The sequence below is a fragment of the Cuculus canorus genome, chromosome 3 (assembly GCF_017976375.1).
Source record: "Cuculus canorus isolate bCucCan1 chromosome 3, bCucCan1.pri, whole genome shotgun sequence".
NCBI classification, from domain to species: domain Eukaryota; kingdom Metazoa; phylum Chordata; class Aves; order Cuculiformes; family Cuculidae; genus Cuculus; species Cuculus canorus.
Window position 1 is genome coordinate 71,159,794 of NC_071403.1, and position 281,058 is coordinate 71,440,851.

The window sequence follows — 281,058 nt, forward strand, 5'->3', positions numbered from 1 at the left end:
ATCTGTATTTGTCTTATCACATACGTATCAGCCCTTGTACAGTACTCTCTTCTCTTGAATTGAAGGCCATGCCTTCTGCCGTGTCTCAGTGAGCAGAGAGCAGGACAGGGGTGCTGGGAAGGAGAGAAGCCAGCACAGTGCAGCAGTTGCACACCAGTGGACAGCCCGAACGCTGAGCTGGTACCTGTTTGGGCGTGTGATAGGATCCCAGTGCAACATTTGGATGCTTAAGGCAGCTCCGTCATCCCTGCGATGTAAGCACCTTGTAGCACAGCGTAGTGGAAATGCAAATAGAAACGCAGTCTTTACATGAGGCTGTGTCCTGCTGTAATGAATTGTGTTAAGGACCAGTTTTACACTCCTGCCTCTGGAAAGGATTTGGGGTGCTGGAGGCAGAGGCGCACCCCAGCTGAGTACCAGCAGCCCCATGTCTGCTCCTAGAAGAGTTACTGAGGGGCCATGCGAGCCCAGGCTTTCCAGGAGAGCCTGAATGAGCTTTCCACCAGCAGCAGAAACAAAGCAAACCGGTTGTCTTCTCCCATCTTGTGATACATACCAAAGACGAATGCTTTCACAGTGGCTTTTTGCCTGCATCAGGAAGAGCTGCTGACAGATCTTGGGAGCAGCTGTGGGTGCTGCCCATCCAGATGAGTTTTCTGTTCAGCATTTTTCTGTTTCAGCACTTGTTTTGCTGCCTGCTTGGACAGCAGAGCTCAGTAGCGGTTTTTCCCATTAGGAAATGAGCTGAGGTAGTAGGCGGTTCCTCCAGGAGAGGATGTATTTGCAAACCAGGCAGGTATCAGAACAGTAACATCAAAACAGAGTGGTATGGAAACTGTAATTGTTATTATAAAAAAATGTAGTTTCTGAAAATCTATCAGATTTTCTGTATCTATCAGATTTTCAGGGTTTTCCCCCTATACTCTGTGATGGAGAAATTTGTGGTTGGAATTCTGAAGAAACTGAAATATTCTGTAAATATTAAATTCTCAGAAGCAGGGGAACCCCCAAATAAACCCCAAGAAATTCATACTCTCGATGTCAGCATCTTTGAGGGCACCCAGCATCAATGGAGTCAGGGAAGCCATCAGCTTCCCTTGCCTGGTCCAGAACCACTTTTTGTGCCTGCAGTTCGTCAGCCCTTTCCACCAGGACAATCCTTTGTGTGTGTTGGCAAGCAGGGCTGTGGCAGCGGTGGGTGCCATCCTGAGCATGCGCCCAGCACTAGCTTTTGCTGGGGCTCATTTCCATCAGCTGGGGAGATGGGGACAGCAACATGATCTTGGCTGGGTTTATAAGCCAGGTTTGCACTTTGGGTCCGTGTTATCTAGCAAGATTAGGCAGCCTTCCTAGCCTGGTGCGATGACATTTCTTTGTTTGCAGTGTGACTGATTTTTTTTAAGCACCTTTCTAGTTAATACCATAATGTCCAGGATTTATCTTAATACCTTGGGCAGATGGATTGTATTGATTGGAATAGAAGATGGGGAGAGGGGCTATATTGGGAGTTCCTTATAACTGTTTACAGAGTAAACAGTTTCCATCTGCTCTCTGTTTTACTGTAAAGCAAAGGATCAGCCAACTGCAAAGTTCAATAGCTGACCATCATGTACTTGAGAAGTGTGTCTGACCAGTTATTATCCTCCCCTGCTCTGCTAGACCAGACATGGTGTAGTCAGCATCTCGGGGGCTGTGGAGTCCCCACTTACAGCTCTGTGGACTCCACATGTTTTGGAAAGGATCTCTCAGCCAGAAGGTATTTCTGCCTCACATCCTGACCCCATGCTCAGAAAAGAAGAGTACTTGCATACACATACCAGAAAATGGTTTTTTTTTCTCCTGTTTATTTCAGAAGTCTTTGTAATAGCTTAACTGCAACAATCCAGACATCACCTGGGATTTGGTATCCTTCCAGATGTACAGAATTCATACTCAGTCATGTATCACAGCATTAAAGACACAAAGGAACGTTTCCCAAACACCATAGAGAATCATGGAATGGTTTGGGCTGGAAGGGAACTTAAAGCCCATCCTGTTCCAAACCCCATGCAATGGGCAGGGACACTTTCCACTGGATCAGGTTGCTCAAAGCCCCATCCAACCTGGCCTTGAACACCTCCAGGGATGGAGCAGCCACCACTTCTCTGGGCATCCTGTGCCAGTGCCTCACAAACCTCACAGGAAAACATTTCTTCCTAATATCTCATCTCAATCTTCCTTCTTTCAGCTTAAAACCGTTGCCCTGATCCTGTCCCTGCACTCCATGATCAAGACTCCCCCTCCAGCTTTTCTGTCAACCCTTTCAGTACTGGAAGGCTGCTCTAAGGTCTGTATGGAGACTTCTCTTCTGCAGGCTGGACAAGCCCAACTCTCTCAGCCTGTCCTCGTATGGGAGGTGCTCCAGCCCTTGGATCATCTCTGTGGCCTCCTCTGGACTCACTCTAACAGATCCACGCCCTTGTGCTGAGGACTCCAGAACTGAACAAAGGACTCTAGGTGAGGTGTCCTTCCACATTCTCTTTAACTACCAGCCCTACACATCCTTTGCCACCACCTCTGCATCGCTTTGTAATGAGGCTGTGCATCAGTCGTCTCTGCCCCCTCGCTCCATAACCACGAGTTTGCAAATGAATGGATGTAGAGCTCAAAATACTATTTTTGTTTTGCAAACTGTATATAACCTACTGGTAGAAATGTGATTTATATTTAATTGGGTTAGTATATGGCTTTTAGATCTTACTGTGTAAAACTCCTGAGCTTACATCAAAATAGGGGCCAATTTGTTAAAAGTGATCACAATTGCCGTTTGTGTTGGAGGCGAAGTTCCAAAATTAAAGTCTTTTAAAAAATGCCACTGTAAATAGACTTCAACCTTGAAATTTACTCCAGTTTTATATTTTGCTGGGAAGCATCATCTGAAAGAAAAAATCTATGCTTTCTAATTAGTGATTTACGGGAATTTATGGTTCTTCATTTCACCTCTTGACTCGGTAAATGCAACTGACATTGTGCTGGAAATACATATAGCTCCTTTTTACTTCTAGCAGGCATTCAAAAGTCATTAAATCTACTTAATTAAGCTGTTTACTACTTGCAATTCAACTCAGCTACTCCAGATTCAGTCGAGAGCAGCATTTGCTTCCTAGAACCTACTGGCTCTTTGGCTTATTTAGGCAATTCCTGTATTATTCAACTCCTTGTGAGTATGTTGATACTGAAGAAACAGCTCTGTTCCCTTTTATCCCATGGGAAAAAGAAGAATTGCCTGCCAAAAGTCCAGTCCGGTGGGACAGCCTGATGCCACCCTTCCCCTCTCATCATCCAGGACTTGCTGCCATCCTCTGGTTTCAGAATCAGTAAAGAGAAATTTCCCTAATGGTGTAGAAACTTGTTTGGAAAAAGCCATTTTTTGGTGCTGCAGCTGCTCACAGGGTGATGTCCATCACCCTAAACACCCAGCTCATGGTCTTCTGAACTCAAACTTCTCCCACTGCCTGGGAAGCACTGGCAGGTGCAGACAGAAGCAGCTCTGCTCACAGTGTCTGCATGTGAGACCATTACTGTCTCATTTATGACTATTTTGCTTTTCTGATACGCTGATACTGGGTAGTTTTTTTGTTGTTGTTTTTTTTTTATGTGGTTATTTTCTTGTGTTTCTTTTTTTTTTTTTAAACCATGACCACTTGAAGGTCATCTGTCAAATGTATTGAATGATCAGCGCAGGAAAAATGAAAATCCTGACATCTTGTGTGTGGGCTGTGAGTAATGGGCAACACCCTTTTGATCATTAAAATAGAAAATCATCTCTCTATTTTCTGATGGTTTTAGCCCATTAAGCAGGCAGGGATATGACTGCATTGCTGATGATTTGCACCACTTTCCTGGCAGTACATTTGCTGGCTACAGCCCAGAGGCTGGCAGTGGGATGGATCCCACGCCGAGTGAGGCTTGGTCAGAGGAAGCAGCCACAAGTTGCCTTGAGACTCATCAGTTCCTCTCCCAAAACCACAGATATCCCGAGGCAGGGACATTTTCTGCAGAGGACTGGACCGGTGTTCATAGAGGCATAGAACCATAGAATGGTTTGGGCTGGAAGGGACTTCAAAGCCCACCCAGTTCCACACCCCTGCCATGGGCAGGGACACCTTCCACTGGATCAGGTTGCTCAAAGCCCCATCCAGTTTGGCCTTGAACACCTCCAGGGATGGGGCATCCACAACTTCCCTGGGCAACCTGGGCCAGTGCCTCACCATCTTCACAGGAAAACATTTCTTCCTAAAATCTTATCTCAATCTCCCCTCTGAATTCAGCTTCCCCTCGTCCTGTTCCTGCACTCCCTGATCAAGAGCCCCTCCCCAGCTTTCCTGTAGCCCCATTAAGTATTAATGTTCCCTTGACCACGGGCATTCTTAGAATTGAGGATGCAGGTAACTCCATCCCTGAGTGTTATTCAGACCAATGTGCCATCAAACACATGTGGCTTGAAGACATGCAGATGAAGACAATATGAGCCTTGATTCCCCCAGAGCCGTCAGAATCCTTTGAGATGCAGGTGTGTTGTGTGTTAGAAATGAACGCTACAGTAATTTTGTGGTGCATGCCTAAGCTTTGGGGCCTGATTGTATAGTATAGCCCCTCACTTTCTGGTCAGAGCACCACTTTTGATGCTTCACTGTGCTTACAGGATGGTAATGCAATTTTTCCCTTGCTTACTGATAAAGTCCTCTTAGCAAATACAACCAGAATTGGTAATTGATTCATCTTGTAATATTTATATGTGCTGTCATTGCATTGAAAGCCTAAACAAATCTCTCCATCCATTTTACAGGGGAAGAAGGATCACGACACTGGCACTTTGCTGGCAGAGGCTGAAGTTAAAATGAGTCAATAACTGCACCTAGGTCCCAAATGCTTCAGTTCCAGGAACACACCAGGGTTCAAAGGTGGCCAGAAATAGTCTAGAGTATGCTATAGCACTATGCTGTGTTTCCCAAGAGTGGCTTATTATAATGTCAGTCGTCTTTTGTCCTTTCTCTTTTGTCTTTCTCTATTTTTTATCGCTTGACAGTTCCGATAGCACAGTTGAGAGCCCTGATTCAAGGGCAAGGGCAGGTATGACACCTATAGCCAAGGACCGTCCCTAGGAGCCACAGAGGGCTGGGGCACTGGCAAACCATGTCCTGAGGTGCAGGAAAGAGAATTACACGGAATCACCTGGCCAAGCTGCTCTAACACACCTAGTGTAGTGCCCAGCCACCAAACCAGCCTATGAAACAACATCTTTGGCATCAGGTCAGTACGGCATTCTTGGCACTATAACTGTGTACTGGTGGTCTTTTTGATACAAGTGGTTAGTTGTGCATTGCAGCTTTAGTATTATTATGCATTAGAATAATAACTAAACACATATCTGCACACACACAAACCCCAAACTATTTTTCAGATGTGCTTTCAGATACTGAGGTTTTGCAGTAACATGAGAACTGGATTCTTGCATTGCCTGTACAGCCCACGGATGTTACTATAAGTACATATTTTCTGGACATACTTGCAGGGGATAAAACTGATTCATTGATCCAACAACTAGGAAATGATGGCAATTGAGAGAATACCAGGTGTTTGAATTGAACAGTCAGAAATACCTGTGATTTTTGCCAAGTTTTTTATTGTGTATCGTTATAAATGAACTAATTTTGCATTGACTCAGTGGCTTTAAAAAGTGATCTTGCAGCCTGTGAAGTACAAATGGTTTATGGAACAGTTTTGTTTATCTTAGATGGTCTGATACAGCATCACCTGCTGGGGCCTAATCCTGAAAATGCTTGGACAATGACATTACACAATTTCAAATCCACCTACATCCTTGTGCAGAGTCCAGGCTTGGGAGCTGTCTGGGACACACATGGGCATGACATGGGCTGGGGACTGAGGCTGTGGGAATCTGCTCCTACAGTATACTCAAACTATTGCTCAGCGCTGTCAGGGATCAGCTTGGCAGCTTTTCCAGGTGATCATCTCCCCAGATCCACCTTCAATGGTGTTCACGTCTGGAATCACAGAATCACAGAATCACAAGGTTGGAAAGGACCCATTGGATCATTGAGTCCAACCATTCCTAACACTCCCTAAACCATGTCCCTAAGCACTTCATCCACCCGTTCCTTAAACACCTCCAGGGAAGGTGACTCGACCACCTCCCTGGGCAGCCTGTTCCTGAATGAAGTGCAGATGGTGAGTATAAGAGTGCAGTCCCTGTCTTCCCCCTGTGTCTCAAAACCCACTTCTCTCCATGTTCCAGACAAGGTAGCTGAGCCTGTGATACAACAAGAACTTCCTGGGGCTGTAATGGTGCTTCAGCATCTTCTGGTGGGGCATAATGCACATGTGTACAAAGAGCAAAGCAAGCCTTTGGTTTCTGCCAGAAAACATGTTTGAGCCTCTTCCTTTCCCCACACTTTTCATTTCTCAATAAGGATGCACTTGCTGTATCTTGGTAAAAGCCTTTTAGGTTGTCTTTCTCATGACTGACTGCCAGACTGCTGGATACTCTGCTATAAACTGTGTCCATACTTATAACCTCTTTCCTTTCCCAAGGAAGGACTAAACACAAAAAACAGTGAGGCTGCATGTTTGCAATACACTGCAGCCCTACTTCAAAGAAAAACTACACCATTTCAGTTCCCAAGAACTGAAAGTTTGGATTTGATCCCAGACCTCTTGTCAGCCTCTTTTTGGCTCTACAGTATTTAAGGCAATTACACCTTTCTCTTTTTTTCCCTAGTTTAAGGGTATACCCTAATTAAAGAGTAAATATTACCCATTTAATAAACAAAAAGAGTAAGAAAAATGGCATGCATCTTTATTGGTAGCTGCAGTCGGACTGTGCCCATGCAAACTGGAGATGTCCTTCCTATGTCCCATTGCTACACAACATATTTATGCTGCATAATGACCCACTTATGGTGCATAAGCTCATATGCATATCCTATGCACCAGGACTCAATGGAACTGGTCGTACATTCCTGCATTTTCCACAATGCTTCTGGATTCCTACCATGAGCTTTCATGACAGCAGGATATGAGCTCAAACATAGACGATTCACAAACAAAAAAAAAATTCATATTGGCTATACAATGTGCAATGCACCCTTCATTAATTGTTTTGTGTGAGTCAAGTATTCATATGCCCTAATTGAACTTATTATGTAACAACATTTATTCTATTATTTAAACATAACATCAAAAATCTGTGCTGGTTTGGAAAGGCACATTAGTAATCCAATTAGAGCAGAAGCCATAGCCATGGATTTGCTAGCAATCAGCAAAGGATGATTTTGTTTAGATTAGCTCGGTACATTCATCGTCATAATTAGTCACTGAATATTTTTCAAGTCAAAGGTTAGAAAAACAAAAAAAAAAGTGAGAATGGTCTCATTGTTCCAGCTATTTTCCATGTAAATTCACCCCACACAGGCAATCAGATTTATACCAAGCTGACACACCCAGCCATGTGGCCTTCACTGCTGCTAAGTTGTCCATTCAGCAGCAAGTCAAGACATGACTGAAATGCAGGTAAATGGTCAAAGAACCCCCAAATTTTCACCTACAGAAAGCTGGAAAGAAGAAGAGGCCAAGGGCCAGGGCTGAAGCTGTGCTGGGACACCAGCACTACACCAACAGGCAACATCACAGCACATGTCCAGGTAACCCGAGCACAGGGCGCTCACTGAGAACTTTAACATGATTCTTACACCTCTCTTGTCTTTCACACATTATTTTTGCTGCAATTACAGCTGGAAATGTGGTTATCAGTTAGCATAGACATGTCAAAGAGGCACAATCATCCTTTATTAGAGACCTTCTTTCCATTTCCAGTTGTGTCTACTGGTGCATGACCCCAACCATTGCCTATAGCACCTTTGTATGTCTTGCTTGCCATAACAGGAGTTACAGGCAAACTACAGAGTTGTCCTTTTGGCACTTCCATCTGTGACTGAGGTCAGTGAGATCACTGCTCTGAACATCTCTGCCGTTTGAAGGACATCCTTCCCATTGCAAGGAAATAAAAAGCTATCTGATTCTTTTGCACAAAATGTATGTTTGCAGATGGGAAGAAGCCAAAGAGAATCAACTGACACCTCAGTGTGACTCCAAACTTTGACACAGACAAGAACGACAAAACCCAAGAAGCAAATGTGGTAACTTGCCAAATGCTACATGTTTCACAACTGTTCATTGTAACTGCCCTGAGCATCAGGTGAAAGAGATGTCACTTGAATTTGGTCATTGTCTGATATTAATTTTCACTTACATTTTAATCCTCATCTGCACAGTATTAGCAGACGGGCTGGGTGAACATAGGATCTCCTCCCTTCCTTCTGGAAGTCCCAGCAGCTTATGCCCGTGCAATCATGGCTCTCACTAGGGACTGGCTTACAGAGAAGTCCTAATCTTGCAGCTTTCTGCTGCTCCTGAATGCCCTCCTTGAGCTCAGAAAGCAGATTTGGGGCATGGGATTTGAGCTCCGGTCTCCACTGCCTGTACAGCTGCTCCACAGCAACAGGGAGGTCTGGGTCTGTGCCAGCCAGGAGATGCTGTTGCTGCTCTGCAGGATGGTGCAGAGTGGAGCTGCATCAAGGATAATGCACTTTTAAATCCTAAGTTAATTGCTTTCTTACAATGCTGTCCAAAAATAAAACCTGGGAAAAAAAGCCCATTGCAAGTATGTAACGCTACTCCCAAGTTACCTGAAAAGGAATTGCAACCTAGTGCAGTGTGCTTTCACTGTCCCACTCTGCTCCTTCAGTCTCCTTCTCATTTCTTGTGCTTCAACCTGTGTCCGGGTATGGCAGGTATCCGAGTTGTCTGTGGAAATGAAATACCAGGAGGAATTGCACTTGATGCAGCTAGTTCGTGTCTAGGGTTTAATGCACAAAAGGAGCAGGCTGCCCTGGGGAATCCTGAGCTGGACCATGCACAGTATCTGAGAGGAGTTAGATGTCCACGTCTAGCAAGGTTAAAGAGAAGTTATCATAAAAAACGCTAAAGAAAGAGCAGGAAGAACTAGGAAAGAATCTCCCATGTCCTCCTGGCTCATGTACTTGTACACACAGGTGATGGGTGCCCAGGTACTGCTGGCAGGCAGAAAAGTAGAGATTTATTGTATGGTGTTCATGCATCCTTAAAAAATACTGCAGCTGCTGAGTAGAAGGGAACTGTAAGGCCACTTCTTATGAGATGCAGCTCAGCAACCATGTGCTGAACTGTCTCATAAACTGGCCTTGCTGAGCCAGGTGGGGTGGGGATTTTTAAGGGGTTAGGTACAGCTGGAGGTCCCTGTGGTTGAGTTCTATCAGCTTCTGAGGGTAGAAAACCAGGCATGAACTTCCTACGCCTCTGCGGGTAAGGACAAGCAGAATGGAGTTTATCAAGGCTCTTGGGAGTAAAGAAACATTCGACCTCAGAGCATACAGTAGCAATCAGATGTCCAGATCTCTCGGGGAACCCAGCTCTGGAAGTCAGTCCAACTCCTGCTAAAGTCAGCAGGAACTGCAGAGGGTCCTGCAATGGCACCAAAGGTACCAAAAAAAGATTCAGGAACACTTAAATTATATTACAACAGACCGTGTGTCTGCCTTTGAGTGGTCTCAGAAAGGCAGTCTGTACACTTTCATACAACTTCATTGTATTTCCCAGGCAGGAAAAGGTAGTTTGAAAACAATTTACAAACATCTAAAGAGGAGCCTAATCATAGTTAGAGTATTTATCCTTTAAAAATAACTTACTTGAAAAATAAACACCCTTAATTTGCAAATACGTTATCACAAATATATAGTTCTTGCGCTCAAAGAATGTTAATGCGTTTGGACATATTTTTATGAGTAAAATGATAAACCTAAGGAATTCTGCTGTGGCTTGGGCTCCTACCTACTCAAATTCATAAGATCTTTGGGACAGAACCCATCTGCCTCGATTTGTGCTGCACTCCACACAGAAGGCTCCGTTCCAATGAGTAATGGTCTTTGTGATGGCAAATGTACTAAGATACAGCCCTAAGAGATATCTCGCTGTAAAGAGAGAGCAGCATCTCATACACTCTTAATAAAGAAATACATAAATCATCATAGGTAGAGACTTACGCCAAGAAAGGGGGAAGGGGGGGAATAATCCCAATGGAAAAGAATTAACTGTTGTTTTAGCTCCCTGTCTCTGCTGTTTCTATAATGGTCCCTGCAGCTCTGTAAGGTGCCTTCCTGAGCTGGATCTTTGCCATTGGCCTTTGAGCCTTTCCCAGACCATGACCTGCCCCTACATGTCCTGCTTAAATTCATCCTTCAGTGGGCTTCAACTTAGCATCACCAAACACTGTGACCTCTGCCTGCTTTTTCAACTGGCCACTCATAGTATCTGAGATGGAGTGCACAGACAGACATATGAACCTTAACGGGTCTCTCTGCCACCAAGGGAGCTCCTGCCAGGCAGATGCCTCTTGAATGCAGTCTCTGCCATACTCTTAAGTATGAGTCCCTACCAGCTAGATACAGAATACAATTTCACTTAGTGTTTCCAGCCAAACGCATCCCTAATAAAGCCATGACTGTCTATAGTACGATACAGATCCATTTGCGGCAGGCTCAGGTGTGCAAAACCTCAGATTCAAAGTTAGTTTTCTGAGGTTAAATACCGAAACGTTTTGCACTACCACAAATTTAAAGGAAAACAAACTGATGGATACCCCAAACCCATGGATACCAAAAACCCATGCAAAACAAAGTCGACTAAGCAAACAACAGAGTAAAATATCTATAGGAAAATCTATCCAAACATCTTTAATATTCCTAGTTTGTTATTATCAGCTTTTCCAAATTACTCAGCAATCAACCTAGTACTCATCACCTTGCCTATAATTACCCAAGTTGTTTTCAAGAGTTGACTATTGTGGCTTCTCGGACTTCAAGCTTAAGTTCTGTTTCTTGCTGGAATCAGCAGAAGCCATTTTATAACCTTCACAGCATTAAAGGAGTGCCATAGTATAGAGAATCTAGAGAAATGACCCAGAGCTTTGCATAAGTTTCTGGAAGAGATTTGCAGTGATTCCTTTCCACCCACTTCTCGTGCTAAACTAGACACTGAGACCAGGCTTGCCTGAAGGTGCTTCTGGTCCTTTAATGGTTTGGGCTAGCACAGGTTCAGTATGACTTAAGGTAGTCGCAACAGCCTTGGGCCAATTTATGACTTGGTACCAATGTTTTTGGGGAAGCCAGCTTTGAGGGAAGCTCCAAAGCAACACTCTTCTTTGTCACCTTCACAATGAGATTTGTGGGAAGAAAGTACAGGACTCCCAAAGAAATAATTTGCATGAATCTCCACAACAATATTGCAGAAGTAAAATATGCAAATTTAGGACAACAGGGAGCCTGGAATTATTTTAGCTACTTATTTTCGTGGAAAAGTAATGAAATAAAACATCATCTGTGGTGATGCAAGCATTTGGCACTAGAGGTGAGTACTGGCTTCTCTTGCATTAAATGAAGTCAGTAGTGAGGTTGACAATCACCTGTTTTCAGTAATTCAGCAGGTAGGAATAGTTTTGCACATTTTAACACAGTTCTTGATAATCACCACACTTCAAAGAGTTAGGTAGCAGGTCGTGTTTCTGACCAGACTGGCTAAAATCTGACTTTTATTGTCAGAGAAATTCATCTCATTCAACCCTCTACCACTGAAGTCAATAGGATTATTCAAGTGAAGCACAGTCAGCTCAGAGCTGGTGGAACTGTATCATCTATGTGGATGTTACATACAGGTCTGCTATGAAGAACTGCTGAAGAGTGTCAAGTACAAAGTTCAGGGCCAGATCCAGACTTCAACAAACCATGAGACACTATTTAGCCAAACCTTATCAATCCCAAGTAAATAGTGAGATACTAGTTTAGCCAAATCTTACCAACCCCAAATTTGAATCTGGAGCCGAACTTGCCCATTTTATACATTTTAATGCAGAGCTGAGGCTCAGGCTATGTTCTGAAGAACATCATGTTTGTTTTGACACCTTCATAACCATGTACACCATTTACCTACAACTGCATCACATTCTGCATCAAAGACATCCAAGTCTGTTCAAAAAAACCCTTTCGGGAAAACTATAACATTATGGTAAAGATGTTAATTCATATTAGAGAAGACTTACAAAACCCTCAGAAATTAAAATGCTGAACACACCCAATGAATATCAGGGCTATCCCTGAATTTAAAACTTTCCAGTAGTTTACAGGGGTCATTCCACCCTAATCACCATTTTATTTTTATTAAAGAAATAAAAGGAATTTCAAAAACACTACCTAGAATCACTTGTTTCTGCCAAGCGGTTGTTCATGATGGCTAGAGCACCCACCCCAGCAGAGAAACCATTCTGTCTCGTATTGATACAAACGTTCCTTGGGTAGCCATTGGCTGTCTCAGATAACTGCTTTTGCAAAATGGCCAGGGAGACTTTATTCGATGCTGTGAGCTCCCTCATGGAGATCATCTCTCCAGAGAGCCTCCTCCCCTCAGTGTCGCTGTCATACTGTCCATCAGTGTCCATTGAGATGTTATGTCGACGTAGGCGGGCTCCAGGGGTGATGGCGTTGCGACGTCCAAGGCGGGCACTTGATTTATGGCACTTTGGGCAACATCTGCATTCAAATTTTTTCAACATCCAGTTCAAGACTTGCTTGATTACAATTGAGATGACATTAAAAAGAGAGTATATGCAACATACCCCCATTAATATAAATATGAAGTTTCCAAATCTGTATAATCCCTGATTTTGGTACACAGCGTTCTGGCTGCTTACCAAATCTCCAAAGCCAATAGTGCTGAAGGTGACGAAGCAATAGTACAAAGAGTCAATATAGTTCCATCCTTCCACCGCTGTGTACATGGCAGAGGCGCAGCAGGAAAGAGTAATAGCAAAAATTCCCAGGATCAGCATCACATGGTAAACAGACGGCTTCCACCCCACGAGGCTGCCCACTCCCGACATAGCTGGCCCCCTTCGGAAATTGGGAGGTAGGAGACCACTTCTTCGCAGCTGTCTCTCATGGCACGCCTTCATGATGAACGCTAGGAGAGAGATAATGCGCTCCAAGAAGAGGTTGAAGAAAAGGATTGTCCCAGCACACCCAAAAAGGCCATATATGATGAGGAACACTTTTCCAGCCACAGTTGCTGGTGTGGTCATCCCGAAACCTAAGGTGTGGAGATAAATGAGTAATATTAATGACAAGGATTTTCATGCAGAGCTCACGATATCTGGAACTTAACAAAGGTCCCACCTCACTGTACAAAAGAAGTGCTAAGTCAGCTCAGGCCAAGAGGAAACCAAGTTTTGTAAGTAACAAAGAAGGCACCACAAAGCTCAACGAGACGACCAGAACTCAATAGAGGGCAAAACATCTTGCATAGATGAAAGATGATATTAACGGAGAAGGAACAGTCTGTAAATGCAGGGGGAAGCACCCCTGAAACTAAACCACCTCACCATGAGATGAGGTGAAGAATAAATTTCCCTGCTCCTGTGTTCATGAGCCAGTGTGGCCTGGTGGCAAGTTCAAGGTCTTGAATGACAAGCCGTAACCCAGCGTGATGCTATTGTTATGGAGGGCTGACAAAAGACTCCTACTGAGAAAATGGAAGGTTTCAGGTTGTATAACAGGACCCCTCTTGCCCTCCTAAAATTTAAATATTGTTTTAAAGATCTAAGAATCATAGAATCAGAGAATGGTTTGGGTTGGAAGGGACCTCAAAGCCCATGGAATTCCACCCCCCTGCCATAGGCAGGGACATCTCCCACTGGATCAGGTTGCTCAAAGTCCTATCCAGCTTGGCCTTGAACACCTCCAGGGACGGGGCAGCCACGACTTCTCTGGGTAACCTGGGCCGGTGCCTCACCACCCTCACAGGAAAACATTTCTTCCTACGACCTCATCTCAATCTCCCCTCTTTCAGCTTAAAAATGCTCCCCCTCATCATGTCCCTGCACTACCTGATCAAAAGCCCCTCCTCAGCCTTCCTGTAGACAAATAAATAAATAAATAAATAACAATAACATCACTTTAAAGTCTCAACCTAATCCCAACTGCAACCAGTGCACCTGATATAATTACAGAATCAAAAATAAAAAGCCATGGCTGTGTTTTAAGTCATCAGTGCGATCCCCTGGCTGCAGAGCTGCCTGGCTGACGGAGACCAGGAGGATCTTACAGCAGGGAAAACACATTGCTGCAGAGTTAAAAAGAAAAAACGGAGCATACAAACTCTGGAAAGATGCAGCAGCAATATTCATTCACCTCTTCTTTACATGAATTGTCTTTTGACAATACTCACATAATTTTATATACAAGCAGTAATACCTTGTAGCTATATAGGCTTAAGTAACAGCAAAAGAGATCTTCAGTCTGCATGCAAACAATTCCAGTAAGTTTGTTCCACGATATTAGCTGAGACCAGTTATTTGATAAAAAGAACTACATATATTTCTTACACTACTTTGGGAAGATTCCTCTAAAGCTCAGTACTGTGAGTATCACCCTTGTGCAGCTGTTCTGCCCTGTAGAAACACTCAGTGGTTTGGTCACATAGTGTACAGATGGGATTGAGGTGACTGTTCGCCCCATGAATAAATAACCCCAGTTAACCTAAATTAACGGTTTGTGGAAAATCCACACACTGATTTTTTTTTTACCTTCTTGTTCCATGAAAACACTGAGCAAGTAACGTATTCAGGGAAGTAAATACCTACATCAGCCCACATCACTGAAAGCGTGTGAAGAAAAAGGAGCGACTTCTAGCACACAGCATAATGAAATCATTAAATGCAATTTGTTATTATGACACACCTTCAAACAGCAAGAGGAAAGCATTCCCTGTGTATAATGAGCTGAGATTGCTGCTTGAAATCCATTGATTTGTTTTTGTAGCAGCTGCATTTGTCTGGGTAACTGATTTGCACCGCCTTCACACTTCACTGATAGAGAATTTCACATTTGTTGGTAAAACAATGTAAATGATTGTGACACATTTGAAAATATCTTCGCAGTGACACGAAGGTACGAGAGGAAAGAGGTGATCCTATCTTCACAACAGACTTGGAATGCTTGGAAATAATTGTGTGACAGCACTTCAGACGGTGCTGCAGCATCGGTGTCTTCAGAGCAGAAACAGTGTTTTTTGTAAAAGAGAGTGCAAAACCTGCGTAGTGTTACCAGACATGACTAAAGAGCTCATCAGATTCTGTTTTCTGGCCCCACAGTCCATTTTGTTGTTCTATAAGACTATCTTTGAGCAGATCTCACCATGCCTGCCACGGGTCCCAGGGCAACTCTGCTCAGTTCCTCCTCCTCTGTTGTTGAAGCCGTTACCTGGGTTGGGCTAGCTGCTTGCGGGAGCTTGTCATTTGATGATGAATATCCACCAGTGCCTGGTTCCCAGCAGAAGCCAGAGAGCCTGCTGCGATTGCCAGCTAGGGATACTGGCCAGCTCTCTACGCAGAAGGCATCTGTTTTCCTGTGCCTTGTCAGCAAAGCACTTAGACATGTGCTTCACAGCAAGCGTGTGAGCATCATCACCAAAATAAATGGGTGTATTGCCACACATATGGCCAGACACATTTATTAATGAATAAAAAAGAGATAGTGACAGTTTGGATCGAGCTGTAAATGTGCTGAAGCTTTTTAGTATTTTCTGGTCATCATCCATGAGAAGTTTATATTTTTTGATGTGGTTTGTTTAAGCGAGATTTTCTGAAGCATAATGTTACCAAAATTCAGTAAGCTATGCAAGAGGAAAGGACCGATCACGGCAACAAGACAACTAGGACTACAAAACAGACAGCAAATAAGACAAAGGAGACAACAGCTATCAAATAGCAGTGTGCCCCTGTCCTTCTCATACAGGATCTCCCTGTGCTGGCTGTGTTTGTCCCCTCGACACTGCCTGGACCACAAAGAGTCAGTCCTGGTGTGTCCTGTAGACACACCTGAGCTCAGCCCCTGCTCAAGGCTAAGCACACCATGAGTATGGGTGAAACAAATTCATCCAGAACTTCTTGTGCTCTGCATTTGTCATGGCCCTGACATCTATTGTACACATTCCTTGGGCTGATGTTGTGTGTCTCAGACACAATATCCTAGCCTCCTCCATGCTCAAGTTGCCTAATTTGGACCCACCGCTTCAGAGACAAGCTCTATGGCAATATTAATTTCAGCTGTCTAGTACTTCTTCTCCCTAAGCAGAATTAGTAGAACTAAGCTGATAAAAAATCTCAGGTTAACACTCTTCTTCGGCAATCTCTTGTGGGTTAGTGCTGTCAATTAATGAGCCTGATCTGCATAATAGGTTTTGTGGTTATTATTCTGCTCATTTGGACTTAATTTACTGAAGCTGGTGATGGATTCAAGAGGTAGTGCGAGGACAAAGAGGACAAAGTTGTGAAGATTTACATGCCTTGTGATATGGTTCCTATTGCTCTTCCTTGCTTCTCTTTTCCCCCAGTTTCCTTATGGGTAAGAGATGGTTGGTGGCAGAAAATAAGCAGGAACAGCAGCTTTAGTATCTGCGAGTTCTTCACTCAAGCCAATTGGCTTGGTGATTACCTTGCCTTACTGTATTTTGAGATTGAAAGGGTTGAACCTTTTCCAGTATAGATATATTTAACCAGAGATGCAGCTCTTCTTACAGAGGCATCCTGCTATGGGACTGGGCTCATACAGCACATCAGCACAACCGAGCAATCCTTTTAAATCACAGAGTGCTGATCAGAAGAGCGGTATCACCTCTATCACCTCTTATATTTAAAGGAGTCAAAAGAAACTAAAACTGTTGAATATCTTTTTAAAAAACCAACCCAACCCTATAACTAGACTGCTGCTTCCAGAGGGAAAGAAGTTCTTTCAACATGAAGACGAAATTCTTACAGGGCTGGACCCCAAGAGATGTGGGTTGCCGAACACTAGATAAACTAAAAGCAACCCATTTTGTTTCATGTCTCTTCCACACCTGCTTTAGATCTTGTGATTCCATACTCTTGGTTGGCCTTTACTGGCTAACATCAAAGAAGACATTATCACATTCTGAATTTTGAGAGTAAAATCCCATATTTGGATTCTAGTGACCCCTTCAACCCCCACTCCACCCCTTAGCACTTCATCATTATTGCCCCTGACAGAGTCATACCTTCATACTTCACAACTACCTCTCATTTATTCCATAGCTCCTTAGCACCTAATATCCAGAAACAGTTGCCTTGGATACAGGGTCACAGCTCAGAGCTGACAGAACTGCCACAGACTGAAACCTTCTACTGCACCCAGCTCTTTTACCCAAGGAGTGAGAACACTACAAGGCAGTTCGTTCACCTGGCTTTACATTTCCAGACTTTAAATGAAAAACTAACTTTCCCTTTAACATCTTTATCAGCCTGCTTTTCTAAAATACCCCCCTTTGGGCTCAAAGAGTATATATTTTTTTAGAGTTCTTCCATTGCCAGACCCTTTATTTTGATATATTAATATCAAAGTTGCCGTACAACTGCATTTGATCTTATTTAGATTACTGGAAACAGAGCTCCTGAATGGGCATGGTTTCTCCAGCATTGTGTGCAATAAGACACTTTTAAGTTAGGCCCACGCTAAATCTGAAGACACGAGATACCACTGTAGTTTATAGGGCTGGTCTAACCTGTATTGTACGCAACCTTGCAGTGACCCATCTACTGGAGCAGATATCCTACGGAGAAAACACTGACTGACTACACAATCATGGACTTGCTTGAATAATCAGTCTCTCCATCCATCCATCCATGGTAATATATATACCACTTCAGGTTGAATAAGCAGGCTGTTTCTAGCATTTCCTAACATTTTTCCCTTTTTAATTACATCCTTTCACAATGAACTTGCTCTCCCCAAAGCCTACAGTAAATAGATGGTCAGAGGTCGTGTAAATTTGCTTTGTGACTCAGGGTGGGCTAAGCCGTGTCTGTTTTTTTCCCTAACTCCTATGACTGTTCAGTACATAAAAACACACACATGTGCACCTAATCCACCAGAAGCTGTACGATAAAACGCCCAGTCTGTTCTGTGACCTGAAGAGCACCATGATAAACTCAATGAATGGAGATAAAACCCTTCCAGGTAACTGCTATTGCTCCCTGTTGCGTCTCCACCAGTGAAATATTAACCAAGTATTTGAGACAACTGCTACTCACAAAAAGCCACGCGGGTAGAGGCAGGAGGTGATTTATTGAAAATTAAGGAGTTTCAAGGAACTGCAGACAATTACTAAAGACTTTCCACAGCACCAATTTTATTCGGTTTATCCACAACTGTGGTCAGACTATTGCTTAACTGAAATGCTGCTACACCTAATATCAGTGAACATCGGAATCAACCACCCTCAGAGCTTTCTGCTGGCTGTGAGTTAAACTATGGCCTGAAAGGTTGTGGCCACATATTCATTCCTCTTTCAAATACACTGATTTTTAAATGAGTTAATAGAAGTGTCAGCCTAAAACAATCTAAGCTTCCTTGATAAAAAAAAAAGTGATGAAACTGGCAAATATGACAATAAATAACTAACAGGCGAGGCAAAGAAATACTTGTTATTACCAGGTATAAAAAGAAGGATATAAAAGAAATTGAGAGGTACCAATATTTTTCTGTAGAGGTGAATTACAAAGACAAACCTAAAATTACGCTAAAATCACTACGCTATCACTAGCAAGTGACTCAAGCGAAGATCAGAGATAAAACTGGAGAGCAGTGCCTTGTGTCCAGGGCTGTGGGCAGGGCAGCCCCATCAATGCAGGGATGCTGGGATGCCCCAGCTCACCTGGCAACATGTGATCTCTGCTCATGGACAACGGGCTTGTGTTCCCATGAGTGTCTCTGGAAAGCAGTGGGTTGCCATGAGTGGCTGTCCCATGGAGATCAGGCAGGAGGCACCTGTAGCAGGGAGTGATGTGATGGAGAAGGCTGTGGAGGTAACCAGAGGCGCTGACGGCTGTGATCCTGGTGTTGAAGAAGGGATCTCAGTGTTCTGGAAAGGGAATTCTGGACGGGAGAAGGTGGTAAAGGATGAACTCTGGTAGGAAGGAGACAGGGCAGCCAGTTGGGTGCTAAGAAGCTGCAAGGAAACCTCTGTTTTGTGAAATACCCTGAAAATGGGAATACGAAGCTTGACTCCACACGTACATGAGATACCTGATAGATATGTCTGATACCTGGCCACATCAATGGGTGGGCAAGGAGGGGACCCACATCCTACAGAGATGTCCTGTGTGACAGAGCTGGAATGATCTGAAGGGTACGACACATTTGAGAGGAGACAGGGTAAGCTTTCTCCTCAGAAACCTCAAGCGTTAGCACCTTAGCAGGTGTCACACAGAATCACAGAATCACAAGGTTGGAAAGGACCCACTGGATCATCGAGTCCAACCATTCCTAACACTCCCTAAACCATAATCACAAGGTTGGAAAGGACCCATTGGATCATCGAGTCCAACCATTCCTAACACTCCCTAAACCATGTATAAAGCATTAGGGGTATTCCTGAGATCCCTGTTGTAGTTTAGCCCTGAGCCAGCAGCTGAACAGGATGCACCTGCTCTCTTGGAAAAGGAAAGGAGAATCAGAAAAGGAGAGGAGAACTCCGGGGTTGAGATTAAAACAGTTTAAACTAAAAAATAAAATAATCATAACGACAGCATAACCACTTACTGCCCACCCTGACCAGTGATTTCAGCAACTGCAGCAACAGCAATAAGCACAGAGACCTCAGCTATCGCAGCAACAGCAACAAGCGCAGAGACCTCAGCTATCGCAGCAACAGCAATAAGCAGAGCACCAAATGCAGAACCCAGATCGCCTGTCAACCACCCCCCAGCCCAACTCCCATTTTTACACTGAACATATTGTTAACGGTACAAAATATTCTGTTGGCCAGTCTAGGTTGGCTGTCCTGGCTCTACACCTGTATATCACCAAAACACGGGGAACTGAAAAATCTTTGATTTCCTAGCAACCACTAAAAAACACCACTGAATTAAGATTCTTCTCATACTAAATGTAAAAACCAGTAACTGCTGGGAAGAAAATTAACTCTACCCCAGATGAGCATAAACATTGCCTGGCAATAACCAAATCAATGTGTTATCAACAGCATTCCCATACTAAATCAAAAACACAGCAGCTACTGGGAAGAAAATTAACTCCAAGTCAAAATCAGCACAATTTCCCAGGAAAGGGGGAGAGGAACAACCTCTTCAAAACCTGACTGCTTGTGCACATTTACCTTCTCCTCACAGCAGGTTTGACCAGTGTGTTCTTCTACGCTGACTTCTAGTTGAGCTTTCCAAGAAAGATCTTCAGTTTCTAGTGCATCCTCAGCAGGCACATTTATCAGCTCAAGTGGCCTAACTTTTGTAAATCTGAGTGATAAATGACCCTTAAAAAAAGAAATGCTGGGGCTTCAGCACCACCTGCAGCAGCAGTACTCTCGCTCTGTTCATTTAGGCAGTTTTTTTCCGAGTCGTACTGCACATTGACCTTTCTGTGTACAGCGAGTGAACGAAGTGCACACCAAGGAAAACCAAAACGCCCACCCTTGCTCACTACTATATGCCATTATTGTGAACACTTATCCCAATAAACACAAAAAGGCTGATCATCTCATCTGGCCAAGCAGCTCTGGCACAGAACCAAGACAAAGAAGAAGGAGAAGAGTCTCTAAATCAGTTCTACAGTTCCCTGGCTGGGGCTGGCTGCTCCTCTGTGCTCCTTGTACAAGCAAATGGGGACTGACTTGTGCCAAGACACCCTCGTTGCCAGCTAGGAAACAGCACTGGCCCCCTGAAGAGGGAACGCATGGGGGGGGGTGTGTGTCACAGGCTTGCGACTGGAAATATTCAGCAAGCTTATGCATGGGTTTTCCAGTTAATCCTTTTGCACCAGGACACAGTTTCCAGTGAGGGACAGGGACGCCCCTCCTAAAAGGAGATGATGGAGAATGAAGTTCAGAGACAATATGAAAATCAGAGGGGTATGAATTCAGACTGTCCACAGATAAAGACAATAAGAACCTACCAGCTGGCATGATTCTTGCTGACTGTAAAGGGATAGAGGTGTCCTGCAGTGTGACAGTCTTCCTTAACTTCTCCATTAACGTATTGCTCATAAATAAACTTTCTTCCAGTACTTCAGGCTTGATTGCTCTTACAAACAGTATAATCTACTTCCCTGCTAAACTCTTAGGGCCACGTGCTGGTTTACAGTCATAAAAATCAAAACTGAAACTTTTTTCTTCATTTTATGCTACTTTTCTTAGGCAAATCTTAAGCAGGATGATACTAAATCCCCTCTCATTTTGTCAGTTGTTCTGGCCCTTGGCATAGCTAGAGCACTCTAACAGCTTCTTCAGACAGAATACAAGCTAGTGTTGGCTAAATTAGTGGTAAACTACCTTGCAAAGGAAAAATTCCAAAAAAGAGGGAAGAAAACAGAATACTCTTTCTTTGGGTTGCAGCCTAACTACTTGAGAATTGATTTAAGCTAGTCCAGAGCTGCTTCTAATGATCAGAGTCCTATCTTTGGTTTGTTTGCTTTCCTTATCCCAACAGCTGAGTGAAAACCATTTTCCTATAGTCTTTTCTGAAAGGGTGGTGATGCTAATAACAGAAAAATACATCTTGCAAGCTCCTTAGCTGTTTAAGTTGTCTTCCTGTGGATGCACACTTCCCTGCGCTAGAGGCTAATGGTCTTTAAAGTCCTGCCTTAACAGCCGCTGGGGCTGTATCAAACTCTTGCTCACTTTTGGGGTTGGAGCAGGAGCATCCGCCTTGGCTACCGCTGCTGAACCTCAGCTAAAACACCAAGTCACAACCAGATAGAGGAATCTTCTCCAAATTTAGAGTAACTACTTTCAAAAGAATGCAGAAAACAAGTGCAAGATAATCAAGAAATACCCAACAGCTGTCTTAACACCCAGGGATAAACATGAAGGCATAGCTCACAAACCCCAAGAGTGGCAGATTCCTCCTCTCTCTTGAGATGTGTCCAAGATCTGATGTCATACACTCTCTGCCCTTCCTACAGTCTTCACATGGCTGTTGATCTGATTCCAGGTGAACACAGTTTCAAAAGTTGATTTCTCCTGCAATCTTAATTCTTCATCCTTTAAAGCTGCCTCCACTCTTATTTTCCTGTTTCTGAAAATGTTTTCTGTGTGAATAATTGTGTATCTAAGCAACACCCTAACAAGAAAAAGCTTATGCCCTGTCATTGCAGCGTGTTTTGAACATCAGCATTCACACCTGCTTTTGCTGTTTATTGAAATTCACCGTCGTGTTTCAGATGCCTGTGTAGACCCAAGATTGCACAAAAGTATTTTCAGAACTCCAATAATGGCATTCAAATGTTGTCATATTCTTGACACATTATGGGCTTCCAATGAATACTTGCTTGTGTACTGCCAGTCCAGCACACAAGCTTCCCCATTCAGGCTAAGTAGCATTATCTGGATTTCACAAGTGATCTTGGGCATATCTTGTATTTCCTCACATGAGAAGTGTATGAAAACAAGATGTCACTCCTGGGCTTTCTAAGCCTTACAGATGGGAACAGTCAAATCACAGGCTCATCTTTTGACTCGATTAGACAATAGACTTGCAGCGTATTTTGTTCTGCCACTGATGTTCATGCAGGTATTTAGGGAACATCTGTTTTGGCTGTCTTGGCTGTTCTGTTTTACAAAGAGTCAGCCTATAAAGAAGGACCTACAGAAAAAAAAACTTACCTAACCATACAAACAACTTTTCACTGTTTGTCCATTTTTTTTCCCAAATCTATCTGCAAACTTCTACAGCTATCATTTAGTGGAAAAAAAAATAAATTATAAAACCAAAACACTTTGAGTTTTTAATGGTTCAAATAATCCTTCATAAGTCTCTTATTCCAAAAGTTCCAGCTGAAAGCAAAGAAGCAAATTCTGGAGGATCTTTTCGTTTGGGCACCTCTTCTAATTTATTCATGAAGGCACAAAGCCCTAATTTTAAGTAACTGCAATAGAAATAGGGCATGACAGGTCTGCTGAGTAAGCAGTTATGTCTTATTTTCTATTTCTGCATTTAACCTTTCTTCAGTATGCATTTCCCTTGGCTACTTTTAAATTTAACGACACTGAACAACATTGTTACTTTATCAAGGTTCTTTTTTGAGCTTTTGATTTGATTGGAGCTTTCTCTGGTTCTCGCCGCTCTGCCTGTAGCGGCTTTTGTAGACGGACAAACCATTTCACTACACAAGTTTTCCCCCACCCCACATTAAAATCACCATTTGGACTGAAGATCTTCACACCACAGTCACTTCCGTCATCAAAGGCTTAAAGCAGACTCAACTCCTTACACACTGAGCACAAGTGACGCTGTGTTTTTTACTTAGGAGTTAAAAATATTGCTTGCACTGTACTCAATCTTAAGAAAGAGATGACAGAATAATCAATAATGAATAGGATTTTATCTGGTTTTCTTTTAACGGAAATTTCCTGAATTAGTTTCTCATCAACTTCTTGCAAATTTCTCTTAATTGGCTTTTCTGCTGTAATTAAATTTGCCTGCCTATGACTTGAGAATCAATGCGAACATTTTGCCCATTATTTCCAAACAGGAAGAAGCTGCAATGGTACAAGCTCAGAAAGGTTGAAGTTCATTGAAGAATCATTATGGGGCTACTTTTATTATCAAGGTGTTACCCCTTTTTTTCATCCACAAGGAGCACTTAGTATGGATTTACAAATGGGAGCAACAGCAGTGCCTCACCCATGTTAGTAATCCCACACATTAACATCCAACTGTTCAACTTCTTATCCTATTCCACTCCAAAGCTTTAATTACTTGAAAAGGCTCCTAATGCTTTGTCTCATCTCAAGTGATTAGATTTAATTTTTACTCTGTGTCTCCCAGTTTGATTCAAGAGACTGAACTGAAATCTTCAATGCCTACACCTTGGCGTACCACCCACATCCATCACTGACCTCCTGCTCAGGCTACACAGTAATAATAGAATCATGGAATAGTTTGGGTTGGAAGGAACCTCTAAAACCATTCAATTCCAAACCCCTGCCCTGGGCAGGGACACCTCCCACTGGATCCAGTTGCTCAAAGCCTCATCCAACCTGGCCTTGCATGCCTCCAGGGATGGGGCAGCCACGACTTCTCTAGCAACCTGGGCCAGTGCCTCACCACACTCACAGGAAAATGTTTCTTCCTCATATCTCATCTCAATCTCCCCTCTTTTAGCTTAAAACCATCACCCCTTGTCCTATCCCTCCCCAGCTTTCCTGTAGCCCCTTTCAGTACTGGAAGGCTGCTATAAGGTCTGTCCAGAGCCTTCTCTTCTCCAGGCTGAACAACCCCAACTCTCTCAGCCTGTTCTTGTATGCTCCAGCCCTCGGATCATCTTTGTGGCCTCCTCTGGGCTCACTCTAACAGATCCATGTCTTTCTTGTAATGTCGCACTACAGCAAGTGCTGCCAACATCTAAGCTGCCTTTGTTTTATAAACCTAGCCTGCCAATGCAATGAGTAGGGTTGGATTTCCTAGAGCCCTGTACACTGGTCTTCTCTTGACTCCAGCAGAAGCAGGCTGTCGAGGAGATATAAAATTAAACATATCTGGTTCATCTGGATTGCAATCCTTAAGTTATAATTCTGTTCATTACTTGTGTGTTTCTATCCATAAAAGGCCTTATTATCACTTCTAAGACCTATTGTGCTCAGGAGGACTTTTGAGTTTCAGATGTTCACCAGCATGAACACCCTAATCTTTGTCCCTACCCACCTTCTCCCACTCAGACACACTACGAAAACTCTCTTTTGATAACGGCCTGTATAGATTACAGGTTCAGCTATGTTTCCAATAACACCAGGCTGTCTTCATACTAAAAACCGCAGATGCAATGTTCCATGTTGCTTTTCTGTTGCTTTAAGCCTGATACCACTACAGCAAGAGGTACAACCCTCATTGACTTCAATAGCTGCAAAGATAAGGTAGTACCACCTTCACGAAATTAAATTAATGACATTGTGTTTTCCAGCCCAATCACCAGGAGCGGGTATTGTTACATGCAGTGAATTGCCAACAAATCTATTCTATAATTGTTTTCCCCTTCTCTCCATGACAAAGAGCAATTAAAGTTCAAGAAAAGCAAGCCAGTGTGCTTGCAAAGGTGACCCATCAGCCAAAGTGAGAAAAATCATGATGTGCATAAGATCCATGTCAAACTGAAGGGAGAAATGGTTGGACTGAAAAGAGAAGAGGGACAACAGAGGACTAACACTAGGGAAGAGAGAGAGGTGTGATGGGGAACAGAAAGAAACTGGAAAGCTTTGTTTATGACTTCTTCGGTACTCATTAACTTGAAAGACTGCATAAGTATCAAACAAATATTCAAAACATAATCAAGCAAACACCTCATCAGTAGAAGAGGGCATGCTAATTGGGAAGGAGGTAGCAGAATTAAGAGTGCCTGGGAAAGGCTGGTGATGTAAGAGAAGGAAAGGGGGAATATCCCCGGGAGAGCAAGGGGAGGGCAGGAGCTATAGGCTGGCCCAGCTCCATGGGAACACAGCCATAGGGTTTCAGGCAGGAATGGGAATTGCAAGCCCACAGCAAACAGGGCAGCAGATAAACTCAGATCCCTTGCTGCTATTACAAGCATGATAACTGCTTTACAGGTAAGGTTGCTTAGTAATATAGACCGCCTGGCTGGAGCCACACGTCCCTGAAGTGGTTTGGTTTGCAGTGTTTGGTTTGCAATCACATCTCCAAGCCCTTGTAAATGCACAATGAATGGAAATACAGGTATCTGCTGCCCAGCAGGGATATCACTGGAGACCAAACTGAAAGCAGTGCTAAGTGGGAGGTAGGAACAGACATTGTTCCTTCAGTTAGCTGAGCCAGAGGGACCCTGAGGGCTGCAAAAATGGAGAATCCTTGGTCATGAACCCCAGTCTGTCTTTGTTTTGACCCTGAACCAGCACACAATATAAAATTCCCCTGATTTCTGAGATGCAGGACAGTATCTCATATGATAGTGATGTTATAGATGGGCTTTGTTTTTTGGGAGACTGCTCTGAGATGCTGTGGTGCTTGACATTCAGTTCAGAGACCCCAGATTTCAGTGCTCCAGCTGAGCACCTCAAACCCCACAGCCACTGCAAACCCAAGAACAATTTGGTCGTCCCCTGGCTTAATATCTCCAACCCTAAACCAACAGTTAGATCTCCACTGTACTGATGTGTTTTCAAACACAGGGTTTCACAGACAGGGTTCAATAGTTAAGAAACCTCTGAAACTCTTGAATTAAGTAATCCAACCTGATATGCTCGTTAGAAATCACTCAGTTCAGATGACTGAAGTGCAGCAACAGCTTCACTTTCTGGGCCTGGCATAACCCTGCAGGGGCAGGCAGAACCTCAGCAGTATGGAGACTGATTAAAATCATAGCTTCAGAAAAGTTTTGTTCTTCTAAAAAGGGCTTTATTTAAAGTACTGGGGTTTCTCCCTCCTGCTTTCTAGAATAAGAGCCCAACAAAGTTAGGATCAAAACTATTTCATGGTGACCCTTCAGCAGGGACAGATCACATCACTCGCGTAATTACATGGATGTACTCCAAGCAAAGCTACCTATTGTTGCCCCCAACTGCAAGGAGGCAAGCCGTGATTTAGATTGCTTTTCTGCTCGGAACACCCACTCTATGCCCAAGCATTCAGGAAATCCTTATCAGTGGGACTCAAAGAAATTAATACTACCATACAGCTATAGCAAGTAGAACACATCGCTATGATGCAGGCACAGTGGGGTTGGGCTGACAGTTGGACTCGATCACATTAGAGGTCTCTTCCAACCATAATGATTTGATGGTTCCATGATGACTTCTCTCCACAGGATTACACTGACCACTGACCTGCTGACCAAGCCTCTTGCTCTCCATTCTGTATCAAGACTACCTGAGAGAGAAAATATCTTTCGGATACCTGAAAAGATGGCACATCAATTCAAATATCACATATGCCTAAGGAATTGGATCTGGCTGCAGCAGACCAAGCTGAAACACACTCTCATGCTGTCGCCTTTCAATGTGTGCTGCCTGCACAGAGAGTGAAATTGCACGTACAGAGAGCAGAGATCCAGAACCCTCCCCAGCTGCAGATCACATTCATATAGAATCAAGGAATTATGGTCTTGGAAAAGACCCCTAAGCTCATCTAATCAGCCTAATACCACTGTACCTACTAAATCATGTCACAAAGTGCCACATCTATATGATTTTTGAACAACTTCAGGGATGAAGACTCCGCCACTGCCCTGGGCAGCCTCTTCACCACTCTTTCAGTAAAAAAATTTTTCCTAATATCCATCCTAAATCTCCCCTGGCACAACTTAAGGCTGTTTCTTCTCATCCTATCCATTGTTACTTTGGAGAAGAGACCAGCACCCACCTCACCACAACCTTCTTTCTAGAAGCTGCAGAGAGCCATGAGGTCTCCCCTCAGCCTCCTATTCTTGAGACTAAACAGCCCCAGGTCCCTCAACTGCTCCCACAAACCCTATGTTCCAGACCCCTCATTCCACTTCTCCAGACGCGCTCCAGCCCCTCAATGTCTTTCTTGTAGTGAGAGACCCAAAACTGAACCCAGGATTCAAGATGCAACCTCATCAGCACCAAGTACAGGTGCATGATCACTTTCCCTGTCCTGAAATACAACAACGAAGAAGACAGGACGAAAAACCTTTTCCCCTTAAAGCCCTCAAATAATCTGGGTAATTTGTGGAATTTTTTGCCAAATTACCATGTGGAGTGCCTGCTCTGGGACAGGCTCACTCCCTGGTTTCTGACATCCAACTATGCACTTGCTGCTTTCTGCACATCACTTCCATCGAATTATCGTTATCAGCACATCTGGACCCATGGATTTTGTCACAGGACTAAGACACAGAGCAAAGGAGATTGAAGCAGTGAGTGGTTATGGTGCCTGCATTGTGGAGCAGAAGAAAAATGATGTGCTGGGTCCTCACAGAGGATACAGAGAGGAGGGTCTAAGCCACTCGGCATCCTAAGCACAAAGAGCACGGCCGTGGGAGTCTGTGGGTAGGAAATCCCAAATATCAGTCACCAGGCAGGTTCAAAGCTCATCTCACCCCAGGGCTGTGCGTTATTTCTTTGAGATAACAGTGAAGAAGAGTGTGCTCCATTCCTTCTCTGGAGCTGTCAGTTCACACAAATACCAAGCAATTTACCAGGATACCTCAAGGGTAAGGAAAGGATGAACAGCCCCACTCACACCTATACAACATGGCACATAAACCTCACGCAGCTGGATAGAGCAAAGATCTTCATGCCTTTCCTTCTCAGTGTCCCTTCTCAAGCACCTGCAACCCTGACACGCTCCATCCCCAAGAAATCCATCCGTACAAAGGGTACTTTTTAAAAATACTATATCAAAACATCATTTTTCTGTACTGGATTACTTTTTTGACCTCATTTTTTAGGGCTTGTTACAGATTTCAAGAAAACAAATCACTTGATTTTCCAAAGGATTTTGAAACCTGTACCTACATGTAAGAAGCCTAAATTCCCAATTTCATTAGAAGCTGATGTCAGCATGTTTACTAGATGGGGACCTAAAGGTTATTGTAATGTTTAAGAGAGGAAAAAAGTCTGGATACAGAGTCTAGACTCACGGACTGAGTCAGAAATCCAGAGCTTCATGCATCCCAGAGTTGCCTTATGTGTTGGGCAGAACGAATCTGTGCTACAAGAATACAATGAAAGCTACAACTGATGATGCTGTACACATCTCACCAGAAGAAATATGCTCTGAGTTACGCTTCGCTTTCAGTCTGTAACAAAGTACTGGTAACTCTTTGTGATTCGCATTTGGAGAAGGAAGGAAAAAAACTCAACTGAAAAACAAGTCTATTGCCAGTTAGACCAAAGAATCAAGAATAAATTTCACACAGCTGCTCTGTAAAGAAACCAGAACAAAAATAATAGTGATTGCTACGAGAAAATATATTTTCGACAGCAAAATAATGACTGAATAAATGGTGCAGCCTGACAGGAGGCAATCAGAAACCAGATCGAGGAATTTCCTTACACAGGTCTGAAACCCAACATGTGTCTAATGAGAAATAGACTCAATATTTCATTATTCAGCCACAAACAACGCAATTAAACAATGAATGCCAAGAGTGCTATCAAGAGTGTGGTTTATGCAATATAAGCCACTTGTTTTGTGGACCGTTCAGGAAAATGCTTTAAGATTAGATTTAACATTTCATTTCAGAGCTCTCTCCCATTTCCTAATGACCCCACTAGCATGTTTTTCACTTAGAAGGATTGATTCCATCTGTGTGATTAAGAGGCACAAGTGCAGCCAAGGAAGTACAGGAGACAAATTAATGAAGAGGGGCTCTTCATGCTGCTCAAGGAGGGTGGATGGAGCAGTTTTCTCCAAGCCCGAGTGTGCTTAACCCTCATGTTCACAGGAGGATTAACAGCAGGAGCCCTCCTCCCTCTGTCCAGCTTACGTAAACCCAGGACAACCTGCAACCCTAGCCCTGGGTGCCTGTATTTTGATGCCTTAAGGACTTAAATCAGCGAGAACAGAGCGAGAACTTGAAAAGACCCAGCGAGTTTTCTGTAGGTTGGAATCCTGTGCAGAGAAGAGGCTGAGTAACCCGTGGGTGACTTACCCTTGACAGACACAGAATCTACTTGCTGTTCATTAAGCAGTGAGTAAGAAAGCTTTCCGCTGCGTCGCTAGGATAGCAGCATGTTTACCTGGAAAAATAAAGTTGTTTTGACACATGTAACTGGTAAGGCAAGCTGTTTTGACTTGATGTCTGCTAGTTCTTGCTGAGGTTGAGTAAAGATTGCATCCTCCTTATCAATGAACTGCAACACACAGGAAGTGAAACTGCTCTGAACCAGGATAACATGGAAGGGGCTGGCTGGGAGGGAACAGCAGGACTGTGAAAGAAAGGCATTGGAGCAGCTTTCTCAGGTGACATTTTGATGTCAACCATTTGGTTTCTCCCATGCTGCGACTGCGACCGAGACATCTTGTGCAGCTTTCATTAAGAGTGTAACTCTGGGGTTTCAGCAGGCCAGTTAGCCAATTCACTGGGTTTTCCTGCTTTGGCTGGGCAAAAGCAGCCACCAACAACACCTGAATGCAACTGTGTTGTGGAAGAAGCCTGGCCCACGGAGAAGCTGCTGAGCTAATTGTGAGCTTTGTCACTCTAGAAGCTGTAGCAGCTTGAAGAGAGACTTGGATTACACACTGAGAAGAAATTCTTTACTGCAAGGGTGGCAAGGCACTGGCACAGGATGCCCAGAGAAGCTGGAGCTGCCCCATCCCTGGAGGTGCTCAAGGCCAGGCTGGATAAAGCTTTGGGCAACTTGATCCAGTGGGAGGTGTCCCTGCCCATGGCAGAGAGTTGGAACTGGATGGTCCCTTCCCACCCAAACTAGTCTGTGATTCTGTGAAGAAGCAAACAAGAAGTGCTGAGGTGGGGTAGCAGTTCCTCTTCTGCAGGAGCAGTACGTGTAGGTCGTAAAAGATCTACCTGGAAGAGGTGGCAAATCTTGGGATGCCAGTGCTCCAGAAGACAGCAGGCTTGCTGGACTCACACCAGGCAGTAAGTAATCCAGATGTAAGTACCATCAGGTAGCAGGTCAAGAGAAGGTACATGCTCGGGGGAGCACTTGGCAGAATATGGCCTTTGATGCAGCTCAGGAAAAACAACCTCCATCTCACATGGAGAAATGCAGATATTATTGGCTGTAAAGAGAGCGGTGCCCTCGGTTACACTACAGGAATATGAGAAACACAATTCTTGGCTCAACCATTTACACCTGACAAGATCACCAAAGAATTCCTTCTGCCCAGGTACAAATGCCTGTGGACAGTGTGATGAAGTGGAGATGCACGCAAACACTTGCATCTTAGGAGAAAACATTTTATATTCCAATAACCAGAGAGGGTTCAGAGGAGAAGCGGACTGATTTGCACTCACGCATCCTTGAAGGTTTCTGTTTGCTACAGCTGGTGTGAAGACAGACTGGGTTTGCTAATGTATTGACTTTTTTTCCCACCTATTCAGCTCGGTCATAACGATCTCTTAAAAATACACGGTCTTGTGACAAAGAAGGCCTAACACTTCATTAATATAGTATTTTAATGACTGGACATTAGATGTCCTTGATAAGAAGTTAACTGCATTATTCAATGCGAAAAGTACCAGTACCTGACAACATCACTGCAGTCACCATCACAACTCTATTAGCAAGATTAGTCACTATTGATACAACATCGTTCGAACATAATGAATGTAAGCACAATAACGAGCTGTGTGGTTCTCCCTCTCCAACAAAGGGAAAGGATGACACTTAGGCTCAGAAGCCCCACGACGACTGGCTTGTTACACAACTTAAAAACTGGCAGAGAGAAAACTGTAAGATCTGTCCGCAGGGATGTGGTTTCTCGAGCAATGCTCTGCGAGCTGCAGAGCCGCAGCTTCACTTCAAGTAAACACGGCAGCTCTTAATGGTAGTTTTAGAGTAAAAAAAGTAAAAACGGTAATTTTAGATTAAAAGAAATTAAATTCCTGCCCCTCCCTCACCATTTGATCATAAAGTGCTACTTTTCCCAAACACCTACTGGATACGGATACCTGCAGCCAGGGAAGCACTGGGAATATACATCACGGTACAGCCAGAAGGTGTGCAGCACCGCGTAGCTCATGTCTTTATTGACAGACACATCTTAACTCTGCCAGCAGTTAAACCAGCATCCAGCTCTGTGGCAGGGCACGGTGACCCCGGGTACCATTCAGCAGCCCCAGCAGCCCCATTGCCTCCTGCTGTAACGTGAGATCCAGGCACTGGCTGCATCCCATTGTGGGCAGGGATGCCAGGGAAAGGATGCTCTGAGGGTGAAGCCCACCTGGGGCAGGAATGCTGGGGAAGGGATGCCCTCAGGGCAAAGCCTGTGCCAGGCAGAGATGCCATGGAAAGGATGCTCTGAGGGTGAAGCCCTCCCATGACAGGCATGCCCTGAGGGTGAAGCCCACACTGGGCAGGGATGCCAGGGAAGGGATGCTTTGAGGGTGAAGCCCGCTTGGAGCAGGGATGCCGGGGAAGGGATGCTCTAAGGGTGAAGCTCACCCGTGGCAGGGATGCCAGGGAAGGGATGCTCTGAAGGTGAAGCCCACCCGGGGCAGTGATGCCGGGGAAGGGATACTCTGAGAGTGAAGCCTGTGCCGGGCAGGTATGCTGAGGAAGGGATGCTCTGAGGGCGAAGCCCGCCCGGGACGGGGATGCCAGGGAAGGGATGCTCCGACGGTGAAGCCTGTGCCGGGGCAGGGATGCCGGGGCAGGGACGCTCTGGGCAATGGATGGAGCTTCCCGTGGCCGCAGCTCCCGGGACGGGCAGGGCTCCTTCGGACTGCGGGACCACGACAACGCCCGGGACGGCGGGGATGGTGGGGGGAGGCGGAGGGACGGGTACCCAGACCCCCGGTCGCCATGGCAACGCGGCAGCGCCTCTCCCCGAGCGGGCGCAGCATCCCCGGCGCGGCGCTTACCGATGGTGGACACCACGGTGCCCACGAAGTAGAAGGCGCCGGGGAAGTCCCACCGGGGCCGCAGGGCGTCGACGCGGATGCCCGCGGCCATGGCCGCCTCGTAGCTCCGCAGGAAGGCGCGCAGCTCGGGCAGGCTGATGTTAAAGATGCGGCTGAAGTTGTGCAGGGTCCGGTTCCAGCGGAGCCGCGCCGCCGCCTCGGAAGGGCTCTCCAGCGCCGAAAAGACGGTGGCCCCAGCGCCCAGATAGGCGGCGATGAGGGCGGCGAGCAGCAGGAACCGCCCGGTGTCCCGGGTGAGGGGCGCCAGGCGCCGGCAGGGCCCCGCCGGGGGCATCCTCGGGGCCGCGGGGTCACCGCCCGGCCCCGGCCCCGGCGCGGGGGAGCCGCGGGCTCCAAGCGCCCGAGCGACCGGCGCGGCCCCCCGGGAGCCGCATCCCCGCCGGGAAGCATCCCCGGACCCGCCGGCAGCGCCGCGCCGGCACCGGGGGAGGGAGGGAAGGAGGGGCGGGGCTGGCGGCGCCGCGGCGGGGACCTCCCTGCTCCGCTCCCACGGGGCACCCGTCCCTGCTGCCCGGCTCCTCCGGGGACCCCATCACTGCTCCCCCCTCTCCGCTCCCGGGGGACGCTCCCTGCTTTCCCCGGCTCCCACGCGGTCCCCAGTCCTGCTCCCACAGACTCCGCTCCCCGGCGTTCCCATCTCTGCTCCCCTCGCTCCGCTCCCCCCTGCCCTGGGGCTCCCCTTCCTGCTGCCCCCACTCCCGGGACTCCGCTCCCAGGGCGGGGTCCCCGTCCCTGCTCCCCCTCGCTCCCTGGAATCCCGGCTCCCCCCCGCTCCCGGCTCCCCCGGGGTCCTCCCTCTCCCTGCTGCCCCTTCTCCCTGGGCTCCCGTCCCGGCTCCCTCCGCTCCCCTGGGCTCCTCGCTCTCCCGGAGATTCCCCGCTCCCTGGGCTCCCCCCTGCCCTGGGGCTCCCCAGGTCCCATCCCTGCTCCCCCCGCTCCCGGGTCTCCGCTCCCACGGGCTCCCCATCACCGCTCCCATCCCTGCCCCCCGGGGTCCCCTCCCTGCCCTGGGGCTCCGCTCCCCCGGGACGGGGTGAGGCGGCTCTGCTTTGCTCCCCCGGGGTCTCTTCCCGGGGTCCCTTCTCCCGGGGGTCCCCCCTCGGTTCGGCTCCAGCCCCAGAGGGGGGGACGCGGCAGCCGCGATTCTCCCCGGCTGCCGCCACGCTTTCCCCTTTTTTTTTTCGGGTTTAAAACCGTTCCCCTGTGCCCGGAGAGGTGGGTTAGAGGGAGCTGCCCGTGTGCGGTGGGGCACCGATTAGTTAATTCGCTAATTCGGTGCCTGATGGGGCACTCATTCATTCATTAATTCGGCGTTCCGTTGGGCACTCATTAATTAATTTCAGCCATTTTTAGGTGCAGGAATTGTTCCTGATCTGACTCCGGTTTCTGGGCTACAGAAAGTTAAACCCAAGAAAATGACAAATTTGGGTTTCGGTGCCAAATATCCATTCAGGCTTAGCCACCACCCGAAAGGTGATTTTTTTTTCCCCCTAAGCCTTTTTTCCATATCTTTCCTTCACTGTCTGGCTTGGAACAAGCCCTGTGTGCCTCCTCACCCATCAGGCTGCAGCAGGAGCTGCACTCCTTTCCCGGGAGACTTGCAGCAAATAATAACATTTATATTTATTGGAAAAAAAAAAAAGAGGATTCTCACCCATTGAGTGTTGCACGGGGTGGGGGGTGCTGCTGGTCCTGCAAAGGTGAGAGCAATCTGGGCTTGATAGAACAAATTCTCCCCACGATTTACAGCAACTGCCGTCTCACCTGGTGAGGCTTTGTTCCCTGCTTTATGGTGGTTTTTTTTAACCTAGGGTTTGCATTTTTCATAGGGGAAAATAAGTATCTACTTGATGGCTTTTAGCAAACTGGTATTTACCGCTGCCAGGATTTTGCCATAGCTGTTCTTCACACATTTATTTCTTATTTTGGAGCTGAGAGATTTTGCTTTGCCCTGAGCTTCCATCTGACTGGCAGTTGTCTTCTGGCTGCATCCCTAATGGGAGAATTTCCTCCCTTCCTGACAGCCTGGTCATACTCGCCAGGCGAGGAAAATAGTTTGGGTTTGCACCTATGCTACCAAGTAAGAGGGCTTTCCTGGGGAAAATGCAACAGCTTAGTTTACAAAGTACTCTAATATCATGTTTTGATAGCCAGTAACGCATTTAAACTTTGCTTTTTGCCATTATTGCTTTTGTGCTGAAGCGCTTTGTTCAGCAGAGGTGGAAGGCAAGTGTCCAGAAGTATGACAGGTCTCCAATCAAGTTCTTCTGCTCAAGGCGACCAATATCACAGGCAACCATTAATAAAAAAAAGTGGTTCCTATTCCAAAGTGTCAGTTGTGTTCCAGTATAAATACTAAACCCCAATAAAAATAAAAGAATTAAAGCAATAAATCACAAACCAAACAGCTGTGGGAAGTCATAGCAGATCTCAACGGCAAAAGAAGTGGGGAAAAGATGGGAAAGTATACCAAATCTAATCAAAAGCCCAATGGAATGAGTGGAGAGTCTCACATGGTTAATCAAGGGTTTAATGTAATAGGTCGGATATGGACCATTTAGTGCTGATGGCTTTAGGTAGGAAAAACTTCCACTCCAGTAATCCAGGAGCGATGATGTGCAACCTACTCTGTCACATACTGTAAATCTAAGCTAATTTACCTGAACACACAGGAATTACGTCACTGCAACTGGATACTGGGGTTTGGATTCCTAGTATTTTTGTGTTTGCAGAGCAAATAAGACTGTTCCTCTTTTTTTTTTTTTTTTTTTTCTTTTTTTCTGTTGAAAACATTAAAAATGAGGATCCAGTTCTCCACAGTGCTTGGCAATTTCAGCTCCTATGAAAGGCTAGTAAGGTTTTCGGTGGGAAGATGGTTAGAAAAGTTCATGCAACCCATACTCTCGCCATGCCGTGCATTGTCCCCTCTTAAGTGATGGATGTGCCATAGAGAGACTGAAAAATTGGCTGTTTCCTTGGGTTCTTTGCAAACCTATTCCAAGCAGTAGAAGCTGGCTGGCTCTGAAGTCTGTGGTAACCTTTCTGGAGATGTCCTCTCCGGATGGTGCTGATGGGATGCTGATGAGCTTAAAGAATCACATAATAGATAGGAAAATGTACCAGTAACTTTCCATGAAGAAAAAAGGCCAAGCTGAATCAGCCAGAAAGGTGGTTTAGCTGCTTCAGCACGGACAAGACAGTATCTCAGGCAGTGCCGAATCATGGATTCTAAGAATTAGAGCTGTTGACAGGTTTTCAAAATGTTTTGACAACCCGTTTAACTAAGATTTTTTTACTTAAGAGGCTTGAAAATTTGTCACCATTTTGCAAAAATACTTCTGATTTTTGGTTATAAAGCTAGGGGGAAAAAAAATAAATGTCCATCTATTTTCTCATTAAAGCCTTGCTGAAAATACAGGGGCTTTTCCAAAGTAACTCCTGGAAAAAAAACATTAACTGAGTACAAATCCTTCACAATTTTGGCTTAAAGGAAGGTCTCGGTTTTGGTTAATCTTAGCCAGAGAGCAGAGTTCATTTGAGGAGACATCCTGCAGCTCTGCTTGGGGAAAGCTCCTGAAGATGGTCATTTGGTTAAATTAATTATTTTTTTTACCAATTGCCTTGATTAATTGAATCAAATCTCCAGGCATTTGGCCAAAAGATCACCATCTTTAATACTTTTGGACTAGTTTTTGTTTTGTTTTGGTTTGTTTTTTTTTTATAAAAGCCATTGGTTAACTGTAAATGGGGTTTTATGCAAAAATTGTGACCTGTGCCATTTTGTTTGCCAGGAGGTTAGTGTTCCTGAAAGCAATTATTTTAATAATCAAATACTAATGTTTACGTTATTAGCTTGGTTGTTTAGAGAGAAGCTCTCACAAAGAAATTAGAGGCATTCATTAAACATTTAATCAAACCATTGTCTGAAAATGGGTTGTAGCACTGAACATCATGCCTCATTATTACAGAATAAAGTTGAACATGGGATTTTAGAGCTTCAACAGCCTGGTTACTGTTAATCCTTTCAAGGCAACAGTACTTTTTTCCATTTGTGGGTAGAATCTTTAGGTTCTCAACCATGGTTTGACCATATGACTTACAAACAAGTTAGTAAGACCACTTCTTTTGACTTCAGGGACACTAAGATATCCACAGCTGGCTTCTTAAGTTTCATCACAAGCTCCACTTGTACACGTCCTCACTGACTTTGCAGCAAATATCTGCAGAGAAAAAAAAAAATCAAGTAAGTATTTTAGGAACTTTTTACTGTTATATTGGCATGGAACTATCTTAAGTGATTGCTTGGAAGTGTCTCGTGCAGTTTGAATGTGAATGTGCCGTGCAATCTCTGAAGTGCACAGCTGGTCTGGAGCAGCTGGATGTATTTTCTACCTCGACAGTGACCAAAGACAAATCACAGATCTGTAAATGCCACTGCAGCTGGGATTAATGTGCAGATGTTTTTGCACTGCTCTTTATAAGCCCAGTGTGGTTTAGTTTTTGATCTATGATGTGTGCCAAGGAAATAATAATAATGTGTGCTCTGTGGTTGGTCTGGATGCTTGACAAATGGCACAGGCAGTGAGATGGGCCTCTTCTTCACTTCCACCTCCTCCTGGATTTAAGGGCATGGTCTCTGCTTTGGTATTACTTTGCAACTGCAAGATATAGAAGAGAATCATAGAATGGTTTGGGTCAGAAAGGACCTCAAAGTTCATCCAGTTCCAACCCTCTGGCCATGGGTGCAGGGACACCTTCCACTGCTTCAGGGTGCTAAAAGCCTCATCCAACCTGGCCTCAAACACCTCCAGGGATGGGGCAGCCACAGTTTCTCTGGGCAACCTGTGCCACTGCCTCACCACCCTCACAGGAAAACATTTCTCTCTAATATCGCATCTAAATCTCCTCTCTTTCAGCTATATATAGATGAGGTAATTTGTAGCCTGTGCGATTGGAGCAAGGCTGGCACTTGGTAGCATTGCAAGCAATGGCTTCAGCCACAAAGCATTACATCAGTGAATATGCCAGCTTTTCAAGCTAGGAGTCTGGATGCTTTGGGATGGAGGGTGAGTTCTTCCCACTACCTTGCTTAGTTCGATGACAGGTTGAGACAGTGAATAGTATACCAGCTATAAAGCATTAGGGGAAAAATATGTGTTCTATGAAACCTTAGGTGTTAGTAATGTCTCTTCATCGTCTTATAGTACTTCTGTGGGTTTTGAAGCAGAAGACCAACCTGGTGACCCAAATGGCTATTTATACTCATCTCCCGTCTGCATCAGGGTGACCTTTTTGGGACGAGAGAGAGAAAACAGACAGAACTGTAGCTGGTCTTGAAGCCATGAGTTGCCTTCTGCAGCCAGCTGGGCTGAAAACCAAGTAATTTTTTGGGTTGGCTATAGGCGATCCATTTGAATCGTGGGCTGAAACTGTTAGCAGGGAGACGGGCTGCATAAGCCTTGGTTGCTCTGTCACTACCACTCTGGCTTCCATGACAGCAGACCCGAAGAGGCCGAGGAGATAAATTTTGGAATCATTTGGGAACCCCTTCTTGTCCTCCCGAAGTCAAAACCAAGTCTGGGTGAGAGGCAGAGTCAGCCATGGGCGAGTTTCGACTGGCCAGGTCCAATGGCTCGGGAATGCTGAGCTGCACTAAGACAGGAAACCTGATAACTACAGAGGTAGTTTTACCTGCAGGATATTTCCATGAGTGTAAGAGAAACAAAATAATTGCTGCTTGAAACAACAGATTCCTGCATTTCTTCTGATAATTTATGGCTGGTTATGGAATGGCTTTTAGTTTTTTTAATGTTTCCTGAGGCCTGGTGATAATCCAACTATGCTTTCTCTCTTTTTGCTGTTCAAACTGAGAGAGAGCAAGCATAATCTAATTAGCTGTTCAGCCCTGACAATTATACTCAGTTTAAATGTGATGAATAGCCCGTTTCAGAAGGCCCAATCCTGTACAGTGCTCCGAGCATCCTGAGCACATTCACATGTTCTCACTTGCCAGTAACATCAGTGAAAGCTGAAGCAGCATCTTGAAGATGATCCGAGGGCTGGAGCACTTCCCATACAAGAACAGGCTGAGAGAGCTAGGGCTGTTCAGCCTGGAGAAGAGAAGGCTCGGGACAGACCTTACAGCAGCCTTCCAGTACTGAAAGGGATACAGGAAAGCTGGCAGGGGCTCCTGATCGGGGAGTGCAGGGATAGGACAAGGAGGAACGCTTGTAAGCTAAAAGAGGGGAGATTTAGGTGAGCTCTTAAGAACTGAAGGGGTTCACCATCCTCAAATGAATCTGTAAATCAAGCTGCTAGGCAGACAAAGTTTCAAGACGGGAAAGACTTCTTTATTCCATTGACTTAAAAGCCAAGGACAGTTTGAGGAATTCATCAGAGTTACAAAATGTCAAGCAGAGACCTTGTCCCTGGGGCACTGCAGATTCACCTCACCCCATTAAGTGACCAACTTTACATCATGTCTCATTTTCAGCCCTGCCCCTCTTGCTTTCGTCAAACATCGCTAGGAAGTAGAAGCCTGAATCACTTTCCAAGTTGCTTCCCTGCTCCTGTTCACTTTCTGACTTTCACCCTTCTCCTGTTCACCTTGCATCCAGCAGAGATTGCTGACACACAGTGACAGCCAGGCCTCGCAGAGACGCTGTCTGTTGGGACTATGATTCACTGTGAAAAAGGGCACGAAAGTACGGGAAAAAGGGTTTACACTGTAGATTCTGTATCTAGGAGGATGAGGAACATTTAAAGAAAGCAACATAGCATTTTTTGAACAAATGTTAGGAAGCATAAGGTGAAGAACAAACATGATGGTGAGGAGGGCTCCCTTTTACAGCTGTCCATTCCTGGTTCAAATGGGTGAGCAAACAGAGGAACGGGTTAAGCTTTCAAAAAGAATAATTCCCAGTTTGCTATGTAGAGGATTTCAAATGATTTTTCTTTCCAGATTAAAGTTTTCTGCTATTTGTAGCCACATAAAAGATGTTTTAAGTGTAGTACCGATGCATTCTTTGTGCATGCAATGAAAGAAACAACTGCTGTGCCACTGAGCATGCAAAAATGTGTCAGGGAAAAGACAAAACTGCCCTCAGGACCATATTCATTTAATCTGTGGTCTTCCTTAGCTTGGAAATGAACTTCAGCCTCCCTGGTTTTCCTATTTTTAGAGTTGGCTACTGCCCTGGGTGAGTACCTGGGCACTGGGGGAAAATCAAACGAAGCTCTTTGGCAGCACTTTGCAGTCGTTTTACAAATGAGCAGTCAAGGTGGTGGGAAGGGAGAGAATTAATCTTCTTACAGCGGACTTAAGCCATTGTAGGTGTACTGTGAGCAATGCTGTCACATTGGGTTGAGAGTGCTGGGGTGTGATTTAGCCTGTAACAAGTGCTAATCTGGTGAAAATGCATCAGCCGAAGCATAAAAAATAACAACGCTCAGTGAAGAACACGCAGTATTAGAACCCAGCTCCATGGTGTGCTTCAGACCTAAGGAAGGAAGGAAGGAAGGAAGGAAGGAAGGAAGGAAGGAAGGAAGGAAGGAAGGAAGGAAGGAAGGAGGGAGGTGAATGTAAAAGAATAGTGGGATGGAAGATGCTTAAATTTGGACACTTCAGACGCAAAGTAACTAATGGTAACTCTAAGATAACCTCTGTGGCTCTGTGAGAAGTGCAGGAGAGAGAGATGGAGAACAGAAAGGAGCAGAAGCTCCCTTGAAAAGGGTTCTGAAAGTCCCATCAGCCTTACAGTCCTCTCCAAAGATCTCCTCCTGGCTCCATGGTCTCCATGGGGTTGGTTAACTTCCAACTAGCTAAGTCAGTATGATCTAAGGCAGAGGGTGGGAAGTGTTCAAGCATGGCTGGCCAAACTCTGTTTTCCTTTTCTAAATCTGAGGTTCAGTGAGCTGATGGAAAATGTTTTGGAGATACCAGACCTGTCCCTCATAAGAGCAAGCTGCTGATGGGCAGCTTCCCTTGGAATCAGATGCATATCAAGATGCAACTATTGTCATTTTGCTGTGCCTGTGTCCTTCAGGCTCATCACCTTGATCCAATAATTTCTCTTCCTTGTGTCTTACTTGCCTGTCTGACCTTGGTCCTATTTCTCTCCTTAGGTTTTTCTCTAGGGTTCGGAGAACGAGTGTTATGAGGAGCAGCTGAGAGAACTGGGATTGTTTAGCCCGGAGGAGGCTGAGGGAAGACCTCATGGCTTTCCACAGCCCACTGAAATGAGGGTGTAGTGAGGTGGGTGTTGGTCTCGTCTCCAAAGTAACAAGTGATAGGACAAGAGGAAACGGCCTCAAGTTGTGCCAGCGGAGGTTTAGATGGGATATTAGGAAATATTCCTTCACCAAAAGGGTTGTTAAGCACTGGAAGAGGCTGCCCATGGAAGTGGTAGAGTCTCCATCCCTGGAAGGGTTAAAAAAGTGTGTAGACATGGCACTTGGGGACATGGTTTAGCATGTGCAGTGGGGTAGGGCTGATGGTTGGACTCGATGAGCTTAGAGGTCTTTTCCAGCCTTAATGATTCTGTGATTCTAAATATACCAGAGCAGCGTTTCTTTTATTTTAATGTGTTATGATAGCTCCAATAGAGATGCAATGAAATCATGGCTGGGATTATGGCAAGCTTCCCACCATCCATGAAGGGAATAAAGAGCATCCTGCTGGCATGAGACCATTGTACTGGGGAGACCTTGTCATGCTGGTACTGATATAAGGGTATAAAACTCTGCTATGGAAGAGATCTGTGCTCAAGCAGGCAGACTTTCTTTCTATCCAAATGCCAGCATAACTTATTATTTTCTAATGAAATTAAATATATTCATGCTCTTTGAAGTAGTCTGTGTTGATTTAATTTGTGTTTTATGATCAAGATTCTAAATTTCATATCTTTTATTTTTTATAAGTAGTAAGCAGGGATTTAGCTGCATGAGACCCATTAATATCAATGCAGCTAACTCCCCGTGCCCTTCTTTAAAGACTATTTTATAAGTAACAACATAAAATTTCACCTTGATATTTCTCTCAGTCGCAGCAGGGAAAAAACACAGTGATAGCTAATCTGAAGGCAAGCACACATTTTATTATTATTCCCAGAGAAATAAACATTTTTAGTACTCTGAATTTTTCCTGCTGACAAACAACAGGCAGCGAATAACACAGAAATTGGAGCTGCTTTTTGGTGGGCTGGGTTGGGGAAAGTCTCAGGCACAAGTTGTTATTTATTTTATGTAATTTCAGTGTGCTGCCTTTTGAGTGTTCTCCTTTAGAGAACTGGTATGCACTAAGTTAGGGAGATACTTCTTCAGTGAGTGAAATGTAATTAGGAAAGATACATTTGCTTTTCTAGATCAGATTTTCTGGGTTTGCTTCCTGCCTCGCATATGAATAAAGATGATCCAACTATTGTTGAGAATGAGAATAGGGGGAAAGAGACATGTTTTCCAAGCAACAGATATGAACTTCATTCTTTCATTGTCCTTACAAACTGTGTATTCCAACTTTCATCTCAACCATTACATTTTTCTCTCTGTGCAGCCCACTCCTAAAGGACAAAATTCACATCTTAAGCGCTTGGTGTTCACCTTGTCACTGTCCAGGAGAATGGAACAGCCTGGGGATGATCCTGGATGATTCTGAGTGTTTTCCAGCAGAACAAAAGGCCTGTCAGCGTCACCCCAGGACTGTCAGTGTGGTATTGGAGCTCAGTGTAGCAAGAATACTTGCCAGAACCAGCTCTGTGCTGCAGGATGAACCAGTGGACTGAGCCCGCGGCACGCAGCACACATTGTAGGAGCAGGATCACACCTGCACTGGGCTTACCCTTACATAAGAAAATATTACGTTTGTCAAAGTTTAGTCCTCCTAAAATTGAGGTTTTCCGAATCAACTTGTTAATCAGATAAACAAACCGCTGCTTATTCTGATGGCAGTTCACAAGGGTAGGATTCATGGTGGCCCAGTCATGATTTTCTCTGGTTTTGGAGTAGAAAACACTCTTTTTGCTCTCAATTTAAATGAGTGAATAGTTTCCATTTATCAAGCATAGAGCAGCTAGGCATTTCTGGTCATGAAGAAGATGGAACATGACACCAGTGGCTGATAATTATGAGTATTAATCCCAAGGAGCAAATTCTCCCATCAAGTGCTCCCATGAGCCAAAGTACCACAATGTGAACAGAAATCATCACCTTAATTGCAGTTTGTGGGAACTTGTGTTGTGGCCTTCAGCCTAAAAATGAAACAAATCTCTGAATAGAATCATTGAATCACTAAGGCTGGAAAAGACCTCTAAGCTAATCCTGTCCAACTGTCAGCCCAACACCCCCATGCCCACTAAACCATGTCCCAAAGTGAAATAGAGAGGCAATCAGCTGGAAAAGACTGAGGAGACAAGTGTCTGGATTTTATCACTTGAGTATTGAATGATTACAAGCTGCCAGTGTGGATGCCCAGGCCTCACACACAAGCTAGAAGCATGTAGCTGATAGTGATTTAGCTCAGGAGTTCATTTGACAGCTGTAGAGGTTATGAATCCCAGACACTGCCTGACCTTAGGGTGCTACTTCTAGGCTACATCATATTTAGTAGATGAATCTGGATTCCCTAGGACTGGTGTCTCCATGAGAATCAGAGGGATGATGATCAGAGAAAGAAGAGCTATGTTTAAGCTAAAGGGCAGTGTTGGCCCAAGAGCAAACGACTGTATATTGTCTATGAATAGTCTGAAAATGAATATTTGAAAAGGTTCCTAGCTATTGAAGTAATCAACTATTTGAACAGTCTTCCAGTAGGAACAACGAGAGCAAAAACCTGGGCTGCCTGCAAGGCAGAGTCCAGAGCGTTTTATGTAAAGTGATGTCTGCAATAGCAGAAAATGGAATTCAGTGGCTAAAGTGCTCCTAAACATCATCAGATCTTTGAAGGTGGATAACATACAGGCCTCATTTGTGTGTGATATCTTCCCAATCACTACTACAATGGGTGTCCTATTTCTGCACTCTTTTCACTGCAATAAATGTTGACTTTTGGAAGTCGAATAGCTATTTTAGTCTGGCTGGGAAATAGATTTAGGAAGAAAGGCTTAGCATGATTTTGCTAAATGATCCTTATCAGTGGAAACAAAAATAACAAAGAAATAGGTCTGTTATATTTTACCAGCACAGAGGCTCTTTGCGGTCTCTGCCATTCAAAACCCAGCAGGAATTTTCCAACTGAGGAGGAAAAAGAGACACGTTTACTAAAAGACAGATTGCAAACATCAAGCTGCCTATTCTTTAATTGATCTTTTACACAGGGGACATTCAAAAGATCTATTCTCATGGTTAGGCTGTTATTTGGTAAGCCAGTAAAATACGTTCTGCTGAGAATGGCTTCATATTAAGCCTAAAACTCAGGGATCTTCGGAAACACAGCAGTTGTCTTGAGTGTTCATTTCAACACAGATGCTGCCTTTTACATTTAAAGCAATGATGTGTCTTCCAGACCCTTGTTTGTTTGTTTGGTTTTTTTTTCTGCTTGATCAAGAAGCATGAAAAACAACATGAAGGAGAAAAAGATGGATATTAGATGGGTTTTTGATGAATGCAACACTAGCTGAACAAGAAAGGCAAAAACCCGGGAGAGACCCCAGTCAAAACCCTAATTCTAAATATCAGAGGTCCTAAGTTTTTGCAGGCTTGATTCTGCTTCTCCTTGCATCAGCGGTGTGCTACACGGCTGCACTGACATCCAGATTGAAAAGGGGCTACAGGAAAGGGAACGGGGGAGCTCTTTATCAGGGACTGCAGGGACTAGGCAAGGGGGAATGGTTTTAAGCTGAAAGAGGGGAGATTTAGGTGAGATGTTAGAAAGAAATATTTTCCTGTGAGGATGGGGAGGCACTGGCACAGGTTGTCCAGGGAAGTCGCGGCTGCCTGTTCCCTGGAGGTGTTCAAGGCCAGGTTGGAGGAGGTTTTGAGCAACCTGATCGAGTGGGAGGTGTCCCTGCACATTGCATGAGGTGGAACTTGATGGGCTTCAAGTTCCCTTCCAACCCAAACCATTCCGTGATTCTATAATTCTATGAAATTTCACCAGGATTCATGCAATGAGAGTGAGAACCCATCTTTCCTGAGGAGGGAAAGTAGAGTAGGGAAGCTACCAAATTCAGCCCATGGGGTTATACCTGGTTCGGTGGAACATGATGGGGAAGCCCAAAATTGGGGGATGATGGTCACACGCATCAGCCATTCAGTAACAACCATACTGTCATTTTTAAGAGAGGCACTTTTTATACTTAGTCATATTGACTGTTAGTCTCTTACCGCTGCAGATCAATCTCTTTCGTGCTTTTTTCCCAGCCTCTTCAATCAGATTCCTCTTGATGAACAGATGACTAGTAATTAGAAAATTAAGTTCTTCTGGGTAGAAGTTTGAGTCTTTATCAGTTACCCTTTGAATTGCTGCTGCTAGGAGATACAGACACAGGAAACAGATCTAATGTTTACTGTGCTTCTTGTCTGGCAACATGAACCTACAAACATATCTCCTAGGCTCCTGTCTCATACTTGTGTACAAACCTGTCTTTTTCTGTGTAGCAACAAAGCTTTGCGAGAAAAGCAAAGAAGATCACAGAATCATAGAATTGTTTGGCTGGAAAAGACTTTTGAGATCACCGAGTCCAACCATACATCTCCACTGCTAACCCATCCCTGATCACCTTGTCTGCCCATCACCAGGGATGGTGACTCCGCCACTTCCCTGGGCAGCCTCTTCCATTGCCTAACAACACTTTTGGTGAAGAAATTTTTCCTGATATCTAATCTGAACCTCCCCTGGTGCAACTTGAGGCCATTTCCTCTCATCCTATCATTGACGAACAACACTGTAGTGCCTCAGGCCTTCATCTAGCACTCACAGTATCGTGCTGCCTTCAGCCTGTTCCATCACTTCTGAGTGTCTCAAATCCTCTGCCATAAAGCACCTTTCACAATCACTTCCCGACAGAGATGTGATAGCTGTAAGCTCTCTCCTTGTCTCTGATATTAAATTCCCTGGTGCAAATGGATTATGGCCTTCAGTGGCATCGATATTGCTAACAACACTGGAAACTCGATCAGCCCTCACCTTTTACATTAATTGTTAAAGGGGTTTTCTCTTGGCAGCCCAAAGGGAAGCAAATATCCTGGATACATGAAAACATCTCGGACATAAAAGACAACAGGTAATGATTGTTTTCCATTCACCCTCAAAGGAAAACAGCTAATTAGAAAAGAAAATACAGACAGTGATGGAAGCAGAGAAGATATATATGGTGCTGTAGGTCCTTCATAAAGAAATCTGCCTGCTTGCATGTGCACAGTACACTAGAATTCAGCTGTGAAAGCCAGTGGGTTGCTTTCACAGGTTTGGATGCATCTTTCGGGGGACCAAAAGTATTGTCTAGTTGTGGTTTGTATTTCTGCTTCCCAGTGCATTTCTGCCTGGTTCCACAAGGAAAACTCCTGTACTCTTTTCTCCTTCCTTTTCAGCTGGTTAAAAGCAACGATTTCTGGGGAATTCTAATGCAAAATCTCATTCGTGTTTTACAATGACATTTAACTTTGAATTAAAAAAAACCCCAACAACATTCTAATTTAACTCAAAATGGAATTGACTTTTTGGACTAAGATTTCAGAGCTGAATAATCAGAACTTTGATACCTTCCTATACTTGTTTTTGAAGCAATGTTGTCCCAAAAGGCCAATCATAGAATCATAGAATCATAGAATCACCAGGTTGGAAAGGACCCACTGGATCATCGAGTCCAACCATTTCTAACACTCCCTTAAACCATGTCCCTAAGCACTTCATCCACCCGTTCCTTAAACACCTCCAGGGAAGGTGATTCGACCACCTCCCTGGGCAGCCTGTTCCAGTGCTCGATGACTCTTTCTGTGAAGAATTTTTTTCTGATATCCAGCCTGAACCTCCCCTGGTGAAGCTTCAGGGCATTCCCCCTTGTCCTGTCCCCTGTCACTTGGGAGAAGAGGCCAGCTCTCTCCTCTCCAAAACCTCCTTTCAGGTAGTTGTAGAGAGTAATAAGGTCTCCCCTCAGCCTCCTCTTCTGCAGCTAAACAACCCCAGCTCTCTCAGCCGCTCCTCATAAGACTTGTTCTCCAGCCCCCTCACCAGCTTCGTTGCTCTTCTCTGGTCACGCTCCAGAGCCTCAACATTGTTCTTGTGGTGAGGGGCCCAGAACAAGTACCCAAGGTGCAGTCTCACCAGTGCTGAGTACAGAGGGAGAATCACCTCCCTGGACCTGCTGGTCTCACCGTTTCTGATACAAGCCAAGATGCCATTGGCCTTCTTGGCCACCTGGGCACACTGCTGGCTCATGTTCAGTCGGCTGTCAACCATTACCCCCAGGTCCTTCTCCTCCGTGCAGCTCTCCAGCCACTCTTCCCCCAGTCTGTAGCACTGCATAGGGTTGTTGCGCCCCAAGTGCAGGACCCGGCATTTGGCCTTGTTGAACCTCATGAGATTGGCCTCAGCCCAGCAGTCCAGCCTGTTAAAATCCCTTTGCAGAGCCTAAATGATGCAGTGCTTTCTCAGTCCTGCTGAATACAGGGATAAATTCATTTTAAGTTAATTCCCAGTCAAAGAATTTGAAAAGCTACTACTGCTATTTGCATCATTTATTTGCAACACTGGAAGTCTGCTGAATTTCAGGCTTCATTCTGAACATACCAAGAGCTCAGTCTCTTATCCAGCAAAGCCCTTCAACACGGGGCTTAATTTTGCCACACATGAACAGCTCCTAGTGACATCTGTGGAGTAAGTCATCTTCAATAGCTTCAGTCAAGCACACACGTCCTCCTGGACCAGAGGGATTTGTTTCATGGTGTGCAGAGCAAAACACTTAAAAAAACCTGCCTGTAAATAGAGGGTAGCTGTGGAGTTATTGACCGTGGTGCTTTGTGTAGGTAAGCAGGGTTGGGGAGGGGGGAACCACTGCTAGGAAGCAATGACATTTGGGAGGAATGGAAGCCTTGTCTTCATGCCTTGAAATATCTATTCTGCTTCATCCTAAAGATTTGGGTTCACAACACCAGTCTTTGAGAGTTTCTACTTGGTTTCAGGGAAGAGGTGGGTCCACTCTGCCTGGTGGATGATGAAATTGTGCTGCATTGCTCAGCCCTTGGAGGTGTTAAATGGGTGCTGGTGAAGGAGGTTCCTGTGCTACAGACTAAAACCCGGCCCAGGCATCACTCTGCTGCACAGAGTGCTTTTAATCTGATGGAGCCTTGTTTATTCAAATGGCATTGCTCATAGCTGACATCAGGAATGAAAATTGATTCTCTCGAATAGAAATGTTTCTGTCCTTAACTGTAAACGGATTTCAGATTTCAGTAACTTCCCCTCTCTACTGCTTTGTCTGTGCAATGTTTCCTTTCATTTCTATGCCTGTTTGGGAAGAAAGCCTGATGGATCACTGCCCATAGGTATCGGTTCTAAAGGAAGGGAGAGCTTTTGAGGGCATATGCACAGGAGGTAAATGGAGAGTATGTCCTTGTGTTGACAGGAACTGCTACTGGGGTGGAGAAAGGTTCATTTCAATGCAACTATAAAACATGAAGCCAAGACCTTTGTGGATAGTGAAGCACATACAAAACACACTCATCCAATCCTTACTAATGTTGAAGAGGACTCTGACTCAACTGGGTTGAGGGCAGGTCAAGCTAGAAGTGTCTTCTTGCTTGCAGCAAACTGGGTGGTGACTGGCAGTGCACAGGTAGGTGCGTTGCTTAGGTCAGGCTTGTGGACACGGTGGTGTGCACCAGATGCCCTCTGGCTGTAAGAATGCAATAAGGGATTGTGAGGCAGAAACCAGCTTGAGCAGCTGAAAGCTTTAATGTCCAAGAGCTCAGAATATGGCTCACCAGGAGTGTTCTGTAATAATGCAAAATATGGTGGGATTTTGTTGTTGTTTTGCTTTGTTTTCTAACAGTTTACTGCTACTTTTGGTGTCCTTCCAGTGATGAGCTCTCAGTGCATGTGGAGTTGGCATCGGCAGTGCTGGTGGTGTGAAGTGCTGTCTGATGGAGCAGACTTTCTCTGGTTTCAGTTTCTGCATTTGTCTTGTTTTAAACAAATGGAAAGGAAATAGGTAATGATTAAACTAAACAGATAACGCCGTTTACAGCTACTGAACATCTTACAAATGGTTTTCTGTGTCCAGCACCTTTATGCCTCTGAGCTTAGTACAGAAACAATGGTCATTTTGCTCCCAGCTAGAGGCTGGAGTACACAGTCCTGTGTTTGTCCAGGCTCCTGCTTTGAAATCTAACTTCTCTTCTTCCTTGGCATTGCTTGTTCCATCCCAGAGTCATTTAGACTGAAAAGATATCCTTAACTGTATGCATGGAAAGCACGAAACCCACGGATCAAGGTCTGTCCATCAAATAAACTAAATAATGCTGAAGGAGAATTAGCAACAAAATCCTACCCAGAATTTTGTACTGCTTTTGCCATTCAGAAAGCCGCACACTTCAGCCCTCGACATCTGAAATACTACCTTTGGCTTTAATTTTAATGCAGGTGTTCGATCCTCCATGCTGCAAGGTACTTGCGAGCTGTCAAGAGACCGACAAAACCTGTGAAACATGCCTTCAAATGAAGCCAAAGCCATCATTCTGGAAGATACATTGTGGAAGGATTGTTCTTCTAAGATGTTAGGTGTGCTGTCATACGGCATTGAGCATTCTTGTGCTCATTATCATTAGAAGGACAGGAGGAGCTTGATGGGATGCAGGACCAGGCATGGGCCTGGTTGTGGAGTTTGTAATTCCCTTCCAACTTCTGGCATAGAATCAGAATCATGGAATGGTTTGGGTTGGAAGGGACATCAAAGCCCATCCAGTTCCCATCCCCTGCCATGGGCAGGGACACCTCCCACTGGATCAGGTTGCTCAAGGACTCATCCGACCTGGCCTTGAACAGCTCCAGAGATGGGGCATCCACAACTTCTCTGGGCAGCCTGTGCTGGTGTCTCACCATCAACACAGTAAAGTGAACCTTTGTTTTAAAAATAGCTGTTGTGACCATCTGAATCATTGTCATGCGCACTGAGATGGAAAGTTTGCTCTCCTGAACCTCCTGAACCTCAACAACTTCTTTCAAGACGTGTGGAAAATATTCTTGCTGCCATTCGCTCAGGGCAAGGATTGCTTCTGACAGAGAAGAATAGGGATATTGTTTCATTGAGTTCCATTGTTCTTTGCCACTACAGGGCAATCTCAGCTCCCACATTTTTAGTTTGTAATAACACGCAAACTGGAGTGTCGTGGGTAAGGAATCATGCCTATAATCCATCTTTAAATGGAGGTTTTAATGCGTATAAATTACAGCAGTTTTAATTAGTGCACTATATGTTTTTATGGCTATGAATGAGCTCTAGAGATATTATTTATGAGGAATCAAGTGAGATTTTATGGTGGGAACCTTAAAGGGCCTTCTTTCACTTAATTAACTAAAAGTAACTGCCAAAATCAGTGAAATGACATGATCAGAGCTTTCTCCTCCATCTTTACTGAGCACATCTGACTTCCTGGACATCACTCGGATAATTTGGTCATTGCTAGAAGAATTTAATGGGTGCTGAGTGTCTGCCTATTGCACCAAGTCCTAAAACATGGTCAGGTTTTATGTTTAACAGAAAATCCAAGATTTCTCAGTACCTGAGAAACACAGCATAGAGTCTTTAGTCACTATTATTCTTCGGAAGGAATAACAGAAGTTCTTATTCTTGAAGAAGTTCTTGGGTGGGGAAGAACAGGCACAAGTTGCCCAGAGACGTCGTGGCTGCCCCATCCCTGGAGGTGTTTGAGGCCAGGCTGGATGGGGCTTTGAGCAACCTGATCCAGTGGGAGGTGTCCCTGCCCATGGAAGGGGGGGGGAACTGGATGGGCTTTGAGGTCCCTTCTAACCCAAACCATTCCATGACTCTATGAGTTAATGGAGATAACATCTCTTAGGACCAGAGGGCACAGTCTGGCTACCAGGTCAAAATAGAGTTTCATCCTGTTATTTTACTGGGGAGCCCAAAGCATTGTGTCTAAATCAAGCACACCATGTGTAACTCAAGCACGTTTTTCGGAAAGACATCTATTCTTTATTTCAATACCTCAGTAAGCTGCAGTGATTAATCACACTTGAAGTTTAAAAATGTGCATCTAGTCTCTAATTTGGATTTGTCTAGCTCTAGCTGCCAGACATTGCTCTTGCTTTATATTTACCATTTGAGTCCTTGTTTCATATTTACTATTGAGTTATCATTTAGTACTTACTATTTGTTCTTTGCCAAAGTATTTCAAATCCAGGCAGTCCTGGGCTTTCGTTCTGAATATGACAGTGTATCTATGCTGGTATTTAGAGCAGTCCTCAGCCTGCTTCAGCCAAATCTCGCGCTGGAGTCCTCCAGCCTGTGGCCTTACATTTGCAGAGTGGAGCTTCTCCTGAGTTCAGTCTTGATCTGTGTCTAAGAGATAAAGAGAGAAAACAAGGGGAAATAAAGAGAGAAAAAGGAGTGAAATAGGGGGAATGGGGTGCACGGGGAGAGATATCAGATGCATGAAATCCTTGGAGCTGGTGAATACCCTGTGCCGAACACTTGCCAGGCTGTTAGGGTACAAACATGGCTTCACCTTGAACACGAGCAGAGCTTTCCGAAGGAAACAGGTGCCACCATGGGTTACAAGGGATGCATGGAAAATCTTTACAAGTGCAAAACTGTTCCTGTGTTCTTCCTCCTTCAAGAAAAGAAGTGAAAGATGAATATCAGCATCACAATACCCATTTTGCCAGTGGATCCTGGTTAAAAAACAGCAGTAAGTACAGTAATGCATCCTGGCCTTAAATACTGGAAGTAAAAAGAAGGGTATATAAATCACATTCCAACCACAGAAAAGGCACATTTTATAAATAAGGTAATGGTGGAGAAGAGAAACTGTTTTGCGCCTTACTGTCCAATATATAAATTGCTACTTGTGAGAAGGAATAAAAGACACTGAAAAATGAAGAAGAAAGCCAAGACACAACCTAAGGACACAGACTGGATACCGGTCTCTCTCTTACAGGGTGACCTGCAGCCACTTGGAAATGAAAAGGAGAATCGTTGTTAAAGAAACAGTATCTGATCACAGGTCCACACGGCTGTTATCCCTGGGCGCGTTGGTTTGGGTCAAGGTGGCTATGTGGACCTTGTGGTGCTGCAGTGCAGAGTGGATGTGGTAGGTGGGACTGGGGCTTGGTGGGCACCTCTGTAGTACAATCCATGGTGAGGAGGCACATCCCTAGTCTACCACTCCAAGGAGCTCCTCCTGCCTCTGTGTTGGATTTAATGTGTTCACAGAGCAGTGACTGGCCTTTTGTGCTTTGCAGAAAGCTCTCAAGCAGTGGGACATAACAGAAACTCATTGATAGCACCTTCTCAATCCTGCAACTTTTTGTCAAAGTTAAAATATCATTTGGAAATTAAACTTGGAATCAGTTTACTTCAGCCTCTCCTCCTCTCTCCTTTCCTCCCCTTCTTCCTTCTCTCCCATCTTCCCTGCAGAAAGAAGAATCGCCACACACGTCAAGGGGGAAGGTCCCACAGAAGGAGCTGGGAATTAATCTTGCTGCTGAAATGAAGAACGGAGAAGTCCTTCAAAACTTTGCCGTCTATTTATAAAACACAGGACTTATGATGGATTTGTTTTCCCTTTCCTATTAATCTTTGCCACCTTCAGACGTTCAAGAAATGTAAGTCAGCCCCCCCAGATTCATTAAGGGGAATAAAAAATCCCTTCCTCTGTCTTCATTTTCTGGGCATTGTGGGACCATGTTTTACTGATGTTTCTCTGCAACATAAACAACTTGAAACCTACACAGAAAACAAAATAAGGCCTTAAGAGGACCATCAGCTCTCACTACATTTGTGATAGAACTGCATGATTTAGCTTCTAGGTATTGTGTAAGAAAAAGAAAGCACATGTATCTTTATTAAATGGAAGTGTCCTTCAGGAGTACAGTGCCTTTGGTTGCACTTGCTTTGAACGTGCTTACAGGAGTCGTCTTCTTGGCCCACCAGCCTCTGCCTACATCCAATGGACATAACAAGACATGGGCGCATCGCAGTGGTACTCATGTAGCTCTAGGACATGTTGAAGCACTCTCTACCCTTCAGCCCAAGACTTCTGACAGCATGCCTCTCTCAACTGCTCTCCATGAATGACAGACAGAGGGACAGAAAGAGGCAAAGAAGTCATGAGTACCCCATCCCTGGAGGTGTTCAAGGCCAGGTTGGATGGGGCTTTGAGCAACCCGATCCAGTGGAAGGTGTCCTTGCCCATGGCAAGGGCGTTGGAACTGGATGAGCTTTGAGGTCCCTTCCAACTCAAACCACTTCATGACTTTATGATTCTATGATGACACAACAGGAAAAAGCATCTTGACAGCCACTGGTTGATGGTGAAATCCTCACCATGTGATTTTCTCCAGCACAAATGAAGATGAAAACTCCTGTTCCTGCTCAACAAACCTATAGCTAGGATTGGTAGAGCTAGGATTAGAATGTGCTGGGAGAGCCAAGTATATGTTTTGGAGCTAAGGACAGAGGAACTGCATGACAGCAGCTGCACTGACGGGGTGGGGGGAAGCTTCCCAGGCTCCCAGCAGCATTGGGATTGTAAGTAGCTGGGTAGGAATTTCTTCCTCTCTTTGAGCATCGACTGAAAAAGCAAATTCTACTGCTTTATTAAATGAACCTGATTGTGAAAGCGGGTGCTATGTGTTTGTAAGATTACAAATAACATCAATGTAGATGTGTTATAGTAGATTTCTTAGGCATTTCCCTTTCATTCCATTCCTTTCCCTCAGCTCCAGTCTAACCTGTTTTTGAGATGGTGCTGATGAACCACATTTAGAGGGGCTAAAGGATCGCTAGGTCTCTCAGGTGTCACCTGCTGGGGTAGTGCTGTCTCTTGCAGTTCTGATGGTATGGCGTGTAATCAAACTCTTGCCGAGGACCTGTGGGGAGCTGGACCTCGTGAGTCGCAGACACTTGATAAAAGGCACGGTGCTATCAGGAGCCTCTGTGAATGCCGTTATTTGAATTTGTTGTAGTGAGAAACTGCCTCTCCAGCTGGAGAGGAAATACAGAGCTAAAAAATTAATTAAAATAATTAAAAATGTACTGTTTAGTGCAAATAAAGCTGTGCTTACACTTACAGTAGGAGTCAGCTGCAGGCTCTCATCTCCAGTCCCAGAGACATTACCCACTGCAGCTCCACCCCTTCCTCCATCTGCCAACACTATTGGATGCTGGGGCTTGAAATAGCCCTGTACCTGCTCATTTCAACATATTCAAAACTGAGTGAGACCTCAGGCTGGGGTACTTCAGTGTTAATAAATCTTCCCCACAGCCAAATATTCCTTTCTAAATTTGATCCATTTCTCTCTAATTTTTTACCTTCTCTCCTTTCTCACTCAAATCTACGCAGAATAATTCTGCATTTTAAAAATTTACATCTTGGACACTTCAGAATTATTTGAAAGCAGTTATCCCATTCCCTCTTACATTGCTATCAGCCTGCCAAGCCAATGTGTGTATGATCTTGTGTGGACCATTTGTGGGCAGGATTGCTTCTTCTCTGTACCTGACGCTGCTTTTGATACAGCTTTCTGTAATTCCTGTCCCTATTTCAATGCATTTAGGACACCCCCACCTTCCTGATACATTTTATTGCTGACCTTTACCTCACTAGGAGAGATAATAGGAAACAGGTCATATAAATTGTTTAATCCTCCTGTTACACATCTCCTAACACTGAGTAGGTATCAGCCTTGAAGTGAAGGCAATAAATCTTGCTTGTCCTCGGGATCCTTTGTGTTGGATTAAAAGCGATCTTCATAGAAATCAGTCTCTTTTCAACAGACCCATAGAAACACAAACATTACTCCCCTTTCCTTAGTTACCCTTTGACAGAAGAAAACTGAGTTGTCTGAGACGACTTGGATATCCTGGTTTTAAACTTCTAGCACTGCTCTTCACTCCTGGCTGCTATAGTCTGCAGGTATTCATAGAATCATAGAATGGTTTGGGTCAGAAGGGACCTCAAAGCCCATCCAGTTCCAACCGCACTGCCATGGGCAGGAACACGTCCTACTGCATCAGGTTGCTCAAACCCTGAGTTCTGCTGAACACCTGGTCTGCAGAAGATGACCAAAATTGATTTGATCTTCCTTGAACGCAATTAGGCTGCAGGTCTTTGTCTGCAGACAGCGTTTCTGGAGAAGGCATCCCCTGCTCCAGGAGCAAAAGCTGGAACAAGGCTGCCAGCAAAAGTGCTTTATGGAGCCAGATGGCTTACTGGCTGTGCTGGGGACAAAGGCGTATTTGCTGAGGGAAAGGTAAGGAAATGTAGAAGAGGCATTAACTACAAAATCAGGATGGGAATGAAGGAGATAAGATTCTACTTAAAAAATTGGGTGACTGGTAAAAGACATTATTTTGCTGTCAAGTGAATTATAGAGGAGAAAGGGAGATTATTCATTAGATGCATCATAGAGACAGAACATAAAGGATTAAAGATGCTGTTTGAGCCATAAAGCTTTCACTAAGCAGGGAAAGAGTAATGATCTTGTTTTTATTGTGGTGTCTTCAGGCTGACAAAGTTCTAATTTTGTTCCAAAAATAAAGTTATGAGCCAAACCTAAAGGGCTCCGAAATCTTGTGTGTGATTCTGTGATGGTGTTGGCTATGCCTGAGACAGTTTGATAACTATCTTTCAGAGACAGATAGAAACCTTCCACTTTGTGGGACCCCAAACAATTGTCAAAATAAATGCAGATACAATTTCTTCCTATTGATTAACCTTCTATTACCGCAGCATCCTCCGATAGTGTGGGATGGATACCCAGTGGCTTGCGAGAAATGGCAGCCTGGCCATAGCTTTCTATGGGAGGAGGGCTCTGTCTGAACTGGGTCTGGTTCCTTCAGCCCAGAGTCATGAAACGCTGCTCTGAAGAGCCTCATCTGGCTCTCAGCCCTGCTCTTCTGACTCACATGTGTATGAAACGACGTAGCTCCTCTCAGTGCATCCGTCAGCCACGCTCTGGGGTAACATGCTGCGAGTCCAGCACTGTTGACCCCATCCAGCTGAAAGCATCCAGCTTGCCTTCTGCACAAGCTGCCACGCACAGGAAAACCAGAGGAAGCACCCGTATCAAGCTGGAGAATTGATCTGATGGAGGAATACCTGGCTTTTCTATTCTGTTACTTCATGTTTATTATGGCTTGGATAGGATCTTGACTGGCTGTGGCAGCAGCTTTAAACACAATGTCCAGTGAATTTTAGTTACCAGAACACTGAGCACTGCTTATGTACAACACTCAGAACAAGCAATATAATAAATAGGCTCAAATCCCTTCTGTAAGCAAAATCCCAAATTCCAAGGAGCACTCTTAACCCTCCAAACTCGCAGCAACCAGAAGCGTTTTAAATTCAGAGCACACAGGAAGGCAATATTACAGTGCGGTGCCCTGTGCTCTTTGGAGCTACTCACTGCACTGAATCACTCTTAGTTGATTCTCATGAGCTGCGTGAAAACTCTCTTTTTCTTCTCCCTCATTCTCCCATTTTTCTTAATTTTCTCCCTTCAGTTGCTTAACAGTACATTCATTTCAATTCCCAGACTGAAGTTCACGAAGGGAAGGATGTGTTAAATACTGAACCAACATGTAAAGGTTGTGATACATGAATGAAGCACCAAAAAGATAGCTCTCTCTATATATGTACGTGCATATGTACGTATAAAAGAATTATTTTGGCTTAAAAGCCTTGAAGAGTCACATATTCCTACATTCTAAGCAATCTGAAGGCTAGAAATGTACTTAAAAGAAACCTCACAAAGGCAGCTTTCGCTTGCTTACCGATGCTTTCATTACATTCTTGGCTTACTCTTTATCATGAGTTCCAGTGGACGATAACTTTAATTAAAGCAGAACATTTTGTTAGCAGTTCCTAAGCATATTACCCTTCTCTTTGGGCTCCACTGTACAATTGAACTAATTTCTTAGACTGTATTTCTCAAAATCATCTGTTTCCTCCTGTAGCATTTTCTGATTCTCAACACACACTGCAGCAAGTTCTTCCTCACCAGCAGTTTTGTTTTTGAGCCACAGTATTGCAGAAAAACAAAACATGAAATAAATACTTCTAAGCTTGAGCTGTAAGAAACTTCATCAGATCCTTTTTCCATCCTGAAAGTTCCTCTTCAGCCCAGTCTGTTAACATTTACTCTCTAAGTAGGCCCCTCTAACAAGTCTCAGGCTAAGCCTCCTCCCTACCTTAACTGGTATTTTTTCATGAAGCTCTTCATCAGTCACTCAAGAACGAGGTGTTGTGCATCATGTTTCAGAAAAAAACCCACACCTCTTCTCTAGGAAAGAACCATATTTATCTTTAGTAATTTTATTCCATACCTCCATCCTTTAAACATACCCTAACGTGGCTAAAGTCCTCTTAATTAAAAGTCTTTCTCGGTCACTTCTTTCCATTGTCTTAAACGGGGGTCACCCAGGGAGAGGTCATTAATTGAAGAGGGCTTCAACTGCTCTGTTAAACCAGAACAGAGCCAGCTGTACAGCAAAGCTTAGATAAAATTGAACCACACCTGGAATGGCTGATCTGAAAAGCAAGATCACTGTACTTAACATTTGCCAAAAGTTCTTAGTTTTGCCCTGAAAACAAAACTGAAAGCATTATTGGCAAGGACCTGAAGAAAGAAAAGACTGTTGCTGCTAATGATGGTTCTTGGTGCGAACACAGTGTATTTCACACCCTATGGATCTCCTCTAGTACAGCTTCTAAGCTTTGCTGCTTCTGGGATAGCCAGCCTGACACCAACCATCTTAGAGGTCTTTTCCAACTGTAATGATTCTATGACTCTATGATCCTTGATGCTCTGTGTGTAGCAGTTCAGTAAATCTTGTTGTGGTGGAGAGGTGGACCAGCCTAAATAAATGCTTAGAGTACTGCTTTATCAAACAGCAGTCAACCCTTCTTAATGGAAATGCATTTGTTCTTGTCCCATAGGGTATTAAACAGGGATAAAACCTCCTATTCCCTCATGGAAGGGTTGGGGAGGAGGAGGGAGGTGCTGGCCGGGAGCATGTGCTCTGCTTGTTTGTTCTTAAATAAAGTCCCCTTGGGGGCTGCACATCCATAGTGAAGTCTGGAGGACCTATCTATGGTCTAAACACTACTGCAAACCGTAACATGAGGATTCGGAGTGCTGCTGTCTCCGCAGTCCTCACTCCTTTGTTAAGTGCGTCTCTGCAGTGGTGACCATGAGACTGGCCTGCAGAAGACTTATATACAGTTCCAGTTACTACTAGTGAATACTAGTAATTAAATAACCTTTGCCTACAGTGGAACCTGGCATGCCTCACTAAAAGCAGAAGAAGCCTCAGTTTTAGTTTCTGTCTCCATTTCTCACACTCATGGTGCAACACAGCAGCTGTTTAAGAGGAAAAGCAGAGTCCAGTCCTTCTTTCTGATGGATAAATCACCAAGTCTCATAGGATTCAAAGTACTTGGTAGCACACAGACTCCTCTCATCCTGCTCTCACACATTAGGGAGGACTCTTTTTCCACTTTGACCACCAAAGTCTATCTTGCATCTCCAGCTTTTCTCTCTTTGCCATTCCCAGAGATATGAAACAAAGTGAGGGACGCATTTGCAGATGACAACACCAATCTCCTTTGCACTGTTAAATAAAACAGACCCTTCTTTTTAGCAAGAAGAAAATTGCTCTGCCATTTGTATGTTATTGGTCTCTCTTTAATAAAATGTGATGCCATTCAAAGCCCCAGCAATCTGCTACTAATACAGTTCTAGCACAGTACATCTGACAAATGGCACCTCATGAGAGAGATAAACCCAGTCCTAGCATTAGAGAGAAAAGTAATTTTATGCTGATTAGCCATTTAGATCTGTGCAAGCTGACTAAGAATGCAGCGGGACAGGACCTGAGCCAAGCCTCTTCACCCTGCGTGCTTTATATCAGCATCTCCACAGAGCTCAGTGCTGCAAGCTGCAAGCCAGGTCCTTGAAAGAGGTGAGGGAAGGAGGATCTCCAAAGCCTGAGCAGGGCCTTGGCAGTTCCTGCTGCCTCTTTTCCAGTGAGTGGGCACTGGTGTGGTCCAGCAGCCCCATCACATCATGGTCTTGCCTCGCTTTTGTGCCAGGAGCAATCTGAGCAGCAGCAGCCTAGCAGGTGGCACTACTCTGGTGCTGTAGCAAGAACCACAGCCTCTTTCTCCCTTAAGCACCTCAAAAGCATCCAGAGTCTTGTGTTTTTAATGAAGACTACAAAAATAAGAGAGAAAACAAGAGTTTTATCCAGTTCTAGTATTCTCCATGGCTATTGCAATTAATTCCTGTTTACTGCAACTTTGGGGCTCAGACAAGAGTCATGTTGCAGTGTGACAGCCCCACATCATCCCTTGAAAGCAGAAAAAAAGCAGGAGCAAGGTGTGGGGCCTCTGGAGATTTGTGCATTTTCTTTCCAGATGCTAATAAACTTCAGCTGTAAGCAAGGAGAAGGTGAAGTCACTGCTGGACTTCCATCTGCCAAGCCACTACATTGCCGTGAACCAGATGCCTAGTGGTGATTTTGGGTAGAGAGTGAGCCTGCAGGAATAGCAGCTCGGAGGTCCTGCTTCTGCTGGTGTGGAGGCAGTGTGGGAATCCGAGTACAGAAACTCAGGTGCAGCTGATACTGTGTCTCAGTTGCCACAACCCATTCATGTTCCTATGCCCCATCCCTGGAAGTGTTCAAGTCCAGGTTGGATAGGACTTTGAGCAGCCTCATAGAGTGGAATGCGTGACTGCCCGTGGCAGGAGGGGTGGAACTGGATGGGCTTTGAGGTCCCTTCCAACCCAAACCATTGCATGATTCTATGATTTTCAAGCAACTTCTCCTCAGTGTAGTTCATTAGAGGCAGAAGGCAATTAACTCCAGACGGTGCTACTGTTTTAAATGTTCTTTCCAACAGAGAGGCTGTTTCCTTGATTTTTCAAGTTCCACTTCAACTTAAAATACTGTCAGTAGCATATAAGAATAAAGCTAGAAAAGGTATGGAGAAGGGCAGCTGAATGAAGATACATAACAGCAACCCAAACAGGAGAGATTAAACAGGCTATGGCTCCTCAGCATCAGGAGCAGAATGGGATAGAGGTCAATAAGGCAGGGAAGGTTTATTTGCTGATCCTTGCACAGCAGTGTTACGAAGCATCATGAAACTGCTGGGTGGCAGGTTTAAAATGAAAATAATGAAGTATTACTTCATACGGTTTGTAATTCAGTTGCAGAACTCATTGCTGCCAGCCACCAGAGACCCATCATTCAAATGGCTTCAGGAGGTAATGAGCTCATTCAGGGAGGAGAGGTCTGCCAGGGCCCGTCAGCCCACAGAGGTGTTCGCACAGACAGGCCTGGGAGCCACAGCGGGGGCGTCTGGGTGGAAGCATTGCTGTATGTGCTCCTGGCTCTTATTCCATCCTCTAAAGCACCTGCCACCAAATGCTGCCCGGGGGAAACTTTGGTCCCATCCAGAACAGCTGTTGCCGTGGAAGAAGTCCTTAGCTGAGGTCAGGAAGGGGACACTAAGCTCTACCTCTCCCTGTATAAATAACCAGTCTACAGAACATGTACAGAGGGCTGGGTATTGCAAGAATACAGAAACTGAGACAAAGCACACGATGAATCTATCCAAAACTGCCTACCAGCATAAAGGGGGAGTTGATCCAGATGGTGGCAAATGGCTTTTTAAAGAACAATAACATATATATGTATAAAATATAAAATATATAAAAATATTTTAAATAACAATATAGCCTTTCATTAAAGATGGAAGCTAAAACTGCTAAATCAGAGAGTGCAGGGATAGGACAAGGGGGAATGGTTTTCAGCTGAAAGAGGGGAGATCGAGATGAGATCTTAGGAAGAAATGTTTTCCTGTGAGGGTGGTGAGGCACTGGCACAGGTTGCCCAGAGAAGTCATGGCTGCCCCATTCCTGGAGGTGTTCAAGGCCAGGTTGCATGAGGCTTTGAGCAACCTCAAGCAGTGGGAGTTGTCCCTGTGCCCATGGCAGGGGGATGGAACTGGATGGGCTTTGAGGTCCATTCCAGCCCAAATAATTCTGTGATTCTGTGATTCAATGCTTTCTTAAAATCCCTCTAATCTGAACAGGACTTGACTTTTATATTTTGGAAGAGAGGGAGTGATCAGACACACTTCCAGTGCAGCTGCAGACAATGGTATTTTGTGGCCAATTATCCATCCACAATTCAGGACAGCGAACTCTGCCTTCTCTTTCAGTTTTGCACAGTCTATTTTTTCTCCAGACTACTAAGGTTTTTTAACAGTATTCACAGAGGCAGAAATCAGACCAGAAGGCAATATTTCTGAAGGCTCACCCAGGCGGATGTTTGGTAGCAGTAGTCTCTGCCCCAGGATATCAGAACAGTGCTATGAGCTCCAGCCTGAAAGCAGGGTTCAGCTGTCTCCTCCACCTGCTGCTGCGATGCAGTTCATTTCTGCTGTTACAGCGTCTCCTGTGCGCAGGAAAAGCAATCCAAGTTTATTATGCTGTAGGAAAAACACCAGCTGGAGAGTCCACAAAGCCAAGTGGATTTGAGGTTTGTGCTTGGGTTCCCCTGAGATTACTGCAGTCTTTGGATTTAAAAAAGAAATTGGTGGCTCCACTATGTTTTTTGAGGTAGCAGAATCTGGGCTACATAATTAGTGTATGATTTACAATTTATATGGTTGGGGTACACACAGGCTGAGCTATTGTGCCCCTTCTCCATGTCCTGGGTGCAGCTGGTAACTAGACCAGCACTAGACATCGTCAGGACACCCTGCAGCTTCAGTTTACCTCTGCAGAAAAAGGTTTCTAATGACGCCCAGGTCCTGCTGACTCAGCAGTTCATTTTTACACATTTTTTTCAGCATAAATAACAGTGCTTTCCCAACTTCATCCTCCCTCCTGGCCTTCAAAATCTATGAATCTGAAACAGAGAAGCTGGGGAAGGAGTTCTGCTTGTGTCAGGAAGGAACCTTTTTAATTTGCAGTATTAATATTCCTAACTTGGATTGCCCCCCCCCCAATCCCAACCAAGCTGGAGGGACTAAAAAGCACACGAACTGCTAGCACAAAACTTCCTTCCACATATTTGGAAACGACTGAAATTCCAGGTTAACAAACAGCTATTTATAGCTTTAATTTGCACTTGGAGGTAGAATCATAAATATTCTTCACTTCAGCAGAAAAAAAAACTACCAGGAATATGAAGAAGAGCCTCAGTTCATGGGATCGGCACAGGAGTTGTGCTGCATTGGTTATGCTCTCGGTTAAGATTTATCTACTTACCTTTTTAGGACCAGTACAGCCTTACCCTGATTTTAGGATAGCCCAGCCCCTCAAAGGCAATAGTTAAACCTTGCATCGATAACAGAACAGTGTGGAGTAAATGTGCTGTGAAAACAACTTCATTTCTTAGCTTTGCACTCCCGGTATGGGTAACTGGAAGAGATCAGCACCTAAAAATCACTGAAGTGAGATTCTGTAATGCATTATTTGGCTTTTGGGGGACATGATAATCAGCTGTATCCCCAGACCGCTTAACAAGTCATCTGCAGTAAGTACAGAAGCTACGATTGTTCTCTGCCTTCATTTAAAGCTTCTTTCAATATGTAATTGCTAAAATGCAATACCCCATGGTCATGTGTAATTTTACAGTAATTTTAGAGTGCACTTTTAAGTAGTTTTTGATAGTTTTTCAGTTTAACATACCTGGCTAGTGGCTTAGTGATACAGCGTTTGTGATGGTTCTGAGATTGATGCAGAAGTTCTCTTCCCTGTTTGGAATTTTTAAATCCATTTATTCACATAGTGTGTATATTTTTGGTATTTCTATTAAATGCAGTTCCAGCGGAAATGAAAATTCTTCATTCCAACTGAAAATATAAACCTGATTTTAAATTAGATATCGTTACTCATTTTTAAATGGTTACTCTTGTCCTTTTTACTATAGAATCACAGAATCGTTAAGATTGGAAAGGACATTGAAGCTCATCCAGTCCATCAGCCCAACCCCACTGCGCCTACTAAACCATGTCCTGAAGTGCCATATTTACATGTTTGTAGAACCCCTCCAGGGATGGTGACTCCACCACTGCCCTGGGCAGTGCTCTTCCAGTGCTTCATCACTCTATTTTCTCCTAATATCCAATCTAAACCTCCCCTGATGGCATTGATTTCCTTAACCTCTCTCATGTTAACATGAGGTGACCCAAATGAAGAGCAGTATAATTGAAACAGCAAGAACTGGGGCTGTTTGTGGAAGGGAGAAGTCTGCTGGATACGGCTCCTTGGTCCTAAGCACGGCCACGTATGCTCTATGCACCCCTTAGGCTGGGGTAGCCCCACCAGAGAGGGACCCAGCCCTGCAGCTCAGTGCCTGCCTGCAGAGGCATACCCAGTCCTCTGCCCATCTTCTCCTCATCTCCGAATATTTGTTTGTTTCCTGCACTACTGTACATCAATTGCTTTTCAGGGATTTCTACACTGACTGCAAAGACCTTTGAGATCCCAAACCAAATGGACTTGCACCCATGTGGTTCTCCAGAGCCCTGCATCCCTGGGTGTAGTCAACTCCTGGTAAACGCTGAGCAGCAGCAAGTCAGGATGGGCAGCTTCTGCGGGTTTAAATAAGACCCAAGGCAGCCGAATGAAGCTTTTTAATTGCAAATAGTCATAGTGATTATCATATTAAAATTAATGTTGTGAGCCATCAGTTAGGGACGGCATCAGCTCTGCCTTGCCATGAACTGGCTCTTCTTCACTATACGCGTTGCCTGGAACTGCAAGCGAACAAACATTTCTGCTCTTATTCTGAATATATTTGTTTTTCTTACTCAGTCTGCCAGCATTGATTAGAGTCACCATTAAAGGGCCATGATGGGATTTGAACTATACTTTACCATTTACCATCCTGAGCACAAAAAGAAATGGCTGAGCGGTGAACACAGGACAATGCGAGTTTCCCTAGCAAACTGTCTGGGATGGAAGAGGAAGGTGGTTTTGAAAGTGAAGCAATCAGTTTTGCTCGTTCCCTAATTAGTAAGAAAGGAACATTTTAGTTTAGGATAAAGGAAGGAGCAGCCTGAGGTGTTTTGAACTCTCCCCACAAGCAGAAGAGTCAGAGGAAGGCATCGGGGAAGACAGTCACCAGGCATCAGCCCAGCAGCCAGAATTGCTTTAATTACTAAAGGGTCAGAGGAAAAGGGAAGACAGTTCCCTGGTGCAGCATCAGAGCATCTCAGATTTACCCTTCATCCCCTTTCCCTCTCTAAGTGTTGCCTCAAACTACGTTATGCTTTGAACATGTACATAGCACTGATGATTTCAACTTCATCTATACGCACGATAGAGTTTTAATTATGGTCCTCTTGGGGCTTTGAGCACAAATTCACTACTTCCTTGCAGGCAGTCTCCGTCAGTGTTGTGCTTCTGCTGCTGTAGGACCGTCAGACCCTCGGCTCAGCTGCAGTGGGCAATGATAATTTGGTGTTTTAGCAACAGTCAGGAGCCCCGTTTCAGACTTCTGTGTGCCCCACATTATCCTATCCATACTGTTGAAGCTGGGAGAGTCAGCCCTTGAGACAGGAGCCTGTGGCAGAGCTTGGAGCTGCCAGAGGAGTCTCTGGAGCTGCTGCAGCTGCAAACAGACCTTTTGCAAAATCCCAAGCCCAGGTTTCAAGAACACATGAGTTACCCAGCTCTCTCCAGGTTACACGTGTTCGGTTTTGAATCCCAAACCAGTATCTAGTGGTTGCCAGGTCTGACTTCTGCTTTTTTAATCCCATTTCTAAATATGTGAAGAACTGGGAAGTACATCCCTGAGATTTTGGTTAAACCAGACTGATCTGGTATTGGGAGTGAACTGGAGTGCTACTTGATATTTGCTTTGAGGACCTGCTGTAATCACAAAAAACTACAAAATCATAGACTTGCAGAATCATCAGGGTTGGAGAAGATCTCAATCCAGACCAGCCGTCAGCCCAACACCGCTGTGCCTACTAGATTATGTCCCAAAGTGCCATGGCCACACATTTTTTTAGCCTCTCCAGGGATGGAGGCTCCACCACTGCCCTGGACAGCCTCTTCCAGTGCTTCATCACTCCTTCCATGAAGGAATTTTTCCCAATATCCAAACTAAACCTCCTCTGGTGCAACTTAAGGCCATTTCCTTTTGTCCTATCACTTATTACTTGGGAGAAGCGACCACCACCCACCTCATCACAACCTCCTTTCTGGGAGCTGGGGAGAGCAACGAGGTCTCCCCTCAGTCTCCTCTTCTCTAGGCTAAACAGTCCCAGATTTCTCAGCCACTCCCAGAACCCTTGGGCTCCAGATCCTTCCCCAGCTTTGTTCCCTTTCTCTGGATGTGCTCCAGCACCTCAATGTCCTTCTTGTAGTGACTGACCCAAAACTGAATCCAGGATTCAAGGTGCGGCCTCACCAGCACCAAGTTCAGGGGACAATACCTTCTCTACTCCTGCTGGCCACATTATGGCTGATCCAAGCCAGGATGCTGTTGGCCTTCTTGGCCACTCTGGCCACTTCTGGCTCATGTTCAGCCACTGTCAACAAGCACTGTCAGGTTCTTTTCTGCCAGGCAGCTTTCCAGCCACTCTTCCCCAAGCATGGAGCCTGTGTTTGCAGCCTACACACATGGTTTTGCAATTGTTTCTCATTTGGAAGACTTCTACAGGAAACCACCAAAGCTGTGTTGAAGAGAACTGTAGAGTATATGAACACAATGAAGGCAAGTGGGTCATCTGGCTGCAATGTGCTCAGAAGAGGTGAAGCGCTGACTTGCCTTGGAAGTTTGGAGCTGGTACAGTGGCCACAGTAGAAATCTTCGTGCTAAAACTAGAAAATCACAAGTAGCTTTCTGACATTTGCTCTTCACCCCCAAACGAAAGTGACTATTTTAAGGAATTATATCTCAGAGGGCCACCTATGAGGAAAGACATGCCTACAGATGTTCTTAGGGCAGTGCTACAGTATTTATTGGAAAGAAAAAAAATAATTCTGGCCCATAATGAGCTCAGCTAACCAAATGTTCAGAGCTAATCACAGCTATATATCTAGCTATACTGGTGACTGTGACACTATCTTTCAGCTTGACAGCGTAATGATTCCATTGCTGTTTACCAGGTACCACGGCGTAACATCGATCACCACCACAGGCATTTTTAGTGTTTTCGTTCAACACAGATTGAAAGGTTTTGACACTTTTCAAGGCAAGGTTTGGACACATGGGTTGCTGTACAAGGGTCAGACAGACAGTAATGAATCCAGGAGGCCCAGGTCTTTCAGCCCATCACTAGTTCACTTAAAGCTGGGTGTGGATTGCAGTACAGTGACAAGGACAGCCTCAACAAGAGAAAACCTACCTTGTTAAAAGAGGATCTTTTAAAAGCCTTTTGGAAAGCATTGCTCCTTCTGTATAGATCAGACAGAGAACTGGTAATACATGAATGCCATGCAGGGCCCACACTGAGCTGAGACAAATCCATACAGTTAGGTGATTGATCTGCACACCCATGCAGGTTCCAGTCAGTAAATGGTGCTGGAAATGCCAGGAGGATGGGACAAGAACATACTTTGAAACCCATATCTTTACTGAGAGGGATGGCTTTGAGGGGATGACTGGCCTTCCCATGCTGGAAACTTCTCACCCTGCCCATGGAGAGATCTGCTGGAGTCTCCAGCTGCTTAGAAAGCATCTGTGTCTTGCTGCTTCCTAGCTTCAACCCTACAATGTCCTGTCAGAGACAGTGTGCCTTGGAGGGAACCAGCTTCTTCCTTTTGGCACCATACCTGCTGGATGGATGCTGTTCTAAGACCTGAGGCACAGCTGGGGACACAATGCCATGGGTCAGTAGTGGCTCGTATGTATGCGATGGACAGCTTGCATGGCCTAGGGCAAATGAGCGTCAGGCTCAAATTCTGCTTTGGCTGATAAGATTCTGATTGAAAACCCAAGGAGGCTATGTCCTGAGAGCTGTCTCTGGAGGGAGGAGCAGAGAGCCTTGAGCTGACAGCAGGGCACCAAGAAACAGGCAGACAGGCTGACACAGTCATTTATAATGACTGTTCTGACAAAGCAGGGAAAAGTTTTGTCTCTACTGCTTAGGAAGAAAGTGGGAGGAGAGAAAGAGAGAGATGATGAATGAAATAAATGTTTTCCTGTGAGGGTGGTGAGGCACTGGCACAGGTTGCCCAAAGCAGTCATGGCTGCCTCATCCCTGGAGGTGTTCAAGGCCAGGTTGGATGAGGTTTTGAGCAACCTGATCCAGTGAAGGTGTCCCTGACCATGGCAGTGGGGTGGAACTGGATGGGCTTTGAGGTGCCTTCCAACCCAGACCATTCTATGATTCTGTGACATGCAATTTTCCCTAATTTTAATTGGAGAAGGACCTCAAAGCCACCCCCATGTATCACATGCAGAAGTGACACTACCATAGTAGTGGGCTTTCCAGGAGCAGGGCTGGCCGTGTGTTTTTTTGCATTGCTCTGGCTGTGGGAGCAGAAGGGGAAAATTAGTAATCCAAGTTTCTTTCAGCCGAAGCAGCTCCTCATTTGAGGTTGTCCAGCCATGATATTAGCTCGGAAAGCACAGAATGGAGGAACCACAGACCAAAAGCAAAAGAAATGAATGAGGAGAGCAGGTAACAAGCCAGAAGGTCACTGGTTTCACATCCCATTTAAAAAGAGCGAACAAGGACTCACTTAAAAAGAGCAATGCGACTCACTCATGCAGACAGTGAACAATGTCCATGAGAGATGCTAAAGAAACTCTCTCCAGAAGTCAGGCTGTGCCGCATGCTGAGATCAGTGGCGGGGGAAAGTCTCCTATCTGCCACAAGGCACACATAGGTGGTAGCGTGGCATGGAGCTGCTTTTGAGTAACATGGGGCTATGCAGAAAGAGAGAGCAGGCCTTGGCTTGCAGTTCAAAGTGAATTCACTTTCCCCGTGATACTGCAGTCATGTCTCAAGTCAGGCAGGGGAAAACATTTTTTGCCCAGACACCTGTACTGTGTCAACCCGGTTCAGCAGACTGTTCTTCAGATGAGCTGCCCATCACCTATGTTGCTTTGGCACAGCAGATGCTGTCGTGCAGTCTTTATTCACTGTAATAATCCTTGCTTAGAGGAGCACGGTGCAAAGTGCAGCTGCTAATGGGATTATCCCTGAGGAAGGTATTCACGCTCCTACTGCGCTGGGATGGCAGTTGGAAGGAGCAGGAACTGCACCTTGCTTGTAGCAGTGACCCATCTTGAGTAAGCAATTCCTTGAGAAGCCTCCTCTGCTAACCCCATATCTTCCCTGTAGCCCTATACTGAGATTTGAGCCTTTACAGGGTGGTGATCACCTCTCTGGCTCCAGGAGACCCTTCTCTGTGGGAGCAGCTGAGCTAGAAGCAACACTGGACACTAGTGTCCTACTTTACCTAACTCTTCAGAGTAACTTCATCATCAGTCCGCTGGATTAAATTCTGTTTTCAGTTAAACCAGTGCTAACACGATTAAAGAAAACAGCTCATGGAGTTTTTATAGAGGTGAGAGAGGTGGTGCCTTGTTGGGACGCTACAGTCATAGGATACAGGAGTATTCTAGATGTTGTCTTCATAAAAAGATCTTTTATATGTATAAATGACCATAATATATACTACTATCGTTTAAATAAGGAGAGAAAAATGCATTGCAGATGTTATTTACTAATATCTCATGAATACAAAAATGCTGGCAAGAACCTTAGCAACAATTCACAGAACATCAATGCCTTTGTCCTAGTGAAAACAGTGACCAAACAGCATGGGCAGTCGGGAGGGACACTTAGCTCCTACTTTCAGTTCTGATACTGCAATAACATTCAGTATTATCATTATCCTACCTCTGGCTGTCTTCAGTAATGGTTATGCCGTGCAGCTGCTTTGCTGGCTGCAGAGCACTGTGTTTGGCTCCAACGCTGCCTGTGGAGCAGGGTCTCATGCTAGCTGGCTTAGTCTTGGAGCCAGGAAGGCTTGCTGTATGCCTCCGGCTCTGCAGGCACGCACAAGGGCTTCGCTGGTCTAAGGTAAGAGAATATTCATCTTCACTCGAGAAGCAAATTCAAACTTAGTCTTTCAATCAGGTTTTGAGACTAGCACCAGAAGCCAGATTGGGGATGGCTCAGGATTCTTTTAGAATTAAAAGTTTGTCTCAAGCTCTATCATCTTCCTGCCCTGACAAAAGTTAGCATTTAATAGAGTCATAGAATCGTGGAATCCTAGAATCATGGAATGGTTTGGGTTGGAGGGGACATCAAAGCCTATCCAGTTCCAGCCCCCCTGCCATGGGCAGGGACACCTCCCACTCGATCACATTGCTCAAAGCCTTATTCAGCCTGGCCTTAAACACCTCCAGGGATGGGGTATCCACCACTTCTCTGGGCAACCTGTGCCAGTGCCTCAACACCCTCACAGGAAAATATTTCTCCCTAAGATCTCGTCTCAATCTCTTTCAGCTGAAAACCGTTCCCCCTCATCCTATCCCTTCACCCCCTGATCAAGAGACCCTCCCCAACCTTCCCGTGGCCCCTTTCAGTACTGGAAGCTGCTCTAACGTCTCCCCAAAGCCTCCTCTTCTCTGGGCTGATCAACCCTAACTCTCTCAACCTGTCCTCATATGAGAGGTGCTACAGCCATTGGATCATCTCCGTTGCCTCCTCTGGACTCGCTCCAACACATCCATGTCCTTCTTGGCCTGACTCCAGAACTGAATGCATGGCTCCAGGTGAGGTCTCACCAGAGGTGATCAGAGGGGCAGAATCCCCTCCCTTGCCCTGCTGGTCTCACTGCTTTTGATGCAGGACAAAACGGTTGCAACCAGCTACTGCTGGTGGAATAGTCAAGACCTCTTTGTAGAACTGACACTTCTGTGATATTCAAATCTGTGATATTTCTATGCCAAAGAGCTAGATTTTTTGTGAAGTGCTAATACTCTTCTATATCTGTGGAGGGTTCCTCCATTGAGACTGTGAGTGTACATAGCCTTCTGCGGGCAGGCAGAAGTGCCCCACACCCACAAGAGGTTCAGCTAAAGCTCAGTGCCTTCTCAAAATCCATGCTGAGAAGTAGGGGACAGCATTGTAAGCTTGGTTTTGTGCTAATGCGGCTGCATGGTCTCTGGTCCGTTTGGACTGCAGGGAAAATGAGCTCATCCTTGGGTGCACACAGCTGGGCAGGCTGATCCTTGCTGGATTCCTCTGTGAAACTCGAGGGATAGAGCCATGAAAGGATTTTTACATCACATCATTGTTTAGAAGAAAGTAATCCCAAGGGCGTGTTGCAGAGATATCATCAGTTGGTAGAGATGGAGAGAGTTGAGAGGATGTAAGCCCCTTCCAGTAAGTGTTTCTTTTTTTCCCACTCACTGAAGAGCAGTTGGGCAAAACAAAGCCTGCCAATTGGTTGGACAAGCCCCAGGACTTTATCACTTTTGGCTGCAGGTTTTATCTCCTGGTGTATTTTATCACTAGAGGTTTGATGCCCACTGACTGGGACTTTAAATGCAGCAGCTAAGCCAACAGGGACAAGTCTTGGAGCTCTTTCAGTCCTCAGGTCTGACTGCAGCAGGGTTTTCTGCATTCCTGACATGTTCCTGCTGGGAAGCATTTGTTGTGAGGAGTCCCACCACCTCCTGTGGAAAGCCAAGTCTCAAACCCTTCTCGGAATGAAGTCTGACCGATGGGTACCAGCTCTGCATCTTTCCAAAGCAGACAGCATCTCCTAGATGCCCATGGGAAGGACCAGGAATTTCTCCATCATAGTGTGCTTGTCCTAAATATGTGCAATATGTGCAGGTAAAGTTAGGTAGGTGTGGGAAGGGTTATCATCAGGAAAGCAGCTGTGTGGGTGGAATAGAGAACGGACCACAAGCTGGTACTGCTGAAATGGCTCAGCTGAAACTGCAAAGGGAGATTTGCTGGGTTGCTTTTCGCGATGTGTTTGTATGAAGGGAAAGTAACATTCCCCAGTAAAACCACTGGGTTTGTAGCTTGACAGGGTGCAGCATCTTACACTGACAGATCCACCCAAGGGCTTTTTCTATCAGCTTGGTTAGATGAGCTCTGTGATGCCATGTGCTGCATGCTGACTAGCGTATGAATTCCTACCACAGAAAACATGAGGCGATTCCCAGCTGACAATAAGTGGGAATTATGATGGAAGAAGAATTGAATACTTTATCTTTCACTGCCATTTGAAAACCTGAAATACTCACTGAAGTCAAGCCATTTGCTAAGAATTCTGCAGCTAAGCCTTGCTCAGAAGGCTTTTAAGGGATATCTTACTGTATTTTAAAATCACTTCAATGGCAATAGAAGTGCCCAGGAAAGCCATCCTAAAAGGTTCCTTGAGAATCAGAGAAACTACACCAGGAAGAAAGCTCAGGATCCATCAGAAAAGTCATAGGGCGTTGCAACGTCAAGAAAAATATTCTGCTTTCAGTCGCCCTGCTGAAATCAAACTAAGTTAAGACTATGGTAGGTAGCCAGGAAAGAAGAGGTAAACACAGGAACTGAAGCAGGTCTGTGGAATAAGGCAGTGCTGGTTATCACATGGGATATTCTTGAGTTAAGTACAGTAGTGCTGTGACCATATTCTGCCTGATTTGATATAGGCGTCTTTAAAGTCACCCATCCTTCTCTCACGGAGCCACCTCCAAGTCCTTCCCAAGGTAGGTGGGGTTGTAACACAAATGTTTAATGCCTGCTGACAGTATTATCACTGTAATAATTGCCATTAATGCACATTCCTCTGCCTCAGTTTGATAGGCTTGCTTTGCCTGTTTATCAGCTAAGGATGACTGGCAAACCCCGATAACTCAAGACAAATTAACCAAGTTATGGAGGATAAATTAATGTGTGATTCTCAGTCCTGATGAAATGGGCTGGTGGCAATGCCATTCGGCTGGAGGGTAGGTTTCACATTTGCTATGGTACTTCTGTCGTTCGCCAGGAAGATGCAAAAACATTTTGGTTACACGCTCAATTTTCTGAAGCTGCTAAGGTGAGCGGCACTGCTGCACTGCCGCGTAGTGGTTAATGTTCGAGAAAATTATAGTGCTACATCCAGGATAAAATGGTGCTCAGAGGGAATCTGCGGCTCTATGAGACAGTGCTAGACCTTGTAGGGTCCCATGCCATGGAGGAAACCTCAGCATATCTGAGCATGCAGAGAGAATGCTGACTTTGTGTTAAGATGGTTCAAGTGGGTTTTGAACTAAATTGCTGCTGTATAAAGTTTGGCAACTTTTTAAGGTGCCATTGTCACCAGGCTGACTAAAGGATGAAGTACCACACCAAGGATGAAGTTAAAACACAGCTTGACAAGGAACAGGAATATTACTGGGTGCTGTAGCTGTGTTTCAAGCAAGGGTCAAGCCCAAGGGAGGACATCTCCTGCCTCGGCTCCTGGGTAGACTTAGCCCACTGCACTGCACAGCACAATCTTCTCACTTCACTTTTTTTATCTCTCTGCAGCATATGCTGCAGTAAATGCATTTTGCAATATAACCTCAATTAACTCTTAATTCAGAGTAAGAGCAGTTATGTGAGGTCTCACACAACCATACCTGTCTGCACCAAGGAAATGGCAGCAGGAGATACTGCAATGCAGTTGCTTCTTTAAGGCATCGTTATCACCAGCAATTGTATTAAGCTGATGAAAAAAAGCCCTTTTCTACAGTTTATAAAATCTAGGGCATAACTATGTCTCTGCTATGTGACTCCAAGAATGAAATGGGTTAGCAAAGGTGCTATGGTGTCATCTGTTGCCCTCTAATCTTTATATAGAATTTGGATTGATCAATGTGTCTTTCTAAAATAATACACAAGATGTGAAGATTAAGCTTGTCTTAAGATGTGGGCAGTTGGTGGATATTGATTATTTAGAAGCTCTGAATAGATATTATGGATATTCTGCATATATTGGCTGTTTACAACCTTCTATAATTCCTTCTAGTATATTGAATTTATAGTTCTTGGACTTCATTGTTATCTAAAGAGGAGGAAACTCTTCAGATTGTTCCTTTTCACCCATTCACACAAGCCAGGCATACTCTTCCCAACACCACAGCTTGCACACAGCTCATGCCTTCTCTTTGCTGACTGAAGTTCTCACCCAGCTTTGACCTTACGTCCTTGTGTCTGTAACTTGAATCTTTTTTAGCATCACTTTTGCTGACAGCAGATACCAAATGGAAATGTTCCTCTTTGTTCTGTAACTTCTCTGCCCTCAATGATCTCTATCTATGGAGGAAATTGGACTTTTATTTCTGTGTTTCTGTGGGAGATGAGGTGAAGACTTGTTTCAACAAATCATCTTAACAGTTTATTATTTTTATTCCTCCTACATGATCTCTCTTCTTACGTAACTCTATACAGGATGCATTTCTAGCCAGCGTAGTTGCTGTTCCCAACAGAGCCACTTTGCTCCCTCACCTTGACGTGACCGAAGTGTGGTTGAGCCCACCAAGGGCTTTGCAGGCTCCCCCATAACCAAGATGAAGTGGATGGGGAAGAGGACAAGTGGCTGGGAAGGAAACTGGGTGGCATCAGAGGCAGAGGCATGGCAGCAACCAGCCTGTTTACTGGCCGTGGAGCTTAAATTAGGCACGAGACAACAGGATTAAAGTCAAGATACTGCTACGAGTGTTGAAGTTCAATGAATCTTCTCATATTTTTTATTTCCCCTTACCTCCAAATGTTCAAAATAGAGGGACTCTTTATCAGAGAGTGCAGGGACAAAGGGGAACGGTTTTAAGCTGAAAAAGGAGGTTTTGAGATGAGATTTTAGGAAGAAATGTTTTCCTGTGAGGATGGTGAGGCACAGGTTGTGGCTGCTCCATCCCTGGGGGTGCTTCCAGGCCAGGTTGGATGGGGCTTTGAGTAACCTAATGCAGAGGGAGGTGTCCCTGCCCTTGGCAGGGTGGTTGGAACTGGATGGGCTTTGAGGACCCTTCCAACCCAAATAGTTCTATGATTCTATGAAGATTACAGGACACAGCATAAACTACTTCTAATATTTCCCCTTTTTTCTTTTCTAACATGTCCAAAATATCTTTGGTGTCGTTCCCATGAAGATGGGAAAGACACTAATAGATAGTGGACAACAGCACCAGATGTTGACTTTTGTGCCTCTGCTTTGGCACTAGGTAGACTTTACCTCTGTGAGTTGACCTCAACAAGGACCAACTGCAAGTACAACTGCAAGAAAGAACACAGAGGTGAGAAATGGTAAGACAAGTTGTAAAACAGATGAATATTCCTGGTGGTGATATCATCAATCAGTTCAGCTTCTCAGCCTTGGCGTTTGCAAAGACTCCATCCAAAACACTTGAGTATCTGCATCCTTGGAATTCACTGCTATCTTTACCGCAAGCAGGTTTTTAGAGTGTGAAAATGCAGATTGATCAAATCTAATGTGTTTTTATCTTTTTATCTCTGCATGACTCTTGGTTCCTAGCTGGCAGGGTTATCTGTCATACGTTCACAATATCTACCCTTACTGTTTTCAGAACACGACTCTACAGTCAGAAAGGCTTCTCCTCATCTCAAAGCTGCTTCAAGAGAGTCACCTCACCTCTGCCAGATTCCACACTGCATTTCTGAAAGAGCAATGTCCACGTTTCATCCCCTCTAGCTGGACTGATCTCTCACATCACTGCTGTGCAGCCAAAGGCAGAACTGGAGCTCAGCTCTTATATTTGCACTAGGTACGGATCTAGACTTGATATATACAAAAGGGTCCATTGCATTAAAGCGTACTCCTTCTTAGGAAGAACGTAACCAGTTTATACTTCAGGTGGAATACTGTCAAGGGATCAGCTGATAAGCTGTTAATGAAATTCCAAACCAGCAAACACAGCCACCAAATAAACCTTGAGAAAGTGGTGGTTTATTTTAGGAATCAGAAATAGCGTATTGCTAGGAGAAGATGGATGAGATAATCTCATCAGAAAAACCACAGGAACCTGCACTAAGGAATCAGCAGCGCGAATGGAATTTTTCACCTTATTTTCAATTAACCTTGTGAATTGTGGGGAACAAAAAACCACACTTTAGCTCCCCTTGAGTTGAATGACTAAGAAAAAAAGAAAGTTGAAAATGAAACCAGCCAGTTGATTAAGATTGATTCATACATCCTCTGTCAGGATGCTGAGAGTGTCCTGAAATGATGCAATGAGACTTAATGCTGACAAACCAATACGTTAAACAGGTCTATATTGTGCAGTTATGTAATTAAAAAAAATTATCATGGGTAATCTTGGAAATTAATAAAAGAGGTTGGTAAATGGTCAGCTTGGATAATCAAGGTGGTTTTCCCATTCAAAGGCAATGCCCTTCGGAAAAAAGTTCACGCTTTAGGAGTTCCCTCTCATGTTTTAGGAAGTTTTGGTTAACAGAGGGCTTTGCAATAGATGAGTAAAGCATTTGGAGTAACTTCATAAAAAATGAGTACAGCTTCCTTTGCAATAACTTGAAAATGCTAAAACTAGCAGGGCTTTTCAAGGGGAAACCTGTGTCACTAGAGACTGAACTTCTTTCTTCTCCTGCAAGGAGCTGTTAATAAATGCCTTCAGGAGAGCTAACAGCACTGGCCAGCATGACTGGATGTAGTGAAGTAGTGCTGGTATCACTCCTGTGTTATACACAATAGTTGATCTGTAGGAACAACATACCTCCCAGCAGTATCTTTCACTAGGAGAACTGAGTCAAAGCAGAAAACCCTGTTAAACCCTGTCCTCATGGGATATTTGTAACAACCCACCAGTGTGCAGCTGCTACCCTAATGCTGGCAGAGCTGCCATGAAGAGTTTGGAGTTTGGCACCTATGCCAAAGTGTGCTCAAACTCTGCAGCATCACCATGGCAGCTGTTATTTTTTTCCCAGCCTTTCAGCCTACCCTGCCTTCTTCCAAACCCTCTACTTGATTGCATATAGTGTGCTCCCTGGTGCTGCCCCTGCCTGCAGTCCAAATACTCCCTCCCCCAGCACAGGAGTGCATGGGGCAACTCTTTCAGGGATGTGAAGATGTGGGAAAGAAATGTCTTCTAATTTCTTGTTCTGCCTGCGGAGCAATATAATAACAAGAACAAGGACAATAATAATAATAATAATAGAGGGTGCACAAGCCTGCCTGAGAATATCCCTAGTATTTCTTCACAACCATAGAAAAAAGTTGAACAGAGGATAGAAAGATATTGAAGAGCTGCAAAGAGACAAGGAGAGAGAAGCAACAGGAATGTTTTCTTCATTGGAGCAAATTTCTTGGTAAAAAGAAAAGTATTTATACACAGTGATTGATTTCCTACAAAGAGTGAAATAAAGGCTGAATAAACCAGCTGAAATAACATATATTGCACAAAAATATGCCAATGCTATGTGCATATCACATGAGACTTCTTCTTGGTCTCTATAGTAATGTCAAAGCATCCCCAAAGATCTATAATATATTATTGCCAACATATCCTACCCAGCAAATTGCTTGATCATTCCTCACTTTAAATGTCTTTTTGAATGCAGGAAACCTTTAGAGTCAGAGGAATTCAGTTCAGCTTGCTGGACAGCTGGCTGTTCTTCTTCATTCCCTGGGTTCAGCTTGTGCCTGATATAGATACAATATAGAACCATAGAATGGTTTGGGTTGGAAGAGAACTTAAATCCCACACAGTTCCAACCCGTTGCATGGGCAGTGACACCTTCGACTGCATCAGGTCAGTTTGGACATGGCCTACACCTGCAGATCCACACTGTGCACCTTTGGTAAAAGATCATTCAGTGCCTCTCCAGAGAGGAACAGCCAAAGTTTCAATTAAGGGAGAAACTTTTATTCCTCTGTTCAGCAAACCGCAGTGAAGAAATCCGGTGGTAGCATCATCTCAGATTGTTTGTTCCTCAGCGTTTTGATAGAGAACCCAGAGCTTCTCCCTAGCTCACCTACAGTAATATATGGTGGAACCAGTACAGGCTGGACACTAGCAGAGACGGACACCAGCAGAGCTGTCGCCAGTGCCCAACACACTATCAGAAGGAAGGCAATGTTTTTTGTTCTCCCGATCTCTCTTCAGAGATACTCCCCATTGTGATACACTTGGGAGATGTCCTTGAGCACCAAGTGCTTCCTAAAGGGAAGCTCGTGGAACTCCCCAGGCTAGTCTTTCATCCGCAGAATCCAGCAAGAACCAGCTCCTTCTCAGAGGGTGCCCCATAATCACGCAGCTACAAGGACTTTGCGCATTCACCCCCAAAACCTGAAGACAATGGGAAACTGGAATAGGCTTGCACAATACTTTGCTCAAAAACCTCCTACCATTCCTGTCACCTCTTCATGAAAGCAGCTAGTGGGTCATCAATAGCTGATCAAAGGAAGAAGAGGCAGTCGTTTAGCTTGTAGAGTTGCAGTTGCCTCTGGTGGAAGATGCTCAGCTAAAGTAGTTGATCTAGTTTGGAGTTTATAAATATAGGATTCCTTATTTATAGCAAGCTGCCTGGTCATGATGTCTGCAGCAGCATCTCCTACTGCTTCTTGTGGGGTAGGAGATCAGCCCCCATGCCGACAGACAGCAACTCGTCTGTCATTGATGATACAAAACAAAACTAGTATTGCCTTGTGTTTCTGGGAACAGCTCTGGTAACAGATGAAGACATTTGGAAAAACTTATATTCAGCCTTGGCAGTCAGTGCCTTTTAAATAATCTGCTCTGCTTCCATTCCTTTAAATAAACTTGCATTATTCATAGATATAAAACTGATCCCATGACTTAAGTGCCATCATATACTGGAATTAAATCATAATAATTCAGTTCTGGGGGCCTGTGGTTCAGCTGAGACTTGAAAGGACTTGGTAATGCTTGCCTTTGTCACCTCCCAGCAGCACCAAAATACATCTGGGCACGGAGCCACCAGAGTTAAGAAAATAGCAGCTAGCACAGCATTTTGCTGTATAAGCTACTATGAGATCCTTACCAAGTTGTCTGCCACAGGATACTTCAGATTATCTTCCATATCTTTGAAATCATCAGTGATCCAGCTCTAAACACCTAAAACATCATCTGAAGGATGATCATCATGCTTGACCACCTCATTTCCCAAGCACAGAGGATCACTCTTCAGCAGGTACAAAGCACATTTCTTTGGAGATTGAGCCATGGTTACAGAACAGATTTGTGCAAAAGCTAAGTGCCATCTGAAATTTTTTACACTCCATTCAGAAAGCACGGTGCTGTTCAAGTTGATTTTCTTCTAATAAAAACATCCATCACAGCAAACTATACATCTCTGCACCACACTGCCAATGAAAGCACTGTGCACGTTTTCAAGGAAGGAAATCACTGCAAGTCACAATGAATCATTGAAGGACTTAGGGATTGGTTATTCTTGTGAGGAATATAAGAATCCCAAGGAAAAGAGAATGGGTGAGACCCAGACTCCCCACATCTGTTTTACTTCAGGATTCCTCTGTTGTGTAGATATAGGAAAGAAAATCAATAGGTGAATCACCCTATTGCTTCTCCTGTTTAGTCCTTGAGTTAGATACACAGTATATAGAGCATCCGTGATTCACCTTTCGTTTCTTGTTACCTACCCGAGCTGTGGATGCTGTGGACACTCAGCAGGCAGCCGGAGAAACCAGAGTCAGGCTAAGCAAGCCTTCAGGAGAGGTTATTGGGGTGTTGAAGTGCTCCACAGAATCTCACTCGTGAGATCTTCAGCTTCTCCCCACAACATAGCTCACGGTAGTACCAACCTGTGCTGTTGCTTGGGGACCAATAACAACATTTTGTCTCTCCTACAGGCCTGCCAAGTGATAGTTTTGCAGCAGATTTTGCTGGGTAATAGGAATGGTGAGTGGTTTCACAGCAACAATCAGTGCACGCCTGTTACACTGTGTAATTGTGATGTACCACACAATATTTTCACAGCATTTCAAGATAAGGAACTTTTTTTTCTGAATTAATTATTGCTTTCCATGGAGAAGTGCCTTGACATTACTTAACTTCCCAGCTTCTAAGAAAGCTTTGCCCAGAGCCGCCCTTCTCCTGCATTACCAATAGAAAACAGACGGGAAGGGATGCGGCTGTCAGGGTTCGCCCTGCTATCAGCAGTCAGAGCAGCAGGCAGGTATCTGACGTTCCTCTTTGGAGAGTTGCCGTGTCTTTGTAGACATAACAAGTGAGATAGGAATGGGGACCACAGTTTTACTGCTCTTACAGTTACAAGTGGAGCTCCCCAGTGCTCGGTACTGGGTCCAGCCCTGTTCAATGTCTTTATCAATGACCTGGATGAAGGCATCGAGTGCACCCTTAGCAAGTTTGCAGATGACACTAAGCTGGGTGGAAGTGTGGATCTGCTGGAGGGCAGGGAGGCTCTGCAAAGGGATCTGAACAGGCTGGACCGCTGGGCTGAGGCCAATGGCATGAGGTTTAACAAGGCCAAATGCCAGGTCCTGCACTTGGAGCACAACAACCCTATGCAGTGCTACAGACTGGGGGAAGAGTGGCTAGAAAGCTGCATGGAAGAGAAGGACCTGGGGGTGCTGGTTGACAGCCGACTGAACATGAGCCAGCAGTGTGCCCAGGTGGCCAAGAAGGCCAACGGCATCTTGGCTTGTATCAGAAACAGCGTGACCAGCAGGTCCAGAGAGGTGATTCTCCCTCTGTACTCAGCACTGGTGAGACTGCACCTTGAGTACTGTGTTCAGTTCTGGACCCCTCACCACAAGAAGGATGTTGAGGCTCTGGAGCGCGTCCAGAGAAGAGCAACAAAACTGGTGAGGGGGCTGGAGAACAAGTCTTATGAGGAGCGGCTGAGATAGCTGGGGTTGTTTAGCCTGGAAAAGAGGAGGCTGAGGGGAGATCTTATTACTCTCTACAACTACCTGAAAGGAGGTTGTGGAGAGGAGGTTGTGGAGAGGAGGGAGCTGGCCTCTTCTCCCAAGTGATGGAGAACAGGCCAAGGGGGAATGGCCTGAAGCTTTGCCAGGAGAGGTTCAGGCTGGATATCAGAAAACAAATTTTCACAGAAAGAGTCATTGGGTACTGGAACAGGCTGCCCAGTGAGGCGGTCGAGTCACCTTCCCTGGAGGTGTTTAAGGAACGGGTGGATGAAGTGCTTAAGGGCATGGTTTAGGGAGTATTAGGAATGGTTGGACTTGATGATCCAGTGGGTCCTTTCCCACCTGGTGATTCTATGATTCTTCTTTGTAGAGCAGACTTTGATCTATGGTCAGCCTGCATCATAGCTGAAAGACTTTTCCACAGGCATAGCAAGTTACAGCACAAGGAATACAGCAGCAACAGTGGTTTGGAAAGGAGCGTGTGTGCTTTACTATATTAACTTTGGAGACTTGCTTTCACATTACCTTCTAATTACATAAAACTTAGGCATGTGATAATTGTAATTACCCTTTGTTAGCTAATATCTCACTTCCTCAACTGTCTTAAACTTGCATTAATATTCGAGTGGCTTCTTATCAGCCCACTTTGTTTCAAACAGGAAACATTTCATATGGCAAGGGACTAAAATAATTCCTGAGTGTGAAGATCCTTAACAACTTGGTTGCATGGCATGAAATGGAAAAGGCGTAATATTTCCCTCGGAGTGGTTTTCACAGGAAAAAAATGGTGATTTGGCGAAAGCAAAGTATTTGGGGCAAACACAGTCATTGCAGCCAGAGTGTTCTGCGGGTGTGAAAACATATTCTCCTAGGGTTGCCCAACTCCTCTTCTGCCACAGGGAAAGGCTTGCAGTCGTCCTGCTTTCCTGCAAAGCCTCTGCCTGCCTGGGGATAATTTGATTACTGAAAGCAGCCCTCTTTCCTTAGAAATCATGTTACTTTTCCTCTGTATTCTACCATTGCAATAAACATGTCTTTATTCCATCTTAAGACTTCTTTTAAAAAGAAATTCCTGCTGCTCTTCCCAATGTAAGTGATGTGTTAGTCTGACCTGTACATGTAGATTCAGCTGGCAGTGTATAATAACTCTGGTAGCTGGGGACATAATTTGTTGTTCATGTCAGCATCAACAGAATTGCTTGCTCGGAGCAAGCATGTCAGGAAGCTGATGACAAATCTCTGTGGATATGCCCAGCCTCACAATTAAGGTTCTGCTCAGAGGGATATTTTAAAAAGCACCAATAAATGCAGCTATTTAGAACTCCCAGATGTTTGGGAGACAATCAGGTCAGGGATAAGATCTGCCAAGGTGTTTCAGTTGGAAAAGGCACTTTGCAAGCAGCTTTAGAAATACTTTAGAGATTCTGATAAGAAACGGGTGCACTTTTTCGGTCATAGAATCATGGGATGGTTTGAGTTGGAAAGGCCTCAAAGCTAGTTCCAAACCCCTGCCATGGGCGGGGACACCTTCCACTGCATCAGGCTGCTCAAAGCCTCACCAAACTTAGCCTTGAACACCTGCAGGGATGGGGCAGACATGACTGCCCTGAGCAACCTGTGCCAGGGCCTCACCACCTTCACAGGAAAACATTTCTTCCAAAGATCTTATCTCAGTTCCCCCTCTTGCAGCTGAAAACCATTCCCGTCATCCTGTCCCTGCACTCCTTGATCAAGAGCCCCTCCCCAGCTTTCCTTGAGCCCCTTTCAGTACCGGAAGTCTGCTCTAAGGTCTCCCCACAGGCTTCTCTTCTCCAGGCTGAACATCCCCAGCCTTCTCAGCCTGTCCTCATATGAGGGGTGCTCCAGCCCTCATATCATCTCTGTTACCTCCTCTGGACTCACTCCAACAGATCTGTGTCCTTCCTGTGCTGAGGACTCCAGAACTGAATGCATGGATCCAGCTGACGTATCACCAGAGTGGATCAGAGGGGCAGCATCCCCCCCCTCGCCTTGTTGGTCCCACTGCCTTGGATCCAGCCCTGGATACAGTTGGCTTTCTCGGCTGCAAGTGCCCATTGCTGGCTCACATTGAGCTTCTCATCCACCAGGAGCACATCATGGCTTCAAAATTCCAAAGCATTGAAGCACAGGACCAACTTGAAACAAGTCAATGCTCACATGGAACAAAAGACTGAAGTGGATCACATAATGTGGCTGTATTCATTGATTTGCTTTTGGATGTGACACCAACCAGCATGAGACACCAACTCAAATGCTTCACTGTGTTAAGAGGGTTTGGATTTGGAAATCCTCTGTAACTAAATGGATATTTATATACACACACACACACACACACACACACACACACACCCTGCTGGTTTTAATGGAAATAAGATTTTATATACTGATATGCTGAGCATTTATATGTCTATCTATATAACTAAGAGTGGAGGATGATGCCCAGCGCATCAGTGTATAAAATCTTGTTTCCAGTGAAACAAGGGGCACTGTTGACAGTAATATCAGTAGGTTAAGATTTCACCATCCTTCAAACCCTGACCCCAGAAAGACAGACCAGGATTCTCCTTCCTCAAAGGTGAATTATGTCCTTACTGCCCACTGTACAAACTAATTTCCCTTTAATATCAAATTCTCACTTCGTATTAATCAGTTTTTCTCAGCAAGTCCAGTGTTAACCTTTCCCACACCTCATTTAATTTCCTCTAATTCACTTTATTCGTTTATTTATGAAGTCAGGTTTCCCAAAGGCTGAATTCCCTGATGCTCATTTTGACAAGCACGCGTATGACTGACTAGAAACCTCTGGTTTTGTTGTACTCAGGTGCTTGGGACACCCAGCACACTCAGTGTGGTGTTTGCTTTCTTGGTGGATTTGTTGTGTGTGAACCTGGCAATTTCTCCATTAATGAGGAAACGCCACCACAGATAACTTACATGGTTCAATAACTTATTCTGTGTCAACTCTAAGAACTCCAAGGTTTCGTTATCCATTTTGAATGCATAATAATTCATTTTTTGATTGCTGTTATAAAAGCAAGGGATGCCGAATGAGGGCTGAATGATGTTGTGGTCTAACACAGCTGCCTCAGGGGACTGTGAAACCTGCAGGTCACTTTGCTGCTACGCTTTCCACACGGGCTTTAATTAAAAAGAAGAAAATAGCAAGTTGGGCAGAAGGAATAGGGAAAACACACAAGAGATTCAAGACCAGGCTTAGTGGATGTTTTGGCTTAAGAGAGTCAAAACAAGACATACTTGACAAGAGCTGAGCATTGTTTAAAAGGTCAGCCTCATTGCTGGTGCTAGAAGTTATCCCAATACCCTATCCAAGCCCCTCCATCCACAGCTGTTCTATAATTGGCTCTTTCAGAAATAGTGAGTAGGAGATTAAGAGAATTATTTTAAAGTTTCAGTGATAATTAGAATAAGGAAAAATGGAAAAGTGTATTAAAGACACAGAATCACAGAATGGTTTGTTTGGGAAAAAACTTCGAGACCAAGTCCAACCATACCTGTCCACTACTAAACCAGATCCCTGAGCACCTCATCTACTCGTCTTTCAAACACCTCCAGGGAGGGGGACTCCACCACGGTCCTGGGCAGGCTCTGCCAGTGCCTGAGAACCCTTTCAGTAAAGAAGTTTTTCCTAACATCCAATCTCAACCTCCCCTGGCACAACTTCAGGCCATTTCCTCTTGTCTTATCACTTGTTACTTGAGACAAGATACCAATGCCCACCTCACCACAACCTCCTTTCTAGGAGCTGCAGGCAGTGACAAGGGCTCCAACGGAACATGGGACAGGTACTCCAAAAAAAACACTGAGGGCTTTCAGATACATCTATTTATGCTGGTCAGAGGGACCTTAACGCAGACTAGAAAACCCTCTATATTATTTTTAAGATGGATGAAGCCAGTTTGGCCTTTGGACAGAGTAGGAGTTCCATTATTTCACAGGAAATTTGGAGTTAAAACCAGAACTTGCATGACTGCTCAGCAGGTCAGCAAACAAGGACTGTCTGGTTTTGAAACTCACAGTCAGCTGCATTTCAGTGAGTTTGTGCTCTGAAGTACCAGGTTGCACAGTAATGCGTTTGAAACAGCGTTTGAAAACAGGGTACAAATCTCCAAGAGGCTGCTTAGAGTCACAGTGTATGTATGTACATGTACATGTATGTATACCATGGTTAGAGCAGCAAGTAGAGATGGATTTCATAGCCAAATTCCTCATGTTCTGAAAGAGAAGATAAAGGCTGTGACTTGCATTTGGTCTTGGATGCAGACACGGACTAAAGCATTTCAAGAGTGCAGAGGTACATATAGCAGGTGATTTTCTTTTTTTCAATAGCAAAAGTCATCTTAATTACTGTAATTACATTGAGATAAATGGGCAGTGGAATTTTCCTATCTTTGGCTCAAAGTCTTTAGAGAAAACAAAGTGGTGCAGAGTGATCTTTATGGCCTCCCATTGACTACAGCCATGGTACAACACAGGCTTATTCTGCTACTATACAGAGAAAAGCTTCTGTACATCTGGCTCCTGTTTAACAAGTGGGCACAGCTTGTGTCTCTCAGCTCAACAAACCTAGAGAACGTTAATTGGCAGATCTGGGGAATTAGAAGTCTTTTATTTGCACTGTGACAGGTGGCCATTGGACAGGAACGTGAGTAGAAAGCATTCAAAAGCAGTAACTGGTTGCTAACAGGCTGACAAAAGGTTCCAAGGAAGCAGGAAAATGTGGCAGAGGACACAAGCCAAGCCAGGATGCTCTGCCCATACGAGAGCAACCGACCTCTTCCTGGAGTTAGTTTATTTTAGTGATGCTGTTTTCCTTCTTTCCTTTCCCATCCCACTTGCAGTCGCTATTTACCGTGCCTGTGCTATAAATAACACTGGGGAGTGAAAGCTGTTTTCAGTCCAAGGTACATATCCAGGAAAGCTCATCAAATTCTGATGCATTCCTCGGGTTGAATGATCTCCCCACCAGAAGGCAAACATGTAAAGATGACTCTCATCTTTGGAGCTTATGGCAAAACAGTCAGAGTTATAAATATACTAACTTTGCTTCTGGTTTGGCTGGCAATGGATGGATCATGTATTACAGTGGGTGTTGTAGCAGCAGGCTCACTGTCCTGCTCTTTTCCTGCAATGCCGCTTTTCCATTGAACAGAAAAAGCCTGAGCCTAGCCAGAAGGTGTTTCTCAGTGCTTTCTAGAAGGCAGAAATCTCATAGAATCATAGAATGTTTTGAGTTGGAAGGGACCTCAAAGCCCATCCAGTTCCAACCACCCTGCCATGGGCAGGGACACCTCCCACTGCATCAGGTTGCTCAAAGCCTCATTCAGCCTGGCCTGGAAACACCCTCAGCGATGGAGCAGCCACAACTTCTCTGGGCAACCTGTGCCAGCGCCTCACCACCCTCACAGGAAAACATTTCTCCCTAAGATCTTATCTCATCTCAGTCTCCCCTTTCACCTGAAAACCATTTGCCCTTGTTCTGCCCCTGCACTCTCTGATCAAGAGTCCCTCCCCAGCTTTCCTGTAGCCCCTTTCAGTACTGGAAGGCTGCTTTAAGGTCTCCCCAGAGCCTTCTCTTCTCCATGTTAGTCAACTCCAACTATCTCAGCCTTTTCTCATACCGGAGGTGCTCCAGCCCTCAGATCATCTCTGCTGCCTCCTCTGGACTCACTCCAACAGATCCATGTCCTTCCTGTGCTGAAGACTCCACAACTGGATGCAGGGCTCCAGGTGAGGTCTCACCAGAGCAGATCAGAGGGACAGAATTCCCTCACTCCCCCTGATCGTCCCACTGCTTTGGATGCAACCCGATTGGCTTTCTGGGCTGCAAGCACACATTGCTAACTCCTGTTGAGCTTCTCACTCCAACTTCTTCTCTTCAGGGCTGCTCCTACATCCTACAATCCAGTCCCATGCTTGGCTGTAACATACTGTAAGGTCTTCAGGGCTTTTGTTTTTGTTTGCTACCGTCATTTCATCCTGTTACCTGCTATCATGCATAAACAGAGTTTAGTTTTTCTCAGCACACCTTATTTTCAAAGCGAAGTGGAACTCACAGCTTGTCATTAAGACAGATTCCATATACAATCTCCAACACAGCACAGTATTTTTCCCATAGAGTAGGCAATTACTTAGTAATAAAATATTTTTTCCATCATAATAAAAGGTAGTAAAGATAAATATTCATATAGCAAGCCACCCTGTGTCTCAGGGGACATCATTAGTTTTTAAATTCACTATTCAAATGGATGCAGGGTGTTTTATACAAGTTGCCACAGTGATCCCACATCAAAACCTGAAGAACTGCTGACTGCACACGAGTGAATGATGGAAGGAAATTATAGCAGCAACTGTGAGGGTGATGGGGTGTTTGAAACACCCTGGAAAAATGATAGAGGTACTGCTGAGAGATATCAGTGTTGAAAACAAGCCCCTAACCTTTTCTAAACATGAGATGCTGGGCTGGATTCGTCCTTCCATTAAAGTGTGCTGCATCCTGCAGATGTGAAGGTAGGAGGGAAGGGTGTGATGGTGCTCCAGCAATTTTATGATGCTGCACGCTGGGCTCACAGCCTCTGGAGGGACTCTGGATTACAAACAGGTACCAGCTGGGTAAGAGTCATTGTGCTGGTGAGGGGAGCTGGAGGGCAGCATCCCTGCCCGGCCACGCAGCGCTGCCTCACAAAGGCAGGTACAAGGGCAAAGTTTAGGAGTGCATCAGAAGCTGAAGATCCAACCAAAAAAGTTCTTTGCCGACTTGTTTGTGTCCTGGCCGGTTCATGTTGAGCTTCTCATCCACCAGCACCCCCAAGTCCTTCTCCTCAGGGCTGTTCTCAAACCATTCTCCAATATTTTACATTCTTTTATCACCAGATGCTCTAGTGACTGAAAACACCACCTTGAAGGGATAATGTACTAAGCCGCTTTGCTCCTACAAGTGGGAAGAAAGAGGGCAAGAAATTCCTCCTGCCCTTTCACTATTATGGCAGCAGCCCTACAAGCTGTGTGCAGGATTCCTACTGCTGTATTTCACACCCCTTTTGCAGGAGAATGGGTTAACTCAGAAGGTGACTTAGACCATCCCAAGGCGGGTACGGCACTCCACGGTTTGTGCCTAGGTACGGCACTCCACGGTTTTTGCCTAGAACTGCTGAAAGGTTTTGTTTCACAACCTCTATTACCACCCCCTCCACACTTTTCTGAAGATTTTTGGCCTTTGGTTATGTTATAATTCAGTGGATTGCAGCTAATTAATTATAAATGATCTAGGTACTTAATTATAAATGAACTAGCACACAGATCAGATGAAGATTAACTGTGGCAAAGTCACAGCTTGGAGCTTCACGCAGGACTGCAGCCACCATCCTGGCCACCTCCAAACTGCTTTAGCTCTGGGCTGTCCCCACAGATACACCAAGTAGAACTGACTCGGTTTAGACCAGCGAGAAAGCAAATAAGAGAAAACAACATCTGTATAAAAGCTCACTAAAGAGCACATGTTGTGTGTGCTGAATTGCTAGGTATGCAAGGTGGGGTCTAGTGAGCGTTCGGCCTTAATCCAACGCCATCCCTACTGAATGAATAACTGGCTCAATGGGCAAAATTCTGGTAGGTGTGGAGCATGTTTGGAAATGCCACAAAACCATCTGGAGAAATTTGAAGGACAGTGCAGGGAGGTGAAAAGCTCAGACCCCATAAGAAAAATCATATTGCAGGGCCAGCACATCCCAAAGTGAGCTCAGAAGAAGGAGCTGCAGGAACAAATAAAATCAGAGTTGAGCATTTATCTGTGAAAGATCTTTGCTTGGAAAAAAAAAAAGCAGTGATAATTATGATACTACCATTTTTCCTGTATCCATGTAAATGGATATCCATGTAAACAGAATTCCCCCGGAGTATATTATTCAGATTAGCACTTCTCCCAGCACGGGGACACAATGTTAACTCAGCCTCTGTTCCATCTTTATAACAAATTGCTAAGCCATCAGCAGACTAAACCAGCTTTGTTTTGGAAAATGACAGTTTTTAGAGCAGTTTTCTCACATAACATCAATCCCTGTTTTTAAAATTGCTCTGTATTTAAATGCTGCTTATTATGAAGGCAATTGCACGCTTAAATATGGCTGGTGAAACAAATATTTGTTGTAATTGTGTTCAGGACACGTGAATGTACTTACTGCAGCAGAATGAAGAAAAGCGTCTTATTTCTATGAAGCCATGTATCTTCCTCCACTTGGCAGCCTTCATCATCCTTGAGAAGACATGACAGTTTCCAGAGAGTCTTCTTCTCTGGGGATAAATAATGCACAATTTCCATCAGAGCTAACCAAACACTATTAAAATTAAATGGGCTCTGTTTCTTCAGTTGCATTCCTATGATTATAACTTCGTTGGTACTTTTGTACCTGCAAATGGAGCTGTGTTTCTCCTGCTAGGGATGGCATGGCTGACGGTGAGAGCCATGTTCCCATGAAATGGGAATCTGGCATGACTGCCATCATATGCCTCTTTCCACGCACTACTCAGTGGTTCCCAAGTGCTGGTCAGAAGGGTCCTAGAGCATTTGTTCCTCACTGTGTTGGGTTGGAGACACCCACCAGTCCATGAGTCAGAGTATTCAGCACAGGAAAGACATGGATCTTTGGACACAGAGCAAGACCACAGGAGGCCACAGAGGTGATCTGCAGGCTGGAGCTCCTTCCATCTGACGACAGGCTGAGAGAATTGGGGTTGTTCAGCCTGGAGAAGAAAAGGCTGTGGGGAGACCTTAGATCAGCCTTCCAGTACTGAAAGAGGTACAGGAAAGCTGGGGAGGGGGTCTTGATTGGGGATTGCAGGGACAGGACGAGGGGGAATGGTTTTCAGCTGAAAGAAGGGAGTCAGAGATGAGATGTTAGGAAGAAATGTTTTCCTGTGAGGTTGGTGAGGCACTGGCACTGGTTGCCCAGAGAAGTCGTGGCTGCCCCATCCCTGCAGGTGTTCAAGGCTGGGTTGGATGGGGCTTTGAACAACCTGATCCAGTGGCAGGTGTTCCCGTCCATGGCAGGGGGTTGGAACTAGATGGGCTTTGAGGTCCCTTCCAACGCATACCATTCCATGAGTCTATGATTCTGCCAGGGATTTATGCTGGGTGGGGAAGAGGCATAATGGGATACTAATGTTGTGAATCTCATCCACCACTGGTCAGATGAGATGCATGGTGAAAGGAACAGTATTGAAACCAGTTTTTCATGTGGTGGGGAGGTTTAATCACTTAAAATATATTCAAGATATATCCTATATTTCCTGTGTTGTTTGTTTGCCAGCAGTTCCCAGCTGTAATGGCTCTGTAAGTAACTGCCTCTCAGGTACCCACACTGAAGAGTTTGAATTAAAGGGACCAGATAATTCATAGGCTGGGGGCAGGACATTCTGTAAAGTAATCATTTTCCCAGTTAATGTATCCTTTTAGTGGAACTCTTTATTTGAACATTTTTTACTAGGTGCCATAGCTCCAGCCCTAGGAATGAGCGCTTCGCTGCAGAACAGTATGAAAGCAGGTCTGGTACCGAGCAAACGTCCCAGGAAAGCCTGGCGAACCCAGTAAAACCCAATACATCTGTGTGGTGGAACTGGTTCCTGAACCTCCACACCAGTCTCTGAGGACAAACTTTACTAATTTGAATGTGAATTACAGTTTTTCACTAGAACACTTGTTTTGTGTGATTTTGCAGTGTAAAGTATTCCCCAAACATTGAGAATAACAAACTTAATAGATGTTAATAAATGGCATGAGCATGGGCATTATCAGTGCATGGCATTTTAAGCACACTAGGAAGTATTCCAGGTGACTGTAAACACCATTTCAAGGTCATCTGCTTTATTCTTTTACATCATGCAGTGCTTGGCTACCATTGATTAAAATACTAAATATCCTTACCCTTGTAAGCTGCTGTAAATCGGCTTATAATATTGTGTAACTAAAATATGAAATTAAAGTGATTGGAGTACACTTGTTCCTGTTACACCTTGTTATCTTCTGGTCATACTTTATTTCTATCAAGATCATTTTAAGTTCTCACTCCGCATTTACTGAGCAGCAGTTCCTCCCACCTTGGTGCCACCTGAACACTCAGTCAGCTGATGCTTTTTCCTACAGGCTATTAGTGAATATATTAAATAATGCCAGGCACCATGCAATCAAAATTACTTCAATTGTAAATATTAAATGCTTTTAATACAATATTGATAATTCAGGGCAGCAATTTTCCGGGTGTTACATCAGTTAATTGGTAATTTAGGATACTGAAAACTGCTTCCAAGTCCAGTTCATTCCCTGCCCTCATGGATGTAACCCCTGCTGAAGTGTGGCCAAAGAAGGAATTGAGTTATGAATGGTTTGGCATCACGTATGATTCATTTACATCTTTGCTTTAGGAAGCATATTCACATGTATGTGAACCCACATGATATGGCACCCACACACAAGTTTTTCCCTCCCCCTTGTGAATGGTTTCCAATTCCCTTACATTCAGAATTTCCTGACCTGAAATTCCTGTCTCCAGTTTGTCCTGTACTCTTCACATGATTGATTATACCATTTTCAGAGTGCAATTCATAAAACACAAACTGCTCAGTAAAGCAGTAAAACAATTTTTTTTCTCTGCAAATATTTGCTGCTGGAATTTAAACACAAATCCTTTGAGTTCCACTGTGCTGAAAGACTCACTATCCTGCCACATTTTTTCCTTCTATTTAAAAAAATAATGACTTGTATTTGCAGCCAGTCTTGTGTCAGGACATTCTCGCTTGCAATTAATTCCTTCCAGCCTCTGTCCACGATGCTCCTTGCCCTCATGGCTGCTGAAGATCTGAATCTCAGGCTCCACTGAGAGTTCAAGTAATTGAGAATAAGGAGGTTCTATCACTTTTGACGAGTTGGTTTATTCACTCTTGCTCAGCATTTGTTCCAGTTGGTATCTCCTGTTCTCTGATATAAATATATATATATAATTACAGATCTATCTATATACAGGCGCATATATATATATGCTGTTAATTAAATATTGCAATATAGGATGACCTTCACAACAAGCTGTTTAATTACTGGGATTCATTCCATTAGGCTGAAATGAATACAGACTATGGAAAAAGGTACATATCCACTTTGGATAGGATTATTTCAGTAGTTTCTTTAGAAGTTGGTTTGTTGTCCTTGCCAGTGCTGGTTCCAAAGTAACAGAAGGAAAGGACACACCAATAAGGCAAGAACATGAAATTTGGTCAAACTGTAAACACATCCACTGTTGGGGAACGTTGAGGCAAAGGAAAGGACTTGTGTTGCCTTTGACAGGCTGAGAGACTTGGGGTTGTGCAGCCTGGAGAAGAGAAGGCTGTGGGGAGACCTTAGAGCAGCCTTCCAGTACAGAAAGGGGCTACAGGAAAGCAGGAGAGGGGCTCTTGACCAGGGAGTGCAGGGATAAGACAAAGGGGAGCAGTTTTAAGCTGAAAGAGGGGAGATTGAGATGAGATCTTAGGGAGAAACATTTTTCTGTGAGGGTGGTGAGGCACTGGCACATGTTGTCCGGAGAAGTTGTGGCTGCCCCGTCCCTGGACGTTTTCCAGGCCAGACTCGATGGGGCTTTGAGCAACGTGATCCAGTGGGAGGTGTCCCTGCCCATGGCAGGGAGGTTGGAACTCAGTGAGCTTTGAGGTCCCTTCCAACTCAAACCACTCTCTGATTCCATGATCCCATGCTCCCTCCAGAGTTTATTCTGTCCAAAGCACAGGAGAAACAGGAACGAGGAGCCTAATGTACAAGTTCAGCTCAGAAAGTCCCATTTCTTGTCCCATTAGGGCTGATGTCTTTCCAGCCTCTGCATCTGAGAGGCAATCCATAGAGATGCACATGGATATTGAGATGCAGTGTGGATATTGAGAACAGTCACAAACACTCCCTCCATTGTACCTCCAGGCTCATTACATTTTGCGCTTAACTATTTCTGTATGGTTCGCATTGCACAATTGTAGAAATTTCTGAGTAGTCTGTTAAAGGAAGTTACAGTTGGCTTAAGAAAAAGCTACTGAAAGAGTCACCATTGTTACAAAGTGCTCTCGCTATGGCCACATGTATGTGAAACGAGGATAATGGCTTGCACGCAATACATTGAGTACTCTTGTGTCTCACACTTCTGCTATAAAAAAAGAAGCTCATGCTGGATAAATGCATCTCCTTTTTCTGGAACTGTGCTAACGTGTCCACATGGTGATGTCCCAACAAAGGAGAGAGTAGGAAAGTCACTGCTGAACAAGCTATATTACTATAGCACAAGGATGGGTTTAGACCTGCATTGTGCCTGGGCTTCAGCATCTTGTGAACACTCGACATGGAGCAATGCAGAGATGCTGTCAATTACCTGCTTAAGAACGATGGTTCTCTAGATGCTGGAATGCCCTGGATCTCTGAAAGGCTGTTGATACCAGTGATGTATGTCTAAACTTGGCTGCTATGTGTTCCCTGACACCGATTTTCAAGGCAAATCTCAGTATGCTCTCTCTTCAACACTGCTTTGAAATGAGTTTTGTGAAGGATACGGTTTCTGTAATGGTTTGCTGTCTCACCTCGTCCTGCAAAAGTAATTCTTTCTTGAGCAGCACAGACAGGCTTCGCTATCAGTGGGTTTGGAACAGCGTGGGTCATTTAATTTTCCTTTTTTTTTTTAACCTTTCTAGCAGTATAACAAGATTGAACGCCCCAACTGAGCATTTCTTTAAATACTGCTATTTTCAGGGAGCTTTTGAGCTTCACTTTTGTTTTACCTGAGTGATAAAACACTGGTATGTGTCCAAAACATAAATTTAAAAAGCTTGGCCAGTCCTTGTTCTGAATAGTGATGGTCAGAAAATTCATTTGCCAGGCATTTACAAATGCAAGATCTATGTTAAAAATAAAAGCTGCACATGATACCTTCTTGATACATCAGAAGAGTCATGTTTTGTTTAATAAGCACAGTCTCTTCCAGAGGAAAACGAATTTATCTGTAACTGTCTTCTGGCACAGACTGCAAATAAACTCTCTTGTCCCTTGTTACTGTCAGCTACCATATATCCTCTCCTTCTTTATCTGGATTTGCTTTTTCAGGCATAAGAAGCAGCACTTTAGGGACACTCAGGTTTAAAATCTCAGTTCTGATTTCTGATGGGTTGTACAAACCCGATGCTGGAGCAGCTACAAAGGAGTCAGCAGACAAACACATTCCTTGGCTGCCGGTGAGGAAATGATCAGTGATAGCTGGCACAAAAAGCCCAGCAGCATCAGTAGTGGTCTTGGAAGCTGGAGCGGCAACCCCAAGGGATGGGTGAGCCAAGTAGGAAACATTGGATTTCCCTAGGGGGTGCAAAAGTTTTGTGATGCTCTTAGTCCATGGGGCTGGCGATGTGATGTGCAGAGCACCCTTAACAGGACGGAGTATCAGCATCAGATGGTTCCTCCAGAAGGCTGCTGTCGGCAGAGTGCTCCTCTGTAGCCCTTAGCACTCTGGTGTATAGGGTGGTCGGTGCCTAGGATGGAGTCCATTCAGTGAGGAAGCAGCTTGAAGGAACACCATGTTTTGAAGTCATCTGAAAAGCCAGTGAAATGGTGGTAACCAAAACAGGAAGCACAGGCTCCTGGGTCAGCAATGCAGAAGATCCATTTCTACACCTGCAGCACGGCATCCAGAACATGAAAAAGGACTTGCAGGAGGCCAGAGGTGTCAGGAATTCAGAGTAGTTGCTTGTCCTTACAGATGATGGCAAACTTTCTTTCTGGTGTAATTGGCAAGAGGGAAGATGAAGACCACAGGTTGTGGGTGAGCACAAAACAAGCAGCTGATCCTCGGAGGGCAATAGCATCTGCAGAATAGTAGAGCTATTTGTAGTAGAGGTCTGCCCAAATGCTCCTCTCTGTGCTGGGCTCTCCTCTCTCAGCTAGTGAACCAAGAAGTTTATGGGCCTTCTGTGCACGGGCTACAGAGAATGAGAAGTCAGACATAGAGTATTTTTTAAGGGAGCATGATCCTGCAGCTGGGTGTGATCTTAGCAGCACAAGACAGTTTAATAAGGCTTTTTCTAACTTCAATATGTGCCGGAAAATACAGTTGACCTTGTAGGTGCCACTGAACAGGCTTACTCCATCTTGAAGCTAACTTTCTGGAACATTTAAATACAGAAAAGCTGAGACTGAGACAGCTTCCTTGCACAGCTGGCTATATTTAATCCAGGAAAATGTCAATGATGACACTGCGGGAGGAAATCCCATATTCCCTTAGAACTGTATGTGGCCCAAGCAGACCCATTGTTTCCTTCTGGAACACCAGATGCTGTGGAAAACATCACTTTAGAAGGTAGACCTTGTGGTCGGATAATAGTGTTTCTATAGATTCATATAGAATCTATAGTGTTTCTATAGATTCATAAGCCTGTAAAAGGATCGTTACACAAAAATCATAGAATCATAGAATCATAGAACAGTTTGGGTTGGAAGGGACCTCAAAGTCCATCCAGTTCTAACTCCCCTGCCATGGGCAGGGACACCTCCCACTAGACCAGGCTGCTCCATACCATCTTCTCGGCTTAATATAGTAGGAAAAGAAGTATTTCCAAGATTTCACCAGAGGAACAGATTGGACATGACAAAGAATGAGCATATACAGTAATTTATAGTGTGCCTGAATTAGACTTCTCCTGTCTGATCTGCAGTTAAAACTGGGTAGAGTAGGCTTAAGTTGGCTCCGTCAGCTAACGAAGAACTCATACCAGGAGAGTGGATGTTCATTTAGCCCGGCTGTGTGCCATGATCTGGGCTCTGCAGCTGTTTCCCGATACTGTGGCTGTGTTTGAAGAACAGGTTTGGTGCTCCACACTTCTGGAGGTTGCATGGCTTCACGCTTCCTACAAATGCACTAGACTTTCCAGAGGAGTGGAAACAAAAGCCCATAATATAAACAACCAAAACTCATTGGGGAGAGGGATTCTGTGTCAAAGCCCCTTAGGGCTTCCAGATGGCTGTGCAACAAGGAATTAAACATTTCCAATTGTCTGGGTGTGGAAATCATGTCAAAAAAGAAGCAAGTCGAAATGTCTGTCAGGTAAGGGAATGATTTCTGTTGGGGGAAGAAATGTAGATACAGAAAACTCATCCACCAGAATTCAGTTTGCTGGGGATCAAGTCAGCAAAGAATGTTCCCATACTATGGAAATGTGATGAGACAACTCAGAACTAAGATAAATGGTTATGATGTCAGAGAAACAATACCATCCACATCTGGAATTGCTGGAACACTCATCATGGAAAGACTAAATACAGTGTTGTAGCAAGGATGGCAAAAGAAATAAAAAGTAATTCTCCGTCATCTTGGTCTGAAGACAGCTGTCAATCTCCCACACCTTTAAGATTACCAGCACCGCAAATCTAATTTTTCTGACCAACAGATCCTATTTCTTACCATGCTCATTAAGGACTTTCATCCCTGCTTCTATGACGAAGGCAGCAAATTGTAGCACACTACTGCTGGCCATGCGTGACATTGCTTTGATGCAGGCCAACAAGGAGGCATCTGCAAGGGAAACAAGAGGTTTTACATGAGATTTTATTTTAAAATCTGCTTTTGTTGAGCAAATCTGGGGTTCACAGTCCACACCAATGAAGGGAAAAAATATCTTTTGTAAGGCTTTCAAAATACTCTGTCTATATGATAGCATGGCAGCTATTACTTAACAAAGCAGATCTCCAAGTCAGTTCAACAAGCCACAGAAATTCCCTTTGAGCATAGTAGAGATCAGCATATGAATTCATGTGTTGACCATAGTGTTCCAGATTTCTGGAAGGTAACATACTTCCGTGGCCTGGGAAAAATAGCTTCTCCTGAAATAAGGACATTGCCTACCCAAAGCAAGGAGCAGAAGTGCAGGGGGCGGACCTGCCCTGGGAAAGAAATTTGGGTTATGGCACTTATTTTACAATACATCAAAGTGACCCCGGTTCTCACTGTGCTCAAATTTCCTTTGAATATGCTTAAAAATGCAGCCTGATGTACAGCTTTATACACAGACACAGCTCTTTATGAAAGGCTTGAGCAGTTTCTTTCCTACAGAAGAAGGGTGAAAGCTGGAAAAGACGCAGCTGGGGGCAGTGGGATGGGAGAATCTCAGCGACCTTACTATCTTTAGCTGCTTAAAGCAGCCTGATCTTACAGCTCCAAGGCTACACAGAGGCTCATAATGGCTGTATGGCTTCACGTGGTCTTATTACACAAAGATAAATTGCTTTGCTCATTCTAAGCTGCCTGTTCTACAAAGCCTGTACATTAATAATGAAAGAAAGAGAATCAGTAGAATTGTATTTCTGCAAGAGAAATTGATCTGTTAACATTTAAATTCTTTGCCACAGGCTTTAGTAAATCTTTAGTTGAAAGTAAGATTAACTTCCTCCCTATGGTTCCAACATCTTGGCTTGCACTGTTTTTAAAGATGCATGAACGAAAGATATCCCTGCCACTCAGCTTTTTGATCAGATCACGTTCATTTGCCCAGATGCTATCGTGGCCATACATTTCAAAGCTAAAGATAGACTTGACTTTCTTCCCCCTTATCTCTTAATTCTCTCAAATAGACCATGAGGTAGTGCTACCCTGCACCCTTTCATGCCTAGCTCATTGCATGCTAAGTACACACACTGATGTGGAGAGCAGGAGTCCTATGCTTCAAGGTCTTTAAAAAAGGAGTTCCAATTTCCTATCTTTTATTTAAACAGTAGATGAGAGCAAGGTGACTGCACTCCTTTACTGCAGGACATACACATGCAACTCTGGAGCCTAAAAACCCGATTCTGTTTTTTCACTTCAAATGATTCTATCACAAAATCTTTACATTTTACGAGGCTACTTCATAACATGCAAAGCCTTTGAACTATTTGATAGTGCTTTCACTTGCAGTTCCGTGAATGTTGAGTATTTGGTTAAGGAAACTGACACCAGATTCATGTCATCATACAGAAGAGCAAAGAACCATCGTCAGCTCTTGGCTATGTGACTACAATATCAACTCCTACAAAAGGTCTTTGGCTGAGGGCAGACCTCATCGCTCTGCAGCTCGTGGAAAGGAGGTTGTAGTGAGATGGGCTCTGGTCTCTTCTCCCAAGCAACAAGCAATAAGATGAGAGGAGATGGCCCCAGGTTGCACCAGGGGAGGTTTAGGTTGAATATTAGGAATTAGTACTGCAATGAAAGGGTTGTCAAGCACTGGAAGAAGCTGCCCATGGCAGTGATGGAATCCCCATCCCTGGGGGGATTTAAAAGCCATGTGGATGTGGTGTTTAGAAACATGGTTTAGCGGTGGAGTTGGCAGTGTTGGGTTAAGGGTTGGAGCTGATGATCCTAAAGGACTTTACCAACATAAATGATTTTGCGATTGCGTGAATGTTATAACAGGAATTACTTTTTTAAAGAATAAATCATAGGAGAATATTACTGTTTTGATGTTTACAGTAAAATCCAATAGCACAACATCAAAACCAGTAAGATCAAGCAAGACACATGAATTCATCAGGAGTTCAGTCTTGGTTGAAGATACCCTTTAACTCCAGATCTTCATAGATTCATAAAGGTTGGAAAAGAATGCCAGTTCTTCTAGCACGGACAATTCACAAAACACCTTGGCAGCCTCGGGCAGCCGGTATTCCAGAGCACCGACACAATGCACCTATCTAGAAGGTGCTGTTATTAAGACAGGGAATTCAAGACTGTAAATCTGTTCCTCTGTTCTATTTTCCCTTTATGTGCAAGAAGGTAAAAAATGGTTCTGGTCAAAGGCTCAGCATAAACACTGCTAGATGAAGTGGGAGTTTTGAGCTGATTGGAAGAATCACACTCTGAACTTGCTTCTGGGTGGTGCAAATGGTATCATGATAGCAGTGTAAGTGCAATGCACTTCCTGACTGCTTTGATTGTTGTCTAAATTGTTTTATTCAGGAAAGTCAACAAGGAAAGGAGTGTGCTGGGAGTGTTTTGCTGATTGTTTCATGTGTGTGCACTCCTTCTGGTGATACTGGTTGTGCAAAAGTACCTCCTCTTTAATTAATTCTAGTACTGCTATCATTGCTCATGGTCTGGCTGCAGTGACTAGGCTGGGCAGGACATCCAAAATAGCAAACCCTTTCATTGCAGCATGGGTTGCCTCTTCCTTTCCTAGACTTTGAATTAATCCACTGTTGATACAAGGGCAACTCTGTTCCTTTAACTTCATAGGAGCTTTATGAAGGCACATTAACTCCTTAAAAAGCATTTGATGTAGTTATGATAAATCCTGTGGGGAGACCAAGAAGAAATTCTGGGGAGACCTTAGAGCAGCCTTCCAGTTCTGAAAGGGGCTACAGGAAAGCTGGGGAGGGGCTCTTGATCAGGGAGTGCAGGTATAGGGCAAAGGGGAGCAGCTTTAAGCTGAAAGAGGGGAGATTGAGATGAGGTCTTAGGAAGAAATGTTTTCTCGTGAGGATGGTGATACCCTGGTCCAGGTTGCCCAGGGAAGTTGTGGCTGCTCCATCCCTGGATGTGTTCAAGGCCAGGTTGGATGGGGCTTTGAGCAACCTGATCCAGTGGGAGATGGCCCTGCCCATGGCAGAGGTGTTTGGAACTGAATGGGTTTTGAGGTCCTTTCCAACCCAAACCTTTCCATGATTCTATGAAATTATTAATCTGAAAATCAGATACTGAATATGAACAAATACTGACATTGAACTGAGCACCGAATAAAGCCATTCTCCGGGTTTGGGGAGACACATAGAGGGAATGAGTTTGTGGGAGAGGGCTGCTATGGGAGCAAGGATAGACACAAAGGACCTGCACTGAGCACAGTGCATCCTGCTCTGGCCTTACTTCACTTCTGTGATAGGGCTTTGCTGTTTGAATTGTCTCTTCCCCCACTCATGCTCATATACCAAGGAACAATAAACCAAAGAAATCATAAAACCTAGTTTCTATACCATGGGATGCTCCATGTTCTCAGGATATGTTGGATTCAGACAAAGAGTTAGCAAAACTTGAAAAGCATTTCTTTTGGAATACACGCGAATCTCAGGCAACTCATGTTTTGTGTATGGTAGGAACCACCTCAAAATAATGTCTAAGCAACTCAGAAAGGAACAGCCTTGGACACACCTGTAAGGAAGATAAGAACCCTTCCCTTTTAAGTGAGAAACAGGCTGTCTTCTTTACTGCATCTTACAGAAAGTCTGTTACAAAGCAAGATCATGAACCTGCACTGCAAACCTGTTTATTCTCAGAAGAGTTCAGTAAATGCCAAATTCATAAGAAAACCTGAAAAACCAAAGGAGCTCAGTTCTGTTACTGTCCCTGGTGGGACCTGGGTCTGTGTATATCTGTTTGATATACCGAAGTACTTCCACATCTCCCATTTTCTTCTCTTCCTCCCTCTTTCTGGCCCCCAGCCTACCTACTTTTTTGCTGCCATTATTCCCCCTCAGCTCGCTGTGTAGGCAGCAAGAATTACAGAAAAAACGCTGTATTTGCCTCCTCTTGCTACCCCTCACACAGGTGCAGGGCCATACCTTTCCTGCTCTGCCCTGGCTATCACCCTGCAATGTACCTGCCCAGGAGAAAGCAGCGGGAGATGGATGCCCTGGCTGGATCTCGGCCAGGGTGCAAGAAACATGCTGGGTTCTTCTTGATGGCAGGAGCAGCATAAGCTGTCCCACAGGTAAGCTCTGTCTGAATGAGATTCAAGAAGTGCTTGAAAAGCTGTCGGCCTGCCATTGAGACAGCCTGATTCGTCTGTCTGTAATCCTGCTCCAACAGACAAGGAGAATCAGCCTGGAAGCAGAAACCACAGTCCTGGAGCAATAGCAAGCACTTATTAGGAGCTCACTGAGAATGAATCTGGCAGGGCCAGAGAGAGTGATTGGTAAAAACTGGATGGGGCTTTGAGCAACCAGATCCAGTGGAAGGTATCCCTGCCCATGGCAGGGGAGTTGGAACTGGATAGGCTTTAATGTCCCTTCCAACTTAAACCATTCTGTTATTCTGTGATTCTATGAAAGTCTAGATTTTTTGACATTGATGCAAACTCAAGCCTGTGCCTGTGCTTTGTGTGTCAGACAGTTCACACAAGTTTGGGATGGATATACCTTGCCTTTGCAGCTACGAGAATTAGCATAATTCAGCTCATTCAGCTATTTATTTTGGTAATTATGCCTCTTATGTTTATAATATGTTTTCATTATAGCCATTGTGACACCCTGGATGGCAAAGCTCTGCAAAGTGGCTGGAACAGTGAAATCAGACCGAGAAAATCTCAAGACTGATAGTTTCACCTCTTCTGCAAGGCACTGCAGATGCCTATTGCCTCATAGACTCATGGCTGCTTTTCGTCACAGATGGGCAACTTTATATTGTAAAAATATAAAGTTTCTGAAATATATTAATTCCACTTTTTTTCAGCGCTCAAAAATTCTGAAGAGTGCTTCAAAATGCCCTGCATTTTGCCTATAGTAGTTTGGAGTCCTGGCTATAGAATACTGGTGCTCTCAATATGAAAGAAGGAGCCAGCACCCCTGCACAAAGAAGCGCTGCAGCTCTTTGCTTGTCATTAGTACATGTCAACACTTCATTAAACTGTCTAGAGACTGCAAGCATAAGACAAATGGACTTGACTCTGAAAAAGACGCAGAAGCAAAAATGATGTTTGTTGATTAATGGATGTACATTCAAGTGAGAAGGCTAAGAGTTTGAATGGCCCCCATAAAGGATGAGAGACAGTGGTTCCTGGCACAGGCCATGAGACAGCCACCTCGAGATACCTTGGGAAAATAAAAGTTATCCCGTGGTCTCTTAGCTGCAGATTCCTGTCTCTAAGGTCAGGGCTGAGGCACAATGGATACAGGAGTACATCAGGCATTAGAATTGGTGTTTCATCTCTTCTTCATCCCCTTCAATATCCAGCGACACTTCTCCTGCTGAAGGCCACTCTGTATCCCAGAGTTAGTGGATTTAAATGTAAAGGCTTGAAGCCACTGGAATGCAATGGTACATTCTGTACAGGCAGGGACTGAGCTGTTCTAAGAAACCAAGCTGACCTCCAAGGTGAGAAGAGAACAAAGGAAAGAGGAAAAAAGCAGCAAAACAGGCACTTTTATGAGCAACATTTAAAAAATATAAAGCTAAAATAATGTCTTGTAAAAAAGGTTTATTATGCACATTAAGTATGCTTTTATCTAACTTTAAGAAGCAGAGGCAAGTCATATAGCAGGACTGTGCTCATTTTTAGTCTATGGGACAAAGAAAATCATAGAATCATAGAACAGTTAGGGTTGGAAGGAACCTTAAAGATCATCTAGTTCCAACCCCCCTGCCATGGGCAGGGACATCTCACTAAATCAGGCTCCCCAGCGCTCCATCCAACCTGACCTTGAACACCTCCAGGGATGGGGCATCCACAACCTCCCTGGGCAACCTGTGCCAGTGTCTCACCACTCTCATAGTCAAGAAATTCTTCCTAATGCCCAGTCGAAATCTGCCTCCTCCAGTTTATACCTGTTCCCCCTGGTCCTATCCTCACAAGCCTTTATGAATAGTCCCTCTCCAGCTTTCCTGTAGGCCCCCTTCAGGTACTGGAAGGTTGCTATAAGACCCCCCTCTGAGCCTTCTCCTCTCCAGGCTGAACAAGCCCAACTCTCTCAGCCTGTCCTCGTAGGAAAGGTGCTCCAGGCCTCCGATCATCTTTGTAGCCTCCTCTGGACCTGTTCTAACAGCTCCATATCCTTCTTATGTTGAGGATTCCAGAACTGGACACACTATTCCAGATGTGGTCTCACAAGAGAGGAATAGAGGGGCAGAATCACTTTCCCTCGACCTGCTGGCCATGCTTCTTCTGATGCAGCCCAGGATACAGTTGGCCTTCTGGGCTGCGAGCGCACACTGCCAGCTCATGTCAAGCTTCTCATCAACCAGCACCCCCAAGTCCTTCTCTGCAGGGCTGCTCTCAAGCACATCATCCCCCCACTGTGTACTGAAAACAGGGATTGCCCCAACCCAGGTGCAAGACCTTACCCTTGGCCTTGTTGAAGCTCATGAGGTTCTCAGAGGCCCACTTCTCCAGTCTGTCCAGGTCCCTCTGGATGACATCCTGTCCTTCCGGTGTGGCAACTATACCACTCAGCTTGGTGTCATCTGCAAACTTGCTGAGGGTGCACTCAATCTCGCTGTCAATATCATTGATAAAGATATTAAACAGCACCGGTCCCAGTATGGAGCCCTGAGGGATACCACTTGTTACGGATCTCCATCTGGACTTTGAGGCATTGACCACTACTCTCTGAATACGACCATCCAACCAGTTTCTTATCCACTTTACCGTCCACCCATCAAATCCATCTCTCTCCAATTTAGAGAGAAGCATGTTGTGGGGGACTGTGTCAAAGGCTTTACAGAAGTTTAGATAGATCACATTCGTCAGCTTACTGCTGCAGTTACCCCATCATACAAAGCCACCAAGGTGGTCAGATAGGACTTGCTCCTGGTGAAGCCATGCTGGCTGCCATTAATCACCTCCCTGTCCTCCATGTGCTTTAGTATAGCTTCTAGAAGGATCTGCTCAACAATCTTCCCAGGCACAGAGGTGAGGCTGACAGGCCAGTAGTTCTCAGGGTTGTCTTTTGTAGCCTTTATAAGAACAGGCACAATGTTACCCTTTCTTCCAGTCACCAGAGACTTCTCCTGATTGCCATGACTTTTCAAATATCTTGGAGAATGGCTTGGCAACCACATCTGCCAATGCTCTCAGGACTCTGGGATGCATCTCATCAGGTCTCATAGACTTACATATGTTCAGGTTCATCAGGTGTTCGCGAACCTGATCCTCCTCTACTTTGGGAGGCGGTTTACTCTCCTGGTCAACATCTTTCTGTCCCATGACCCAGGAGGGGAGAGGAGAGCAGTTATTGGTGAAGACTGAGGCAAAAAAGATAAGTATCTCAACCTTCTCCTTATCTGTTGATACATGATCCCCATTTCCAGTCATCACTGGGGGTACGTTCTCTTTGATCTTCCTCTTTTGATTGATGTACCTGTAAAAGCCCTTCTTGTTGGTCTTTACTTCCCCTGCCAAGTTCAGCTCCAGCTGCGCCTTGGACTTTCTGACTTCATCCCTACACAACTGGGCAGCGTCTCTAGACACGTCCCAGGTTCCCTGTCCCTGCTTGCACTGCCTGTGCAGTTCCTTCTACTTTTTTAGTTTAACCAGCAGGTCTCGACTCAGCCATGCCAGTCTCTTCCCTCTCCTGCCTGATTTTCTACATACGGGGACTGAGCGGTCTCGCGCCTTGTGGAAAGCTTCCTTATATATTTTCCAGCTCTGTTGCGCTTAGGTAGAGGACAGGATCATGGGGAAAGAATGCCAGGTAAGAAGTGGGTGAACTCTGAGGAGTGAAAAAGGATAATAACGACCCTGCAGTGGAAAACGAACATTTGGGATGACAGGGGCCAGTGTGTTAGAATCATAGAATTGCTTTGTTGGAAAACTCCTTTGAGATCATCAAGTCCAACTGTACCTATCCACTACTAAACCACACCCCTGAGCACCTCGTCTGCTCATCTTTAAAGTACAGGGATGGAGACTCCACCACCTCCCTGGGCAGCCTCTGGCAGTGCCTGAGAACCCTTTCCATGAAGAATTTTTTCCTGATATCTAATCTAAACCTCTCCTGGTGCAACTTGAGGCCATTTCCTCTCACCACTTGGGAGAAGAGATCAACACTCACCTCAACACAACCTCCTTTCAGGCAGTTGTAGACAGTGATGAGGTCTCCCCTCAGCCTCCTTTTCTCTAGGCTAACCAACCCCAGTTCCCTCAGCTACCTCTCACAAAACTTGTTCTCCAGTCCCTTCACCAGCTTCACTGCCCTTCTCTGTACACACTTCAGCCCCTCAATGTCCTTGTAGTGAGGGGCCAAAAACTAAACCCAAGATTTGAGGTGCAGTGTCACCAATGCCGAGTACAGGGGGACAATCACTTCCCTGGCCCTGCTGGCCACATTATAAGGATTGCTCAAAGCCTCCTTATGACAGTTAAATTCATGAGTGACCAAACCCACAGCTGGTTCTCAAGAGAGACCTATAGTGTTATTTCATTAAAACATGCAGTCAGTTTTTAATTATCTGCAATATTATCTGTTTTTCTGTGTCTATCTGATAAAACACATTCTTCCTCCTTATCAACTTTGGTGCCCTTCTCTGAGCAGGAGTCCTGCTCAGAGGTGTTTTATAGAACTTGAGGCTGAAAAAACCTGCAATAAGCAGAATGAGAAATACAAGAACATGGAAGATCAGGGAAAAAATGTTGTTTTATGTTGTGACAGTTCACAGGGAAAGAAAATTCATCGTGTGAAGTTAAACTAGATTTCCTTGAAAAGATTAATTGCAGCAAGATAAGAACTGTTCAAACAAGGGTAACCCTCTACGGGTATGTGAATTCCAACTGCAAGATCCCAGGGGCTCTTGGGTTCAGCTGTGTCCCAGCTCTATATCAGGACACAGCGCAGGTATCCACCATCCTCCTGGGAGCAGGGAACTGGTGAGTGTGCACAACTTGCATATCTAAGTAGTTCTGCTGTCTCCTGAAAGGATCCTATTATTTTATGTGCTGTGTGCAAAGGGCTTTGCACCATCTCATATTATATTTCAAAATCGATTTTCTCTTTCTCCTCTTGCACAAGTTCCAGTTCTAATATTGGAAATGCTATAAACCAAGGCTGAGGGAGGGGAATAATGGCTACAGCTCCCTTTCTCTGTTATCATTATAGAAACCTTGAGTGTTCAGAAAATGGGGGCTTCTTTCCAGAGGGAATTTATTTCCCCTTGGATCTCAGTCTATTTACTGATTGGAAGGAGACCCATGTGGGCAAGAGAAGGAAATGTAGCACTGACAGTCACAGAGTCAGACACTCAGGACCATTTTGCAGGGTTCACAGAGCAAAGAGCTCCAACTGCTCGAAATTACCTATCAGGATATTTCTGTAAACTTTGAAGTTTTTGGCAAGGGTGAGACAACACTAAGAAGTTCCTTATGAACTCTGACCAGGACTAGAATCCTAGAATTGTGGAGTGGTCTGGGTTGGAAGGGACCTCAAAGACCATCCAGTTCCAACCCCAGGGCCACCTTCCACTGCATCAGGTTGCTCACAGCCTCATCCAACCTGGCCTTGAACACCTGCAGGGATGGGGCAGCCACAACTTCACTGGGCAATCCAGGCCAGGGCACGACAACACTCACAGGAAAACATTTCTTCCAAAGATCTCATCTCAATTTTCCATCCTGCAGCTGAAAACCCTTTCCCCTCATCCTATCCCTGCACTCCCTGATCAAGACTGTCCCCTTTCAGTACTGGAAGGCTGCTCTAAGATCTCCCCAGAGCCTTCTCTTCTCCAGGCTAGTCAACTCCAACTCTCTCAGCCTGTCCTTGTATGGGAGTTGCTCCAGCTCTCAGACCATCTTCATGGCCTCTGGATTCACCCCAACAGATCCATCTTCTTCTTATGCTGAAGACTCCAGAATTGAACGCAGGGCTCCAGGTGAGGCCTCACCAGAGCGGAGCAGAGGGGCCGAATCACTTCTGTTGTCCTGCTGGTCATGCTGCTTTTGATGCAGTCCAGGATACAGCTGGCTTTCTGGGCTGCAAACACACGTTGCCAGCTCCTGTTGAGCTTCTCATGCACCAGCAGACCTGAAGTCCTTCCCTTCAGGGCTGCTCCAAATCCACTCTCAATCCTGTCAATCCAATCTGCTATTTCCACTGCTACTTTCACCAGTTAAGTAGGAACACTTCTAGGCTGCTGAGTATGGAGCCATAGAAGGATTGTGGGCAGCACATATGGGCTTTGAAATACCTGATTCCCACCACTTCATGTTGGGAATGTCATTTAATAAGAGGATGTAATATGTCGATGTAATGCAACGCAAGTTTGAAAGTTCAGAGCTGGGTAAAGTAAGAGTGTTCTGTGTAAAGAGTCCCAGGAGCACACGTGGAGCTAAAGGAAAGAGGGGAATCGGTCAGCAAACAGTGTTGGACAATTGTGTCATTACGGCTAGAAGCAGAAGAAAGTCAGGACTCTGCAGAAAACTAGAATGAATGGTATTTTTATTTGAGCGGTAATGCTATCAGCCTGCATTCCTCTTGGTTTATGAAATTAGCTCCTATTTCCAACTGCACTTTCGGAGTGTAACTGGTAGTATCATCTGGCCCTTTGGTATTTGTTACTATTCTCACTTGCTAAATCTTTTAAGTAGTTTTGTAGTTAATAAAGGATTTTAAGTGGTTTTTTTTAAGTGTTTTCTTTTCCCTCCTTGGGCAAAGCTGTTTTAATTGCCACCTCCCCCTTGATGGAGCTGCCTCTCAAAGATCATGAAATCATTAGGCTTGGAAAAGACCTTTAAGCTCATCCAGTCCAACCATCAGCCCAAACCCACTGTGCCTACTAAACCATGTCCTGAAGTGCCACATCTACACATATTTTGAATCCCTCTATGGATGGAGACTCCACCGCTGCCCTGGACAGTCTCTTCCAGTGCTTCAACACTCTTTCAGTAAGAAAGAGGGTTTGGGGGTCTCTTTTTTACTTTTAAAGCTATAAGAAACTCCTTACTCCTTTTGCCAGATCAATATTTCTGCTCTAAGATGCAGCTCAAGCAATGCTGTCTTTTGTCTGCCTGAGCGTGGGTCTCAGCTCTGTTGATAAACCATGGAATCCCTCATTCCACTTCACATCGAGGAGCATGAAGGGAGGTGCTGGGGTGAGACACTTAAGAGACCACTTGAATAGGAAGCCTTACAGCTGTGATGTTCTTGAGATATTTGTTTCGGAGAGGAAAATGCCTGGGGACTGTTCTCTTAACAGTCAGTAGAACTGTGTGAGGGTGCTTAGTATCATGCCAGTCCTCGGTACAGTAATCCTACAAATCCAAAGAAGTTAATGGACTAAAGAGCTTTTTTTAACGGCTTGGGAGCCCCCTGTGGCTGCAGATTTGGCAGCAGTGTCTGGCTGAATGTTCCAGGAACCTCACTAAAAGCTTTCTGCTGGAAAAGCAAGGGATATTAGACATCTGAGCCTTTGACATGTATTTCTCATCAAAAAAACTAGTACTTTGTGTCCTGTTCTACAGGCTTGTGGATTAGTTTTGGATGTCTTACTCACAGAAAGACTCTACAGCTTAGCTTTCCATATTATTGTGCCCTCAATGCCTACTCGCTTTTACCTCTAGGCAGTACTGGCACCCCATAGGCAGCCAAAGCATTTGACATTGTGGAATGGCTTTTACACTAAGAAGAAAGGTGCCTTGTGCCAGCCCAATCCCCTCCCACTGGAGTTACTCATCGTTATTAAGGAATCAGTACTTTTCAAATTGGCTTCCACAGTTCTGAGCCTTCCCCAGCACAATACAGCTTTGAATGATCATTTGGACAGGGCTGGTGACTCAGACAGGAGTGTGTCTTTCCTAATTCTTAATTTACCCTGCGGTTGAAGAAGCACCACAGAAGGGACTGCCACTGTCTCAAAGCAGGGACAGAAAGATGCACGCTTTGCAGTGAAAATGAACAAACTGCTCATTGTCATTCTGTGACTTTAACACACAGGCTCAGTAAAAGCCTTGTCCTCACTCCTATGTGGATAACACTGAGCTGGGTGGAAGTATTGATCTGCTTCAGGGTAGGGAGGCTCTGCAGGGGGATCTGAACAGGCTGGATTGATGGGCTGAGGCCAGTGGGATGAGGTTTAACAAGGCCAAGTGCTGAGTCCTGCACTCGGGACAAAACAACCCTGTGCAGTGCTACAGGCTTGGGGAAGAGCGGCTGGAAAGCTGCCTGGCAGAAAAGGACCAGGGGGTGTTGGTTGACAGAGGCTGAACATGAGCCAGCAGTGTGCCCAGGTGGCCAAGAAGGCCAACAGCAACCTGGCTTGGATCAGCCATGGTGTGGCCAGCAGGAGTAGAAACAGTATCATCCTCCTGTACTCAGTGCTGGTGAGGTTGCACCTCCAATCCTGGGTTCAGTTTTCACCCCCTTACCACAAGAAAAACATTGAGGTCTGGAGCACACCCAGAGAAGGGGAATGGAACTGGGGAAGTGGCTGGAGCACAGAGGTTCTGGGAGTAGCTGAAGGCCCTGGGGCTGTTTAGCCTGGAAAAAAACAAGGCTGAGGGAAGACCTCATTGCTCTCTGCAGCTCCTGTAAAGGAGTTTGCAGCAAGGTGGATGCTGGTCTCTCGTCCCAAGGAACAGGTGACAGGACAAGGGGAAATGGCCTCAAGTTGCACCAGGGGAGGTTTAGATTGGATATCAGGAAAAAATTCTTCACTGAAGAAGGGTTCGTAGGCACTGGAACCAGCTGTCCAGGGTAGTGGTGGAATCTCCATCCCTGCAGGTGTTTAAAAGACAGGTAGATAAGGTGCTCAGGGATATGGTTTAGTCGTAGACAGGTACAGTTGGACCTCAAAGGGCTTTTCCAAACAACCAATTCTAAGATTCTATTAGTCTATTACATAAAGGCAACATGAGAAAACTTCAGACTGTGCCCAGCTCCTGCCTGGGAAGGCTGTGAAGGTAAGCAATTACCAACTTTCTCCTCCTCCCTCCTTATAAAACCACTTGGTCTGGTACCAAGCCCACCCTGCACTGGGAGGATGACTCTACTAAAGCTTCCTCTAGTGCTGTAGGAACTGACCAGCTCATCATTACCGAAAATTAGACATATAAGGATAGAAAAACATCCCTGCTGGGACCATCCAGACAAAATGCTTTGTCTCCTCTGCTGGCAATGTGTCTAAGGAGAACACCTGAGCCTGGTCACTTTCTGCATCTCATTTCCTCAGTGTTCATGGCTGTTGGATGGGTGGTGTTAGAGGGTACATCCCTGCAGTGTCTACAGACAGTTTGCCTGTGCCTTTTTTGAGCTCGCTGAGAGCATCAGAACCATAATGTCCTAGCGCAGCAAGTTCCAGACATTCAGACCTTTCTGTGGAGAGCAGCACCTTTCATCTCTTAAACCCATCTCCTACTGCTTCCACTGAGTGACTGCCAGCTCTCCCATGGCAAGACTCGGTGAACAACAGCTCCCTGCTCAGCTCAGAGTGACTTTGTGAGCCTCAGTTACATTCCACATCAAACTGTTCCAGTCTTTCTGGTCTCTCCCTGCCAGGCAATACCTCCACCCTTTAAAAATTCGAAGTCTAACACTTCTCTGCCCGTGCTGAGGTGCACAGGATCAGGTCTGACTGCACACAGGACGCAGACTGTGGGTTTGCCATGGTTCTCTGCAGTGGCCCTGAGATGCCGTCTGTTTTGTCTCCAGGACCCTTTCTGAGGGTGTACTAATGGTGTTCAGTTGCTTTCCCAGGAATGACCTGCCTGTGACGGCTGCGGGAGCCCCTTCCTGAGTGCTCCAACTGCCCATTTTGAGCTCAATATCGTGTAGGTGTGACTTAGATACACTTATTATACTTTCATCTGTCACCTTTTTGACTCCTCACTCAGCTCCCCATCATCATGCATTGTTTGCTTGCTCATCTCTGCAAAGTTGGGGATGTTGCTGTCTGCTGCCCTCTCCAGGTCACAGATGAAGATGTTGAATGAAACCAGCATCACATCCAGTCCCTGAAAGATGCCGATGTTGATCCCTCTTTGCCCTGAAGAAGTGATGGGTTTGCCTTTCCTTTTGCTTCATATCCTGTAATCAGATTTCAGACGACGAATGGACCTTTAATTAATTTCTTTAATAGATTTCCATGAGGAAATCCATTGACATATTAGGTCCACTAGAAACCTTTCCTATAATTCATGAAACCTTCCCTGTCCTTATAAACCATCAGTCTACAGACTTAAGAGAACTAAGCACTATTCTCCTTTGGCTTCAGAATTAGAAGCACCTCTAAGTCGTATGTTTTTATTCCTCAGTTGCACTGCACAAGGAACGGTCCAAGCTCCTCTCCCACACAATGTATCTACCAGCAGCAGGGAAGCTGCATGTTGTATATTGGTGGCTCAGAGCCTTTTCTAACATGAAATCTGAAGAAAGAAACATATTCTTCATTTAAATAAAGAAGCTGAACAAATATGTGGCTTTTAAAAGCCATTTGTTTAAGGTTTACACTGAAGAAAAGTCTGGGGTTTCATCCTGATCAAAATAGAAAGTGACAATGATTGCTAGGTCAAACAATAATTTTGAACTAGTATGATTTCATTAGCTTTTGAGGTACTGTCACTCCATCTTAAACAGTAACTCAAGTTGATATAAAACACTATTTCAAAATTAATCATAGAATCCCAGAACAGTTTAAGTTGGAAGGGACCTCAAAGCTCACCCTGTTTCACTCCCGTGCCATGGGCAGGGACACCTCCCACTGGAACAAAACCTCAAAAAAAAGCGGCACACCTCATTATAAAATATTATATTAAAGCAAACCGTTTCACATTTTAGGGGTTTTTCTGTATTTGGTTGAAGCTTTCTGGCCACATTCTGGTGTGAATTTGCAAGTAGTTTGAGCTGAACCACAACTGCATTATCAGCAAATGACTTTCTTGCATGGAGAATTTCAGCTGCCTTTACATACCGACCTCTCCATTTGCCACCATAACCAGAAGGATCTGTCCTGCAGCATCAGGTATGCTACCACTAACTGAATAGCACAGTAGAATTTTGTAATTAATGCATAGAGAAGTCTCATTTGAGAGTAATTCATAGAATCAAAGAGTCACAGAATCATTTAGGTAGGAAAAGATCTCTAAGATCATCCAGTCCAACCGTTAGCCCAATGTCACCATGCCTACTAAACCATGTCCTGAAGTCCCATGTGTACACATTTTTTGAACCCCTCCAGGGATACAGACTCCACCACTGTCCTGGCCAGCCTCTATCAGTGCCTCACCACTCTTTCAGTCAAGAAATTTTTCCCAATATATAATCTAAACCACCCCTGGCAGAAAAGCCATTTCCTCTTCTCCCGTCACTTGTTACTTGCACAAGAGACCAGCACCCGACTTGCTACAAACTGCTTTCCAGGAGCTGCAGAGAGCAATGAGATCTCCCCTCAGCCTCCTCTTCTCCAGACTAAACAGCCCCAGGTCCCTCAGCTGCTCCTTATAAGTCTGGTGCTCCACAAAATTCACTTGTTGCACTCCTCTGGACATGCTCCAGCAGCTCAATACCTTTCTTGTAGTGAGGGGCCCAACTTCTTCCTCTTTAAACTGCATGAGAATTTCCAAATGCTACTCTCACGTACATAGTACCACACTGCTTCTGTGGTTTCCATACCATTAAACTGAGCTGACCCAGTATCCAATGCGGTAATTTGCAGTAATTCTCTTTTAACTATCAGTCCTCTTAAGAGCAGAGTTGGTTTGTGTCGTACCTTTTTTTCCTGTCCTCACACGTGAAAATGTCTCAGTGACACCTCTGAATAAACCACGTACCATATCCATCGTTTGAGAACCTTTCCTTATTGCCTCTTTGGTGCTCAAGCCATGAAAGGTGATTGTCAAAGAAAGCTGATCGTCAACACTCAGACATGAACCTCACTCAGGAGGGGGATTTGCACAGGGTGTAAATCTGGTATGAAATCATGATTAACTCTTAAACCATGAATCACTCTTCCAAAAGACAAATGCAGGTACTTAGTGATCAAACCACACACCTGGGGGAAATGTACATGCCAGTGCTGTGCAGAGTTTAATAACGTGTCTGCATTGTTAATGTGCTGCTGAGCAAACCCAGGGAACACCATTTATCAGTTAGGCAGAATTCTGGGAATTTTTTTCCTGTTACTTTGCTCTACAATTCCAAATGAATAATCACCTATCTTTTACTTTATAAAAATACACTAAAAATAGAGCTTTGGTGTTGGTATGGAGCTCTCCTTTATCGCATGAGTTGTTGAACGGGACAAAGACAAACCGGCCTGCCTTCCACCAAGGCCAACAAGACCAGGGAAAGTGAGGCTGAAAATTAAGGGTGTCTAAACGTGTAAGCAGGAAAAAGAGACAATTTCAGAATGAGAGAACTGAAAAACAGTTGCTAAGTTGCTGCACTTACTGGCAGGGTTTGAACTACAACAGAAACGCCCTCCCTGCTCTTTCTTTACAATTTCATGTAGACTTTGGATTTTCCTAAAAGGGATCTCATATTAAATCTGTGTTCAATTGTACAAATGACCCCAAACGTTACAAAATCTGCAATATTTCTGGATTTTTTGTTTTGACTTAACAAAAGCTGGAGGGGAAATAATGAGCCATTAAGCTAACCAGATCCCACAGTCTCCATGGATGATGAGAAAGTAAAATTTACAACATCATGTAAAGGATCTCAAAATCATAACATCTTCCTAGCAGTAATTTATTGCACAAATTTGGCTCAACAAAGAGCTGGTAAATGTTTTTAAATGAAAGTTAATGTTATTAGAATATAACTAGACTTACTGCATCCTGAACCTGCAGTGTGACACCCAGTGACTCCAGACTTCTCTTTACACACCCGATCAACCACCCAGCATGCAGTTACCATCTGCTGGTTTCAGTTAATGTTAAAAAAGAACTTATGTTCTTTTCCCTTTGAATGACAAATAACCACTCTGGGTCCAGTTTATCTGACATTTAGGCATAGAAAGTAATCTGAACCCAATTATACTTTGGACATAAGGAAAATATACATCTTCCTTCCTTTTGATACCAAAACAAATTCATTCATCCTGGGCATTAAGCAAAGGTAAAAACCGAGCAGCAATGACATAAAATATTATAAAACCAACATAAAAAATAGGAAGTCTTGAAGCAATAAAGTTCAGCAGCTCTAAGATGCTGATTTCCAGGCAATAAAACCAAACTATAGGAAAACTACTCCAAGTAAAATTAAAGTCCATGCAAGTGACATAGGATCATAGAACATCCTGAGTTGGAAAGAACCCACGAGCATCGAGTCCAACCCCTGTCCCTGCACAGGACAATCCCAACACTCACACTGTGTCTGAGGGCGCTGGCCAAATGCTTCTGGAATATTGTCAGGCTTGGTGACGTGACTGCTTCCCTGGGGAGCTGTTCCAGCGCTCCACCACTCTCTGGGGTAAAAAGCCTTTTCCCAATGTCCAACCTAGCCCTCCCCTGGCACATTCCATCTCACGTCCAACCCCATTTCCACAAGTGAGTGGGCAGCCTTAATGGGTGCCTGCTAGGGAACAGACACAGACAGGTAGGAGTAAACACCATTTGACCCTCCTGTTTGTTCCCTCTGATCTCTAAATGCCTTTTGAAATCTCTATTTTTAACCTTTTTTATATTGTTCCTGCAAGTCCTATCTGGTCAGGATTCAGCAGCTCACTGTGCTAAAGTCTATTTGATCTCTCTGTTGTAAGAAAGCCACGATTAATATTGTATTAACCTGTCGCAATTGCTTTCAAAGACAGTAGCGCCCAGCATGGTACCAAACCTTTAGCACCTGGAGCTAGGAATCTTTTTTTTATGAAGTTATTTCTTTCTATTTCTCTTGCTCCATGAAGCCCATAGAAACTCCCGGTGTCCTAAAGAGCAGAACATCATCTTACTGGAGGATAAAAGGTGATTAGAAGAATCCCTATCACAAAACGAATACAAAGCATGCTATGTACTCTTGCAGTTAACTCCTTTTCTCCAGGGTTTTGGTCACTGCCGCAGACACCTAGGTAGGGAAACACGACATTGCCAGAAAGAGGTGAAAAGTGTCCCTAACCTGTCAGCTGGAGCAAAGTGGCCCCCACCAGTGACCAGAATGAAACTTCAGGATGGGGAACTGTGTCCTGGCTTTCATGTCTGATTGTTTTTCCTACCAGGACAGCTCTGGTTTTGTATTGGTTGAACGAATTGGTCCTTTGTAGCAATGGAGGAGGCACGAGCATTCAGTACACACGTTTCATTTCCTATTCAAGCAAGAGTTCACTTGTCTGACAGATGTGCACAGAGGAGCAAGGGCAGTGGGATATACTTACATTATCGATTATGGCTGGTGATGATGTTGTTCACTCTACTGCAGTATCCTACGCAGAGTTTGGTCTCTCACAGGGTTCTGTGAGAAAAAAAGAAACAGTCCTTTTATACAAAACCCAACCAACCAACTGCAAAGCTCACACTGATACATCTGGCTTGCTAAGAAACAGCTTCACAACTCGCTAGAGTAAGTCAGGATGATAAATCTCATTTCACACAGCGCAGCTGGCAGAGAGACAACACACTCCACCCAAAGAACTTCATGTGAGTTGGAGCCTCGTGGCTCTCTCAAAGGCAGGAGGTGCCTTAGGGAGGTGGAATGTTCCTCTAGAAGGGCTCCAGATAACTTTCATGTCTCCTTTCCCTTCTGCTTCCATTACTCCTCTCCTTTTTCAAGTCCTTCTCATTGACCCTTCTATGCCCTGATCCTTGTTCTCCTCTTTTGCTTTTTTCTCCCCTTATTATTTTGGGCTTATGTTCCCCTTCTTCTTTGTCTCACTTCTTTACAAGGCAAACTGCTGGCAAAGGAGTTGGTTTTCCTGACACTAGCATAGATCATAGTCACAAAATCCTTAAAGTGGAGAAAAACGTGCTGGCAGTCCCCAAAAGAACCTGGTTCAGCATCCTGATGCTGTACTGATTGCAGTGCTCCAACACCATGAAAATCAAGTGTTGACAACCTTCTGCCACCCACACAGCCATGAAAGGAAACACGTCGGGGACCACAGGGCAGATCTGCATCTGAATCATAGAATCGTTTGGTTGGAAAAGACCTGAGAGATCATCAAGTCTAACCATACCTGTCCACTAGTAAATCAGATCCCTGAGCATCTCATCTGCCCATCTTTTAAACACCTCCAGGGATAGGGACTCACCACTGCCCTGGGCAGCCTACATGTGCCCAGTTTCAGCATGGTATGACAACAGCATGACCTGTCCTCTCCATGCCACAAAGCTGGTCTGCTCCAAATTCATCAGGCAGAAACAAATTACTGAGGACTGGGATGATTTTAGAGCTGGTGGGGACAATGGCTCAATGGCAATCTGCACTTATTTGGAATCGAGATGTTGATTTACATCTGCTTTGCAGCCGCCTGGAATAACAGTTGTGCTTGTGCAGGTCACTACTTAATCCTTCAGCAGCAGAGTAATGCTCTGTAAATGTCATTCCCTTCCACCTCTGGGATATACTTTAAGCTGAAAGAGGGGAGATTGAGATGAGATTTTAGGAAGAAATGTTTTCCTGTGAAGGTGGTGAGGCACTGGCACAGGTTGCCCAGAGAAATCGTGGCTGACCCATTCCTGGAGGTGTTCACGGCCAGGCTGGATGAGCAACACAATGCAGCGGAAGGTGTCCCTGTCCATTGCAGAGTGTGTGGAACTGGATGGGCTTTGAGGTCCTTTCCAACTCAGACCATTCTATGGTGATCAGTGAACATCCGATTTGAGCTCATGTCTGACTTTACAGTGGAATTAATTGATGCTGAAACTTTCATGTGATTGCCCCCATCTGAAGCAGTTGCAGAATTCAACCACCAGCTGGTAGATGACTGCCACCACTCAGCTTTTGCGTCACTTCTGACCACTTCAGTCAGATCCACTAAAAGATGTACAGCTACCCTGTCAGTCTCACCCTGCCTACTGACAGGTACTTTCTCCTTTTCATTGGACAGCTGATGAAAATGGATGACCCTTCATTCGCTTTCTCTTTGTGAAAGATAACCTTCTAGATTTAGGACCATGTGCCTTTGTGCCTGTGCATAACCTCAGTTGCAAGTCCCAGGTTTTCATTACACAAAATTCACAATGCGACACTTTTGTGAACCCCCAACTTCCAAATCCCTGGGATTACACGAGAATTTAAGTTTTCATTGAAAAGGAATCACAGATTTATAGAATGGTTTGGGTTGAAAGAGACCATGATGGTCATCCAGTCCAACCCCAAGGAAGGCAGATTCTTTCATCTTTCCAGAGGAACATTTGAAAATTAGAGCACTTGTAGCTTGAAGAATCCTAGGCAAATTTAAAAGTTCATTATATTTTAAAAACGTTATTTTTTAATGCCTGAAGCTGGCAATAAAGCACAAGTCCTATCCTGCTGTCAGCTCACAGATTTTACTTAAATTAGATACTAAAGGAGTTCAGCAGCCCTCACCAAAAAAAAAAAAAAGATGGGGCCATCTGTTTCCAAGGGTTTCTTCTAAAATTATGACTCCCCGTTGCAAGTGCTGCCCAGCTGGAACTGGCTGAGAGGTAAAGGCAGCACTGCCAGAGGGGAGAGGACAAGCCAGCCAACAGAAACTTCACCTCAAAACTGTATCTCAGCTATTTAGCAGTTTTTCTAATACAAAAGTGTTTCAAACTAACGAAGTCTGTGTTCCATTCACAGAAAAATAAGCGTGTTTAAGAAGTGCACTAGTTTGATGAGCCAGTTTAACTGTGAAGCAGAGTTTTCTCTAAGGGGCCCTGGGTAAAGACTGAAGGAAGAATGTGGGAGGAGAGAGCAGATGCTCCAAGACAAGTGAAGATTATTTAGGTGTACTTGTATTAATATGAAAGCTGTGCTGTGTTATTACTATGAACGCAGGATATTCGAGACACACAATAACAGAGAAGTTAAGTGCTGATGTGGGAGTCTTCCAGCTGAAGTCACCTTCTCGAAACCGTGAAGAAAGGAGAATGTGTTGAGGGAGGTGATTCTGCCTCTCTGCTCTGCTTTGGTGAGACCTCACCTGGAACCCTGCATACAGCTCCTGGAGTCCTCAGCATGGGAAAGACATGGAGCTGTTGGAGTGAGTTCAGAGGAGGCCACAGAGATGATCTGAGTATTAGGACAGGCTGAGAGAGTTGAGGTTGTTCAGCCCAGAGAAAAGAACGTTTCAGGGAGACCTTAGAGCAGCCTTCCCGTACCGAAAGGGGCTACAGGAAAGTTGGGGAGCACACTTTCCTGTAGCCCTGGAGCTACAGGAGCTGGGGAGCAGCTCTTGATCAGGGAGTGCAGGGACAGGGCAAGGGGGAACAATTTTAAACTAAAAGATGGGACATTTAGATGAGATAACAGGAAGAAATGTTTTCCTGTGAGAGTGGTGATGCACTGGCTCAGGTTGCCCAGAGAAGATGTGGATACCGCATCCCTGGAAGTTTTCAAGGCCAGATTGGATGGGGCTTTGATCAACCTGATCCAGTGGAAGGTGTCTCTGCCCATGGCAGGGGATTGGAACTGAATGGGCTTTAAGGTCCCTTCCAATCCAAACCTTTCAAGATTCTATGTGTCAAATAGGAGGCCATTAAATGTGAAACAAAACACAGCAATGAAAAGGTAGTGAGGGAAATAAGACCCTGTCTCCTGGTAACCATGTGGGAAAGTCAAATATAGTGATAAAGATTATACCTTAAATTATGCCTGAATGAAGGGCATGGCTAGGAGCTCAGACACCTAAAGTTCAGCAGTGCTGACAGCAGATGTGCTGTGCAACCAGCCTAAACCCTCAACTGCTTGGTGTTGGATTCGTGACAATGTCAGTGCTGACAGAATAAGCAATACAGACATTTTCTGTCTGGCACAGGATCATGAACTCATATTTTGGACGAAAATCACAGTTCACGGGTAATTGGGTCACACATGCAAGATACTCATCACTCATGGCTACGACAGTTCTGTTCAGAGAAGGGTAATTACCATCACAGAATGGTTTGGGTTGGAAGGGACCCCAAAGCCCATCCAGTTCCAACTTTGCACTGGATCAGGTTGCTCAAAGCCCCAGCCAACCTGGCCTTGAACACCTCCAGGGAAGGGGCAGCGATGACTTCTCTGAGCAACCTGGGCCAGGTGCCTCACCACCCTCACAGGAAAACATTTCTCCCCAAGATGTCAACTAAATGAGATCACATCTAAATGGATATGGAGCTGTTGAAACGCGTCCAGAGGAGGGCTACAAAGATGACCAGAGGACTGGAGCACCTTCCCTATGAGGAAAGGCTGAGAGAGTTGGGCTTGTTCAGCCTGGAAAAGAGAAGGCTCAGAGGAGATCTTATAGCGACCTTCCAGTACCTGAAGGGGGCCTACAGGAAAGCTGGGGAGGGACTATTCATAAAGGCTTGTGAGGATAGGACCAGGGGGAACAGGTATAAACTGGAGGGGGCAGATTTAGACTGGGCATTAGGAAGAATTTCTTGACTATGAGAGTGGTGAGACACTGGCACAGGTTGCTCACGGAGGTTGTGGAAGCTCCATCCCTGGAGGTGTTCAAGGTCAGGTTGGATGGAGCGTTGGGCAGCCTGATTTAGTGAGATGTCCCTGCCCATGGCAGGGGGGTTGGAACTAGATGATCTTTAAGGTTCCTTTCAACCCTAACTATTCTATGATTCTAAATCTCCCTTGTTGCAGCTTAAGACTGTTCCCCCTCATCCTGTCCCTGCACTCCCTGATCAAAAGCACCTGCCTAGATTTCCTGGAGTCCCTTTCAGTACTGAAAGGCTGCTCTAAGGTCTCCCTGGAGCCTTCTCTTGCCAGGCTGAACAACCCCAACTCTCTCAGCCTGTTCTCATATGGGTGGTGCTCCAGTCCTCAGACCATCTTTATGGCCTCCTCTGGACTTGCTCCAACAGGTCCATGTCCTTTCTGTGCTGAGGACTCCAGGAACTGTACGCAGGGCTCCAGTTGAGGTCTCACCAGAGCAGATGATCAGAATCCGCTCCCTCCCCCTGCAGGTCCCACTGCTTTGGATGCAGCCCAGGATATGGTTGATTTTCTGGGCTGCAAGTCCACATTGCCAGCTAATGTTGAGCTTCCCACCACCAGCACCCCTAGTCTTTATCTTCAGGCCCGCTCTCAATCAGCTCCCAGCCTGTATTTGTGCCTGGGATTGCCATGATCCAGGTGCAGGACTGCAGTTCTCTCGCTATGAATACCAGTTGCCAGCCTGGGCCTGAGCCAGGGGATGGATTCAGCATGGGCACAACACTCCTCCAGCACCGAACAGAGTATCGTGTCACGGCAGAACAGACCTCCTTGCCCCACATCCTTGTCACAATCTGCACTTTCCTCCAAGAAACAACTTTAGGAAGGCATTTCCCAGCAGTAGTGCCAGCGTCACTTGGCAGGAGATTAGGTCTCCATACGGAACAAAGCTATAGATTTAAGAAGGAAATCAAGATATCTCTTCTTCCTCCCTGCCCCCATATTTTCATTAGTCAGAACCAATCCTCCTCTGGCTCTCTGAGACGTATTTGGCAGGGATGCAGAACTGATACACTGAATTCTCCAAGCCACGGCTGTACTTGTTCCTCACCGCCAGGCTGCTCTCCCTTTCCTCTCTCACCCATCATCAATGCTGACGGTTGATACCTCTGAAGCAAAAGGACATCAGTAACGCAAAATACAAATACTTTCTTTCTGCAATACCAATTTGTTGGGAAAAAAACCCTGACACTTTACTAACCCTACACATTCAGCTCCAATTTATGTCCCCTGCTTCAACGGCTGCAAATATCTCATGGTACTTAATTAACACACCATTGTCATCATCTGTCTTTGTAAACCTTTAAATCAGAACTGTTTGCTTTCCCACAAGATTTAAACAGGGGTGAATTCAGGGAAATCTAATGCCCTGTACTATGCAGGTCAGACTGTTTGATCACAGATGTTTATTTGTGGATTTGGGAGTTATTTTTTCTTTGCCAATTGGAATTAGTAAACCGTATAATCCAAAACTCCACAAGCTCTCATGGTATTAATAGAAGCACAATAAAACAGAAGGCAGGGAGCCGGTTATCTGTGGGTGGCTACTACACCTTCAAAAAGCAGAAGCATCTTGAACTCAACGAGATCTGCAGATTCCCGCTCCATGAGAGCAAGACAGAACCACAGAGAGGAGTTTGATTGTCTTCAGCCCTGCCCCGTTTGCTGCTTTCTTTTTCTTTGTATTTTTTTAGGTCATCCTATTATTATGCACGGATCTATACTGTATTACATGAAAAACACTGGAGCTGGCGATGCAGCCTGTCTGCAGTCTGGGTGGCGAATCAATGTCACAGGTTATATTTAGACTTTTCTTGGTTATTGAACTCTTGTTTCTGGTGATTTTGCTACATGCCACTCCAGCAGCTCTCATCTTGCTTCAGAACTGCACCTAAAAGAAGGCACAGTCTAAGCAAAACATCCTAAAATGTCATTTATTCAGCAGTCTTACAGCTTCATCTATTCTTTTTGCTGCCTTGTCACATACAAAACACAGTAGAAAGCTTTTAGTCATAAACTAAATTAAAGGGGCCCTACACAAACATGCACTTCTTGCTCCATTTCTTGCTGCTATATAAGGTAATAAAACCTGTAAAAGGAATTTGTGTCTCTACTGACATGCAAAAAGCAAGCAAAGTGGAAATTAATTGTCCTCTGTTACTAAATAAAGGTGGTTTCTCAACCCAAATGCAGAATGATGAGCTGCTGAATAAAGAGTATTTGCTTTATTGTCCCACTTGTGCTCAACCCTTTTAAGCATGCTGGATGCTGAGGAGGAAACTGAGAAGCAGTGAATTTCCCATCATCATGCCCAAAGAAGTCGTGGCTGCCCCATCCCTGCAGGTGTTCCAAGACAGGCTGAATGTGGCTTTGGGCAGCCTGGTCTAGCAGGAGGTGTCCCTACCCAGAGCAGGGAGTTTGGAACTGGATGGGCTTTGAGGTTGCTTCCAAGCCAAACCATTCCATGATTCTATGAAACTCAGCACTGGGGAAAAAACACCCTTTCAGAACACCTTTACATGTTCATTTTCCCAAGCCTGCAGAAAATGAGTGTATCAGGATATCTGATTTTCACTAGCCTATCAGCTTGATTGCATTCAGGTCAGAATGACCTCAGTAATCATTAACATTTTGTCATGCTTGTATTTTTCTTAAAACCTAACCTTTCCCACCTTCTTTGCAGTGGACACCTCATGCTTGAATTCTGCTCTGGGGAAATGTCTGGAAAAGGGCAGCACTGCCTTCAGCCCTGTCTCTATTAGCACAATGAAATGACTTCTGCAAAGTGTTCCACTTCACAGTCTCACCAAGGGGTGACAATAAAACCAGTTAAGATTCATGATCCTCCTCCACACTCATGACTTGTGCCAAAAAACGAAAATAAAGATACCGAAAACTTCTCAGCTGATGTTTTTATACTAAAGGGGAAAAGGGGAAATCATTAGATTCATCCCAGTGGGAACAACTGTGGAATACTGGGGTGAGAAAACCTTACAGCTCTGTAAAATGAAAAAATCCTACCTACAACAGGCAGGGATTTTTCTCAATTTATGACCTTCTTGTTAGCTCAAGGAGACCCATTTGCGAGCTTGCTCAGCAGACACAAAGCGGGTAGTGCACATATCTTGTACGCTGCCCACTGCAGTGATGTCTCCTAGCCTGCTCTGGACATTACCCATCACAGGGAAATCCCCAGTATCCATACAGGCCAAGGGATGAAGAGAAGGACTTAGGGGTACTGGTGGATGAAAAGTTGGATATGAGCTTGCAATGTGTACTCACAGCCCAGAAAGCCAACTGTATCCTGGGCTACATCCAAAGCAGTGGGACCAGCAGGATGAGGGAGGGGATTGTGCCCCTCTGATCTGCTTTGGTGAAACCCCACACAGAGCCCTGCATCCAGTTCTAGAATCTTCAGCACAGGAAGGACATGGAGCTGTTGGAGCAAGTTCAGAGCAGGCCATAAAGATGATCCAAGGGCTGGAGCATGTCCTGTACAAGGACAGGCTGAGAGAGCTGGGTTGCGCAGCCTGGCGAAGAGAAGGCTCCAGGGAGACTTTATAGTAGCCTTTTAATATATATGGAGGGTGTTATAAGATAGAGAGAGGCTTTTTACTAGGGCCTGCAGTGGCAGCACAAGGGACAATGGTTTTAAGCTAAAAGAGGGGAGATTAAGATTAGGTATAAGGAAGAAATGTTTTCCTGTGAGGGTGGTGAGGCACTGGCACAGGTTGCCCAGACAAACTGTGGCTGCTCCATCCCTGGAGGTGTTCCCAGGCCAGGTTGGATGAGGCTTTGAGCAACCTGATGCAGTAGGAGTTGTCCCTGCTCTTGGCAGGGTGGTTGGAACTGGATGGGCTTTAAAGCCCCTCCCAATCCAAATAGTTCTGTGATTCTAGGATTCTGTGATCCAGATGCTGTGTGTCTGCATCATGGTCACTGAGGACACTGCCTGTGCCAGGAGCATCCTTGCTCCTGCTGCTCCCTAAGCCTCCCTAGTTGGCTATACCTGGCAACTTCAAGATCCCTCACCTGAGGAGTGACCCTTCCTGTCAAATGCTTCTTTCAAAGAATAGCAGAGACAGCAAACCCTACAGAGGATAAATAACCAGTCACTTCATGCATATTTTGCTGTTCTGTCGTTGTTATTGTTCTAAGTACCCTTCTTGACTTAGATTATTTCATTTTCCAGAAAGACCTCACCAATTATCTCGCTAGTATTTTCCTTATTTCAGTGTCTAACAAGATAGAAATGATTAATTCCAAACTCTAGAGGAAAGCCAGCTCTTGAATCCTGATCCACCATTAACAGCATCCTTTCCTGCACCAGCAGCAGAGAGGGCACTGTGTAATCCAGTAAAGCCAGTTACAACCATAGTTGTTCCAGTTTCAACAGTTTTGAGATACTATTTGCAAAAATCCAAGCCCTTGTCGTTACCACCATTCCTAGAATGGAAATGGTTCCCAGCCACTTAGGGACCTAAAAAGCACAGCTGAAGGCTGTGCAGGAGTATTTCAAATGCACTGGCAGGGAGAGAGGGAGGGGAGGAATTAAGACATATACAGCACTTTTCCGTGTTCAGCTGTGCTCAGTGTAATGTCTGAGCTACAGAAACATAAAGATTCACTATGGTTTTCTGATTAAAAGAGGATTTGAAAAAAAGGAGGAAGGACAGAGTTGTCTCTAATGTTTTTGGTATGTCACGCTTTATAGCCTCTTATCAAACAACCTCTGACTTTCATGTTCCAATTATTCCATAACCAACCCTGCTGAGACTGGCAGAAAACCAAAAATCACATATTTTACTAGAGAGACACTGAAGACCATGTAATAAAAGCCCCCTCTGTGCCAGCTGGTGTGAACAGCTCTATAGAAATATGTGTGGATGGAGAAACAGGTACCAGAAAACAGCCGTCTGAGGAGAGGAAAAGCATGTGCTGAGCGATAGCGTGTGGAAATCCACCAAGAATTGACAAGCTCCAGAGACCAGTGGTCCTGCTGCATCCATACAAACTGATAAACTCTGAACACTATTCACCAGTGTGAGCCACGGGCCATCCAGCCCAAGTTACAACCAAGAAGGCTTCTATATGCAAGATTATCTACCATCTACCTACCTGTCTAACTATGTATCTATCTATGTATACATAAAATACACACACACAAGATGAAACAAACCATCTGCAGGGATATCCTGGACACCCCAAAGCCCTTGGCACAACAATGCATGCCTCTGCTTTCAAGCAAACAAGTTGGTCTCCCAATTCTTGCTCCATTGGGTACTGATTCATGTGCCTGTTTATCACGCCAGTGACTCAGGCCAGTGCTCCTGCCAGCCTGAAGCAATCTCAAGGCTACCAAAACCAATCCTAACACCAAAGGAGCACTCACATCACACTGGTTCAGGAGGCGACGAAACTCAGATGACTATGTTTTTCTGTCTACTCTATGCCTGATCTATCAGAAGTCTGCTCAGGACAAGTTTTATCCCTCCTTGCCTCAGCCTATCTCCCTGTTTCTGCCTGCCTGATGGATGATCAGAGTATAATTTTCCAGATAGTTACAGATTTAGACAGGGTTGCCCATTTCTTGGTAACAACTGACAAAAACTGCTATCTAAACCCTCGTGCAGGTACTAGTCCTGGCGAGTGTATTCTGCAGAAACAGCAATGCCTGCTGTTATCCTGCAGCATGTTCCCCTTCCACACACTTCACAGTCTGTGCGCTTTGGAACCCCCTGGACTGTTCTCAGGAAATTCAGTGCAGTGGTTTTTCTACTTCAGTTTGGGGTGAGGACACATTGGGTGGTTTATGAAAGCAAGGGATGGTAAAATAAATGGAAAGAATTCTTTTAGAGGGAACATGCTTTTCCTATCCTTCAGAATTGTTTGGGTTTGTGGGACCTCTCGTGGCTGAATCCTGACCATGCAGCCCCACTTTTCCAGTCGGGGTGGGAGCACCCCTGCTACATTCCTGGCTACGGTTGTGCTGAGCGAAAGGAGAGGTTTGAGCTGGCAGCATTAAACAGCAGTTTTAGTGAAAGAAAAAGCTGTGCTAACAGATATTTGGTGATCGTAAATAGTTTTTCTCTAAATTTATGTTGATAAATTCTTATTTTTGCTGTGTAATCCCAGAATTCCAGAGTGGTGGTCATTGGCAGAGCCTCTGGAGCTCATCCAGTCCAATCCCCTGCTAAAGAAGGTTCACTTTGAGCAGGCTGCACAGGAGCGCGTCCAGGTAGGTTTGGATTTCTCCAGAGAAGGAGACTCCACACATCCCTGGGCAACTGGTTCCAGTTCTGTCACCCACACAGGAAAGAAGCTTTTCCCTTGTGTCCAGGTGGAACTTCCCAAGCTCCGGTTTGTGCCTAGCACCCCTTGTCCTGTCTCTGGGCACCACCGAGCAGAGTCTGGCCCCATCCTACCTCCCTGCCCGTCAGATATGGATCAGCATTGATGAGATCTTGTCTATCTGCTCTTCTCCAGGGTAAACAGATCCAGGTCCCTCAGCCTTTCCTCCTAAGAGGGATGCTTCAGTCAACAGTAAAACAGAATCACAGAAACACAGAATTGTTTAGGTTGGATCATTGATTCCAACCATAAACCAAATACTGCCAACTCTCACCACTGAACCATGTCCCTGACCACCACACCCACACAGCTTTTAAATCCCTCCAGGGAAGAAGACTTCACCACTACCCTGGGGAGCCTCTTCCAGTGCCAGAGAACCCTTTCCATGAAGGAGTATCTCCTAATATCCAGACTAAATCTCCCCTGGTGCAACTTGAGGCTGTTTCCTCTAGTCCAATCCCTTGTTCTCACTGCTGCCATCCCTTGCCAGCGGCAGGCTCTGGCACTCCCTGAAGCCAGAGACCCGGGCAGCTGCAGGCTCTTGTGGGAGCTCTGGGTTTCCACATCCATCTTGGTAAGTGTAGCAGACAGAGCTTAGGCACAACAGTTGAGAACCATGACATGGATTGTATTCTAACACAATAAAAAATTGCTTTTAAGGGTCAGAGCCTTACCTATCAATACGGGAAAACCATGTCTGGAGAGCAGAAGAAGAGATCCTGTCATTTTGGCTGCCATTTCGTGACTCTGCTGCTGTCTGGCAGTAAGGCCGGCTGAGAAGTGTCATCCTGCAGTGTGGCAGTGGGGTCAGCAGCTGTCCCAGTGTCTCCTTGTCCCACCAAACAGCTTCTCCTCGTTCCATGATCAGCTGCTTCTTGTTCCATCATGCTGCTTCTCCTGCCCTTCACAGCAAAGGTGGGAAAGACGTTCTCCATAGATTCTCCTTAGAATCATGGAATGGTTTGGGTTGGAAGGGACCTCAAAGCACATCCAGTTCCAACCCCCTGACACGGGCAGGGGACATCTTCCACTCCATCAGGTTGCTCAAAGCCAGACCTAAGCTGGCCTTGAGCACCTCCAGAGATGGGGCGGCCACGACTTCTCTGGGCAACCTGTGCCAGTGCCTCCCCACCTTCACAGGAAAACATTTCTTCCTAAAATCTCATCTCAATCTCCCCTCTTTCAGCTTAAAACCGTTCCCCCTCATCCTGTCCCTGCACTCCCTAATCAAGAGCCCCTCCCCAGCATCTCTGTAGCCACCTCCTGTAGTGGCTGCTGCTCTAAGGTCTCCCTGGATCCTTCTCTTCTCTAGGCTGGACCACCCCAACTCTCAGCCCGTCACCCTCGTGGCTTCCCGCGGACCCGCTCCAGCAGCCTTTCCCGCGGTCGTTTCGCTGGGAAAGCCCTGGCTAACCCACCCCTGCCCCGTAGGGCGTGCGGGCGAGGAGGGCTCTAATAGAAACCCCGCGGCTCGTGATCAGCCTCGCACCGCTGCTGCGGCCGCGCGCCGCGGGAGGGGCACGGAGGAGGCGTGGTCTGTGGAGACGATGCACACTGATAAAAGCCGCGGAGAAGCTGGAGGAGGAGGGCGGGGTCTGCCAAGGCTCCGCCCATGGGCGGGTACTGGGCGGAGCCTGAGTGAAGGCAGAGCCCGGGGCAGGCGGGATCTGGGGCGGGGCCTACGGGTGGGTCAGGTGTTGGGGCGTGGCTTGGCGGCAGGGCTTGGGGCGGGGGGCGGAATGTCAGTGCGGGTCGGTTGGCGGGCTCTGCGGTCTCCGCGTGCGCCGGGAGGCGGGACTGGTGGGCGGGTCTTGGGGCGCGGCCGGAGCTTGAGGGCGCCTCTGTTCGCGTGCTCCACTGTCTCCGCCCGCGCCTATGGGCGTGGTCTGCTGGTGTGGCCTGGGTCTGCCCCTGTGGGCGTGGCTTGGGGCGGGGCCTGGCGGCGGGCGGGTTCGCGCTCGCGCGCGGGCGGGGCTTGCGTGCGTTTGGCGCGCTGAGCCGCGGTTCCCGCGCTCGCCATGTCTCGGCAGAGCACTCTGCTCCGCTTCTTCCCGAAGGCCTCCCCGCGGGCCGCAGCGCCGGCCCCGGCCCCTGCGCAGAGCCGAACGGGGCCCTGCAGCCGCCGCGGCCCGCCCGAGGAGAGGAACGGCCGGCAGGAGGCCGGGGGGGGCGGCGGCGCGGCCGCTGAGGCCTCCAGGTGTGCTGGGGCGGGGGCTGCGCGTGGGAGGAGATTAGGGGCCCCAGGGGGAAAGGTGGAAGGGCAGCCCCCCACTTTGGGTCCGTGAAGTTCGGGAGCGGGATTGGGGCTGGGGTTGAACCCTCCGCTTTGGGTCCTCTGAGGCTGGGGGGGATGGGCCCTGTGCTCTGTGTCCCCACTTTGTGCTTCCTGAGGCTGGGGGTGAGCCTCCCGCTCTGGGACCCCTGAGGCTGGGGTTGGGGATCTGGGCAGGCAGTGGGGGGTCCTCTCCCCCACAGCCCCATAGCTTGGAGTAGTGGGATTTGGGGGCTGAGGTTTGGGTTTTCTGTGTGGAGATGTATGTTCTTCCCTCGTGCTGTTTCGTTTCTGTTCCGTGTCCTGGGGTCAGCATCTCCGGGCTGGTCAGGAATGGTGTGGCCAGCAGGAACAGGGCAGGGATTGTCCCCCAGTGAGGCTGTACCTCGAATCCTGGGTTCAGTTTTCGGCCCCTCACTACAAGAAAAGCAATGTGGGGCTGGAGCATCTCCAGAGAAGTGGAATGGAGCTGGGGAAGGGTCTGGAGCCCAGGGGTTCTGGGAGCAGCAAAGGGACCTGGGGCTGTGTAGCCTGGAGAAAAGGAGGCTGAGGGGAGACCTCATCACTCTCTGCAGCTCCCAGAGAGAGTGTTGTGATGAGGTGAGAGCTGGTCTCTTCTCCCAAATAAGAAGAGACAGGACAAAAGGAAATGGGCCTCGCATGGCACCGGGTGGGGGGTTAGATTGGATAGCAAGAAAAATGTCTTTACTGAAAGGGTTCTTGGCACTGGCAGACACTGCCCGAGGCAGTGGTGGAGTCTCCATCCCTGGAGGGCTTAAAAAAATGTGTGGCTATGGTACTTCAGGACATGGTCCAGTGATGGGGTTGGCAATGTTGGGTTTATGGTTGGACTCGGTGATCTTAAAGGTCTTTTCCAACCTGAATGATTCTGTGATTCCGTGATTGTTTGGCTGCAGACTGCTGGAATAGCTGCCATCTTCAGCTGTACCATGTAGCCATGGCTGGATGGAAGTCTTGGGGGAGAAGGAGCGAGCAGGTAAAAGCTGCATCAGGTGCTCTGCAGTGGAGAGTATTTACTTGTTTATCTTTTGTAGCTGAGTTTTTTTTAAATCTTACTCATTTTGTTTAGGTGCCCCGTTGGGGAGGCAGTGGCAGAGGTTGTCCAGAGAAGTCATGGATGCCCCGGCTCCAGAGGCGTTCAAAGCCAGATTGGATAGGGTTTTGAACACCCTGATCCGGTGGAAGGTGTCCCTGCCCGTGGTAGGGGGCTGGATGGGCTTTGAGGTCCCTTCCAACTCAAATCATTCCATGATTCTAGGATTCTGTGAATTAACCTGTATGGGAAAACTGGTATTAGTTATGTAGGTTTGTAATACACAGTCTGAGATGTTTCTGTTTTAGTTACCTTCTGGTTGGACCTGATTGCTCTCTCCTAGTCTCATAAGAAAACTGTACGCTTGGCTGTAGGTGGCCCTGCTTGAGCCAGGGGGTTGGAGGAGACCTCCAGAGGTCCCATCCAACCCCAGCCAATCTCCTGTGACTTTTGTACTGTAAAGCTCCGTTCCTCTGGGCATCCAGTAGAACCTGGAGGATAACATTGGAAAAGCCATTTAAGAGACATATTGGTGGTGGTGTAGAAGGACTGTGTAATCCAGAGTGCACCTCCCAGAATCTTCAGAGGGAAGCTGCTCAGAAGTATTGTGTTCCTTCAATCACACCTCTGCTGTCTTTGCAGTGTCTCCTGCAAGTGCTCACCTGGCGATGTGGTCTGGGCCAAGATGGAAGGTTACCCGTGGTGGCCGTGCCTCGTGTACAACCATCCAACAGAAAGAACGATATTCCGAGGGAAAGGGAAAACAGCCCGTGTCCATGTGCAGTTCTTTGATGACAGCCCTACAAGGGGCTGGGTCAGCGTTAAATACGTGAAGCCATATAAAGGTAAAAGAGAGAAATAAACCTTCTTGGAAATGAAAATATGCTGCTTTTGCTGGAATAACGGGCATGGAGCAGAGGGTGTGGTGTTCTCTGTAGAGAAAGGCAGTAAACCCAGGATTAATTTGGAGTCGGAAAGCGTGTTTTGTACATTGTGAGTTAGAGGAAGCAAGGTTTTGAGAGTTACAGTTGTGGTTGTAGGGTTCTTTAAACATAAACCACGCAGCCCTCCTGTTTCATAGATCAGAACACAAGCTACAGTTTGCGTATGTTTCCAAGTGTTTTTCTTTATCAGTAGAAAAAAGATATCAAAGTTAAATCCATTATTTCAGTTTTAACCCTTAACATATGACTAATTTCAAACTCGGTTTTCAGACAGGTATTTGGGAACTACGGAATCAAAAAGACCAGACACAGGATGTAAGATAACTGTAATTAGCTCTGTTGTGGTGTTATTTCTTTTGAACAAAGCGGTACAGTTTAGATAATAAAATATAAAGCTTGAGGGTTTGGAGTGTTTATTAGGGTTGTGCTTGTCATTGCAGAGCAGAGTTGATGTTTGTCATCTTGAAGAGATGACTTAACTAGTGAAAACCAATGAAATCAAGAATTAAACCAATATTTTGTGTGATAATTGATAATCATGACCAATTTTCCCCTTGTTTTATTATTTTACTGTTGCTGAAAGCTGTAAATGTAGCTGTAAACTGCCATGTGTAAATCACACTGCTGTGAACTGTCTTTTCGTGAGTCAAACAAGTGCTTTGGGTGTCATACTGTATTTTTGATACACTGACAGATTTCTTATGATGTCAGTGAAATGGTGGAATTTGAATGGTTCCTTACTTTTCATGAAGTGGAGTTCCATCTTGGCATAATGCAGGCATCTCTTTTTTGGTTGTTTATACTGAAATGCATTGCATTTAAGCCATAGTTGGTTTTAAGTTAAACCAATAATGTTATTGCTGTAGGAGTTAGCAGAATTTAACAGAAGTGAATTGGTCTGTGGTTTATGTGTCTATTGTGAAGGTATTTTAGAAGAATCAAACACACGTTAACAGCTTGCAGTTGCACCTAGAAGCAAATACAGGAGAGGAGAATCGATCCCTTTACCAAAAGAACATTGCAGACAAATACAGAGTACTCAAAAAGTTTAAGCACAGAAACACTGGTCTAGAGATGTGATTAATGCAGAGCAGAGTAAAAACGTTTAGAATGCATGCTTTGCTTTTAAATTCAAAGAGTGTCTTTTTATGCAAAGCAAGAGTGCTGGAGTCTGGGTAGATGGAGCAGCTCCTTACCTTGTGTGACTGGATAAATATGGCCAGCGCAGGGACAGGTTGGCATGTAGGAACTGGAGTGTTGCGTGCAGGTTGCTTGAGTGAACGTGCTGGTGTCACAATCTTGTGCATGCAGTTGGATCCTTTGATGAGATTTTTTTCTCCTGCCACAGTTGTCAGTATCAAAACAGATGATATTTTTAGGTTGTCTTGCTGCATTTGCAAACTGCATTGGAGATCTGGTTTGTTCGCGTGTTGCATTTGGGCTGTAGAAGCAGCTACTCCTTACTCCATGCTTTGCACCAAAGAAAAGCCTGCGAGGCAGAAGTCTGTTTGGTTTCTCCCTGCGATAGCCGGCCTCTGACAGGTCAGCTCCCTTCCCTGTGTGCATGAAGGAATTAGTGGAGTGAGTGCAAGGACCTACCCAGGCAGATCCTACCACCATAAGCAGCAAGGGCAGGAAAAGGAATCACCCTGCTCTTTACATCCTTATTCTTTGTTCCCAGAGCTGAATGTATAACATGTTATATACACTATCGATTCCTGCAGTGTGGTGTCAAGATGCATTCCAGCATGTCTGGGGACCCTTTCTAGACACCGATCTGTAGATGGGCTGGCTTTGGTTTTGTGTTGAGGCAGTGGGAGGCAGTGCAGGCAGTGGGAAGAGGAATTGTGGTGCTCAAGGGGCACGGAAGAGGAGGAGGGAGTGTTGCGGTTATTTATAGCAGGCTTTGCTCTATGCCCTGCTGCACTGGGGTGAGTTGCCAGCCTGACTGATTACAGCTAATCTGGGTAACAGGTTGGCGTTGATTCTGGACCCCTCACTGTGTCTGCAGGAGCAGTTGAATTGGCCACCAGAGCTTTAGCCAAGAGTCTGTCATTGGTGACCAACGCCCAGCCTGAAGACAATGCTATGGTTGAACTTACCTATCACTGCTGAAACAACTGTGTGGTCTCAGCCAGCTTTGCTGCACTGCTGGAGTAAAGTATTACTCTTCAGTAGTAGCTGTAGGCGGTTCCAGGGTGCTCAGAGCTTGACTTAGAGGTGTTTGGGTGTGGTAATGAGTTGCAGAAATAGCAGTAGTTCTTCAGGTGCTCTTGTACTGTTCTTTTTCTGAGTGTTTAGACTTTTTAGGGGCAATTTCCCAGGCTGAACAAGTGATGAGTCTCTGTATTTGAGATGCAGTGAGAATGACTTGTAGCAACACACTATGTTAAATAATTGTATTAGTCTGAAAGCATTTAGAAGTGAGGATGAGCACTGATTAAAGGACTGAGTGCTGGACTAACTTCTGGTCTTGACCCATTCTTTGTGGTTTTACAGGTTCCTCAGATGCAGAGACACTGAAGGGAGGGATGTTTTATAGCACAAAGCCTGAGATAAAGAGAGCAATGGTGCTAGCAGATGATGCGATGAGTAAAGATGTAACTAAGCGGCTTGAACTGGCAGTGTGCTGTGAACCCTCCGATACTGAGGAGGAGGAAGAGGAGGAAGAAGAAATGGAGGTAAAATTTATTTTATTTGCTGTCATTTTCAGAAATAGTTCTAGCACTTAAACTGCATCTTGGAGCTGAGCATGGGATATCCTGGTACACTGATCACAGCTTATCTGCTCTGGAATCACACATGAATACAAATCTCTGTCTTTTTGTACCACCTCTGTGTTGCCAGGTCATACATGGGGCTTTCACCTTTTCTCGTTGGAAAGACAAGTCTGATAGCTCTTTGGTGTCTTCATGGTAAGAACTGACCTCAAAAGCTACTGAACTTCTCTAAATCGATTGCTGAATTGTTAGCCCAGGTGACCCAGTTTCTCACTGATAAACTTAGTGCTTCTTTCTGGTGCATCTTTTTCTTTTTTTATTGCCTCTTTTTATTCCAAGTTCCCTTGAGTTATGAACCAGAAGTTTTCATTTGTCTTAATGAAGAAATTTCTAACGCTTTGAGTGTTCATCTTAAGAAACTAAATCGGATTTTTGTAGCCTGCCCTCACCTTGTATTGTGCTGCTCTACAAGTTCTTGTACTGTCAACACCAGTTTGTTGTTGGGGTAACTGAAAAGAGGTCTTTCATTGTATTGTATTCATGATGCACTGTGAATGACTGAAACATTATTTCAGTGAATAGATTTCTTTGGAAAGGAATGTCATGAGGAGGCTGTCAGTGGAACAGTGGTTTCAGAATCATAGAATCGTGGAATGGTTTGGGTTGAAAGGGACCTTAAAGCCCATCCAGTTCCAGCCCCCCTGCCTTGGGCAGGGACACATTCCATTGGATCGGCTTGCTCCAAAGCTCTATCTAGCCTGGCCTTGAACACCTCCAGGAATGGGGCAGCCGTGACTTCTCTGGGCAATCTGCGCCAGTGCCTCACCACCTTCATTTTCTTCCTAAAATCTCATCTCAATCTCCCCTCTTTCAACTGAAAATCATTTCCTGTCATCCTGTCCCTGCATCCCCTGATAAAGAGCCAGTCCTCAGCTTTCCTGTAGCCCCTTTTGGTACTCAAAGCTGCTCTAAGGTCTCCCTGGAGCCTTCTCTTCTCCAGGCTGAACAACCCCAGCTCTCTCAGCCTGTTCTCATATGGGAGGTGCTCCGGCCCTCTGGTCATCTCTGTGGCCTCCTCTGGACTCACTCTTACAGATGCATTTTCCTTGCATCCTCTGTTCCATGGCCTATCTACCCCTTCTCCTGCATGATGTTCTGAGGCACCAGGGCCACTCCAAGCATTCTTTTCTGGATGGGGCAGCAGTGCAGCGGGCACTGGCATCTAGTCCTCATTGCAGCCCTTTTACTCCTGTTTATCTCCAGCACCGGTGCAGTTGTTCAAGTTTCAGGCTGAAAAGGCAAATTACGGATTTTCTTTTCTTTATACTAAGCATAGTATAACCTTCTTCCTGAAGGTTACCATGAATCAGTGGTCTTTGCTCCTCTTTTTATGTTTGGAAATGGGTTTTTAGCTCAAAACCTAAACCGTGGGCCAAACTCCAATGGGCTGGCACCAAGAAGTTGCAAAAAACAATGATGTTTCTGATGTGGGGCAGTAGAAAAAATTACAGCACAGTGCTGGCTTAAGAATGCATGAATTTCATATACCACATGCCTTCTGTCCAGGATAAATGTTCTGTTCATCAGCATCATTTATGCAGAATGGTGAACAAGTCTGTAAGGAATACAAATTATTCCCTGAGCTGGTAGCAATTTATGATCCACAAAAACATGTATTTCTGTTAAGGTAAACAGAATTAGTGGTTTTTTGTCATATCTTGCTTGAAGTATCACAGCTACCGCATGATCACGTGATTTTATACTTCTTTTTGCCACTGTAGTGGTTTTACTTTGTTGCCAGAGTTTTTTATAGGTTAAATGATATATTTTTCCAGCAGGTGAGTGAAAGCGCGTCTGGCAACAGCGACAACTGCGACAGTGAGGAAGATGTGAAGAGCAATAAGCGAGTGACAAGCAGGGAAAGTGCTGTCAAATCCAAAAAGAGGAGAGTGTTGGATTCTGATAGCGATCACGATGGCTCTGACGTAGAGTTCAAACCCGATGTGAAGGAAGCGGCAAGCAGCGAGGAAGCAAGTAGTGGGGTGGATGAAAATGAATCTACTGACATGGAGACAGACTCGGAGAGTGTTGCAGAAAGTCCCATAAAAGTCCCTTCCAAACGAAAAAGAAGAGAGAGAAGCAAGCCTGCTAAAAGGAGCAGCTTAGAAAACGAACGTTCTGAAGCACCCAAAAAAGCAGCAACACTTTCTTCAGAAGCCAAGTCTAAGCTCACATCATTTGCAGCACCTGACAGCTTTGAATCCCAAGCAAATGCTTGCAGTGGAGGCAGCAATGGCTTCGGAACGTGGGAGCATGAAAAGCTTGATTGGCTGCAGGAAGGGAAAAAGAAGGATGCGCAGAAGAGACGGCAGAATGACCCTGCTTATGACCCATGTACGCTGTACGTGCCAGAGGACTACCTCAACAAGTGTACGCCTGGGATGCGGAGGTGGTGGCAGCTGAAAAGTCAGAACTTCGATGCTGTGGTTTTCTACAAAGTCGGGAAATTCTATGAGCTGTATCACATGGATGCAGTCACTGGTGTTAATGAATTGGGCCTGATATTTATGAAAGGTACTTGGGCCCATTCTGGTTTTCCAGAAACTGCTTTTGGCAGGTTCTCTGATGTCCTGGTGCAGAAGGGCTACAAGGTAGCCCGTGTGGAGCAAACGGAAACTCCTGAGATGATGGAAACGCGCTGCAAGTCTATGGCCCACCCAACGAAGTTTGACAGGGTTGTACGCCGAGAAATCTGCAGGATCATCACCAAAGGCACGCAGACGTACAGCATCCTTGACTGTGATCCCTCTGAGAGCCATAACAAATACCTCCTGTGTGTTAAGGAGAAAGAAGACTCTGCTGGACAATGCGTTTATGGGGTCTGCTTTGTGGACACATCAGTGGGGAAGTTTTATGTGGGCCAGTTCTCGGATGACCGGCACTGTTCGCGGTTTAGGACTTTGGTAGCACATTATACCCCAGTGCAGGTGCTGTATGAGAAGGGGAACCTGTCTGTGAACACACAGAAGATATTGAAAGGTTCACTCGTTTCTTGCATTCAGGAAGGGCTGATCTCGGGTTCCCAGTTCTGGAACGCATCTAAAACACTAAAGGTTCTTCTTGAAGAAGGATACTTCAAGGAGAAACAGGACTCTGAAAATGAGTGTTCTTTGCCCCCCGTCATCAAAGCTTTGACTTCAGAGAGTGACTCACTGGGATTAACACCTGGTGACAACGGGGAATTAGCATTGTCGGCTCTTGGAGGATGTGTCTTCTATCTCAAAAAGTGCCTGATTGACCAGGAGCTGTTGTCACTGGCCAACTTCGAAGCATACATCCCCGTGGATATTGACACTGCAAAAATTGTGTGTTCCAGTAGTTCTTTTGCCAGAACAGACCAGCGGATGGTGCTGGATGGAGTCACCCTGATGAACCTGGAAGTCCTGCAGAATGGAACCAACGGAACCACAGAAGGCACTTTGTTGGAAAGGATCGATTCCTGCTGCACGCCGTTTGGGAAGCGACTCCTGAAACAGTGGCTCTGCGCTCCGCTTTGTAATCCAAAATCCATTAATGATCGCTTGGATGCTGTCGAGGACCTTCTGGCAGTACCAGGTAAAATCTCTGAAGTGAGCGAGCATCTGAAGAAACTTCCTGACCTCGAAAGGCTGCTCAGCAAAATCCACAGTATCGGATCACCACTTAAAAGCCAGACTCACCCTGACAGCAGGGCCATCTTTTACGAGGAAATCAAATACAGCAAAAAGAAAATCGCTGACTTCTTGTCCACACTGGAGGGGTTTAAGGTAATGAATGAAATCATCGATGCGATGGAAGAAGTTGCCAGTGACTTCAAATCTAAAGTCCTGAAGCAGCTGGTCACCCGCAAAGCCAAAAATCCAGACGGACGCTTCCCAGACTTGAGTGCAGAGCTTAAAAGGTGGGATACTGCTTTTGATCACAACCAGGCTCGGAAGACGGGAGTGATTACTCCAAAGGCAGGCTTTGACCCCGATTATGACAAAGCACTTCAGGATATTAAAGCTGTCGAGGAAGATCTTCACAAGTACCTGGATAAGCAACGCAAACTTCTTGGATTCAAATCCGTGCTGTACTGGGGGACGGGCAAAAACCGATACCAGATGGAAATACCAGAAAGTGTAGTATCCCGTAATTTGCCTGAGGAATATGAGTTGAAATCCACCAAGAAGGGGTATAAGCGCTACTGGACCAAGGAGATTGAGAAGATGCTGGCTGCCATGGTCAATGCAGAGGAGCGCAGGGACGCAGCCCTGAAAGACTGCATGAGGCGGTTGTTCTACAACTTTGATAAGAACAGCAAGGACTGGCAGGCAGCGGTGGACTGTGTGGCCATGCTCGGTAAGAGCTTTCCTTCACTTTGGCATGAGGTAAAAACAGTCACGAATAGTAAATGCCGACATCTGATCAGGGTAAGCAAAAAAGGCTCGTTGCCAGCTCTTAATTTGTACCTTGATGATTAACAGTGATCACACGTTTCCTTCCTGTCAGTAAATGGCAGAGCAGTTGCTGGGGCTTGGTGTTCGCAAGCTCTTCCTCCGCTCCCGTCTTGTGACAGTAGGTGTGCAGCCGAGTATTCCTCCCAGCTCCTGGGATCCTCACGTATGGATTAGTAGCTGCTTATTGAATGCAGGCAGTGATGCAGAAAGGTATAAAGACCTAACCTGCAAGCCATCTCCATCTGAACAGGCTGCGTTCCCAGCAGCCTTTAGAGTAACAAAGAGGTCACATTCATTGCCTCAGAGAAGGCGGTCTGGAAAGACTTCACCACTTAATTAATTCCTGCTCCACTCCAGGTCCTGTATTCCCTTCTCGGGCCTGGCCTACTTTTGTATTGGGGATTTTCTGGTAGCGTGAGGCCCTCTGGGATGTCTTTGTTCCAGGGTAAAATGAAAGCGCTCTCTGAATGCCGCTGGGGCAGCAAAGGGAGGGAGGGCAGGCAGGCAGTGAGTGTTGTCCAGGAATGGATTTGCTGGGAGGGCTGGGAAGCGATCACATCAGTTGCAGTGAAGCACCAGGACAAACACCAAACTAAGTTTGTGTGGAGTGAGACTGCTTTCAGCTCAGCTGCAGTGTGGGTATGGAAAGTCTCTGAAATCCCATCACATGGTGTCGTTCTGTAGGCAATCGCCTTTCAGAACCTCAGAGTGAGAGTATTTGAGGAGTCGTGCTGCTGCTTTCCGCCAGACTAATGGAATTGTGATGCTCATATAAAAATATTCTGCAGCTTTTGAGCAGCGTTAGGATTCTTGAAGTCATGCATGGTCACAGAAGCTGATTTCCTCTTTACTTTTCTTGTTCCAAATTAAAACCCAATGCAAGACAATAATATTTTATACGTGCACCTTAAATAAAGCAGCTTCTGAAGTGAAATGCTGTGGATTTTAAAGACTTCTAAAACCACAAACTAGAGGAGAGGGGTTTTAATCTGACATCAGTAGAAATCTTGAAGGAATGAAGGGCCACATAGCGAATATCCCACCTTTTACTTATTTTTCTGGAGTACTTACCAGGAAAATGGGATGGAAATGGAAAATAGCATTTTCAAAAATGATATTCAACGAGTAAATGCATTCCAGTGAATGAAAAACTGAAGGCGAAAGTGGGACTGACCAGCACATCTCTTAATCTTGCAGATGTCCTGATGTCCCTCGCGAACTACAGTCAAGACAGTGATGGGCCACTGTGCCGACCTGTGATCCTGCTGCCGGTGGATGGTGCTCCTCCCTTCCTGGAACTGAAAAATTCACGCCACCCCTGCATTACAAAAACTTTCTTTGGCGATGATTTTATTCCTAATGACATCATGATAGGCAGCAAGGATGAAGAGAGCGGTAGCAACGCTTCCTGTGTCTTAGTCACCGGACCCAACATGGGTGGCAAATCTACGCTCATGAGACAGGTGATTGCCTAGCCTAGACAGGTAGAATGTTCTACAGTTCTGCTGTGTTTTTCACTGAGGATTTGCATGTCCTGGCTGTTAAAGGGGATTCCAGCAGTGACCTTCAGGGTGTGCAGCGATTATGCTGTGAAGACAAAGCATAATCTGGTAGAAAATGGCCATGTTTTGATAGAGATTTCCTACTTTCGCTTGCTTTAGTGAGGAGCAAGTCTGATTTCTCTATGAGGGGTAGGTGGGACAAAGTGATAAGGTATTGCTTATCTTTTACAAGTGGCTTTTCCCAGGAACTGGCATCATCTGGCAAAGGATACTTCTACTTTCTACTTTGTGAACTCCACTGGCTGGGAGAAGCTCTGGTTTGTAGGTGCTCGGAGTAGTTCAGTCCTGCTTCAGATTACAATGCTGTGGCCTGGAGCTGTTAAACAGCAGGCAGCTTCATGTGCCCTGGTCTCTGTTTTAGGGGAAACACAGTAAAGATCAGCAGGAACTGAGCAAGCGGCAGGGAATTTGCTTTATAAACTCTGCTGGCTGTGATAACCAGTGGTTTGCAGGCATTCAGAATAGTTCAGTCCTGCTTCAGGTTCTGCAGCCCAGAGCTGTTAAACAGCAGAAAGCTTCATGTACCCTGGTCTCTGTTTTAGGGAAAATGCAGTTTCACTCCCTTGTTCTCCATGTGGAACAGGAGCTCCAAGCACACAGTACTGATGTAAATGTTTTCCTGCTTGCTCTGCAGGCTGGTCTCCTGGCTATCATGGCTCAGCTGGGATGCTATGTGCCTGCCGAGGCCTGCAGGCTCACACCCATCGACAGAGTGTTCACCAGGCTTGGTGCCTCAGACAGGATCATGTCTGGTAAGTCACTGAAATCCAGCTGCCCAGAGCGCTTGTGCCACCATCTATGTTCGTCCTCTATCGGTTTTGACTCACATTAGGTTCACTTTTTAATAGATTGTAATGTTAAAAGCCTGCCTTCCAGCTGGGTGCAAGCCTGAGGAGTATCTTTATGGATACCGTGCAGTTGTCTGTGTTCTGCTTGCGCAGGGATTTCAGAATTCTGGAGCAGTGCAGTGCATGCAGGTGGCTGCTGGGCGGAGTGGGGTTTGTTCCTTCCTGGAAGGACTGGAAGTCCCTTAGAATCATAGAATCATGGAATCGTAAAGGTTGGAAAACAACTCTAAGCAAATCCAGTCCAACCATCAGCCCAACCCCACTTTGCCTGCTAAACCATGTCCTGAAGTGCCATATCTATGTGGCTTTTGAACACCTCCAGGGATGGAGACTCCACCACTGCTCTGGGCAGCCTCTGCCAGTGCTTCACCACTCCTTCAGTGACAAAATTTTCTCTGATATCCAGTCTAAACCTCCCCTGGTGCAACTTGAGGCCATTTCCTCTTGTCCTGTCACTTGTTACTTGGGAGAAGAGACCAACATCCACCTCACTCCAACCTTCTTTCAGAAAGCTGCAGAGAGCAATGAGGTCTCCCCTCAGCCTCCTCTTCTCTAGGCTAAACAACCCCAGGTGCCTTAGCCATTCCCATAACCCCTGTGCTCCAGCCCATTCCCCAGCTCTGTTCCCCTTCTTCGGATGCACTCCAGCTCCTCAGTGTCTTTCTTGTAGTGAGGGGCCCAAAACTGAACCCGGGATTTGAGGTGCAGCCTCACCAGCACTGAGTCCAGGGGGAAAATTCCTGCTCTAGTCCAGTTTCCTTGTTCCATTCGGGATTCCTGCCTTATATCTGAAACCTGGGTTCTTCAGATGATGGAGAGAGGCAGGCTTCCGTCTTCGAAGCAATAGCTGACCATGCCTGGAGTATTGAATATCTTCTGTGGAGAGGAAGACAGAAGTGGAGGATGACACAACTGGAATGGGAAGCCCTGCCTGTAGTGGTGGGCAAAGTGTTGTGGGGTAGGAAAACCCAGGATGTTTGGTGGGCAGAGCTGAGTGCAGCTTGTTGAGGGAGGGCACGGATGTTCTGTGCTCTTCCTGCTAATGAGTGCAGGTCAGCAACTGTGGAAGGAATTGGAGCCTCTGGAGCTTGTTGCACATCAGAAATTTGGAAATGAATCATTCAGAGTTCTTAATTAAAACAAATATTTACCCTTCCCCAAATCGAGGCTTCACTTTGCAGCCAGAGAATTTTCTGATGCTTTCTTTGTCCAGCTGTTTCCCATTCTGTTTAATTTCATACAAAAAGAAATGAAGGAGGCCTGAAGTGTTTACGGTAGGGAAAAGCCCTGCCCTTTCTGCACAAGAGGGGCTCTAAAGCAAGGCAGCGTTCTCACCCTGCTGTCAGCTCAGGGCTGTTCTCTCACAGGTGTTCTAAAATGTCATGTCACCAGGCTGAGCACCGCACAGCAAAGCTGGCTTTGGAGTCTGTTCTTGATGCATTGGCTTCCATGCTGGGTAGAAGTGAGAGCACAATGGAAGTTGTTCCCTGGCCATCAATCCATAACGTGTCAGCAGCACCTTTCAGAAGTGAATTTTAAGTAAGATCTGTGTCATTTTAGGGGCTGTTTTCTAAAGGAATTAAGTGATTATTCCTAAACACATTAAATCCTGGAAACACCTGTAAATAAATGCAGAAAATCACCTGATCCCTGGACAATGCTTAACAGAGCATATTGGAAAACATTGGTTAGAGTCCAGCAGTGTGAGCACAGGCAGAGTGTACTTGCCTGCTCCAAAACGATGCTGCTGCAAGTGGTGGGTTGGAATGAACCTGGGAAACCTGGACCTCATGCATCTGGGGCCTGAAAAATTGCATCCTTCTACTTGTAATCTGCTGAAAACCAGCTCCAGGTCTAAATTAAAGCCTTGAAGTGTCAGGGTTGCTGGAACTCCTGTGTGATGCTCAGCCCACAGCCACAGTGTGTTTCTTGTCTTATACCACACTGGAGTACATGTGAATGCAGCCTTAATGACCATTTGCCGCATCACTCCAACAGACACCGAGCAGTCCAGGCTTATTGTCTTTTTTAGGAGTTCCTGCTTGCTTCCTTGCCCTGCAAAGCCACACGCCCTACGCTTGCTTTGTGTGTGTTGGAGCAAGCAGAGGCAGGAGATTCTCCCCATCTTGAATCCTTTGTGCTGCTCCTTGTCCACCAGGTCCAGCTGGCTGGTGTTACTGGAAGGGGACGGAAATGGTGTCCTAGAACTTAGTGACTCTGTTAATTGTACTTGTGCTCCTGCCCGTGCTCTTAAGGAACCAAACTGTCTTCTTGCAAACAGAACCCCACCTTTCTTATCCTGGAAAGAAGCTTTACGGCTGTGAGCAGCCTTATGCAGTGGAAGTTGTCCCTGCCTGTGGATCTGGATGAGCTTTGAGATCGCATTCCAACCCAAATCTTGAGTACTGTGTTCAGTTCTGGGCCCCTCACCACAAGAAGGATGTTGAGGCTCTGGAGCGTGTCCAGAGAAGAGCAATGAAGCTGGGGAGGGGGCTGGAGAACAAGTCTTATGAGGAGCGGCTGAGAGAGCTGGGGTTGTTTAGCCTGGAGAAGAGGAGGCTGAGGGGAGACCTTATTGCTCTCTACAACTACCTGAAAGGAGGTTGTGGAGAGGAGGGAGCTGGCCTCTTCTCCCAAGTGACAGGGGACAGGACAAGGGGGAATGGCCTCAAGCTCTTCCAGGGGAGGTTCAGGCTGGATATCAGAAAAAAATTCTTCACAGAAAGAGTCATCGAGCACTGGAACAGGCTGCCCAGGGAGGTGGTCGAGTCGCCTTCCCTGGAGGTGTTTAAGGAACAGGTGGATGAAGTGCTTAGGGACATGGTTTAAGGGAGTGTTAGGAATGGTTGGACTCGATGACCCAGTGGGTCCTTTCCAACCTGGTGATTCTATGATTCCATGATTCTGTGATGTGTTCAGAGATGCTGTTGAGCTACGTTTTAGCTTGACTGAGGCTGGAGTGCAGATGAAGTAACATTTGACTTGGGCTATTCAGATCTTTGGCTAACAGTTCACGGCTCTCATTTCTTCTACAGGTGAAAGTACCTTCTTTGTTGAACTGAGTGAGACTGCCAGCATTCTCCAGCATGCAACAGAGCACTCCCTCGTTCTGGTGGATGAACTGGGTAATTTAGTCTGCTTTGTAATAGAGGGAAATCACATTTGAGATTAAAGGCTGGCTGTCAGGTTGTCCCAAGGGCAGCCGGGTATGTGGGGTAACCTCGTCTCAGCGCTGCTGATGTTCATCTGGTTGGTGTCTGTCTTCTCCCTAAAACATCTTTTTCTGGGGTGCCCTGGGAACTAATACCCTCTCCTCCTTATTAGCCGATTTCTAGCTGAGTTTTCCTGCTTTCCTTCGGATAAAGACTTGCAGCAAACCCTGAGCAAGCCAGTGGTGAGTCTTGAGGAGAGCAGGAATATCTTGTGCAGAGCGCGAGAGCATGTGATTGTCTCAGGGTGAATACTGGGGCTGCTTCATGCCAATGCCGGTGGCCGCTCGGTGCTATTTGCCAGCCCTCCACGCAGGGAGTGGGGATAAAACAAAACCGCATGATGGATACAAACAGGGCATTGCTTTTGTGTTTGTTTTTCTGTTTTTCCTCCAGGCAGAGGCACGGCTACGTTTGATGGAACAGCGATAGCGAGTGCTGTGGTGAAGGAACTGGCAGAGAGGATCCGGTGCCGGACACTGTTCTCCACCCACTACCACTCGCTGGTGGAGGATTACTCACGCAGCGCTGCTGTGCGCCTCGGGCACATGGTGGGTCAGCACTGTGCACAGGCCGTGTGCCGGACTGCGGGATTTTCCTTGTGGCTGGTGGATCCTGGGCTTCTCTGCACTCTTTTGCCCAGAGTCACAGGGTGCCCGGAGCAGCAGATGGGCAAGTCTGTTAGTGTTCGGAGCCCTAATGTGTAACCTGTTCTTTCCAGGCGTGCATGGTTGAAAACGAGAGTGAGGATCCCAGCCAGGAAACTATTACATTCCTGTACAAGTTCATTGGGGGAGCGTGTCCAAAGAGCTATGGCTTCAACGCAGCGAGACTAGCTGATATCCCAGAGGAAGTCATTCAGCAGGGACACCGGAAGGCACAGGAGTTTGAAAAAACGACCATTTCGCTGCGAGTATTCAGGTAAGAGCTTGAGATTCGCTTTTTAAGTTGCACATTTCACAGAATCATAGAATGCCAGATTGGAAGGGGCCTCAAGGATCATCTGGTCCCACCTTTTTAGGTGATTTGTAGCTTGAATGAGATGGTCCAGCGCCCTGTCAAGCTGAGCCTTAAAAGTGTCCAGTGTAAGGGAATCTACTGCTTCCCTGGGGAGGCTATTCCAATATTTCACTGTTCTCATGGGGTAAAACTTCCTTCTGGAATCTAACTGGAATCTCCTCAGGAGCAACTTCTACCCATTGCCCTTCTCTTTTCCATATGACTCCTCATAAAAAAAGAGTCTCCATCCTCTTGATAGATGCCCTTTGTGTACTGGTACATGGTGATAGGGTCTCCCCTAAGCCTTCTCCTTGCAAGGCTGAACAAACCAAATTCTCTCAGCCTTACTTGATATGGAAGGTTTCTTATTCCTCTTGATGATCTTGGTGGCCCTTCTCTGGCCTCTCTCCAGCCTGGCCGCATCTGTTTGCATAGTGGGGACCAAAACTGGATGCAGCACTCCGGGTGTGGCCTGACAAGCACCGAGTAGAGTGGGATGATGACTTTTTATCTCTGATGGTGGTGCCCTTCTTGATGCACCCCAGCACGCTGTTAGTTGTCTTTGCTGCTGTAGCACACTGGTCGCTCATGTTGAACGTGTTGTCCACCCTGACCACCAGGTCCTTCTCCATAGAGCTGCTCCTCAGCCAGGTGGAACCCAGTCAGAGCTGCACTCCAGGGTTGTATGTTTCCAGGTATTGAACTTCATGAGGTTCCTGCCAGCCCACTCTTCGGGCCTGTCCAGGTCTTCCTGGAGGGTAGCTCTTCCCTCTGGAGTGCCAAGCTCCCCACTCAGTGCCATCTGCAAACTTCACGAGGGTGCTCTTGATCCCACTGTCCTGGTCACTTATGAAGATATCACTAGGAAGATATTTATTTAATACCATTTCTTGGTCGGCGTCAGTTCTTAGGTGTGGGCAGTGGCTTTCACGCTGGGTCTCACAGCCCTGACAGGGGAAGTTAACGCTGGTTTTGCGAGTATCCAGCAGACTTCCAAGCAGGGAGGGACAAAAGCCTGGCTGTAAGGGGAAGGTACAGTATGGTGATGGAGCATTTTAAGCCTTGGAGTGCTGTGCTTGGCTGCAGGACCCTGCGTGAATTGGGGCAGGGCTGCCCAGGAGGGAAGCGCAGCTGGGAAAAGCAGGGCTGACTGTGCCAGTGGTAGCTGGGAGGGGAGTGCAGCAGGGCCGAGCCCTGGGCACCACAGGAGACCCGGAGCCTCCGCATCAGGCACCAGCAGCTCCAGCAGCCTCTGCACCAGCCCCTCAGGGGCATCCAGGGCTCCTAAATCTCTGCCACCAAGAGGCAGCTCAGGCTCTGCCCCATGTGTGGTAGAGCTGCCTGCCTTGTTCTCCACAGGTACCTGTGCCAGGTGGTGGATGGGACGAGAAGCGATGGGAACGCTGTTGGGAAGCTGAAGGCAATGATCAGCCAGCTGTGAGGACACCCGCGGGGTTTCTCAAGAAGGTGGGGGCAGACACAGTTATGATCTAATAAACTTTATTTTTTAAAAATGACCATTTTTCCATTGTCTTTCCTAGGAAATTAAACCCTTTAATTCTTACCTACCCTCTACATAATGGTTATTGAGTACTCCACAATATATTAAGTCTAGATGTTATGGTACATGCATACACGGTCAGGCTGTTGATTACCCACTGTCACCAATACACATCAATGGGAGAAGCTATGGAACTGGGTAGGGCTGCCTATATACTTGTCTCGGCGTCATCGGAGCGGGAGATCGCTGCCGTTTCCGGCAGGTTCCGTGAGTCATGTCCAGGCTGTTCAAAAAAAAACTATGAACAGAGCAAAAGTACAAGACTGTTTTGAGGAGACTTTCTACCGCGGGCTTTAACACGTCGTTAAAATCTCAACTCACAGACGTGGTCACACAGGTACTTTTTGTTTTATAGCGCAGCGAGGGTGAGGAAGTCTCATTAAAACACTCGCTTTCCGGTTAGGGTGAGTACAGAGCGGTGCCGGGGCAGGGGAGGAGAGCACGCTAACGTCGGGAGGACACCAGAAAAATTGCTGGATATAATTTAAGATTAGTGTTTTCTCTTTCATAGAAAGAACGTACATACTGGGACATGAGTACAGGGACAGTCTAGGTGCGCTAACAGAACAGGACACGTTCAAGTACGGGAAGAGGGTTTCTTTTTTTGCTTGAAATTAGAAACAAACTACGTGAGATTAAAGCATTAAAATCATAAAATAAATGTTAAAAAACTCATAAGGAACGCAGAAGTGCTAGCTCACATTTTTTTAACCATGTTACAAAAGCGATCGGTACCCATGTCCGTGAAGGCAGCAGCGAAGGCCGCGCTGCCTTGTCGACAGAACGGCGCTGCTGCATGTGGAAACGCCAGCAGGGCAGCAGTGGGGTCTGTACAAACCGCGGCCTCTCGTGCGCCGCTTCTGTCCCTCCAGAGCCTGTGGGAACACAGTTAATGCTGAAACGCCCAGTCCGTTATCCTGAGTCAACATATTGCCACTTTCTTTTTTTTTGGTAGGTTGAGCTCCATAGTGTCAACACCTCTCAGCCGCTTGAATTTGCCGCCTCTCTCTCCGCAGAAATGGGCTGGTTTAACTTCCTCCAAAAAAACCAAACCAGTTTTGACAGTTATGGGATTTGAATGGCAGGGCTTTCCTTCCGCAAGGAGTTCAGTTGTGCTGCAACGTGTTTGATTCTATAGGTGGAGCAGAGTCATATAGTGTGTCCGTATCGTGCGTGGGCTCCCCAGCAAGCGTGCAGGGGTTGGACAGCGTTCCAGCTCCGCAGTCACAGAAAAACCTATGGAGAGAGAGTGAGAGAAAGCTCATTAGCGTCTGCTTTACCGGTGCGGTCAAATGAGCTCCACACACTTGCCGGAGCCTTACCTATCGTGTCTGATGAACTCCACGTCATGTCCTTGGTGGCACTTCTTGATGCAGTTGACACAGATGGCATTGCGGTCCGTGGTGTTACAAGTGTGACACCTGGGGCAAAATACATCCATTGTTAGGCACGGGTCAAGCACAAGAGCCCAGGAAAGAACATGGGGAGGGTGCGGGGGCAGAACGGCACCACAGCAAGGATGGGAATGGGACTGAACTGGGGAATTCTACACTGTCAGGGCACTTTGGCTGCTTGTTTCGAGAAAGTGGTTCTGTGTCATCCCTCAGGCTTGGGTTCACAGTAACAACACATTCCCCTGATCCCACAGAGGATTCAGGACAACTGAATTGGCACTGAGGAAGAGTGCACACTGTGCAGGAACACACAAGTGTTTCCAGGAGGGAAGGTGTGGATCGAGAAACCCTGCTGCAGGACGGGGAAAGGAGCCATTCATTGTTACCTGTAGAAGTCGTGCATGGGATAGCTGGTGTAACTCGAGATCTTGTACAGGCACTGGCCTCTACTGACGGCTTTCTCTATGGCGTCCTGATTGTTCATGATTTTGTTATCTGGGGGGGAAGCCAAGAACCAATTACACCTGCATCAACAGCTCCTTCCTTGAGGCACTAAAGCAGAGCATGCCCCTCTATTTAAAAGCCAAACCTGCCCGGAACAGTCAGTTCTATGCCTATTTTTCCATTTTGGCATTTAAGGGTATCAAACTCTCAGTGCTGAGCAGCGTGCTCCTTGGACCAGAGACTGCTCCTCTCTGCATGCGCTGTGTGAACACCAGGTAAACCCTCACTGAAGCCCCTTGTGAGCTGGCATGTCAATGAGCGCTCAGAGCTGAGAGCCTTCCTGGCCGTCTGATGTCTGTGGAGACGGCTGAAACCCAACTGTCTGAAAGTCTTGTCTGCCAAAGGGACTCTAACACATCCCCTGGAAAGCAGAAAAGCATGGCTCTTTCTCCGGGGGACTTGAATAAGGCAGCATCTATCCACATAAGGGAGGTGGGAACTGGGCCTGACCACCTTCCTGCATTGCCTCCAGGAAAGCTTGGGAGGGGCTCTTGATCAGAGAATGCAAGGACAGGATAAGGGTAAATGGTTTGAAGCTGAAAGAGGGGAGATTGAGATGAGATCTTAGGAAGAAATGTTTTCTTCCTTTCTGTGAGACACTGGCACACGTTGTCCGGAGAGGTCATGGCTGCCCCATCCCTGGAGGTGTTCAAGGCCAGGTTGGCTGGGGCTTTGAGCAACCTGATCCAGTGGAAGGTGTCACTGCATCCTGTGATTCCATGATTAGAAGGTATGTCCCAGGCACAGCCAATTTGATAATCCTCATTATTCAGCATTGAGTCCCAGAGTGCACCTCCAGCCTGTCTGGTCCAGGGGGCATCATGCACCAACAGAAGCAGCCACCCCAGACCTGTGGGGCAGGGAGCTGGTGGCTGAAGTGAAGAACTACATGCAGAAATGGAACCAGCAGAGCTGAGCAGGGAAATTCCCTGCCAACAGAACCTTCTTCTACAACTGTCTGGAGTGGTCTGGTGTTCACAGACCATCTCTTCCAAGACCTTGCCTCAAGCACACTACATGGGAATTTTATGTATGTAAACTGAGCCTATTTGCTGAAAATGTGGTTTAGGATTGTGAATTCTTTTAGATCCTACGGACCAAGCACCTACGCAGCAAGCCTCTTTCTTTACTGGACAATGGTTTTCAGATAAATGACAAAAGCCATTGCAGTAACTAGAACTGAAATCTAAGATGAGCCAAAACCCAGGAACCAGAGTGGAAACAATCCTGAGATGCAAAAGCTATAATGGAGTTTTCATGTGGCAGGAAAACCTGGAGTTACCTTTGAGAGTTTCTGGCTAAATTAAACAAAGTTCTCGGGTAGATTGGCTTGGCTGATTACCTCCAGGTGAAACTCAGCCCAGCCTAGGGTGGCACCAAATCTGGGCCATATATGGAAAATAGAAATGGCCTGACAAACTCCAAAGCAATGCCAGATCAACAAAGGAGAGTGAACAAACACAGCTAGCAAGGGCTCACCTTTCATCGTGACGTTGACACCAGAGGCCAGGAACAAACCTCCAAAGCGGTTGTTGAAAATCTGATTGCCTTCTAGCGTTGCAGTTGCGTGGTTTGTTATTTCGATACCTTCATTGGGTCAGAGGAACACAAGAAGGAGGAGAAAAGGGAAAAGTTAAGTCCTATGTGCTTGTGCACTTGTACCCTTGTTTAATTTTATTAAACCACCATCAAAAAGGAAAAATACACAGCTGGAAACTGTTCTGCAATTTGCTGTACAAGTGAGGCTCAAATGCTTTTGCTGAATCCCATCAGAGCTACAGCTGACACATATGGTGCTGTAATGGTACTGTGGTCATGTATTTTCAAGGGGGATATGATTTTTGGGTGCTTAAAGCTGTTGTCCTCACATGTATTTGGTAGTCCTTGTGCACAGACCTCTTCCCCTTTTAAACAGCTTTTTTCAGGACAGTCACCTCAAATTCGCTTCTTTACATCCCAGCTGCTATCACAAACCCACATCCCCCAAGCCCTTTGTCCAGGACAGCCCCTGGCAGCAACCTATCCTCACCCCTCCCCCCCCCCAAGATCCAAAAACACTTAGTTCTCCTGAAAGAACGGGAGAAAACTCAGGAATGCAATTCCAGTTGGAGTGGAAAGCGATGTGGGACAGATGGAACTGCTATCACTGAACAGCAAACAGCACAAAAAGCACTACTAAACTTCCTCCGTCTGTTCTGGCGTAAGAAATGCTCACTAGTGATCTTCCAACGTCATGGAGGGAGGAAGTTGAACTTGAGATGCAACTCAAAGCTCTTTAAAATGTGACTTTGCTGTTTCCTAGGTTTTAAAGCAGTGATAAAATGTTCAAACCAGCGTCCAGCAGAGGAACAACAATATGTCCTAGATAACTTCGTCAGTTACTTCTAGGATAAAATAATGACCAGGTATTTGACAGAAGAAAGAGAAGGTGGGATGTGTGCTGTTTCTGACAGCTAGTAATACTAGAGACTGCAGTACAGATACCCTGGCTGCAATTCTGAATCCTCAAACGATTTTTAGGATACATCGCAGGATATCCTGATGCCTGTTAAAGTGGCTACATACTGCAGGGCCAAGAACCCCAGCACTAGCTTAGTGGACAGCTTTCTCTGAGCTGTATCACTTCAATACTTTGATTTGAACACCACAAACCTGCGGCAAACCCATCGAATATTCGGTTTTTCCTTAGCACGGGGTGGCTGTTGGTGCTGATGAGAACACCGGCTTGAGCATTCCTGAAGATATCATTCTCTTCCAAAAGACCTAGAGCAGACCACATATGACCTCTCAGCTTATTAACATTCGTAACCAGCCAGCTGTAACCCTCTGAGAAACACTCTCAAAGGATCTCCCATATTATCATCCTCCTAAATCCCTCCACTTGTGGAACCCTCACCAATGGAGCTGAAGTTTAAAGTAATTCTCAAGTGTCCAGTTGCATGTTCTTCCAGCATAGAGAACAGAATTTGGGATCATGTGCACTGTTACGGAACATACCAAGGCTTTGCACTTCCCAAATTTTCCTTCTATTTCCCAGCATCCTTCAGTTCTTGCCTGTCAAGGCAAAGCTGACCTTGCAGTTTGGTTACTGCAGGACAGGGGGGGGTACTTCAAAATGCTCAGCTTAATGTTAAAGCTCATTTACAGCAAGTAATTATCTACCAAATATCCAAAGCTGATACCAGAACTCACACAGCCAGAGGATTTCAGAGGAGGAACAGTTCTATGCGACAGATTCCCTAAAGACCTCTCTTTTCTCCCCAGATCTCTGGCAGAATCAGAACTGTTTGGATATGTGATTTTGGCTACCTGACTCGAATTCAGTGCTGCCCTGCAGTCAGCAGCAAAGCTCACAATAGCAGATGGGATCAAAAGGTCCATCCTAAGCAGCAACCGAACAGTTGTCTCAGATGGGATTCATCACCTCCCTCCTCCCACAGGTTGCGGTATTCCTGATCTAATGAAGGCTAAAAAACCTCAGTGTACGTTCATTATAACTACTGCCTTACTTGAGAATACAAGACCTAGGTTTCTAAAGAGCACTTTAAAAAGGACACCGCTTCATCTGAAATTCAACTCTTACCCCGAATAGTCAATATATGCCAGTAAGGGAAAACCCTACCTCTTCCCCCATTAAATATACAGATGCCTCCATCTCGTCCATCGTGGATTTTGTTTCTTCGTAGTGTAGGATTGCTGTCTGTTTTAATCCATACACCAGCCATTGCGTTATCAAAAATCTCATTGTCTTCTATAAATCCAAGCCCTAAAATTGAAGGAAGGGTGGAAAAACAAAATACAGTCAAAAAGAATGAATGGGAAGAGAAAATGTTACGGGAGACAAACAATTCCGGATGAATATGAAGACCAAACCTACCAGAATTGTAGACAAGGATACCCCCATTCTGGCCACCCCAGATCTTGTTGCGTCTGATTTTGGGGTTGCTTCCAGTTCTGGAGAGAGAAGTGAGTGAAGAACTCAGTTAAAACAGTTTGCTGTCTCTCAATGCCAAATACTTAAAACACCCCCAAGGAAGTGCCTAAGAGATCTCACTGCTTGAAAATCTGACAAAAAGGTGGTTATTTCCAAACACACAGACAGGTTTTGGCTTTACAGACTCCAAGGACCACACGTTCCAGTCAGCAGCCAGGCTGTACTCGTCATACCTTCCTTGTCAGCTCGAGCAGAGAACATTCAGATATGCTGGGTTTCAAAAAGTGTTATTTTCAGAACAAAATGAGAAGAACAGATAAAAAGAACCCAAAGAGCACAAACCAAGCGATGTCTGTTTTGACATAAATTCAGAATATGTTACCTTATCTGAACCCCTGAGTACATGTGATTGTAGATGTCGTTGTCTTCTAACACACCATGTCCGTTGTCATAAAAATACACTCCAACCTAACACAGCAAAAATTAAATTGTTAGGTCCAAAGTAATAATGTACAAAATCACAGAACTTCCCCCTTTACGACTCCCCTTGTAACTGCAGCACATCTCTCACCTGTTTCCCACTGTGTATCCTGTTCCTCCGCAAGACTGGAGTGCTCCCTGTTGTCACCCAGACTCCAGCCAAAGTATTGCTGTAGACTTCATTCTCCTCTATCACCCCTTGGCCTTTTTCATGCTAAATACAAGAGCACCAAGAGTTGAGAAGACCTGTGAGCTGCCAGCACTGGTTTGCTGGCTGTGCCCATCCCTTCCCAAAATAACTCCCAAAGGAATTCTTTTCTAAGTGAGTACGTATTTTCCTTTTTTTCTTTTTTTTTTTAACTAACACGCCATGATTGTGAGTGTTTGCCATGAAAGGAAGAATGTCCTGCATGGAAACCACCACATTTCAAGGCTCTGCAGCAGTGCTGGCTAAACTCTGCCAGCTGCTGGGAGAAGCAGGCCCTCCCCGGTGCCAGGTAATTGGATGGAAGCTGTGGCACCCAGCACTCAAACCTGCCCCCAGCCTGAGCAACAACCCCAGCGGTGTCTCCAAAGGAAACATCTATGCCAGGTGTGTGTGCTCAACAGTAAAGCATGGCATTCCTGGTCAGGGCAAGCTGCTCTGGCTGGAGGCACAGAGCAAATGGATGACGCCGCATGCGTCAGCATTATCTGAACTTTGGGTAACTCCTGGCAGAGACACACAAACACTTCTCAGACTCTGACATTCGCTCAGGGGAACCTGACAGCTCTCTTGGCTCAGTTAGCAGAGCCCTCACACAGGCGGGGAACTGTGCTTTGCTCCTCACTTCTACAACACCTGCCCGCACAGCAACTGCAATGTGTATCGTCCTGAAGGCAAAAAACAGCAGTTTCTGAGGTTAGCGGCAAACACATCACACTCCAGAACAGCTGAACAGTTTTTTTCTTTAAATAATGACAAATTACTACAAAAACTAAGCCTTTAAAAAGCTTTTAACCAAGAAACAGTGTAATTCTGTCATCTATCCCGTTTTAGATTCTTTACTCTGCAATAGAAATAATTTAGTGACTTCATAAGAGCCTTCATCTTTTAAATATCAGCACCAGCTCTGTTACAATTAACCTGCTCTGTAACATAAGGAATTCAGTCACTGTAAGTGTGATCAAACGTTTTACGTAGAGTACCCTTTTCCAATGTTTATATGACTGGGAAACCAGTTTGTACGCCCATCCACAGATGATGCTTACCACATAAATCCCACCATGCTGACCGTCATGAATCTTGTTGTGTCGAACTATGGGACAGCTGTTTGTTCGGATCTGTATTCCTGCTAATGCATTACCTGCCAACAAAAATGTTATTTAACACAATTTACAGCATCATTTTCCCCAGAACTCACGAAACTATAAGCAATCTGCTTACCGTAAATGTCATTTCCTTCAATAAGGCCTCTTCCATCTCCAAAGATATAGACACCACCTTGATTCCCATTAAAAATTGCATTGCCCCTAAGAAACAAGAGTATCATGATTGTAGCACACTGTACAAGACCATACGTGTAGGCAGTTTAAGAGTGTACAATCTTCAGTTTGAAACAGAATTTCTGTTCTATATACATACTTCCAAGTATAAAAGCAAATTAAAAATGCAGCTCAACCAAACAGACACCAATTTCACATTTACCTGTATTGCAGTATTTACAGTTCTTTACAAATAAAATAAACCAACACTTTTCCCATCCCTATCAAATCCCTTCCTCTAAGTGAAATATCAGTGAGGAACACAATACCTTATTGTTGGGTCACTGTTTGAGGTAATCCAAACGCCTGCAAAATTGTTTGCATAGATTTTGTTCTCTATGAATTGTCCTCTTCCTTTCTCATGAACATAGATCCCGCCGGTCTGACCATGATGGATTTCACACCGAACCACCGTAGGATTGGCGTACGCTTTCACTTCGAAACCTGCTATCCTGTTCCTGTGGATGTTGCAGCTTTCGAAATAACCCTGAGGACAAAAAACAGGCAGGTTCCTGTAAAAGTCCTTTTTAAAATGAAAAAAAAAGTCCTCATTTACAAGGAAACAACCCCAAAACTGACAATATGTAAGCTCTTACATAGCTGCCTAACACAGCTTACTGCTACTGTATCATCTTTTCCACCATATAAAACACTGTTTCACAGGCAGGGTGTTTGATTTGGTGTTTATTACTATCCATGGAACAGCATGGAAAACCAGCAGCTCTGGACACAGCACCTTGAGGAGGACTGGATCTCAGGTTTTCTCAGCAGCTCCTGAGGATCAGACTCCTCTCGAAGGCCATAAAGGATTCCTTTCGAAGGCTGACTGCTGGGTCAGAGAGTCAAGGCCTTCTGCTAGGCAAGATCCTATAACATTCATTGTTAACAGTTAAGAAGTCCAGTCCCCCTCAAGCAGAGTCAGCTAAGCTGAACTGTTGGTTGGCTCTGAGCTTATTCTGTTAAACCTCATGCATTTCTGCCTTATACCCTGAGAACACTGTCACTGCATGTAATTATTGAACCAAAACCAGTTAAACTACCCAACTCCTGGAACTTGAGCAACTCCACACTCCTGAGCCACCACCTCCTTCCCAGACTGCCTCTTCCCAATATCGTTCTCCACTGAAACTGACAACTTCTCTGGCCTAAATTTGCTCCTAGGGAGTATGGCTCAACTCCTCTCTGTATCTAAGTCACTCCCCAGGCATATTCTCCAGACACCACAGCCATTCCCCTTCAAAAGGGCATTGCTGTGCCTTTGAACTACCTCCTCTCAAAGAGATCTGCCCTTCAATTTATTTAAATGATGAACTGCAGGATGCCCAGAAATCACAGATGAATTCAGACAATATTTTCTTCTTGGAGCATTACCAAATACGTTGTCAACAAGGAAACTGTGTTTCTAAGCACAGAACTAAATGACCTGTTCTCCACACGCCCACCGATGCCGTTTGCAAACCCAAAGCTTACAGGCAGCTTCAGGTATAAGCAGTTACACTAGGAGAGGCAGCCTCTTCCCTTCTGACCACGTCTAACAGCACCTAAGCTCCATCTGGCTGCCAGCAGCTTAATCCCAGATCCTCTCTGGCTATTAAGGTCGGGAAGGGCAAATACTCCTCTGCACGGAGGGAAGGCAAGCACTGCATTGCCTCCACCTTCTCCTAAGAAGGGTTTCCATGGGTGCTGCGTGTTTCTCTTCTGTTTTGGGAGGGTTTCTGGTTAGAACCCACCAACCAGCAGGAGAAGCAACTGGCAGCACCAGGACTGCAGTAGGAAATAAAACGAGGCTTTGAACAACCTGATCCTGTGGGAGATGTCCCAGCCCACAGCAGGGGGGTTGGAACTGGCTGGGCTTTGAGGTCCCTTCCAACTCAAACCATTCTATGACCAATCTCTGATTAATCAGGAAGAAGGGATAAGGATGCACGTGGAAAAAGATATTACAATCTTACACAAAAATTCCAAGCCTAAGGAGACTCAAAATACTTCAGCAGCAGGTTTCTCCTGGAAAAATCCTAAATATTAAAGGGTAGCTCTGTACACTAAGTTTATTGAAAATACCAGGCAAAGCATTAGCTGTGGGTATAAGATGACAGCAGCAGAAAGCACAGGCAAGAACCCCTTATTGCGGCCTGCTAAGATCTGAGTGCGGTTGTTCAGCCTGGAGATGAGAAGGCTCCAGGGAAGTCCTTAGAGCAGCTTCCAGTACTGTAAGGGGCCACAGGAAAGCTGGGGAGGGGCTTTTGATGAGTGAGTGCAGGGATAGGACAAGGGGGAATGGTTTTAAAACCATGAAAGAGATGAAATTGAGATGAGATCTTGAGAAGATATGTTCTCCTGTGAGGGTGGTGAGGCACTGGCACAGGTTGCCCAGAGAAGTCATGGCTGCCCTATCCCTGGAGGCATTAAAGGCCAGGTTGGATGGGGCTTTGAGCAACCTGATCCGTGGAAGGGTCCCTGCCCGTGGCAGCAGGTTTGGAACTTGATGATCTTTAAGTTCCCTTGTAATCCAAACCATTTCATGATTCTATGGACCAACACCACAGCAATGGCAACACCAATGCATGTACACACTGCTCAGGGTACAGGACAAGCTGGTGAGACAGCACAGCTGGACATGCTCAGCAGACTTCTTTCATCACAACTGACCCAGTAATTGATCTTGGCCGTTTTCATGCTTTCTGCACCTTCTCTCTGTCTGAAAGATCATATCACAGAAATGCAGCAGCATTTCAGGTGTTGTTTGAATAACTGTGCAAAGAATTCTGCAAACTTCACTATTTCCTAAGTATTTAGGGACACTAGAATTCCCAACACAGCAAGGAAAAACCCAGGAGGCTGAGATGGAAAGGACTGGACTGCTGATGACTGTCTGATGCTGTATCAGCTTAATAAAATAGCAATTTTAAGTGTGACTGACAGGGGTAAACGAATGTTTATAAAAATCAGACTCCCAAAGGTGAGAATGGTCTTTATTTTGAGAGTTGGTGGATTTTTTAAAAATCCAAATGCAGCATAAAGAAAACCACATTCAAGATGCGGAACAAACCCTTTATTTTTAGTGCACAGGGACAATTTGCTGTTGCAGCAAAAGGTCAACTAGCTTTGTATGTAGTTTGTATAGAAACTGGCACAAGCCTCATTTATATCACAGAACAATAGAATGGTTTGAGTTGGAAGGGACCTTTTAATATCATCCAGTTCCAACTCACCGGAATGCTCAATGCCCCATCCAACCTGACTTTGAACGCTTCCAGGGATGGGGCATCCACAGCTTCCATGGACAACTTCTGCCAGTGCCTCATCACCCTCATTGTGAAGAATTTCTTCCTAATGTCTAATCTAAATCTTCCCTCTTCCAATTTAAAGCCATTCCCCCTTGACCTATCACTACAGGCCCTTGTAAAAAGCCCCTCCCCAGCGTTTCTGTAGCCCCTTTCAGTACTGGAAGGCTGCTGTATGGTCTCTCTGGAACCTTCTCTTCTCTGGGCTGTACAAGCCCAACTTGTTCAACTCACAGCAGAGGTGTTCCAGCTCTCGGATCATCTTCGTAGCCTCCTCTGGGCCCATTTCAACAGTTCCATATCCCTCTTATGTTGTGGATTCCAGAACTGGACACAAGACTCCAGGTGTGGTCTCATGACAGAGGAACAGAGGAGGCGAATCACCTCCCTCACCCTGTTGGCCCCGCTTCTTTTGATCCAGCCCAGGATACAGTGCACACTGCCAGCTCATGTAAAGCTTCTCATCAACCAGCATCTTTTGACATATCTTTTGGCCTGTATATGCACACTTCAAAATGATCTGATTTGTGCTATTCAGAAGATTGAGCTGCCACTAGGCAGAACCCCCTATCTTGGCCACACGCGACTGTACTTTTCATTAATTCAAACCAAGCAATAGTGCTGTTTATCATTTTGGAGTGAGGAAAACGCAGACGGTTATACCTAGAGCTCAGCTTTAAACTAGATAATGATGCTTACTCATACAGCAAATCGGGACTGTTGTTTGCATTCAACTACGAAATACAATTTATGACGAGTGTCTGGTAACTCCTCCTGGGTGACTGTCAAAAGAGGTGAACATAAGGCAGCGAGAGCTGCTGATGCCATGCTGCATTTTACTCTCTGTCTGTTAAATGTCTGGGGCAAACAGTAGAACATCACCTGGTTATAGGAAGACATTAAGTTTCTCCAAGTATCAAAACACAAAGAAAAGTCTGAGACCATGAAACTGTAAAACAAAACACTCTTGAACCTTTCAGAGCCAGCACTGCAGCACAGAAACCCACGGGGAAAGAACGTGTAGGGTAGGAATTCTGTACCGGAATTTTCTTATCCCACTTCATGGTCCCAAGAATGAACAAAACCATACACCCCAAAATAACAGAAGGGAAACCAGATGAGTGAGCAGAAAAAAAACCACAGTGATTTGTTCAAGTATGTAGACTTTGTACCTGGAAGATGTCCTGTCCCAGAAGGAGCAGGAAACTACTGACAGTGATGCTGTTCCACTGAGTGCATCCCTAGCATGGCACAGTTTATGACTAAGAAACATCTCAATAATATCTGCAGCTGATATAAATATTAATTCCATGATCTCTTTAATGTGCTAGGGGTTTTTAACAAAAAGGAAGCATTCATTTCTATTCCATTTTGTTTGCGGTATCCACTGATCACAGCATCGGAACAGACATTCCATCAGTGAGAAAACAGATCCCATTCACTGGTATTGCAAATGAATTCAGTGAATTCAGGCTGGCTTCTTTATTTTTTAAATGTTTCAATACTCATAGATGTAATATTTACAGTTCAGCAGTTAAGCAAGAAGCAGCTCCCAGCCAACCTTTCCAGCTAACCCTCCAGCCTGCGTATGGACACCCCCTCCAGCAGTTACAGAAGCGCTCTCCTTTACCAGCTTTTCTAGAGCCAAAATAACTTCATTCCATATTTCCGAGCCTTAGAGGGATGTATGGATATACATACCCACTGAAGAGGATTAGGAGTGCTTATACAATACCTTAATACAGCTCAAATGAAGCAGCATCAGTGTCTAAACAATCGGATAAATTAAAAAAAGGACACAACATCTGAAGTTGGCCACCACTTTCTGCAAAATGGCCGAAGAGATGCACCTCTAGGGAATACAAAATGATGTAAAGAAACCTGGTGGAAGACTGCTAGCAGGGAATTCTGGGCTGGTATCCTCTTAACCCAACACATAACTAACATGCTTCTCAGGATGGAACTGAGGGAGGGGAGCAGAGGCACCTAACACAGAACCTCATCATGTCTGACCTTCTGCTGGCAAGAAGGTTTTACGCCAGCAGCAAAAAAAACAGTGCTCCATGACCTGTTCAGCTTCCACTGAGACCAGGGCACTGCAAATCAAATGGCTGCAACTGCTACTGCATTGCTCCTTTGCCCCTACTGCCTCACAACCAGGGCAAAAACCCAAATGGCTTCACCTATCTTCTGTGTATCTGTTGTTCATACCTTTTCCAGACCACCGACGCTCATCAAAAACCCAGACTAAAGCAAAGGAACGAGTGCTTACAAGGGAGAGAAGACATTCTAATAAAGGAGGAAAAGATCCCAAACTTAGAGAGCCTAAAGAGACCCAGTCAGGGACCAAAACATGGATCTTCAAAGATAGCTGCTTCTCCTCTTCCTCCTGTCCATGATAAAACACCGTGGATGTTTTTCTGAAGGCTTGGTTTGTCATACATCAGCTATAATTGCATTAATCACCCATCCGCCTTATGGAAACGTATTTCCCTGAAGAAATGTCTCTCATAATATTGAGAGATGATTATTTTATTTAATGGGCATCCCAGACCTACCGGCAGTCCCCACCACATCACACAGCGCAGAAAATCCTCACACAGAAGCTCAGTAGGGAAACTAAAGCAATTCAGTACCTGTATTAATAAATATTGTATTTAGGAATAAAAGTCCTTTAAAACATTAGACTACAGCACCCTTGGAGCAAGCTTTGAATGAGTCTAACTTAAAAATGAATGTCTCCGGCAATCAGATCTCTGACCATACTGCATCGGGTGGTGACAGCATGACAGAACACAGGAGGGAAATGGAAGGAACAGCAGACCCAAAGATCAGAGGACAAAGTGAGACAATTGGAATGAGGCAGCAGAGGTCCTGTCTACACCCTATCTGTGTCTGCCCAAGTCCTGACTTTCCTTTCATAGCCGACCAAAGCCACTAACGGTTAACATCTGCGATTTTGCAAGTATTCCTTATGTTTCCTGGGGACTAAATAAGATCTACCAGTGAAACTGCTACCTAGATGATAAAGTAATGATTTGCTTACAAAGAAGCAGGTGCAATTGTGGTATCCTTGCAAAGAGCAGGCCTAGCACATACTTCGCCAGAGCCAGGCTAGCAACAAAACCTCTAGAGGAGAATATGCACTAGGATCCCACGGCACGCCGCTCTGGCTGGTCCCATCTGGTACAGTGAGGTTCCACTGCAGCAGCACAGCACCAGGGAAGAGGTTCCTGTTTGCCTATAGCACTTCTAAAGATGCAACCCCCAAAGCAACCGACTGTATCCTTCATTACTCCCTACGACCAAAGGCACAGGTAATCAGCATCCTGCAGTACCCAGTGCCTACAGCAAGGTTAAGAAAAAACCCATGGTATACTTCTGAAGGCAAGAGGGAACCTGAAATCCCATTGATTTTGAACAGTACACTGGATCTCACAGCAAGCAGCATGAAGTTCATCAGTCCTTGTTTAGTTTACCACACGGTGGTCACATTTTGTATATTTTATATGTGTAACTTTAAGGGTGATCAGAAGAAAACTTCTTTTCTGCCAGCAGTGTGCGGGGAATTGGGACACTGTCATCCAAGCAGGAAAAACAACAACTTAGTACTGTTTGGATGACATGCAGAGTATTTTGCTAAAACAAATCAGCAAATAACCATCTTTTATTTCAGTGGCAAAGATCCGTTCTGTTTATGACAAGGGCTGCACCAGCTCATCACTCATTACCTTACATGTCCGTGGAAGTTATCCCCTTCATCCCACAGAAACAAACATTTTTATGAAAGAAGGCTTAAATTCTGAAAAGAAATACTGTGCTAAAATTCCACAACTAACTCCACGCTACAACAGTCCTCTTCCCACAGAAGCTGGGCATACTCTGCTGCAGGTATTTAACCGTAAACTAAGACTGACAAAGCCTCCATAAAGCAACTTGTATTATTTTTAGTCTTCCAGTGCCTTATTTTTTTGTTTCATTTCAAAGGAAAAGGAAAGCAGTGATGGTATAACTGTAAGGCTATCGTTTACCTCTGATTTCAAGCAGGATTTTGTTACTTCAGCATTAATTCAATGTAACAGGTTGTCAATCAACTGTAAAAAGCTTGCTTCAACCTCTTTCAGCTAAACTTGTCTTTAAGAGAAGTTGCCCACTGCAGGGCAAGAGAAGAGCAGTAGGCAGATTTTAAAACATCTGTTCACGTGCCAAAGCACGGGGGTTTAAAATGTTTCTTCAGTGAAAGGCAAAATGTGAAGACTTAACATGTACAACATCCACATTTCTCCAAAGGAAAAAATATACATTACCATGCCATGGTCAAAAGTGAAAACGCCAACATCACGTCCATGGTGAATGTGATTCCGTCTGATAATGGGATTGCCATGGTTTTTAACCCAAATCCCTGCTAACGCATTATTGGAGATCTCATTGTCCTCATATATGCCCTGGGGAAAAAAACAGGTAAAATGAGATTGGAGTCAAGAACAGTGAACGACTTCATGAAATTGAAGAAACTGATACCAAAAAATACCTGTGCGTGGTCTGTAATGTAGAGTCCCACATTTTCACAGTCGCTGATGTTACAGTGTTTGATAGTCGGACAAGCTCCTTGGCCGCTAACGCACACTGCAGAGCCAACTGGAAGAAAACGGGACCGTTACCATCGCTTCGAAGTATGGGGTGTTTATAAATAGCCTGGCAGCACAAGAGAAGTCCCTGTGAACTGATACTTAAAACGGTGTGCACAGGGCCAAAGCACTGCAAGCCATGGGAGGAAAACAATGCTGTCGTCGTTCCGGAGATGCAGAAAACTGAGGTAGGAGTTGTTTTAAAATCGCTCTGCCAGGGTTAGAAGGCTGTGTACAACTGCCAGAATTGTTTATGTGATAAATCATACTTAATGAAGTTCTTCCTCATTCCTTTCCCTGTGTCAGGCTGGAAATATCCCAACTGCTCACAACAGACAATGGAAATACAATACAATTCTATCCTATCATGATTCCTGCCTTGTATCACTTGTCTTTAAACTTCCTATGCCAGTATGTCCAAGAGCACCAACAAACAACAATCTGATAGTGTACAGACACACTTTACCGAAACCCGAGCAGGAGGCAAACTGCACAATCCTGAGCATAGAACCACATATCAGACCCCAGCAGGTCTGTTCTCAGCCGGATGGCAAACCTCCCTGCTGCATCTCCCAGGATGATTCTGGCCACTATGCCAGTACCCAGAAAACAACCTCCTTTCAGGAAAAGGAGGACTGGAATTGCTCCAGGAAGGGTGAGAACATGGAATTCTGCAGCCACTGTGAATTCACAGTGATTGCAGAAAGGCCAGACCTCATCCCAGGGTGTCCAGCCTATGCAACACCTATCATCTTGCAATTAAGCATCGCTAAATACGCAAGCCAGTACACACAAACTAGTGCACTTTCCTATTGCCTTCAAGCAGTACCACAAAGGCTATCCTTTAATAATTCACAGACTCATTTACATAATTTTGTGGATTTTTAAATTCTAAAGAAATTATTTTCATTTTTCAGTCTGCCCTTATGAATAATACAGGCTGCAATAATTCCTTGAATTCATTCCCGCTTCAACTCTAGTAGCAGGAACTCCAGTGCAAATCTTTCAGAAACACATTTATACTCATTTCAGCGTTTCCAACAACTGAGAAGCACCACACAGTTCCTTAGCTCCTTACAGAGCTACTCATCTACTCTTTCTATTCCTCTCCTGGATTTCACAGAATCATGGAATGGTTAGGGTCAGAAGGGACCTCAAAGCCCATCCAGCTCCTACCCTGCCATAAGCAGGGAGACCTTCCACTGGATTAGGTTGCTCAAAGCCCTATCCAGCCTGGCCTTGAACATCTCTAGGGACACCTGGAGGAATGCCTCCACCCTTAGCTCCTGGTTCCTGCTCTCTTTGCACTAGTGTGTGCAGACCCCCTGCAAACATATGTTCAGCCCAAATCACCTACTCCTCCCACCTTATCCTTCTCCTCATTAAGTAACAAACTGTGGTCAGGGTGTTTTTCATCACAGCCGAGTTCTTCTGCTCTGTCTTTCAGGACTTTTCACTGAGCTGTTTCTCCCTTTCCCACACGTTACTATGGACAGCAAGAACCAGTGCTTCATCATGCCGGACAACTAAGCAGAGCCGTAACACAGTCTCTCTACTTCGCCTGATATTCCCACAGCCATGACCAAGGATGCTGTCAGTTCTTTTGGCTACTCAACTCCTTGAGGGTTCATATTTAGCACCTTACCTACAACGGCTCTAAGCTCTACCTAGGAATCCAGCCTTCCTGGGAGAGAGGTCCACCACTTAAAACCAGACACAAACACCAGTTTTGTGTAACTTCCCACCTGCCCACACTCCTGTGAATACTCTGGAAAGTCCATCTTTCAAAGGGAATAGCAACCCATCCTCTGGTTATTTATCACACTCTCAGTCTTCCTTGACTACAAATTCCGTCAATGTGCTTTACTTCTTCACTACAAGCCCCTGATAAAGCGGCCTAAGTCAAGAAGTCATTTTTGAAAGAGCCAGAAAAAAAGCCATTTATTTTTACCCTGTAAGCTATTTTTCATCTATTCAATGTCTGCTCTGGTAATTCTGTAAAAATATGATGTTTTAAGGCACTGTAGCTTGAAGACGAATACTTTTAGAGGATCCAAGTCATTATAGCAGCACTGCTATCTTCTCTGAGTCAAACAAAGTCATGAGAAGTGCTAACAGTGTGATGGGACCATTATAACTCCCTGTAAATGCACATTAATTTGCTCGAGTCGTGACCTCTTAAGTTCTTGATTGACAATCCCTTGCAGGTACCATCCCATCATTCCACCCAGGATAACCACGCAGTACCCCTTGCCGTACTCTATCCTGTTCCATCTTCCCTGGGCCACACACCTCTTCACTCGCGTCTCAAGTCACTGGACCATCTCTTTTCAAGCTCCTGCCGGACTTCAGACTGCCTATTTTTACAGCTGTTTAACCTCACCAGTGGTTACCATCAAGCATGGGAGGTATTTCGTTATTCCTCTAGGGCACAAGCACATTTATCATTCCTGCCTACCCTCATTAAATATGGAACAAAAATTAAACAACACTTTGCCACTGAAATTCTCCCACATCTATGATGGATCAGCATCCCTGCTAAAAGCACCTTTGTTCCCTGACTTAAGCCACAAGCACTGTCTCTTTCAGACAGATGTCACACACTTTGCTTGGTTTTCAAGCTCTTTTGCAGGGGCAGCAAGGTATTTTGTTGGGGTGTTTCTATTTTTGGGGAAGCGTTTCTGATTCCTGCAATTCCTAGTTTCCTGTTTATATTAACTGCTAATAATTAATAGGAGCTAATAATTGCTCCTTTCTTATATTTCATAACTCCTTTCACTCCCAATTCCTCCACCTCTTTTGGTGCGACCGAAGAGCTGTGGATTTTTGGGAACCCAGAGCTATGTTCTAAAACCAAACCTGTATCATATTCGCTCACTACAACAAGAGCAACCTTTACCCTGACTCACTTCACTGAATTTCGTTACTGATGGTGTGAAACTGGTCCTTTTAGAGCACAAAGCACATATGCTACTGGTTTAGGCTGATTTTGTTTACTCAGAATATAATGACTGCACAGTTAAGCAATCCTTTAAAAAAGGCACACTGCCATCTACCTTGTTTCTTCTGTTGAGGTGAAGACAAATCCAGATTTCCTCTGCAACAAATGGAACAGAGTCCCTTGACTTGGGATCTTGCTGTTTAAACTTTAGTTTAAAAGACTTCCAAGTTGCTTTGAATTGGCAACAGGAGCCCTCCAACTTAAGCCACTCGCACTTAGGCAGCTCCCATCTTTACATATTGCACACTTTAAGAACTTGACGTAATGTCAAAAAATGCTTCCAATGCCATTAAGAGAACTACAGAAAGGGCACCAAGCATGTGCTAGGAAAGACTCTGAATACTTATGGATCAATATTTTGGAGATATATCATTGGTGTGGAAGCAGTAAATGCCTTTTCTGGCAGACTGCCATCCTTCCTCCCTCTTTACTCGCACTTAGTACTTCCTGAGCAGGTTACAGCAAGGCTTGGGAGGACTGAAGTATCGATAAAAAGTAATAATCAATAAGCGATGACAGTGCAGCCTACACACAGCCTCCAAAATTGACCAGGAATTTTAACTTTGGAGAACAGAAGCAACAATACAATGCAGTAAGAATTCACAAACCCAGTGTACTGAAAGGGCTAAAGTCCAAAATACTCAAAAACAGTCTTCCATAATGAAAAATGGCCATGAAAAGTTAGCAAAGCTAGGTTTTAATAATTCTCACCAAAACATTAAGACCTACTAGCTTATCAATAAGCACATTTCAACATAAAGCCACACAGCTCTTCAAGCTACTTTTACAACCAAGCTGACTGGGGCCCAAGAAATCAATCTCATTCCTCTCCTTTGTCACCAGGTCCCCAGTATTTGCATACAGAACTTCCAGAACTAATTTTCTTCATACACTTCAATCTCCCTGTATTCAACATTAAACAAAGGAATCAAGATCCTGAGAGCAGCTAGCTAGGCTTTGTTCCTCTTCTTTCAACACTTCCACACACTAGCTGATGTGTCTCAATAAACCAGACAGTGATGCCAAGTGCAGAGCTGCCTTAACCAAAAGTGAAATGTTTTATGGCCCAAAACCTCCAAGAAAGCACAGCTTCTCTACAAGGAATCCTTCTGCTGTTCCTATTACAGCTCCCTGCAGAACTCTCTCCTCCATAGTTTGTACTGGAGATGCGTAGTTTTCATACATAGTTGAAGATATCCGTGTTTCCTTGCCTTTATAGTGAGCCCAGCAACCTCTGCACACAGTCTGCCGTGCAGAGCCATTTTGTTTCACCATCTGAACTTAGGTATATGGAATTCACACTGCAAATTCCACACAAAAACTTAATATCTTAATTCTCCTAGACCTCTTTTCTGATGCTCTAACTCCATTTCACCTGCTCGTGTTCAAACTTGCCACGTCTGGTGACTGTGAACTGCCATGCCTATGCATTCTTCTGCCTGTACAGTAGAACTCATACCTGGAGTAGGTCAAATCATTCCCCTCTTGGCAGGAAAACGAACTCAGCTTAGCAGTTACAGCTCATGGTCTTTGTAATGCCATCAATCCCAGTACTGCAGAATGCAATGAACCTAACAAAAATCATGCATGAGCCCTTCAAACACTCTCCTGACAGCGACAACGCTATGTACCAAAACTGGGTAAGTTTAAAACCTGGGAAGTGAGAGTTTATACAATTTACTGCCCAGAGAGTCCAAACTGATCCACACAGAAGACCAAGTACACATAATCACAAAGGTCTTGGGCACAAAGAAGTCACTGTAATGACGCCATTTCAAGGAAAACAAGGCTTTCCAACCTATATTAAACAAATGAAATATGACAACAGCAACCATAACCAGTTTCTGTGCTGCTTCCCTGTGTCCCGGCTAGTTTAGTGACTTTAAACAGTGTTAATTTCAAACTGACCCGTGCAAGTACTCCGGATGATACAGTGGTCTATAATAGGGCTGCAGTTTACGGTGATCTCTAAGCAGTGGTGAGCATTGTGGTGCTGAGCAGATTTGTCATCAGGGTTGAACTGAAAAAGGAGAACAACACAGAAATGCAGTGTCCATTTAATTGCTCAGGCATTCAAATGAAATTATGAAAAGCTCTGCTGAAGTCTGAGATCCTTACCCTGATTGTCATATATCCAACATAGGCATCTTCAGAACCCTCCATAAAAACGAAGGTGGAATCTCTAGTGTTTTCAATTATAACTTTGTCTGCTACTTTTCCAGGCGCTGCAAAAAAGACATTTATTAAGTCTTAGTTTATGACACTGAAAAAAACCCTCAAGAAACTTACTTAAGAGATTCTGTTCAAAACTAGGGAAAACAAACACTGTCTTTGGCACAAGAATAGTCTTCATTTCAGGAGATCTTAAAACAGAAAGTTTCAAACGAAGAAAACAGTCTTTAACTAAGATAATTCTGTACTGATTTGATATTCAGTACCATGAGAACCAACCCTGCTCTTGTACTGAGCTGCTTTTTGACTGCTACTTATTCCAAACTGAACTGAAACACGGACCCCAGTCTGGAGACGCTGTAATTTGGTTACTAAGTGCAATTTATTTTGGTATTCTTAACCCTTTTATTAAAGCTAAATACATCCATTCCCTCTTAGTGCGAACCACTTTAACCAGCTCCTTAGTAATCTGCTCATGACCTACGAGTGACCTCCCCATACTGAATCAGAGGTTTGAACTGATATCCTCACTAATCTTTATAAGAAAACCTTATACAACGAGACTGAGATGTTCTTCTGGAGGTATGGATACAAGGCTTCAAAACAGTTCATCTGCAAGTTCCCATCATCTGCCGTCTGAGTCACTGTGTTAACAGCATGGCTCTGCTCTGTTCCGTTATCCTCCATCCAAGGGAGGAGATGCTGACACTGGTGTGGCAAGAGCCAGCAGAGGGAGCAGACGTCACCAGCAGCCTCACTTCCGTATTGATTCAGTGATCCCCAGGCACGAGCATGAGGGTTGGTCCAACTCAAAACTACACATTATATATGCAAGCCAGCAGCTCTCTTCCTCAACACACAGATGTGAATATGGAAGCTCCACATATTAGAGCAGATCGCCTGTCTGAGAGCAACTGCAAACTGTGCCCAGCTCGAGGGACACAAACGTGACCAGGTATTGATGTATTTTAAGGAAGAGCCTACACCAGGATTCCTCACACAGAGATCTTTTTCTGTGTCTGTCAACACTGGTGCAGACAAGTGGTGTGTCCTGTTCCTTATCGCCCTGGCAGAAAGGTGCCAGTGAGGATGAAGCAACATCTCCTTCATTATCTAGCTGCTTCTCACTATCTAAAAGCCAGATCTCTGCTCTCATGACTGCAGAGCTGCACATATTTTAAGGTAGCCTAGCTCTTTTTCATACCACTGCTTGCTTGGTATGAGATAACAGCTACAGGAGCCTTTCATGAGGTTTTGTGTCACCATACAAAATTATTTTTCTGTGGCCCAGCATCATTTGTATGTAATGATTTGGTTTTATAACCAAGGTTTAAATGTGCTGGCACATACACACCAGTAAAATTCAGCGTCTGAGGAGGAACACAGTACTGCCACAGTACTGCAGGCGAGTTGAACCCAGAAAGTAAATGGAGCCTTTAACAGGGAATAAAGAGCCATAAATTGATATCGGAATTGTGCTCTCCTCTTAGAGGGGTGAGGAAACATTGTACCTCACATTGGACGTGCTGAACCACCATCAAACAATGCAGGGAGGCTTGTGGAACTGTGCCAGGAGGTGTTTGCCATGTGCTTGGATGACGTTCTCTACAGGCAGCCCCTTCCTCTCAGATCTCTGAGTCTGGGAGGTTCCAGAACATCTGTGATGGACCATGTCAATCAGCAGGACCACCACATTTAGATACCCCCAGGAAAGGGCTGAAGAGGGAAGGGGACTTGCTCAAGCACTGGTCTCACTGTATATGCATCAAATAAATTCTCAACAACGTCCTATTGAATCTGTGCAACAGAATCATTCAGAGAAATAGCTGTGTTTCAGCTTTTGCTTTAGACCCCTTGAGAACAGAGAAACCAGTACAAGGAAGGGAGAAGAAAGAAAAGGGCCATCAATTTTGTAATCAAGCAAAACAGCTCACAAGAAATCATGTTGCATGGGATCACAATTCATGCTCTTCGAGGACCAAGTGAGATCATTCAGAAATAATTTAACAGGAAGCCTGTGATAAGAGACTGCCTAAAGAGTTAAAAATTAACTGGATGTTGCCTCAAAATTCTTTTATTCCTCAAAAGGAATAAAACAACTTTGCTTTTCTGTAATAGAAAAATTACAGATGCTGCAGAAAATAACTGCGACTCTGTTGAATCGCATCAGGCAAAAACTGCAGAGGCCCCTTTAGATCCTGCAGTCTGCATTATGCACAGCTCTAAACTAGTCTGAAATGCAACTTCTAATTAAGACATGCAGAACAGATTTTTAAACAAAAGTCAGGGCACGTGAAATTTCTCTTGCATTGAAAGGGAATAAATACCTAATCATGATGGTCCTTACCATTTTAGATTTTTATACCCCTAAAATTGCAATAATTCTTAATTGGTTTACTTTTTTCTTTCTGGACTGGAAAATACTTTTATAAACTTCTTCTTGTTTACTTGCACATTATTTAAGTCAAATGGAAAATCAAAGGGGAAAAAATGAAAGTTGTATTTCCTAAAACACACATTCAGTGCAATTCTCAGACCAGGACACGTCTGTACAGCTGCTGAAACTCAGCTAGTAAGACAAGAGACTTTGCACCTGAAGTAAGATTGGTGCTCCACAAAAGTCTTGCATTCCTGCAGCGATCTGACAAACTCCCTAAGTCCTGGAACACAGAATTATTTTAGGAAGTTCACAGGTATTTCTGTCCATTTACCCAGATACATTAGTTCCCTCACAGGATCTCTACTCTTGCTTCTCACTTGACAGTTCAGCTAAGCCACTTTGGGAAAACTCCCAAAACTTACTTTGGAACCTGACTTTTTCCACTGGATTTAAGGGAGGAAATAAATAACCTCAAAATTAAACAGAACAACAACCCTAGAACACCAGGCATTATTCTGCAAGAACGTTTTCCTTCTATGAGAAAGCAGAAGGTTCCTGAAAGCCTGGGTTATGTAAAGCTGCCTTTCTAATAATGCCATGTTCCTCAGGAGTTAGCAAAACCCATTAAAGAAACCTGAGTAGAACTGCACAGAGATTTGGTGCTGCCTTAATCCCTGCACTCCAAAAAGCTCAACAGACCAGAGCAGAGATAGGTCTCCAAGGCTTAGTAGGTTCCTTTAATTTCTTTTCTTTTCCAGACAAATGAAAACTGACTCCCTCCGCAAAGCCACTGACCACTCTGTGGGGAAGGGTTTAGGAAGCAAAGAGACAGCAGTGCCAGGCACTGAAATACGAATACATGGAGTGTTGCTGAAGTCCTCCTAGAGGTTCTGCTCCCCAGGACAGCTATTCAATTACAAAAATATGCCATGCAGATCCCTTGCTTTTAAAGAACTGTGGTTAAGAGAACTGCTTTTCCCAATAACCTAGGTTAAATTCCAGTAGCAGAGAAAGCCAAGGGTCTTTTTCAAAGCTTAACAGGAGCCAGAGAACATGCGGAATTTTAAACAGATACTGAAGATGTCGTTTCAAGTTTCATGCAGCAATACGGAAATTTTATATCTTAGAACAGTGCTGATCCAGTTTCTCCTGGATTTCAGACACTTCAGGAATATGACTCACCCTATTTGTACTGGCACCTATTGCTGCCAGCCCCTGCCTGAAGCAGAACCTGGGGTGTTTTGTTGTTTGTCTAAGGCTCCGCCTGCAGCAGCAAGTGCTGCAGCCTAACAGAGCAGTACTGCAGAGCACTGTGGATCGGACACCCACACCACATGCGCTGCAGGAGAGGGAGGGCAGAGCAGACAGGGATTGTGGACCAGTCCCGGCCTAGTCTCTCTGACTGAGCACACACCAACCATTAGGAGTGCAGCGAGAGTATTCCAGGAACAGATCTCTTTGATTAGTGTCATACAAAAGGAATTCAGTTTGTGCTCCAAACCCTCTCCACAATACCAGCCAAAGCTCTGCAAGCAGGGATGTTCAGGATGTTAGCGTCAGAAACATAGTCATGAACTGACAAACTAACGCATGAATGTGATTGCATCCTGCAGATTTGCAGGGATAAGCTCAACACTGGAACAACCTGACTGCATTGGTCAAAACCATTCCCACTGCCGAGGCTGCAAAACCCAGGCAAGAAGGACTGGAATAGGTTCACTCAAGAACAAAAGCATTGGTGTGCAGAACAGAGACCTGAAAAGAGAGAATTTTTTTTAAGAAACAAACCAAACCAAAACCCCAACCCAATCAACAGAAAAACAATCCAGATAGACGGTATCTTGGAAAAAGCAAGCAGTTCGGTTCTGGGTCTACACAGGAGAAAGAGGCCCAAGACCTCCTAACTACAATCTGTAGCAGACATTGACAGAGTCTAAATCCTTACACTCTGTCACACTACTCAGGATCAGTAAACTCACAGTAGGGGCGGAAAAAGCAACCAGCTTCACAATTTGCAGACAGGTCTATCATGTTCTACCAACTTCCTAAACCTTTCTGAAAGTCTTATTTCCTTCTCTGTAAAGGTTCTCCTCTAGAGGAACAGTTGAGAGATGAACAAAGAAAGAACGCCCAGTCTTAGAACCTTCCTGCTGGATGCTTTCATTTCCTTCCTGAAGATGGAATTATGATGCTGAAGAAAATGGGACATATATAATCTGGGCTTGCTCCCACTGCTGGGTTCTGCTCTGGAGATCGGTTATATATAAACAAATTTCTTAAGAACCACTTGAACATTTCAACTGAAATCATGTAACCGAGTATGCTTTCTGACAAATTTAATGTTTTTCTCCTAGTGAAATAAAGAGAGAAATAAGTTATTCCAAGAACTAACAAGCAGACAGTAGTACTTCAGTCTGAAGCATCATCTGCTACTTAGTTAGTGACACTTGTACAGAAAATCCTTATTTACCAGGCTGAGGAAGAGAGATGGGTGTTTATAATGGATATTGAATACACCAGAATATCTTGGTAATTAAGTCATAATTTGAGACAAAAGTATCCGAGTTTTAATACCTGCACCGATCATGGTGATTGGAGATTCTATATATATCCATTCATCAGTATATATACCAGAATGAACAAAGATAAGTCCATCAAAATGAGCTTCCTGAACTCCACCAAGAGCATCCTCAATGGTATCGTAATACTAAAAGAAAAGGGAGAAGTTTAGAGAGAAATATCCATGCAAAGATACACAAATATTCTTAAGCACTGCTTTAGAAACATACCAGCATATTTTCTCTTCCTTTGTATCTTGCGGGATTACTGTAGAAGTGTTCAGCAAACCCTGGCTTTACATGTGCTCCTTTGTACTGAAAGGAGGAAAAGAAGTTATGGTGAGCTTGCAGATGGGTGGGTCTGGATGCACAGATGGACTGATCCCCCAATTACCAAGACCAGTTTGTTCCAGGAAACAAGGATCTTATTCTGATCTCCCATATTAGGCACGTCTTTGAAATAGCAACACCAGAAGCTGTCTGAGAGTGACCTGACTAAGAGAGTGAACATCCAAACTAAGAGGCCAATCTGCTTATGCAGTCAGAAGCCTCCAAACTGACTGGAATGCTTCGTGTTCCTCACCTGCTCAACCACAGATGTCCTTAGTTCCATCTTTGGTTCGCTAGTAGCATGCCACAAAACAAACTGCATGAATCCTACACACTTCCATTTGATTGAGAGCTGAACAAAGAAGCCAAATCAAGTGTTTGTCCTCAACGGGCTGTGGAATTTCATTCACCAATCACACTGTATGGCACACTCGCCTTGGTATTTACTTCCCTTACTTCTGTTTTTCAAATACCATGCCCAGCCATTTACGCAACTCCTTTGACGCTTGATGTCAGCTCTCAGCCACTATTTAAGCCCAAGTGATGTTATCAATACACTGTTTGGTCAACTACAGGAAGATGCGTACAGATCCGATAGCCAGCATGCACACTGATAATACGTGATGATACCATACATTTGGAGTTTATCTGTGAGCCACAGCCTATGACAATTTCTTCCACAGAATTTCAGTGATGCAAAGCATGAGGAAAACCCACCACAGAAGAGCTGGTTGCTCGGCACTCCACTTTACCACGACGCATCTCCCTGGAGCATGCCTCAAACTGGGAAATGACTTCAGCTATCCTCCTGCTGCATATCACAACACAGGGATCTCCCCCCACCTTCTCACTGCTATCAGTTAAAGTCTTATCCCAAAATAATTACTATTGTCAGCCACATTTCAGAAGTTGAGGTTTTTGCTTTTATGAACCATCATTAAATTGGAATAGAAATGAATACTGCTGTTACCAGCTGCTGAAAGCTTTCCTTCCAGGGATTTGGATGTTCATATTCTTCTGGGTTTATCTGATAAAACTTGCCAGGTTCAGGATGCATCATGGGCCGAGTGTACTCAAATACTTCCATGTACAATCTTTTCCTAAGCAGAATGTCAAGCAAAAAGAAAAATCAATGCAATTCTAATTACTCTTCCATTTTAATATAACACATCAAAAGTCAGAAACACTGGTATTTTCACAAAAGCATTTGCCAGTCCGTGACTGTATTTGACCAAGATCAGTACAAACCACTTTAAAACACTTCCAAACCAATTTTTCTGGACTGATTCTGTGTTTTTATAAGAAAAATCTTGACATGTGTCTCACAACCCAAGTGACAGAGTTCTCAACATGCAATTACAATTGCAAGAAAATCAAGCAAACAGTGACAGTGTCTGTGGAATCAGTCTAATTCTATACCAATCACAGCTTTAACACTTAGGACAGCTCGTAGGGTAACAAAACTTCAGCCAACGCGTGTCACCATGTCCACCTCACCTTGCCAGAACGGCTGAACAAAATGCACTCACAGAGAACAAAAGATTCATTGTATTCTGAATGCAGTTCATCAGTGGACAGATTATGATGGCTTAAAAAGAAGAAAATGGCACCTGAAGGACACAACAACCGGATTCTTTTGATTAGCCCCAGAATACAAATAAATGGCAGTGTCTGAGCCTGTTGATATTAAGCCCAGACTTAGAAGATGCCACTGAATCTCAGTAGATGTAATTCAGCTCAAAAGACACTCCCAAAACTGTCCTGAGGACAGAAAGCAAAAAGCACTTTTGCGATGTTATACTCAAATTTTATTCTTTTTCTTCTAGTCTTAATCTTTATTATAAAAGCCAGCCAAAGAAACAGATGTTATTTTTGCCCCTTACAAAATACTGCAAATTTGGATCTCATTTATCCAAGCCCTCAAGAACCCAGGAGTTGGGATGGTTCACATGGAGTAAAACAGCTCCAGTATTCAACTATTAACCAAAAAAATCAAACCAAACCAGACAAAATTTGCATTTTACATTAAGAAATGCGTTTCTTGCTTTGCGTGAAGGAACATGATGCCCACAACAGCCTGAAAAGTGTGAAAGAGAGGAAGCAAAGGCGTGGCTACTGAAAGAATTCTTCACTGTTATTTAACTCAGACATTATTTAACATTATTTAACACTTCAGATTTAGAGAATCACAAGTTTTACTGTCTAAAACCTATAATCATATATTCTTAAGTAACAAATAATGCTGAAGTAAACCAGACATATTAAAATGTAATTTAATTCAACTAATTGCAACCAGAATTTCCATTTCCCATTGTACCAGCATCTCGCGCAGCACATTTAATGTTCCCCAAGATAATAGGAAAAGCTTTTCACTTACCACAAAATGGGATCGTTTGCCAGCTCGCTGAAGCGCTTACACACACAGGCTGCTCTGCAGAGGTCCTGCTCCAGCAGGTAGGAGAAGATCTTCAGAACCACTTCATCAGGCAACTTCTCCTGGAGATATTGTTCTGCAGGTGCTGCTGTACAGTAACCAATATAATATTATTGACAGGTTTAGGCAGCCCAAATCCTGGTCAAAATACATGAGCAGCTTGCCATGTGAAAGATTCCCATCTAAAATGCCAAGGATCTCAAAGCAGCTGTACTTCTGTTTTAGAAAAAGCACATTTCATGTAAATCTAAAGGCAAAATCAAGGTAGGTAGTACACTTCTACCTGACTCGTGTCACAGACTTCAAGCTCTCTTTCTAAACTTTCCAGTTCGCCTTTTCTGTTAAGCAGGATCAATTCGCACACAGCTGCAGAAGTTAAGTAGGCTCTTATGCACGTTCCAAATATCCTGGCTCCTCACTGCTTTCAGCTCTCTCATAGTCCAATTAACATATATTATCCGTACAATAATAGTAATCATTCAGTCCCCAAATCTCTCCAAGTTTTCAAACACAGAAGAATTTAGTCGCTATCTGGAAAAAACACTAGGAAAATGTCCTTATTCTCACAAAACGAACCCCCTAGGAATAAACACGTCTGAGATGCAGGAAACCAGCACCCAGCAATTATTCCAGTCTCTCCTTCCAGTTACTTCCATTGATGCTCTTTCTTTCAAAATGAAAAATCAAATCCAGAAGCGTTAGCCTTGCTAGATGTCCAACAGAGGTCTGAGGAAGTGGCATTCCCTTACCACAGTGCGGAGATGTGCGTGCCCTCTGTTAAAGCACACGTGTGCTCTGCACACAACAGTTTGTGGGGAACTGCCATCTGCAGTTTGCTGTCACATGAGTCCCTCCGGTGGGAAGCATCCTTGCAGCAGGGAATTCTGCTCACCCAGTTCACCTGTGCAGTCATTGTCTCCAGAATGCTTTTGCAGGCAGAATCATATTGAACAGCTTACAAAGTTTGTAGGATTTGTAATTCAGGGCATGAACAGCTCCTGCTCCATCCCCACTGCAATCACATCCATCTAACACCCCTCATAGTATTTGTTTTTCCTAGACCACCTGAACTGAGGAAGCCATCATTTTGGCTGTTACAGGGAGCCTACTAAACTGACACTCAGAAAGACAACCTATTAAATTTGAGGGAATCACAATCTGAAAAACAGTTTCCATTGGAGATTCCACCCCAAAAAAGCCCCAAGTCTTCTCTGCACAAAGCAGCACAGACCACTGCGTCATCTCCAGCAAGAAGAGAAAACATGAAGTGCAGACACCAGGACTGTGGCTTTTACAGAGACGCTGAACTATGGCCTACAGCCCACGTCACCAGAACCTGTGTCCTACGAGAGATCCAACTGCAGCTGTTTCTCCAGGGTGTCACGCTCACAGCTGAGGTCAGACCAGTGAGCAGAAATTCCAATATTACTGACTCCGCAGTGACTTCTCTGAACCTGTTCCTGTTGCACCATAGTAGGAATGTCACCTTGGCGACCAGAGATCCTGATTTCCTCTGAGATGCCAGGAGAGCATTTATGCAACTGACTGCTGGCTGCTTTAACAGTACCACAACTCATAGCCCTATAGTACAGGCACACGCTGCCTTAATCCAACAAAATCCATGCTGTACATATGCGATGAACCTCACCTTTCCACACGCCCACAGCTATCGGCTCCCCACGTCCCTTTTGGGTTGGTGGAATTGGTCATAGACAGAATAAAGCTGATTTTTTTTTTTCCCTTATCTTTCCTCACCCTCCAAACTAAGTTTTTATGTGTTCCTCCATGTAGTTCACTGCAAGCTACAGAAGTGCTAGCATGGGCACAAGGAAGCAGACAAGAATGATTGTCCAAGAGCTAGCCAAGACAGTTCTGCTCAGCAGCAGGGTTAGTAATGTCCACAAGGTGAACGTGGATGGGCATTACCAAAAGCGTTAAGTGCACCATAGATTCAGGTTTTCCCCTGAAGGGAGTAAGTTTTGTTCCTGTGTCACACTGGCAGCAGCATTTTACCCTTAAAGTCCTAGCTGCCCTTAAAATGCATTACAGTGTAATTGGATATGGCTTCCAAAATCTTTTTCTGGTAGCTTCCCGCTCCAATGTGGAAATCCAGTCTTCAGCATGGATGGCAGCAGAAAAGAGACATTGTGCACGCAGAGCAGTAAATCCTTACAGCCTTCCACAACCTGTCTTCTCCTCTAAACACAGAAAACCCTGAGGCACATAATTCCATCCTCTTTCCAAGGCAGTCAATGACATCCCTGAACACCCTGCAGAGTTTCTTCTCTCTTTATGTTTATCCATGCTAGGAACTGTATTAACATTTCACTGGAGTAGGATGTTCACTAGCGTAGTGCTTCCTATAGCTCAGCAGCTCAGACTCCCATTTCCCTCCCCAGTTGCCATCTCAGAACGAAAACTGAAATCCAGATGCATTTCCTTACTGCAAGGAGCAGGGACCAACCTTGAGAGTGTCAAAATGTAATAATATAAAAACAATAACAAAAAAGCCACAATAAATGCCCCCAACCCCCCGCAGTTTGAGGTGTATTTACTTGGAAACTTAGGCGAAATTAAGATGATGGTTTTACAGGTGTTTGCCATCCTTATCCACTTTTATCCAAAACCCTGTAGAAGCGAGAGATTTAATTTAATTTAAATTGCCTTCTGCTCAACTACAAAGCAGTGGTCTATGTACAATCTCTCCACTGCTACGGCAATTACAAGGCGGAATTCTCCAGTACAATATGAAAAAGCTAATTTGCTTCATAACGGGAAGCCTTAAATATCCGCTGGGTCCCAGACAGAATTACATGCCTTTGTTTTATAGATTCACACTTCATGCTTCGGCCAGTTTTTAGTAACCTGTCTAAGCAAGGATGGGGGCATTCACCAGGTTCTTGCTCCCAGTTTACAGCAATAAGCTGCAACAGTTCTAAAGGTTTACTCGGCCACCAAACCATAAACATTCATGTGCTCCTGGCAGTTTTATGCCTATTGAAATGTGCACTCTTAAAAAAAAAAAAAACCTGTGTTTTTCCAAATCAGTGTTAAAACCAGACAAGAATAAAACCAAAAACAAAGCACAAGAAGCCATCACCAATCTTTACCTTTGTCCCAACAGAAGTTGGCAGTTCAACACTTGATGATTTTAACAAAGTGTTAATATACCAGACAACTGATTATTGGAAATGCAGCTGGTTATGCCACACTGTTCCCCAGGACATGGTGAAGCTGACTCAGTTTTGGTTTTGATCACTGAGTAGATTGAAGTCAGTACTGTAATACCAAGACCAAGGGCAGGGAAAACTGCCTGAAAATTATTGCCTTCTTTGTACAAAGACCAAGAACGTCAGCCCACAAACTCTGAAGTGTAAATGATGTCTGCATGGATACCTTTTGTGTCCATTTCAGTGGAGAAGATGGGAGACAAACAGCTTTCATTCTGTAAGGATGTATTTAGCAAAAATATTTCCTCATTAAGAAGTTTAAATATCTTGGAAAACACAGGATGTAGTGTTCTTGAAGGAAAAAATAGCTTATAAATGAACAGGAAAAGTCAGAAATAAGTTTCAAGAGGCATTAAGTTCTGTGTGCTGCACATGCACCCAATATACAGGGCTGTCACTGACGGATCCAGAACCCAGAGTCTCAGCACCTACGGCAATTCTGCAGCACAGTGAAAAGCAAGAAATTACTCGTCTGTGAGTTGAACTCTTCCAAAGATGGGTAAAAGTCAGCAGGAACTGCCCAGTGTGAAATGGATATGCAAATGCAGTGAGCGTAAAGCAAGCAAGGAAAACCCTGTGCAGTAATAAACAGGAAGGAAGAGTGTGTCAAGTGATTAAAGTGATGAGACAAGTGACGCTGAACACCAAAATACCCCAGTACGTGGAAGCGTACATTTAACTGTTGAGGTAACATAAGGAAATGGAATATACACCATTTAAATCTTTCTGTAAATCAAGAAATACTGTATTAGCATACGATACAGATATTTGGATCAGTAAGATCAAAAAGCTGTGACTCTTTTCTACAGATATCAGACTTAGTATGTTCACCAGTCACATGTGATGTCAGCAGCATAGCTCCATCAGACCTTGTTCTTACCTAAATCTTTTGGCTGCTTCTTTTTTTAAGAGTTTAAGTAAAAAATTATTTAGGTATTTTCTATAATGCGTTGCTTTCTCATCAAGATTCTTGTATATTCATTAATCTTCCTGTTTCAGACTGAAGAACTCGCTGTCTGCGGCAGGGACCACATGAGGACAGCATTACAAGTAACAGCAAAAATATGTCAACACGTCAAAATTCCAATGCCTTCTTCATGGTGTCTCAGACCGACTTCTTCTTTTCCTTACAATTTGAATTAGTGTTGCTGAGAGGGAGTTACTCATTCCAAAAACAGTGTTAAATTAAGCAATAGTCGCCCATTTTCCCAACTCCTGGCTTCATTCCAGCTGGAATCTCTGGCTGACTGGCATCTGTCCCTTTATCTCTCCTGAACTGTCCTCAACTCAGAGTCCATGCAAGAAGGAATGGTTCTCCACCACAACATTTTCCTGTGTTTCTAGTCCCATGCCTTCATTTCATCTACCGTTCCAAAATAAACATCTGTACGTTCGGGATGACAATATCCACTCTGCACTGACCTCAATTCAGAGTCTCATGCTTACAACTCAGTCACAATAATCATTATCTATGCTAATAAAACCAGGGGAGCAGGGGGAAAATCTGATCATAATCATCACTTGTACAAATTTAGTGGTGTAGCTCAAAAACTCAATGGGGGAAACAAAAATCCACCATCATCCATACTGAGGTTAACAGCAAATGGGCTGAAAAGGCCACTCCCTTGTCCAATTGTGACTGGTCTGAATACAGCCTTTACGAGTACATTTATAAAATCATTGTTTACAACTCCTCTGGTAATTCCACGCTGAAGAAACCTCCACGATTCCCATACCTTCCCCACATGAGCTTAAGAATGTAATAAAAGGAATGCGCAGCAGAAGTATGGAGAACTCCTTTGGAACCGAGGGTCACTCATGCTGCAATTTGAGTAAAGTCACACATCTTCACTGAAACATGGATGTGGGCAAAAGTGGAACGCGGAACACAACAAAAGTGAATGACTTTGAAGAAAAACTAGGAACTAACAAGAGAAACTGAGTCTGAGACAAGAGGTCTTTGCACAGGGCTTCAGAGATCAAATCAGGAAATTAAACTGGAGGCAGAGCGACACAGACTGATGTTCACTTGGTCCTGGCAATTCCATCAATATAAATCTGAGGTTAAATGATTCTTAAACAGCCACTGAAATTACGAGTTAATCAAAGGTGGGGATGAAAATAAAATAGACAGGGAAAGAGACAGAAGACTTGGAAGATAAAATCTCCACTATGGAAAAGGTGAGAGGCCAGGAAGGGCAGGTATCAACAGAAGCAACAAAACCGACCCAAGCCTTGTGCCTGCTGCACAAGCATTAAGGGAATCATGGACTAAAAAAAAAAAAAACCCGAGAAAAGCAACAGAAACCACATCAATGGGAGTTGGCAAGCGTGGGTGTTGATTTTCCAGCAAACAGTGACAGCAGATCTCCTGGAACTAGAGTGTGGCCAGAGACAAAAAGGGGTAGGAGCAGAGAGACTGGAAAATGACATAGACAAAAGAACAAGCAGGATGTGTTTGCCTATATATTTGTGCATGTGTGTGTACATACAGTGCGTGCACAAATGAAACACACACACTATAATTATATACACATATACTGCATGCACGTTTATTATATGATGTTGATACATTGTACGTGTGTGAAATACATGCACAGATATGTATGTAGGGGTAGGCGTATTCTTTACTCAGAAACACACCCAAACTTTTTCCCTTTCTCCAAGAAGACCTTCTTCTCACCTAAATCTTTGGCTTCTTAATTTTTTGTATTGTACTGTGAAGAGTTTAAGTGAAAAACTATTTACATATTTTCTATAATGTGTTGCTTTGTCATCAAGATTCTTGTATATTCATTAATCATTCTGTCTCAGACTGAAGAACTTGCTGTCTGCAGCAGGGACCACATGAGGACAGTGTTGCAATAACAGAAAAAGCATGTCAACATGTCAGAATTCCAGTATACTCTTCACAGTATCTCATATTGACTTTCTTTTCCTTATAATTTGAATTAGGGGTGCTGAGAGGGTGGTGCTAATTGTGAAATCAGTATTAAAATAGGGAATAGTCTCCTGTTTTCCCAACTCTTGGCTCAACTCCAGCCAGAATCTCCAGCTGACCGGCATTTCTCCCTTCATCTCTGCCGAATTGTCCTCAACTCAGAGTCCATGCAAGAAGGAATGGTTCTCCACCAGGACATTTTCCTGTATCTCTAGTCCCATGCTTTCATTTCATCTACGAAGTGCTATAACACACCAAAATCATCTCTAAAAAATATGCTGGAAAAATACATCCGTATAAGGAATGGTAAATCAGCCTGGTAGAAATGCGGCACCACGGAAGCATCACTGCTGCAAACAGTAGCTTGGATAGAGGCAAATAGCGCGTCAAGGAGAACAATAAACCAACCAACCCCAGCCTGCAGTGAGGGACCAGATTCTAAAAATCAGATTAAAACCATGCTTCCAAATGTGAGGTTCAGAACAAGTTTGTAGCGATTTTGTCACTACTTTGACTTCTTTGCCGGAGAACAGGTGGGTAAGTTTGGTGGGGTGGGGTGTGAAGTGTGAAGTCAAAATGTCTCCACCTCTTCTCCCCCACACCATTTTTAATACAAAAAGTTGTTACCTGATAAATCCTGGGATTTTCCAGATACTCTAGCACGTTTAGCTCGGTGACCGAAGTTCTCAGTAGCTGAAGTGGAGGCACCCTTTAAGGAAATAAATAAGAATTAGTTTAGTTGTTAGGCGACTTCAATGAGATCTTAGGAAGAAATGTTTTCCTGTGAGGGCGGGGAGGTCCTGGCCCAGGTTGTCCAGAGAAGTCATGGCTGCCCCATCCCTGGAGGTGTTCAAGATTGGACGAGGATTTGAGCAGTTTGATCCAGTGGGAGGTGACCCTGCCCATGGCAGGGGGTTGGAACTGGATGATCTTTAAGGTCTCTTCCAAACCAAATCATTCTATGATTCATAAAATAAGGTGGCCAAGAACTTCATGACACCATTCACTGTGCCCCTGCCTGTGCTCTTAAGGAACAAAACCAGCTTTCTCTGGCAAACAACCCCTGCCATTTTAACACCAGAAAAAGCTTTAAGGTTTTGAGCAGCCTGATCCAGTGTAAGGCCTCCCTGGCCCTGGCAGGGGGCTGGCACTAGGTGGGCTTTGAGGTCCCTTCCAACCCAAATGGGATTCTGGGGTTCTATGAGAAGTCCCAACTAGCTTCTCATTCTTTTTACAACTAAAGCCAACTAAACGAGCATTACCTCCATGCTGCTCTTTGTAGGGCAAGCTGTTCTTTTAGGTAGAAGAGTTTTTCTGCGAAGTTGGTATGGACTATTTTGTGCACCAGGACCTGATTCTTCTGCAACCATATCTGCAGGTACATCATCATCTGTGAAGGACAAAGGAAATTTGCTGATTAGAACTGTAGTTTGGGTTTATTCCCAGTTTACAGGAATTGGCAGGTAAACTGATCCATTCAGGAGGAATTGCAAGAGATCTAGTAAAAGATCGGAATATAAACGGCATACATGGAATTCTATGAGAGAGGACAAGTGAATTAAGCGATGTTCTCCATACATACACAGCAGCTATGCCAAAAACTGCTTAGAAAACCCAACAAACCCCCCAAACCTCTGGCTTCCCGTTTCTCTACAAACACATAATTCACAGGGCTCATTTCATTACCTCCCATTTTTTCACCTCATACTATCAGCACAATGAGGAACGCTGGAGTTTCAATTATTAACCAGATGTTATCAAGAAGCCCTTTAGTAAACACAGCATTCAGTACAGAACTTGAGGCACAATTTGCCCCAAACATTTCAGGAGTAGCCCAGGCCAGCACATAAACCCCAAAACAGAGGTAGCTCGAAATACAGGCAGTCTGTTTGCCTAAACTATAACGAATCAATGAAAAGCTCATTTGCTTCTTGCCCTTAAAAACAAAAAGGTACAGAAAAATGTGTTAAGTATAATTAAATTTTTGATTCATAGCTTTGGATTTTCCATGTCCATATAATTATGGAACGCACTCCAAACAAGCAAGGAATCATTACTTATCCCTGCAGGCCCTACAACCAGCATCCCAAAGAAGTTAGTTTCAAAGGGGCCAAGACCAAAAACACCTAGGAAATGAATTAATGAAGCGGAGCCCAGCTCCACCTCAGTAAAAACACACTCTTTCTGTGGGTGCTTAACTATGAGAAAGGAATTTTCAACTTCCTTTTCATTGTAACTGCATTTTCGTTTTAAAACTGGATAAAACATGATGCAAAAATGTTTGCTGGAAAAGTGTTACAGTAGAGTAAGTGGTGTTCCTGGATATACTAGGAAGAAGAGAGATTGATATCAAAACAAAGTAAAGTAAAGCAAACAAACCACAAACTAGCTCCCCTCCTCTTCAAATAAGAAACCAGTCTGTTTAAAACACAAAGAAAAGGAGTTTTTAAAGTTTTGAAGATTTTCTTACATTTCAAGAGCTTAATCTCATGATTTTCCTAAAGGTTTTTTAGTTTTGATTGGAGTTCTTTTTGACATAAACTACCAACCGTTGCACTGATACGGGATCACGCATCCCGTGATGGCCTGAGCTGCCCCACCAGTGACCACTAACCAACACAACTCTGAAGAAAAAAGTTATTTTGATCTCCTCCTGCTCTTTTCTAGACTCATTTCTTCCTCTACCTTAGCAGATATTTATAAATTGCCAACTTTGCTAGGTATCATAACCAGATCACAACCCAACATCACCAGGTATCATAACCAGATCACAGTGCCACTAGGACACCTGAACAGAGGACAGAAGCTGTAAAACAATGAAGTTAGGTGGCGGTAGGTGTGCAGCTTCACCTAGTCGGCTCAAGGCAGTCAGAAGAGGCTCACCAGCTCATTGATGTACTCAAAACCCAACCCTGTCAGAAGTACTTCTGTGAGGAGCCCTCAGCCAGCCCAGCAGCTGGTCCAGCACCATGCAGCCCAGAGGAGGGAAGCAGGCACCAGAATGGAAGAACCACCACCTCTTGGGCAGCAGCACTAGGTTTTAAGGACAGAAGAGAACTGTGAAACCTCCACCAGAGCACCATCACCTTGTAAATCCACGTGGCAACCTCCATACTGTCAGCTGGAAGGTCACTCCCCCCCCCTTGTGATAACCCCCACCAGCATCCACACTTTTTATCGCTTATGAAGTATTTCTGCATTATGCAGAGTCTGAAGGGCGCAGACAGATCGTAGTGCATTTTCCAGTCCTGGCACCACATACCTGCAGGAGGTTCCTGACCTCCCAAGCCACTATTCACCCACAATTCAGCCACTGAATTTTATCTCTTTTCATCTCTGATGGAGAACATCCCAGTAATTTAACAAAATGACAGCAGGTGGAAGAGAGAAGATGCTAGGGGAGCTTTCCTGGCTGTACTGGGCAGGTGGGAGTCTTGGGTCTGAGAAGCCCAGCAGGAGGAACCCCAGCAGCCACTGCTGGCACAAGAGAACACCCAAGCATGGCAGCATCTAATGGCTTAGCATCCCTTATTGCTGTTTAAGATCCAATACAGACTTTATGATGTCTGTTGCCAGTATCCCCCAGGTGCACGCTACTTGGGGATTCTGAGGGTCTTGGCCTAACCCCGTTGCTCTTTTTTGCACTGAGGACACGATCACTGTTGGGATGGCAGGGTTTTCCCTGTTCCGGATGGTCAGCACATGCAACACAGCAAAAACATTGTAAGCAATGAAAACAGGTAAACCCAGAAAAGTAAAAACCAAAGCAGAGAGTTTTGATCCTTTGGTAGGTGATGGAAAGGGCAGAGCCAACCCTCAGCATCTCCTTAGGAGTAAATCCGTGGAGGCCACTAAGGACAAACCATATTACAGCTAGAAAGAGAGGGCAGAAGCCCTGAGGGGTGGGATGGAAGCAAAGGTCAGTTCAGCCAGAACACTGACGGACTGGCTGAGCAGAAAGAAATATATTCATTTTCCTGCAGTGGATTTTGGAGGATGGCAGGAGTCCTGCTTGAATATCACTTTTCTGACACAGATGACATTTAGGGATATGTACACATCCACTAGGATTCACAGCAGGTATAAGAATTAAAAACTTCCCTTTTTCCATCCAAGTGGCATGGAAGGTAAGAGAAGAGTGTGAATCCACACAGGCTGTGGGAAGCAGAAGGGTGCCCAGAGTGGATGCATGTCTAGGCACCCAGCGCAGTCAAGCAGTGTCAGCCCAGGAGCAGTGCAGGTGGAACACATCCATACGGTGGCAGTGCTCTGAATGGAGACAGTGGCTCTTGGGGAGGAGAGCAACTCAGGATTGCCATGGCCCTGCTAACCACAAACAGGTAGCTTGGTGCCTGCAGATGGACAATCAGATCTATAGGACTCTTTCTCTCCAGCAGGTTTTCCACACCTCTGAGGGGCTGGCCACCTTTCTGCACAGGTTTCTAACATTTCAGGGACAATAATAAACCATAATGTTTTTCCACATGCAGCCAGTGTACCCACTGTCAAGCAAAACACTATCGGTAAATCTGAAAGTCTGGAGTGATTCGTTGCAGAAGCAGCTGGTTTTCAGCCTTCCAAACGCTCCATGGCCGCTCAGAACAGACCAGCTCCAGTGCTGGTCTTCAGAGAAACACTTGCCTGAAACACTTCGCAGAAAGCAGTATTCCCTGGAGACGGTGCTTAGCCTGCCCTCAGTGAGCAGCACTGGAATGGAGCTCCCAGTCTGTGGGAGCTGCACTCTGGAAAAGCTCCTCTAAATCACACTCCCGTAAGGCATCAGCTTTAAAACAGAAAATTAACTTTCACATACAGAACTCCAGGACTTCCAAAACAGCTTGGAAAACTTTATTTTAAAGTGTAACAGTATCAGCCATTGCATCTAATAACATAAATAAAAGCCATTATAATGATTTTTGTGGATGGTAGAAGTATAAAAGTCTTAACACACACTCTCCAGACTTGTGTTACATCAATACCTTTGCAAAAATGACTCCTGAGGCTGGAATGGATTTATCCAAGCCAATACACTTGGTTTTAAGTTTTTAAGAGATTAAATTAAGCTGAGCCTGCTCTCAAACAAACATTACCAGTTTACCAGTTCTAGATTAAGATAAAATATTTTCAAATAAAATAATGTTTACTGAAAATGAAAACCCTTAGTGACACCGACAGGTCAGCATCTAAACTTAAGTAAAAACGTGCCTCTTACAGGACAATTCATTATAAAACAGCCCATAACACAACCAGCTTTACCTCTCAAAAAATCAAGATCACCAGCAAGCAGAAATAGCTCCAGGAGAGGAACAAAAATGAAATTAAGCTGCCACTCTATCAACTGCTAAAATCAAGATGATCTTCCATCTCCACAAATGCTATAGAGGTGCGTATGTTAGAGAGCACACAATTAACACTCTTTTGTCTCATGCCGACATTTTAAATTACAGAAAAGTGAAAAAGGACTGTCAAAATAATTAAAAAACCCCCAAACAACACAGATTGCTTTTAGAGAACGTTTACCATTTCTACCTCATCACCTTCACAGACACACACTTGTGTGGTTTCACTTCTGCCTCACACATGTTCAGAGAATATTGCTAGAATTGTCTTAAATATTAACAAAGAGAGTATTTAAACACCCCAAATATACTCTTATCAGAAAGGAAGCTCATATACGAGTCTACAGGGTCTAATCACTAAGTTTTAACACTGCAATTTCATTTTCTTTGTGCTGTTTTCCTCGACAGAGATACGGGGATGGACGACATGGACAGGGACCAGGACACAACCAAAGATCTGCACTCAAGAGAGGTGAAGTGCTGGGGGTGTGGTGGGTATTCCCAAACAGAAACAGCTCTGAAATTGCTCCTGCAGCCTGGGGGAAGAGAACTACAAAAACAAGAAACTCCGCCACTGTCCATCCTGGAAGTAAACCTGAGAGATGCAGCTGAAATGTAAAGTGGTACAGCTTGGTCACCCTGGGTAGAGCGAATCCCACCATGTATTTGCCAAACCTGGACAAGGTGTGCTGCCAGTTGGGAAATGACAGCTCCAGCTCCTCACCACATGTTCAGTTTAAAATCGCAGCGGAGAAGAGAAGGCAACCCAAGTTTAGGAGAAGGGACACACAAAAAGACAGCTATAAAGGGAAAATAAGCATAGACATGCAAGGCAGGATTCTGTTTTTGCAGATACAGTAACTGCAAAAACATGAACATCATAGCAAAACTGTCACCTCAAAGACATGGGGAATGCCCACCCACAGTTCCATAGTATCATAGTATAGTTAGGGTTGGAAGGGACCTTAAAGATCATCCAGTTCCAACTCCCCTGCCATGGGCAAGGAAGTCCCACTAAATCAGGCTCCCCAGCGCTCCATCCAACCTGACCTTGAACACCTCCAGGGATGGGGCATCCACAACCTCCGTGGGCAACCTGTGCCAGTGTCTCACCACTCTCATAGTCAAGAAATTCTTCCTAATGCCCAGTCTAAATCTGCCCCCTCCAGTTTATACCTGTTCCCCCTGGTCCTATCCTCACAAGCCTTTATGAATAGTCCCTCTCCAGCTTTCCTGTAGGCCCCCTTCAGGTACTGGAAGGTTGCTATAAGACCCCCTCTGAGCCTTCTCCTCTCCAGGCTGAACAAGCCCAACTCTCTCAGCCTGTCCTCGTAGGAAAGGTGCTCCAGCCCTCCGATCATCTTTGTAGCCTCCTCTGGACCTGTTCTAACAGCTCCATATCCTTCTTAGGTTGAGGATTCCAGAACTGGACACAGTGTTCCAGATGCGGTCTCACAAGAGAGGAATAGAGGGGCAGAATCACTTTCCCTCGACCTGCTGGCCATGCTTCTTCTGATGCAGCCCAGGATACAGTTGGCCTTCTGGGCTGCGAGCGCACACTGCCAGCTCATGTCAAGCTTCTCATCAACCAGCACCCCCAAGTCCTTCTCTGCAGGGCTGCTCTCAAGCACATCATCCCCCACTGTGTACTGAAAATGGGGACTGCCCAGGTGCAGGACTTCACCCTTGGCCTTGTTGAACCTCATATGAGGCTCTCAGAGGCCCACTTCTCCAGTCTGTCCAGGTCCCTCTGGATGACATCCTGTCCTTCCAGTGTGGCAACTATACCCCTCAGCTTGGTGTCATCTGCAAACTTGCAGAGGGTGCACCCCATCTCACTGTGAATATCATTGACAAAGACATTAAACAGCACCAGTCCCAGTACGGACTCATCACGGATCTCCATCTGGACTTTGAGGCATTGACCATTACACTCTGAATATGACCATCCAACCAGTTTCTTATCCACTTTACCGTCCACCCATCAAATCCATATCTCTCCAATTTAGAGAGAAGCATGTTGTGTGGGACTGTGTCAAAGGCTTTACAGAAGTTTAGATAGATCACATCCATCAGTTTACCCGTGTCCACTGCTGCAGTTACCCCACCATACAAAGCCACCAAGTTGGCCAAGACAGGACTTGCTCCTGGTGAAGCCATGCTGGCTGCCATTAATCACCTCCCTGTCCTCCATGTGCTTTAGCATAGCTTCTAGGAGGATCTGCTCAACAATCTTTCCAACAATCTTTCCAGGCACAGAGGTGAGGCTGACAGGTCCCTAGTTCTCAGGGTTGTCTTTTGTAGCCTTTATAAGAATGGGCACAATGTTACCCTTTCTTCCAGTCACCAGAGACTTCTCCCGATTGCCATGACTTTTCAAATATCATGGAGAGTGGCTTGGCAACCACATCTGCCAATGTTCTCAGGACTCTGGGATGCATCTCATCAGGTCTCATAGACTTACATATGTTCAGGGTCCTCAGGTGTTTGCAAACCTGATCCTCCTCTATTGTGGGAGGCAGTTTATCCTCCTGGTCAACATCTTGCTGTCCCATGACCCAGGAGGGGCGAGGAGAGCAGTTATCGGTGAAGACTGAGGCAAAAATTTGTTGAGTACCTCAGCCTTTTCCTCATCTGTTGATACCTGATCCTCATTTTCAGTCATCACTGGGGGTACGTTCTCTTTGATCTTCCTCTTTTGATTGATGTACCTGTAAAAGCCCTTCTTGTTGTTCTTTACTTCCCCTGCCAAGTTCAGCTCCAGCTGCGCCTTGGACTTCCTGACTTCATCCCTACACAACTGGGCAGCGTTTCTAGACACGTTCCAGGTTCCCTGTCCCTGCTTGCACTGCCTGTGCAGTTCCTTCTTCTTTTTTAGTTTAACCAGCAGGTCTCAAGTCAGCCATGCCGGTCTCTTCCCTCTTTCTCTTCAAGCAGTGAAGTCTCCAGGAGAGAGCTGTTGACTGACACTCATCTGTGTCCCTGCAAACCCTCCCCACAGCATCTGACAGCAGGCACAGCACCACAGCCCACAAGGTACAGAGTACAGAGACGGTGCATTCTCTTACCTATCTCACATCAAAGTTTCTTTCCACCAGCAGAAGCTGTCCCATTGATTAAGGGCACCACTTACAGGTTAGTTTAAATTACACATGGCAGGTTACTTTTCAAATGGAGATCATTTTCTCCATGAGAAATTTCATTTTCTCCATGAGAGCTATCCAAATGTCTCTCCAAAGAGAACACCCCTAGCTAGGAATACCAAGACAACTCAAACTGAGGAACGTTCAGGGCAATGTGCCCTGAACCCAGATCCGATGTCGCAAAGGCAAGAGCATGCTAGTCATCTTTCACTGCCAACTTCTACTTCTCCAAAGTGGGCTTCAAAAGACTCTACAACCAAAAAGCTCCCCAAAAGAAGGAGGACACATGGATACAGCAACGCCTTTCATGTTGGATTTAATGTTAAAAATACTGACATTAGAACAAGTGGCTGCAAACTCACCTACTTCTAGCACAAAAGACTAACAGATCCTGTGATAGACTTTAATCCCATTATGGGAAGGAACCCTGCAGAATTTTCCACGCAGTATCCAAACCAGCTTGACTCCCATAAAGATAACATCCGAGCAGTGGCATTTCTGTAAGATTACGCCAGTCAATGAGAAGGACTCATTTCTAAGAGGAGTCAGGGCTGCTACAAACTGGAAAAGACCAGCAGGACGAAGATCCAGAGGCAGATCTCCATGCAGAGTAGCAGGGGTTTGGGTTGGGGAAGGGGACATACCTGACATTAAAAATACACTTCTCAAAGACTATGGAAAGATCAGCCTTACAGAGCACCATATGGAGTAATGAGATTCCGCGTCCTGGGAAGCAACAAGCAGACACAATAACCATTACTGGCTACTGGTGTATTTTAAGCATACGTATGACTTCTTACTGAGAATAAACCCAAGATATAACAAAACACAAGCTTATTGTAATTTGTAATGGTTTGTTTGATAAACAAAAAGTACATGGGATGCTTAGAAATTATTTCTTGCATGGAAATGATTCCTTAAATTGAGAGCAAGGGAAAAAAGCCTTAAGCTAAAGGTCTCGATACTTGTAGAAAGCAAACTAAACCATCCGATCCCAAGAATCAAACAGAACCTTTTGGAAACTACATTTTGAGCTTTCAGACATTGGTAGCCAGATGAGACAGCGCTTTACTCTTTGGAAATGAGTTTTGCAGGCATGAAGGCCTAAAAGAGTAAGAATAGATCAGATGCTCAGCTCCATCTGTATTTGCTCAAAAGCCCACATCAGTTCTACAGCACTTTCAGATATATGTTCTACAAGTAGAAAAGTACCTACTTCTATTTAAAGAAAGAGTTTCTTACACCTCAGATTATTCTCTCCGTTATTCTCAGGATCTAAGGAAATTAACCTTTATCCAATAATCTGATCTCTCCTCAGCTCTCCCCAGGTCTGCCAGGCCAACAAGAACCCTCAAAATGCTGCACTGCTAACAAACACAAGGCGAGAACTACAGTTCTCAGAGCTGGCACAGAGCAGACAAAGTTAAAGGAGACAACTGGGGAAAAAGAAAGGGGCTTCAACCCCAAACTTTGTCCTCAGCTGTATTTCTTCAGCAGTTAAGAGCTGTCCCAAACAGCCACTCACATCTCTGGACCTTGCTCACAAAGGAGTCACAGTCCAAACCATCCACACAAACCCTAGATGTGAACACTAGTGAAATTCCCAGGGATAGGCAGAAGATTTTTCTTTTCAGAACCAGGAGCAGAGAGCGGGAACTAAGATTTGATGAAAAATGCCAGCTTCTTTCCATAGCCACTGCCTCAAAAGAGAGATTTAACACCAGGCTAAAAGACCAAATTTCTAAATAAATACATTAACACCCTCATTTTTTTAGACATATAGGATAACTGTGCTGAGTACCAGCATACTTGAGCCACCTGTTGGATACCTCAGTCGAGAGAGGGGAGGAACAAGTCTTTTTTTCTGAGCAGCAGCAGCAGCTCTAACAGTCAGCACTCGCGTGCTTCAAACAGCAGCACCCACAAACTAGAACAGGGAGATACAAGCTAGAATAAGGACATATATCCTTCCTTTGGTATTTTTTAAGTGATACTCATTTCCCAAACTGATGATGACTACATTACAGCATCATCTGGAACATTTAGCAAGCCAATAAACAGCTCTCCAGGTGGCTGCTGTGCAAGGATTTTATTCCAAGAACTTCCCTTCCTGCTTAACAGGCACTAGGCTCCCGCTCGGACAGGCTCCCATTGAGAAGGGACAAGGACCCCTTTTTGGGTGCATTCCTCGTTAATAAAGCAACACTTTAAAGCTGTGGCCTTGCTGTGTGATTCTGTGATGCTACAGCGAGTTGTCCCAGGAGATTTTAAAGAGGCAGGAATATCCCGTGGTTAGGAAGCATTCTGATGTAGCACTTAAGAATCTTTCCTCATCAACTTTCTGAGTGATACTACAGAAAGCAGACTTCATTACCACAAGCTGATGTTTCACCCCGTCTATTCTGACTCCTGAACTGAGTTTCCAACCAGGATCAATTTAATTAAAATTTCTACCTAGTCATATCACGTCATTTGTCAGAGCTGGCAAGTTACGGGCTGGAAGGCCACTCCTGCTTTGGATGAAACACAGCCACTTTCATCTCATTAGAAGCACAGCCAGGGACAGCAAAAACACAGGAAACTAGGTTCAAGTATTCCCATTTTATTCTGCATCACAACTGATCAGAAAGATGTTCCTGATCCCTTTAACTTCAGGCAGTACCTCAAGGCCCTGAACAGAGGTGAGACTGCATCCCTGTGACACATTTTGGAGCTACTGTGATGAAAATGAACAAACTCTCTCGCTTCTTCCCTCCTCAAATCCCGCCTAACCAGGAGATGGCATCTCGGAGAGGAAGAAATGACGCATTCTCCAACAGCAACACCAAAGTGGCCAGAACACTGGGACTTTGGTAGCACAGCAACTGTTGAATCAAGCAGCCACTGCAATGTAAAACCCTGCCTGGATGTTCTCAATACCTATGAACTCCAAAAAAGAATGGATTAGACGTCTGGAAATTCCTGGTTTTGTTAACATCCAGTGGCAACTGCTTCCTGCGTAACCCCATCCTGCCTTGAGCACTGCTGGAACTAAGGAATGAGCATGGCACGCGTGATTTTTTTTTTTGTGTTTGAGTTTCTGGTATCTTTGAATCTGGAGGGGAAACTCATAGTGCAGGAATGAGTGAATTCAGTGAGAACGCAGCAATTTCACTTACTGCATCTGCATTTCACACTCCCTATTTTCCATGGCTGATAACTGGTCCATTTGCAGAGATTTCCTGCAAAGTACAGGAAATGAAGAGAAATCTTGCTCAGAGGAACACAGCTCCCCTTGAAAAGACAGGCAAGTTGAGGAGTAATAAACTAATTCACACAGTTCCATGTCTCTGTATGACTGAATGCTGCTGCAATTATTGAAGTGTAACTCCCATAAAATATCATCTTGCGCACAACCACTTTACCAAATTTTGGGGAAATGAAAGTCTCACACAGGTTTCCCTGCCGTCAGACCCATCTGCAGAGCTCTGAGTAACACAGGCGGAGTAGCAGCAGCAGCAGACCCAGAGACATTGCCACGCAAACCCATCCGCCTTGCGCAGACTCTCCATCAAAGTGACGATTTTGCTTCAGGAGATAAGACGGAATAGGCTTGCTACCAAATTCCATGATATTGATACATCATATAAATACAAATTGGAAGAACATAAAATTAGAATGGTTTGGGTTGGAATGAACCTCAAAGCCCATCCAGTTCCAACCCCCCATGCCATGGGCAGGGACACCTTCTGCTGGATCAGGTTGCTCAAGGCCCCATCCAACCTGGCCTTGAACACCTCCAGGGACGGGCAGCCACAGCTTCTCCAGGCAGCTGCAACTGCTAAGGTGTTGTTGAAGGTGGAGGGGAAAAATCAGTGTATTCAGCTGTTTATTATGTTTTTTGGCCACTAATTACAAATACATTTTTTCCAAGAAATTCTGAAGTAAAACGTAATGGCAGCTGAAGAGATTCCATATCCAGATGTGTTTGCAGTGGATGTTCTCAGGTTTAAAATCCCATAGGAAATGCCCTGTATCTTGATGAACTATATTCAACTACTAACAATTTCATTTAAAAAACCCAAAATCTAGTTTCTTCTCTCATCATGTCTCAGCTGCTTTACTGTGGTCACAACTGGCCAAAGCTCTGTCAGTGTAAGCAATACGGAAACACCATCCAAATAAACCAAAGCCTTTTGGATATCCCCCTCCTGCACAATAAGGGAGATGCTTGCTCTTCACATTTCAAGTTTATTCTTAACAACATGAAGAGACAATAAAGTTGCAGCAGGTGATGAAACATGGTTGCCCGAGAGCAAGCAGAAGGCACAAACAGAGAGGAAACACTGATTTCGCTTTGACTAAAATAGCCCAAAATAAGTGCTGGAAACTTTCAACAGGCTTCATTTTCTTCCCTCCCTTGACTCTTCTGCCCAGTTTTTCTGTATTCCAACAGCAGAATCATGAACTTTTCCTTTTACTGAGCAGGTTCTCCTTCTCATGCACCTGAACTCCCATTTTGTTTTATTTCCACAGTTCCGGATATTCACCCATTCTAAGACCAGACAGAATGGCTGTCATTTATTCCATACCCCTTTGGAAGCCCTGACACACCACACTGCCTACAAACTCCCTATAACATGTCATGGTAAATTTCCATTTAAAAACTAGTTCAAAATAACGTGCATTAACAGCAAGAGCTGTGTGAACTCAAATTAGTGGGAAAATGTTGTGGTTGGGATAAAGAGCCCAGTAACACAGACCCTTCCAGGCTCCCAAAGCCCTTCACTGCACACCCTAACCCCGTGTTGTGAGCAGGAATACAGCTATCAGAAATAAACCTTGGGCTGGAATGCTACAGGGACCTAGAGAGGCTTTAAGAAGAAGCAGAAGAGTTCTTTATCACCATGGCAAAAAGTTACAGATTATCTAGAAACGTGACCACCTCACAACGCAATTACTCTGCTCAAATGTGGGCAGTTTCAGCACCGTTTACCTGCCTCCCCTTTTTTCATTAGGGCACAACAGACACTCAGAAAAAATCTCAATCATTCAACTCCTTCTGCTTATTTTACCCGCATTTCCCAATTTTTTTGTTCAGATAAAGAATAGGAAAAAAAATGGAAAAAGACTGAGAGTATTAAAGCTGTCATGATTTCCCACAGCAGCTGCCCTGCAGGAAGGTTCCCTTCCATCTCATGACGAGTGCTGATCCCCTGCTCTACCCCAATGTTCCCCACAAGCCAAAACTGCTTCGTCCTGTCCCTTTCTTAGAGTTGATGGAGATTCAAGCAAACGCTTAAAGGCCAGAAATACAGGTGTCTGTGTGTGCAGCACTGTGAGGCATCCATCCACAGACTGTTTTGCTACATACACAAAATACAACCTGTGAGGAGGCACAGGAGGCAGCCCCAAACAGGCTGATCCACCAGAAAATCATAGAATAGAATCACAGAATTGCTTCGCTGGAAAAGACTTTTGATACCATTGAGTCCAGCCATATCTGTTCACTACTAAATCATATCCCTAAGCACCTCATCAACCTGTCTTTTAAATGCCTCCAGGGATGAGGACTCAACCACCACCCTAGGCAGCCTCTGCCAGTGTCTCAGAACCCTTTATGGTGAAGAAATGTCCCCCCCTAATCTGAATCTCCCCTGGCCAACCTGAGGCCATTTCCTCTCATCCTATCACCTAGTCACTTGGGAAAAGAGACCAACACCCACTTCACTAAGACCTTATTTCAGGTATTTGTTGACAGTGATAAGGTCTCCCAAAAAGGAAGAAAAAAGAAAAGGGAAATTCATCTCATTTAGCCCCACTACTTTTTACTCCATATATCAGCAGACTGGGTTGAGGAGGGCTGTCACTTAATTTATGGTGGGTTTTAGGTCATCTGGCTGTATCCTTACGAGGCTGCAGGAATAGCAGTATTAACATTAACAAGGAACATCATATTACACGTGGGACAGATGGTTAGCAAACCTCCTGATAAGTGCTGTATGACAAATAATCTTACAGATAGTGATCTCTTCTGGAGGACAAACCACTCCAGTATTATTTAACATAACACCAGAGACTGGCCCAAAGCACTGCAGAAGTTCATTGAGCTTACAGCCCTACACAAATAAGGTGAGGAAGCATTGAAGCACTGGACTGACATTATAAAAAGCTTCCAGCTGAACCTGAGGAGATTGATTGTTTTTCCGCTGTGAGGGTGATCGAGCACAGGCAAAGACTGGAGCATCTGTGGAGCATCCACGCCCTGTGAGCCCTTCCTGGGGCAGCCCTAGCTTTACTAACAGGGCTCTTTCCAGCTACAACAATGTAACAGACAAAGGCTGCTCCATCAGTTTCTGGAGGATGACCTCAGTTAGGACCTCAGCCTCCACACCCTATCAGCAAACAGAGAAGGCACCATCAGAAAAGGACTCATTCACTGCTGAACTTCAGTGTTCCCACTGGGCAAGTAACAGCTCTTCCACTCCAGTTGAATATGAGACTGTAACTGTCTAACGTCTAGATTTCCTATTACATGGCCTCGGCAGCACACACCAAAGCTCCAATCCAAATGTTTTTACCCATGGAATGCTCTTATATAAACTATACATTTGTAGTACATGAGCATCTCTCAAGCCTCAGCCTATTTTCATTCTGCTGAGCACTCCACACACCCCAAAATCCCAGACACTGCAACAACAGGAAAGGAATACAGACCATGGTATTTTCCACCATACAGATGTCAAATTGCACAGCTTTACAGAGCCCACTGTCATAGAAACACGGATATTTTCCACACTGCAAGTGTTACCACATGAAGCAATCCAAGAATCTGTATCAAAACATATCATGTCAGCAAGAAACCTGTTACAAAGGAAGATGAATAGTTTAGGTTATATCAAAGCATCCTCCGCAGAGTAATTAAAAGATTCAATTAAAAGCACTAAAATACAACTTGTTTAAGTGTTTGCAGTTACAGAAGCTTCCTCCTCCTCTTGAATTTCCATAATATACACATCACCTCATTCCTTCCCAAGACAGTTCCATTCCATCAGCTCCCTGGCCTGAAGGTTTGAAGGGAAAACACACCATTACCAAACGTTTTGAACAGGAGTTAAGGCTGTAAAATGTCACCGGTACACACTTGGCCAGGCAAGTGAGACATCACCAAGCCTTCACAAACACCCTGTGTTTATTTAATAACAAACAGCAACAGGGCTGGTAAATCAGACACATTGGTAACAAAAAGCTGTTTTAGAGACGTAGCAGCCTTTTTACACATTGAATGCTGACAAGGTACTGTTCAAAACGTCATTTTCCATTCCTTTAGTTAGATCTACAGGTGACCTGCAGGACTTCTGAACAGGACTCAAGCTGCCTCTCTCCTTACCTTTCCATACTAAAAACCCTTCCAGAAGGTAGATGTATTTGCATTTCCCCGGGAATGAGGCACAGTGACAGCCACACAGAAATGAAGAAGCTGCTGCCTGACTATGTGCTCTCATTTACATGGCTCAAACTTGGTCATAATAAACAGAAAAGCTCTCATTACAGATGTACAAGAGATTGACCCCTTACCACTGGAGTAGGGAAAGAAAACAAGACGAAGTCCAAGACATCCAATGGCTCTTCCATAAGAGAATGCAGATTTCAAATGCGAGTGGTTGGTGGGAACAGTGCCAGGACCACCTCCCAGCTCTGTTCTGAAGCAAAGCCCTCTGAGGCACAGAGACCGGAGCAAAGGCTCCCAGTCCCACCAGGCAGAACCACTGGGCTGTGCTTGCCGAGCTCTCCTGTGGGTCTGGAAGGATGGGCACCCAGCAGAGGTAACTCCCACAAGCTCTGCTCCCTTCCTGTCCCCATCTCAAACTTTCAGTCATTTTTGTGCTAGGATGGATAATGTACCTGTCTCACACGTACCTGACTTATACATACCACCTACTGCTTAAGGGATATCTTCAAAACAATATCTCCTCTCTCTGCCCTGTGCCAGTTTTTAATTTGGAATGGAATACTCTCACCACTACTGTGCACCACCTTTGTACAAAGCTGTAAATATCCTCCTAGTATGAAAAGAGAATTCATTCTTTTTCCATGTCATTGTTTTAGGCTCTCAGTGTTTTAAAACAAAAATTAAAATAATAATCAAGAAGTGCTACTGTGCCAATTCATGGTTTCAAGGAGCTCTGCAGCTGTAAATTGAAGCATGCTTGAGCGCACGCTGGCTGAACACACTGCAAAACTCACCTGCCAGACAAGATCACACCAGCTATAAACCAGTGTAATAACATATTCAGCCTCCTACACCCTTGCTTGAAATTACAGCCAATTTGCTAAAAGTGGAGCCACACGCAAGCATTCTCCCTTACAGAGTACGTTTGCAAACTAATGACTCTACAGCTCTAAGATGATTACAGAACAGCCTCAAATCAAATTGGTCTTCCTGGCCCTATTTTCTGTCCATCTTTATAGCCAGTGTCCTAGTCTCAGTTTCCTTCATGGATTCCTCCTGTCCCAGTTTCACCCATTCGGAACTCACTGAACCGACACACCTGTACACTGCTCCATTGTTCCTCCATTATTAACCTGTAGCAGCACCTGGAAACACAGCCAAGTCAGCCCCTTCAAATACTTAGAGTAGGGGGGGGACCCAATCTTATCCTGAAGAGCTTCTGGACATGGCTGCAAGGCCAGAACAAGACAGAGAGACGCACAAAAAGTGGAGTTTGTTTTCCCCACAGGCAGTGTCTGGTGTTACGAGCACAGGCCTCACATCTCTGTCCCTCACAACTCATATCAGACATAAAACATTGGAAATGAAAAAGAAGAAAAAACAAACGGTAACCATCCAGAGTTTAGGTTATAATAAAAAAATAATTATACTGAGCCTCTACCCCCACTGCAACTGAAATTAAAGTTCTGTAAGGGAAGAAAAAAAGAAAAAAAAAAAAAGACAAAAAAAAAGGCAATTGTGCATGCAGTGCACCCTCCAGTTGTCCTGCACAGGGAATGTAATGAGAAGAGCTACTAAACACAAACTTATCAATTCCTATTTTTTAGTAGCTTCTCCTGTAGTTCCAGCTGAAGAAAATGCGGTTGATACCAACCCTTCCACCCCAAAGTGTGAGCTCTGCGGGTGCCAGGTACCAGCTATGTATCACAGTGACATCTTGACTGAGACAGGCAATACAGTCATCCACACAACTCCACAAAAATACATCACAGGCACTACACATGAGGAGCAGCCCATGAGCAACACCAGGCTTGCAGAGAGGCAAGAGGCAGACAGCTCCTGTGAGCAACAGTCACCTATTACTTTAATCAACCACCTCAAAAAGCAGTTCAGATATAGCGGGGCTTCCACCTGGTACTGGGTAAAGCAGGCAGCAGTGACACGCCAGATATGTTCTGGATCAAATGCACCAGTCAAACACTGTTTCTAGAAAGAAAAAAACTAAACATTAAACTTTTATAACCACCTCAACTGGGAGAGCATAAGTCATACTTAGAGCTCAGGCTGGATTTACTGCCAGGCAGTAAACTGCAGAATACATATAATTAAGCATACACAAAACAGTATGATGCTAACGAGATGTTAAGAGCAGCAGTTAGGTAAAAGACTAAACTCATGTTTCACTGCAGCAAATCCTTTGCCATTCCATAGGTAGGAACCACTTACGCTACATGTGGTGCCATCTGTGGTGGAGTCACCATTCCTGGAGGGATTTGAAAGACGTGCAGATGAGGTGCTCAGAGAAATGGCTTAGTAGCGGACAGGTACCGTTGGACTCAAAGGGCTTTTCCAACCAAATGATTCTATCATTCTATTAGTCAGAGAATGTCAGTACTCCTGCAAAGGGAGCTGTGAGATAACAGAACAGGTTCTGAAACACTTGTTAATCGCGTTTCACACTCCAGAGCCGGTGCCCTCAGACTTCAAAAGTGAAATAAGTCACATGCATTTCAAAAACAAAATCCAGTTTGGCTACTTCAACAGAGGTTTTTAAGCAAAACCAAAGAGCCTTTTTAAAATATCTTCTGCATTCTCTATAAAACAAATGGGAAAGGTGAGCAGCTTTCCTTTAACGGCAGGCAATGGATCGTGGCTGAAGAAGAGCAAACCTTCAGCTATGACAGTGTTTGAAATGGAAGAAAAATCATAATCATTCAGCCTGGAAAAGATCTTTAAGATCATCCAGCCCAACCGTAAACCCAGCAATGGCAAACCCACCACTAAAGCCTGTCCCTAGGCACCACATGGAACCACAGAACCAAAACAGCAACAAAGCTGCCAATGATACAAATGCCAGAAGGATCTGGTTTGGTGCACTCAGGGCACAAAGACAGAGCTGCAGACGTTCTTGAATGAAGAGCAGTTCAAAATGAATTTTCACCTTCCATAAAGCCAAACCTTGCTACAAACTCATTGCTCACTAAATATAGAAGAGTTCTGGATTCCAAACAAAAAGGAGATCCAAGATAGAGAAGTGGAGGAAAACGTCATACCACCACCACATTCTCCCCACTCATCTCCAGAAATGACACTGGAGACAGAAGACCAATGAGTATGAAAATAGAAGTTAAAAACCATTAAAGATAACAATAGTGGGGCTCCCCAGCCTCTCCCCCCACAGTCTGACAACCTTGGACAAGACCAACACAATGCGGTCTCTGCTGTGTCTGTTGCGAAGCATCCTGCCAGAGTGAAGACCAAACTCAAGGCAACTATAACATAGACTTGTACATCTAAAAATACAATCAACATCAGGAAAATCCATCATGACCAATAATGACCTGGGAAAATAATTTTGAACATGCCACTGTACTTTGCGGTGCCAGTACAAATGAGCACAGCAGCCTGTTGGTGCTTTTCCTGGTACACAACCATAACTTTTTATTCCAGGTATTTGTTTTTTTTAAAGCAGCTGTATTTTTTTAGGTTCAAAAGTACAGAGAATTTAATATTATTTCCTGGAAATCCAAAGCTATTATTAAAGACAAAAGCTTCTACCACATCAGACGTCAAAAAAGGTTTCCTGTCAAAAATCTACTCTCATCAAACAAATGACAGAATTTAGTAGGAGAGCTGTACAGAAATTAATTCTGGGCTGTTCTCCAAGCTGGATGCAGCCATGAGGAGCTCCTTCACATGTGCTGCACCGCAGCTTCCCAAGACTCCAGCCTTAACAGCCCAGGGGCCCCACAAAGTATTTCTCAACATTGGAAAGGCACAGTCAACAGGGAGATCAAACCAGTATCTCTCACCACCACAGTCAATCAATGCATGCTGCACAGACTTCCTTTAGTGGTCTCCGGTCTGCTGGACTTGCTAGAGAAGCAGGGAGAAGCTGACAAGAGCACAGTGTGACAGCTCTCATTCCCTTTATGAAGACCTTTAGAGCAGCCAGCAGTTGGTCTAGGTCAGAGCACAATATCATCCATGCCATCCAGATTACAGCTGAGGACTAGGAATCCATTACTAAAGTTAGGCCGTTACCTGCCCTCCAGCCCTAGCATATCAGCTGGTCTCATGGGATGAATAAGGAATAGCAGTTGGGCTTACTGAGAGCCAATGTAAAATGCCATCCTGAGCTCCCGGATAGTTCCCAAAACTAGCAATTCATTCCTGGTCTTGAAAAGAAAAGTCAATCAACCGGAGGGAATGGTACCCACTCTCCCAATAACTATTCAAAGCATTTCCAATTCAAGGCCATGTATTGTTCAACTGCCAACCTCAGGGTTCTCTCCAACTACTTCTTTTCCCGACAACTACCTTTCACAACCCCATGTACTCTTTCTCGGATAACACAACGTTGTTAGCGTTATATCTCTCTCTGCTCACAGCAAGGTGTCCATATAACCAACACCACAAAGAGAAGCCTGCAAGATAACCATTTACAATCAGTTTCTAAAGAATTAGCGTAAAATTCAAATGTTTTACTCTTGCACATGATCCTTTCTGTAGGCTGGCTCTCAACGTATTTCCTTCAGTTTGTGCTTTCGATGTAACACTGCATTTTCGTAAGAACATGCACTTCTCTTGTGCTGTAAGCATGGTCAAGGACACCCACAGGTGCACCTACAGCTTCACAACTGCCCCCATATTGTTCTAGGTCGAGATTGCATGAAATTGTCTGTAAGAACAGAGAACACAAATTATACAAACATAATTCTCACAGAAATGCCAACTGCTCTTCTTGGGTTTTAAGTTAACTGCACAAATAATTACGGCAGCCCCTACTCTTCCCCACCCACAAGCAATAGCTCCGACTGACACGCAGTGGCAGTGCAGGCTGAAGTACACCTCAACTCTGCTTGCTGCCTCTGTGAACATGAGCTGGTGCCCCAATGGCCATACAGCTCACTTAGCAAATCAAGAGCAGCTCCAGTTTTCAGCCTCACATAATAAAGGCACCCAACAGCGATTCCCCTTCACCCCAATACACTGTCCTGGAAGATTCAAGCACCACCACCATATCTGGAGCTGTTCAGTGAACCTTGCCTTGACCAGGGATCAGATGGGAGCACAGGACAAATGACAACCGAGAGGAACAGTCACCAGTTCAACCACACAGTTTTTATCCTGGTACAAGCTGAACACTAAAGGAAGTCCAGAAAGTGCTAGCCAGATACCAAGTGACAGCACAGATCAGAACTAGCTATCAGCCACAGGAACCCTGGAGTGTCACGTTCATGCCTGCTGCATATGTGGTTCAATGATGAGGTTTAACTAATGTAAAAGCACAACGCCATCAGAAAGGAGAACACAGCTTCCCTCACGCAATTTTCCCACCAGCTCCCTCACACAAATTATTTTTACAAATAAGTTAACACTTCACCTTTTACTCACTTTAGAGTTTCATCTCAGCTGTGGAAATGATAGCTAATGGCTATAAAAAGCAAGAAGTCCCTAAAAGAGAAAGTGCTTCTTTCAACATTAGCATGACCAATACATTTTACTCTAACATTACATATTAAGGTTATTTTATTTAGAACTGAAAATAAGAATAATTTTGATTCCTCTTCTCTGTCTTTTAAAAAAGAAAAATAGGTTCAGATGAGATGGAGCTGTCAGAAAATATTATTCTTTTCAACACCTTTAATGTTACCAAGTTCAGTTGTTCAAACGTTGCTTAGACAAAATGCAGAATCCAGCATCACAGCAATACGACCGTGAGGAGTTTATCTCCAGAACAGAGTTTCCCTGGATGCATGTTGGGCCTACCCAGGTCTGCCTTTTCCAGTAACGGAAACTCTTTAATGGAAGGGAAAGTTCGAACATGACAAGCACCCACATTGATAAAAGTCAGAGGTATCTACGGGTTATGGATCAACAAGCAGCTGCTGCTAAGGAACATGCGAGCTATGAAAGGGTCTCCACTCATAACCAAAGGCCACCTTAAGTCATTCAGGTATCATCCACGATCAGTAGCACTCCCTTTTTCTGATCATCCAGAAAGGACAGCGACCCCAGGCACTCATCTCCTGCTTTCCCCCCAACGCTCAGGTAGTCAAAACTGCATAACTCATGTTGAAGGAGGGTCTCTCAACCACATCGGAAGCACATGCTTTAGAGGCTCAAGGACTAGGAGCCGGAGAGGAAGCTCCAAAAATGATCTGAATAAAATGGCTCTCCTATGATGGAAAATCTGTGGTTCATTTTCATATACTGCCACCACCCTTCATTCCTGCAGCTTCCAAGGTCATGAAGGACAGAGCTTAGCTATCTCCTGTCCCTGTCCGTGATCTCCACTTGGGCACTTACAGTCAATACAGCTCAAAACAGAGCAAGCGAACTTCCCGAGTAGACTCTGGTGTTCAGTGACCGTTGAAGAAAGTGAAGGGACAAAATCAGCTGATGGTCACAGACCTCATCATCTTCAGAGAAAGACAAAGTGTCACATCTTGCCAAATACCAATCCGACAACCATCTAAACAAAATCACTGTCCTTACTCATTCACAAAAGCAACAACTCAATGAAACAGCAAACATTAATTTGACCAGCTACTACACACAATTTAAGTTTATGACCCAATGGTATTTGCAACACCTCTCTGGTCAGGAAAGACTTATTTATAGAACCACTGAATCTAACATTGGAAAAGATCTCTTAAGATCACTAAGCCCAACTGTCAGCCCAGCATCACTTTGTCCTCACCTCAGAGAAAAATGATTAATATCAGAAGTTTTCTTATACTTCTGCAGCATAAAGTTATCTCTAAAGGTACGCTGACAGAATTCTACAACTCTGTTTCTCAGAGGACTACAGTAAGGCTCCACCAAGGCCTATGTCAACAGACGACTGAATTTCAAGCCACGCTTTTCCCCTCGCTTTCCCAAGTACAAGAAGCTTGGGAACTGCAAATTTTACCCAGTATCTCCTGAAAAAAACTTCTCATTTGGCCAAATAAGAATGAAAAATGGGGAGGAAGCTTTACATATTTGCCATCTCCACATCAGTAGGGCAATCATCCACCCGATTCATCTGTAGGAGAAGGGGAAAGGAGCAAAGTTCAAGAGGCAGCCAGAGTTTCTCTTTGGGAGCCTCAGAAGTTCAGCAGAGCAGCAAGACAGGGTGGCAATACCTGACAGCTGACAAGTATTTTTCCACATGTATTTAAGTAGTATGTTAGATTTTGGTAACTGTTGCTGAACCAGACTGAGTAGCTACCTATGTACTGTTGCAAAATCACATTTCAAAGGAGAACTAAGCATTAAAAAGAAAATCAATTCTTTCACCTTTCATGTTGTTTCAGGTACAACTGAAGTGCCATTTGTGGTCAGCGGGAATCTTTCAGCTAGCCAGGATTCCTTGGCTTTGAATCAGACCATCCAAGAGCATTACTGCAGTGTCAGAATGATTGCAAGTACCAAGCACCTTCTGAAAGGACTTTAAGTAAAAGCTACTTTCTTAGAAACAAGGAAGAAGCAGACCAAGATATCGTGAAGCAGACAACTTCTTTGTGATGTTTTTAAAAGCACCAATAAAGGTTTCTTAACTTTTGCTAAAGACAAACACACCTGGTAACTATAACATCTGGCTGGTGTTCAAGTTCAGGGTGCATCTTTGCAGTTTTCACTTCTTCAACAAGGTATGGGTTCTGCCCAGCTGTAACACAGCAAACCACAGTGAAGTCCTCACCTTACAGTGGTATAGGTACACTCAAGACAGCTCAGGGACAGAAACTGCCGTACTGTTTTAGCCAGCAGGGCTAACAATCCACGTGGGGAAGAGAGTGCTTTCACAGAGCTCAGGAAAGGGGGTCAAGCTCACTCGAATTACCTTCCATTTGCCACCGACTCAGTGCACACACATAAACAATCACCGTGAATCAGATACTGCAGATCAGCTGACATATGGTACCTGTCATCCTACAGTAACCCCTCCAAACACAAAGAGGGCCTGAAACTTAGACCGGCTGCAGAGCGACAACTGACCCCTGTTCAGAGGCTAAACCCTCAAACTTTTGCTTCTTGGTGTAGGAGCTGAGAACCACCAACACGAGAGCCTACAAATAAGAGCCCTTAAGGCAAAGAGGCTGTTTCCAAACACTGCAAACTGGAATTATCAAAAGGAAACGGTGACACGGCCTGTTCATGCTAACCAGTTCTTTGGTAAAAACACACATACATAGCATGACGACTGTCAGACTGCAGATCTGGCTCTTCTTCTACTCAGGACAGTGTTTATCTAAAACAAGTGCACTAATTCCAACTACGGTTGTTAATTTTGCCTTGTAACAGCAATTCACAGTAGGACAAATCCCAAGCTTTTTCTTCCCAACCTCATTCCCAGGAGTGCTTGTTCCTCTGTGCTGTGTTTGGGAGCTAGGAACTACAGAGTTTGCTGGAACATGAGGAGGACTGTCCTTCCAGTGCCTTCCAGCCAGAATCCCCATCTACTCTTACTGTGCACCCCATGAGTTTCCCAGTCCAAGAGCAACATCTGATGAGAGGTTTAGATCATTTCTAAAATCAGTTTTCACTATTAACTGCAAAATCCATCATCAAAAGAAATACCTACCAAGGTCATTGTGTCAAGGAGGACAGAAAACACAAGGGAAAGCTTTTCATACTTTATGACCCCATGCACATGGCAGAACTATACAGCTGAATCAGTCTGTGGAACACAGAACCAGATGTGCAAGAAGATGAAGACTCCTATTAGATACTGGAATACCAGCAATGTCCAGTATGCATTAGAATGGTAGCTCTGTATACTTCTGCTGAAAAAACTAGCTAGAATCAAGCAAATACAGCTGCTTATGAGAAACAAACCCAGCCTCAGTAATGTTTCCACGCAGGAAACAACTATGCTGCAGTCTGAGCTCCTAGAACAAAGCAGTGCCTGAACTCTCCCACTTAAGATATCAGGAGGGACCTGACAAAACATGACAAGAGTGGAACTTGCAGGTTTCTGTTACAGGGAACAGTAGGTATCTTTGTATGCATCACAGTGCACATTATGGAGCAGAGCATTCCAACAGGTAGGACCACTGCTGGTTACTGCACAAGGCTCCCACTCCACAGCAGCAACACTGCTGCGAGGTCAGCTGCGATGGTAAGCAGCAGTCCCGCTTCCTTCTCCAACCCACCAGATGACTGTTCCTCTTACACACCTGGCAAACTCTGCAGTCAGCCAATTCAGAGAGCTAAACCAGCAGATAACAAGTCAGGGCACTTTGGAGGCTTAGTTTCCCTGGTGATCTGGTTCAGGGAGCTACAACAGAAGGCAAGGGATAAGAACAAGGGCCTAGAAGCAGAAATAATGGGATGACCCCTTCTTCTAGCAACCAGGCTCTGAAGTCACTTAGTTATCTTGTCAAAACGCAGCTAAAGGAAGTATCTCAGAGGAGAGCATAAAGAATAGCCCCTAAAAGCCTGCTGAAAGGGCTGTATGTTCTACAAGTGCCGATTTGTTGCTCATCTGCGTCTCCCAGCTTCTATGTACGGAAGGACCACAAAGTAAGAGGCAGCAGCATAACCAGTAGAACTTGGGTATTAAGAAGAACCACAGTAACAACTATGCGAGTTATCTTTTAAGAATTATTGTAGGTTTGGAGATTTTAATCACCTAAAAAAAGTTCACCTAACTTTCTAATGGGAAGTACAATTCAATTTATATTCCTCTACAGATTCTTTACCTCAGGACCTACAGCTAGACCTTGCTCTCCTCTTTCAAAGCCATTTAAAAGTCTGTTTTTAAAGTAGTAATATACCATAAAAGCAGAATTTTCATAGATATTCTGTAATTTCACTGCATGTTTTCACTTGCTTTCCTCCTCCCCGTTTCATCAAGAATTGAAGAACTTGGACTCGAATCCCAGGCTACACTAACATACTACAGTTTGGTATCACAAACAATAACAAAAATCATTCAGTGTGCTTCCTCTTCCATCCAAGTGCTGAAAGGAGAAACTCCACATAAACAACGAGCAAACAGAAGGACCTGACAACCAGAAAACAGGAGAGGATTAGGTAATGACAAAGTCAACTGCACAAACCTTTCCTCTTCTCAACTCCTGTTAGTTCAGTTGTGTTTTCTTCCCTTCTTTGCTTTTCTTGCCCATACATCGCACAGTTGTGATTTACTTTTCCTATCCCATCTGCTATCATACATAAGGCTAAACACATTTGATCAGCACAGGTCAGGAATCTTGGCGCAGCATGACACCTCCCCTGTCCATGGCTGCAGGAGTCAGTTTGAGCTTGCCCACAGGCAACCTGTGTCCCAATCCACCCAGTGCACCCTTGCTCCCACTAGAGCAGGACCCAGAGCAACAGATGGGCCAAATGGGCTGTCCCTGCTGTGTATGCGCCTCCAGAGTAAGGAGTTAAGGTGCGCACAGCGGTCGATCTGTACAGGCACTGTCAACTCAGCACTTGCCAGGCACACTGGATTTACCGTGCCAGTGAGGAAACTGCCAATGTGAAGCAGGCTGCAATCTTGACACTACCAGGCAGCTGCCAGGCTGACACAGCATCCACAGCACTCCAGTTCTGTGCATATACATTACATCCTCCATATCCAGTACGCACAATGTTTATCATGCCCAATGTCCAGCACACTTGCAGTAAAAGCCTGACTCACATTGGACAGATTTGGTCTGCTCCATAACTGCGATTCTCCCAGGAAGCCTTGGAGCAGGAGGCAGACACAGAGCATAACCCCCTAAGCAGAAAGGTATCAGATCGACTGACATAGGAGACTTGACATTTCCTCCTCACTCAGACCACTGGGCTCAAATATTTTTTTAACACAGAAACTAAATAAGCAAAGATTTGGCAGTTCTGGGAAATTACACAGATGCTGACTATCTTCCGAATGACCAAAACACACCAAACTCATGGGCAATGGACAGGAATGTGTATACCAGGAACACAAATACTTGATTTCATCCTCCATGTCAGACAGGAAGCCTTAGCATGAATTCAGGCACTTGTCCTACATGAAGGACAGCAGCAGTACCCGGACACTCCTTTGTCTTCCTGATCCAGTGTCAGCCTTTGGGAAACAAAACTTGTATTGGAAGTACTGAGTTTGGAGATTCTAAACTTTGATCTGTAAAGTAGACTTTCCAAATTTTCCACTGCAGAGACAAAGATTACATATTCACATGGAAATACAGCTTTTCCCAGCCTAGTACTCTCTTTGAAGGAATACAGAAAAGACTGAATTAGATTTCTTTCCACCTGGAGCAACTGATGCCTGACTTCTTGACTTCTTGCCATAAGGGGATGATCCTACAAGAACTGAAACCAATTCACTTATTTTGATGCAAGTCTGGGCACTTGCTTCAGAACAAGAGTGATTTAATTCAGCTACTGTTCCAGCCCAGCATGCACCAATACAAGCATTTGGATTAATATATTTAAAAAAAGAAATAAACGGCACACACGCTTACACACACACACTTGAAACAGGGCCAGATCAAGACTCCTTCGCTTTACTCAGATATTGATCTCAACCTTACAAAATTCAAGCTTTGTGAGCAAGAAATCCAGCAGAGCTCGGTTTGTACACGTTTGTTCCTCACGCGGCCTATCCTGCTCCTCCTTCCCCTTGTGTCCCCTGCACAGACAGATGACTAATTCCATTACCTTGCACCCTGACAGGCCAGCTGGTTGCTGCCTCTTGGCATGGGTAGACAGGGTGAGTTATAAATGTCTCTCCCTCATTGTCTTCTTCCTCTGCCCAGTCAATCATTTCCACACAGTTAAAGAACTTCACACCCCTTTGTCAAACCTAGCTGAAACAAGCTAAGTTCAGAAGCTGTAGTGACAGATAGACTGTATGGGCTTCCGAGTCCTGTTTTCTTTGGAAAAGAGACTCTAGGGAGGGAGGGAGGGAGGGAGGGAGGGAGGGAGGGAGGGAAGCTTTCAAGGTAGGTTTGCAGGCTGAATGTACTAAACTGCCCTAACTCCAACAGTATTGACCCAGCTTAACTTGGACCTGCCACAATCATACCACACCCACAAACTGTCCATGTTATCCCTTCCCTCGTACCAGCCCTCATGCCAAAAATCAACCTGGAGTTAGAAGACAAAGCAGTTGGCAGTTGGCGCAGTAGCGTGGGAAACAGCCTGCTGCCTCATCACAAGGACACTGATCCACGCAAAAGGCATGTACAGGGCTGGGGCAGACACCGCTGCCATGGCTCTGCAAATTCAGAACTCAACAGCACATGGGATCCAGGCCTAAAAGCACCGGACACAGAGCTCAGACCTCAGTAGTACCACATCCCGCAATGGGATAGTAGTATGAAGAAGCACATAGGCACTAGTGTGGTTATCATTTAAAGAAGAACAGACACAGGGGGGAAAAAAAAGTTTGATGAGACAGCTCTGAGGTTGACAATTTTAGCTGCACTCTGGACAAGAGCTTGGTTTTGTATAAAAATAAGTGTCTAACTTTGCCCTCTTCCTAAAACTATAGCCAAATCCATACCCTCAAGTTGAAAAAAAATAAAAATAAAAAAGCAGCACTGTAAGTAAACACAAGAACATTTAAACATCCCCCAGTCCAGATTTCCTTTTTTTCCTCTAAAGAAAATGAAAGGACCCATCCATTCTGTATCCTTCACGTAGAATTCCAAAACCTCAGAGTAAACCACCGGCAACCTCACTGGTGACCAGAGAGTCCAGGAGGGGAGAAAGAGGTAGAACAGAAGTGGCACAGTGCAGCCAGAGAGCCTCATCTAGATGGAAGGAGGTACAAACAGCAGAACGTAAGGCAAAACATCTTGGGAAAGTGACATCTTATCCCAGCTGCACAACACAGCAGGTCTGGGGAAGAATTCTTTATCTGCAAACATTTACACTCCTCCTTCCCCACTGATCAAAACCCAGGTAACAATCTTTAGTTACCAACATATAATACAGAGAGCATGATCCTGCGTTGATTTGACCTAATCGTGCCACATATGTAAAATATATGTTTAAGTAAGGATCACTTCACAGTATAAAATGCAGCTCTGTATGACTTTTAAGCCCTTACAAGGATCCTTTGGTGGAGCATTTTTATAAAATCTTTTTTTCCCAGTGATCTATTTATTAATAGCAGGAGTCACAACTGGATTTTTCCCAGTTCTGAAAACATATCAGTTTTAACAGAGTTGCAAACACTGTCTACCTACACAGCATTCAGTAACAAATAAAGCTCCAGACCACATAAACCTTTTACTAAGCAATCTACCAGAATGATATGAAACACAAAGTTCCAAAGATTAACCATGTGCTGCTCCCTTATCAACTCAGTTCTGTGACATATGTACTTATAGGTACTGTGCTGTAGTAAGGAGGAAAGGAATTAATATTAATAAGGAATAATTTTCATTTAATCACAGCTGCATTCTAACAATAATATTTTTTAAACAAATTTAAATCTGAGTTTAATAGAAACTCTTTCCTAATAACTCACATGGGTGCTTTTGTGCAGCTTTTTTTAGGATGACCCACACGGCCTGAGAATAAAGGTGACAAAAGTCACCGCTGCGTTATGTGGCACAGTCTAACCCTAGAACTCTGGGTTTTAATTTAGTAGTGTTACTCTCCACCTTTTGCAGTAACAGCAAAGTCAAGGGTAAAGCTGGCGTTGGCTTCCAGAGATTGTGGATCAGACCCTGTGAGTACCAAAAGAGGAATGGGAGCTGCACCAGACCCTCCAAAGGCAGATGTGATGCCACAAGACCCTCATGCTTCTGGTACATTTTGGGGCAAGTCAGGTTTCACACAACTGACCTTCAAAAACGCAAGGGAAGAGCTTGCAATGAGCATGCTGAGCAGCAATTCCAGCTAAATGTGGAACTCGATTTTGTTACAGTTTTATCACTGCTGAACGGTAAACAGCAATGAACAACAACAACAAAAAAAAATTGAGGTGAATGCTGATTTCCACAAAACATCAGAGAAATATGAACTGAGTGCAGCCTCCGATTTTAAGAGAAAAAGTTTCTGTGTCTTTAGCAAATTAATAACATCTGAACAACCTGAGCCAGGCAGGCCAACACAAAACTGAATAATCAGAACATTTCATCCATAAGCACACCTCTCCAGGAGCATTGCAGAAGGTAGATTTTCATCTGTTTGAAAGAAAAAGTAAACTGTGGGGCTGAAAAAATTCCATGTACTGTATACGGAACATGGATGATGACAATCCTCAGTGCGCGTCACTGAGAGAAGGAAGCTCTTTTCCTTGTTTTTTTGGTTGTTGTTGTTTTTTTTTAATGCCAGTGCACCAGAGAAGTCATTTTAATTATGCAATTACTGAAGATTTTGGGAGGTTTACACAAGCCCCATAATTGGGCATAAGACATCACATCCTCTGGTTATATACACAGCGATCTGGTCTGGGTAACATTCCTCACTCTGACCAATGTGTGCGAGGGGGGGAGCGGGGGAAGGAAGGGGAGGGAGGAAGGGGAATGGAGAATTAAAAATACTTCCTCAGATTTAATTTGCTTTACTCCATTTGCTTAAACCGTTCTGATGGCATAAAATGCACTGAAATATGTATCGCAATGCATCTCCGCAGCTGGAATACCTCATTCCCGGTGCAATATCCTAGATACTCAAACAAAAGACGTTCGGGTGACAATGAAGGGGGGTGGTATTATTTTAAAAGACATTTGTACATCTCACACCGCACTACAGTTCAGTCTCCTTGATCATGCCAGAGTTTGTGACAGCATGAAAAACCAAACCAAATCCACTTGGTAAGCGATGCAAAATGTCTCCTCGCTCCCACCCCCCCTCGCCTCCTCACAGCCCAGCCCCGTGGGGAGGGGAGCAGGCACATTGCCCCCGCTGCAATCGCCAGGATTGGGGTGGGGGAGGGGGCTGTCACACTGCCCCCCCCAAACCCTCCTGGGGTCCCTCAGGGGCCAGGACCCCCTCCCCCAGTCCCACGCATACGGAAGGGGCACATCGCCCCTGCAGCCATCACCAGGGCCCGGGGAAGCTGCCACACTACCCCCAGACCCCACTGCCCTCCCAAGGCTTCCTCAGGGGCTGGACAACCCCTCACTACTGCACAGTCTAGCCTGGGTCCCCCTCGACTCCTCACAACCCAACCCTGCACACGAGGGACTGGCCAGTGCTGGGGAGGGCTGCCACATCGTGTCCCCCCCAGGCTCCCTCAGGGGCCAGACGTCCCCTTGCCTCCTCACAGCCCAGCCCTGCACACGGGGAGCGGGCACATCACACCTGCAGCCAGCACGGGGGTTGGGGGGCTGCCCCATCGCTTCGCCACAAGCCCCCATGGGGTTCCTCAAGGGACAGATTCCCCCCCTCTCCCATCACCTCCTCATGGCCCTGCCCTGCAGCTCCTCGAAGCCAACACCGGGGCTGGGGGAGGCTGCCACACTGCCCCCCGCCCTCCCTGGGGTGTCTCAAATGCCAGAACCCCTCTTGCCTCCTCACAGCCTAGCCTGGACTCCCTTCACCTGCTCAGACCCCAGCCCTGCACACTGGGGAGCGGGCACATTGCCCCCACAGCCATCCCTGGGGGTGGGGGGTGGGGTCTGCCCCACTGCCCCCTTCCCCAAACCCCCTTGCCCTCCCTGGGCTCTTTAAGGGTAGAACCCCTGCCTCTCCTTCCCTCCTCACACCCAGCCCTGCACACTGGGAAGCGGGTGCATCGCCCCTGCAGCCACCCCGGGGCTGGGGGAGGCTGTCACATTGGAGTCCCCCTGCCCTGGGGTCTCTCAAGGGCCAGAACCACCCCTACCTGCTCAAAGCCTAGCCTAGACCCCCCCTCCCCTGCTCACCCCCCAGCCTGGATTCCCCCCTTTCTTGCTCAAAGCCCAGCCTAGATCTCTCTCCCCCCCCGCCCGCTCAAAGCCCAGCTTAGACCCCCCCATCGCCTGCTCAAAGCCCAGCCTAGACCCCATCACCCCTGCTCAAAGCCCAGCCTCGTCCCCCCCTCCCCTGCTCAAAGCCCAGCCTGGACCCCCCCTTCTCCTCCTAACCCCCAACCCCGCACACGGGGAGCCATGGCCTAGGGTGGGGGGCTGCCTCGTCGCCCCCGCCCGCTCAGAGTTCAGACCCCCGTCCCGTTCCCTCCTCCCCCGGTCAGACAATGGTGCTCCCCCCATTCGCTCCGCATTCCCGGCGCGCCGGGCAGGGGGGCCCGGTGCGGCCGAGGTGGATAAATGGCCGCCGGGCGCTGTAACCCAAGCCCCAACTGCGCAGCAAACGCCCTCGGCGGCCCGGGCCACCGCCCCCGGGCACCATCGCGGCGAGGAGGGGGCGGCGCAAGAGCCCCCCGTGCCCGCTCCCCCCTGCGGGGCCCGGGCACCGGCTCCTCACGGAGAAAGCGGCTCGGCCCCCTGTTTGGGGGGACGAGGGGTTCGCCCCCGTTTGGACAGGGCTTGCTGCGGGGCTTCGCCCCCGTTCTGTCCCCATCGGGTGTCCCTCCCCCCTTCCCGGTTCCTTCGGGAGAAGGCGGCTCAGCCCCCCACGTCGGACGAAGTGCGGGGGGGTCGGCCCCGTTGGACGGCACTGGAGGAGTGAGCAAGGCTGGGGGGGGGTCTTCGCCCCCATTGCTGTGAGCGGGGGAATCGCCCCCGTTTAGACCGGAGTTGGGGGAGGCTGGGGGAGGGAGGGATTTCGTCCCCAGTGGACAGAGGTTGGGGAGGGGGCGGGGAATTCCGTTCCCCGATGCAAGGATTTGGGGGGGGGGGGGAGGAGGAATTCCGTCCCCGATGGACGGGGGTAGTGGGGTGATTTCATCCTCAATGAACAGTGGTCGGGGGGGGGGGGAAATTCTTCCCCCATTGTCGAGGTTTAAGGAGAGGGGTAATTTCGTCCCCAATAAACAGGGGTTGGGGGGAGAATTTCGTCCCCGATTGTTGGGGTTTAAGGAAGGGGGGAATTTCGTCCCCAGTGGACAAGGTTACAAGGGGTGGAAGATGCATATCGTCCCCGATAGACAAGAGTTGGGGGGGGCGGAATTTCATGTGAGGTTTGTGGCGTCGGAGGGTAGGGAAGATGGATTTCGTCCCCAATGGACAAGGTTGGGGGGGGAGCGAGAAGAGGGATTTCGTCCCCAGTGGAGAAGGTTTGGGGGGCCGGGAGAAGATGGAGTTCGTCCCCAATGGACAAGGTGGGGGGGGGCGGGCGGGAGGTGGCGGAAATTTCGTCCCCGATGGACGGGGTTCGGGGGGATTGGACGGGACAGTTTCGGCCCCGTTAGACGGAGCTGGGGCGGAGGGTGCACAAGGCTGGGAAGCTCGGAGGAGGCGGACGGGGCGGGGAGAGGGGGGACGTTGTCCCCGTTGGATGGAGCCGGGGCGGGGGGTTCCGGCTCTGTCGGGGGTTTGCCCCCCTTCCCCCGCAGGGCCCCGAGCCGGGGTAGAGCCTCAGGCAAACAAAGCCGTGCCGGTGCCCGATGGCGCCCCTTACCCCGGTCCCCGGCGGCGTTGTTGTTGTTCCTCTCCTGCTGCTGCTGCACCGGGCGCGGCCTGGACACTCGCCTGGGTCTCCTGTTGGCGGCTCGGACCGAGTTCATTTGCCGGCTCGGTGTGGGTGGCGGGAGGGGAGGAGGAGGAGGGAAGGGGGGGGGGAAATCCTCCGGCACCCGGTGCCTTGGCGGGGGGAAGGAGGGAGCGCCGGGGCGGCCGCCTCGCAGCAGCGGGGAAGGAGGAGGAGCTGGGGGGGGGGTGGGTTGTCTTCAGGACCGGTCTCTCGAGAAACAGACGCGCCGCCGGTCTCTCCCGAAGCGCTGGCTGCTAGGGGGACGCTGGCGCCGCGGGTCCCCTCCGCGGCCCCCCCCCCCCGAAAAAAAAAAAAACCACCCCCCCCTTGTAGCGTCTCTGTGAGGAGCCCCCCCCGGTCTTCAAGCCCGCGGCTGCTCCGTGGCAGGAGGAGCCATTGACACTGCCAGGGCGACGCGCGCGCGCACGCACGCTAGGGCGCGGGGGCAGCGGCACCTCGGCCAATCGCCTGCGCCCACACAGCCGCACCGCCGCGCCGCCACCAATCAGAGCGCGGCTTCTATGGCGCGCGGGGTGGGGCGGTGGCGCGGGGGATAAGGGGGGGGGGCGGTAATGGCGTCGCGGGCGCTGGGAGGGACGGGAATAGCCGGGGGGGGAGGAGGAGGAGGAGGAGGGGAGAGAGAGAGAGAGAGAGAGGGAGGGAGGGAGGGAGAGGGAGGCGGGGGGGGGGGGCCGCAGAGTCACCGCCCCGGTATTGGAAGAGCTGCTGGAGTGGGAGGCGCTGTGAGGCAGCCTGGGGGGGGCGGAGGGGGGGGATGAGGGAGGGAAAGGAGGGGAGGACGGAGAGGGAAGGGAGGAGGGTAGGGAGAGGGAAAGAGGAGGAGAGGGAAGGGGGAGATGAAAGAGGAGAAGGAGAGGGAGGACAGGGAAGGGAGGAGAAGAAGGGAAGGAGGAGGAGGGGGAAGGAAGAGGAGGGGTGGGGAGAGGGAGGAGGAGAGGGGAAGGAAGGGGAGGGTGTGGAGGAGATGGAAGAAGGGAGGAGGGAGAGGAGAGGGGAGGTGGAAGGGAGGAGAAGAGAAGAGGGGAGGGGGAGGGGAGGTGGAAGGGAGGAGAAGAGAAGAGGGGGAGGGGAGGGAGGAGGAGAAGGAAGAGAAAGGGGTGGGGGAGAGGGAGGAGGAGAGGGGAAGGAAGAGGAGGGGTGGAGAGGGGAAGGAAGGGGATGGAGAGAGGGAGGAGGGAGAGGAGAAGGAAGAGGAGGGAGGGGGAAGGAAGAGGAGGGGGAGGGGAGGAGAAGAGAAGAGGAGGGAGGGGGCGGAGGAGAAGAGAAGAGGAGGAGGGAAGGGAGAGGGGAGGAAGAGGAGAAGGAAGAAGAAGGGGTGGGGGAGAGGGAGGAGGAGAGGGGAAGGAAGAGGAGGAGTGGGGAGAGGGAGGAGGGAGAGGGGAAAGAAGGGGAGGGGAGAAAAGGGGGAGGAGAGGAGGGGAGAGGGAAGGGAGGAAGAAGGAGAGGGGAGGGGCAGAGGGGAATGGAGGAGGAGGGGAGAGGAAAAGGGATGGGAAAAGGGTGAGGAGGAGGGAGAGGGGAGAGGTAAGGGAGAAGTAGGAGATTTGGAGAAGGACAGAGGGAGGGAGAAGAGGTGAGGTGGGAGGAAGAGAAGGAGTGCGCAAATGGCAAGTGTGAAGGGCCGGGAGCATGAAGGGCCCCCCTGTGATAGGGGAAGGAAGGAGGTGAAGGTCAAATGCTGTGGTGACCCAGTCTCGTGCAGGGTTTCACCTTCCTGGGGTTTCCATGCACCAGGTGTTCGTTTCCTGGCTAGTTGTTAACAACTTGTCCACCCAGGGCAGGCTCCCTGGTCACTGTACACATACAGTTTGTTACCTTTTGCCAGCACATAGAATCATGGTTTGGGTTGAAAGGGACTTTAAAGATCATCCGCTTCCAACCCCCTGCCATAGGCAGGGACATCTCCCACCAGACCAGGCTGCTCAAGCTGCACAACAACGTGCTATTTATTTAACTTGGGCTGGCAGTTTAGGTAGTTTATACGACTCCTGCTCTGTTATATTTGTTGTGTTGGTGGCCTGAGAGCAGAAAATAAAAAAAAAAGAGGTTTGAAGTTGTGCTATTCTTCCTTTTCAGACATCCTTGCAGGATCCAAGCTGTGAGGAAGATCTCTTCTCTGTGCAGGGATGCTCAGAGGTCTGCTTCAGGTGGGTTTGTGTATAGTCTGACTTAAACTAAAGACGAGGAGTATGTAGAAGTAGGGCCTATGCTTGTGCTGGAAAAGCGAGAGTATGTTATCTGGTATAGAGTGAGGCACTGGCCCAGGTTGCCCAGAGAAGTCACGGATGCCCCGTCACTGGAGGTGTTCAGGCCCAGGCTGGATGAAGCTTTGAGCAGCCTGACCCAGTGGAAGGTGTCCCTGCCCATGGCAGAGGGATTGGAACTGGATGGGTTTTGAGGTCCCTTCCAACCCAAACCATTCTATGATTCTATATCATTCTATGAAATCATTGTAATTAAAGGCACATCAGGCAGGAGTGTGTTCAAAGCTGATAAATGGCGGTATAATACAACTTTAGGAAATGACAGGTTTAAAAAAAAAAAGCTTTAAAAACATTTATACTTGAGCTTCTAAAGTAAATGACAGTAAAATTGTACTTTTAAGTTCATCTCAGACCAGGAATAAATGTATAAGAAATCTTACAGTTGCTGTTAAGGAGCATTTCTTAGATATAGTATGTTGTTGCCATGAGTAATGACTGGAGAACTAGTGGAAGATTGTTTTCCAGGAGAAGAGTAATTTTTGCCACCTTCCCTAATAGCAGGGGAAGAAATAATAAAGTTAAGCTCTTGTAAAAAGAACTTCATAGGGAAAGAGAATAAATATCAGTTTCTGTCACAACAATTACCAAAGTGGTGTACTAAACACTCAGTAGAGGTACAGGTTTACCTGTATGTATCATAACAATATTCTTTCTTCTGATAGCAGTGTTGTGAAACTGGGCTTTAACTTCTGAATGGGAGGAATTACCATGCAGAACTTATTGTGACATGGTTAAGTATTTTCACATCATTAAAACCCTATTATCTTTAAAATATAGTGTTTTGATAGCTTAACTGCTTTTCTGTTCAACTGTCCTTGCTGCATTCCCTTCACCAAGATGTAGGAAATTAATTCTTAGTGTCACAAGGTTACCTGAAACTGCTCAAAATTGGTGTATTCCAAACTTTTAGTACTCTTGTCTAAAACCTGTTCAAGAGTCAGGATGGCATGACAAGCCCATTTTCACCTAAATATAAGAATCTAAAGCTTCTGATGTTAGAATAAAAATTTCTTGAAAACTTGAATTGGAGCAAGCTTTAGGCTTTCTTAAAACATCTTGAAATTGAACTGATTTGAAACCCAATAATGTCATGGCCTAAAAAAGATGGTTTTTGTAATTGGTTTCTTAAGGTGATAACTCATGTTAGGAACATGATAGCGGGAGTCTCCAAAAATTTACTGGAAATGGGAATAGCATGAGTTTCTGTATAAGCAGGTCCAAAACATAGCCAAAATACATTGAGGGCAATCTGTTATGCAGGCGTTTGTGAAAAATGCTCTGAGTTGATACGATGGGAACCTCAAATGCTGAGAGAGACAAACTGGATGAAGTTACTGAATAAATCACTGGTGCAAAAAAAAGTGATGCCCATAAGCGTTCACTAGTAGCTTACAAGTTATGGAGTAGGGAAGTGGGTGCAGTGCTCTTGTCCAATATTCTTGGCTGCACTTTAAAAGGTCAGGCATTAGAAAACCTGAAAACTCACCAAAACAGTTTTGACTTGAACTCCATGCCTCTTCTCGTAACAAAATCTAATCTGTCTCATCCAATTTGCAACGACTAGGAATTGGTCATCATTTCAGTTTAAGTCAATCTTTACGTAGGCTTAGCCATCCCATGCCTCTGTTGCTGCTGTGTACCCTCCGAGAGGAAAAACACTTTTCTGTGATGAAAATTATAGTGCAAGTCCTACCTACTATTAAGGCTTCATTGTACTGACCATTGTGGAGATGTTTTGAGCCATCCTGTATGACCTGCTAATAAACCATTCCTGAATGCAGGTGCTATTTATACTGGCAAGATAATTTTGTCTTTTTCAAGACAGCTTTTTCTTTATTTAAATTGGGAAGAGAGGGAGTGTAAAGTGGAACTAAAGTATACTGTGCTTTTTGCATAATTGTCTACAATTTAAATGCTTGCTGGGCTGGTTGTGTTGGCCACAAATCACCCTTTGGTGACCCATGAACAGCTTCATTATGAACAGAAAGGTGTAAGACCTGGGTGAAGAGTTTACTTAGAGCACTTACGGAGCAAGCAGTTTGGGCAGTGTTGTCAAGTGCTAGCTTGTTGTATCAGATACTGCGTTTCAAATGTATATGTGTTTAAACAATAATGATATTTGTTTCTCTGTAAGTACATTAAGAGTTGACTGCTGCTTTGAAGAGATCACCTTTCTGCAAGAGGGACGGGATGCCACAGAGTGCTCAGCAGTAGTCATAGAATCATACAGTCATTTGGGTGGGAAGGCACCTTAAAACCCATTGAGTTTGACCCTCTCTGCCATGGGCAGGGACACCCATGGTTGCCCAAAGCCTTATCCAACCTGGCTTTGAACACTTCCAGGGATGGGGCAGACGCAACTTCCCTGGGCAACCCGGGCCAGTGCCTCACTGCCCGCATCGTGAAGAATTTCTTCCTAATGTCTTCCTAAAATCTTCCTCCTTCCAATTTAAAGATATTCCTCTCATCCTATCCCTGTACTCCCTGATAAAGAGCCCCACCCAGCTTTCCTGTACCCTCTTTCACTACTGCAAGGCAGCTCTCAGTTCTTCTAGGAGCTTTCTCTTCTCCGGGCTGAAGAACTCCAACTTTCTCAGCCTGTCCTCATAGCAGAGGTGCTCCAGCACTCAGATTATCTTCAGGGCCTCCTTGGGACCTGTTCCAACAGTTTCATACCCTTATGTTGGAGATTCCAGAACAGGACACGGTACTCCAGGTGGGATCTCATGAGGGGTAGAGGGGCAGAATAACCTCCCTCAACCTGCTGGCCATGCTTCTTTTGATGCAGCCCAGGATATGGTTGGCCTTTTGGGCTGTGAGCGCACATTGCCAGCTCATGTAGAACTTCTCATAAATCAGCATTCTAAGTCCTTCTCCACAGGGTTGCTCTTGATCACATCATTCCCCTGGGCTGTATTGAAACTGTGAATTGTCTTGACACAGGTGTAGGACCTTGCACATGGCCTTGTTGAATGAAACTCATGAAGTTCACATGGGCCCGCTTCTCCAGCTTGTCCAGGTTAGAGCTTTGTAGCTAATGAGGCAGCTTCACAGGGAGAAGTAGGGCAAGTTGTACTGAAGAAAATACTGATAGAGGATTTCCTATTCGTGAGGGTGACGTGCAGAGAGGGAAAAGCAAATTTGGTTCAGCTGACTTGCTCTAAAGTAAAGAAGACAGTTAAAACAACTTGAGGATATGATTAGGGTCATGCAACATTTAAGTATTCCTGCTCTAGAATCTCAGTAGAGAACAGACAAGAGATGAAGAATGGTAGGGCCACAGAATAAGTAGGACTGGGAAATGGGTGTGAGGCAGCATAAACTGTTAAATCAGCAGGGCTGATTCAGACCAGGGTGATCTGCAGGAATCACCACAGTTTTGTTCCCTTTAGTGCAGACATCCACTCACAACCCAAAAAGCTTTGCTTTGGAGACTGTTAGAAATGCTTTGGATGTGGGACAGATTCATGTGAGTTACGATCCTTGGTTGCCCTGAGGATGTGAGTATTGCTTTAACAGTTGATCAAAACAAGTCCAGGGTAATAGTTTCAACAACCGATGATTTGTGGATTACTTCTAAGGGTTCACAAACAATAAGTAAGAACAGACTCCAACTTGGATATCACAGTCTAAAGCTTCATTTAAAACCTGTTCAGAAACTGCAAATTGAGAAGAGCACTGCATTGCTGGCTTGCAATTAAGTGGAAGGTGCATGGTACTCTCGCTGGCTTTGGCTTCTGAAAATTTGTGGGAACAAGAAGTATTTTGAGACTACTCTTGCACTTTGTTACACAAAACCCACCACAGAGCCTTTAGCTACAGCTTGTAAATTTGAACGAGAAATACAAGGAGTCAGGTTTTTATCACGCTTTTCAATCGGTTCAAATGGCTTTGCAAAGAAGCCACATGCCTACCCCTCTCCTTACAGATCAAAGTGAAGCAAAAGGGCTGAAATAACTTGCCCAGAGCATTTACAGGCTATTAGCAGGGCCAGGAATAGAACCCCCAGTACAGGAGTCCTTATTGAAGGCTTTCCTCACAGTGTCACATTACTGCTTTCACCAGCATAAGGCTTTTGCCTATTATTTCTAACCATCTCAAAACCTGTTACTATGTCCCTGGACTAGAAATATAGTGCTGAAGGCTTGGGGCTGACCCAGTGCAGGCTGGTAGCTTTAAAGTCTTTAAACCTAGAGGGTTGTTTCTTACAAGCTTGGAAGAAGTAAGCCTGTTGGAAATAGCGATACCTAGAACTGGTTGAACCTGCTTGCTCTGCAGTTCAAAAATATTAATGCCATTTTGTTGCGATTCCTCTGACCCTCAGCTCATCTTATTTGTGTTTTACAACCCATCTAATGGAGCTAAATCTTCCACTCTGGCAAAAAAAAGACTTTTAAATCCACCCTCCATCTACCTGGAATCCATGTCTCCTGAAATATAGCTTGATGTTGGCTGACCATAGTGAGTTGCCTTCTGGGTGAGTGCCAGTCTGGGATGTTTTCCAGCCTGGTTTCTGCAGGAGGAATGAGGACCTTGGGTGAGGAGATGTGTGTTGTTTCCTGTAAGCCCACTTAACTGTTGCAACGTGTTTTCTGTTAATTTTGACTCTGCCCTAGCAAAAGCTCTCTGGAAGTCTGGATGGTACTTCAGTTCTCATTAGTTTTGTTAATAAAAGTAACTGATGAAACTAGACCCAGTGGGATGGTGTCTGGGTTTTAAAGCATTGACGGCTGCCCTGGTAGCAGTTTCATAAGGAGATCAGGGTATGCACATCACCTGACATCTGCAATTCTTGGGAGAGTTTTCAGGGGAGGGAGAAAGGGTTCTGCAGCTCTTTCAGCCTGATGGGAAAAACACCCAGTTTTGTATTGTTGGGTCACTAGCAAGGAGCTCTGGGTGCTGGCCTCCAGCAGGACTGTCCCACAGGGACTGACCCACTGGTTCTCGTGTGTTTCTAAAAGGCGTGCAGTGTTAGCTTATGCAGCTTGGTGTGCTGGGAAATGGGCTCAATAGCTACGTGGCTGTTAAGGAAATGTTGAGAAAATGTGTTCAGTCTGAGTTATAAATCAGGAGTGAAGGTGGTGGTCCAGAGCTCAGAGTGTAAGGACCAACAGTTTAGACCAGAGAGGAGGCCTGAGTGATGATTTTAAGACAGCATTGGAGCAGAGGTGTTGCTGTGCAGCTCAGCCTGCAGTCAACAACAGACACTGATGTTGAGGAGGGTGACATCCTCAACATAAATGAGATGGGGGTTGGTTGCTTCTCCCTGGTAGCTAATGACAGGACAAGGGGAAATGACTTCAAGATGCACCAGGGGAGATTTAGGTTGGATATTAGGAGGAATTTCTTTACTGTATGGATTGTCGGGCATTGGAAGAGGCTGCTCAGAGAGGTCATTGAGTCACCATCCCTGGAGGTGTTTAAAAGACGAGTAGATGTTGCACTTGAGGAAATGGCCTAGTGGTGGACTTAGCAGAGCTGGATCAATGGTTGGACTCAATGATCTTAAAGGTCTTTTCCAACCCTTCTCTGATTCTATGATCTGTTGTGTAGGGAGGTAGAACTTTCTCAACCATCCACTCTGCACTTTCAGCCTTGTTTTCCCAGTTACATCAATTACCCTTCATTGAAGTCCCCCAGGTTGGTCCTCTGGATCACACTGAACTTAGATGTTTCAGCCTGAACTGATAAAATGGTTCAGTGCTAGCATAAATTAAAATACACAGGGTATAAATGACATGATCTGTATAAATAGCATGATTCTCCTGAATGGTCTGTCTAGGCACCTAATATAACACTGATAGTGATAATATTTTGATGCAGTGGTAGTTATTCATTCAAGGTTTGCTTTTCACTGCTCCATTTCAAACGTGCATGTGCAGAGATCAAAACCAACATGGGCTACACCTGATACACGTTCCTTCTAAGCATGTGGCTCAGATTTGAGACATTTCCCTACATCTTACTGTTAGTATCTAGTTTCAGGTTTGTCTTGGGCTCAGTTTTTATTTCTTGGTGTCTACTTTTGCTTTGCTCATTGCAGCAGCAACACGTCCATGTGGCGAGTTTGGTTCTTAGAGCTGGAGTTTCCCACTGCCAGATGTGGAAGGTCTGTCTGTTGTCTGTGTTGCTATGAAGAGGACACAGCCCAAACAAATCTTTCAACATAACAAATTGAGTCAGGCCCCAAAGGGGAGAGGCTTACAGAAGTACCTCCAGTACCACCAGCTGGAAAAATCAGTCCTTTGATACCAAGAGGGGAGCACCTGCCTCTAGACCTGTCAAGGAAAAATTGTAGGGAATGTTTTGCTGCTTTGGGGGATAGTTCTCCCCCAAAAAACCCTATCATTAGCTTTCTGAGATCCCCATTTTTACAAATCACTCGTGCTACCTGATGCTTAGCCAAGACAGGCATAGTGTGGCAGGAGTGATTATGGATGCCTCGCTTTGTTATGAGCAGCTAAATCTTAAATGAGCACTTAAAGTCCCAGTCGCTGTTTTCAACATGTCAAACTGTTGGAGACATTGTAGAGCATCCAAATGGGATTCAGTATCTCCATACACCTTGACAGAGTGTCAGCAGTGGGAAGAGTTTCCCCTTTCAGTCCTGGAGAGAAGAGACTGGTCTTGCTGTCAGCATGTGAATATATGTGCTATGACCACGTTCTCTTCAAATCTTCAGTGCTCGTGCCATTATCTGACTGGTTTACCCTATCAACAACTGATTTTTGTTACTGATGGGGGCAAGTTCTTCATGCTAGAAACAGAGAGTATGAGGAATATTACTGGTTTTAGCTTTGCTGTCTGGCAGACCAATGCCATATGAAATCCCCTGCTCCATAATTATCCTTTTCTACAGAACTTCTTTAAATACAGAAAGGTAGTGAAATTAATTCCATGAATCTACCAACAAACAACCATAAAGAAAAAAGGAGTTGCATGTCACGTGTGTCGTTCCAGGCTGCTGGTCCTCTGTGTTGGCTACTAGAAGATAAGAGTCCAGGTCCTTTTCCTCCATCTGTTGGCCTCAGTTGGATCTACCAGTCACAGCGTATCTGATGAGCAGGGTAAAAGGTCAAGTTATCCTCATGACTGGTCCATGAAAAATACTTCCCCAGGAAGGGGTTTTGAATGTCTTGGATAGCATTTTGCCATTAATAAATGTCTTTGCCATTAAGAAGCAATTCTACTTTTCACAGGCATCGTTTTGCTGCTCCTACTGTGGTCCCTGTTCTGTCAACCTGCAGACAGTTAGGCAGATCAAGGCAGTAATCCGACTGAAAACTAATCCAGCTGAAAGCACAATTCCCTTTCAGGTACACGTGCAAACCTTAGCACAGAGATGCATTGGGAAAGGATGGCCCTGTGTTGTGAAGGTAGCTGGCCCACAGCTTGGCTTACTGTAATTGTGGAAGCGTGCCTTCAGTACTTTCCCAGGAGTCACCTTTAGTCAGCTGTGTTGTACTGGAATGCTCTAGGAGGCAGCTGCTCTGCTTTGGGATCTGTGTGGGCTGCTCCTGAAGCACCACATTATGTCCCTTGATTGAGCTATCCATTTAAGTGGGTGGAAACACGTACTTAAATATGACCATCTCGGGATCACAGCCTGAGTGTAGACATTGAGCGACGTCATGACTCAAAGTGGTTCATTTCCCCTCGTTGCCACGTGGTGGTGATGTTGGTTGTTGCCTTCCAGGAGCTTTGTACTTCCACTGCTGAGGGTATGTAGTGAATCACTTGGCAAGGACTGCCTTACAGGTCAATACCTATGATGACTTTTTCTGGTGCTGCGTGGCTTTTCCACTTATTCACGTGGTGGGGATATTAGTGCTCCTATTTGTACTCCATTTTACATGTAAACATTCCTACGCCTTAGCAGGGTCAGCTAACACAACAGAAAGGATTTTGCTCCAGATATCTTTGGCAGATGTAATAGATTTTCAGGGCAGCACAAGGTGTCTTTTCCTGAATCCCTGGTCAACTGTCATCCTAGGTTATTCTAGATCCAGGAGGTTTTCCTGCCCCACCTTTCTCACTGAATCACTGAGCTTGATTGTGATCTTTTTTCTCCCCAATGACCCCATTCCTTTGGTGAGATCTGTACTCTCTCCCCTTATCCTCAGTGGGTCAGCTCTGCCCTGCTCCAAACATGGTGTTCCTGATGCCCATTGAAGCCTGGTCTTTCAGCCACTGTTTATCTGGAGACTCTAGGACTCTGGGTAAAGACTGTTTTGTGTGGAATATTGATTTGTTTCACTTTCAGGGTGAAAACCTTTGTGATGAGTCTTAAATCTTTATTCACCACTAACTAGCTAATCTGGAGATGGTGGATATTGATGTTTGCCAAGGTGAATGGTGAAGTGAGCAACCCTGGAAGACTCGAGGATTTTGCAGCTGAAGGGATACGAGTGCTTGCATTGCGTCTGTAGCAGAGAGCATGGTACATGCCCTATGGATGTGTGTTCCCTGGTCTTGACCGAGCCTGTGAATGTAAATATGAAGAGATATGTGGCCTTTTTATTATGCAAAGGTCATAAAACCAGGAATTCACCCAAATTAACTGATAAGGAATGGCTGTTTTGTATGGAAAATGCTCTTTTCTGTCTCACTTGCCTTGATGTCTTGGGATCTCATCAGTTTTATCGTGACAAGCAGAGGTAGAGAAGGGATCATCCATTCAGCAGAATGTGTATGTAAATGAGATCAAGAGCACTGTAAAATTCTTTCCACTGACTGTTAGTGAGGGGCATCAATGTGATCCTGGCCTTGAAGAAACTTACGTAGTGTAGGGAAATGTGTATTCACATAAACCAACTAGTTTAAATATGTTAAATCCAGTCTGTTTTTCTTCCACTTGCATCCGTCCAGTCCTACAAACTCAGATCTGCCAAGTCATTGAAAGTCTTACATCTTCTTGTTCCTCAGCTTTAGTTTTTGTGGTTTTCTTCACAGCAAAGCAGAAGAGGAAAATGGGAAATTAAGCTTATTAATTAAAATTAAGTCTCAGTTAGCGAAGATGAAAGGGAAAACTTGAGTAAGACAGTAAAGTAATTTTCCTGCTAGGAATGGGATAAAGGGAAGTTACGTCAGTGCTGGTTTGTGTACGCAGGTTAACGACACCACAAGGGCACGTTCAAGAGAGGTAGCCTAGCTGCTGCTGTAGAACTTTATGATGTTCAACCTTTATTGCTTATTTTGTAATCTTCATTTCTTAACAGCTGATGTGTCTTCCCTTTGTATTGAACTGATCTTATTACTGTATGTGATTAAATGGATGACTTTGGCTGGTGATGTTGCTTGGCAAAACCAGGTGCATTTTGATGCAAGTTGGTGTTTTTCAGATTCAGTTCCGTGTAGAGAGCATTACTTCTGTGAGCCACTTTCAGTATGGTATTTGTTCACAACAAAAAATGGAGTTGAGCATTTTACTTTGTTTTTTGGGTTTTTTTTTCCGTGATAGGTGATGCAGAAAACAACTGAGAAGAAGGAAAAGCATCAAGTTGAGTTTCCTTTCTATAAACTCTGTTCCAACATGCCGTCAATTGTAATGGGCAGTGCTGATAGCCTGGTGCTGGGACTTTGCAGAGCTCTGAATGCATTTGGGTGGATGGGGAAGGTCCAGCTCTCACAATCATAGAGTTTCCACACCCCTCCAGGACATCTTGACAGATGACTCCCTTCTGATGCAAGACCCTGTGTTGGGCTAGGTGTATGTGCCATTAATGTCTCCATACTCAGTCCATGAGGTGTGTGAGAAAGAAGCCTGCGGTCTAATTTATGAGTCAAGCTTTTTGGAGGTGTGGAAGAGCAGTGAGTGAAGGAACATAGAACGATGAAGATTGGGGAATGGAACATTTGGCGCTGGTTTTAATTAGAATGATCCTGTTCATCACTCATTTTGTGAGATAAAAGGGGAAGAATATCCATTAGTATACTCAAAGGGAAAATATTTGTGTTATAGTTAGTGAGCAATTCTAATTGACCTGCCAAATATAATTAAATTGAAACACAGACCTTATTTCAACAACATTTCCCTTATTGTAGCGTATGAGAGATACAACTGGCGTTAAATTTATCCCTAATCTGTCTGCAATCTAATGACTTTAGTCTGAAATTCATACCACAACTAATTCAGTATTAAACTTAGCGATTACCTCTGTCAGCCAAAAAAATTAATAGAGCCCAATCAATAAGTCTTTCTCTTGTGAACAGAAGTGTCCTTGTGCCTCTCCGCTTAAGAAGGTAAAATGATGGCATTCATGTTGTGGCTTGGAAGAGCCGCCATTGTACAGCAGAGGAGGAGCTGATTGATGACTTTGAGAGCACAGAGCTAAAGGTTCTTCTGGCTTAGAGGGGACTTTGTTCTTGCCGAGAAGGAACTGGCCACTGAGCTTCACTGCTTGTCTTCTAGGCATGGAGCTGTGATGTTGTGAGAAAGGCCTGGGCTCCCTGGGAAGGCAACTAGTCAGGTAAAGTGATGTCTGCAGTCATCTCCCTTCCGGCACTGCAAAGCAAGGAAGTGACCGATGCTGTTACTGGATGTGTTTAATTAGCTGGTGGCATCTTTAAAATACTTCCTAGAGCGTTGGGGCTGTGATGTGAAATGTGCATAATTTCTAAGGCTTAAACATTACTAAATGAAGTGAAACGATCTGAGATCCTTCGCCATTTCAAGGGGAAAAGTTCGAAAGGTTTAAATTCAGATCACTTTATACTTTAAAACTCAATCAATGCCAGGATCAGTGTGTACACGGAGACTGTAGGTTCCTCTGAACCATTTTTTTTTGGCTTCCAACTGATAAACAGAGATGTTCCAGGGTAAGTACTTTGAATTAGTATCAAGCTGCTAGTTGTCTTACTTACGCATAATGATAGAGAAAAGAAACCTTTGCGTCGATTGCTTTCCTTTTCTACAATACACAGTACGGCAGTGTTGACATTATTCCATCCGGGTCAGCAAATTCATGTCAGTTATTGCTCTACAATGTAAGACACATTTTAGAAGAATGAGAAGTGCAGGAAGTTTGAATCATGTGTGAACATAAATTTACTCATGTTTTATGTAATGGCCTCTTGAGGTGCTGACGTTTTCAGTACATTAATTGTTCATAATGAGTACTCTTGCATAAGACATTGCAAAGGTAATTTTCTGAGGCCAAAGAATGACTAAAAAGTTATTCACTAAAGAGCAGTCGATAATCTGTATCCAAAAGGAGACTTATGGGATGTGAAGTAAACTAGTGTTAGGTGGGAAGTTTGCTTGTGTGAAAGAATCAGCCTTTTGCGGGGTCAATGCCTTGATAAAGAAGCCATAGAAGCGATGGTGGCTGTTGAAGAGGCAAAATCATTATGTTCTAATCATGTGTCATTGAAGTAAAGGAATATATAATCACCTTATTGAAGTAAAGGAATAAAACAGTTTTGGGCCAGATATGCCTACCTGTTGTATCCGAAGTCTGGGATATAGTCGCCTCTGCTGCAGGTGATGTGATCACATTTGGGCTGTGTACTTCAGGATGGATAATACTAATGGTGAAGATATGGTATGTTTAAAGAATGTACTTAAAAAAGAGGAAAATAAATTAGTCAATCTATCAGACTGCTTCCAGGCAGTGGATTTTAAATAACTTGTCGTATGCTTCTTGGCTGGTTTCCTAGTTCATAAAGAAAACTAATGTGAAATCAATAATGGTATTTAAAAATTCACCAAACACTTCCCATCCAGATAAAGTCTCACTTTCAGCGTGACACTGCTGCAACAGGCAGAGTGGGAAAAACACACAGATGTGACCTTTATGGTAAACAAAAGAGACAGGGGGATGGAAAGTGCAGTGAAGAACGATGCTTTCCGAAGCAACCGGGAGGATGATCTATCTGCTCCCCAACAAGAGCAAACCTTTTAACAGCTACTGTGGACATCAGCTTGCAAAAACCCTTTGCTTGAAGATGTAGTCTAGATGTTAGGCTGATTTCCAGCTGAAGGGTATAAACTGGCATGAGAAGTGGCCAAGAAATAATCACATAATGGTGAAAATGCCAACAGAAACACAGTAACTAAGTTTCCTGTGGCACAACACAACCATATGACCTGCTGGACTGCAGGCAGAGAAGAGGAAACGTTTGCTACTTTGCCTCTTTCTTTTGTCCCAGAAAGCCTGAGATCATTGTGGAAATGGGAAGATCCAAGCCATGCAATTAAGTTTGTTTGGTAGTTTGTATTTTTAATAGAAGCACGAAGAGGAGCAACGCAGTACCTGGTGATCTGGCAGCTGTGTGTGTGCATGGGCAGCTGAAGAAGACACACTGTTGCTACAAGTTTGTAGAATTATAGAATGGTTTGGATTGGAAGGGACCTTAAAGATCATCCAGTTCCGAACCCCTGCCATGGGATCAGGTTGCTCAAAGCCCCATCCAACCTGGCCTCGAACACCTCCAGGGATGGGTCATCTACAACTTCCCTGGGCAACCTGTGCAAGTCCCTTGCCACCCTGATTATGAAGAATTTCTTCCTAATCTTTAATCTATTAAGATTCCCCCTCCAAATTTAAAGCCATTCCCCCTTGTCCTATGACTTCATGCCCCTGTTAAAAGCCCCTCTTAGCTGTCCTGTAGCTCCCTTCAGTACTGGAAAGCTGCTCTAAGGTCTTCCTGGAGCCTTCTCTCCTCCAGGCTGAAGAACCCCAACTCTCTCAGCCTGTCCTCATAGCAGAGGTGCTCCAGCCCGCAGATCATCTTCATGGCCTCCTCTGGACCGGCTCCAATGTTATATGGGTTAATACAGCTGTAGTGACCTGCAGTAGGATTTGTCAGTATCTGCACTCCTTCCACAAATCATCACAGAACCATTTTCCAGCTTCTCTCACGGGGTTGTTCAGACACAGCTGAAAGCGGCAGCAGCAGAGCAGCCTGCAGTGGGCTGGGGTGCAGTGGGCTTGCCTGAGCTGCTGCACCCAAGAATAGGGCTCAGAAGGTTCCCTCAGTCTTGTCTGCTCCAGGCACCCATGCCCACGCTCTCCATGACACTCAGCTTTAAAATACGCTGCTTTATTACTCATGGTGATTTCTAGCTTTGGAGGTTCATGTGTCTCACGCTTCCCCAAGCTTTTTCTCTGAATTTTAGAGTTAGAAATCAATTTTTCTTTTTTAGGTTAGAATTCAGCTTCACGTGGAAGCTCTTGACTCCAGAAGCTGCAGCTTCAACCGGCAGATCGGAGATTCATGACAAAATTGGCAGAGCTGTACGGCTGTAGGCACTGTCGGAGACATATGCTGCTTTTCTTGCTCCTGGAAGCAGTCCCACAGATGTCTCATGATTATTCACTTGAGTCATGGTTGCAGAACTGAGTTTTTGGTTGTTTGGCTTCCCAGATTCCTGGTCTGCATATTTATGATGTTCAAAGTGCGCATTCTAATAGAAGACCTACCTGTTTTAAAACAGAGAGGATGTGTTTCACCAAAACCCAATGTTTTGACCTTAAACTAAATCGTCTCTTGATTTACAACCGTATTTGTTCCAAATGATACCTCTCCAAGGGCAAAGAGACACAAATATAAACCCAAACTGGACGTTGCCTGGTGCTATTAGGAGTTTGGTGTGTGTTTTGGGGTGTTTCCACCAGGGATGTGCATCCCTGTGGCATCAGGCACTAGGTGGTGCTCTCCCACAGGGTCTTCTGCATGCCTGCTCCCAGGGTGCCAGGGGCCCAGCCTGGGAGTTTTCAGCCAAAGTTGAGTTTGGAAGGAAAGGATGGGAGTTCTAAAGCCGTGCAGCAACACCTTTTGCCCGTTTGGATTGAATTTTTAAAGTGACATTGCTCTCGGGAGCCTGGATGTTCTATTTTGGGCAGGGATTCCTGAAAGGAGAGGTTGCCCCTGTGCCTTTTTTTGACCATCTCTGCTCCCAGGTTAATGCTCTCTGTACTTAAAACCAGTTTAACTCTGTGCTGCATGGCTTGAATATCGGATGTATCAACACAACAACAGCTTTTACCAGGTGTGCTTTTACTGTTAAACAACTGAATTTATCTATTCATTAGTATGTGCTGTGCCATGAGTGGATGTTTGGCAACCTGAAAAAGCTTAGAGATTTCTTTTATTTGTTTTGCCTTTAAAAAATTGTATTTCAGATTCATTTCATGAGTTTTTTTAATAGAAAAGGAAAATTGTGTCCTCAACAGTTCCCTACAGAGTTCGAAATCTTAAGTATGTCCTGATAAGAGAGATTGAAAGAATCATTGAACACTAGAGATGGTCTGAAATTGGCAAATGTTTCTCAGTGCTTGCTCTAGGTGTTCCACAAAGCTTCTGGACCATTTGAATCAACTGCCTCTAAGTCAGTTAGCTTTCAGGCCAGGGAAGTTGTTTTCTTTTTCCTCACTTGTAGTATTTTTATAAGGAGTAAGGACTGGATCAGGCAGATGGAAGGGGGAAAAAGTGTGAAGGAATTGAAACATCACAATCCTTAAAACTGCAATATTGGTTTGAGAAATGAAGATACTAATTGTGCAGCTTCTGCATCTGAATTTCAGGAGGTTTTAGTTTTTAAAGATGCTGCATTAATTCCAAGAGGGCTGAGAATTAAACACATTGATAAGCTCTGCTAATCGGTTTCATGTGGGATCTATTTTCAGCCACATACCAGAAAACGCTGCTGTTGTTTTTTTGAATGAGACCCTAATCTTGCAATGACTTTTCATTTATCAGAGCCTTTTAACTTTGCTATTGTGTTCCTAGCCAGAGCCTTTCCACTCACTCCTTTTTTTCCCGTGTCAGCCTCTTGCAGACTCTCCACAGGGCAAAGTTCACAGTGATTTTCTGCAGGCATGAGGATTTCCCCTCTCAGGGGGGCACTTGGGCTTTGTGTGGTGGAAGCCAAGCACAAATTCACGTAATCATTTGTGATAAAGTTTCTTGTGGTGTATTATAGTTAACAGCAAAACCTGCCGTTTGCAATTGAACTTGTTAGCAACCCAGATGCCTTTGTTTCTTGTGCCATTTAGTCGTATGAAATGGCTTTAGTGGTTGGCATTGGCATTTGTCTCAGTGTCGGTGTTTTTACTAAGCTTCACACGTCAAGAATAACAATGTTAAAAAACTGCTTTCTAGAAAAAAAGAAAATGTAAGTTCTAGTATCTGCAGTTGGGAAGTCGGAAAACAGGAGTGCAGTGTGCCCAAAAAAAAACATGGAAAAAGAATTTACTCCTCCTAAAATGTTCCTTTTTTTAAAAAAAAATTGTGGGATTAATAATGTTACAATGTTTAGATTCCTTGAAATTAATCTATTTTAACCGTTCCCACGGTGTTCAAGTTTATTTCCTTCTATTTGTTAGGAAAGAAACATCTGAAACTCTCACAAGAGATTAAAAAGGCACAAAGCCTGTTTGTCCTCCCCAGATTCACTATTACAGATTTTATGACTCTTGGTAGCCACAAGGATTTCTGTTCGTATCCTTGATGGAAATGTCCATCTCCCTGTCCTCCTATAGTGCAGGTGTGGTGGTTGTCAGCCTGGCTGACCTCTCCCAGCCTCCTGTGGCTGAGGGAAGCTTGGAAAAGGGGTTTGCGCTCCCTTCAGCTGATGGGCTGGTGCTTGGGCTGCAGTTCCTCTTAGGAGTCGTGCATTTGTGTTGCTCACTGGACATTCACTGTCTTCAGCTGGAGCTGAGGAGGCCAACAGTTGTTTGCATGAGTCAAATAGCTGGCTATAATGAGAGACAACTAAGGATGCCTGGATCAAAGAAGAGACAAAGCTCTTCTGGTTAACCGTACCATGGGCTCAAATTGCTCAGTAATGTTTGACCAGGTACCAGCATAAGAATTTCATCAACCAGGCTCTTTGGATAACCTATGCTGCCTACATGTCAATAAATACCTGCATCACAAAATCATAGACTCATAGGATCGTGGAATGATTTGGGTTGGAAGGGACCTCAAAGCCCATCCAGTTCCGTATCCCCTGCAGGGACACCTCCCACTGAATCAGGTTGCTCAAAGAGCTATCCAACCTGGCCTTGAACACCTCCAGGGATGGGGCAGCCACAATTTCTCTGGGCAACCTGGACCACTGCCTCACCACCCTCACAGGAAAATATATCCTCCTAAGATCTCATCTCAGTCTCCCCTCTTTCAGCTTAAATCTGTTCCACCTCATCCTATCCCTGCACTTCCTGATCAAGAGCCCCTCCCCAGCTTTCCCGTAGCCCCCTACTGAAAGACTGCTCTAAGGTCTCCTTAGAGCCTTCTCCAGGCTGAACAACCCTAGCTCTTTCAGGCTGTCAAAATGGAAAGCATGGGCAAGAAATCAGGGGATTTTGTGCAAGTTTTGTTTTCAAGGAGCCCACCTTGGCAGAATGAGCTCTCTTGAAGAGCTTCCTCAAGGCACCAATGATCAAGAGGCTACTGCTGATCCAGGCTGTTACTGGCAACCGTCCAGCCCAGCACCTCATTGTGCTTTCCCTTCTGACCTTGAGATGTGGCCTTTGGCTGATTCCCTTCCCATCTCTCTGCACTCAGATCTCCTTGTACTTCTTTATTGCTTTGTCTTTTTACAGTTGAGCTCCCCAGGCAGGGCGAGGCTGCAAGCTCCATCTCCGGAGGTGTTTGCAAAGTAGGGCTGATCTCCATTGGGATCTCTAGGCACTGCTGCACCACCAGGAATTGTTACTATTAACAACAAAAACAACTAGTTCTAATAGAGTGTGGAAAGGGGAATAGCTTGGCATTATTAACGTCAAGTTCAAAGAGCGAAAGTTGCATTTGTGTTGTTACCTTTCATCCTCTGGAGAACTGTAGGCATCTCCCTGAATAGAGATCCAGTTTCTGCCCTTACCCTGTGTAACCTCTCAAGTTTCAAAACAAATTTTAATGTGGTTACAGCAAATTGGCTTGAAGTCAAGGGATTTTTTTTCCAAGGAATTCAGGTTGTCTTTACTTATTTTTGTAAGCCCACGGAGTCAGAAGGATCATTGAGGAACCTACCCACACCAGCCTTTCTTCTTAGCTATCTCTGTTCCTGCTTGTATCACCAGACCTGTGTCTGTGTGGCTTTCCACTCTACTCACTGCAAACACCTTCCAGACATCTTAACATCCTTTGGAATGTTTTATACTCTGCTTGCTTTGTCTTGTCCAGGCATGAGAGATAATTGTGTGGTCCAGTCTTTGCCTGGGGACTTGGTCAGCCCTTCTCAGATTCTCAAGACTAGTTATGGATTCATAATCCTCTCTGGTGTTTCTGTGGGTTAATTATCATCACTTTGATAGACAAGGATGAAGTTTGAAGTATCAGAATGTCCTGTGAGGGATGTGACCCTGAAGGTGGTCCCAAGGCTGGGCTTGTTGCGTATGGCTGGAGGTGGGATGGAGAGGGACTCTGCATGGAAGGGTGGCTGCTGGAGGGCCCTTCTCATTGCAAACTGTTGCTGGAAGCTGGAGAGGAGCCAGGAGACTGTGCTGGGCAGCGGATGATTTCCCCGTGTCATTGCAAGGGATAGGAAGCATGCATTAATGGGGAAAGGGGTTATTGTCTTTGGAAACTGATACCCACGTGGGTCTAAAAGAGAATGAGTTGGACATTTCTGCTATGGTGTTTTGATTCCAAGAGTGAACTTGATAAGCAGTAAAGAAACAAAGCTTACTGTGATTGTCAAGGAAACTCTTTCAGCAGGAGAAAGAGAAAGCATGGAGGCAAATTAGAGGATGCGATATAAGAGAGGATTAATTCAGATTGTGTAGCAGGTGAAGGTGTTCCTGGAGTACAAGATACTCCTTCAGGAACATCCCCACTTAAAAAGGAATTGTCAGATGCCTTAACCAAACTAAGTCAGTCTCCATGACATGACACAACTATTGGCATTTGCTCTCCTTGCTGCAGTACCTATGTAACGGCTCTCTCCTGTTGTACAGATGCCTGTGTTCAAGGCATAAAAGTTGGAGACGCAAACATTTCATCCTTATTGAAGAGCAGGATGAATCAGAGATGCTCAAAGTGATCCTGTTTTTTTTTTTTTCAAAGGGCCAGAATTCCTGACATAATGTCAAATGTAACGGAAAATTCTGAGGTTTACAATGAGAATATTTCGGGTGCAATGTTTCCTTCTGGACTTGAGAGGAAGGCTGAGGAATGATGCTGGCTGATTTGTTGTCGTAGATGAGCTGTCAGGATGAACAGATAATCCTTAATGGCATCCAAAATAGATATCCTCCGGATCAATATGCACAGCTCCTGTAAGAGGAGAATTCTGGGGTAGTTAAGCACTTGAGAGGTGCACAGTGACAAATGCAAGGTAAGAGAAAGCTCTTAGAGATTGCCTAGTACAAAACAGTGGTGTTGCCTTTTCTCTGATAATTTTCCTTCCCCTCTCCTTGCCTCTTCACAGAATCACAGAATCATGGAATCAGTAAGGTTGGAATAAACCTCTAAGCTCATCCAGTCCAACCATCAGCTCACTCCCGCTGTGCCTACTAAACCATGTCTCAAAGTGCCACGCCCACATGTTTTTTGAACCCCTCCCTTCTTTTCCTAATACACGTGAAGAATTCCATTTCTAGTGAGCCAATTCAGAGGCTGAGTAGAGATCCACGTGACCAGCCTTGAATAAATCAAGTAGGACCATACAGGTAGAACTAGAAACGAGTGGCGCAGGCTGAGCATCCCTGTTTAACTTGAAGGTTTCACTCATTCAGATGCTGCATGGCACCAGCACTGAGACATATTGCTTAGTCAGGGGGGACGTGCCAGAGATTGTGAGGGGCAGAGCAAGTCTTGTGAAAGGAAATCAGATCAATTGGAATCTTGCCTAATGTTTTTAATTAGCTTAAAACTCCATCTCTTATTTCTAGAAAGGAACGCTTGAAGGAATGGAGGCACTTGGATACAAGATCAACTTCCAAACCATTTGGAAGAGGAGTGATTTTTTACTGAGCTTTATTTCCAGCTGGATTCTAGAGCAAGATGCCAGGTGATACAAACCTGTATGGACTGAAATAAAGAGGAAGATCCTACTGCTTCCTGATAGCTGCATGCTGTACAGTCCAGTCACTACAATATCTGAGCATCTCAGTCTTTGGTCTGTGTAGCTTCAAAACTTCTCTACAACTAAAATGGGCTTTAAAGGTCAAAATCAACTTCTTTGAAACCACTCAGACTGTGAGAGCCCATTCCTAAGAAGAGCTTGCCTGCATATAACAGGTGAAAATACATTGTAACATGCTGGGTTTTCCTAATTGTTTAATTTATGAAATCTACCAGGCACAAAACCGAATATAAAATTCACCTAATCAGCTGATACAAAGCAGAACACCTTCTGTGACTGGTTCTTATATTTTCCTCCCACTTACAGTGTCTCAATAAATACATCCTTTTGCCTAGAGAAAAACACAGGATTTATTAGATGCCAAGAGAGCAAAAAATCTCAATCCTCGCCACACTGAGGTGAAAGTTTCAAGTAAAAGGATCCTCTCCCAACACATCCTCACACATGCTTATTTTACTCCAATCTACTCACATTTTGCTTAGTTTTAGGTTATCTTCATCATCGTAGTGTTTGAGCATTGCCCAAATACGGAAGGAGATGGTCTGGTGTGTGTCTGGTAGATATTTGGGAAGAAATTGGAGTCGAGGAGGAACAAGCCTGAATGATTGATGACATCTGTGACACTTTACCGAAGATGCGGCAAGTTCTGTTCTTGCACCAGGAAGGTCTGCACCTTTAGTCCAAGTGCTGCAGAATGATAGATTTGGAGCAGAATGCACATGCATTTGCAGTTCCCATAAACCTGTAGAGGAAACTTCTTGCTGATCTTATCTGCTACTATGGGGTGATTAAGGGAAGAGTCGAATAGGAAGAAGGGCAGATTAGGTGATACAAACCCCATTCAGTTATGTGGCTGATATGTCCTTGCAGCTCAGAAAGCCAGCCGTATCCTGGCTGCATCAGGAGTGTGACCAGCAGGGTGAGGGAAGGGATTCTGCACCTCTGCTCTGCTCTAGTGGGACCTCACCTGGAGTCCTGCATTCAGTTCTGGAGTCCTCAGCACAGGAACGGCATGGATCTGTTAGAGCAAGTCCAGAGGACGTCATGGAGATGATCTGAAGGCTGGAGCACCTCCCATCCAAGGATGGGCTGAGAAAGTTGGCTTTGTTCAGCCTGGAGAAGAGAAGGCTCTGGAGAGACCCTAGAGCAGCCTTCCAGTACTGAAAGGGGACCTATGGGAGAGCAGGGGAGGGACTCTTTGTCAGGGATTTCAGGGAGAGGACAAGGGGGAATGATTTTCAGCTGAAAGAGGGGAGATTGAGATGAGATTTTAGGAAGCAATTTTTTGCTGTGAGGGTGGTGAAGCACTGGCACAGATTGCCCAGAGAAGTCACATCTGCCCCATCCCTGGAGGTGTTCAGGGCCAGGTTGGATGGGGCTTCGAGCAACCTGATGCAGTGGGAGGTGTCCCTGTCCATGGCAGTGGGGTTGGAACTGGATGGGCTTTGAGGTTCCATCTGACCCAAATCATTCCATGATTCTGTGATCAATAAAGTAAGCACAAGGAGCATCTGTGCCTTGGCTGCTGAAGTGGCTGTGAAACAGCTCTGAGGATGAGCAGCAGCAGGGGTGGGACTGCTCCGTCCCACTCACAGAATGGGCTACATGGAAAAGTTGTGGGAGAAAGAGAATATGTATCTGTAGAAATTTCCATTGTTCATGAAATAATTTTTTTAGGCCTTCCATGTTATTGACATGCAAATACCGGGGTGAATGTATCCTGCCTTTTTAGCAGGCTGCAGGGGGCTGTGAAAGAAGCAGCCGTATCCAGGCATTTGCTTAATGAGACCTGAAAAAACTATGAGGTTGGGCTCTATATTGCCTTGCTGACAAGCAATTAATATTCTTATTTGCCTTTTAATCCTCTCTTTCAGGTGTCTAATTTTGTGCATCCCCTATTAACTTCTCATTCCTCTTGGTGCAGAACATCAGAGGCCACCATACATCTCATCATAGTATTTCCAGTGTGTAAGAGGGCAGAGGGAGCGGGAAGTAACTGCAATATAGTTTGGAATCTTTTATCTTCATTTCTAAATCCATTAATTCCTTTAAAGTACACACTCTCTTTCTTTCTTACCACCAGAAACAAGAACTTATTTGAATGTCAAACGGGGCCCTAATGAATCCCATAAGATAATCATAGCAGCAGCTGTCCAAGTTAGTTTCTATAAATAATTCTATATGATCTTTACCGAAGTTACCAAGTGCTAACTCGGGAACCTGCCTTTTCCTTCCTCTCACATGCCCCTTTGAAACCAGGGATGCTAGTGGACTTTTATTAGTCCATTATTATAAGTTAGGGCCTTTTAAGTGCTTCACCTTGGGATCATAGAATCATAGAACTGTTTGGTTGGAAAAGATCATTGAGTCTAACCATACCTGTCCATTACTTAACCAGATCCCTGAGCAACTCATCTGCCTATCTGCCCACCTCCAAGGATAGTGACTCAACCACCTCTGCCAGTACCTGCCCCTTCACCCTTTTTTTCACTCCTAATATCCAATCTGAATCTCCCCTGGCGCAACTTGAGGCCATTTCCTCTTGTCCTATCACCTGTCACTTGGGAGAAGAGACCAACACCCATCTCGCTACAACCTCCTGTCATGTGGTAGTAGACAGTAATAAGGTCTCCTCAGTCTCTGCCACACTAAACAACTCCAGTTTCCTCAACTGATTTTCATAAGTTTTGTTTTCTAGCCTTTTCACCAGCTTCATTCCCCTTCTCTGGACACGCTCCAGCCTCTTAATATCCTTCTTGCAGTGAGGGGCCCAAAACTGAACCCAGAGTTCGAGGTACAGCCTCACCAATGCCGAGTACAGGGGCACAATCACTTCCCTGGTCCTGCTGGCCACACTGTTTCTGATGCAGGCCAAGATGTCATTGGCCTTCTTGGCCACCCGGGCCACTGCTGGCTCATGTTCAGCCTCTGTCAGCCAACACCTCCAGGTCCTTCTCTGCCCGGCAGCTTTCCAGACACTCTTTCCCAAGCCTGTAGTGCTGCATGGAATGGTTGGACTCGATGATCCAATGGGTCCTTTCCAACCTTGTGATTCTGTGTGTGATTCTGTATGGCGCTGTTGTGTCCCAAGTGCAGGACTCAGCACTTGGCCTTGTTGAACCTCATCCTGTCGGTCTCAGCCCATCAATCCAGGCTGTTCAGATCCCTCTGTAGAGCCTCCCTACCCTCAAGCAGATTGACACTTCCACCCAGTATGCTCAGGCTACGATACTGAGCACTGAGCTCCTCAAACCTGCCAGATGAAATGAAGCGTGTAACCATGAAGAGTGAGGTGCTCCTGAGCAGCCGGTATTCTGGTAATGAAGTTGTTGATGCAGATATGTAGAAGTGCCTCGTGATAACATTAGTTACCATTCAGCAAAGGCTGGCACCTCTAAGATGGTGGGTACCAAGTGATCTTACACTATAGTAACATGGTTCAGCAGAGTATGTGTGTTTCTTAGAGGTTTATCGCCTTCTTCTAAGGAAGAAGAGAGCACACACAGTGTTTTTCCTCTACCCTTTATAAGTCTCATACAAAGAAGGGTAAATGACAGTAAACTGAAGTTTTGTTGCCTTGTCTTCTAACATCTCTACACATCTCTAGCAGGTGCTTTTGGGCACAGAAATCTGAGAGGATTCTAAATTTGAATTGCTTTATTCACACGTACACACCAGTCCCGAAAAGAGGACGTGCAGCCAGTGTGCAAGGCGGTTCCTTCATGTCAGAATCCTAGCCCAACATCTCTGTCTGGTTCCCAAGAGACAGCTCTTAACACCAGAAATGATTTAACAAGGGGCGAGGCAGACAGCCAATTTCCAGGCTGTTCGCATTGCCTCCTCTTCTTCCAGTCTGCCAGGGCACAAAGTCCTTGCATAACCCAAAGACTGAACAGTGAGACAGTGGGTCTCTCCAAGAGATGAAAACCTCGTTGTGCACCGTAAAGGTAATATTAGCAGATTTGTGGTGATGCTTCCCACAAGGATATGCCTGCTTAGCTGTTAACAGAAAAGGTAACTGCGAAGCTTCAGAGCTTCCCTTTCAGCCTGTGTTTCTGCAGTTAGGGTCTCATTCAAATTATTTGTGTCTGCACAACAAGGATAGTAATCGGCTTTCGCACAGTACACTGATGCTATTTCTGTTTACCTTTAGAAAGTTTTCAGCATGTTTAGTGACGAGCTCGTGCTTAACAATTCTCATTCCCTGCCTAATGGGTTACAAAAATGGGGGCATTTTTACTTCATGAAGCTCATTTCTCTTCCCTCAATGACTGTAACTTCGTGCTGATGTCTTTAGGGCATCCTTCAAGAGTACTGTTTCAGGGATTCTTTTCTCAGAAAAAAAGGATTTGGTTTAGCTCAGAGCTGGCTGTCTCTAGTTCTGCTGCCCCTTTCCCTTTTAATTGTTTCAGTTTCTAAATCAGATGCCACCAGTAGCACAGGAAAGCTGAGGTCCCTTCCAGCCTGTTCTCAGCACTGCCCACAGACTGATGCAAACTGGCACATTCAGTGCCCGTGCAGACAGCAGCTGTGTAATCCAGTGGCATTTCCTTCTAAAATGTTCTGCACAGAAGAGGAGCTTGAAAGGAACGTGAAATGAAGTAGCAGTCTGGGGAGAAATGCAATTCCAGCCCCAGAGGCAATGCTATGGAAAGCAATAAATCCTCTTGTCTGTATCTACCAAAAGATGACAGTCTTTACTTTTGAGCTGTATGTATCTCTGCAGCCAGGCAGATGCCTGCAGACCTGCTTCCCCCTCACCTGTACCAGGGACCCACTGGAGCATGCTGCAATACCCTTTCAGTGTGCGCTTTGGGTTTTCTTTTCCATGGAAACCAGGACACTGTTGGAGGAGGAGGATGGGATAGATGCTGTGTACCTTATTCCAACCTGATATGGCTTTAGGACATGAGCAGATAACACAACCAGAGCCAGACACAGCTCTTTTTTTTTTAGCTTGCTGGGTATCCAATAGTTTCAGGCAGTCAGACAGTGTCTGACAGGAAAAACAAGCTCAAAACCATCATGAAGCATCCAATTCATATAGAGAAATACCTACTAGGCTGGGGGGAAATAGAGACCAGTCACAGACAGTTATGTCGCTTCAAGGTAGTGACACCTCCCGTCTCATTCCGGCATGATCTGTCCCTTGGCTTTGAAAACAGCAGAGTGAACAATAGTCATTCAGGAGCAGAAAACATTGATATCTGTTGTGCCGGCACACTGGGACTGGAAGGGTGATTTCTGCCTGATTTCATTCGTGAGATCCTAGTGGGTTTTTGGTTTTTTTTTGGACTATTCTTTTTCTGTAAGAATAGCCCTGCTTCAAAATTTCCCAGGAATACAATGTTTTTGATAAAAAAAATGCAGTTTCTGCCATACAAACAACTAACCCACTAACTGCTCTCTCATCAGGAGACATGAAAGTGTTTAGGGTTGCCTAAGCACAGTTTGCTGTTCTCCACTGCATTGAGCTGCTCCAAAAGGCTGAAGGCTGAATTCTTCCTGGCGAGGCTAGTGGGGAGCTGCTCCCTCCACCGCCCTCCAGCTTCTCCCGCCCAACTATGGCTCCAACAGGAAAATGTGCTTTCCTGGCTGTATGCAGCACATGGCAGTGACATTAAGAGAAGGAGCCTGACACGGGAGGCCAGACCAGACACAACTCGCAGGGAATATGGATTGCTGGCACAGCGAGCTGTACTTTAGCTTTGAGGTCTCTCAAAATAAAAGGCCGGAAGTTTTTATCTCCTGCCTCCCTCTTCCATCACCCGAGCATTCGTCTCTTCACCTGTAGCTTTCAGCTCTCAGTTCCTCTATCCAAGGACACTCTGTTCTGCTTTGGGTGGATTTGAGGAAAAGAACTGCAAATTGAAAACAGGTCCTCTTGTTTCCATCCACCTCTTCTCCCAGTGCTTTGGTGAAACCAAAAGTGCAGGTCTTCTGTCTCCTTTTCTTTAAGCTCAGATCACCACCCTGAATACTTTCTGTAGTGATTTCAGCTATACTTTTTCAAGAAGAAATAAACTACTTCACATTCAAAAGCCACAAATTGTTGCTTCCATTTTGTCAGAAAGGCTGGGCTCCTTCCAGGTTCAGAAATACACTCCAATCTGCCAAGTTTTGTCAAATGTTACCTTCCTTTAACTAGAAATATTCATACTCTTTGGGTTAAAGAGCAAGAGGGGAAAGCAACCGTTCAAATATATTCTTTGAGAGGGAAGGTTCTGTGTTTTCTGTGTGAAGACTTGGGGGAGGAGGAACGTGGAAAGGCAGAATAAAGCAGAAAAGAGTTGACAGAAATACCCAGCTGAGGACCACTCTGAGTTTATAATTGGGATCAGATTCTGCTAGTCTCAATCCTGCAGTGCAATCCCAATTGATTTCTGGAGGTACCTCGCAGGATTTGAGCCAATGTTTGACATAACAAGGGTTGTGGGATCTTGTCCTTGTGAAGCAGGGGTCGGAAGGCTGTTGTTGATGCAACTGCTGTGTTCCTGACTGGCAAGCCTTCTCCGTTCCAGGTTGATAAGCTGATTCCCCACAGTGGGAGTGGTGTGGAGAAGCATGGTCATCACCATTTGTATTCATTCTCATATGATGTATTCCACACTCCTCCATCCTCTCTTACGGAGAGCAATGTGGTGACAGAGAATGGCAAGTCACTGCAAAATGTTCTCAAATCCTCCCAGTACTCATTGTTAGAGCTGTATAACAGTGCGAGACCAGACAGAGTGTGGAAAGCAATAACGCACACCTTCTTTCATTCCAAACTATTTTCTAAGCTTGTGTGATACAAATCTCCATCCTTATTGGGCAGATCACTCACTTTTCATGTCAACCTTTGCTACTTGGTGTGGGAAGGAAACATCAATTTTAATTCTGCCATGGTGCCATGCATCTAAATAACACCCTTGAGTAATTGGCATAGAGTATGGATTCTGGGGTTGGATCCAGTCTCCCTGCCAGGAAGCAATGCCGCAGAGGGGCTGCAGCTCTGGTCTCTGAAGAGAGAGACTCTTTTTAGAGGAGCTGCCAGCTAGATTGTTTAGGCTGTTTCTGGAACTTGAGAAGTAATCATATGGTTGGGCTGACTGTTGGAGGGTGATATTGGAGAACATCTCTCAGGAATGGTTCTGCTGGATAGCCAGTTCCTCACATGAGAGCGACTTGTTTAGCGCAATCCTTCCTCCTAGTCCTGCTTCTCAGCTTGGTCCTCCTTCTCTCAGCTCTGATGATCCAGGATATCTGTGTGTCTGACCCATCTGTCTTTTGAAGGTGGTCTCAGACTGGCTGCATCCATGCTGTGCCAAGCAGAGCCTCTGGAAACAGCCCCAACCTTGCTCCCAGAATGCCTCTATGGAAAAGGTGCTTTTCTGCTCTAGTGTTACTGTACGAGTGCAAAGCAAAGGCAACACACATGAAACAGCACCGATGCTCCCAGAAAATGCCAGGCTTCCTGCTCCAGGGTGACGTCCCTGCTCTGCACCCATGGGTGGTGAGGGCCACATGCCAAGCACCCTGATGGTGCCCCAGCCCTTCCTGAGCAGCTCCTGCAGTGCTGCTGATGACATCATTTTGGTGGCTGTATTGGTTTAAAAAGCTGGGTTTGTTTATGGTGTAATTGAATTGCAGTTTTCTTGGGCAATTTTACTTCTCTACTAAGGATGCTGTGAGTGTATCTGCAAGCATTCATGTGTTGAGATAGAACTCCTGGTGGTGTTCATCCCCCCTGCACTGTGGCTGCCACCTCCAGGAAATGCTTCTGTGCCTGGATGCCCATGCACAGGCACAGATGTGTGCACACAGCACCTGATCCTGCTTCTTAGCTATTTTTAGCCCAATTCCCCGAGTTGTTCTGCTTCCTGCTGATGACTGGGAAGCTGTAGTAGTGCTGTTTCCTTTCGCCAGCCTCTCGAGTGTAGAAATTATGGTGAATTGGAGAACAAGTGTGATTAGATTGATAGTTACACCTCCTCCTTTAATTAGCCAACCACAGGATCTGCAGAGATAAGGAGGGAGAGGGAATAAGATTTCACCATTGCAAGAGTGCTGGAGGTTCTTTCTTGTCTGTTCTTTCTTCTCCATGTGTTCTCACTGAGAATGAACCCATTTGTGATGTGTGTTTGATTTACCACTGCCCTGCCTGTGCTCCGTCAATGGTTTCCCTGACCTCAGCTCAACGATTATGCAACTGAGCGTTGTAAATTATCTTGTCACCAGAATCTCTGTTTAGGCAAGGATAATCACTTCCTTGTCAGAACCCAGTCTTGGCATCCAAAACCAAAAACTCTGCTGCATAATAATGAGAGCAACGTGCTATTAGGGATGACCCCCCCCACTCTGCCATATGGAAACTACCACATACAGGTGCTCAGAGCCTGAAACATCATTAATTTGTGCAAAGTGCTTAGCAAGCCTTGGCAAAAAGGTGATAAAGTCTAAAATATGAATTTTAGCTGCATAATGAAATGCAGCATGCACTGTCCTTTATCTAACAGAGCCTCTCTGTGCTTCACTGTGGCGACACTTGGCAGCACTGCCGTCACTGCTTGGCAATGCTTCTGCAGGCTCCATGTTGAAGGGAGCGTTCTGCACCGTATTGGCTCTCCAATCAGTTGTGGCTCATGGTCTGTTTTTTCTGTACTCAGGGGAATACAACATGCAGTGCTGATTCCTTGCAGCATGTCAGAGAGGTGAAGTGGAGTGGCTGTGTTTTACTTGCTAGAAGCAAATCATGTTATGGAGATGAGGAGTCAAATGGCCATGTGGCTGCAGGTGTGTATGGATTCCTTCAAGGATACGCATCCTCACTTGGCTTTGCAAGCTGGGCTGTGGGAGATGTGGGAGAGATCAGCTGTGGTGGTGGTGGTGATTGTGTCCAGCGAGAGAGAATCCATTTAAGATGTGGTATATTTGCTAATGCCAAATCTGTGCTCACATTTGTTCCACTTCCGTGGAGAATTGCACTTTCCTTTCTTGTATATCAGAATAATGGAAAATGTCATAGAATCTCAGAATGGTTTGGGTTGGAAGGGACCTTCAAGCCCATCCAGTTCCAGACACCTCCCACTGGATCAGGTTGCTCATAGCCTCAATCAGCCTGGCCTTGAACACCTTTCCATTTCTCTCTCTCTAAACCCTTGACTGTAAAACCTCAGGCAGCTGAACTATTATTTCTGTATATGAGGGAATCACACTGTCTTGTTCTTCCTCTGAAACTTTCACAATTAGTCCCCTAGCACCGGACTTTCTCCTCTTCCTCTCCATAGTAACAGGGGAGATGGTGTATTTGTTAGGAATGCAGTTAGTATGCAGGGAATACACTCAGAAAGTGATTTTTCACATAGCATAATTATGAATATGTATTTACTTGAATAAGCTGTTGATTTTACATGAGTTTTGCACACTGTTTCTTAGGCAAATATGCTAATGATTGATGTGTGAAAATCTACTTTATTTTGGGCTTGTCAGACCAACTAACACAGTGATCCAAATCCAGAAAATTATTTCCTTGCACCTAAAGAACCATGACAATTATAGGAATATTCCAGTGAAGCTAATTACTGATACATCAAACGCTGCTCTGTGGATGTGATGAATTTGCAGCAATATTTTCAAACAGCATTTATTTTGCAGTTGTCTCTTGGCATTGGTGTTCAATCAAGTCCTCGCAGCTGCATTAGATGTACTGGGAAACCAAGTTATAAAATCATCATAGAACCACCAGAATGGTTTGGGTGGGAAGGGACCTCAAAACTTATCCAGTTCCAACACCCCTGCCATGGGCGGGGACACTTTCCTCTGGATCAGGTTGCTCAAAGCCCATCCAAGTTCCTTCCAACCCAAACCATTCTATGATTCTAGGATTCTGTGATACGAGAGCAAGCCCAGCAACAGCCACCAGGATTCTCAGGGAGCAGGGACATACAGTGTATGTGGACAGGGTGAGAAATCTGGTTGTTCATCCTGGAGAAGAGATGGCTAGGGGGCTGTCTTACTGCTTGGTGTAACCACCTCATAAGTGGAAGAAGATAGAGCCAGACCTTTCTTGGCGGTGCACAGCAAAAGGGCAAGGACAGTAAACAGCAGCTGCAGCAGCATAATCCCAGTTACGCTGGGAGAGGAGAAGAGTTTCACGGTGAAGATGATGCTCGACATGAGCTCGACATGAGCCAGCAAGCTTGATGTGAGCCGGTAATGTGTGCTCACAGCCCAGAGGGTCAACCGTATCCTGGGCTGCATCAAAAGAAGTGTGGCCAGCAGGTCGAGGGAAGTGATTCTGCCCCTCTGTTCCTCTCTTGTGAGACCTCATCTGGAACACTGTGTCCAGTTCTGGAATCCTCAACATAAGAAGGATATGGAGCTGTTGGAACGGGTCCAGAGGAGGGCTGCAAAGATGGTCAGAGAGCTGGAGCACCTTCCATACGAGGACAGGCTGAGAAAGTTGGGCTTGTTCAGTCTGGAAATGGGAAGGCTCAGAGGAGATCTTATAGCAACCTTCCAGGACCTGAAGGGGCCTACAGGAAAGCTGGAGAGGGGGGTATTCATAAAGGCTTGTGGCGACAGGACCAGAGGGAGTGGGTACAAACTGGAGAGGGGCAGATTTAGGCTAGATATTAGGAAGAATTTCTTCACCATGAGAGTGGCGAGACACTGGAACAGATTGCCAAGGGAAGTTGTAGATGCCTCATCCCTGGAGGTGTTCATGGCCAGATTGGATAGGGCCTTGGGCAGCCTGATGTAGTGGAATGTCCCTGCCCATGGCAGGGAGTTGGAACTAGATGATTTTTAAGGTCCCTTCCAACCCTAACTATTCTGTGATTCTATGATCAAGCAGTAGAACAGGTGCTCAGAGAGGCTGTAGACTCACCATACCTGAATATTTTCAAAACCTACCTGGGCAAGGCCCTGAGTAACCTCATCTCATATCAAAGCTGAGCCTGTTTGAGCAGGGGCATGGACCAGAGGTGTGACATCTCCCTTCCAGCTTACTTTATGCTGAGTTTATACAAACACTTCTAGTGAATTTTGCAGTACTCTTCTTATCTGTATGTTGGATATCTTTCATGTCACAGTAAATTCCACCAGAATGGCATCCAGAGAATGGGAGCTTTGCCAAAGAAATTAGTGCTGAGACTCATTTGTATCATGACAGTCTGGCTATGAATTTATAATTGTATCTCTCTAGAAACTGACTGGTTCCATACCTACAGATCTCTGTGGCTGAACATTAATCAGCTGCTTCTAGGGATGAAAACCTGGTGCTTTCATCTACAGTTGCAGTGGATGCAGCCTTTTTCCTTCACTCTGTGTTTCCAGCTGACCTGACTGCACTGACCAGGCTACACAGCCCCACAAAGAACTGCATGAAGAGATGCAATTGCTTCTCAGCACAATTGCCAAAGAGCCCAAGGTACAACCTAAGCATCAGTTCATTGTGGAGAAGCATGCAGAGAAGTTCCAAGCTGACCTGAATTTGAGTCAATGGGCCCTGTGCGTTGATATCAATGACAGCAAGATTTCACAGTTCCCCTCCCTTAAACATGTGCATACTAGAGGCAGCATTTACTCAAAAAATAAGCTAAGCAAGAAAATTTACACAAAAACACTAATTGTTTTTTGTGGTTTTGTTTTGGAATGTGAATGAGATGTGGCCTGCAAGGTGACTTTAATAGTGGGTTCTGTTGGAACAGATCCAGAGGAAGCCACGAAAAGGATCAGAGGGCTGGAGAACCTCTGCTATGGAGACAGGCTGAGGGAGTTGCATTTGTCCAGCCTGGAGAAAAAAAGGCTCTGGAGAGACCTCAGAGCAGCCTTCCAGTACCTGAAGGGGGCCTACAAGAAAGCTTGGGAGGGACTTTTTACAAGGGCATGTAGTGATAGGACGGGGGGGAATGGCTTTAAATTGGAAGGGGGAAGATTTAGATTAGACATTAGGAAGAAATTCTTCATGATGAAGGTGGTGAAGCTCTGGCACAGGTTGCCCAGGGAAGGGACTGCGCCATCCCTGGAGGTGTTCAAGGCCAAGTTGGATGATGCTTTGAGCAACGTGATCCAGTGTAAGGCGTCCCTGCCCATGGCAGAGGGTTGGAACTGGATGATCTTTAAGGTCCCTTCCAACCCAAACCATTCTATGATTCTATGTTTCTTGAGGGTGAACCAGACATGAGTTTGTATATGGGCATTTCAGTTTTCTAATTTTCTGACTGATCTATTCAGTGACGCACACGTAGAATAGTCCTCCAAACAGTGTAAGAAGCTTTCTTAATTCCTCAGAAAGCTTTTTAATTTCTGTTTGTATAGCAAATAAATGTATCCCAAGAATTAAACTTGGGGGGAGCTATGCGGTCTGGTTTTTCTATACCCATGGCAATAGAATACGTAATGCTGATTGCTACACAGTACAAGATTTTTCAGCACCACTCTCCTAATGTAACTGACTGAGTACAAGAAGTTGAGTCTTAATGCACCGTTATAGTTATAAAATACTGAATCAAGGCTTTCTTTTTAAAAAATCCCTGCTTGGAATTAAACAGTCAACAGAATTAATAATAATTCCAGATGGGCCTGGGTTTGGCACTAAGGAGTGTGTGAAAGGAAACATTTTCAACCAGAAGTTTGAATGATTTATACATGTCCTTGAAGGATTTTTCCCCAGGAAAGATGCCCTTTCCACCTCTGCACATTTGGAGCTAACAAAGGAAGTGGCAGTCACAGAGTGAAGATGTTGGCACTGGTGGCACACACACATATGCTCATGAGCAGGAGTGCCTGAAGAGTACAATTAAGCAGTACAATTAAAAGCCCCAGTTAAGCCATGTTCTCCCCACCCTCTGTGCCTTATTTCCCTGTTCATAAAGGAGCCAGAGTAGCGGTTCCTTACCTTGAAAAGGAACTGAAAACAGGTAATTTTTCGTGATCGGGGATAAAGAGACATCATGGTACTGATACCAATAGCAATATGTTAGTGATAAACACAGCTCCTGCTTGCAGGTTAAATCTTTGCTTGGATCTAGGACAGGTCAGGTCCAAAAGAGAGAGGTCCATCTTTAAAAACAATTATTTCAGTATCAAATGTTGAGCCAACTTGGGGCTACTGGAAATCACAGAAAGTGGAATTATAAGCTCTTATCAAAAAATGAACATGGTCTTACTACACTGAGCAATTGTTCTCCCTTTCCCACAGCATCCCCTGTTACAACCACAAAGTCCTCAACAGACATTTAGCTTTCTTAAATGCAAGTCAGCAGCTGAAGTTAAGAGAAAAGTTAGCAGCGTGTGGTCAATCAGCCTCTTTACTGGTTGCTGATGATTCATGGATTACGTTAAATAGAGGAACAAGAAGACTGATTACACACACTTTGTGTGTTACATTAAATCAATTTTTAATGGACAGCTGGGTATCTGACTGCCATGTACTCTATCATGAACTTGTGAGGCTGCTGAACAGCGGAGCAGAAGCTGACAGACTGCTCCAAATAACTTCTTTACCAATTATGGGTTTTAGCCTGGTGTCAGTTAATGGAAACTCCTGAGTTTCGCATCCTACCTCTTCCTTGATTTACAGCCCATTCCTTGATCAAGACTGTAGGGAGGATGAGGGGAGTGGAAAGGAGAACAGATGGCTTCTGCCTCACATTACATCCATTTGTAACCTGCAGACTGAACTGCTTTTCCTCCTGCAAAGCCTGATAGATCCTCCAGTGCTCCCAAATGCTGCAGAACCTTCCTCCTTCCCAGATTCTCCCCTTTTATTCCAATCTTACTTTTCTTTATTCTACCACTTCAATACTTTCTGTCTGGTAATGTCATAGAATCATAGAATCATCGAATCACAGAGTGGTTTGGGCTGGAAGGGACTTCAAAATTCATCCAGTTCTAACGCCCCTGCCATGGGCAGGGACACTTTTCAATGGATCAGAGTGGTGACAGCCTGGGCTTGAACACCTCCAGGGATGGGGCATCAACAACTTCTCTGGGCAACCTGTGACAGTGCCTCACCACCCTCACAGGAAAATGTTTCTTCCTAAGATCTCATCTCAGTCTCCCCTCTATCAGTTGAAAACCTTTCCCCCTTATCCTATCCTGGCACTCTCTGATAAAGAGACCCTCCTCAGCTTTCCTGTAGTACTGTCACAGTCTTTCTTTGCACATAAGACTGCACTATTATCCTTAATTTCTGAGCCCAGGTTTAACATGTCTGTTTGGTGATGGTAGTTGCTCTGCACAAACAACTTCCTTTCTTATCAGTGGCCCTGAGGTTTATGCCAGGCTCCTGAGTGCTCATCCTTTTTAATAAATAAATGGCATTTTTATGTACCTGTTTAATGATGTTAGCAAAAGGTTCCACTGGCAAATAATCAGGTGCCAATACTTGAGCAACCTGACCCAGTGGGAGGTGTCCCTGCACATGGCAGGGGGTTGGAACTGGATGATCTTTAAGGTCCTTCCCAACATAAACCATTCCATGAATCAATTATTCCACTTCCTAGAGCCATCATCAGATTGATGAGAAATTTCATTCATTAACTCTAATTATTAAAAATTAGCTTTTTAGTTCCATCTCAGCGTATAAGCAAGGTGTCTCTACCTTCTGTTAACCGTAAATTTAAGAAACATCAAAACTGCTTACTTTCCCTATCTGAATTTTCCAGGCCTTCAGTTCTTTCCCTTTGGCCATTGCATGACTTCAGAAAGAAACCCCTCACAACCTGCATGTTGGATCTACGAGGGTTTCCTTTGCCCATGCACATGGAAGTGGATTCTGCTGCCTTGTATGCTCCACGGCACTGTGTTCTTCTGCCCTGGGAGATTTGGCCATGGACACCACTTCTCCTTCACCCTCGCTGTGATACCATGCCTTTCAAAATGGTTTTCAAGGCTGCTCTCTTGCTGCTTAACAGTATGAGGTTCAACAAGGCCAAGTGGCAAGTCCTGCACTTGAGACACAACAACCCGATGCAGTGCTACAGGCTTGGGAAAGAGTGGCTGGAAAGCTGCTGGGCAGAGAAGGACCTGGAGATGTTGGTTGACAGCAGCTGAATATGAGCCAGCAGTGTGCCCAGGTGGCCAAGAAGGCCAACAGCATCTTGGCCTTATCAGAAACAGTGTGGCCAGCAGGAGTAGGGAAGGGGTCGTTCCCCTGTACTCAGTGGTGAGGCTGCACATTGAATCCTGGGTTCAGTTTTGGGCCCCTCACTACAAGAAGAACATTGAGAAGCTGGAGCACATCCAGAGGAGGGCAACAAAGCTGGTGAAGGGACTGGAGAACAAGCCTTATGAGAGCTGGTGTTGTTTAGCCTGGAGAAAAGGAGGCTTAGGGGAGACCTTATCACTGTCTACAACTGCCTGAAATGAGGTTGTAGTGAGCTGGGTATTGTTCTCTTGTCCCAAGTAACAAGTGATAGGACAAGAGGAAATGGCTTCAAGTTGTGCAAGAGGAGGTTCGGTTTGGATATTAGGAGAAATTTCTTCAACAGAAGGGTTCTCAGGCACTGGCAGAGGCTGCCCAGTGAGGTGGTGGAGATCCCATCCCTGAAGGGATTTAAAAGACTGGCAGCGGAGGTGCTCAGTGATATGTTTTAGTAGTGGACAGGTATGGTTGGACTCAATGATCTCAAAGGTCTTTTCCAACCAAACAGTTCTACGATTCATGTTCTTGCTTAGTTTGTGCCCTTTCAAGGGATAGGTAGCCACTCTGATCATGCATTTTCTCCTCTCTCTGCCTCCAGGTGTGAAGCATCTTGCATTGTCCATGGCTTCCTAACTTTTCCTTTCATTCACCGTGTTTAGACGAATCTGACTTGTAAATGGAAAAATTCCTCATTCCCTCAGTTTCTTGGCCTCATAATCTTGGCTCATTTCTCCAAGGCTTTGTGGGTTTTGTGTAATTATTTATAACTTTGCAAAGTCAGAGGGGAAGGTTTTATAAACGTTGCCCAAATGGGATCTTAAGAGTTTCACACCTGCTCTGCTGAGCTGTAAATGAGCTCGAAAACCCCAGAAAATCAGTGTGCTGGATAAAATAATACTGATAGTTTGGAGTTCTTGTTGGGCTTTAGGCAGGCAGAGCAAAGCACCAGCAACTCTGCCTAGGAAAAAGGGAAAAAAGGGGAAAAAAGCCAAACCTCATAAACATTTCCTTTCAAGGAAAATAGGTTTTGAAACAATGTAAATAAAGACATTACCAAACCCATGTTTTTCTTTTAGGAAAGGACCATGCAGGATGGAGGGTTTTTTCCACTGAGGAAACAAAGAAGCCTGTGAAAAAGCGATCAAAATCTATCAGCAGCAGAGCAATCTGGCAAGAATAGGAACAATCACATGAAAATAAACCTCTTTTTGAGGATTTTAGGAACTGTCTGTGAAGTATTTTGTGTTTTGAAGGTCTCATTTTCTGACTAAAGATCATTTTCAACAGAGAATTTTCAGCCTCTGCTTTTTTACATCATTCTGAAAGCAGCAGATGCTAACACTAACCTTTATTTACAAAAATAACCCCAGACTGGAACAAACCACTTGGAAAAACACAACCACACTGTTCTCTCTTGCTAAGAGACACAGCCTTCCCACCTCCACTCTGACCCAGCCTGTGTTATAGGTATGAGTTGAGACTTGAATCCTGCAAGACCCTATGGCAGGTGGGGTTGGCTTTTGCCTGCTGAAAGCAGGGTTGTAGGGTTAGAACACAAGCTCCAGATCTGCCTGTCTGCAGTGTTAATTCCTTTTCAGGCTATACCCTTTGCAAGACGCTTGAGAGAGAGGCTTTTAGCTGTTCTCTGCCACCTGGGAAAGGAAAAGGCAGTTCCCAGCCCATTCCTTGGCTGTGGAATCCCTGCTGCTGCAACGGTGGGATCCGAGGGGAGATATTAAACTGAGGAGAGAGACTGTACTTCTAATGCAGATCCTGGGCCATTAAGTTATACCTGGGCATGCAGACACACGCTACCTGGGTGAAAAGAAAAGCTATGATTGTTTATTAATAGAATTCTTTTTCTTAAAAGTGCAAATGTGCAGCAGGACCACGTGTGTTTCTGATGTGCTGGAAAAAGGTGTTTGAATGAACTGGTGGATTATAAAACCCACTAGAAAGTGGAGCTGACTTCTGCTTTCCCAGTTGCCTAGGTGATTAACATGAGATAAAAACAGTTCTTCTTAAATCTGGTCTTAAATCTTTAAGACAAGGAGGTTTTTGGCTTTATGTTGCAAGACATGGAGGTGTTTCAACAGCCAGATTTCACAAGAGCTGGTCCCTCCTCCTTTCCCTTTGCTTGTGTCATGATCCTGCTGCGAAGGTCACCTTGCTGAGCACCTCTGAATCGTCTCAGGGCCAGAGAGGAGACTGTCCCTGGGGCAAGCACCATCAGTGGGTGCATGCCTGTGTGTATAGGTCCCACTAGGTATAATTACCAAGTCATGTATAATTTTCTTTGGTGCTGTTAACACCCCCATAAATCATTAAAACAGCAAAAGGTGGTTGTCTGTGAGAAAGAGCGGAGTGCAGGGCTGGAAATCAGAATATAGGGCTTCCGCCTCTGCCATCCTCTGCAATCCTGAGCTGGTCAACTCATTTCTAATTGAGAGTTTCTGATTGAGAGCAGCCTTGAAGAAAAGGATTTGGGCTGCTGGTGGGTGAGAAGCTCAACAGGAGCCGGCTCTGTGCACTTGCAGCCCAGAAAGCTGGTGAGACCTCAGCTGGAGCCCTGCATTTAGTTCTGGAGTCCTGTGCACAGGAGGGACATGAATCTGTAGGAGCAAGTCCAGAGGAGGCCATGAAGATGATACGAGGACTGGAGCACCTCCCATGTGAGGACAGGCTGGGAGAGCTGGGGTTGTTCAGGCTGGAGAGGAGAAGGCTCAGGGGAGACCTTAGAGTATTGAAAGGGGCTATAGGAGAGCTGGGGAGGGGCTCTTGATCAGGGAGTGCAGGAATAGGATGAAGGGGAATGGTTTTCAGCTGCAAGAGGGGAGACTGAGATGAGATATCGGGAATAAATGTGAGGGTTGTGAGGCTCTGGCCCGGGTTGCCCAGAGAAGTCATGGAATCCCATCCCTGGAGGTGTTCAAGGCCAGGTTGGATGGGGCTTTGAGCAACCTGATCCAGTAGAAGGTGTCCCTGCCCATGGCAAGGGGGTTGGAACTGGATGGGCTTTAAGGTCCCTTCCAACCCAAACCATTCCACGATTCTATGAATTCGACCCCCATCCTTTCTCCATTGTCTCAACTGGGAGAGTAAGTCCCTTGTGACAGGGATCCTCTCTTGCTCTGTATTTGTACAGCATACAGGCAAGGCCACAATCTCCATTGATGGCTCCCAAATGCAGGGTCTTCAGATGAGGCTTTGGATAAAGAAAGCATCGTGTAAGATGGCCTCAGGAAACCTGGTTCTGCTGCATGCTTTCCCTTCTCCTTTCTGAAGATCTCAAGCTGCTCAATGATATGAGCCAGGGAAATGCTGTTACCCTTATTTGACAGGTCAGGAAAGAGAAGTAGAAAAATGTGGAATAAGATCAGTTTCTAGAGCAAACAGGTGCTTTTTTTTTGTTCCTCTCTCCCCAATATATCTCTATTGGGGAGAGATATATTCAGTAATATAAAGAGAGATATTCAGTAATATAAAGAGATAAAACATTTTTAAAAACAAAAGGTTCCCACCCTGACTTCAAGTTTTTACCTCCTGCTTCTCCTTCTTCCCAGGCTGGCAGAAGCCACAACATCTGCAAGAATGTGTTTCTTTTTACTCCTTTACTTTCCTCCCTGCTTCTCTGCTGACTTCTGGAAACTCTCCAGGGATTAGTACAGCAAATCTTAGCCATTCAAAAAGGTCTCATCTTTACAGAGTCAGCCACTGAACATGTGTGTTATGCCTGCTCAGTCCTGAGGTTATAGACACTTGCATCCACCTTGGCCTGTTTATCTATGAATATGGTATTTTGGTGAGACTAGAACACCCACACAGTGATAGGAATCTGATTTTTTTTAAAAATTATTTTACATATTTTTAACTGGGAAGCAAAAGGAACATCATCACCTTCTATTAACCTCACAGCTCCATGGTGGAAGAGGCAAATCATAGAATCATGGAATGGAAGGGACCTTAAAGCCCATGGGCAGGGACACCTTCCACTGGATCAGGTTGCTCAAAGCCCCATCCAGCCTGGCCTTGATTAGAACAGCATCTATTTTAAAGGCAAGTAAATTGAAGTAAGGGACTACAGTCCAATTTGACTCTGCAGAATTCAGAGGGGAAGCTGGAGGGATGGAGCTCCTGATGCTCAGGCCAGAGTACCCCATCACCGGAGTGATACCCAGGAGGGGAAACCCTTCCTCTTGAGGCCAGACCCTTCCCATTACTCCACATGGCAGAATGGAGAGCTGCCTTTTCCATTCTGCACATTATGTCTGAATTTGGAGCTGCTTCAAACAGCAAGTTTTAAAAACAGAAAGAAGAAGAAGAAGTGATTTCAGACACATTTCCTGGGTCACTTGTTTTGACGTCTCATCTGATGGCAAATGGCAGGCGGCAGAGGCAGGAAGGGCTCAATGTGCGTTTCCCTGGCTGGCAGGGACACCTAGTGGGTAGGGCAATGTGTGCCAGAGAAGGCTGGGAAAAACATATGCTCTCCTGAATTCCCACCAAGGGCAATATTTCATCTTGTGAGTCACAGTTGTGCCTAATTGACGCTCATGTTATCCTTAGGAATTAATGCGGGGCTGGGAGGAGTTTCCAGGCAAGCCTCCTTCAAAGAACAGTCACTGCAGTGTGAGCAGGTGATCCGAGCACCGTTCTGTAAACCACAGCTAATGGGGAGCACTGCCAGCCTGGCTTTTGTGTGATTTATCCCTCTACAGCCTGTTAAAGTCACAAGAACACCTACACCGGTGGTGTGCGAGCGCTGACTTGGTGGGGTGTGATTCATGCCTGTCCACAGTGATGCGGTTCATGGGGCGTTGCATTGGCGCCTCTTTATTGCATTGCAGACACCTACAAAATGACGTGTTTTCTTGCCCTTGGTGGGTTGGCTTCAGCAGAAGAAGCAGCAGGAAGCTTAAAAAGACAAGGAAGGCAGTGTGACCACCTCATCCTCCCCAACACCAACGCTGCTGTTCAACGCCAGGGCCAGACCCATACCCATTCCCAGCACAAACCAGGATTTGCTGGCCTGGAACCTCAAGCTGCTTCCCAGATTTGCTCCTTGATTGTATTGCCTTAACGCAGGCTTTTAGGGGAAGAGGTTGTTGACTAATTTGTTTGTTTCCATCGTGGGGCTATCAACAACTTTTTTCCTGGCCTCTTCCCAAGCACCTGCCTGCAAGGGCTGCCGTGCGGATGTTCTGTTCTGGATTGAGGCATCCCTAAAATCCTCCAGCCTATGCCAGAAGCAGGGAAGTTACATGGGAGAGGTCTCCTGCTGGGAAAATTCCAGTCCATTTGTGAGCACATAATTTATTTTTCTTTTAAGATCAATAATTTTCCTCTGGAAACTGCAAAATCTGGAGGGTGGGAAGCATCCTCCTCCTACTCTGAGGAATGGGCCTTAATGAGGTTCTGCCACTTAGATATTTGAGATGAACTGAGTCAAAAATGCAGCACGTAAAGAGCTCTGCTCTGGGCATTTTGAAATCATTCTCTTCTGTGAACCCACCGTTATGGGTTTTTTTTCCCTTTTCCTTTTTTCCATGTTTTACCAGGAATTCTGCCTTGGGTTTAACGGGCATTTGCATCATTTCTGCTCAGTGCGCTATATTAAGAAGCATCTACCTCATCAGCAGCTGTTTTTGCTCGCTGATTCTGTGCACAAAGTCAAACCCAAAGGTCCAGAGCTTTTGATTTTGCCCTGGTCTCTTAACATAAATGGAGTGGTTTATTCCTCCTCAGTTCCTGCATTAAAGGACACTTTGTTCTCATTTAATGACACTAATACATTTGAAAGAGGGGGTAAAAATTGCTCCTTTCTGACGTAGCTGCATTGACACAGTTTTGTAGCAGGACATAAATATCTGTATTCTAAATACCAATGATTGGAAGAAGCAGCAGACAATGCATTTCAGAAGCCTATTGGCACAAGTAACCTGAATTCTTACTTATAAGCTATGAAAATACAGTTTATGCACAAATTATGATTATTGGTGTGCATACAAATAGGTGAAAAAGCTCTCAAGGAATTGTTGCCATATCAAATGGAAAGGAAATTTCAAGCGAGTATTCCAAGCAGATGTGTAGAGATCATCAGGGCTGATTTCAGTCAATATTTTTATTAGTGATTTGGAGGACAAATATCGAGTAGACTTGTACAATTTTCTCCATCTGACAGACAGGATTGGAATGCAAAATGATAAATGGAGTAATCATAGAACCACAGAATCATAGAATGGTTTGGGCTGGAAGGAACCTCAAAGCCCATCGAGCTCCAATGCCCTGCCATGGGCAGGGACACCTTCCACTGGATCAGGTTGCTCAAAGCCCCATCCAACTTGGTCTTGGACACGTCCAGGTATGGAGTAACTGTGACTTCTCTGGGCAAGCTGTGCCAGTGCCTCTCCACCATCACAGTGAAGAATTTCTTCCTAAAGTCTAATCTAAATCTTCCCCCTTCCAATTTAAAGCCATCCTCCCTTGTCCTATTACTACAAGCCCTTTTAAAAAGCCCTTCCCAGCTTTCCTGTAGTCCCTGTTAGTACTGGAAGCTGCTCTAAGATCTCCTCGGAGCCTTCTCTTCTCCAGGCTGAACAACCCCAACTCTCAGGCTGTCCTCATATGAGAGGTGCTCCAGCCCTCCGATCAACTTTGAAGAGGTGGTCTCAGGTCAACAAGATGAAGTTCGCTAATGACAAGTAGGAAGCGCTGCACCGCAGAGGGAGGTATCAAATCCATAAATCCAAAATGGGAAATAATCAGCTCAGTGTCAATATGAGAGCATGATCTTGTGTGTACAGCAGTTCGTAAATGAAATAAGAGTCGAAGATGCACTTATGCTGCAAAAATTGCTAATCCCACCTGGAGTTCTGCTAATGGAAATGGGTGGAAGAGGAAGGATTGTGCAGGCATCAGGCTGGATGCCTGCAACTCCTTAAGCACAATTCAGGCATCTGAGTAGGTGACACTGCCCATCCCATTCCAGACCTTCTCATCCCTCCCTCACCACGCCCTTTCCACAGCCACGGCTGCTCTTTGTGGGCTTCCTCTGCCGGGATACTTGAACTCTTCTTCCCTTTGGAAAACACTGCTATACTCCTGCTGCCTCATGTCATTCCTTCTGGTGGAAATAAATGACTGGTGATGCCAGGGGAGGTCTCTGTACAGATTCTATAGACACATAAGATCCCATATAGACAACATGCAGCACTCTGAGGAAGCTAGCAGGGACTCTGGCATGGAGGCCACGTGCTGCTGCTGGAGATGTGCTGGCTCCTGGCAGCTCTGGAGCAGGGGAGTATTACACAGACTCGGCATGAGTGCGTCACATGCTGGCGCAGCTCCAAGGGGAAAGAAATACCCGGGAGAAAGAAAGATGGAGACAATTCCCTTGAGAATTACCCCTGTCCCAGGCAAGGGGAGGACATGGAGGAAAATTATTACATTTAATTGCCTTTTTTTTTTAATCCCAGTGAAAGTTTTAAAGATTTTTCTTGCAATTTTGGGTTTGTTTTTTTTTCTAATCCACCCAGGATTTAAGTACTGTATAGCACCATCTCCATCGCATCGTGTGATGGCCATGGGAGCCAGCCTCAAACTGGAAACTCTGACCGCACCGCAGCAGGCAACATACTGAGATTAAAACTTCTCCTTCCATCACTTTAGCAGACGTAACAGCAGGAAGAGTCAGCCTGAAGATCTGCTTCAGAAATCATAAACGGGTCGTGTGAAAACAAGGAGGTTCAGGTGGTTGCATCTACCACTAGATGGCAAACTTTAATTTTTCAATTCTGGAGCTGCCCACCCAGAGCCGTGTCCTGCCAGGACCAGCCATGGCCCCACCAGAGACCACTCTGGCCACTGCCAGCTGTCCAGCTGTCCCATTTATCCTTGGACACCAGCTGCGCAAAAACGTCCATGTGAGCGTGTTGCTTGCATCCAAAACAGCCACAAGATGCTTCCCAGGTGCCACTTGCCCCAAAGCAGGGAAGCAGTCGCTCTCCTGTGATTTTTCTCTGTGTAGAGGTCCTGATGATGCCCAGACCAAGGACGTAGGGGATGGGGACAAAAATGGCTGTTAAGTCCGGCTCTAGTGAGGAAGTGTCAGGGACAGGGCTATGCTGGGTAGGTCTCACCGGCAGCCAGACACTCTCTGAAGGATCACAGAGTGAGGGAATGGTTTGGATTGGAGGGGTCCTCAAAGCCCATCCAGTTCCAATCCCCCTGCCATGGGCAGGGAGACCTCCCACTGGATCAGGGTGCTCAGAGCCCCATCCAACCTGGCTCTGAACTCCTCCAGGGATGGGGCAGACACCACTTCTCTGGGCAACCTGTGCCAGTGCCTCCTCACCCTCACAGTGAAGAATTTCTTCCTAATGCCTAATCTAAATCTTCCCCCTTCCAATTTAAAGCCATTCCCCCTCATTCTGTCCCTTTACATGTTCTTGTAAAAGGTCCCTCCTCAGCTTTCTTGTAGGCCTCTTTCAGGACTGGAAGGCCACTCTAAAGTCTCCCCAGAGCCTTCTCTTCTTCAGACTGAACAATCTCTCAGTTTGTCTCTCACAGGCCTGATTTTTCTCTCCCTCTTGGCCAGGAGCTGGGTTTGGGTGCACTAGAGAACAGAGGAGCTTTTCAAGGCTCAGGGCGTTGTATAGAGTGGGAAAAAGTCTTTTCTGCTCTTCTCTCCCTGATAGTTATCTCGGAAAGCATTAAGAGGTAAGCTTAGAAAGTGACTGTACTGAACATGGTCTTCTCCAGATCCTTATCGATCCCTGAGGGAAGGGGCGTAAATTGCAGTTCAGAGTGGTGCCAGCAGCAAAAACAGCCTCAGGTCTGACCACTCCTTGCTGTAGTGTAAGAAGTACTGTTAGCACATAAAGTTTGACTACGTTTTGGGACACTCTAATGATATTGCCTACATCAATCTTCGTTTTCTTATGAGCATACAAAATTAATCACCTTTCCTGTCAGCCGTGCGTGTTGCTTTATTCTAATCAGTAAACTTATCTCAATTTGGAGGATTTTGGTGGACTCGGTACTGCAAAACAGCCCCAAGTCTGAGAACTATAGTCCCTGTATAGAAATGAAGCATTAGGTCATGTTTCTCATCCTGCAGGTATGAGACCAAGAGCTGACCTTATGCAGAACGCTGCCGCTAACATGGGGACTGCAGGCTGCTTCCATGGGATAACTCACAGTTCCTCCACAAACACAGACATTCTGTGTAGCAGTACCAAGAAGAGCATTTTTTTATCCCAGCAGATAATGGTTTTGTCGTTAACATGTAAACTTCTGCAAACCATCTCAGGGTTTTCTTTGTGTCCAGTTGCAATTTTCATTCCTGCGGTCCTTTGAAATCTTTTAGAAGTCTTACTTATGGAGTCATTCAAAACCCAGCAGTTGTCCCCTATGCTCTAAACCTCTTGCAGAATTTTGCAATGTGTTATGCAAAAACAGTGCCTGCTTTTACTGATTTGTTGTCTTTTAAATTCCATGCATGAAGGCCAGGTGAGCAGATCATAGAATCATGGAATCATGGAATGGTTTGGGTCATAAGAGTCCTCAAAGCCCACCCAGTTTCAACCCCCTTGCCATGGGCAGGGACACCTTCCACTGGACCAGGTTGCTCAAAGCCTCATCCAGCCTGGCCTTGGACACCTCCAGGGATGGGGCATCCACAACGTCTCTGAGCAACCTGTGCCAGTGCCTCACTACCCTCATGGGAAAACATTTCTTCCTGATATCTCATCTAAATCTCCCCTCTTTCAGCTTAAAACCTTTCCCCCTTATCCTATCCCTGCACTCCTTGATCAAGAGCCCCTCCCAGCTTTCCTGTAGGCCCCAGTGTTCACAAGGCAGTTTTGAAAATGTCCTTTCCTTTCTGAGTCAATTACAATCACCTTCAGTGCAAGGAGAAGGCAGATGAATTGTAACCTGTCCATTAGACACTGTGACCTTAAAGAGCGCGGCTTGAGCAGTGAAAAGTATTTAGGGAAAGACTGGACCACGTCGTACACACGTCTGGATGTTTGGCATCTCATTCCTTATTGCTGAAAGGTGCTGGTTGTGAGGGACAGAGTGGCTCACAGAGCTGGCTCTGCTGCCTGGACCAGTCAAGGAAAGTCACTACCACTTGTCAGTGATTTTGTAGGAATGTGCCAGTCGCAAACTGGTTCCAATGGATAAGTGCCCGGGAGGCAAGATCTGCCACCAACACCACTGAGCAGGCATGGCCCAGATTGTCCTTGTTTTCCGTGGGAATATTTGTTCCACCATCCTGTGGCTGAGGCTTGCTGAAAAACACATCCAGCCTGTGGAAGGAACACCTGGAATGCTTCATGAGGTGATCCCTGGAGTACACGTTGGGGCACACAGTAACAATCCAGTTTGTTTTCCCTGTTCAGCCATAGGGTTTGGGGAATGGCTTTGTGTTTCATTTCATATTCCTGATGATAACAGCTTGCACTGGGGAGCTGTTGTGCTGCGAGTTCCTTGTGTGCTTGAGCAATGCACATGGCACCTCCACCCAACACTGGCTGCCCGCTCACTGCTCCTGGTGTTCCCCTCTGCTCACGCTGCCCACTGAGGGTTTGGCGTACCTGCCTGTTACATGTCAGGGTAGAGCCAGGTCCCTGGACCTGTTGCTCGCTGGACTTGACATGGGTTAAAGAATTGTTGACAACAGGACTGGGCTGGAAAAGAGAAGGCTCCGGGGAGACCTTATAGTGGCCTTCCAGTACTGAAAGAGGCTGCAGGAAAACTGGGGATGGACTTTTTACAAGGTGAGGTAGTGGTAGGATGAGGGGGAATGGCTTTAAATTGGAAAGAGGAAGATTGAGATTAAACATTAGGAAGAAATGTTTTCCCGTGAGAGTGGTGAGGCATAGGCACAAGTTGTCCAGGGAAGCTGTAGATGCCCCATCCCTGGAGGTGTTCAAGGCCACCTTGGGGCTTTGAGCAACCTGATCCAGGGAGTTGGAACTGGATGGGCTTTAAGGTCCCTTCCAAGCCAAACCATTCTGTGATTCTGTGATTCCTGACTTGGTGTCTGTAAACTATTTCAGTAACAGCTATCAGCTCATGTATATTTGGGGCCATTAGCAATACTGTCTGAGCGAATCCATTCAACTTTTAGGTATGACTCTCCAGATCCATCATTGCTTAATTAGCCTCTGTGGCTGACGTCAGCAGGCATTGTGTAAAGAGGCTCTGTTGAACATTTGCAGTTGTCGCTTGACAGAAGTTTTGAGTTCAAAATTATCTCGTTCATTATTTTTTCTCAGGGTTGCTAAATCAGAACAGTTGAATATTGTGTGATGGTACAGCCTGGTTGCCTGCTGCCCTACATATTATGCAGACAAATACCTAGAGTAATGTAGACCCAAACGTATTGAATAAATTAATGAGTGCTGGATAGAATAAACGGGAAAAATTCTTTGAATTATCCTTCCACTCCAGTGGAAAGTGTCCCTGCCTGTGGCAGGGGGTTGGAACTGGATGGGCTTTAAAGTCCCTTCCAAACCAAACCATTCCGTGATTCTTTGAATGTTTCAAATATTTTTTTATCCTTGCTCAGAACAAAGCAATGTTTGAAGCTGGCAACATTTTTCATGAAAGAATTTTCATTTATGCATGTGTTCTTCCTAAGAGGTACTTTGATTTTCATTAACTATTTAATATCAAATCCCTGAGGTGGTGCAAAAAAAAAAACCAAACCAGAAATCAAACCAGTACTATTGGTAATTATTTTCCGAAGGGCTGTGTTAGCATTCCTGCCATTCTCTTTATGCAGCAGGGTGGTAAATAAAATTAATTTTGAATGAAGGAATGGGTTTATGAAAACCACTCATTGCTGGTGCCAAAGGTGCATGGGATTTCGGCTCAGTCAGTAAAAACCCGTTACAATTAACTTTTAACATTAGACTCCTCCATCATGGGTCTGTGATTGTTTTCCCATAGAAACATGGAATTATTTGTTTGGAAAAGCCCTTTGAGATCATCAAGTCCAACCATACCTATCCACTACTAAACCATATCCCTGAGCACCTCATCTATGCACAACCCTATGCAGTGCTACAGACTAGGAGAAGTCTGGCTAGAAAGCTGCACAGAGGAGAAGGACCTGGGGGTGTTGGTTGACAGCCGACTGAACATGAGCCAGCAGTGTGCCCAGGTGGCCAAGAAGGCCAATGGCATCTTGGCTTGTATCAGAAACGGCATGACCAGCAGGTCCAGGGAGGTTATTCTCCCTCTGTACTTGGCACTGGTGAGACCACACCTTGAGTACTGTGTTCAGTTCTGGGCCCCTCACCACAAGAAGGATGTTGAGGCTCTGGAGTGTGTCCAGAGAAGAGCAATGAAGCTGGTGAGGGGGCTGGAGAACAAGTCTTATGAGGAGTGGCTGAGAAAGCTGGGGTTGTTTAGCCTGGAGAAGAGGAGGCTGAGGGGAGACCTTATTGCTCTCTACAACTACCTGAAAAGAGGTTGTGGAGAGGAGGGAGCTGGCCTTTTCTCCCAAGTGACAGAGGACAGGACAAGGGGGAATGGCTTCAAGCTCTGCCAGGGGAGGTTCAGCCTGGACATCAGGACAAAATTTTTCATGGAAAGGGTCATTGGGCACTGGAATAGGCTGCCCAGGGAGGTGGTTGAGTCACCTTCCCTGGAGGTGTTTAAGGCATGGGTGGACAAAGTGCTTAGGGACATGGTTTAGGGATTGTTAGGAATGGTTGGACTTGATGACCCAGCGGGTCCCTTCCAACCCTCCAGGAATAGTGACTCAAGCACTCTCCTGGGCAGCCTCTGCCTGTGCCTGAGAACCCTTTCGGTGCAGAAATTTTTCCTGATGTCTAATCTGAACCTTCTCTGGTGCAATTTGAGACCATTTCCTCTCATCCTATTGCCTGTCACTTGGGAGAAGAGGCAGGTGACCCACTTCATTACACTCTCCTTTTGGGTGGTTGTAGACAATTTCCCTCAGCCTCCTTTTCTCCAGGCTAAACACCCTCAGTTCCCTCAACTGCCTGTGTGGCTGTGCATTGTGTTTTCCAAAGGAAAAGGTTTCCTTTCTTTCAGTACTACTATTTAATTCTCGCTCCCAGTTAACAGACAGAGAGCAGGGCACAGAGAAGGTTTGAGTTTGACCTCAGAGTGGTGTAACCCAGGAGTTAATCCGTGGGATTGGCTATATGGCAATGTGAGCAAATTTTTGGGAGAGTGGAGTGAAGGCTTCTGTTCCTAGGAGGGCTCAGGAAAGAGCATCTTCCTTGCTCGTCTCCTGGAGAGGTGTTTCAGAAGAAGCTTATCCTGATGATTTTCTAAAATACGCTGAGGCGAGAAAAAAGAAGTTGAAAAAAAAGATGTTTCTAATTTGAGTTGTTTCAAGCGGTTTCTTAAGGTTGAGGACAAAACAAACCCTACATAAATAGTAGGAAACAGTCCGCATCTTGTTGCCATGACAATGCCCTACTTATAGCACATTAAGCTGATTCATGGCTTTTCTCACCTCCCCGTTAATAAATTATGGTGGCTGATGAGAATTAAGCCAGCTGGAAGAGCCAGTGAATGTAAGCAGCAAATTAATTTGCCACTTAATCGCGGTGTCCTTTAGGGGAATTACCCTCTCCATGGCAAATAATATCTTGCTTCATGTAAAATGGTAGGAAGAGGTTGAAATAGCTAATCTGTGTTTTCTTTGTAATACTGCTGTGTCACAGCTCAGCACTGTACCAGCTCGAGCTGGCACAGCCCTGCTCTGGCTCTAGGCAGCAGTACAGGCTTCAGTTGCTGGTGGATGAGCATTGCATAGGCTCCTCAGCTCCATCAATGAAGATGAGCGGAATCAGGCTTTAAAACACTGATTCCTCAAGTTTGTGTCATGCTTTTTTCATTTAAAGTGATGATATTTGGCCAATGGCTGTTGAGGCATATTACTTGCAAGCATAGAATCATAGAATGTCCTGAGTTGGAAGGAACGCACAAAGATGATCGAGTCCAACTCCTGTTCCTGTACAGGACAACCCCAACATTCACACTGTGTGTCTGAGAGTGTTGTCTGAAAGCTTCTGGAATATTGTCAGTCTTGGCTCTGTGACTGGGGCTTCCCTGGGGAGCCTGTTCTGGTGCTCCACCACCCTCTGGGTGAAGAATATTTTCCTAATATCCAAACTAACTCTCCCAGAGGAGCACAAAGATGATCAAGGGCTGGAGCACCTCCCATACAAGGACAGGCTGAGAGAGTTGGGGTTGTTCAGCCTGGAGAAGAGAAGGCTCAGGGGAGACCTCATAGCTGCCTCCCAGTACCTGAAGGGGGGCTACAAGAAAGCTGGGGAGGGACTGTTTACAAGGGCCTGTAGGGATAGAATAAGGGGGAATGGCTTTAAATTGAAAGGAGGAAGATTTAGATTAGACCATAAGAAGAAATTCTTCACGATGAGGGCAGAGAGGCACTGGCACAGGTTGCCCAGGGAAGCTGTAGATATCCCCTCTCTGGAGGTGTTCAAGACCAGGCTGGATGCAGCTTTGAGCAACCTGATCCAATGGGAGGTGTCCCTGCCTATAGCAGGAGGGTTGGAGTTGGATGGGCTTTGAGGTTCCTTCCAACCCACACCATTCTATGATTTTATGATTCTCACAGGTCCTGTCACTGGTTGCCAGTGAGAAGAGCTCAGTGCCTGTTCCTCCTCCTCCCCTTGCAAGAAGCTGTGGACTGTGATGCCCTCAAGCTCCTATTCTGCAGGCTCAACAGACCAAGTGACTTCAGCCACTCCTCATACAGGTCCTTTCGACTACTTGCTCTTGGGACCTGAAATCCGAGAAATGCTGCCTGAGTTCTACTTATAAATATTCTGTGATCTTCAAGTCTTTGCCCAAGTGCAGGAGTTTGGTTGCTTTCCCTTTATTTTCCTCCTTGCTGACTTTCTGGTTCTTCCTCAATGGTTTCACTTTTTTATCTTGGCTGTAAATCAAATGTGACTTTTCTTCGGCCTTGCATTTTGGTTTGAGTTGAGTAAAGAAACATTACCTGAGCTGCATCACCTGAAGAAGCCAAATTAAACTGTAGAGCTTGGCTAAGCTAAGCCCTCCTTCTTCTGAGCCCTAATTTTATCTATGACTTTCAATGACATGAACAATCTCAATAGGCTGGCAGCAGCTCAGCTATCAAAATGCTGCTGGAATAGATTTCCATTTTGTTAAAGAAGTTTCCAATAGGCAATGGCATCTTGTTCTGAATTTAAGGGTGTTTACAGACTTAACGGATCCATGACTTCCCTCTGTAAGGAGAGCTGCAACACCCATTTTCCTCCTTGTTATAGAAGATGTCCCACCTATAAAGATTGGTTAGGAGTTATAACTGCATGTATGTCATAAAGAAAGCTTTTAAATTGCATTGGGGCTTGAAACCCTTAAGAGCAAAGAACTCCTAGGAAACTTGGCATTGCTTCCTTATTCTACAGACAGCAACGAGGAACTGAGTAAAGCCTTCAAGACCAGAACTCTCTCCTAGTGCCCTGGGAAATGCAACCAACTTTCCCTTGTTCTCCTGAAGCCCCTCTTGGAGGTATCTTGTGCACAGCTTTGCCATCTCAGGTGAGCTGAATTGACCAAATACAATGTTCTCGCTGGATATAAGATGTTTGTGATGTTCAACTTGCAGCTGCAATGAACTCATCTTTAAATGGCTTTATCTGAACACAATCACCAGGCTTATCACCAAGTTGCCTCAGTGTTTGCCTTCTGATGGTCCCAAAAGTGTAGACTTGTCCTCAAGTGACGCTGTTTTACTCTCCCACACGAGCAGTGGTTTCCAAAGATGCCCTTCACCGTCGGGTGAGGTATCAGGTTTGGTTCCTGTCATTATTGCTGACCATTTACCTTATGCAGAGGAAGGTGAGGGAGCAGAAATTCACCCTGTGGGATCCCTGGGCTGGAATCCTTCCTCCTCCATACCCAATGTCCACCACTGTGTGTGTATTCCACTTTCCCTGCCCCTTGTCTGTCCGTTCTGGTTTTGCAGTCTTCCTCTGCAAGACTCAGCCAAGAGGATGCCAAACATTCCTGCTCGTGTCACCTCCCCCACTGCATTAATTCTGACTGGGACAGAGGAAGGAGAGGTACTCCAGCCCAAAACTATGCTTGCACTGCGCGTTGTTTCCCCCAGCCTAGTGCTCAGAAGCAGACTCTCCCTTGCCTTATCTGTACCTACACACAAATGCAAAACAGGACATGATTAAAGGTTACTTAATCTTTTTTGGGTTTGGCCATTAATTTCTACATGTGTTTTCAGAAAGGCTTTTGGAGAAGATCCGCTGGATTATCTTGGGGTCCTGGAGAGGTGATTCCCCCAAAAATTTAGCTTTTCTCATCACATGATAGGTCTGCTTTGTTTAGGCAGGAGCATTGGCAGTCTGCTGCCGCACAGCACAGCTGGAGAGCCAGAGCGTGCAGCTGCAGTGCTCTATAGTGCTGATGGCTCCATGGGGATAGATCCCACTGGCATCAATAGGCTTGGCCTCTTAGCGTCTAGACACTCCTACCCATCCTTTCACAGCAGGAAAATAGCCGAGTTGATTATATGGATTTAGCAATTCAAAAGCATGTCTGTGTGCCTCATCCCAAGGCTTTGGGGCTGTGAGGAAGACACGTGCGTGCATTCGGAACTCTTGCTTTATTCTGCGTGCAACCCTAAACTTGGTCTTGTTCAATTCCTGTAATGCTTCTGTTCTGTCAGCTTCGGATCAGTGCTAACTTTCCTTTCCTCTTCTTCCACACCAGCAGACTGTACCCTGGTGAAGAGGACGTACTGCTCTAAAATGCCTTTTTTCTGTCTTCATGGGACAAGAGCTGAGGGCAGCTGAGAGATCTTGTCTAACGGAGCAAGGACTATCAGCAGCTTTAAGACCACAAAGCTGAAATTCCTGGACTTACCATTTCAAGGTACAATGCAAAATTCTATACTGAAGGTTTTTACATAAGGTGAACTTATTGCCAGTTATGCTGGTTGCCTACTCTGAATAATAGAAAACTTAACCTGTGTGAGTGCTGCAGGGATTTTGGATTGAGATGTGGTTAAGTTTCTGAAAATCACAGGAACTCAACTCTCAAACCTGGCCTTGCAGTGGGTATTTGGTAAAGTATGAATTAATCTATACCCCAGTTTTGCTCTTCCCTCTCCGGTTTTGCCTTATGACACAAGTATTAATGATCTAAGGTGGCATCACCTATGAAAACAAACCCCAAATCTCACAGAAGACATAAATGCCACCTTCTGTCTTCCACTGCTATCATCCCCCCCGCCCTACCAGAGCATCAGGTGCTGCACATTGGGTTAAACTCGCTCTCCTCCAATACAGCTGAGCAGATTTATATAAATCAGCTGGCTGACCCTTCTCTGTAGCTATGGATTTCAAGGGCTGTACCTCAAAAAAAAAAAAAAAAGATGGCAAGCTGTTTTCCCTGTGTCCTTCTGATCAGTACCCAGAAATGTAAGTAAGAGGAAGCTAGATGTTTTTTCTTGGGTTACTGCTGAAGCAAGTACTGAGAAAGAGGATGTGCCAGTAAGTGTCTGTGTGGCTTCTGCTGGAGTCTTGTGGTGGTGGGGTGGAAAATGCAATGGCAGAGAGGGTGTTGTGGTGTGCTTGGGTTGTGTTTCAGAGCAGAGATTCCCTTTTGCATGTACTGAAAAAAAGAAATGTAAACAAAGGAACTACCTCGTGTGTAAAAGATCACAGCCTCTAAAACCTACCCTTCCCTTCCTGCCCTCCCTGGGAATGATGTTGGTGTGAATGAAGATCTGTCCCAGTTAATGTACCATGGGTGTCTTGGATGCTTTTCCTGCTCTTCTGCAAGCTCTTGTCTGTGTGTGAAAGAGGAAGGCACTGGGCTGAGAGGCTTTGTACAATCTCCTCTGCCTGTTTCAGTAAATGGGAGATGGAAATCATGAAAGGCAACATGAAAAATTAATGCATTCAGCTGAATGACTCTTAGCATGGGGATTTCTGACTTGTCATAGTGGCTCATTCTGAAAAGCATTTTATATATAAAAGCTTTTTCTTTCCTGGGTTATTCCAGTTCATTTTCATGATGATTATTCTCTCCTTCAGCCCCCATTTTTCATATTGCTATTTTAAATCGAAATGAAACAGTTCTGTGCTTTAAGATTGCAGAACTGGATTACAGCTGCTATATTTTGGCTTCCCCTCATTTCCTCCAATACAGCCATGTACAGTGTTGTCTGCTTAGGGCCTGACTTCTTGTAGTTCTCTTAAAGGAAATTGCATTAGACTTACAGGTTCATTTGTTTTTTAAACACAGCGGCAAATTGCTCATTTGGGAGCTACAGACAGGTAACCTGCAACACCCTCTGCTATTAACACGACTTAAAGTTGCTCCGAAGAGGTCGTGTTGTCCAACACTGCAGAAGGAAAACCAGTTTCCAGGTGGCTTCCTATGCAGAAACAGCTGAGCTCAGAATTACCAGGCTGAGGTGTTTTAACTTGATGCAAGCAGTGATTTTGTATGAATGTGCCAGTTACACACTGGTGACAGGATATGAATGATAATCATAGTTTCTGATTATAAAAGCATTGGTGCTTTTGATGGCTCTTGGTTTTCTGGGGTACGGCACTGGGTGGCAGCTCTCTTTCACTCTGGTCGAAGTTGATTATTTCGGCCCTTGGAACAAATGGCCTTGGAATTGCCCTGATATTGTGTGCATCTCATGTTGGAGGGAGATGTCACTGGCAAGCAACTGGTAGCACAGCCGCCATATGAAATGTGTCCGACCTTTCTTCCCAAGAAATAAATGGACAACTCCTCTTCAGTGGTGAGAAGCATCCTGAGTCTCCTGCTGTCTCACATTTCAATAGCTTGTCTATTATGTGTGGTGGAGAATCTGACCAGTGCAGTTCACGGTCTCCTTAGAGTTTCTTAGCCTTCATTCTTGCTTATTCACAGCCACATGTCAGATATGTGGCAATTCCAGCCTGGGCTTATTTTGTAGAAAACATGCTAGGGCTGTGTGTAATTTCTGGCTGTGTAAATATGGGGAGAACTATCACTGGCTTCTCCAGGATTGTGAGCCACTGTAAGGTTCAAGAATTCCAGCTCTGAGGTACTTGGCAATGGTTTTGCCTGGAAACTGTGTGGCAGCATTTTTTAGTACAAAAAGCTGTCAAGATTAAAGCTCTTATCCCCCACCAGTATCCCCTGCTCCAAAAGTGGAGTCGGGTCTGCCTCTCCTGAGCTGTCCGTGTGATCATATACTCGGGTGTCCTGGAGCAACCTTAAAAACTGTGTAGTGTTATCCTGAGTTCATTTTTCTTTTATTTCAGTTGACTCAATTGTGATGGAGCTATGAATAAAGTTAAAGGATGGAGCTGTAGGAGGTGGTACTTGACTTCTTCATATGTTCTTTTTGCTGTGCTTTGGGTCTTTGCCTGACAACAGAACTGGAAAAAAAAGAAATGTTATAAATTTTGCTGGATTCCCTCAGCATATTGAGATCAGCTCAGAAGTCCTGAGACTAATCTTAAGATATTAGAGCTTTTTATTGTGTCTGGGTTTTAAGTCGTTTGGGTTAAACTTTCAAGCTTTTTCTGCAGCTGTGAGCGCTAAAAACTTTGCATAAAACAGGAATTTTGGGGTCATCACTTCAAACTACTGAGTACTGCAATAGATATAATGTAATTGTGAGAGGTGTCAGCTCTTCTGGTCTTCTCCCAAAGAGCATTTTTACAGTGAGACACCCCCCTCCCCCACACTGGAGGTTTCTGGGTTTTGATTAATTCGAGCCAATCTTGTTTTATTTATTTTCATCTATTGATTTTGACCACAGCACAATTGTGCAGCCCATGATGACTGTAAATTTAGCTAGGAACTGGGAATCTTTCTGTACTTAGCAAGAACCATTTGCACATCAAGTCTTCACCTCCCTTCCCTGGGGCTATGTGATCTCTCCCAAATCCTCACCACATGTGGCTGATCCAAATGCTTTGTAATCCCTTTGGTGCATTTTGGTTCGCTTTCAGTCAGCAACGTGTTTTGTGTGCTGTTAGCCTCCATCCTGCTCGCTGCACCTGGAGGAGGGGTGCTAATCTCGTTTGGATTCACAGTAGTGGCAACAAGCAGGTCACTCAAGGGGTTAATGTCAGCTGCTGCACCAATTACTGGAGGAAAGTGATCCCATCATCCTGGATGGACCCGTCCAACAGCCTACAAAGCACTTGCAGTGCACTAATTCTGTTAGTGGTCCATTACTGCTTCCTTTGAGCTGTGTGGTCCATCTCCCAAAGTGAGATGGTAAATCACCAACCAGTTCCAGAGCTGGGAAAATGTACAGACAAGACCATTATTGATGGGTGTCCTTCTCTGTTGGGCTCGGTTTGTTTCTTGAAGTTTATTTAGAGAGATCTGCCTTGATAACAACTTACAGTAACCTTAATCCTTCACTCTGCCTTGAAGGAAGTTATATGCCAAAAAAAAACCCTTTGGACATGGATCTGATCTCTGCTCCTTACTGTATCCTTAGCTGCATTTGAAGTAGTGTGACTAGAAGGGTGAGGGAGGGCATTCTGATCCTCTATGCTGCCCGGGTGAGATATCACCTGGAGGCCTGCTTTCAGTCCTGGAGTCCTCAGCACAGGAAGGACATTAATGTGTTGGAGCAAGTCCAGAGGAGGTCACGGGGATGATCCGAGGACTGGAGCACCTCTTGTATGAGGACAGGCTGAGAGACAAGGGCTTCTTCAGCCTGGAGAAGAGAAGGCTCTGGGGAGACATTAGAGCAGCCTTTCCATACTGGAAGGGGCTTTTGATCAGGGAGTGCAGGGGTAGGATGAGGGAAATGGTTTTCAGCTGCAAGAGGGGGAAATTGAGATGAGATCTTAGGAAGAAATGTTTTCCTGTGAGGATAGTGAGGCACTGGCCCAGGCTGCCCAGAGAAGTTGTGGCAGCCCCATCCCTGGAGGTGTCTAAGGCCAGGTTGGATGGGGCTTTGAGCAACCTGATCCAGTGGAAAATGTCCCTGTCCAAGGCTGCCCAACTGTCTCATATGGAGGTGCTCCAGCCCTCGGATCATCTCTGTGGTCTCCTCTGGACTTGCCCCGACAGATCCATGTCTTTCCTGTGCTGAGGACTCCAGAACTGAATGCAAGTCTCCATCTTTTAAACACGTGAACTATGTAGAAGTATAATAATGATATCAGGGCTTAACCATATTGCATACCTTACGGTCAGCAGGATCTGTTGTTTAGAGCAGCCTCATTCCATATCCTATGCAGCAATGTTTCTTCAGCCTTCTTTTAAATCTTAAAGCATTTAAAGTTTTCAAATTTTAAGAAAACACCTCCTTCCTCTCAAAGGTCTTTTTCCAATCTAGGGATTCTATGATTATTAAAGGGCTTACATTTTCTGTAGGGAATGATCCATGTGACAGATCTATCTATATAAGCTCAGCTGATGCGATACCCTCAAAGTATTGAGGCTAATGCTGAGAGCATGCTGTGAAGCTGTGCCCCCTCTTGCTGGGCAATAGCTTGTACCTCTATTTCCCACTGTTTCACACAACTGCCTTGGGTCAGCTCCGCTTGCTCCTGCTGCTGGCTTTGCCAGGCTGCCCTCTGGCAGATGGCTGATTACCATAAAGAGGAGCCAGCCTGTTGTGGCTGCTGTGTGTGTATCCTGGTGTAATCAAGCTCAAGTAGTGAAGCATGATAAAGTAACATTCGTCTTCCTGCCAGTACTGAGCTTGACCTTTCAAAGGGAAAACTGATGGTGTCACTTGGAGCAGATGATGAACAGGAGCTTGAGAAAACATCTCTAATCTTATTTTTAAGAGATCTTATCAGGCTTTTCATGCCTTGTAGCTGTGGCACCAGGGTATCCCCATTTCTCCTTGTTCAAAAGGTGAGCTGCCAGCAAGGGCAGCGTATGCACGATGTGGGGTGGAAATGGAATCCTGATTCTGTTTAAGAGATTGCCAGTGTTACTTTGTGACTTCCTGAGCTTAACAGATAATATAAATGAAATAGAACCAATTGTCTTCCATCACACAGTGCATGCCTTGGCATTGTACATAGAATCCTAGAATGTCCTAAGTTGGAGGGGGCCCATAAGGATTGAGTCCAACTCCTGTCACTGCATAGGACCACCCCAACATTCATAGAATCACTAGGTTGGAAGGGACCCACTGGGTCATCAAGTCCAACCATTCCTAACAATCCCTAAACCATGCCCCTCAGCACCTCGTCCACCCATCCCTTAAACACCTCCAGGGAAGGTGACTCAACCACCTCCCTGGGCAGCCTGTTCCAGTGCCTGATGACCCCTTCCATGAAAAATTTTGTCCTGATGTCCAGCCTGAACCTCCCCTGGCAGAGCTTGAGGCCATTCCCCTTTGTCCTGTCCCCTGTCACTTGGGAGAAGAGGCCAGCTCCCTCCTCCCCACAACCTCCTTTCAGGTAGTTGTGGAGAGTAATAAGGTCTCCCCTCAGCCTCCTCTTCTCCAGGCTAAACAACCCCAGCTCTCCCAGCTGCTCCTCATAAGACTTGTTCTCCAGCCCCCTCACCAGCTTTTGTTGCTCTTCTCTGGACACACTCCACAGCCTCAACATCCTTCTGCTAAGGGTGCACTCAATGCCTTCATCCAGGTCACTGATAAAGACATTGAACAGGGCTGGACCCAGTACCGAGCCCTGGGGAACCCCACTTGTAACTGGCCTCCAGCTGGGGTTAACTCCATTGACCACCAATCTCTGGGCCCGGCCATCCAACCAGTTTTCAACCCAGGAGAGTGTTCACCTATCCAGGCCAGAGGCTGACAGTTTCTGAAGCAGAATGGTGTGAGAAACTGTGTCAAAGGCTTTACTGAAGTCCAAGAAGACTACATCCACAGCCTTTTCCCCCATCCAGTGGTCGAATTCACACTGTGTCTAAAGGTGTTGGCCAAATGCTTCTGGAATATTGTAAGTTTTGGTGCTGTGACTGCTTCCCTAAGAAGCCTGTTCCAGTGCTCCACCACCATCTGGGTGAAGAACCTTTCCCTCATATCCAAGCTAACTCTCCCTGGTGCATCTTCCTGCTGTTCTCTTTGATCCTGTCATTCTTCACCAGAGAGAAGAGCTCAGCACCTGCTGCTCCTACTCCTCCTTGCCTCCCCACATGAGGATGCTGCAGACCTCAATGAGTTCTCCCCTCGGCTTCCTCTTCTCCAGGCTGAACAGGCTCAGTGACTTCAACTGCTCCTCATATGGCTTCCCCTCTGAATGTTGCCAACATGGCCAACTTAACCAGCAAAAAATTAAATATTGAAGGTGCAGTGGTCACAGGGATGCTTTGGATGCAGTCAGACAAGGTGCTGCACATGTGGATTGCTCGCTGGCCACAGGGCAACTGCAAATGATAGTTGAATAAAATCACTCTTGTCAGGAGTTCAAACATACTTGTGAGCCTCTTAAATCCATGGTGTTGTGTTAAACAAGTTTGACCTGACTGAAGGATGAAAAGTAGTGATGGCTCTATCTCATTGTTTGGAGAGGATGTCATAGAATAGTTTGGTTGGAAAAGACCTTTCATGGAGTCCAACTGTGCCTATCCACTACTAAACCATATCCCTGAACACCTCAGCTGCTTGTCTTTTAAATCCCTCCAGGGATGGTGACTCAACTTCTCTGGGCAGCCACTGCCAGTGCCTGAGAACCCTTTCAATGAAGACATTTCTCCTAACATCCAATCTGAACTTCCCCTGGTGCAACTTGGAGTCATTTCCTCATGTCTTATCACTTGGCATTAGGAAGAAGAGACCAGCACCCACTTTGCTACCACCTCCTTTCAGGTAGTTGTAAACAGTGATAAGGTCTCCTCTCAGCCTCCTTTACTCCAGGCTAAACAACCCCAGTTCCCTCAGCTGCCTCTCATAAGGCTTGTTCTCCAGCCCCTTCACAAGCTTTAAAGAGCAAATGGGTTTCGCTACAGGATGTGTGGAATCTGGCTGTATGCGCCTGCCAGGGTAGGAAACTGTAGCTATGACAATTGCCGTATCAACGGCTGCATTGCCCATCCGTATCCATGTGCATTTCTGCACATAGCTGAGTGAGGTCCTGGTTGCATCCTGGCTCACTGGTTCTGTTGCATGTATTGAGGAAAGAGCTCATTGTGCCTTCAGCATCAGTTGTGCCTGTTAAACACCATCCGTATATTGTTCAATTACTGTGACTAATTCCTGGCCTTAAAATGAGTTTGCCGTAGCAGGGTCTGCTGGAGCGCATCGGCAGTGGGCACCGCTGGCTGTGACACAGGCACTCAGCTCTGCAAGCGATGCTTGGAAGTCAGCGTTATCACTAACCAAATATAAGGCATTCAGGCTGATGGTTAGGTTTCATTTGCTCACAAGGCAGACTGCTATTGATCCCTTATCAATGTAGTGCTTTTGATTGAAATCTGTCTCTCTTTTTGCTCTTTCCCCTGCCCTTTCCTTGCTGGACATAACAGACAATGGAAGGGATGGGGCCAAACTGCTCTTCTGCAGACAAGCAACTGATTGTCTACAAACAGCACGTCTTTCAAGAGCATGGGAGTCTGAGGACAGTGACAGGAACATGAATGTACAAAAGTGCCTACTGTTAAGGCCACAGCTTTAAGTGTTTAAATTCAAATCACATTCCCATGTGTGGTTCAAATTTGTAGCAGAAACACACACACAAGGGTCTCAGTGTTTGATATAAATTTCTTCCAGCTTCCCCGGGTATTCCTGATGGCAGCACATCAGAGCTGAGTGCAAGGGAGACTTGCTGTCCTTGCTGTACAGAGCAAAAATATTGAAGTAGGTTAGTTTGGTTAGGGTTTATGTGCTTTGTGTTAGTAAATAGAGCAGCCTGTCATCTCTAGGCTCTGGTTTTTCAATTGTGAGCTTCGTCCTTGGCTCAGAACGCTATTGTTCTTGGACCTTTGCCTTGAGCTGAAGGGCTCGGATGCGGGGAGGAAGAGGAGGAACCAAGCTGAAAATAAAGTGAAAAAAATTGCCATTTATTGCTGTGCAATAGATAATGCTCTTCTAGATGTCTTGGCAGTCCTGTGGATACATGAACATACTCTGCCCAGAGCAACACCTGGACTGAAAGCACCCTGTCTCCATTTATTTATCCACCTCCACAACCAGGCATTCTTTGAAGCACTGACAGCTGCAAGATGAGGAGGTGGGAATGCAGCTGATTTTAGTCTGGAGAAGAGGAGGCTGAGGGGAGACCTCATTGTTCTCTGCAGCTCCCTGAAAGAAGGTTGTGGTCAGATGGGTTTCTTCTCCCAAGTAAGAAGCAACAGGATGAGAGGAAATGGCTTCAAGTTGCATCAGAGGAGGTCTAGACTGGGTATTAGGAAAAAATTCCTTCATGGAAGGGGTTGTCCAGGGAGTTGGCAGAGTCCCATCCCTGGAGGTGTTTAAAAGTTGTGTGGATGTGGTGCTGAGGGACATAGTTTAGTGGTGGAGCTGACAGTGTTGGATGTACAGTTGGACTCAATCTTGAGGGTCTTTTCCAACCTTGACAATTCCATGATTCTATGGTCAGGGAGGTATTTCTGTGCCCAGGGCCACAGCACTTGCTGTGACAAGGCTTGGTGCATGCAGGAGCCAGGCAGATGTTGGGTTGCTTATGGGAACAATAGGAATATCCCCAGTTACATCAGAGGAGCTGTAAATGAGACATGAGGCAGCTGATAATGGTCAGGGGTTAGAAGAAACCTTCTTTTCAACAAGACATTCCCTCCTTGCTTGGTTTTGGTCTTTGAGTATGTGCCACTCTGAGTATGGTCCCTCTGCTATCAAACCCTGTTGGTACTGTGTACAAAGTTGAAAGTGTTGGATTGACTTGGTGCACAAATTGTCCCTGCTGGAGAGGCAGGTAAAATATTCAGACATGCAAATATTTTCCCTGACAATCACTCAGTTGAGGCTATCTTTGGCCAAAATATCAATGTCCATATGGATAAACAGGGGCCAAGGGAGTATCCCAGGGGCCTCATCCCCTGCTTCTCCAGCCATACTCCCTTCAAACTGATAAAGCGTTTTTGCAGCTTTACAAGTTCAAAGAGATAGTTTGCTGTGTGGTTTCAGTCGGATCATTTGGAATGGTTTATGTGCAGGATCAAGGGCACTGGTGCTTAATTCCTTGAAATATTTGAATAAGAAGAACATCAGAACCATTTAAAGGTTGGGTTTAGCATCTCAGTAAGGAGGCACAGGGCATTTCTAGACATTTTAAAGACCTACTAGTAATACTATTTCTCTATCTGAGTAGAACGCACAGCACTGATGCCTCTAGGGTCCTTTCCCTACATGTGGATCGGTTGCTGTCTCCTGAGGATTCAGCCAGAGTATCCACATGGAGAATTTCCAGGTCTGGCATTCAAGTACGAGTATATTATCAGCACATCCTGATCCTTCTTTTAGGGTAGTTAACGGCCCTAAAACTGCCCTAAACTAAAACAACAAATCTGCCTTTTCCTGAATCCCTAAAACCTTGGAGGTCCCTTTCCCTTTGCTGCAGGAATTGATAACGAAGTCAGGTTGCTTCAGAGTGGAGCATTATTGAAAAGCAGGCCCTTGAGTACTGGTTTCACTAGCTGGAGCAATGATGAAGGGTGGGCAGACAGGCCAGTCCCTGGTGCAGAAGCCTCAGGCTGGGCACTGCTGTTTTGCTCTCACACCAGAAATATGGATGTGTTTTGAGTGTCTTGCTCTGAAGCCCTCCTTGTGCCCAGGAAAAGGGCTTGTGCACCCAAAGTGATGGATAATTTCCTTCCTGCTTTAATAAAAGATATAATCTCTTCTCACAAACTTTATCTCATTTAGTGGAGAAAGCACAAGTTGTTTTACTCTTGTGTGGGTAGGTGATGGGCAGGAATTGTCCCTCTGCATCCCAGTCTGTGCTGTGTGTCTCTACAAAATCAGTGATGGAAAGAAGACCCCTCCACCATTTTTTTTCAACAATGAAGGCACTTTTGTTCTCTCTTTCTGGAGCATCTGGTACCTGACTGTTTACAGAACCTTAAACCACCTTCTCCCCTCAGCTGTTGTGCATTTCATCTGCACTGGTAACAGCAAAGAGCTGCTGGCCCAGTGGAGTTCATATGTCTCGTCCCTCTCCACAGCCCCTGGAAGTGCAGCCGTGGTAATAGTGCTGTTTGCATATGGACTTGTCTGAGTGTTGGATGGGAATATGGCACACCACCCTTCTTCCTCACTGCTCTTGAGTTCATGGAATCCTAGACTGGTTTGGATTGGAAGGGACTTTAAAGCCTCTTTATTTCCACCCCCTGCCAGGGGCAGGGACACCTTCCACTGGATCAAGTTGCTCAAAACCCTATCCACCGTGGTCTTGGACACCTCCAAGAATGGGGCATCTATTTGCTCCCAGAAACTCAGTTTCTGGATTTCCAAAAAAGGGCTGGTGAAGGTCCTCAGCCCAAGAGAAGGGCTTGGCTGCCCAGCAGCCAGGACCTAGAGTGCCAAAGAGAAGATTGATGTTCGTTAGCAGCCTTGCTGGTTTCTGAGCTTCTTCCTGGGCATCTGAGTGGCTGAGATTGGCAGAGGGTGAGGCACTGACCCGGTCTCCTTGTGTACGGTGAGGATGGGCATTGGTGACACCAAGAGGTGCCATGCCTCATAGCCAAGAGCTGCAGCACTGGTGTGCACAGATATGTTGTGGTACCAACCAACAAAAGCCTGGTTGGGTGTAATCCCTTACCCATCCTCTGCCCTGTTCTTAGCAGAGACTTTGCTTTTTTAATTATAGGAAATAATAATGTTTTTATATAATCAGGAGCTTTAGGGATTTCCTGAGAACCTGAAAATCTGTTGTAGAAACAAGGAAAAGGACAACCCCAGAGGTTAAAACACCAGGCTGTTCTGTGAACTTTCACCTCATTCTTTAAATACAGTCATCACCTGTGATTGCAGTCAGTTTAAGATCATTGTCATCGTTAATTTTAATTAAAGTTATTTTAATATCACTGCATAGTGCCACTTTTCAGGTATGACAAACATCACTGTGTGCACCTTTGCAGTTTGATGTTGACTCATGCAGCGCCTGCCATACTTTGGAAATTCCAAATACACTCCTGCAAGTAGGTTGCAGTGGATGCCAATACTGTGATTACGTAAGGTAGAGGAATCTGCTGTCCTGCATTGCTGCAGCTTTGTGAAATACCCCATCCCACGTGGCCTCACACATGCCAATAGGTTTTTTTATGGCATAGCATGGATTGATTTTTCTGTGTCCTTATCGGTCTGTTCCATGATGATCTCAGTTTGAGGTGGTGATGTAGGGTGGACAGGGCTTCGATCTATGCTTCCAAAGTCTCTGTAACCCTGGACATTTGACTGGCAAATGCACCTCCTGCTTCCACAGCTGCTGTGGTGTTCACTGTTGGGAAACTGTGAGAAATGATAAATACAGCTACAACAGACTTGAGAGTCAGAAACAGCTGGGATGGTGGTAAAACTGTTCCTGGCAGAATGGTAGCAGCCAGCTAGATAGGTAATGGGCTTTACTCTTTATTTTCTATTATGGAGACCTTGTTGCAGCCTTTCAATACTTACAGGGGGCTGATAAGAAAGATGGGGGAAAAAACATTTTATCAGGGCCTGTATCAATAAGACAGAGGGTGATGCTATTAAACTAAAAGATGAGAAATTCAGACTAGATCTTAGGAATAGATGTTTTCCTGTGAGCATGGTGAGGCCCTGGCCCAGGTTGCCCAGAGGAGTGGTGGATGCCTCATCCCTGGAGCTGTCCAAGGCCAAGCTGGATGAGGCTTTGAGCAACCGATCCAGTGGAAGGTGTGCCTGCCCATCGCAGGGGTTTGGAACTAGATGGGCTTTGAAGTCCCTTCCAACCCAAACCATTCTGTTCTCGCTGAGCAGTATCCATACATCTCTTTAGAAACTGGCTGCGGGGGGTCAAAGCCTTGTATAAAGCTGACACAGAAAGTGGAAAGCAAGCAGGGGAATAAAGGTGGGATGCTGTTGATTAGCTTATGAAAACACCAATTGGATTTATCAGGAAATTAAACAGCTGTATTGCTTTCATAGATTTGAAACAATTGAACAAATGTATAGACACAGTAAATCATTTACTGTACAAATCCCTGTATAACCAGGTCACTGTGCCTGAGTAAAGCTGTGAATAATATTAATAGAAAAAGGTATTGCTTCTCTTCCTGAAGTTTACTGCCACCTTGGATTAGTATTCCTCGTGGAAACCACTTGTCAAGCAACCAGCCAATAAATAACATGGGTGGTGTAAACACAGTGATGTGATTGGGGAGTTAAAAGCACTTTGGCAATGCCTATTTGGGGGATCTTTCCGTTTCTCAGCTGAAGTGTTTTCCCTGCCCACAGAACTCTGTTATCCATGCGCATCCGTGTTGGCTCAGCCAACAGTTCACCTCTGTTCTGCAGATTTAAGCACATGATTAATTTCCAGTTCCGCTTTGCTTTTGCCACTGGTTTTCAAAAGAGAGCGGGCGCGATCAAGAATATCCAGCATTCCTATTGTTATTGCTAAACCAAATGAGAATGAAGTTGAAAGAGCTCTTGAATGGCCTCCTGGAAGCCAGTGTTTAACTCCTGGTGTTGGGGTGAGAAATGCACATTTCTTTATGCCCTGGGAAGCATCCAATATGAGTCTACATCTGAACTGCTGAACAGACTGGACTTTGAGATCAAGCCAGAAGATTAATTCCTACTGTCCTGATGCAGCCTGCTTCCTCCTGGAACTAAGAAATGAGCCAAACCCCCCAAGCAGTGTGTCTGCCCTTCACTGTTGGCTGCCAGGGCCCTGTGTACACCCATTGCCCTCCTCTTGGGACCCCCATTCCCATCAGTAGCTGCACCTTGCTTTCTGGGCAGGTGTCTCCATGTGGTTGTGGGGCCACCTCTCCCCTCACTAAGCTGTGTCTTGACATGCTCGCCTGCCTTCACCTCTCAGGTGATTTGTCCTAGCTTCCCTTTGTTAAATAGCAAGTTTGGATAATTCTAAGTACTTTATTTTCAGTATAATCCAAGGGCAGGTTGGATGACACTTTGAGCAGCCTGATCCAGTGCAAGATGTCTCTGCTCGTGGCAGCAGCGTGGAACTGGTTGGGCTTTAAGGTCCCTTCCAACCCAAACCATTCCATGATTCTGTGATAGTTGGAGAACTGGATAGCATTTGTCACACAGATATAGTCTTTACGAAGAAAGATGTTGGAATTTAGTCCAATGAATAGGGTGACCCGGTTCAAGACAGAAGGAGGTGGTGTCTTGAAGGAGCCTTTCCTAAAGGGTGGTGTTTGGATGCAAGACGTTGTTATGAGTTCAAAGGGAAGATGGAGAAGTCCTCGGAGGACAGGCCCTTTGGTTACTGGAAGATGAAGAGCACCAGGCTCAGGAAGCCCCTGAGCTGAACATAAGCAGAGGTTGGGAAAACATGAGGAGGCAAAAGGATCACAAGCACTTGTGTTATCCCCATGCACACACCTGAATGTATGAGTCCTCTGGGTAGCTGGAAGCAGGTCCAGGCAGCGATTTCTGCCAGCTGTTGCATTAACGTGCCTATTGTAAGCGCTCACAGTTCTGGAAGCTCAACAATTACCATCCATGCAAGACCTTCTCTCTTTGCCCAGGGCACAGCCCCTCCAGTGGGCTGTGGTACCTAGCTCTGCTGATTTTTAACTCTCCAAGTGATAGAACAAAGGACAATGAAGCTGTGGAAGATTCTGAAGCATAAGTGAGTGGCTGAGGGACCTGGGGCTGTTCAATCTGGAGAGGATGAGGCTTAGGAGAGACCTCATTTCTCTCTGTAAGAAAAGAAATAGGAAGTGGAACACAATCAGTAACTGTTAGTGTTTTGGAAAGCCTTCTCTCCACTTCTCTCCAAATAAGACCATAACAACTGAGTTCAGGCTTATTTTCCAAGGTCTCAACCATCTTCTGCTCAGGCTCAGGAGACTATACCCGGTGTCAGATAGACGAGAATGTCAACATAGCTGATCCCTCAGCCCGGTGCAGCCTGCCCGGGCAATGACAGAGTGAAAGAGTATTTTTTTGTCAATGGAATAAAGAAGGTAATTTCAATCGCCCTTTCTCCCCATGTCTTTTACAGTCTGAGTGATGTCAAGGTCACAGGTTGATACTTTTATCTAATTGGCCTTCATTTCTACACATCAGTACCTTGGGAACAGTGAGAAGGAGCGCCAGCTGCAGGCACGCAGTAACAAGGATTTTGGAGTTCATTAAGTGAAAAAGTAAGTTTAGCAAAAATGTGGTTTCAGCACCCAGACACAAAGTCTCTAAAGACCTCTAAGATCATCTTATTCCTCTCATATGAAGAGTTTATCACTCATCTTCATTCAGGAATTGAGGGAGATTCAGACAAAGGGTGACTTACTTGCAGAACCAGGCTGCAAACCCATGGGTTCACCTGGGGCCTCAGCCCAGAAGAGGATCAGGAACTCAACACTGCTCTTCTTATGTAGTCTTATATCATGAAGTGACTGGAACTGATAATATGATCTCTGTGGGTCAGTGCTTAGATACCAGTGACTGTATAACTCAATGGCAATGCCTTGACATAAGAGACTTGCACAGAGTCTCATGTATAATCTATGTTAGGAATATGCACTCCTGCTTGCCTCATCCATAATTCTCCTTCTTGACTTGATTGCTTTTCTTTTCCTTTTTATATATTTTTGTGAACACTTTGAACTTTACAGGAAGTGACAGTTCCCCATGCAATCTTTCTGCCTGGTATCATTTGAATTATGGGTTACGCACAACGAAGGAGAAGAGGCAGGAGAGCCAGGAAGCTCTGCATGCCTGTCAGAGCTGTGCCCTTACTGCCATTGGAGTCCCCATCACTGCCATTCCTGTTCCCTCTGTCTCATGCCCGAGAATCAACTCATCCACTGCTAAAACCTGCCTGTGGAAACTATTGTTCCTTTCTTCTCTGGGAACTGGACATTGACTTGCCTGCCTTTTGCGATGCACAGGTAGACACAAGAGGTTGGTAGACCAATCACTGTCATCCTTTTTCTTCTGCTCAGTGCTGTTTGATTCGTAGGTGTGCAGTGTGAAACAGGATGTTCAGAGAGCATCTCTCAAAGCTGTCCTCCATGCCTTGTAAAACTCGTGCATTCCTCTTGATATTGGGCTGAGTTTTAGAGTGGCATCACCACAGGCTCATTGGCCTTTGTAAAGTGAGTACAAACACATCTGCCAGTGGAGCCACAGCTCCTCTGTGCTTTTC

At 45.3% G+C, this 281,058-nt stretch overlaps 3 protein-coding genes and 2 long non-coding RNA genes across 13 annotated transcripts; 2 read left to right on the forward strand and 3 right to left on the reverse strand.

Annotated features, from left to right (window-relative positions):
- Window positions 1-6,221: 6,221 nt before the first annotated feature.
- KCNK12 (potassium two pore domain channel subfamily K member 12) lies at window positions 6,222-33,161 on the reverse strand. Of its 2 annotated transcripts, XM_054064077.1 has the most exons (3): window positions 32,691-33,161; window positions 12,342-13,233; window positions 6,222-8,865 (listed from the first exon to the last, which is right to left on the reverse strand). In XM_054064077.1, the coding sequence occupies exons 1-3, from the start codon at window positions 33,022-33,024 to the stop codon at window positions 8,829-8,831; spliced, it is 1,263 nt and encodes a 420-aa protein (XP_053920052.1). In that variant the 5' UTR covers window positions 33,025-33,161; the 3' UTR covers window positions 6,222-8,828. The 2 variants fall into 2 exon arrangements, with proteins under 2 accessions (XP_053920052.1, XP_053920053.1); XM_054064078.1 differs by having other exon boundaries at window positions 6,222-13,233.
- Window positions 33,162-35,553: 2,392 nt separating this feature from the next.
- LOC128851862 (uncharacterized) lies at window positions 35,554-113,951 on the reverse strand. 2 transcript variants are annotated; one of them, XR_008449393.1, is made up of 5 exons: window positions 113,862-113,951; window positions 95,298-95,408; window positions 51,072-51,262; window positions 45,069-45,212; window positions 35,554-36,970 (listed from the first exon to the last, which is right to left on the reverse strand). It is a non-coding gene; the product is annotated as an uncharacterized LOC128851862 (long non-coding RNA). The 2 variants fall into 2 exon arrangements; XR_008449394.1 differs by lacking the exon at window positions 45,069-45,212.
- A 12,431-nt stretch (window positions 113,952-126,382) lies between these two features.
- On the forward strand, window positions 126,383-144,839 carry MSH6 (mutS homolog 6). Of its 2 annotated transcripts, none has more exons than XM_054062468.1 (10): window positions 126,383-126,647; window positions 128,419-128,621; window positions 131,220-131,401; window positions 133,279-135,820; window positions 137,116-137,381; window positions 138,115-138,232; window positions 141,364-141,453; window positions 141,934-142,088; window positions 142,259-142,458; window positions 143,896-144,839. In XM_054062468.1, exons 1-10 carry the CDS (start codon window positions 126,469-126,471, stop codon window positions 143,975-143,977), a joined length of 4,017 nt encoding a protein of 1,338 aa, XP_053918443.1. In that variant the 5' UTR covers window positions 126,383-126,468; the 3' UTR covers window positions 143,978-144,839. The 2 variants fall into 2 exon arrangements, with proteins under 2 accessions (XP_053918443.1, XP_053918442.1); XM_054062467.1 differs by having other exon boundaries at window positions 126,384-126,647; window positions 133,276-135,820.
- On the reverse strand, window positions 144,072-212,415 carry FBXO11 (F-box protein 11). 2 transcript variants are annotated; one of them, XM_054062470.1, is made up of 23 exons: window positions 212,257-212,415; window positions 180,154-180,281; window positions 179,519-179,600; window positions 172,664-172,805; window positions 171,257-171,386; window positions 170,188-170,271; window positions 169,973-170,105; window positions 164,965-165,071; window positions 164,755-164,866; window positions 159,749-159,855; window positions 159,525-159,662; window positions 152,203-152,420; window positions 151,836-151,921; window positions 151,661-151,755; window positions 150,501-150,623; window positions 150,312-150,397; window positions 149,873-149,949; window positions 149,618-149,761; window positions 148,648-148,758; window positions 147,475-147,582; window positions 145,878-145,986; window positions 145,420-145,518; window positions 144,072-145,333 (listed from the first exon to the last, which is right to left on the reverse strand). In XM_054062470.1, the coding sequence occupies exons 1-23, from the start codon at window positions 212,360-212,362 to the stop codon at window positions 145,204-145,206; spliced, it is 2,655 nt and encodes an 884-aa protein (XP_053918445.1). In that variant the 5' UTR covers window positions 212,363-212,415; the 3' UTR covers window positions 144,072-145,203. The 2 variants fall into 2 exon arrangements, with proteins under 2 accessions (XP_053918445.1, XP_053918444.1); XM_054062469.1 differs by having other exon boundaries at window positions 144,073-145,333; window positions 172,664-172,808.
- A 1,450-nt stretch (window positions 212,416-213,865) lies between these two features.
- Window positions 213,866-242,401, forward strand: LOC128851706 (uncharacterized). 5 transcript variants are annotated; one of them, XR_008449112.1, is made up of 4 exons: window positions 213,866-214,496; window positions 224,074-225,082; window positions 232,626-232,896; window positions 235,521-239,605. It is a non-coding gene; the product is annotated as an uncharacterized LOC128851706 (long non-coding RNA). The 5 variants fall into 5 exon arrangements; XR_008449113.1 differs by lacking the exon at window positions 235,521-239,605 and adding an exon at window positions 233,453-234,891; XR_008449116.1 differs by lacking the exons at window positions 232,626-232,896; window positions 235,521-239,605 and adding an exon at window positions 242,295-242,401.
- The last annotated feature ends 38,657 nt before the right edge of the window (window positions 242,402-281,058 follow it).

What these genes read in the sequence shown, in the direction of transcription:
- MSH6 (XM_054062467.1), top strand. Translation starts at nt 126,469, where the DNA reads ATGTCTCGGCAGAGCACTCTGCTCCGCTTCTTCCCGAAGGCCTCCCCG. An exon ending in AATCTACGCTCATGAGACAG is followed by an intron (nt 137,382 to 138,114) that starts GTGATTGCCTAG and finishes CTTGCTCTGCAG; the next exon opens with GCTGGTCTCCTGGCTATCAT. An exon ending in CGTTCTGGTGGATGAACTGG is followed by an intron (nt 141,454 to 141,933) that starts GTAATTTAGTCT and finishes TTTTTCCTCCAG; the next exon opens with GCAGAGGCACGGCTACGTTT.
- FBXO11 (XM_054062469.1), bottom strand. Translation starts at nt 212,362, where the DNA reads ATGAACTCGGTCCGAGCCGCCAACAGGAGACCCAGGCGAGTGTCCAGG. An exon ending in GGATACACAGTGGGAAACAG is followed by an intron (nt 150,398 to 150,500) that starts GTGAGAGATGTG and finishes TTGCTGTGTTAG; the next exon opens with GTTGGAGTGTATTTTTATGA. An exon ending in GAGTTCATCAGACACGATAG is followed by an intron (nt 145,334 to 145,419) that starts GTAAGGCTCCGG and finishes CTCTCTCCATAG; the next exon opens with GTTTTTCTGTGACTGCGGAG.
- KCNK12 (XM_054064077.1), bottom strand. Translation starts at nt 33,024, where the DNA reads ATGCCCCCGGCGGGGCCCTGCCGGCGCCTGGCGCCCCTCACCCGGGAC. An exon ending in CACCGTGGTGTCCACCATCG is followed by an intron (nt 13,234 to 32,690) that starts GTAAGCGCCGCG and finishes TCCACACCTTAG; the next exon opens with GTTTCGGGATGACCACACCA. An exon ending in GCAGAAACAAGTGATTCTAG is followed by an intron (nt 8,866 to 12,341) that starts GTAGTGTTTTTG and finishes TCATTTCCACAG; the next exon opens with ACAACTCGGATACCTGCCAT.